We start from the raw sequence: 265,340 nt of genomic DNA on the forward strand, positions 1-265,340 counted from the left end.
GCTAATATATTCGTGATCACTTTAAAATTGTAAGTTCTCACTCCAGCGACTTCTAACTCTACCCAATTGTTTGTGGATAAAAAGGTGTTGCTATTCCTGCTGCAATTATCTGATAGAGATAAGTAATAAAAAGAGGATTTCTAAAAATATTATTTGCTGATTTGCATAATAGAACAAGTGCTAGTAGCAAACCCAGCAAAAAAATGTCACTATACCAGAACATGTTCATCATTTTAGCTCGTACGTTTGCTATGTACAATTCTAATATGCTCATTACTAACTGTACTTGTTAGCACAGAATGTCCTTAGCATTGAGAACATGTAGCTGCTCACTTTCTGTAATGCCCTTCTTAAGGATTACTGATGCTATTATTTCTGGTTTAAGTTGCATGTTTCAGATACATAATACAGATATACATGAAGGTTCAGGCTGAATCCTGCAAGTAACACCACCTGTAAGCTTTTACAATTTTCTGTACACCCTCTTGAAGTCAGTGGAGCTTTGAGCAAAGGATCATTTTCCACTTGCAAAATAAAATGGAATAGCAGGGCTCCATTTTAGGACAAATGATACATTCACTCAGAAAGAGCAGTAACTTATATGTAATTAAGTAATTAAGAAGACGCAAATTATTTTCCAAAAGTTCAGTTCAAATCTCTCTGTCTAAAGAAACAGTATACATAAATAAAATAACATAAGCAACTGGGTAAAAATTAATTTGCACGTGTTACCTTTCCCCCTTCTAGCTCAACTTCAGATGTTGGGGAATTACTTACTTGGACTCTAGTCTCTGTTCTTGTAGGTAAAGGTCTCCTGCATTTTATCATTATTTTTTTAATTGACATAAGCAATTTTTTTCTCTATAAAATCTTATGTATATTCAGAGAATCTTAGTTAAACTAAATGTCCAATTGCCCTAGCAAGTGAATGGACAAAGGCTAAAATTCATAAAACTACTCAAGTATCTAAACCATCAAAGTTTTTTCAGGTATGACTTAGTTTTTAACATACTAAATTCCACTTGCTTTTAGTGAAACTCAGATTTCCAGATCCAGTTTTCAAAGGTATTAGCACAGTTCCATCAAAATAAGTGGAAATTGTACATTTTTTTAGAAATTCCAGTAGGAATTTTTCTCCATCTTTCAGCATTAAAATCTCTCAATAAACATGGCTTTTAAGTTTTTATCCCATTGGAGTAACCAGTTCCTAAGTGACGATCTAATTTGTTTTGACTACCCTTAGAATCAGTGGGAAGGGACTGAGACAACCAAAAGTGTGGGCAGTCTATAGTTTGGTGTTGACCACCACCTTCCATATTCAACTAGGGGAAATTAGAGTAAATGACTCCATTTTCAATTCAGATTAGTGCTTAAAATTAGGTGAACTGCATCAGACTGTAAGGACCAAAATGGGTTTTGTTTTTCAAAAGAAATTTAATGTCTTTTTCCCATTACTCTGCCCAGTGGTATTTGCTCTAGCTCCCAATCTTTCTTGGTGATCTATTATTTTAGGACAGATTAGACGCACTCCCTGAGGAACTGAGAATCTCAAATGAATGTAAGAAAAGCTTTTTAATTCTGAAGAAGGAAGTGCTTCATACATGCCTACGCCCTCAAGATTCCCTACTGCTAAGTTCTGTGTGACACTACTTGTGAATCTTTTTGAGTTACCAAACTCTACCCACATACTGAGAAATGAACACAATCAGTTATTCCCTGGCCATGACCTGCATCCAGTTCAGATACCAAAGTTCTCTAACAAGTCCTGGGGAAAGCTAGGAATAGCACATGGAAAGTCAGAGGATTTGGAAAAAATAGGAAATATTAAAGGGAGAGGTCCATAGAAAGTGATTTAGCCTCTGCAATTCAACCACATCAGCTTAAACACGAGAAGATACCTCCTTCCATGCAGGCATCACAATATAGTTTACTTCTAAGCACTTTATTCATGAAGGTAACATGATGAGTCTTTCCTCACATACTTCTTCCTCCCCAAGAGAGCCAGAGGCAGAAACACTTTCCTGCTCCTGCCCCGCCAAGATCCAGGAAACTATTAGTTTAAAGTGTGAGTGCTACATGGCATGGTATGTATACTTGACAGACCAGTAAAGGCTACTGGGCTCAGTTTTATAGGATAGTTATACAAAATAATGCCTATTTATTTTGTGAATCCTACTAGCACTTGCACATGACATGGCATACTTAAAACTGCACTTTTAGCAATGTCTGAGTGAGACATGTCTACATGTAGACATGGATAACTCAGGATGAAGGTACTGATTGCCTTACCCTTTGGCTGATCTGGAGTATTTTGAAATTAGGCATGATATGTACTTCTAGTATTAAGCATATAAGTCTGCCCATACAGTTCAGCTGGATGTGCTTTTGAAAAGTAAAGGCCTTTCCCATTGATCTTATATTATCTTACTTATATTTTTAAAGTCAACAAAAACTGTTGATTTTTGCAAACTCACGACCACAGTCCTCAACTGAAAAAAGCATAGCATTTAAAAAAGCGATGATCTCCCAGATTTATTTTTCCTGGACTTTACCCAAGATGTTGCTGAACATGAGTATATTACAGCAATACAGAAAAGGCAGACTGGCCTGATAACTATGGGCTAATAAAAAAATAATATCTTCCTAACTCCAAAATCTTCTCCCTTATTCCTTGGTGGACTCGCTCCATGGTTTTTTATTTCCACTATGATACTGCATTATGGAAGCATCCAGAGGTGTGAGAGGGCTGGCTGGAACTACAAGTACCTCAAACTTAAAAAGAGACATCTAATATTTATATACTGAAATACCTTATACATTGCTATTTGAAGCACATTCAGTGCATAATCTTGTAGATCATTCATTTACAGGTCATGCCTCTATATCTATGAATTCCCAAACTGCAGTGTTTGTTTTTCATCTATCCAGATGAATACCCCAAAAACTATCACTTACCCTTTGACATGATAAATGACTCTGTGGGGATTTTATTGCTGAGATGCAATACTCCGGAGAGTCATGCAATCGTGCAATCCAATTAGTGTTTTAGATGGTACAAAATTATTCAGTGAATGAATGGGTAGAGACACATTACAAATAATACTGTCAGGACTATTCTCCCTACCTTCTTTCTCTTCCCTAAATCGTATCAACAGACATGGATGTGTACACATACACAGAAATGCACTATGTACTATCCTAGATAAGACCATTTCTCCTTAAGTCTATTGCTTTTATTGAATTTCATTTATAAAGACTTTCCAAATTATAGACAAGACCTTTACATGGAGAATGCATTGATGAATGTATCCTGAAAATGATGAAAAAAACCCACAAACATTTGTAAGCCATGTCAGTTCCTATATTCCTTTTCAATATCATTTTTACAAAGGCATTTAAAACCAGTGGCGAATCTAGTTTGAACTTTATTTTTTATTTGTATCATGTATAAATTATAAAATGCATATCCATATTCTTTGGGTACTACAATTTAATGTACCTCAGAAGATGTTTCTTTTTTTTTGTACTTTCTGCTATACAGCTGCTCACAGCTGAAATTGCTCAGTCATAAAGAAAGCGCATTTGCTGCATTCCAAATGCCTGCATAGGTATGCATTTGGGAGATAATTTCCTTTATTTAGTGTCATCTACAAGGAAAAATATTGGCAAAATCAGCCATTCTTGAGAGTAAAAGTCTCAGCCATTCTCAGTAAAACTAAAGCAGAAAAAACTTCTAGGCGCCTACTTTAATGAGTCCTAACTTGAGTAACTAGTGTAATTCTGATATCTAACTTTCCTATCATTTCTGCCCTTGTTTTTCACCATCTTTCCATATGGAAACTCTAAGCTGTTCCAGGAAGTTTCTTATAAGGAGTGGATGTCTTAAGTTATATTTAAATCTCTAACCCTTGATGCCCAGTAAATGGACTATAAGTTAGATAAGGTAACTAGTCTTGCCAAACTCTAATCCAGAATTTGACTTTTCAAGGATAAAAACAGAGCATGCCCTTCTTGAGCTACATTATCAGAGTCATATGCTTTATAAACTGTAAAATGGCATGTTTTTTTGTGTTTGGAGCACTTCTTATATTTGCCCATTCATTCAGGTCTAATAGAAAAAAATAGGACATTGCCTACTCAGTCAGGAGTACCAATACAAAAATAATTACACTGCAGCAAAGGCACAAAATTCTGATGTACTTTCCAAAAAAAATTAGAATGAAGCTGTCAATTTTCTTTTTACCTTATTTCCCCTAGTACCTTCCTTCAGTATTTTAAACTTTACTGGCAAAATATATCTAAATGGAGGCAAGCTATTGTAGCTTATTAGTACCTCTGCAGCTAAATTATGTTGGTGGAAAGTGTGCTTGTGGAAATATATATATTGAACAAAATTTAGGCAAAGTATTTTTCTGTAATCTTTGAAGTTACATAACTGCAAGAGATAACATCAGTAAATAAAGGCTGTTAACAAACTGGCTAATTAATTCACGTTATTAAAACAAGACACATTATTCTCTTTTTGTTCCTATTTAGGTCCTTATTCTAAAAAGTATTTAACAATATCCTGCTTTTTAGTTTTCTTATGTATTCCTTTAGGCATAAATCCAATGAAATGTTTAAAGGTGAACTTAGGCACGTGTTTGGGTGATCTGCTGAAAACAGACATTACCTTGGATGCAAGGGAAAGCATCCAGCAACCTTATGAAGAAGAGTCTATAAAATAAGGTTTCTGATTAAGAATAATCACAGTCGAAGAGAGAAAATGCTCATCCCAGCCAGAAGAAAAGGCAGAAAATGTTTTCAGAGGCTGACATATTGATCTTTCTATGACTGTATCCAAAGCACTAAGACAGAAGTAAGGCTTACTCGTGGTGGTAAATACAGCAACTCACAGCATTTGCTGCACAGTTCTCTTCAAAACTTCTTGAAATTAATAGTTAATTCGGCTGCATAAGCCAAGAGGACAGGAAAGGCTGTCTTTACACTATTTTGTACCACATCTAACCATTATGTAATTAAAGAATTTTTTCATATTCACTTAGTTACTTAGAAGACACTGTATGATGAGCCAACTCATGATGTAGTGTAGACTTTTTTTTTTTTTACCACAACACCATAGCAACTTAAACACCAAGTATTTATTTTCCTTCTCCAACACTGCAAGTTATTTTATGAAAATTTTTATGCAAATTGGGCAATGAATTGACTCATTCTGTTTGTCTCCCTTGTATTTATCTCTAAGGCATCTATCACCATGGTGCCTAAATGCTTTGGTATCTTTGTGTTTGCCAGCTCTATCTATCTTGAGAATGGTATCATCATTTTTGTCCACTTTTACATGGTCTCTCTATATACACTGCAAGGAAGTATTATCTAGGACAAATCAGCCACGGATTAAAGGCAAAAAAAAATGTTTTCTATACTAATACAAAAATCAGTAAAACTGAAAGTAGTAAAATTGAAAATAGTAAAATTGAAAGTCCTTACTGTTTTCTTCAGTCTTCATTACACTGAAAAATAGCTTCTACTGCATTGAGAGCACTGCGTTAGTAAAGGCTTCTTGATCTCAGAACCCCTGAATATTACTTAAAATCACTCATACTCTACCTCCTAACCATTTTGGATAACCACACATGCCCACAACACCAAACAAACCTAACATTCTTTTTTTTTTGCAGTACATCAACTTCCTTTCTTCCTTAGGGTTCATTCAGATTACATCCTCCTCCAAAACATCCCTAACATACTTCCAGACCAATAACTTCCCACATACAACACATGTTGTCATGAGAACAGTGTAGTGTAAGCAACCTGCAGAGCTTTCAGGCTGCTGCAGACCAAACTAGGGAGCAGTGACAGTTACAGTTGTAACATACACCTGCTGTCAATGGTAAAAGTAAGATTTTTTTTCCCCTCCTGCTTTTTTAATAACAGTCAAATGGAAAACACAGGAAACTGTAAGTAAACTCTATATTCAAAAATACTAACTTGGCACAAAACACTGTGATGGTGTATCTGGCTTGCCTTCAAATAAAATGATTTTTCTCCCCAAATATTAAATGGAAAAAGTATTATGAGAAAGAAGTGAAATGGAAAATTGCTAAAGCTCAAAAACATAGCACACAGAAAGGTGGCCTTTTTTTTCTAACAGCTCTGAGAAGATATGAAAAAGTGAGAAAGGGTGTGAAGGAGGGGGAGAGGGAAGGAGAATAAAGACAAGGGAACGTGAAGCAGACTGAAAACAGAATGTAAAATAATCGATATTGTTATGGAAAGACCGAAAAAAAATTAAGTAGGAGCAAAATCTACAGAGGCACTTTCAATACCACAAATATCAACCCATAAAGCAGATTTTCCATAAAATCTCTAAATGTAATTGGCCTGGTCATCATTCAGAAAGCTAGAAAGCTGGATTTGTCCTAGTTCATCCTGCTATGGGCCAGACAGTGACTTTTTTTTTAAATTCCATAGCAAGTGTAACTGTGAGGTTTATCTTACACCCTTCAGTGCTATGCTCTACTTAAAATATAACCCTTACCCAATATTTCCAAATAAAAACAGTTTTTTAAGCTATTGATAAAACAGGATAATTATTTTCACCAAACACAGAAAAATGGGAAAATGTCTCTTTGAAGCTGTTAGTAAGGACGGTAACACAGTTTGACATCTGTCACTTGGGGAAGTAAAAGTGCTTAATATATTACATGAATAAAGCCCATTTTGCCTGTTTTAATGGCAGACATATAGTAAAACTCTTTGCTCTAAATTTAGTATTTCGACTCTTCATTGGTCAGCATAAAGCTTCAGTATCAACACTGAAGCACAAGGCATTTTTAGCATATTCAAAGCTATACAGAAGTGATGATTTCATCTACAGATGTAAACAGTAGCACCTTCATTCTCATCACTAATACAAACAACAAGATTTCTGACACCAGGAAAACACAGAAAACAATTTAATCTTTTCAAAATTAAATCAATTTTACAGAACTTTAAGATTTCCACTTATTTCTACAAGAAATTTTGCCTAAACAAAAACTAGCTCTTTGTAAATTTCTCCTTTGTGGGGGTGGGTACAGGCATGAAGCCTCTTGCCTTGAAGGAAATAAATGAGCATTACCTGATCTTCTCAGGATTATGAAATTCTTTATTGACATTTTCCTCAACTGTTTACAACCCTTGCATCTTGAGATACTGCATCAGCTAGAAAGGAACTAACCAAATCTGTCCATCTCATGCATGCCCTCTTTGTTTTTTTTTTTTGTTTTTTGTTTTGTATTTTAAAAGACTCATAAAAAAATTGTAGATGTATTCAAATATGGTCCATCATAATGATTTAGTATCCTTCTATGTCATATAGATTCATCTGACTGTGTGTTTTACTTCAACACATTTGTGAAATTATTTAAGTTGACGTATCTTCCTACAGCTGATCTACTGAAGTTCAGGATTGCTAGAATGGTCAGTTGCTATGAGAGCTTAACTCTTTTGTACTGATAACACAGTGACTCGTGTTAAATTCCTAGACAAATTAAATGAAGTTCATCCCCCTATAACTAAACCCTCTCTGAGTTGTTTCTGTAGCCACGTAACAAGTCTTTACTCCTCATGTTGCTGTGGCAGCTAAAGATCCACTTTTCGTTCCCAGTCTTAAAGGCATTTTCATCCTTTTAGTTCTCATGGGAAACTGTGTTAAAATTCAACAACCTGACCTTAGGTTGCATTGAATATTCCCATTGACTTCAGGCCATAAAAAAGAAAACTGAGGAGAAGAGCTATATTCTGTCAGAAATAATATGGCTCCAAACACTGGAATCATCCTGACAGCTCTATTTCAGAAGTTAGCCAAGGAGAAAAAAGGGGCCAGGCATCTTGAAAATTACATACACATAGCTCACACACATGTATATACACGTACAAAGCATGAAGGAGAATAGAGGATAGAACCTGGAAAGAAACCATGCCAATATATCAAGTGGCAGATGAATTATCCCCAAGAGTTTCATAGAAGCAGCAGCCACCCCATTTTAAGGTGAAATTTTATTTCAATCTCAGCTGCAGCATAATCTAGGATCCATCTGTTCCTCCATCCTCCCCCCCCTTCCCCTCAGTCCCCCTGCTCCCTTCCCAACTCACACGCTGACATACTCCATGGAATCACTCCATTTCCAGCACTACAGGTTTCATGAGCCCTACTGGGTAGGTAGGAATTGCAGGAAGAGTGATGGAAGGAGTCAAAAAAAGGAAAATGGTAAATCTATTTCTGTGAGTTTTCATCCCAGTCAGACTTTAAGACATTTTTGATCATTTTAGTCTAAGTGTATTTTCAACATTTGCCCCTCAAATAATTTTTCGTGGAAAGACAGTGACCAGTGAGTGAGTACTGTCAACATCTCTGTGAACTCCCTAGCAATTACCATTATTTCCACTCAATAACCACTTTATTTTTCCTGTATGATTGCTCTGCTTCAAATCCTCAGTATATTACTCAGAAAGTAAATAAGTAAATATTAAAAAAAAAAAAAAAAAGAGGAATTTTCTGATGCTTGGTCTTTTGTAACACCAAAAACACAGTTTAGTTTAGTTTAGTTTAGTCCTCTTAGTTTAGCAAGAGGACTCCTATGTGCAGTTTCATTAAGCAAACCTATTCATGGACTGTACCAGCCCTTCTTACCCTTCTCTCCTTCCTCATTTCAGTAGTAGGTTCTCCCTTCTCTCATTTCATCACTAGTTCTCATGCAACCAGAGCTATTCGGATCAAAAAAACCCAGCCCCGATCCACCAGAGATCTAAACCATGCATTAATTTTCAGCCTGCTCCCTGATAGAGATGGCTCTACAGCCATGGCAACCTCATCCTCCCCAGGCAGGCCATAGGAGGAGGCAGCTGAAGGAGGGAGGGAAGCAGAGCAGTGCCACCATTTCCAGAAGCCTTCAGCACAGATTTCAATTTGCTGAAGCTGACTGCAAAGCCACACCTTTCTTATGCTAGGAACAAAATGTCCCAAATGTATGAAACAAACTGTATGAAATAAATAAACAAATAAACAAATGTGGACATCTGATTTTGAGTGATCAAGGAAGACAAACAAATTCAAAGATTCTTCTGAATCAGAAACACCAAATGGCATAGAGTTTGTTTTCACAGCAGAACTAGTACTAATACTCTGCACCTGAATGCTGTGTCCACAGCAACTCCTGACTTACAGGCAATGCTGGTATTTATGGCATCCCTTTATTTGTTTATGATAAAGTGTGCACCTCCACAGACTTCTTCTCACTAGATTAAGGGAGAATTTGTCTGGCCTTTTTGGATGTGCACAGCGAGCACTTTGGGAAGAGCCACTGGAAGATACAGTCAGCAGTAGTTATCACTTAATAGTGATGCTAATTGCATTAATACAGACAGCTATACCTTCTGATGGCCAGTCAACTAAAGTATTAGGAAACCACTTGTACTAAAATTTGAATAACCTTTGCAGCACAGTCAAAGCAAAGAGATGTGTTGCAAAGCCTGAAATAGGAATTATGTTGCTTTAAATTGTTCTAGTGGGCCAGCCTGCTTCTGGGGCAAAAGAAAAATAGCTAACTGTTCCTGTGCAATCCCACTCACCAAGAACAACTCAGTGTGACACAAAGCTACCCAGAGAATGTGAAACACTGCTGAAATATTTTAGTTTTAAATACAGAAAATGAAGCATTCAGTTAATATTTCTGCTATGATACTTTAGAAAATCTTATCCTGGAACACTTGGGTGCGCTGACTAATTACATAAGTGTTGTTCATTTTGTGTCCTTAGTGCCCTAAGACTGTGTGCACAAAGTTAGTCCTTATCTGTGACGCACATCTTAAAGAGAAAAACATAAAGGCACATGGAGGCCTGGGGACCTGATTAGTTATTTCCAAGATATTTAACTGCTATTATAATCAGAAAGATGCTAAACCACTATTTTCTTTTCTTTAAGTGAAAACCTTGAGTTAAACACTAGTGCAAATTCCATGTGACTGCAAGCAGTCTCAGGAGTTGTAAAAAGCAGAAGATGGCAAGCTAGACTTTCACTGGTTATTTGCAGTTCCTTTTATAAACTTTGGGCATAGAATCAAACTTTCACATTTTACACTGAAAGACAGAATCTTTCTGAAAGATCTTTTACAAATCAGCAAGACTGGAAATAATGTGATAGAAGACTTACCATGTATGCTCTTTCAGCCATTTCACAGAAACTCATTTTGGCTTTCTCTGAGGTAGAGATAAACCACAGCTAAGAGACAGTTATTAAATCTTCTTTATATATTCTGTATGAAATATATTAAATGACAAAAATGCTATATTCAAATAAGGTTAAGGGTCTGACTTAAATCCACACAGACATGGAAATTCAGAAATACTGTTTCTCCCCACCCTTCCCTCACTGTCACTTGGCATTGTACTCGCAGCACAAATGAGCTGTGCTTAGATTCCGTAAACCCCTTCCTTACAGTACATTTCTTCTTAAAGACACTTTTTACTTTAAGGTTCTCATTTTGCATCTTCCCTGGACTGATTTTTTTTTTTTTTTAATATAATCTCATTTTTTTTAAGCTTATAGAAACAGAAAAATGAGAAAAATAAACCAAAAGTATAAAATTGTTGGCACTGACAACTGGCTTTATTTTTTTTTAACACATAATTGATATCTAGGCAGGCAGATGTAGGACATGCATGGCTCTCACCAGGTGTAAACACATGCTTTAGCTCTCTCTCCCTGCTGCAGTGCTAGCTACACGTATGTAAATATTCTTTACATGTTTCTCCAGCAAACTAAAAAGGAACCTTGGAGATGACACTGAACTATGATTTTGTGTCACAAAACACTGGACTTTCTTCCATGGACTGTTTTTCCAGAATACAGCAGTGACCAGTGGAGTGTGACGCATTATTAAAAATCAAGTGAGACACTTGTAGTTTATCTCAAGGAGCTCTCAGCTTTGAAACCACCTCCTACCCTCCAGTAAAACTGGAGATTGGGCCTTCTGACCTCTTGGGCAAATCGTGTCTTCTCAAGGTAATTTCAAATCACAAAAATTCCACTATGGGAAAGGGGAAGGATATCTTAGGAGGGGACTGTTATAAAACTACAAGGATATAACAGACGGTCAAAAACTGAGCCATTTCCTGTGTGGCTTGGGGTTTCCCTGCAGAGAAGGAGTTAGGTCCTGGTGGATGAAAAGCTGGACATGAGCCAGGAGCGTGCTTTTGCAGCCTAGAAGGCCAGCAGCACCCTGGACTGCATCAAAAGATAGGTGGCCAACAGCAAAGTGGTTGTCCCACTCTGCTCTGCCCTCATAGGGACCCATCTGGAGTACTGCACTCAGGCCTGGGGTCTCCAGTATAAGAAGGATATACAGAGTTGTTGGAGCGATTCCAGAGGAGAGCCACAAAGATAATCAAAAGGCTGGAACATCTCTCTTATGAAGACAGGTTGAGGGAGTGGGGCTTGTTCAGTCTGGAGAAGAGAAGGCTGCAGGGAAACCTCACTGCGGCCTTCCAGTACTTAAAGGGAGTGTATAAACAGGAGGGAGACTGACTTGTTGCATGGTCAGACAGTGTTCTTGAAGCTATTTTCAAATATGAACAATCAAGACCAACTATTCAGCATCCACAACTGGTAAATCCGGAAACTGCTAATAGCAGAACAAGGGATATTCCAATGAGAAAACAGTGTTGATTATGCTCTGATAACCAGCATAAACGCAGATGATTTTGAGAACACAAATATTAATCTTTGAAGGATGACTGTGATAAAAAGAAAACATACAAAATCCTCAAACAAGTCAACAGCAAAACAGCATAAGACTTTAAAATAACATCTGCAGCGTATCATTATCGTAAGATGACACAGAACAAAATACAGGATTTCAGGAAGATTTTCCTTAAACAGTACATGTCCCTGTAATTTCTGATAAAGAGAAGCAGACAGTAGTAGCCTTGATCCACAAAGGCATTTCTGCCTTATACAGCATAAAAGGCAGACATTTAGGAATAGCTCATCCATGAGAAATGGTGATCTCCTATTGCTGCCAAGGTCAGTCAGACCTGTTGTGATATGTTCTGTAAATGCTGACTCTATCACTTACAGTTTTCCAAGGACTTCTTTAACACTTAGAGATTTTTTATTTTTATTGTGGAACAAAGCTCTGACACGAAACTGTCAAACTAAAAAGCCCAGAAAAGGATGATAGGTTTTTATTAGATTTGAGGGTGACAGCTTCATTGAGAAAAGAACCATGTAGCAGAAGAAAGGTGGTCTGAAGTTCCTGGAGATCCAGCAGGAAAATGCTGAAATCTCAGCAAAGAAAGGAATTTTGTTCTGAAGCCATCAGTCCAACAATTTATCACACTCCTTAAAAACTGATGGCAGATGACATGTGCATGATGTATCTGCATCAACTTATTAAATGTGAAGGGGACCGGATTTGTTTGCTACAACAGGAAGCTCTAATGGAACCTCCCAACACAGTTCTACTATGCCTCAGTCCTGACCTTCTGCACTTCAAATGCCAACTGTGCCCCCTTGTGTGGTACTTTTCTGATGGTAACCAAAGTCCCTGAGGCACTAGGTTAGATTCAAACAAGCCATTTTGCTTTCTATTTTCTCTAGTTCAAAAATTAAATGACCAAAACCAAACAACCAAAAAAGATAAGCCAAAAACAATGTTTTAGTTTGTGAAGTCATCACCATGTTTTTTCTCAGAGACAATCTGGATCTTTGCATTTCTATTAGTTCCTGTAATTCTGCACCTGAAGTATTAATTAAAAGCACATAAGAGAAAGTATGTTGCCTTCTTTTTTACATAATGGGGTGCAAATCTGTTGCAAGACCTCCCTGGTTGGAGCTTTACAAAACATCAAAAGCATTGCCTCACAGAAACCTTATAAATACAAAGGAGAAAGAAAACCACTCTCAAGCAAATGACATCTGAATCAGATGAGAAAGCAAGACATTGAAAAAAAAAAGATTTCCAGTAACTCTGTAGAGATCTCTTCATTTCAGGAGGGCTCGTGCAGTGGGATCTCAAAAAAAAAATCACTGATCTGAATTGAAAACTGATTGATCATCTACTTGCATTATGTCTTGGCCAATGAGAATTCTATTTTCAATGCTGTGGAAAACCTGGTGATACAGACAAGTCCTCACATTGTCACCTGTCTCTCTTGGTGAGCTGGCCTGTGTTTTTTGTCCCTCCTGACCATACAGTTGATAATGTGCACAGACACGTACATATAATGGTATCGAACATTTACATGTATTTGTTCTCTAGACATCTGTAATCTTTACGATGCATTTCACAAATAACATCTACATAGCTTCTATGGATCGCTAGTTTTGGAGGAAATAAAATGCTTTTAGATACACTTTAATTTACAAAATACATTGTTGAAAACATAATTTTCCTTCAAAAATCTTTTGTTTCTAAAACCCCGATACAGTCCTCAAGTATACTTCAGATAAAAATAGCATGAAACCAGAAATTCCTGATCTCTTATTCTCCTAGATGTTTCATAATTGATTTCACAAGATAAGTGGAAGAGTGGAAAACTGGCAACCTTAACACTTGAGAACTAGCATATACCATACTGTGATGTATTTTTGAGCCTGTCTGCATACCACATGGACAATGTACCTTATAAAAATCACTTGGTAAAGCAGGAAGGGGGAAAGGAGAACTTTGCATTTTCATTTGTTTCTCTGACCATGAGAATGAATTAATTTCATTCTAAGGCCCAGTGAAATGTTCTCTTTCAAGCTTGGCCCACTGTTTGTATGTCTGCAAGGCCACGTTAAATTTGGTATCTTGAACCATCTGGCAGTGTCTTTGAAGCATATGGGAATAGATAGAAGCTGCAACTATGCAAGGTGAATTTTACATTTTTATATTTCTCGCATAGTTAATTAAGATCTCTATTCTTTGAGGGGCTGTGTGTTTAATTCCTACTGCAGGCAATGGCAGATGAGTGTACGACGAACCTTTGATGAGATACAAAACACAGATCAGGTTCAGCCCAACCCATACCTCTATTTGTTAAACTGGCTATGTACCATTTGCTTGAAATGAGAAGACATCACAGTGCTCAGACTTTCTCTTTGCTTTATAACAAAGGGAAGTCAGTGTCTTTCTTTCCTTAACTATTTAGAAGTGATCTTTACAGAGACGAGAACAATTTATTTTCATGCAACTGTGACAATACAGAGCTGGCCATTTTCATCACAAATGAATTAAACAAGACAGGAGCAGTGGCTAAAATAATAAAATAGCTGCCTCTTTCATTACCTGTCTGACAACACTTGATTTGACAGACTATTAGGTAGCATTGCAAACTGTTTAAATACTCTGAAATATATACCACTGCTATAAGGCTTTGATACCATATTGTAGATGTTTAAACATACTGATTTATGCTAACTTATGAGGGCACACCCAGAATGTCAACAACACTTAAAATGAATCAAATTCTTAAAGGATTTGAGTTCATGTTGATGAAAAGGACAGATTAATTACTTTGTTTTAAATATGCTGTAATCTTAACATCATTATCTTCTGCATCATCCCAGATCTAAGTGCCATACTCAGTTTAAAGACATAAAAAAGGAAATCAACAAAAGGGATAGCCTCTCATCCTATTATTATTTAATTAACAACTCTCTAGAAATTGATGAGCACTGAGCTTTGTTCTGAAAAGTAAATAGTCCTATGCATCATAACGCAAAGCAAAAATTTCAGCAGGACAGACCTGCTCAGCAAAATCACATGACTATTCTCTTAGCTTTTCTGAACCTCTTGGCTCCAAGAGTAGCCCCCCTACTCCCACCCAGAAAAAAAAACAAAAAAAGAAAAAAAAAAAAAGTATTTTTCAATTCAGTTGCTCTTAAAAATGTAGCTGAAAGCTTTTCTTTAAAGATGAGTCAACCTCATGAAAAGAGTCTTGTGCTCTTTATGTATAATAAATAATATGCTATCATCACAGTTTCACATCTGCTTCTTCCTAGGTAAATCAAGAAATCTTATCTTTGTAATAGATGGTCAGATATCTTGCCAGGAAATCCCAAATAAAACTGGGTATAGATGTGTAAGATTCAAGGAAAGATATGTTGGTCTAGATTCTCTTTTAAAGATACTTTTATTTCTTTTTGACTGATAGCATGCTTTGTGACTACTGATGGCCCCATTATAATACACCAAACTGAGCAGCCAGGTAAGACATTAGGCCAGATAAGGTAACCTATCATCTTGGCCAAACTTTCTGCTCGTTTTAATTCTAACAGCCTAACCACTGTAGTGCCTCCATGAGAACATGAGAGTAGATGGATTGGTTCAGACCAAGGGTCTGCCTGGCCAGCACTCCTCCAACAGCTCTAGGCTGAGGGCGAAGTAACAATACTTTCCCCATTTTCTAGCCTCTTGCCTCTACCTCCGGCTATTTTCAACTCAGAAGACTTTTTTTTAATCTATGGCTGGTCCTTAGACCCATTTGAAAACTCTGTCTAGTCTGTTTTTTATTGTTCCATTATGGTCTTTGGCACAAATTCCACACATGCTCTCCACTGTATAAAGAATATTCATACTACATGGTTTCACTCTAGGAGATAGCATTTAAAGGAGTAACAACTTTTTTAGCATTAGCAGATACAGATCGTGTTTCTCAAGGTGCTTGTTCCTCTTTATGTAAGAAAAGCAATGACAATTCTCCACATACAATGGTGAAAAATCTCTTTCAAGACTATTTTGGAGACATTCACTTGAACGTTGAATGGGTTTAAAAGCTCACTGCTCTTCTGAACAACTGTTCTTCCCTTTTGAGCTTCTAAAAACTGATTCATGTTCTTTAGTCTGTTGCAACGTTTTTTCCAGAAAATGCACCTACAGCTGAGCTGAAGCAGAAACATTTGGTATGCCATTGAATTCTCCTGGAAAGGGCCTTGCAGTACACAGAGGAAAAAAAATGTACAATAGTATTAACATTTGCAGTCCAGTCTGCACAAATGCACTACCCTGTAACCCCCAGCAAATACGTCCCTTAGAAAACAAAGAAACATTTAAGTGACTAATACATATAGCTGTTTAATTTTTACAAACCATACATATAACTGCCATAAATATCAGCTGTTTTTACCATCTCAATGATTAAATCATCTCTGTAAGTAGCAGCAAAAATTTTATAACCTCTCAGGGCCTGCATCATTAAGTACTGAAAATAACTTGAAGTGCAAAGCAAATGGTATAGTTGTAAACTCCTACAGACTCCTCAGAACTTGAAGTCTTTCTTAAGGGAATCGTCAGTAATATTTCATATAAATACAAAGTCAAATCTGTATTATCTGTCATCATATGTTCTAGTCAATCCGGTATTGACATCTCCAGCTCTGTATTAGCATGCACCAGTCACCCAGACCAACTTTTCTAGAAGCAGTATCTCTATCATCTTTCTCTACAACAGACTGAAAAATAATCCATGGCCCATGAATAACAAGTGTCTCAACAGCAGCTTTTCAATATAGAGCTGCAATCTGTCTCCCATTCACTTTGTCAAATTATGGTCCACATATCAGCCACTTGCAGTAGTGATATATCTGCCAAGCGTCAAGTACATTTCTTGCAAAGGAAATTCTTTTTTAGGATTTTTTAACTTTCAAAATGTCTGATCTCAAACATGCAAAATAATGAGTCAGACTCTAAAAAATCTTAAGGTTGTTGTTTTGGTTTTTTTTTTTTTAATTATGTTAATTTATTTTCCTTGGGAGCTTTTTCTGGGTCATATTTTCAAGCTTTTCTCCAAGGCCATGAGGAATTTTGACAGCTTTTAAAAAAATGTTATTTCTTGTAATAGCATGTTTATGGAAAATATTTATTGTCACCATGTACTTCGTGTTCAACTGACAACTAAGAATCTTCTAAAATATGTTTGGCTAAATCATCCTGAGAAAAGAATTTTCATTCAAAACATGTTCTTTAGTTTTCTTTACATTACTTGTATATTTTTCCCAGATAATTAAGTTTTACAGAAAGTAGGTTTTTGGGTGTGGAGGAAAACCATGAATTAACACAATCTCTTTACAGTATAAAAATATCTGAGTTATTGATTATAGACCCTCACAAATGTGATTTCTTTACCCCGAAATCTGTGATTTCTCCTCCCTAACAATGCTTCCGTTTGAAATACTTGTTTTATTTGTAGTGATTATAGGACACTTTGGTTTGAAAATACGCATTACAAACCAGATATCAACTTTTCTTTTTTTAAGATGGAAATGTGAGTACTTGATAAATGTAAACATTCTCACTAATGGGATCTACTGCTAATGGCTCCTGTTTGTGTGTCACTCACCAATTCAATTTGAAGAAAGGCATTCCTTTCATGATATACCTTCTCTATATGACGTTATTTAAGCTGACTATAGTGTCCTTCCTGTATATTTTTTCTTTCATCCCTTCTGTCCTGATTAATACTAACAGGGACTCTGCAGGAAACCTACTGGGACCGCTCATGGTACCTTGAAGTCACTGTTTCTGTACTGCTATCTTCAAAACCTCGTTTTGCTAGTTAGTCCCTCTCCCTACCTCCTCTAGTCAGGTAGGGACCTGCGGGATCCCCAACTTCCCTTTGTTAGCACCTCTGTTTGCAGCTAGTTTGCTCCTTTTTCACTACCCCCATTTACTTCTTCCTTTCTCCCACATCTGCCCAGCTCCTCGAGTTTTCCACTCCAGACTTTTGTGAGGAAGGATGTGCCCATTGCCCGCACTACCCACTGCTCAGCCAGGGACAAGCACTGCAGTCACAGTGGCATGTCACAGGTGATTCTTTGCACTTTTCACTTGCTTCCTGCTTTCTAAAGCGCCCACGTGGATTTCTCACGAAGTCTGGATGGGACAGGAAGCGAAGGGCTCACCTAACCCGTTAGGTTGATGATGAACCTCAGAGAAATAAAGCGACCCATAGGCCTGATCCAACGTGCGCAAAACGGCTGTGGGGAGGGCAAGCGAGCCGCGCAAGAGGGCCAAGAGCTGCGAAACTGTGCCGGGGGCTCTCACAGAGGCGGCGCGAGGGACCCGCCCGCGGCAACCGGCGCAGCCCGCGCTCGACCCCAGGCTACCATCCTGCAGGACCGCACCCCTCGTTCGCAGGGCCTAACCGGGTCGGATCTGCGCGGAAGGGGCGCCATAGTAACCGGCGGGGGCCGGGCGGCGCCGGGGGGCCGGGCGGGGAGGCGGGTGGGAGAGGGCGGGGACGGCGGCGGGATGGCGGGCGCGGTAGCGCCCCCTCTCCGCGACTCCCAGCCCCGTCCCCTGCGGCCGCAAATGGCTCTTCCCTCGGCAGCCCCTTTGTGTGAAGCACACTCGGAGCAGCGCCGCGTCCCCCGCCGCCCGCCGAGCCGTGCCGGGCCGTGCCGAGCCGGGCGGCCATTCCAGCGCGGGCGGACTGCTCGCCGCTCCCCGCGGGGGTGCGCGGGGTCACCCGGCCTCCGTTGCCGCTTTTCCCGACCACGCTCCTCAGGGTGGGGGGACAACTAAAATACACCGCCAGCAAACGAAACAAACAAACAGATAACAACAAATTAAAAAAAAAAAAAAAAAAAAAAGAAAGAAAGAAAGAAAGAAGGAAGGGGCAAAGAACAGAGCGAGCGAGAGAACGAGCGAGCGAGAGGGAGGGAGGGAGGGAGACGCGAGGCAACTCCGAGGCTCCCATAAAGCGCGGCACGCACGGAGCGAGCGCCCCGGCGCCGGTGCGCGGGGAACAATAAGTGCTGAAGTTACCTGCCCTGCCGGGAGGAAGGAGGGTTTGTTGCTTCTCTCGCAGACATCTGCAAACCGGTGCTTTTTTGGAAGAGATTTTTTTTTTTTTTTTTTTTTTTTTTTTTTTTCTCTCTTTAGAAACCACAAACGGATGTGAGGCAGGGAAGGTGTTTCTTTGACTGCCGAAGTCAGGCACCTCTTTTTTTTTTCTTTTTTTTTCTTTTTTTTCATTCTTCTCAGCCCTGTTGTGTGCACCCCCCTCCCCTCGCGCGCACACACGCACACGCACCCCTTTTTGCACCAACAACGTTAACAGCCCAAAGACAAGGAGAGGAGTTTGCTTGATGTTTGAGTGAAATGGACGTAAGATTTTATTCACCACCTCCTCAGCCTGCGGCCGCTCCTGATACGCCTTGTTTGGGACCTTCCCCTTGCCTGGACCCCTACTATTGCAACAAGGTGACTCGCGTTTTGTCTCGTCCGAGGGGTTTTCTCCGCGCTGTCGGTTGTGCTGCGGTCGCGGTGCCGGAGCGGGCACTGAGCCGCGCTGCGGGAGTCCCGGGCGGGCAGCGGTCGCGGGGCCGGGGCACCCCGAATTCAGAGCCGGAGCGCTTTGGGGGCGGGCGGCCGGGCGAGGGGCGGAGGGCGGGGGGGTATTTTCCGTGGCGTGTTCCGTCGGTGAGGAACAACGCGGTGTCGGTGCGGAGGACTTGGATCTCCAGGGCTGCTATGAATGGGGATCGTGTTAGCTGAGCAACTCTCTGCCCCACCGCGAACCCCGCAGTTGATGTGTCAGAGCCGTGCTTGGCCGTGCCGGGAACGCGCCTGTGTGTGCGTGTCCGTGACATGTGTGTGTGCACATATACAGACACATATACACATGTATACCGATATGTCTGTATGTATATATATACATGCGCACACACAGAGTGTACACACGCAGTAAAACAGGGTGACAAGTCAGTCCAGAGCAAAGGCTCACTTTGTCCCACTGTGCCGCTGCTCAGCCAGTTCTTCAGCAACTTGTCGTAAGGGTCCGTGTCCGCCGGAGCCCGGTGTCAGCCCTCGCACCCCGAGGGGGGCACCGCAGAGTCCAGGCCAGGCCGAGATGAGGGACTACGGTGCTGCCATCCCGGAGCACTTCGCTATACTTTAGCTCACGAGCAGGGGGCTGGGGGAGAGAGCATCGGTGCTGCCGCTGTGGCTGCATGGATGAGCTGCACTTTCTCCGTTCTTACGGAGTGGGCTTTGCTCACGAATGAAGCACTGCCCGTAGGAAATCCTCAGGAGGTGCAGGAGCGCTCCTGCAGCGCTCGCTATCCCTCAAGGTGTGCTTAGAGACGAGTGTTCTCGCATCAAATCTACGCGGAGCACAGCAACACGGGTGCGGGACGGGGAGACCTCGGGTGCAGCGGGGTACCGGAGCGCATCCTCGGGGTCGGACCCCGCCGGGCAGCTCCGCTCAGCGCTGCCCGTTGTCACGCTGGGCTCACGTGTTGGGAAGGTGTTGGGAGTCGTCTCTTTCCCTGCCGGCAGCTGCCCAGATTCGGAGATAAAAGACGAAATAGGAGATACCGGTGTTAAAACGCAGGGGCAGCGGCGGCGGGGTGAAACCCTCTCAGTTTTCAGGAAAGATTTCCCACATGGTCTCATCTACCAATCGCAACAGGAAGGACCAAATTCAGCCTGGGTGCATTTCACATACACTCAATGGAGTTATAGAATTCAGGGATAAATCTGGCCCTTTGTGGTGGGTGCCTGAGGATATTTCGGAAGATCCCAGAGGTGTGGCTGTTAGCAGCGTTCAGTAGCAGTGTTTGGCAGTCTCCGTCCCCTGCCCCATAGATCGGAAGTTGGTGTGAGGAGCGAACTTTGCTCAGCAGGAGGAGCCCAGATGCATATAAGCATGTGTGCGGGTATTAATTTTTTGTTCAAGTGCACAGAATAGTGTTAGGCTGCTACCCTTGATCTGCGACTTGGCATTATTTCCTCTATTGTCTGTTTTTGTACCTTGTAATCATAAAGTGTTGCCATGTAAGAAGCCCAGGCTAAAATTAATGGCATAAGTACCAAAGTGTCTGAAGACCCATTTGGCAGTGAAACTGGACAAACGTTATTAAACCTATCAGTGATTTAAGGCTTCAAAAAGAAGGTAATGACTTGAATACACATTTCACTCATCATTCTTGAGATAGCGGGCCAGATTTAATTTAAAAGTTAAATGCTTTGGAAAATCAGGAATTACTTTAATATATTAAATCATTTTCCAATTAAGTTCCTTAAATCATTTTTGGTGGGTTGCACTGCAAATCGAATAAATTAATTTAGAAAGTAGTTTTTCGGAATGTCTTTACTGGCTGGTTAAAGCTTCTTTTAAGTCATGCCATGTATGAGGGAGCAAACTGTTCTTTTTAAATGCAAATGAGACACTCATTCTGGAGACAAGTTGCAACTCTTCTATTTCACTTTGCCTGAACTGATAATGTGCTTAAAAGTGCACAGTCATAAGACATATGTTTTCTGCTTGGAAGACTTAGCAGGAATGTTTCCTATAAGGTACTGAGTACAGGATGAATGTCTTTTTCAGATGTCTTTGCCCCTGACCACTGATTATATTAAACGGGCAAAGGAAGCTTGCTTAGGCCCCTTGGAGGCGTACATTTACTGAACATTTCATTTTTCACTCCTTCATTCTCTCCCTTCACCCAGCATGATTAACATTGCTGCGAAAACTTATCTGACTTGTTCCAAACATGCAGTCACGTTCCAGTATTGCTCTGTCACTCATCCTCCTGCTGTGTGTGTTTGGGGAACTGGAGGGGAGGTCTGCAGGATATCCCCCAGGTAAGGTGGGCTGGCTGCTTGCAGCCGATCTCTCCTGGTGTAGGAAGTGGGTGCTGCAGTGGGATCGGTCCGTGTTTGGAACTGGAGTGGTGGTCTTCATCAGCTGCTTATCTCTGACTAAACATTATGAAACTCAGCTGGGACTGGTTCTTGCTTCCTGTGAAGTCAGTAAAAACTTGCTTTGGGCGCTTGCTGCCAGCCTTGGCCCTTGTTTGCCCCCTGAGATGGTGGTTTGTTTTTTATTTTTGGCAAACAGAGAAGACTTTGATTCCTTACATTTTAAATCTGCTGGAGCTGCTGGTTATTTGCAAAGTATTCCACAAATACTTAAACTTTTCAGTTTTCTAGTACCCTTTTCCTGACCAAATGGTTGGGCAAATCATATGAGTGAGTACCCAGGCACTTGCATTGATGATACTGACAGCGCGTGTTTTCTGTAGGCAAAGGAAAATGCAGCAGCGTAGATTCAAACACTCGCGTCTTATCTTACAATTTTCAGTTGGCAGGCTTTGTTTCAGAAGGCTGCTTAGATCTTTATTTCATAAACCTAAAATAACACTCTAAGCATCTTAGTCTAATATTTCTCTATCTGCTGTGAAAGCTCATTATGCTCTGCATATATTGTCATGCAGGCTTTTCCTTGTCTGCCTCGCAGAACCCATGGAGAGAGAAAAGTAAAAGAACAATGCAAACAATGTTGGTTATGACAACTGTGTGAGGTATCTCTTATACAAACAGACAGAATGGACGGTATGCTGGAGTATATAGGTCAGCCTTTGAAATAACATAGTGGAGCTCTTATGCTGGACGGACAGATTTAGAGCTGGGGTTGTACTGTTTGCCTCTTGAAACTTGAAGCATAATTGCATTTCAGACATTCACCAGCTAATAGGAGTAGTCTGCTGGGTGGAAGTTTATTTTAGGAAACATCAGATTCCCTAATTGAGTTGCATGTTACAAGAAGAAATGACTTTGCTAATCAGAATTTATTAATGCAACAGTAGAATATGGTCAGAGATTTCAAGGTACTTGAAGAAGTCAAACAATAAGTTTAAACGTTTACGTAGGGAGCAATAAATAACATTCTTGTGGCTTTCCATACTGAAGTTTCCCCTCTAAAGCCTGCGTCAGTCAGTGCTGTAAGAAGGATCGGTACATTTTCATACTTGCAACTTTACGGTGTTTTCAGATATCTGCTCACATAAAGTGCAGTTACATAATTATAATTTGACACAGTTAATGACAGGGATGCTGACCCCTGCCAACTGCAGGGAGAAAATAATGGTCTTTACTGCTCCCAATGGTTAGCCTTGCAGAATTATGCACTAGATTCTTGTGTGATTTGCTACCTGGTTCAAAATAAAGGAGCCTACAACTCATCTTTCTTGTATCCACTGGTACTTGTCAGTGCAGTGGAAAAATGCAGCCAGACAGCAGAGGTAGAGTGATAGTCTGTAGATGTTTTTAAAAAGGGGAATAAAGATGAAAAGAAAAAAAAAAAGAGAGAGTGGAAAGCAAAACCTTTTCAAATGAAAAAAGCAGAGTGACATTGGATAAAAGTGGATAAAGTGAATGCAGTACTTTGGAAGCAGTAACAATCCTGCTAGCAATCAGAATTCTATGGACCAAAAGTGCTGTATATAATTTATATACAGCATTTATCATAATTTATTGTGTAAACTTAATTCTACCATGGAGGCTACCCTTTTTAAAATGTTCTGCGGCTGTTTACAAAGTGTCCATTATTTCCAGTGGCTTGATACTGTCCTGTTTGTATCTGAGATTCAGAATTCTTTAGAGTCATTGCTCTGAAGCTGAAATGTTTGTGTTTTGACAGAATGTTAGATTATGCTCATCTCACCGATCACCGTTTATATATTGTGGGCATCTTTTTTCCTTGGATGATTACTTTGTCCCCTAATGCATTAGAATCGTACTTGAAATTTTTTTGTGCTACTTAAAAGATTAAACAAGTACATTAGAACTGACTGTTGAGTTTCAAGTGTTTTAGCTAGTCTCCAAAAATATCACACAGACATGAAATGGACTTTCCTTCCATAGACTATGAGACCTTAGAGAGTTGTGTCAGAGTTAGAGGCTTACAGAATACAGAAAATAATTCATGCACATGCTTTTGAGAAATATTTCACTGAGATGTTTTATAAACCAAAGCTTTCATGGCCATTCTTATATGTTTTTCTTTCTGCCATACTTTACTGCTTTGAGAGAAATTATGTTTAATTCTCTTACCAGGATGAGGTGTTCCATCTCTAGTGGACTACCCTCAGACAGCCTAACATGAGGTCTGCTGAAACAAATGAAAGCTGTAAGCTATCAAGAATGCTGAATTTGTACAACACTACATTGTATGTATTGGTGCTGAGGTGAAACCAAAGAGCAGCTGGAGCTGTGTTCATTTAAGGACTTACGGAGTTGATATTGTGGAAGACTGGGCGATCTCAACTCCTGTTGAATTCACTGCCTGCTGGGGATTATTGCACTTTATCAGTACTCTCTTGCTCTCAGATTCTCATTTTAGCAGGACTTTCTCATCTTATTAGCACTGCACAGGAGCATCAGAAAATGGACTATTTAAAACATGATTTTGTAGTGAGCAGAGAAACGTCCTAATCATGGTAGGATTTAGATCAGAATTCTTGGATATTTAAATCCTTTACTGATGGCAGATGTGACATAGCTTAGACAGCAGAAGCAAAAAGCTTCCTTTAACTGCTCTCTCGGCGCAGCTCAAGAGTGACCTGAAAGCACTGCTTCTCATGGTGAGAGGGAGTCCTTGTATCCGTTCAGACCTTGGCTGCTGGAATCAGCAGCAGTGGCAATTAGTGGCAGCTCTGTTTATTTTTGTGAAGTGAACACATGCTCTGTGGATGCTTTGCATGGGCTGCGTACGCTAAAATGCAAAGTTTAAAATATTGCCTCACCAAACTAAAGCGTTGTGGTGGCAATGTTTTGTTATATGACTAGTTGCAGATTTTCTGCCCAAAGAGTAATTTCTTATTAAAAGTGCTGAGTTATAAACTGCTCGAAAACATGGCTTTTAATGGGAGTGCCAAACAACCATTTATTATAGCAGCGCTTCCAAAATACTTTAAGACATGGAATTCACATTAATCTGAATGAGATTTTCTTGGTCATAACATTTCTCCCTACAGCGTTCAGTTGGAAAATAGGAACAGTTCATTATTCTATGGTTAGGCACGGATTGCATACCGTTAGCGGCAGCATCAGACATTGCACTGCCACAGCAGCAAGTGCACAGAAGGAAATTTCACCTCCCCTTCCACTGGAATATCCTATCCACATTTCATGTTCATCAGTTGTGATCAGTTGTGGGTTAATGAGTTAGGGCACTGAATAAAACGTTTAGCTCTTGACTTGGATCTTCAAAGTTAAAAGTGTTTTTCAGCAGAGATCTTGATGTAACTGACATTTATAATGTCTGTGGTTTTCTTCTGCTTCTTCTGTTTGCAATAAGTAGTATTTTTAGCATTTGAATTTCATACGGCTCTACTAATATTTATATCTTATCTTTCAATTGCACATATGCTGACACTGTTTCTGAACTGTTCATTTAGTATTTATTGCTGTGCTTCTATCAGATTTGCCACATACCCTTTTGGTATAGTTTCCTCCCAAGAAACACACTGCTTTCTAAGTTACAAAACATTCTTGAATTACATGATCATCTGACAAATCCAGGTTAGAGGAAATATCTGAATCTTTTAACGTTTGCATTCTTGATTGTTAAGCCTCCCTTTACTAGCCAAAAGTGGCACGAGTGGCTTTTTCAAAGTTACTGCTGGCATGGAAAATAAGACTCTGTGGTGGTACTTCTGTCTCCTGCTATTGTTGATAATTATATGGTCCAAAAGGTTAAATAGAAGCTACTGTAGCTGGTATATTTGTGTTACATTAAGCAACTCTACAGTGAACTCCAGTTCCTTACTCTGTATGCAAGAAGAAATCAGAACTCTGAAACAAGAAAGTGATGGCCTGTACTTCAGAAAGCGTGTCAGTAAGGGAAGTATGATGTGTGCAGTGTGAGGCAAATGATTGATCTAGAAAAGTAAAAAGATTACAGATACATGTAAATTCCTATTGTATCACTGTAACTCAACATGTATGTAGACCTGTGCATTTATGTTTTGCTGCTCACCTTGAAGAAGGAATCAGTAATTTCTACCCTGCTTTACAAGAGGCTGGCTCTGAAGTCATACTTCAGTTGCAGTTGCTGAAAGTGCAAAAGTTTGTGTTCGTGAATAAGAGAGCACATTTGTTTCTTATACACGCATCATGTTTGCATCAACTTGAAATTATAATAAGCAGTAAGAAGAAATACAATAGTGGAAAGAGAAGATAACATTTCAAAAAAAGTATAATTTATCTTTTGGCAGACACAGTTGTGAAAATTAGTCATAGAAACCTGCAGATAGAAGAGGCTTAATATCAAAGCTAATGATTTATTTTATGTTAATGACTTTCTGCTAGGGCATAAAAGACTGCTCATAATGGACTCTCAGTGCTGCATTCAGTTGTGAAGGCTAATGGAATAATCTTTCCCAAAATTAAGCTTTTTGAAGTAAATCATTGTGTTATTTTTTTCAAGTTAACCCTTGAAAATGTATTAGCAAATGTTTTTTTAAGAACTGCTTGTAATCTTTATTGAAAAATATAAGGCAAGTCTTTTTCTTCACTAGCCGCTTTCTTAATGATGTTGGAAGTGTCTCCTTATGTTTGGTTATAGTTCTGACCAATAGCATTGATGATGCGGAAGTCATTCAGTTCTGTGGTTTATCACAATACAATTAGTTTTCTTGAGGCATAGTTCTTTTTTTCAGATTGAACAAAGGAAAAGAACTTTTGTTTTTTCTAGTGGCCTAACTAGTAATATTCCAAAAGGTAATAAAAATCTTAGTTTTGCATCAAGAAGTTTTTCAAATCATGTTTACAATTAGTGATAACCAACATTATATTTCAATAAGAGATAATTTGCCTACTAAAGTTCACATAATGTGCTAATCATGTCTAGTGGTTAATAAAGGCCTCCTATCTCACTCCCCTGATGGCTATAAAAGGCTATTATGTTCATGGCAGCAGTTCAGGTACAGCTGCTGTGTGTTAATAATGCATCATTGTCCCACTAATAAACACAGCAAAGGTCAGCAACCCCAAGCACCTAAAACACCTATTCTCTTTCCAAAATATTTATTAACACTTTAATAGCGTATCTGTTCATTTTGGTTAGGGTTGTATCAGTTAATGACTCTCATGGATTCTTGTGTGTTCAGATTTTGCAACCTGCATCATTCTGCTGTGAACAATTGTACAAATCTTTCCTTTTAATCGTCTTTTTTTTTTTTTTCAGCTATGCGTTGTTCTTTTAATTTAATTTTATCGTGGAATATTATTTAAATTCCATGATCACTTTGTAATTAACTTACTTTTTTACTTAGTTTGGCAATTTGCACTTCTTTTTCTCAGCTAATTTAAGAATATAGAGGCTGAATTTTCATTAATGAAGACACATTGTAGGAATTCTAATTATATGCTAAAATTCTATGAAGTTGTGTAAGACACATATATGCATGCACACAGAGAGATACATGGACACATGTGTACTTATATATGCACTACTTCCTTTAGGTTTCATGCAGAATTTTGTATTAGTGACTTATGTTTTCCTTTTTAGCATAGATTGCTGTATTCATAAAGGTTTTTTAAAATGCATTTTCTACAGACAAAGAACATATTCACATGGGATTTCCATTTTGCCAGGGAAACATGCAAATCAATAGGCCAGCACTTATCTGCATTAAAATTAGGTATACTGTAATTTATGGGCACAGTGATATTGAATTTGTCTTGCATAGCCACAGATATTCTTTAAGGTAGCCTGACTATGTGTCCTTAGAGAAAAGCAAAAGTGCTAATTGTACAAAATCTCATTTTCTCATCTGGTAGTATTGTCTTCTGTTTTCTGTTACTCATTTTGAAAACCTTATGTTTTTGTTTTTTTGTGTGTGTGTGTGCTGTGTGATTTACAAACAAACGTTCAGAGGGCAGAAAAATAACACTGCAGTTCCATCAAGAGAAATGAAAAAGCTTAACTAGCTGAAGGGTTTCTATGATGTGTAGCACATAGCTTTGATGACACATTTGTCATGCTTTAAATATATAATACATGTAATAAAATAAGTACAGGCATAGTTGTGATATATGTGGTGACTGGCTCCATCGCTATTGTTTGTAGTCTCTGCGGTTGTCATACGTTGTTCCTTGCACATCATACCCTTACAGCAGAATTTGACACAATTTCTAGCTTTCAGTCCTGCACCATTTTCATTGCACAATATACATGAGTTTGACAGGGTGTGTTGAGGACAACTCTGGCAAGCAATTGATATTTTGAAGTGGCAAGCGTTTCAGCAGCTGCCTGCTTGTGAAAAAGGAATGATAAGATATAGTGTATTGTTAGTTTCAGGCAAAGCATTAAGGTTTAAGCTCTGTAAAAATGTACACATTATTCGTCAGTGGTGAAGCAAGCCTTTTATGTTTTTTAGAGCTTAGCTCTCTGGCTGATGTGAACTAGAATGACATTGGTTTAATGGTCAGTAAATGAATAGGAGTACTTTGAATTTGAACTGCTGCCAATTTTGCACCAACAAAGAGACTGACAAAAGAAAGATTTTATGTGAAAGCAAAGCACAAGCAATGTTTGGGGAGGTGGGGGTGAGGGTTAGAGGAACCCAACAGGAATATTCTTCAACGCAGCCTTGTAATGATACTAGAATTGTTAAAACACATCCATTTTGCATGGCTCATCAGTTACAAACCTAAGCTGTTTCATCTAATGTTCTTTAAAACCTGTTGTATACACATAGTCCTTTAGAATATATTCATATGGAATTTACAGTGTGTTTTTCTAAATACTGCGCTGTGCCCTGAAGGCTCGTTGGCAGAATATCAGAGTTGTCCACTGCTGGAGTTCCCAAGTCTCCCTCTATTTGATAGTGGGAAACTGTAGTTTAATCAGTTATGGCACTTTCAGTGTGTAACATTCATTAGTAAGGCAATTTGTCATGACTGTTAATAGTCAGGATGCATCTGCTTTCTCTTCAGTTACAAAGCATGATGAGGAAGAGCAAATATTTCAGTTTCTAATAATATTAACACATTTGGAAATTGTAGTTTGAGTTCAGTACTTGAAACACAAACAGAAGATTGATAATGATTTCTTTACTTTCACAGGTTTTACCTTTACAGATGTGATTTTAAAGTACGATAATGCTATTATGGGTTGTTCATTATCAAGCTAGGTATTATAAAGTAACCACTATCCTTTCTGACGTTTATCAAAGCTTTTTTTTATATACACCTTTCTCTATTACCATAAATTAGGATATTTTCAGAGTTGCAAGTCTTTAGGATTGATCCACATAATTTTCCAGTACGTCAGTAATAAATTTTTCACAGCATCATTTCTGGTAGCAGGCATTGTGCTGTGTGAGTTCTGTGGCTGGACAGCTTAGAGTGTTGTAAAAGACATCTGTGGCAACTACCAAACAGACAAAATGCAATTGGAAAAATGTTCTCCCTGTAAACTGGGTTGTAATCATCATTCATTGTTCTAAATATGAAAGGTTAATTTCTTTCCTACAACCGGGCGGGGTTAGGTTTCTTTTTTTCACAAATATCTGATAACCCTCATGTATTACATAATGCGATAGCTTCACGCACAATAGCTGTGTGATACATTTTAATTTTTAATGAAAAGCCCCCCAAATTTTAACATAATGATTTCTTTAGAAACTGAACCCAATCTTGGTAAAATCCGTTCTTGGTAGTAACAAAAGCTGTTACTGTTTAAGTTCCTGTTCAGCAGTTAGTTGGTACGCTTCGCTGGATGTTGTCAAAAAGGCTTTTCTCTTGATTGACAACCCCGTAGGAATGTGAATGGAGATTTTAATTGCATATCATGTGTGCATATCAGAGTGAGTGGATTCACTGACTCTCCTTAGCTCCATATCTCTACAGGTCAGTCATACCAAAATACTTTTTTTTTTTTTTTTTTTTTTTTTTTTTCCCAATAAACAATTGATATATTTTCCAAAGAGAAAGAAAAAATGCATTCTAGTGAAAAATGGACTGGAAAGCAAAATATTCCTGTCAATTTCAGAGGAAAAATGAGTGCAATACATTTACAGAATAACACATGTAAAAGGTATTTTGATGATGTAAATTCATTTCAAGTCTAAGTTGGCCAAAGATTGTTAGAATGTATTTCTCTTCTGGCATTTACTAGCAGAAGTGTATTTATCTATTTACATTTTTTTTTTTCCCAAGCGTACTTTGAACAAAAAAAGTAAAGCAAGTGGAAAAATTTACTGAGGCAATCTTCCCTTTATAAAAGACTTGGGGAAACTGTGGAGATGCGAGGGGGTGGGAGGTTGTTCTTCCTACATGTGGGAGATAGCAGGCTTTCTCATTCATGCTGGATTCAATCCACACTCTTTGTTTGGGCAAAACTGTTACTTTAGTGGGAGATTTACCTAGGCTGGAAGAGACCTCAGTTGTGAGTCTAATGATAAAACAGAGTTTTGATGCCATCTGCAATGCAAGTTTTCACTTTTTTCTTCTTAAGAGCAGTAAATGATACATTACTGCAGAATGGCGCTGATAAATACACTTCAACATTTTCCATAGCAAAGCAGATTGCAGGTGAAAATGACAAAGCAGTAATTCATTATTACAAATAGGTATTATATTTTGATGTCTTAAATTAAATACGAGGTTTCATTTTACATTGGAAGCCACAACACTGACTGTATTTTTTCAAAGATTATAAGGCATCAGCAACTGAAAGCGTAGCTACAATGCAATTGTGGGGAGCTTTTAGCTGAGTTTGGGTTTTGTGCCTATACAGAGACATTGAAATCTAAAGGGGGATGATGCATTTTTCCAGGAGGACCCCTGGGAAGGAATTGTTACTTAGTCAAAAAGGATTTTTTTCCTAGTTTGTCAGTGTTCCTGGATGAAAAGAAAATTGACTGCCTTCTGCCTTTTTACCCTTTGTGTAGAGTCAAATCGCTGTTTCAGGGCATATTTGTGTAAAGTGTGGGAATGGTGGATGTCAACCACTTGTTGAGTCTTAAGGATACAGCACCAAGACACATAGCCTTGTCTAACAACTTGCTGTTTAACTTTAGGGAGCTTGTTAACTTCCACATTTGACTAACATGTATCTTATCCATTTCTGTCTTGAATGTCAGTAAACCTCTGGGAGTATTTAAAAACTATGAATATCTTAAGAAGAAAAGCAACAAGACTTTATTTCTAATGAAGCAAACCCCTTCTGATTTGATTACTGACATCGATGGCTGGGTGGCTCTGTTCCAGGATCCAAGATTCCAGGAATTTTCAGCAATTAAAAGTAGAAAATAGAGGGAAATGGAAAATGGCAACAATAGCGACGTGAAAGTAAGATTCCCTCATAGAATCATAGAATCATAAGGTTGGAAACGACCTGTAAGATGATCTAATCCAACCGTCCTCCCATTACCATTGCTACCACAGGCACTAAACCATATCTCACAGCTCCTCATCCAGACACCTCTTGAGCACTGCCAGGGACGGCGACTCCACCACCTCCCTGGGCAGCCATTCCAGTGCCTGACCACTCTCTGAGAGAAATGGTTCTTCCTTATGTCTAACCTAAACCTCCTCTGGTACAGCTTCTGGCCATTTCCTCGGGTCCTGTTTGTTGCCTGGGAGAAGAGGCCAAATCCCTCCTCTTCATAGCCTTCCTTCAGGAAGTTGTGGAGTGCAATGAGGTCTCCCATGAGCCTCCTCTTCTCCAGAAAAGTACATACATACAGTACAGTACACATTCAAATTCCAGTCCCGTGAGAAACTGCATCCATCAATGAGAGTCATGGCTTTTGGACACCCAAGTGTGTTTAGATGGTTTACATCTGTGCAAGTTCCAGACCCTGGATTTTTCAGTTCTTCTAAGAGAATTTCAAAAATTCTTCCTGGTTTTCGGAGACTTCTATCACAGCCACCAGATCCACAAGGCTCCCAAACCTAGTAATAACTGGAAATGAAAATCTAAAAGAATTGAGTAATGTTTACATTTTTTTTTCATTGTCAAGGAAAGACAGTACTCAGTTTGTGCAGCGTGGTAAAGTTAGGTTCAGTGTGTGACCAAGGTTTTAATAACAATGAGAGTGGACCCTGAAATTGTAATTTTGGATTAATGCCAGGGCCATTTTTGTAAATCAATATAGTATCTCTTGCAATGTTGAGAAGATTACAACATTGCTGTCATAAGAACTTGACTTGTTCAGGACTTTGTTAGGTTATGAAGTCAAATACTCTAATGCTGAAAATGCCAGATTAAAGGCATCTAGATTTTGTGTTTTTGGACACGGTCATAGGCAGGAATTGATGGAATATCACAGTGGATGTAGAATAAGTGATCATGCCATTGCAACTTTATTATACATGCAGTTACAAATGGCAGGTAAGTGAGCCTTAAATCTGGCATTTTCCAGATTTTGGCCTCTTGACTCTGTAACCCAAATAATATTCTTTCAAACATAACTTTTTTGTATGTTACTAATTCACTGGATCATATCCATGACATTGCTATTGTGTCTCTAGTGTTTAGTCTCTTCAGCATTGCTGCACAGATTTCCCTGCTGCAGAGTTAACTCTATTAGCAAAAGGGAGAATTTTTCCACAGTAAGGGGAGAGTCAAGTCTTGCTGTGGCTAGGAAAATTCTGAGCTCTCTTTTAACCGCAACTTTCTGTTGAGGATACCTTGATACAGGCTGCCATGAGGAATGTTTCAAGAGTTGGGGTCCAGCAAAATAATGTATTGTCATGTATTTTGTCATGGTACCTGCATTTTGCTGAGGAACCCAAATGTATGTTAAAGACTTAGTAATTTCTTCAATCTACCTTTGAACAAAAGCTAAAGTAAAAGATGTTTTCCTATCTCAGTGTCTCTTCTACTGAATTTCAAAGATGTACAGCAGATAATAGATCTGGTTGAGTTTTCCTTAAAGACAGAAATGCCAGTTAAACTCCAAATGCAAGTACTGTAACCAGAATTAATATGTACCATCGTTGAACCAATAACTGTGAAATAAGGGAAACTCTGTCATATGTACCTTCTGTATCTTATGTAGATACTCTGCACATAAAAATGTATAAAGTAGCATCTGTTAAATGTATGCTCATATTAAACTCTCTAGTTTGTATAAATTAATTTAGTTCTAGTAAAACCAGAGGATTTAGTATACAAAAGCTGGCAACTTTGTCCTCTAATATTTGTCTTTGGAGCTATGAGGGAGTTTTCTGTGTATATAATAATGAAAGCTCAGAGAAAAATATACGTTTGAAATGGAAAAAATTATTATACAGCTGAATCCTTTGCCCTTTTAAGAATGCTTTGAGTCCAAAGGACTCACTCAAACAGAATATTACAGTGGAAATGCTAAAGAAGCATGCTTTAGCTTGGCTTTGGTTTTATTCACTTTTTTCAGATATTCAAAATATGAACGTTAGCATTCACTGCAGAATAAAATAGTTAAAGCTTTTAGTTTAGAAATTTTTCATTGGAGGAGAAGATTGCAGACTTTTAAAAAACAAGTTAATTACAAAATAGGCAGCCTTTCACCTGCTGCTTCCTACGTGGTTGTTTGGGTTTCTAGAGATGTTGGAAACTCACTGCTTTTCTTAGAGCATTAGGCATATTCAAAGCAATGGGTACATTGATGTACCAGATCTGGATGTTAATTTTCTGCCATTCACTTTTCAGAGCCTCCCTGTTTTCTTATTTCTGAGTTTGTAATAGCATCATACAAAGTTGAAAATCACAGAAGTATAATGCACGTTTCCTCATTTAAAGGAAGTAACTTGGAGTGAAAGAGCATTGCTTTCCATCCCAGTTCATAGCTGGGCTATTGTCCAGTTGAAAGTGGGAGAGGAAAGCAATGGGGCATGGAGCATCTAGGGAACTCGTTTAAGAAAAGAACTGGAATGGTGGGCTCTCAGCATGGGTTTGACCATTTGTTTGCATTTTACCATTGCTGAACATTAGTCTCCTTTTTGCCAGAAGACTCCTTTCTCCCTCTCTAGTGAACAGCTGCTGAGATTTGGAAAGACAGATCTATAACGTTCTTACCTGTTGTCTGGTAATTAGGGATTTTGCTACAGCAGAAGAAAGCCTGGAATATGTTCTCAGGCAGAGGAAGCTAGAAACTCAGAGCTCTGATATACCACAGAGGGCAGATTTTCTGACTGGTCTTTGCCAAAGCTGGACATCATTTCCACCTCCTTGGACATTTAAGCTATCTTCAAGGGAAAGCTGACCAGCTGGCTAGGTGAGAAGGGACACAACTGGAGGATCCCAGGTTTGCTTTCCTGTCAGTGGATAAAATAAACTTTTGACCTCAGTTTTTTGGAGTAATTGAGAAGTCTGTGGTTCAGAGGCCTAGACTGACAATGTACCTCTTTAAACAAAATAGCCAATTCCAGATTTTCATGGCAGCACAGCTGTTAGAATGAGGACTGATCAACAGAAGTAGTATTGGATGTTTTTAAAAGTTCCAAGAAAGGAACCATTTACATGACTCTTTATGGAGAATTATGTTGCTTTTTTGGTGGACTTGCATGACTCCAGGCAATGCTTGCTACCTCAAAGAACCATCTCAGAGCTGCAAAGGCTTCTCTGAGGTTTGAAAGAGGAATCTTTTTTCTTCAGTCCATAAAATTTTGAGCTTGTTATTCCATCAGTGCCTTCACCTGCTACTTTCCTCTTGTATCCATTAGAAGTCATGACAGCCTACAGCAGAGGCTGCCTCTTCATCAGCTGATTTGCCATGTCCTGCCAGGGTGTGTCTTTTAAGAAGGTAGACTCCAAAAATATCAGGAAATCCTTCTGTGAAAGCTCTCAGGCAACAGGCAGGAATCACTCAACAAAAGTTTAATTGTGAAAGAGGTCCAGAGAAACCCTAGGAGATGCTGTACCATTTTATGTCCCATTCACCCTACCTCTGATTAGACCACTCAACAGCATCTTACTTCATCCTTTTTCTAGTGATTCAATGCTTTATGCCTGTTGCTCTTAAAAAAACAAACAAACAAACAAAAATGTTTGGATTTGAGTACAAGCAGTAGGCTGCTCATTTATGTGAGCTCTTTAGGGCCACTGCGCAGAGAATTTTTCTATCTAGTGTGTTGTTTTTTCACTGCCTTTACAAATCATGCAGTTGACTGCACAGAGAAGTTAAGAATCCTGCTGCACAGAAATAGTTAAACACGTTAAGATTGTTGATTGTGCCAGTGTTGGACTAATGAGAGGACCTACTTGTACCCATGGAAGCAAGGAAGAAAAAAGTCAGAATTGTAGCTTGAATTCCATACTTAGTTTGAAAATTCTAGTTATGGCAGCATATTTTTGTATATAGGATTATTACTCTTTGGCAAGCCCTTCTGTGTCTAAACACTTTTGGGTGGGCTAAGGATGAAGTTTCAGTTTAACTCAGAATTTTCTTGCTTTTGTGGTTTTAAATTTCAGATTGTAATAACATTTCACAAGCATCAATTTTTATGGTACAGTTATTTGTAGAAAATGTTATTTTTACACAATCCTAGTGCTAAAAGAAGCTTGCTGCATTAGATTTTAAAAGGTGAAGTTCATTATGCTTTCTTTTTCTCATGCATGAAAATGTATGATTCAGGATGTAGAAATGTGACAAGCTGTTTGTGAAATAGTTCAACAAATCATATATTTTCTTTTTGTCGTGCTATCCTAAAAAGGAAGGCAGCCACGAGTGAAACTTCACCTTCTGGGTGCTTTGTGGTATATGCTGAAATATAGTTCTGAATATCTTCTTATGTTCTACATGCACCACTTATATAGGATTGCCAGTGTCTGTCACCACCCCTTCTTAATGCAGTCTCCTGTTCTTAGTATCTTGTATTTAGATTCAGTGCAGCTGAGTAGTAAGTAGAAAAAGTAGAAAGCTGCAGTCTTTTTAGTGTTGAATATTTAATGTTTCAGCATTTATAATGATTTTATTACAGTACTGAACAGAATTAGATTTCTTTTTTTTTTTTTTTTTTTTTTTTTTTTGCAGATACCACCAAATATGAAAAAGGAGACATTCTTTCCTTCCTTGAAAAAGTGTGCACAGAACATTGTGTACTCTGTTCTGTATGCATCTGTATCTCTAAATTAGTTTGTATCACCTCTGTTATAAAACTCCTTTTCTTCCACCACTCTCTGAAATTGCCTTTCATACTCAGTGTAACCTGTGAATTGGTCCTGTGTGTGAGTCATTCCAAGGTTGTTGTTCTTCCCTTACAACTACATTTAATATAAAATACTGTGCTGTATGTTATGTCCATCTTGTTCAGATGGAACAGTGTCTGCTGAGATGGAAAAGTAGAATGCAATATCAGAATACATTTAAATGTAATAACGTCTCTAGAATCTGTCTTTTTTGTGGTACAGATATAACAGCTCTCCTGCCCTTATCACTGCTTTGGCTTTTAGAGCTTTGTGATATCAGAGAATTTCAATAGCAGGCTGCACCTTGTAGTCCGCTCCATAGAAAAAATGCCACTGATGTCCAGGGGAACTTTCCTTTCTTCAAGGACTGTGGTTTTGCCTCATGTCAGGTATATAATCTCATCTTAGATAACCCCTTCTATTACGTGAGGATTTACAGAGGTGTTCTTGTTTTAAATATGCTGCACATTTATTGCATTAATGAAATGATACAACTGGGGTTAATTTTCAGGGCTGTTGCTTTTCATGCATAGTGACCCTAAAAAAACCTAATCAAGAACATTAAATTTATTTTCTATTGAGTGTTATTTTTCCTATAAGCACATGTACATTCCAAAGGCCATCTAATGCAAAGATTCTGAAGTATTAAACCTACATCAACCAGTACTGTAACAACTTCACATTCTTGCAGTTGCAAAATTGTGGTTGAGGTTTATTTGAGTAGCACTTTCCTCAAGAAGTAATTCATTTGTTTTATTTTCCTCTGTGTAGTAGATCAATCCAAAAGGTATTTCATTAAGAAGACAGAGGTGCAGGCAGGCTGTGAAACTAGGATAAGAGAGAAATGCACAAATCCACTGACATTGCCTCACTATAGGGCTCCCTACAAGATTCCCTGCAGGTCTTTTACTCGATAAGCAGGATAAACTGTACAGCTAGAAGAAAACTTCAGTAGCTGAGGGAATCCACAATGTCAGGAAACTTGTTTTTGTTGTAGGACAGTCACATAGATTTCCATTCACATGTTCATGTTCTAGACTTTCAGAAACACTGGGCTTCCTTGCTCTCTCAGGATGCCTCTATGTAAAGAACTTGACTTTGAAAATGGGTGTACAGTGTTGTTTCAGAGTGTTTCAGGGTAAGTTTTCCTCCATATCAGTGAGCAGATCTGGTTTACGATGTGGCTGTATAAGGGTGATGATGCAAAGACAGGAAAAACATCACTTTTTGGTTAGAATTTTAAAATGGGCTTTAATCCACTTTTACTCTGCTGTAAAATTACATGGGGATTTTGCAAAATAGTGAATGTACTTCCAGTTGATGTAGGCACACTAATCTGTTTTTGTGTACAGCCCCATGCATACATCTGCCCTGGGCGTATTTTGGAAACAGCCTCTTGGTGCCCTATTACTGCGTGCAATTCAAGAATGAAACACATCCTAGAACTCATCAGTGGATGCAATTCCAGAGGCAAACATAGCTTTTTGTACTTAAAAAGATATTGAATATGATCTGACATTGACAGGCTCAGCTAACTGAAGAATATAACAACTATTCTAGTTTGCAGTAGTTTAAATGTGTCTTTCAAAGTGTTTGAGGAATCATTTTGAAATAGAAGTCTGTGAATTTGAGATATACAGTAGGAAATGTTTCTGTCTATCATGAAAAATCTGCATCTAGCTAGAGGCTGCAGTGATTGTGAAGAAGAATGATAGCATCTCAGCTGTGCTGTGTGCATTTTTGACTGTCAAAATTTGCATATATTTAATGCATTGAACTGTTTTAAAAACACAGTTCTTATGATGGTTGTCAAAATATTTTCTATAATGGATGAATTTAAATCTAGTTAACATATTCATTTTTTAAATTTATGGACTTTTTATCTAAAGTGAATAATTTATGTTCATATTTAAATATATATATATATCATATTCAGAATCAGTATATATTTCAGGTGTAAGTTGAATTTGGATGTTGTTCAGTCAACAGCTTTACATAGCTGTTCATTGATATTCTCTGAAAGGATTGAATAGATACATTAAGTACCAAGAACATTTCTTGAAGTTTGTTTGTTTGTTTGTTTTTAATTGTGGAATAATAATACGAAAACTCTTAAATTCAAGTTTTACAAAAATCTTGCTGTGTGGGTAATACATATATAAAGGTGCAAGAGCAAATAGCTAGGTGTTGAATAGGACATCTATATAAGACATCTATATAAGCTCTCTGCTGAGTTCTGAGTAATGCTTTGTTAGTTTCCCCAATAATTCAGTCTAATCAAGTACAGGGATGTAAGTGATATCATGTAATAGCCTTTTGGAATCAATAAATATGCCATGGTCTTGAATTACTAGCAGTGTAGATGTGGCTGATAAGCTCAATTGTTGGAAAGCTGATCCCATAAAAGTGAAAAGTGAGATCTTAAAAAAAAGAAAACAAACAAAAAAAAACAACCATGAAAACCTTTTATAATACAGAAATAAAGTGTGTCCAATTTCTACTTTGCATGAATTTGGACATATAATTAGAGATATGATAAAAATAAATACACAAGTTTGGTAATGATGTCTTCTGCTGTCCTCATGTTTTTAACTATGGATAAAACAGAATTCAGGGTTGAAGACACAGGATTTCAGTTTTTTCTCAACCTTCAGAGCATCCTCAGAAAGCTACTTTGGTATCAGCAGTTAAATTAGAAACTTGTGATTTTGACATAGAGCTACATAGAGCTACAAGCTTAAGTACAGATAATGGAGAGATACAGCCTCTGAATAGTCTTTTTGTTGTTCATCTAGTTTGCCAGTATGTCTTAGTTTTGATCCCTAAGCTTCTGAAATTAAAATAGCACCTTATTTAAAAGATGATACAGCTTATGCATTGTCTGCTAAGTTTGTTTACAACCACTCATAAACAGAGTTTGTGATGAAAGAAACAAATTTTGAACAGCAGAAAGTGTTGCTGTGTGTGCTGCGGGTCTTTTTTGACAGGTTCCTCCTCTAAATGTTAGCTATTTATTCTTACCTGAGTGTGGGTCGAACTGCAGTGTTTTTACAGCACTACCCACTAATCAGTCCACACTTCTTAGTGGACTTCTGTGGAGTGGGAAATCTTGTCCAATTTGCATGGCAGAAGTATATTTCTGATGTACAGAATTTCTGTATAAGATACTTAGCGTAGTTTAGATTCAGTGTTTACTAGGTAAATCTTGTGGTAGCTGGCCTCATCTGAGATGTCTGTGGAAGTGGAATGTATTCATCTAAGACCTACCTATGCAATAGGTGCTGATATTTCTCTGATGGTGGCATTATATATGCCAGTCCGCAGGGTGGAGGCTAACCAAGAGGAGAGCTGTAATGTCTATGTGGGAGCTGTTGGGATTGAGAGGCCAGTGTGTCATAACTACACTTGTTGTGGAAGATGGATGGCAGTTTGGATGATCCCCTTCCTCCCCCCCACACAGTATATATATATCTTAATGGAAGCTCTATGGATAGCAGCATGTGTAAAACAGAGATATATTCAATGAAGATAATATATTTCGTAACTTGGACTGTTTTGGTTCAGTACTCATAATTTATTTATATGCTGGTTGCATCCATATTTAGTTCAGCATAAATTAATAACTCTATATTTAGTAAATATGAATTATAATCATTTTGCTATTTAATTTGGGCCTAATAAGTACTTGCCAGACTAATGTGTAGTCATGTAGTTGGGCAGATGTACAAAAATGTCATTAACTTGTTTTGATTTGCGGACAGTGATGTATGTGGCAATGTCTGTGAATACTCCTGCTTTTCCTACACCACAACTACCTCATTTGCCAAATATGGCTATGATCCTTTGTCCACGTTAATTGAGAATGGCATTCTTATTCATCATGTGCAGGTTTTTTCTCAGCCATTAAAATGCTGTCCAAAGACTACTCAACTGAGGAAAACTACAGAATAATACAGAGCGTTTGTTTATCTGTTGTTATAAGCCTTCTGTTTTATCCCATTGTAATGAATAGAAAAAGGAACTCTCATTTCTGAATGCAGTGCTTTTGCTAAAGAGCAGAAATTCCTTTTAGAACGTCAGCGTTAATAATCGGAGCAGGACTTGCTTGAAATATTTTCATCAGAAATGTCTCTGTTCAATGTTTCTTCTTTTTCCTGACCTTCTGAAAAAATAGTGAGAAATACATTAAGGTAATTTATATTAGTTGTCAAAAACTGTGTTTATTTCTTTGATAATAAAGGTTTCCATTCCTTGATTAAATTTATGCTTATATTTGACATTTTCCAGGGATGCATAAATTTGTGTGACAGTTAAAGTCTACATGTTCCCAGTACCTAGTGCCGGATTGAGTTGAATTCGGACACATCGCATAAATAAAAGTGGTTTTATGTTTCACCTTCATCTGGTAGGTGAGCACTCCACCTTTTCTTGTGAAACATAATCGGTTTTGACATGGCAAAATTAGATCCTGGCTATTTATTATCTGCTGAAATCAAAAACCATAACTGGGAAAGCATGTGGTAAGTCCATTGGAGCAGCTTGCATGCAGAGAAGAAAAGGGGAGGCATTCCAATTTTATAAGCTCAAGGTGATTTTCTCTAACACCTAGACCGTTTTAATTAATTACCCTGAAAGATTGAGTAAATTATTATTTGAATACTTTATGGCATTACATGTTAACATTTCAAGGACAAAGTGCTGTACTTAGCTTTTCAACAATGCTTCATCTGTCAGAATATATCTTCTGAATTTATGTAGTATACTGCAATGTAAAGGGTAGTCAGAACTTGAGTACTATGAATTATTACAAGGAACCTGAGTCAAATATGATCTACTGAAATAGGTGCCCTAATATTTATGGCCACCTGGCAGGGACCTACAAATTAAGAAATCCACAGATCTTGCTGCTTAAGAGTTAAGATTTTTTTTTTTTTTTTTTTTTTTTTTTGTTATGTGTTTTCTTTTTGCTCTTTTTAGACATGAAAGTATTTACTAACTGAATGCCACTGAAATGTATGGGTATAGGCTTTGTTGTTAATGGCAGATCTGTGAAATACAGCTTTGCATATTTGTGGCATGAGATGTTCTTTCACTTGTACTGTTTACACATTAAGGAGAGCATCTCCATTTTTGCTTCCTTTGTGGCTTTCGGTTTTGACACCTTTGGAGAGCTCTGGGAAGAAGTCTTAGGATATGAAACAGTTATTATCCTGGTGGATATACCTGTAAGTTTCATAGAAGCAAGTCTGTGTAGTATATTTAACTTTGTGAATTGTTTAGATGATGTCTGTAACCAAAACATCAGCCACGCTCCAGCTCTACTGGAACTGTACTACACAGATATAATCTTTCTTCCACTGGAAGAGCATAGAACCTTTTAGTAACTTCATCCTACCATCAGTAGATTAGATTAAATCCCCATTTACTGCATTATATTAATATTTTCAATGGCACACTAATCCAAGAAATAAATGTGTCAGTTTCTATGGCTACACCATAGTGGGCACAGCCATAAGACAGTGCCTTAAGGCCACATAAAAGACTTAATGTACAGATTGAATAGAAGCACATTATTTATTACTAAGCTATCAAGCTGAGAAAATTTAGTGATCTCATTTTTTAGATTTGCTCATTTGACCTGGGCCAATTTACTTGGCTGATAACATTGAGTATTTAATACCACAATGTTTTCTCAGTTTTAAGGATAAAGTGATTCACACTAATTTGTTACAGAACCGTTTTGTGGAATGAATGATTTTTATGCTCCTGTGATATTTATTAATTATTTTTTTTAATTATTTTTATTTATTTTTATTTTATTTTTATTATTTATTTTATATTATATAATTTTTATTTTTTTATTAGTTCATTGCTTTTTTTTTTTTTTTTTTTTGGGTGGTCTGATCATTAAATAAGACTCTTTCAGCCTTTGAACACATTGGAATTTAAATGCACTGTGACACTAAGTGCAGGAGACATTCTCCCCACACCTCAGCATATCTTGTGGCATTCTGAGTTACAAACAACTTAGCATGAAGTAGGATGTGGTGACCGACATGAATCCTGGGGACACTTCTGACCCTGTGACAAAGAATCTTGGAGACTCTTTGAGGCTGTTGCCAGTTTGTTGTTTGAAGACCAAGTTCATCATCCTTACCCTTGGTGGGTCACATTTAGTGGAGTACTGGAACTGTAATTCACTGTCTTCACTGGGAAGCCACGTGTGCGCTTAGTCCTTTGAGGTATGTGGTAGCTGCCATGTCACCTTCTGCCCTGTGATAACGTTAATACATAGGGTAAGAAAATAAGCCACGTGGGCTGTAAATTGATCCCTGCCAAGGCTCAGCTGTCAGCAGCAGTGACAATGTTTGCAGGTGCTGACTAGAACATACCTGTGCACATCCGTACTAGAAGAAGATGAGGAGAATTATAGAAGTGAAACACTCAGGAGACATGTTTGGTTGCAAGCTAACATTAAGTAAATGAAAGGCCAGTTGATCAGTGAGAGTCTGGGGTCAGATCCATCAATTGCAAACTAATAAAGAGATGGTGGGGGCAAGGAGGCAGTGTACAGTGAGAGCAGTTTTCTACACACTGTGCTTTTCCTCCTTTTCAGAACCCAGAACTTTAGGAAGTGCTGATTGTTGAAATGTATCATGACTTGAAGGCAGACTAGTGACTCACCAAATAATGTAACTTTACTACACATTTGTTACTTGAATATAATTTGAAGAATCTGCGAGTTATTTTCTTTCCTGCACAGAACTTCTAGTTATCACGTCATTTTCAAAAGGTTTGTTGAAAGACAAAATTGCTCCTACAAAATTTTCTTTTACACTTCCTAAGAGAACTACTAATAACACTTTTAGACGGCAACACATGCCAAGAGCTGACATTTTCAAAATTTCAAATGTCAATAAAACTGCTTAAAACATTGTAAGGAGGCTGAGTGAAGACAAGGGAGACTTAGCAGAACATATTAGTGGTTTTAGCGCAGGTCTCTGTCTACTTAGCCTTAAAATTTATGTTCTGGAAAAGCCCATTTCCAGTAAGTCAAAATAACCTTCACAATGAGTTTTATCAACATAAATGCTGAAGAAAAGTGACAGATAACGTGTAGTGCATAGCTCATGTGGAATTGTTAGCATAAAGTTTTAACCCATTACCTGGTTACAAATGAAGTAGTGTGTCCATGAAATAATGTAAATTTGGTAAAGCAGAGGGTAACATCTTTTTTTACCTTGTAATGACTAATATGTACATGTTTTTCAGTGTGTGTTTGACATTACTACAATAGGCATTTGCTCTTAAATATCTTTGTGCATTCAGGCACATCTAGCATAACAAACAAATGATCATTTTGCAGTCTTACCTGAGGTCAGAAGAGTGGGTGTGAAAAAATCTAGAACTATTCACAGTGCAAAGAATAGAGGAAAAAGAAAATCTGAGACTTCTGAACCCATACAGGTTAAGTAAAAATCCTGGTGGCATAGATAGTTTGTATTATATAGTGCTTCTGCACTGTGTTAGGAGTAGTGTTTCCTAACACCACATTTACTGGAAACATATGTTCTGTCCCTCCTGTTTATGCAGTTCAGTCTGGTACATGGAAAACACCTGATGCACTGAACAAGTCTTTATATTAGGAACAAAGGCTTATGAAGCAATGCAGTCAAAGTGCCTTAGCTTCTCAAATTTTCTTTGCTGTCCACACTGCCTCAAGAGAAAAAAAAATCAAGATTTCATCAGCTGTCTATAAACAATCAGTCTCAAATCCTGCCCCAATAAAATGCTTTTATCAGGACAGCCTTTTTGAAAGAGTTTGGGATCCAGTACAAGTCACATGCTCTCCATCATTTTGGCAGCATTTTTCACAATTTGTTCAGATCCAGTCTTGTACTTTCTAGGTTAACAATGTTGGCAGGGACATGAATGGCAAAGAAAACAATCCCTATTTAAGCCTTTTGTTTGAAAGAAATGTAATGTTGCTAGCAACAAAATTATTTTCCACGGGGACGAAGACATATTGTTGTGTTTGTTGTATTCTGCAAAATACTGAGGATAGTTTTATTATAAGCAAATGAGACTTTCCAACTAACAAGTGCCCTCTGTTTAAACAAATGATTTTCTATGCAAAGGTTAAACACTAAGAGATTTTTCTTCTTCGAGTCATGCTTATGACTTTGGAAAGTCACCAAGCAAGTATGCTTAAAAAAGAAAATGTGAATGGAAAATTCTGAAGCATTTTGCCCTTTTAGTTCCTAAGAGTGAGTTATCGCTTCTCTACACCATGGTCATTAATAATGACAGATCTATGTGGTGCAGAGTTCACCTACATTATTGTCAGTAACAGGGATAGAGAGAGAATATTTATTACAGCAGAAGGAGGGAGGGGAAAGACATGATGTTGAACCAGAAGACAAGAGCAGACTTCAGTGTTTTTCATTTAGGTTGGGAAGAGGGTTAGCAGAAAGCATGCATTAAGGTTTCTTGGAGGCTAATACAGCTCTCATTGAAGTCTGTTGAAATACTGCTAAAAACTGCATGCACTGAGGGGTGGATTGATTGGATCTATCATGTGTTGTGCTTTACAGTACGTCAGTAATGCAGACTTATTTCACCTCAGCAAAAGCCCTTATTGGTTTGGATTTGCAAACAAGCATAGCAACAATCACATTTTATTTATTTATTTTGATGAACTGACCAAGCACTAAATCATGCTCATGAGATAATGAAAGGACACTCCCATCTATTCTCTCATTCATTTTGAAGATACGAACTATAACTTTAGGTATAGGACATCCTATAGGACAATTTGCCAGTTTATTTTTTTTTCTGATTTTTATCATTGTATTGCCCATTAATATATATATAATATATGTAATTTTTCTTGCTTATTCTGTTGTGCGGAAAATACACACAGCATCCCCCAGAGCAGTAGAGAGATCTATGAACTGACGCTATGATGGCCTCACTGAATACTGTGTACTTATTGGTGTACATTTCATCCTACCTGGCTGTAGTCATTTGACTGTGTGATCCAGAAGTCAAGGAAGAGATGAAGCCTCTCCAAAGGAGTCATTTAAGTATCAGAAGCCTCAGTCACTGACTGAGCTTATAGGAATCCTGGACTCCATGTCATCACTGTGTTGAAAAATGTACTTGAGAAGGTGGACAAAGAGTCAAAAACTTCATTTGATAATGGATGATGTCTGGATAGAAAGGCGCATGAAAACATGGTGCAATTTATGAATCGCCTGACAAATTATGTTCTACTTAAGAAATTACTTCCAGGTGATCTTGCATAGCATGAAAGGCAAATAGGTGGAACTGGGATGCTTGTGTTTTTGTGAGACGTGCACAGGATTAGGTTGTCAAACATGTGACCCTGTCCTTTCACTAGTGTTAGGGGATTTCCAGATTGCTCACTTTAAGTATAAACTTCTTTGTCATGGATCATTGTTATATTAAGTTATATTGTATTCAGTTCTATTAGATTTGATAGTTTTTTAATCTGCAGACCTTGATTTTTTGTACCCATGAAATATCCCATCAGTTCCTGTTAGAACTACGCGCTAGCACAGAGGTTTGAGAAAGTGAAAGACATTGCAATATTTGAGACTGCTACGGACTGTTCAAGTATCTGTATAAACAGGTTCTCATTTGTACACTTGGATTCCTGTACTAAACTGCAAGTATCCATCATTATTTGTGAGCATGTCATTATGCTAAAAATCATCACTAAATATTGCTAGTCAGTAAGATAATTATTGACCACTCTCTAAAAAGAATTTGTGAGTACTCCAAGCCCTCTCATTTCAGTTGGTGTTTACAGTTTCATTACTGAAAGGTTATAGAAATAAAAAGATGCATTCATGAAATGCCCTGAGAAGTTAATAAGTCCAGGTCTTGAAGGGGAAAACTGTTAGTATATTACTACAGGGAAAAACAAAAGCAGTTTACATGGCGCTAGCTCTGGTTCAGCATTTGATTACTTCATCAAATAGTGAGACATAGCGCAGAAGATTTCACTTGATGGCCAAACAACCAAACAAGAGCATGATGGTCACCATGACATTAAGCTAACACCTGAAATGTCCATGCCAGCCTGCTCAGTGAATGAAAACATCCAATTCTCTGCTAGATTTTTATCCAAGGAAGCAGTCCCAGTGATGCTGGAGAAGACAACAGAAAAAGAACCACCTTGTAAACGGCAACTCTTTTTGCTGATGAAAAAAATTACCGACATCATTTCATTGCTTTTCCTGCTGTTATCTGCTTGTGCTTGCATAGTGGAATCCCTGGTGATATTGGCACAGATGTTTGTTCTTCAGCTGTTAACAAAAGATATAACTATGTTTTGTTTGTTTTAGTTTCTCTAAAAGGAGTAGGTACCAAGGGACTGATGTTCACCTGCTGCAAGCTGGGAGACCCACTGTGGACTCTGCTGAACTGTTATGTGCGAGTCTTAAAAAATCCTTTCTATGGGCACTGAAGTCTAATCTTCAAAAAATCTATTTTAAGAGGTTTCCATTCATTTTATTGGATTTTAGGGGATGTTGTTTCTAGAATAACTATAGTCAAGAAAAGAAATAAGTAACTAAACACCAACAGGTTTATAGCTTGTTGTTACATGACTTACTTTCTGCAATAAAATGATAGTACTCATCCTCTTAGACATCAAAGATGCTTCTTTTTGCATGTAGATATCCTGTGGTATAAAAATCTATCCTCTTTCAACTTCTGTATGCTTTATTATTTCATTATTTTTTTTTAACTTGACTTTTATAACTATTTAAACTATAGCTTTTTATCCTTTAAAGCAGAAGTCTGAGACCTGCTTCAGACATTTTTCCCCCATTTTCTGGGAAAAAAATTTATGCACTAGTGATCTTTCAATCTGTTGGACTGTCAATTGAACTAAATATTATGTAGTGACTGTCATTAATACAAGTGCTTCAGTTTGAGTATTTTTACAGTGTTAATATGTAATCCCTACCAAAATGAATATAAATTTTGAATTTCCTGATGTTGATAACAGAAAAACGTAAGAAAATAGAATAATTGTAGTATTTCTTTATTTACTTTATTAATTACTTTTATTTACTTTATTAATGACACTGTAAACAATGTTATAGTTGAAAACAACACTGAGTATAAATACTGGAGAGGGTTTGCACTGGAAAAAGGAGTAGATTTGTTATGTAAGATCTTTCTGGGAAAAAAAAAAAGAAAGGTATTTTTGAACAATCTAAAGATATTTTTTTTAACTTTCCATCGTTTGAAAGAACTGCAAGTAGTTCTAGAAGTGATAAAGAAGAGCTGAGAAATGATATAGGCACTGCAAATATTCATTTGTACTCCAAATGTTAGGAAGGGCTAAGAGTAGATCTTGCCTGCAGTAAAGGTGATGAGAGTTGGATTTCTCCATGGTAGGTAGATGGACGCATCCTAAAATCTTCCACTCACACATCTGTAGGCCCGGAGAGGCTGTGGATGCCCCATCCCTAGAGGTGTTCAAGGCAGGGTTGGATGGGGCCTTGGGCAGCTTGGTCTAGCATAAAATGTAGAGGTTGGTGGCCCTTCTTGTGGTGGGGGGGTTGGAGCTTCATGATCCTTAAGGTCCCTTCCAACCCGGACCATTCTGTGACTCTGTGGAAAAAGGCCACCAAGTCTTGTCTTTTTGTACCCAACAGGGGACCCATCAGATCTGAGCAGAGAATGTCAGTCTGTTTCCCTTACTGTCTAAGCGATACAGTTCTGAAACATGGTGTTGCATCAGCTCTATCTTCATGTACCAATTCATGAATTTCTGTGTTTTCTGTGCTTTTTAGCCTATGTTCATTATATGGTTGAGCCCACCACTGTTAAAGCTAATCTCTTAGTTTATCTCAGTCATGTTTTAAAACATAAAATGTCTGCATTCCTCTGCTGCTGCCTTGACAATCAAAGTATTATTTTCTAAGTGAATAATAAAATACTGAGAGTTATTGCAGTGATATGAGCAAAGTTAGCAGAGGATCTAGACTTATTAAAGAATCAACTTTGTTATAGTGAGTGTTTTCATTTGCATAGTCCTGATAATTCTGGAAAAGTGTGAATCATTATTTGGTTGTTGTTTTGTTCTGTTTTGTTTTGTTTTGGAGAAAGATTTAACGTACAGATAATCTCATTATGTTGAAAATACATTACAGAGATCAAGTAATTCTTCACTTGTATGTGAAGAATGTGTACATGTGCTAATATTTGAACTGATGGGCAGTCATTTGCTTTAACTCCTAAAAACCTACTTTGAGCTGCACTGACAAATACTGCCAACTTTGCTGATAGTTCTAAAAGACTGTCATCACTGTGTTTTGCTAAGTAGTAGAGTACAATAGGCAAATTCAGTAGTTAGGGTATGGTAGGTATAGCAGGCATAGTAGGCATAGCAGGCACAGGATCAAAAGTAGTAAGCAGACCTTCTATTCATAAACTTACGTATCAGAATAGATACAGAAAAAGAGGAAAGAATTGGTTGGCCATTTTTTATGTTCATATGGTTAAATACATTTACATTACATTCAATAGGACGCATTTCCATGGTAATTTAATATGAAACACATATGAACTGTAACCAAATATTTTGTTATGTCTACAAGGAAAAGGTAGTGAGTTCCAATTCTGCAGGAGTCACCTTCTATTAGGGTTCTTTTCTATCCTTATTCTGTATGTCAGATGGATCACTACATTTAATTAAGCAGTAACAATTGAGGTGCAGATTATTTCCTGGGGATTAATGACCAGCTGGACAGAGTTGATAGCCCAAGGTATTGAATAGATTAGGCTGCATAGCCTCATGGATTAAGTATGAGCCCTATATATTAAAGGTAGTCACTTTGAATAGTATAAGAGAAAGCATCAAATTTAAGATAAAGTCTGTATCTTTTATCTTTTGTTCCTTCAGCACCAAGTGTATCAGTACATATCCAGTCCTTGATCATCTCTTTGTCCTCAAATAACCTATAAAACAACTCTTTGCTCAGGAAGGCAAGCCACTCCTTTTTTTTACCTCCAGGTAGTCTTGTTGTAGCTGGGCTGGGCTAAGGATTTGAGACATAGGTTTGGTGGATATTATATCTTTTTTTCAAAATATCACACAAGTTTTTCAGCCTAAATCTAATTTTCCAGTTTTATTACAGTTTGCAGGCTGATTATGAGCAGTTTTGCCCTTGTACTGCATTACATAATTAAGTTTTTTAGACTTAATTTCATTATTTCCTCTGGTACATTTCGACATGACTGTTGTCCATATTTGTGTTGTATCTCAACTGGACTTAGAAATATTTAGATCACTTTTACCTGCCGTTAAGTGCTTAAAGGTCAAATTTTCATGGAATCATAGATTGGTTTGTGTTGGAAGGGACCTTAAAGACCGTCTAGACCTCCCTCCTCACCAAGGACAGGGTCACCTTCCAGTAGACCAGGTTGCTGAAGGTCCCATCCAGTCTGGCCTTATGTTACGCCGAGTCCTTCAATTTTTGTTTGTGCTTTTTATTTGCCTGGAGTTTGAGAGAACCACATTACCATAGGAGAGATAGCCTAAAGACCCAAAGACTCCAGTGATCTGTTGGAAGATGCAGTCCACACTTTCAGGGTAATCTACATGAGCTGAAAGTTGGTCACACTCAACTTTCTTCCAGTCTTGAGGTCAAGACACATTCATGGCCAGCAGTAGGGTGCGCACACACAGTAACATCCTTTTGTTGTATTGTGCTTGTGTGTGACCAAAATCAGTCTTCTCTTATTTACAGTTCAGGGTGCCTGAGATAAAAATGACTTTGCTCTGGGAGTTTCTTCTGGATTGTTTCTTCAGCATGTATTTATTTTTATTGAGGAAGAATTCATCATAACTTGTGCTGAGCCATATTTTCTTATTTATGTGTATAGTTGGTTGATTTTACAGTATTTCTTACTACTGCAAAGAGCCAGCTGAGGCTTAAGCTTCCTGGCTATCATTGTGCAGGCAATTTGGTATTTCTAGATGCAATTAACAGAAAGAGGGGAGATAATAAAATGTCAGTGTTAATATATACAATTTTTCCAGCGAAGTGCTTGTCTCTTATTTCTTTCATATTGCAGGTGTGCTGTCACCACAATATTTAAGCTCAGAATGCAGTATGTAAGAGAAGCACATCAGTCGCTGTCTGTAAATTAATGATTTTCTTCACCCATTCCTTGATAGAAAATGAAAAATTAATAATGTCCTAAATATGCCCTAAAATATTCTCAACCATTTTCTGACTTGAAAGAAGAAATATATTATATAGTAATCCTTGTGGGCTGGGGTTTGTCCTGGCCCTATGCATTTATGTTATTGAGATAACAATGGCACAAAGACCCTACATGGGTTAGACCAGGATCAGCTGTTATTCTGGCTCATTCTCTCACAGAGTGGCTGTGATATCTCATGCCCAGGGACATCCAGAGCCACTGTCAAGGACAGAGCCCTTGATTGTAACCGCCATCCCCAACCTACTGCTGACCATATTGCCATGAAACAAGGAACGTGTTATGCCACATTAGATCTGTCTCTGTACACCCGAGAGATGTTGAGAATACTCCTTCTCAGGGCGTAAGTTGAATAATCTTTTTTTGTGCATTTTGTAGAAAGCTCGCTATGTTACATTTGAGTAACTGGCTGCAAAGCATAGCCCTAAAAACTGAAATTCTGAGAGCCTCCATCTTGCTGAGCAGTCAGGGTTAAATTGCAGGCAGCCAGAGCTGAAAACGAAATACAGCTTGAGTGAATCAGCCAGGATTCTATACCACACATAGACCAATGTTGAGAAGAAAATTTCATTAAAGAAAAAATGTGGAAAAAACAGACACAAGGACTTTGTGTTTCTGTAGTTTTAATGATTTTTTCCTGTCCTTTTTTTTTTTTTTTTTTTTTTTTCTTTCTCATTCTTTTTCTCCTTAGCACATGGCAATTTTATTAAATGAAATCTTAATTTTTTTATATTAAGTGCATACCTACTGGAAAACAAGATTTTTTAAACATAAATATTTCTATTTTTTCTGTATGATGTCAACATGGAACTTTGCATTTTTTACTTTAGTGCACTGATAATTCAAATGAATAAAAGAATCAACTGAGCACATTATTTCTTTGGATAGAAATGTGAAGAAACTTGCTGCACAGATTCTGAGGTATGCTTATTTAGGCATTAAGAGCCCTTATGCAATTTGATTTCATTTTCTATGTGAATTTGTGTAATTTGGATTTTCCTTGTAATTTATACCATACTTTTGTAAAAACATTAACATCTGAAAAATGTTAGATAAATATCAGATTCCTATAGTTACTAATTAAAACATTTCTGTGTTTGAACATTTGAATATTCAGGAATGTTTTAGTTCAACAGTGAATAAATTAAAGATAACATTGTGAAAATAAGGTCCAAGAGAATGAAAACACTTTTTCCAAGACCCATGGAAGAAGAAAAATGCTGAGGAATGGAAGCATGTGTCTCAGTGGCAGTTCAGGTGAAAATGTGAAGAAGAGATGAAAAAAAATAGAGGAGAGAGTAAGTTCAGTGGGCATCTCATGATCTGTATGTCTAATAGGCAAAAGTGTCCGAAAAGGAACAGATTTCCTGAATGCAAGGAGTGACTTACTAGGAAAGCAGAGGAAGAAAACTAATAATTGGGAAGAAAGAAAACTAAGATAGGGACTTGGTGCACTGGAAATAAAGAAGAGAAATGGACAGTCAGAAGATAGCAGATCTGAAGCAATTTTTTGATATACTATCTCCACAAAGCAAGACGGAGATAATAGAGGAGCCAGAAGCCAGAAACAGCTAAACCTTGCACAAGATAGGAACTGTGAGAAGGTACAGACTACTGGATGATCAGCACCAGCATCTGACAAAGGCGTGATGTGCGGCTGGACGTTACTTGATGAAAAGAATCACCTGGCATCAGAGAAGCTAAAGGCAGTCCAGTGCTAGTTTTGGGCTGGGTAACGTCACCATCTGCTTCATATGCACTTCCATGTAAGACACCATTTTGTCACACTGCCCCTCTGCTGTCATCTGTCACATGGCAAGAACATGTAATGGAATATTGGTTGCGAAGTTCAACCTCTACTGCCATACCACCAACATCCGCCTCTGATGTTGTGGGCCAGCATGATAAAGCAGGAGGCATTACTTTCAGAGCAGCTCTTGTATTCATGTATATATAGTCATATATACATATACATGTCTGTATTTAGAGGTGCATACACTATATACTTATGATCAAGTCTTTTTCTTAAGTTTAATTTTTAAATTCAGAAATTGGATGATCAATAAGAAAAGAAATCTAATTATGATTGTAGAATAGTTACAGCCAGAACCAGGAAAAAATAAATCCAGAAGCAGCAGAAAGCAAAGCAGTATGTGGAGCTGTTATAAGCTGGTAAATTGAATTGCTTGGCTTTTTCCTTTTTCTTTTTTTTTTTTTTTTTTTTTTATAAAATAAGAAAAATATTGTGTTGCTACCAGTATGCATATATTTGAATAAGAGAAGTATGCGTGGGCAGCATTTCTCATTTCCCATTTTGCTAGGAGGAGGAAAGTCGTTTCCAATCTCTTGAAAAGAGATATCAGAATAAATACTTTTATAAACTCGGTGAAGTCAAATGAATTGAAGAAGTAAACTTAAGGGAAACTGGGATTTATTTATTTATTTATTCATTATTTATTTATGCAGTTAAAGGTGCAAAAATTGAACTTCATTTCTAAAGCTGCTTCTAAAAAGTTTTTACGTCCTGAGGGACTCCAGCCCTTAGTTAAGAGCTAACTCAAGAAGAGCAATAAGACTAAGCAGAGAAGCTCTAAGGATTAAAGTCTTATCAGGGAGGTGAAAATGACCAAAGTAAAACACGTCAGACTTTGCAAATGATAGTAAGACAAACTATCAAGGTTACTCAGTTTTATAAATAAAAATAGAACAGGGAAAGAAGAACTATAGCAGCTGTACAGTATAGATAGGTCAAATTTGCAAATCTCAATATCTGAGCTGAGCACATTATATTCAGTCAAGACAAATGATGGGAGTGTGAATATGGAAATGACAGACACTGATGTGTAAAAAACTCTTAAAAGAGCTAAATGATCCTCAGGCAATGTATTAGAGTTCTGAAGGGACTGACTGAAAAAAAAAAAACAACCTGTTGGCTTGGTTTTGAGAGAGAGTACCAGGGGCACTTGCTGTGCCATTTATTTGCTAGGAAGGCAGTGCAGTCTATGCAGAAGGTGGCTGAGGTGCTTCCAGGTCTATACTGAGCCAGATGAAGAATGAGAAGTGAGATTATTTCTCTTTGTAAACTAAAATATAAGGCAGGAAAGCACTAGGGAAGGAAAAGAACTACTTCAAATTCATATGTTGGTATAAGAGCAAATGGATAACAACTGCCAGTGAATACATTTCTAGCTATCAAAACAAAGCATTTTCAGTAACAGGACAGGCCTTTACAACTGAAATGGAAGAAGACATTCACTTCTGTGCATCTGCAAGAAGTTCTGCTGTGCTTGCCCCTTCCTTTCTCCAAGCAGTGAATTGGTTAAATTGCAGAGTAACTCTAGAAACAGTGCAAACAAGCAGCAGCTGCACTATTGTTTCCAAATAAACGTATATTTAAATGACCTGGTGAAGGATAAGATTGAAGTGATAAGCAGTTAGATGGTGAATGTGTACAACAGAAAGTGTTACTGTAGACTGCGTCATTTTTTCTCTTCCAAAAGTGTTCTTAATAAGTATTAAATCTAATCAATGACACATGCCTAAAACCGATCTGATACATTTTATCCCCATGATGAAGACCTCAAGAATGTAGGCATGGATTTTAAACTAAGGAAGCTTGCCAGCACATGGCTTGAATGATCATGAGCATTTCACGGAGGGATAATTACCTTTTTGTTCTCTTTTGTTTTTAGCAGCTTTTATTATTTTAAATGTATGTCCTCACCCTTGTGTTCGCAGTGAAGCTGTTTCCTTGTCTCTGACCTTATGGCTATACAAAGTACGAAGTGAATGCCTTTGTGGCCACTCTGATTTCTTGGATGCACTGGTGAGTGGTAGGGGTCTTCCAAGAAAATGTCTTCCCTATCTTTCTCTTGATTACTTGCAACAGGAAATCAGAGGAATGAAATCATCATTTCTAACGATATTTCAATATTTTAATGACAGATGGACATAAAGAAAAAGCAATCTACGATGACAGCAATTATCTTAATTCATAGGGAAAAAATGCATTGAAAGCAACAATGTTTTAAAATCGTGTGCTGGTTGTGATGATTTCCCAACAGACAGAAGTTAATTTATTTGGGTTACTGTGGCAGCATTGCTCAGGCTTGCCGAGCACAAAAGATGCTATAGGTTTTTTCCTGACTCGTGTCCCAAGTTAGTCAGACAGATTTATTCTCACAAATATATGTTTTCTCCATATATTTTAGATTGCTGTGATTTTCATAGGTCTTTAAAAGGAATTGGTTATTTTTTCTCAATTATGAAAACGTTATTTCAGTAAATGCAATTTAATTAAAATGAGAATTTCTGCCAAAGCGTTTAAATAAATACAGTATTCTTTTACAAGTATGAAAGGAGTTACTATTTGCTGTTTCATTTCCTCACTAATATGCTGGCATGTTTGGTTTGAACCTGAGCTTGTGGAAGTTTGTTCTTAACCAAAGCAGTTCCTTTTTCATGTAAGTAGGTTAAATGTGAGTTGTAGAGCCCTAGGGCTTTTTTTGTTCAGTTTTAAAGCCCCCTCAAGTGGGCCTCTTTTAGAAACCTGGAATCATATGTTTGTAACGTTGATCAAAATTACCATTAGAATAGCTCTTTTCAACTTTTTATTTATACAAAGAATCATAAAAAAAATGCACCAAACTGACAAGGTATTAAATCAAACTGAATAAAGACAGTTAATTTTCTTTTTTTCTCAACAACTTTTTTTTTTTTTAAATTTTATTTTCATAATGGAAACTCTCAAATTGAAAAAATTGCCTGTAGAGTATGTTAAGGTGCCATGCAGTATAATAAAATGCTATTACTGTCACAAAGGTACATGATAAAGTGCATTTGCACAAAAGGTACATATTAATGTCAGTCATTTTCTGGTGATTTATGTACTAACTGCAGTGTTTCAAGAAGATCAATATTCTTTGTTTTGACAACATTTCAGAGTCTTGTACTTTCCTGACAACATTAATCTTTCTATCACAGTATGAGAGAATAATTTTAGTAATTAGTGATTGGCCAGTTTGGTGAAAAGATATGCAGTAATGCTTCATTTACATATTACCAGGTAAAACACATAATTCATCTTTGAGCAAATAAACACACTAGCATCATTCTAATTTTTAGTGGAATATGATGTTATGTAATTAGTATGAAGCTCCAAAAGCAATGCTATTTTCATATCCTCTAAATGTATTTTCTGTGCATGTATACTAATGAAACCATCAAGATACTTTCAAAGCGTCCCTCAAGATATAATAATAGATAAAATTACAGTAGTTTTGAGACATAATTTTCTGATCTACTTCTCAGAAAGCATCAGAAATTCTTTAATGTTTTTCTTTATCTTTTCTCATTCTCTTCTCCTTCTCAGCCTCTGTATGTTTTCTTTCTTTTGCCCTGCTCTTGCTTGTGATCCATTTCTTTTCCTTATGGTACTTATTACTGTTTCATAGCAGAGTGGCTAAGTCAGAAAAAAAAAAGAAAAGGTTTTTCTTGTCTTCTCCTGTGTTGAATTCTAAATTTTTTCTCTACTTCTAAAAACCCCATCTCCGTTTCTACTTGTTTAAGAAGTTCCACAGCACCTGCAGAGCTCAGCTCCAAGAAAATTTCCTTCACCAAAGTAGAAATCTTGGAGATATTTTTGGAGAGTTCTGGAGAGGTACTTAAGAGCTATACTTCTACTGTAATTTGATTTAACCACTGCTTACTTGTGAAGGCCTTGTGCAGCTGTCTTTTCCATCCTAAATTTCTAATTTCTATAGGAGAATCAGTATCACAAGGGCCATATTTCCAAAGGCTGATATCAAAGCAGTAATTTTCAAGGTTTTTCATGACTTCTAGTCCTACACTCTTAAAAATAACAGACAGTTTGGGAAACATCTCCAATGCTACAGCTATTTCATTATCTAAATAACTGAATTGTAATGTAGGACGTAGCTGCTGTCCAGTGATTATATGTGTACGATAATAGCTGTAGCAGCCTTGCAAAGACAAGGTATATATTCCGTACTGTGTAACTTACCGTTCATTTCAGCCTCCTAGATATCTTGTGGACTTTTCCTGCAGTAAAACTCGGTGTGAAATATAGGAAAAGCTATGCAGTTAATTATGGTGAGTACTTACATACTTCTCACTCATACTCCTCCTACTATTAGATATTGACAAAGAAAATGTTAAAAATATCAAAGTATATGTGGATAGACATTCAGAGCCCTGATGGACAGGCACAGAAGACCTACTCTTACGTATCTTGCAGAAATGGGCTCCCCTGAGAAAACCTGAGTTCATATACCGCAATTCTTTGTGTGTTTCACAAAATCACATAGAATCACAGAATCATAGGGGTTGGAAGGGGCACCTGGAGATCATTGGGTCCAACCGATTTCTAAAACAGGTTCCCTACAGTAAGTTGCACCAGAAGAGTCCAGACAGATCTTGAATATGTCCAGTAAAGGAAACTCCACAACCTCTCTGGGCAGCCTGTTCCAGTGCTCTGTCACCAGCAGAGTACAGGAGGTTTTTTTTCATATTTGTATGCAACTTTCTGTGACCCTTGTTCTATTGCTGGGCACCACTAGAAAAGCCCAAAACCACTTTCTTGATGCATCCCTTTGAAGTATTTTTAAGTGTTGATAAGATCCCCTCTCTGACTTCTTCAGAATTTGGTCAATGACTCGCAGAGGCAACTTTTTCCAATGGTGGAAACTGCGTAGGTAGAAAATTCATAGAAGACAGTGACTAGCCATTACACCTTAAAAGTAAGCAAAGTGACGCTTTGCAGATCTGAGAACACAACACAGTTTTCATGAAACTGTGATGAATGTTGTAGATTCCTACCATGAGCCACAGGCCCAAGATGGGCAGCAAAGGCAGCAGTTTATAGCAGGATGCTGTTTGGGAATATACACGCCTTGCAGACTTCATAGTGCATTCTCATGGCTGTGCCTAGCAGTGGGATCTAACTCTGACTTATCAGACTATTTTCTAAGATTTTATTTATAAATCTGAAGTAAGAAAAGTTGTAGGATAATCTGCTCATTGTTTATAGAGACTTTATAGTGCTTCGTGTGATAAGATAAAGTGGTAATTTAAAGTTCCAAAATGATTAGGGGAAAAAATGAATACTTTCAACTGGCAGCTAATGCCCTATCTTACGTAACTGGATTTATGCTACAAAACTGGAAAAATGGTAGCCATCAAACAACTACATGCTTTTATAATTTACCTTTAAATTGTGCTCATCAACTTTCATATGTCTGGGAATAAATAAAAGTTGATGAGTATTATCTCGCTGGGAGTATTACCACATAACATTCTTTTCAAACACCTGATCTGATAAGCAAAAATTCAGTACATGGTAAAAGCCAATCACTGTGTCTGGTTAGAGTTAAAATCCATATCTTATATTTAGTGTATTTATTTAGATGAAGAAGATTAAAGGTTAAGTTTTAGACATTTTTATGACTGCATTCATGGAAGTTTTTTGTTCTTTCTGTCAAACTGTTTTTTTTGTCCATTCTGGCAAACAGGGCACTTACTTAAGAGCACTTACACAATCCTGCACCTGTTCATTTGTAGGGTTTTTAGGAAAAAATGGTTAAATCAGCACTGAACTCTTTGGGAGAGGATTTTATTTTTAATTTGAGATTGCTGCCATATGTATATCAGTCAAATCACTTAGATTTTCATATCAGTTATAGCTGGCAAATAATTTCTCAGGGTTATCTTCTAGTGCTGCTTATTTCAACCTGTTCAGTGGTTCCAGGAAAAGCTGCGATTTTATTGGATTCTGTAGAAAGAACTTCCTGATCTCATTATGATTCCTGAGAGCTGGAGAAGATCCCTGACTGTCTTGCTAATTTTGTCTCCTTGCTGCTTCAGAAATTCTCCTTTTTCTGTCCTTTGCCAGAAGTAGGTATTACATTATTTTCTTTTGGAAAGTTATAAACACAGTGCAAGAACTGTGTAAAAGCAAGAACTATTCTATGCATTAACCAAGGAAGTTTTATTTTTACTTAAGCTGCAGATTTTGGCTCTTTTCTTTTAATGCTGCTACTGAAAAAGTCAGTGCCAATGGTGAACGAGTGATTCATTAGGTCGAGTCGGCTGATACAATCAGCTGAACTGTAGACAAAAGTCCATGTGTTCTAAGCACACTACAGTCTAAAAGAATGTTTTAGGTTCAAGCCCCATATGTGGGAAACAAAAAATTGGTGGAAATTTCAAGATGGAATCATTGCATTACCACTGAAATGTAGCCACATTTTGTAGATGTTAATACTATACAATAATCCGACATATATACATCGGTACAGTCATGCACATTTGAAGCTAACAGTTTTCAGTACCAAAGCTGAAATTTGTCTGGAATAATATGGACCAGTAATTTTACTAAAATTATTCACGTGAAGGAGTATGATTCAGATCTGGGATTTCAAGCTTTGTTAAGTCATACTTTGATAGAATCAATTTAGCATTGCTTAAGTAATAAATGTGTGAGGTTCAGTGATTTTCTTTGTTGAGCAGGAAATTAAATCACAATATTTTGGTGAATTTAGAAAATTTTATCCTGTATTTCCAAAATGTATGTCTTCAAGTGTAGATTATTTTTTTTTCATATTCGTATATATTAATTTCATATTTGAAGGAAAATTTATATGTATTCACATTATTCAAGCTCCAAAAATCACACAGCAATCCAAGGACATGCTGTACAGCTTGAAAAGTATTTTTCCCAGATAGTGTCAAGCCCCCTTCTCTCTCATATCTGCAATTTCCTTCATAGGAAGAAACATTCTTAGTACAGTGTTTGCAACATTTGAAACCTGCTTGCAGGAGAAGAGATGGTAAGATTGAGGGCCCCAAACAAATCACCTTCAGCTGTTGAAAGTTATCACCCATTCAAACAGCAGAGCCTTCATAATCCACTGCCCTGTGATCGGGGCAGCCATTGATGAATAACAAAGTATTGAACTAGAAGAAAGAATGCCACCATTTGAATCATTCTTTCATGTAGCTCTGGCATTTTCCTGAGGAGTTATGGAAATTACAAAGGTCTGATTAGTTTGTATGATTTGAAAGTTAATGTTGTGAAAGGCAAATGTGTTTAGATTGGTTTCATATTACTTGTTCGCATTAGATGTTTTTTTACAGTAAGGCTTATCAGAAATTAGCTGCTTGAACAGATACACAGGCACAGAAGAAATTAGTCATCAAAGACAAATGCCAGCATGAAGCTAACCAGACTTGATTCTCCATTATCAGGATTCAAAGGGGCAGCAGACAACTGGAGTAACAGACCTTTGAAACAGAGCCCAGATTAAGCTTGTCAAGGACCACGTTTAGATTTCCTCCTTTTTCTTGAGTTTTGATTTGATGTACTCTTAGAAATGGTGTAAGGGTGTGATTATATGCAATTCAGCTTCTGTTTTTTTTTTTTTCTTCTGCATATGTTTCTAAAAATTTCTCACACTTACTTAGTTCTACATATCCTAAATATGTCCTCGGAGATATAGATAATTTACAGTGAGTAGTTCTTCAGTTTAATTAATTTAACAGGAATTTTGTTTACCTTTGTTGGTTTTTTTTGCCTAATTTTTGACTCATTTAATACTTCACTGTGGAGTATTATGTCATGTAAAGAAAGATGTATTTTGCTTGGGAAAAAATTAGGATTGCACCCAAGAAGAAATGGGTGCAAAGCATTCCCTCCCATTTCATGCTATGACTAAAACAAGTCATGCGTGTTTATCCATTGCACATGTGTATGTGTGAAAGCAATGGAAATGCATGAAATCATGCTTGTAGGAGCCCTTGCCTCCTCCCATCCTGCTGGAGGGAACTGGAGCTGCCCCGGTGCAGAAGGGGGAACATAAAAATACTAATCTCCCTCTCGCTGATTTCTGGGCCTCTTCCAAACTTCAGGAGAAGTAGAAAGGAGCTGTGATTCTGCAGTGAGTATTTCTTTCCTGGGGAATCTCACAGCTACAGACAGGCAGTCTGAGTGTATTTCTAGTCTTAATTTGAATTCAGTTCTCATAAATTGCAGCAAATGTCAGTTTCATAAAAAATATATTTGGTAAACTTGGAGAAAAGAATAACAATGTCTCTTGTGTGTATTCACATTTTGTAATGAACAGGAGTGTTGATTGCCGTAGGTCTATTAACTCCATTTGTTACTATAATTAGACATATTTTAAAAAGCATAAATTACATGCTGATATGTGGAAGTGCTGGATCTCTTGCATATGGAATCACTTAATTCTAGGAGACAACAGAAAGAAATTCAGTAGGTGAGGTATCACCAGCATTTTGAAATGAGCGTAAAGACCTCGTGTGAGTTGAGAAACTTAAAAGTAAAATTTTCAAAGAGCACCTCTCCTGGCTTCTTTGCATGCGATCTACTGCAATCCACAATAGTTGGGGAAGGAAGGTGGAGTTGTTGGTTAGTTGGTTGGTTGGTTTGGGATATCACAACTGCTAGCAGTAAAATCCTATTGCTTCTACTGAATTCATCATATTGTATACAGTTCTTGTCTTAGAGAGGGATGTCATGGATGATTTTTATTTTCAAAATTCAAAGCCATTTATAGTATTCTGTACTAGCAGACTAAAAACCTGAACTCCATGTGTTTTTAAAATTAATGGTGTGAGTGAGCAGTTCTCATTATGCCTTTCATTTACTGTGCACAGTCCAACGTTGTTTTTTTTTGCGCGCTGTCATATTTTTGAAACTAATTTTTGGTTTTGTGGTCTTGGTGTTTCTTCCATTTTTAAACTGTTTCTCATGCTACACTCTTTAAAAATCTTTTTTTTCTTAAAAATGACTCTCTTCTTCCTCTCCCTCTCTTGAAAATGTTACTGAGAGTGTTTATTGGAACAGTAAGCCTTGTGGTGTCTCCAGTCTAGCATAAAGAAGTTAATTAACATTAGTTTTAGGTGATAAAACTTTGTAATAAATATTTTGATCTCATAGTTGCCTGAGTTGCACTACGTAAACCAGAGAAACTTTGAAGTCAACAGGAATATTATCTGAGACAGTGGTAGCTGGGCTTTTTGAGATAACTTGAGACTGAAAATAGCGCATAGTATATCAAAGCAGGAATTATATGAGCTCTAATGATAAGATTGCCAGCCAGGAAGCAAGACTATGTGAAATTGAAGGAATATCCTGATATCATTTTGTTGGCTTTTATGAATTCTGGATGGAGCTGTGCGTTTTGGCTTGAGTGGCTAAAAGTCTTGTTTTATTGTATTTATAGACCAGAACTTGTAATGTTTTTTACTATGTTAATGAATCTCAGTCTTTTATGTATTCATAGGAATTGTCTATAATTGAGTTAATTACATTCTAAATCATTTATTGCTATTTTAATACAGCTATTCGATTAGTTATTGAAATAGACTTTTTGAATCCTTAGTTTGAAACAACACTGGGATATCTAGAAGCCTTTTTATTTTTATCTGCTTTTATGAGATTCTTTTCAATACTTGGATCACAAATCATGAATGGGCTATTACGAAATAATGGAAAATGGAAGAACAGTTTTCATTATGTATGCTCCTGTTTCAAAGGAGGATAAAGAGTTAATGTCCGTAGTGAGAGAGGTAAGATTAAACATATCAGACTTACTCTTCCAGGAACCTCTTTATAAAGACTCAGTAACTAGAAACAGCTATGATTGTTGGCTGGCAACATTTCTTATAAAGAAACATCTTCCAAGAACTTTTGCTGCTCCATCTTTGAGAACATGTATATGTTCAGGCCTGCAGAAACACTCTAATGCATGTCAGTAAAGATGGTATGCTTGAAAGCTACTTACTCTTAAGGATTGAGTTAGAGGGATCTCAGAACAAACTCAATGAGGTGACGTACTGTTACATATCTTATCGTTCCTATAAGCCATTACGCTGGAGTTTTATTTCAGTTGGCAGTTGTTGTGTTCCATTTCTGAAAACTCCAAAGGTTAATCCACAAATACAAACAATTGTGTTCCTTCTCTTATTACTACCTACAGATTGATCCATGTGCTTCATATCATACTGAGGAAGTGCTTGTTTGAGCACAGTAATTCATTCTGTAAAGCTGTTTGAGATACATGACACTTAAAGAAAAATGGTTCAGAAATGCCAGTAGAAAGCAAACCATGTTATAAAGGCTGCATTGCCCGAAAGAAGAAACTGAGTTATTGGTCAATATAAAAGGAATGAAAACAACAGACAAAATTATGGTTTATTTTTTTTCTAGTCAGGACAGGCCAATATATTTCCTAGACAAACATGCTGAGATTCTGCAGGCAGTGCAGCAAGACTGAGAGAATGGTTATTTTAGAGTGTGTGCAAACATATACCATGTGCTTCGTCAGTTTTTCTCTTGTCTGTTAGCCTAATGAAAGGAACCTTTAGACAAAAGATGCTTAGTTATCTTTTTTAATCAGGCATATTAAGAAATGAGGAGGAGCAAGTAATTGCCCCAGTTTATACAGAGAGTTGGTGATTGAGTATTACTTAGTCTATCTTACAATAGAGCATATTGTTAGTGAGTTTCAGAGAATTATGTGCTTTGAATTAGACATTGTGGATAAATCCTCTTCAATCTCCAAAACACTTTTCTTCAAGGCTTTTCTAGTGTGTGTTCTTTTTTTTTTCCTAACATCAACTGAGGTTACATTTATTTAGCAAGAGCAAAACTTACATCATTAAAATCCACTTTGCTCTTTATTCAGAAAAAAAAAACTTGGCCTTTATATAGAAGTATTATATATACAAATTAATTTAAATATATTCCTTACCATACTACCTATGCAGCAGTATTTTAACTCATTTTCAGGGGAGGAAGCACTAATAAAATATTCAGTACATCTACTTGAAAAGGAAAAATGTTGGTTATCATAGTGTTGTGTTTTGTATATATTCATGGGCTATGAGACTACAGAATTCAGGTCATGTCGCAAAAGTAGGTGGGAAACGTTAATTTCTAAAGTTGCTCTGAATTTTTTGCTAGAGCTGTCATTTTCCGTCTATTTCAAGCATTTCGTGTAAACATAGAAAACAAAATTTATTTTCTGTGATGATGAAACAAAAAGCAGAACAAGGTAGAATGTCAGTTATTATGTGCTATATAACATTTCATTTTAGATTTAAAGAGCTGATGCATATTTTATTTTGAAAGGTTGACAACCTTCTTGGAACATCTTATGGAATGTTCACATCATACAGTGATATGTATATAACCTTTAGATTCGCTGAGAGTTTCCTTATCCCTTTGCAAGATTCTTTGTTATGTCTGTATCCACTTTAAGTTGGGAAAGTTACATTGAGTACCACAATGAGTATGAGAGACTCTGATTATCTCTTTGTCTTTTGCAAACACTTTCATTTCATTTTTTAGAACGAAATGAAAGTGTTTGCTTTCTTAATATTCAGTGGTGAATGGAATGAATTACTGCAAAGCAAACTGATTTTAAAATCTATAGATATAAGGTTTAATAGATTGAAACATAATCTTCTTGTTTTAATGAGCTGTGTTTCATTTTATAGACAACTTAGTGAATATTTTCATGACCTTGTGTTTTATGTGTGTATATGCGTGTGTCCTGGCATGTTTATGTAAAACTGAGGCAGTACTGTACATTAATGTCTTGTTCATGTCTGGGCAGATTGATTCTACAGATTGACACGAGATCTTTAAATGTAATCACACTGGAAATATTTTATGTAAGTTTTGTAAAACTGTTGTGTGAAGTACATCCAAAATTCTTCAGTGTGATCTTATGTGTAAGGATGCTGATAACTGCGTACATGCCTCTTTTTCCAGTGGCTTCCAGGACTGCTGGGACATGAGCCTGCTTTGGCTGTTCTACCCAGATTTTTTATCTGATGATTTGATATAAAATGTAGTACAGGTTTCAGTTCTTTAATCTAAGCTTTATACACTGTTGATGTCATACAGTTCTTTACTGCACATCAAAAATGGAGGAGACTACATTTTTGAGCACTGAACTGAGCATTTTCACTACAGAATGTTGCTTTTACTCTTCATTCTAGTTTTAGCAGCTGGACTGATATTCTGGAGCTTTGCAAACATTTGAAAAGGTGCTTGCATTGATCAGCTACTTAATTACCATTGATTCTCAGTGTGAGTACATAATCTCATGGCACAGCCTGAGTAACAACTGTTAACATTTGACTAATCAATTAACTATTTCAGTATTCATGAAGACAACAGATAAGACTGATTCTAGTTTTCAAGTTCGCACTGTGGAAGAAATACCAGTTTTCCTATTGAAATACTAAACATTTAATTTTCTTTATCTGAGACATATGAGTCATTTTGACTTTCTATGCCTTGTATATGAATGTATCAAATGCTAAAATCCTCATGAGTAGACTGACTTGGTGAAAATGCTAATCAGGAGCATGTGCTTACTGTTGTCCTTCCACATCCACGTTAATTTCATTACTTCACCCTTGCGTTCATGTCTCACATCAGTAAAGTATTTCTGATAAAGAAAATTTTAAACTCAAGACCAGATTTACAAAAACACATGACTACAAGTAGGCACAGATGAGGACATCAGCACATTTCTTTCAATGACACGATGGCTCTGGAAGAACTCTGCGAAGCTCTAGACCATGACACAGCTCCTTGGCCAACTGCTCCTTGACAAGTGCTTAGTATATCACAGATGCTCTTTGGGAAGATTGTTTTTTGCAGCTTTCTTCTCTTTCTCCACAGAGAGCTTTTCTGGACTGTCAGTATTTTTCACACATCTGTTTCTGCATCCTGGAATAGAAGAAATCACAGCTGAGGTTGAGTTGGAGATGTGGCTAGGGCAGCCTGTTGCACAGTTCTGGCTGTTGTGTTCCGGGGCGGATGCTGCCCAAAGCCAATAGGGCAAAAGCCTCTTAGCCCCCATCAATTCACAGAAAAACTTCCCTTTAATTTGTTAACCTTTTGGAACTGGTGACCTAGAGATTAATACATCTGCAGTTTGTTACCAGTTTCTTTATTCATTTAGTTTTTCTTATTAACGAGTTCCATAATCATGCATTGTGAAAATACTACTACACTTCAGTAACATTACATATCTTGAAGGAGTTGCGAGGAAATAGGATTTCATTGAATTGCTGAAAAAATATTTTTCTGTTTAACATAACAATACCAATACTTCGTACTAAAATGTAGATACTGGGGAATTATCAGTACATACAATTTTATCAGAGCAAACAGCTTGTTTTCCTGAGTATGTTTTAAGAAGCTTTGCATTTCTGAAGTTAAAACTTTTACTGTTGTTTAGATTACTTTCTGTTCTCTGGAGTTACCTTATTTTTAACCAGTTCATGATTTAAGGAAGAGCAATTTTTCAAGAAAGGAAATCTTCTGTGCGTCAGATTCTGAGCAGAATACCATGTATTTTGTTCTTTTCACAAGTTAACTGCTTTTCAGCTTGTTTTATAGTTGTTGCATGTGATGTATTTGTCTTCAATATAACATTGGCATTATGCTGAAGTTAACAATCACATATATGTTTTCTTGTCATGTAATTCTATGTGACTGAAATCACTGAACTCAGGGGTGCCAATCCTTGTGGTTTTGTAAATCAGCAGAATTCTGCTTGAGTCAGTGGAATTAATGTTGCATGAGATCACAGTGAAGTCCAGGGATAATACTTGTGATCATTCACCAGAATATAAGCTGCAGAACTGGATCCATCCATGCTCAGAGGAGCCATATGCTGACAGCAATATTCACAAAGCTCATAGAAGTGATGGATGGATTCTTCAAACTTCGACATGTAACAACTAGTACAAACATGAATGTTGGTGGATATATCAGAATATGAGAAGGAATGACAGACAGTGCCAGTTGCTCAATTTCCATGCTGTATTTGGCCTGGTAGATTTATAATGCATTCTTGCTCACCAGCAAATCTTTGTTCAGCTACATCAAGTACAAGACAGTGAGTTGTGCCCATAACAGTTTCAAATACAAGACTGACTGATTTAATTGGGAGTGGAAGTTTTCGAACACATTAACACTTACAGAGTGTAGACTATAGGCCCTCTAGTAAGTTCATTTCTAAGCCATGTTACTTAGATGTTAAGTTGGAGCATTTTGTAGGATGAAAGAAATGATTAAGGAAAAACATCAAAAACTAGTCTTTATTTTTCTAAGAGCAGTAAACTAGATCTTAATCCACATTATGTTCTAATTGCAAGATCAGGTACCAAGGGATGTTGGAAAAGTGCTCACTAATTTTCTTTTTGCTCTTCCTTTAATGGGTTTATCAAGGAAAGATTTTTAATGAAATAATTTTAGGCATCTGTTTTTTACTTTATGAAACTTCATGGATCAAATTACTTCTTAACTGTGATCTTGTAAGTTTATTTTTTAATTGATGGGCAAAAATAATTGGAATACTTCCAGTCATGTTATACTTCAGGAAAACAGCTCAGACAGATTTTTGAACATTTCTGCTGTAAGTATGCTAGTTATCATAACACAATAGACAAAACATGATTCTGAATGCTTTTCAGATGTTAACCTATTGGCATTTCCTGAACTGGGCAAGAAAGAATCGTCATCAATCAGATATTTGTGATTTTCATTCCAACTATTGCTCCAAGAACTTACATTTATTTTCTCCAGATGATTAAACTGTGATCTTTTTTCTTACATTGACTAAAACACTTTTGAAAACTGAAAGCTTATTTGAAAACTTAGTCTTGAAGTTTTCTCAGTTTTAAAATAATTTCTGTATCAGTGTAGCTACAGATGCAAAGTGAGTAGTTTTCTTCTTGAGATAATGTTTGAATATCCAGCTATGCTTTCTAAGCATTATTTCTGTTGTCCAGGTGCACAGTGTGTGTAAATATGAAGTGGAAAAAGGCTGTTATTTAGAATGAATCACCCTCTGTAATTAGGAATGAGAGTATAGTGGAAAAGGACAGAGAGCAATACTTCTTATTTTTCTTCACATAATGACAGTGCACTTAAATGAAGAGCTGAACACTGAAATGGATGCAAAAATGCTGCAAATCCCTCTAACCAGGGGCTGTTTCAGGACAATGGAATCTGACTGTTGTGGACCTCATCAGACCACTTGACCTCTGTGCACCAGCATTTCCAAGGGTGGGGAGCATGTCCCTGGGTTGCAGTACAGCAGCATCCCTGTCCACTAGGATGTTGGCAGTGGAAGCCATGCCTTGCAGACCCCTTTTTCATTCCTCTGGGTCAAGGAGTTTGCATCATTTTCAGTCTGCTTTTTTAACTGTTACAGTGTAAGTTTTTTTCAGATTGAACTTCCATTTTTCTTCTGTAATACAAAAATGAAACTGCAGGTTCAAAATAATAGAATTCATCAGTTACCTCCACTTGATGTTCTTCAAGTTCTTGATTTATATTTCAGAAATAGTATGCATTTATTACTGAGGTTTTCAAACTGAGGAAATATCTAAGTGGACATTTGGTCACAATTGGTATGGTTAGAGTGATTAAATATTGGTTAGCCTCCACTTATAGGGAAGAAACAGTGGGCTTATAAATGTTTAGTTTAGGAAATTGTATAGGTTTCTTTTCCAAAAGGGAATACTCTCATTTGAGCTCCAGATGCCCTCCAGTATGGTAACAACACTGTTACTGAAGGAAGGAGAGGAGATGGTGTGAGGAGTGCTCTGAAACTATTGACAGAGGCTCTAATCTGGCATTAGCAGAGTTTGAAGCTGCCTTTTCTGGCTAAAATGAACACTGAATGAGGATCTAGTGCCCAGGTAACACACGCACCTGCCACCTTTGCCAAATGTAGAACTGCCAGCTTTCACAAATGTGTTTGATAGGCATAACCTACTTGTATGGCCAAATCTGTTAACTATTCACAGTTCTGGCAGGCTTGTTTATTTCACAGTGTTGATGGCTGCAACCTTTTTTGATGAGTCCTAATAAAAATAATAGATTTTTACTTTCTGTAACTTAACACCTCACCATGACATTTTTAATACATTCTACTCACTTTTTTGGAAATCCCTTTGAAATTTTCACTGAAATAATTAAATCTGTTTTATTTTCTCAAGGTATATACTTATATTTCCTCATGGTATAAGGAACTGTTTGCTAATACTACACTGTGAGCGATCAAGTCATAGAAATCAGAAAAAAAATTGCAAAACGCTTCTCTTGGGAGAAGAAGATATTATTTACAAACTTTGGACTCAGGAAAGAGAGAAGGAAGAAACATAATATAGTCCCAAACTAAAGTAATGTTGTGTAAACTTCATGGCTTACTCACATATGTATCTTATATTCCAACGCTAATTTAGCACAGGAGAGAGGAAGCTGGCATATAGGAATACAAGCTGGAAACTGACCCACAATGCCATTCCTTTTAGAATAGTTGCACAGTTTGCGATATACACATTTTGATAAATGTATACTTAAGTAAAAAGAATGCTTTTAAATTTTGAAAAATGCTCTGAAAATTAAGATTGATTTGGTCCGTAGTAATATTGGAAATCTTTAACTGCGTAAACTATCTTCACTAATCTATTGCTTTTAAATTTTGTTCTAATTTTGCAATAGGTGTTCTGCTGTAATTTCATTATACTCTATTATTGCATTTGAAATGTCTTAGTACATTTGTAAACTGCAGTGCATACTTGGAAATACAAATCTATTTAAAATTGAGTCAAACATGCTTCACTTTTAACTGCCTACAATTTAGTTATAGACCTTTTATTGGAAGACTGAAATAAATGCAATCTTCTTTCTGCACATGTAGTTATATAATCCCTTGAGACATTTCAGCTAACAAGTGAAAGTGGAGACAGATCAGCTGTAGGAACCAGGCAGTGCAAAGTCCATTCTTTTACTGAGTAAGTTGCAGATGGATCTCATGGAACAGCCATTAATTCTGGAACTGGATATGCAATAGTCACCATAGTTAAAAGATTTAAAAATCTTTGTAAACATAATAAGTCTGACATATATATTCAAAGAGCACTAAGGTTTTCTCTTGAGTTATCTCAGTCACTCAAGTTGTTCAGTTTTTCAGCTGAATGCCTTCACCTTAGCTGTATCATTCAAGAGTGCAACTCATTGATCTACTTTTATTATTTCTTTACAAAGTGAGAATTTTCCCATTATTCTCTCTGGAAAATAGATGTACAAGAATAAGTTTCATGGACCCAGCAAGATTCTGAAGTGTCCAGCACTAGCAATACATCTCACCGAAGCATAGACTCACCCCATGGAATATCTGATTAAACACTACAGTGTTCATTCTTCACAGCAGCAGCTGCTTGTCACCTCCTTTTTCTGAATACCTCTGTAGATAGGGATGAGTTGTGCCAGATGAAGCATGAAGATAGAAAACAACCAGCTGAATGACAGAGGACACACTTGGATGTCAACTATCAGCAACACAAGAAACTTTTGCAAGTCTGTTATATCTTTGATGTAACCCAGAGTTCTTTTATTCTTCACAAGAGTAGCCACAAAATAGTCAGTGATAATATTTATCTAAGCTGTGATGCCAAAACAGACACCATGGTAATCTTAGCAGACGTGCATTCATAGATGGAGTGCAAAAACTTCTACATTTTAAATCAGAGTTTAGGAAATGACAAGTCTATATAGTCCCGTGAAACCCACTAAGTTAATAGAAACTCGGTGAGCAAGAGCTGTCTATTAGTGATGTCCATGACCATAGACCCTAATAAAGAATATTAATAATGAATATTCTGACAGTATTTTGCTCAATTTCTAAGACATAAGCTCTGTGAACTTGCTACCTATATAGGACAAATTCAAATCTCTGTTGTATGTTTATATCACTATTGTTTAACGTATATTGTCCTTAACATCTCTTGTAAGTGAAGAAAAATCTAGCAGAACCCTCTGGGCAAGCAAAATGTACCCAAATAGGATGTTACTCGAAAGAATAATTTAGCATTCCCAAGTTTAATAGTCTTCCCATCTCAAGTAATGTAGGCTGTATCCAGGATAACTTTATATCTTTTAGGGGAGAATGTGACATTGCAGAACTCCCTCAATATTGGTCATGTTCTGGTTATGCAGTGGGAAAGGCACTACAAATACAGAGTGGTAGCTTCTTCACATTTGTGATAACAAGTTGATAGTCATCATACTTACAGACTTTTCAGCTCTGGAATAAGTGAGAGCTATATGTTCTTGATTGGTGATCTAATGCATGTGTTGGTATAGCCAACAAACTCTACTGCATACTTTCAGAAAGATCTAAAGTAATGAGTTTTTGACATCTGTTAGAGTTAGAAATTTTTCTGCAGGAGTTTTATATGATTATTTACACTCTAATAGTAAAAAAAAGTAAGATTCAATAGTCAAGTATATCCAATAATGTATAGACAATATGACCTTCAAGACTCTCCAACTATCCTTTGGGATCAGATATCCATTTTGAGGAGTGTATTACTCATATTACCAAAAGGAAAACATAAGATTTTGCTAGGTTTAAGTTCTCTTAAAGAAACAGAAAATTATTCAGACAAATAAAGACAATAGTGGATGAAAAGATAATTTTGAAGAACCATAATAATTCTTGATTACTGAGAAATTGATCACAACCTGCAGGGCTTCCCTAACTCGTCTCTAACGGTTTTGAAGTTCTAAGACCCACGCATCTGCTTGGAGTAGATGGAGATGTGGAGTAATCAGAACTAGCTAAAACTAAATTATGTGCTTAGACATTGTGTTTACTTGGATTTAGTGAACTTCTACATTCAGGTAAAGATTATGTCCCACGTAATTCTTCAGATTCTACCCTTAGTATTGTGCAAGTTCATACAGAATCCGTATAATTTTTATCAACAGCAGAATTTAAGTTACCTTGTGTGTTTTTTAATTAAAAATAAATAAATAAATAAAAGAAACATAGCAGAGGAACATCTGTGCTACAATACAGTTGCAACAGTGAGTCTGAGTATAGGCATATGAAAGTTGCTTAAAATATCTTTATTTCTGTGTATCCAGTCTCCAGGGATGGCTATGATTCAGCATGAAACACAATTTTGTTTTGGCTAAGGTGGACCTCTAGAGATAAATCTTGCTAGAAAGGTGCTCATTTTTTCTTTACTCTCTCTCACTTCTTGCTGTCTTCTCTCAGATGTCCTCTCCAGACTTGGGTGAGTGGAAGACCCATGGCAACAAGAGAATGGCCGTGTTTTTTCTTTGGACAGTTATTTTTTTTTATTAATCTTCATATAATTCATGTCGGTCTAGTGATCAATCCTGGGATTTTATCCAAGTCTTTTGAGATCAGCTTCTCTTTTCATGACTGACAATATTTTTCAGCAGAAATTAACCTATTTCATACCTAAAAAAAGTCTCAAAATCAGTTAGCTGCCATGAATTTTTGTGAAAGTCCACACTGCAACTGGAGAGGTACTTATTAATGGTCCCAGAAATGCACTGATGAGAGTAAAAACATATCATTAGGCGCATGAAAATACACATAGAGGTGAGCTGCAGTAAATCATATTTCAAAAGTTCAGAATTCTTGTGACTTAATTTTGGGGTTTTGAACCATGCTATTTTAGAGTAAGTTGTTGACATTAAACAGAGTGATGACATTTCCTTTTTTGTAGTCGCATATTCAGGACTGTGTATTTATACAAGAAAAAGCAAAATACTGAATCATCAACAGGTTGCGTATACTAATATTTTTTACTTAAAGAATGATAAGTTTGATGGCTTAGTCAATATTTAATTGCGAACTTTTAAAATTTGCAGGGGAAGGAAAATGAAGCAAAATGGTCTGATCTTTGTTTCAGTGCTGTTTTTTTCACATGAAGGACTTTTCTTTCATGATGAAGGCAGGATCTGATATCTCAGTCACATGGGTTTTGACTACAGGTTACCTAGGAACAGTAGAGCAATTCTAAACATAAGAAAGATGAACTTCGACCTTCTTTGTAGCAGATGGAACATTTTGTGAGCAACTGGTCATGTGTAAATGTTAACTTGTTTGCCTTTCTTAATAACCAACAAATGAACAACATATGCCTTTATTTTTCATTTTACAGAAACTACAGTTCTTTTTTTTGGGGGGGGAGGGAGGGGGAGATGTTTTGTACAGTATGTTCCTCAAGTACTGTACAAAATGACACAAAATACTACTTTTCATTAGAATAGAGTAAAATCTGTGTTGCCTCTGCATCAGCTGCACAGCACGTTTTGAAGATTAGCATTAACAAACATTACCTATATCTGCGGTTGTCAACGTTTCATTAAGAAGGTCCTCCACATTTTGGGAAGATGCTGTTTGTATATATGTAATAAAAGGTTCAAATTTAAATACTGTGCAATTAGTTTCCATGAAAAAAAAAAAAAAGAGTTCGGCAGACCCCTACAATAGACAGTTTAAAGAAATAACTATTCTGTGTTTAAATTGTGCTCCTTAGTATTTTAAACAGATGGCAATGGCTTTCCTCTTGATTATAACTTTGAGGCATGCTTTACTAAATGGAATCAGCAGGGTTCATTAAGGTCCCATTTGATGTATCAGTATTATAAAAATACCATGTTAATTATCCTCAAACGTTGCAAGTTACCTCCATTTTCCTGCAATCAGAAGATGAGAGAAACCCTGTGAAGCAAATTAGTCCTAATTGAAAGAGGACTGATTAATATTTAAATAAGGCATTGTGTGAGGGATTCTGCCATGAGAAAAATAGGCTGAACATCTGAATTAATTGCATAGCAGGTTAAATTAAATTTCATATAATGGGTTGGAAGATGAGTTGGCACAATGCTTTAGCAGGGAGCACAATGGCTAAAATACCAGTCTTTTCTTTCACTCTTGGCTGGATTCCACTGAGGTCCTTGTAGCTCTTACCTCTTTGTTGTCTTTCTTTCAATACAAACAAAGGTACTAACAGAAAATTGCAACCACATTTTAAAAAATGTTAATCCTTTTTGGAAGACAGCACCTGTCTACATTTTCTCCATTTCTCTTCCACCTTGGCTGCAAAACTGGAAAACATTAGTATCTTTTTCCTTGCCAGGTTTAATGAGGATTGATGTCATAAAATGCTAATGGCTGGAATATAGTTAGAACTGCGCTATTAGTGGGTTATCACTGTCTGACATTTTCACTGCACAGGAGCATACATGTGGAGCCTGTTTAAAGTGATTGGGTTACTTAAGGGTCCCTGTTAGGGATATTTAATCCAACATAAATTACTTATGCACTTTGTTAGTGTTCAAAGGAGGAGTGTCACGTTGTACATGTTGGCAGTTTTCCAGTCAAGAGCTGTTAATTACTGTACAGCTAGTGAATACATTTTGTGGCAATGGAAGCCAAAGGGAGAAAGAACTATATCTATATTCCATCTAACTTAAAATGAGTAGATGGGAGTGCAGAGAAAAAAAGTAGACTGAAGTCATTTTCACCCTTAGGAGTTATAATGCCATTTGTTTTCATTTTGAAAATAAAAGCAAATGACAGTATGATTCCCTAAGGGGGAAGTACTTTAGCTATAAAGAATCTCTGCCAAAAAGAAGTTATTATCTATTTGTAAGCTGATAAGAAAAGAAAAAAAAACATGTTTTCCAAAGCTCTAATTCATCTACACTGCTGCAGAGTTCAAGGTTCACTAGGATACTCTTTGCTTATCATTTAAAATGCACGTGATAAGCAGGAAAATGAATGATAACTGTAGTGTTCATTTCTTTTTGACATGCAGTTTTGTATGGTCAAATTATTTTATACTGCCATTCTTATATTAACAAATACTGTTCTTGCCAAGGCTTGGGGTTTTTACTGATGGTGAGGCCCAGTGAATAACAAGTATCTTTTGATACTATCATGTGGTTCAACTTTGGGAACTGGCCATAAGAAATATCTTTGAAGACCTAAACACATTTTTTATATGGAAGCTCATGGATCATGTAACAGTGCTAGGGGAAAAATGCATAGTTCTGTTAGCAAAGTACAGTCTACAAATAAAGAGCCTGTTACATCCTTGATCTCTACAAAATGGAAATAAGGTTTGAATATGGCCTAAAGAAATATCTTTATTTCATTTTATTATCTAACTGCAGTGCTACTTATGAAGTTGTCCATAGGAAGTTCATAACGAAGATAACTCTATTTTCTGTCTATATTATTGAAATTGCTAGAGGCACAATAATATGTATGATTATAGTTATGTAAACACTCCATTTCTCAAATGCATCATTTATGAAGCTACAGGGGAAAAATGAAATATCTTGCCTTTGCATAGTAATCCATCCTATCAAACTTATAATTTTTTGAGCTAAAACCAAACTTTTCTTTTAGTGCATTCTGCTCACACTGTCATTTACTGGCATTATGTATTTGACTAAAATTCTTTTTCCTTCTTGCATCTCATCAGACTTTGAGCTTATGATCTCTATATGTGAACTGAAATGCCTCCCTCTCCAAAACTTTTCTTGGTGAAGAGTGACCCTCAGGATGGAGAGGTTGCTTTGGAGACTGAAGTGTGTTTTTGTTTTGAGAAAGTACTAAAAGCTATATATTATTTTTCATATGAGATCTCTATATGGAGGCACATCTTGCTTTAGTTTTTGTTTGATGCAGATTCTTATCAACAGAACTAAGTCCAAGATAAACAAGACTTACTGTATATAAGAAGGGATGCATTATGTATGCAGCTGTTACATGTAATAAGTGGTTCTCACTCTCTCCTGTTTCTTTGTAACACTAGCATATTGAAATTAGTCTTTATGCATACCATAGATCTTCAGGCCAAGGGCTTTGTGCCATATCTTGAATAACAGTAACAATTTGGCTTACTGGTAGTGATTAGCATAGTAAAAGCGCTAGATAATATGTTTGTACTTCATGACTTCTGCTTTGGAAAGCTGTACTGTAGGGTGTGATACAAAAAGCTGGTATGGCCATACAACTGTCCAGGTGAACTGAGAAGGAAAAGCTGGATGTGTGCCCATAGGCGGTTCTTCTGAGCTGCAGACAGAACTTCAGGAGAAATTAATTTTGATTTAATCTTTCAAAATCTTATTTTTATCTGAACTTCAATTCCATGCCCCTGACATGTCTTTGTCATTCATAGGACTGGATGGGTTCATGCCCTGGTTTTCATAGCATTAATAGTGCACCATTATTGCTGGCTGGTGAGAGCACACTCAGGAGCAGGCCAGACCACTCAGCTGGGAAGAACCACTGCCTCTATGGTGTGGCAGCAGGGAGTGAGGCAGAGCCATAAAAACATTTTAGTTTCTATTTTCCCTTTCAGCCCTAGTAAACAGTCCTTATCTCAACCACCACCAGTTCTATTTTGTTTCCAAGTCTCTCCCTCATCCCACTTCATGCAAAGTGAGTGAATGGCTGTGAGGTGTTGAGCTGCTGCTGGGTTAAATCACAGCAGCTGAATGTTTTTTGAGTTTTGCCCTGAGACCTCTGCACCTTGCATTTTTCAATACTCAGCTGCATTTTCTAAGTATTAATCTGACAGTATTATACATGAAATATGACAATAAATAATTAGACTAATTTTATTAAAAACTGATTTTTTTTGTGTGTCATATAGTTCTAATTTCCCCATTTTAAAGTAGACAATATATAATGCTCTAATTAAATAAGTATTATAATATTCAATATCATGTTAATTAAATAAATCATGTGAATATGTATCACTGTTCCAGATCATTGATACAGATCATTTGCCTCGCCATGAAGACTGATGTTTTATGTTAGCACTGTTAGTTTGTGTGATTATCAAAACATTTTCCCAAACTCAGAATTGAAACACTGGTATTATTTCATTAAATGCAAAATTAATAGTCAATGCTTTAATCTCAAATCAAATGTTTATTTCACAGCATTTATTGGTATGTTTCTCAGATCAATGGTTTCAAATAGAAGCAAGTGATCTACAGTGGTTTTACAGCTCTTTCAAATGTTCTTTTACTTTAGTTTTTTGGTGCAGTAAAATTTATTCATTGAATAGCAGGTTTTCATTAAAGTCTGTGCTGTCAATGAATGTTTTTATTTATCCTGTGCCAAATTATTTTCAGCATAAAGATAAATGTTAAGTTCACATTCCATTATCAGTTTTTCAGGGTCTCTCTATTTCATTTATATGCATTCTCATTCAGCTCTCTGGGCTGTTTCCAGCAAGGATGAAGCACCAGGCATGGTGGTATCCTGGTTATGTTAAACCTTGGGAATGAATGAGCTGTTTAAGCAAGACCCAGCTGAACCTTAAGGGATGGAAGCTCTTGCAAGTTTATTTCCCTAGTCTATCATCCATGTAGAGCCTCCAACATCTAGTAAAGCCTTTTCCTAGTTAGTCTGCTTTTGCTCTTTGAAAATGTGGTCACTGGAGTTCAAACAAGACAAGAGGATATTTTTAATCATTGGTTCTATGTAACAAGTTATTACCTCCTGTCAGATACAGATGGTCATTAATGAACATATCAGGTGCAATCAGGAATTGCAGCTTAGGAGTGTATTTTCTTATTGCATATGATATAAAAAAATGAGTGTGAGGTTCTATGTGTGTTTCAGCACTTGGAATGTCACAGATTTCCTGTTTCAAAAGGCATCTTTGGAAAGAAATGAATAGTGTGGACTGAGTTTATATACAGTTAAGCAAACCTTTCTTTTAATTACCCTAGAATTAACAGTAGTGTTTTAAGCTTCAAAAAAGCTAAAACTCGAATCAGAGGTCTTCTACTGGGCTTGGATGTACTGCATGATCATTGAAAATATATTTCCTGCATACAAAATAAATTCAGTGAGTACTTAAACTGTGGTCATCTGGCATGGTGTTTAACCACGATCAAACTGTTTATCCCCAGAATTTCATATCTCATTATCTTTTTCCTGCCATACAGAATTACAATGAAAGCACAGTTAAAAATTACATCATTAAAACATTATGTAGAGTTGACTTAAGGCTAGCTGTACATAAGTAACTCTGAAAGTAATGCCTCTTATTGATTTCTATGAAAACTACAACGAAGAGCACAATAACACTATTTTGTAGAGCAAATTCACAGCTAAAAAATATTTTTTCATTATAGTAACTACCATTAGCTCTGCATTTTCACCAACTACAAGCTAGAGACTGCATGCTTGCTTGTCAAAATTTGAAGCAGCAAAGGTGACCCACTGTTTTACAACTGCTATGATGGTATTTTTGCTAGGAAAATGTTGCCCACTCAGTCCATTTCGACCCAAACCGTTGGAAGTCAGAAGACACCAGAATTGGACAAATTGGCAGGACAATCCAGCGAAGATTGTCAGTGTGCTTCATGGTCTTCAAACTGGTGTGGGATCTGGTGTAATTGTGTTGCAAGAGAAAGATTGTCTTCTTCTCTGGTCTGACTCTGGAAGTTGAAATCTTCAGTTTAGGCACCATTGCAATGCAGTGGTCAGAGTTGATGGTTTGTTCAGGATCCAGAAGGATCATGTTTCCTATCCCAAAAGACAGTGCACGTCACTTTACTCGCTGAAGGCTGTGTCTTGAACATTTTCTTCAGTGTGGAATTCACGTCACTGATCCATGAACTGCCATTTTGACTGCTCTTGGCTTGTCACTGGTAATGACGCAATCCAGGAAACTGTCATCTTCAGCCTCATATTGCTTCAGTAGGTGCTGACAAACTTGCATACAATGTTCTTTCTGTTCCTATGTGACCATTTGTGGGATTCACTTCGTGCAAACTCTGCAATACTCCAGTGTTGCCACTACTGTTTCCAACACACTGAAGTCAATATTCATTTCCAGACACAGTTGCTTGATTGTAATCTGCTGATTTATGCAGATGAGGTGATAGAGACACTCTTCATTTCAGAGCATGATGGCTGTGCATGGTTTTCTGGAATGTGGCTTGTCTTTCATGTTGCTATTGCCACTGCTGAAATGCACCATCCACCACCTCCATGTGCTCACATTCACTGTTTGGTCTCCATAAACGTTCAGCAAGGGTCAATGGGTGCCAATTTTTCCACATGGCAGAATTCAGTGGCACATCTTTGCTTCATAGACACTTCCATGTCAGACAACATTTTGTCGGACTCTCCTGCTGCCATCTGTCACACGGTGGCAACATGTAACAGAATATCAGCAGGAAGTTTCAGCCTCCTCTGCCATACCACCAACATCCTCCTCTGAAGTCATGGGTCAACATAATAAAATAAGAGGCATTACTTTTGGAGCAACTTTTGTAGTTTGCTCAGTGCAATATAAACATCTCATATTTCAAGAATATGTAAAGGAAAATGTCTTGCTAAACATGCTTGAATCTCCTGGTGCCATTCTCAATTTTTTCATGGGTGATAAGAACATCAGAATATAAAAAAAAGTTTTGATGTCTGCATTTTTAATTCCAGAAGACATGAAATCTACTGAATATGTATATTACACTAGTCTTAAAGAGTATTTACACTGTTGTGATTAGTGTATTTTAGAAGTGTTACTATGCAGCTTAAAATAAATTAACAATCTGCTCAGAATCTTCTGGTATGTAGATCACATTCTCCAATCTGTCATTCATACTGTACATATACACATAGATACACACATTTATTTACATATAGGCTTATATACCTTCAGCAACTTCTTCCTTTTGGAATTTGATCTATAATTTGTCAAACAATGTTTCCGTGGGTTTTTTTATGCCGTTATCTTTTTATAGCATTTTAATACTAGCACTTTCTTTTCAAACTTCAGTTTTGAAGGCATTTCCACAAAATGTGCGAATCTTCCTATCTGCAGGGTGTCCATGCTTGTTTCTGAGAAGCTCCAAATTGATTGCTATCAAGTTTAAAGTGTGTAGTAGCTGTCAAATCTCAGAACAGGCTGTGGGTGATCTTATCACGATTTAGCACATACTGGCAGCCAAAATAATACCAAATAATTGGCTGATTTTCCACCTCTGTGTTTGATGTCTAGGAGCCTGATCATCAAAGACTGTCTCAATATGGGGGATCTTGTAAGCATTTCCATACTCCCAGAAATGTGTGTGTGTTGGGGCAGGTCACCACACTCTTTTGTCTGCTTCACATAGAAATGAGTTGGTGCACACTCTGGCCAAGTCTTTGGTCTGAGAAATTTGTTAATCCAGACTTGAGTGAAGGCTGGGGAGAGCTTCTGGATGACAGATGCTAATGCTTAGCTTGACTGTACTTGCTCTATAATCATTGTGTGGTGTAAGAGGTCTTTCCAACATAAAATTCTGCTTTCCTCATCCTGCTTCAGCAAGTGAGGAACCAAAAGGGTGGGCAGGAGGACAAGACCTGCAAGAGGCTGGTGGGAAGGAGAGGTGGTTGTGGGTACACTTCTGTACATTCTGTGAAGGAAAGAGAAACTGAGCTGGAATCTGTCAGTGTAGTGAAATACAAACCTGTATGGCACATGGCGGCAGCCCTCCAGCCTAACTTTGGAGCAGCTCTGTTAAACTCAGCAATGTAGATATTCACACTTAATTTATACCCTCCATGATGACTGGCTGATGTCTTCCTTTTACTTCCTCTAGCAAGCATGATGTTAATCACAAAATGAAACAATACAGATGAAGAAAAGCAGATCAGAAAGCTTTGGCGGATAGTGATCTCTGCACTGCCTCTTGCCTGCTGTGTTAATCTTGGGTGATAGCTTATGAGCTGTGATAGTTCTCTGAGAGTTTTTACTGCATGAGAAATGATTTGTGAAGGAACATCATTCAGTTCTTCTCCAATGATATTGCTAATGAATTTAGAATCCTTCAAATTTTTGTCCAGTTAACAGCTATTGATTGTGGGTCCCATTCTCTGCTGGGACAAAGTTATCATTCATAGTAATTTATTTTGTTAAGGATTCTTCTGAGGCTCTTCTGTCTAAACAAGAATGCTTTCTGGATGTTCAGAAGATGGCCTAATTAAAGTTTAGTAAACTGTGCATGAGGAATTGTGTGATACTAACTTCAGGTCACATAGTTTTAGGCCTACATACTTAAATGTGCAAAGTTCATGATGGAACATAGGAAAAGGTAAAAATGTCCTAGGACCAAGTAGACTGTCTCTGATAGTGTGTCCTGTGATGCACAGTGCAGCCTACAGTTGTGTCTGAAGGGGGAATGTGAGAGGGGATTCAGGTGTGTGTTCACCCAGTGCTTCTGTAGAGCTTAGTTGTAAAATCCAATCCCTGGCAGGCAGTCACTTCTCATCAAGCTGAAGAGAATCTCCCTGCATGACTAAAGCTAAGCCTATAATAACATGTAAATATTTGCCTTCTTGTTACTGCATATCTGGAGACTGGACTGTCTTCCAAACAGAAACAAATCCCTAGTTTTTGATGAGGGGACAGAGCAGAAATTCTGCTACTATGCACAGCAGCACAAAGAAATGTCTAAAACATTCAGCAAAGCTTTTTCTTTGTTAAATCAAAGTGCACAGTGTTGACCCTGTGTAAGACCACTGTTATGCATTTTTAATAGGAGTATTGTGAGCACTTGAGAAGCTGCATAATGAATTTAAAGCATGTGTTTGTTCTGGTTTGTGCTCTCACAGTGAAGAGAGGGGAACAGTAAACCCTGAAAGTAATGTTAATAAGTCATAAGAAACTTCAGAATGAATGAAGTCACCTTCTTTAGAGAAAAGGTACAGTATATTCTAATTATATCACTTAATATTAGCATTTCACTTCTGTTATAGAGCTCTGAATGTCCCATAGAATTTTCTAGTAAAAAATGTTGTTCTAATTGCTAGCACAAATTAAAGATATCTGCAGAGATCATTACATTTTGAAGTATCCCCATAAATTAAGAAAAGTTAATCTAATGGTGCTGTGTATCTAGGTTAAATATAATATTTATTTCCCATTCAGCATTTTCATGTCATCTCCAAACAAGGAACTTACATTATTTTTTCTTAGTCATTTCACAGTAAATAGCAAAAACACTTCCCCCCACACCCACATTTCGCTTTCCAAGGGGTGATGTGACTCAATTTCCTCATTTTTTCCTTATCAGTGTAAGCTCTGCAGAAGTAAACTTGGATTTACAAATACCTTGGCAAGCTGCTGTGCAGCCTGAATCATATAAAGGAGCCCCAGTACAAGTGACAGTCTGGCCAGCAGGCACATAAGAACGAGAGAAGAGGTTTGTGTCTGATATCTTGCAGGAAGTACAGCAGTTCCTAGAAGAGGAGGATATGTGTCTCTAAAAAAACTAATCCTGTGCATAGTGTTCTTTAAAACAAAACAAAACAAAACAAAACAAAAAATACCAAACCAAAACAAACAAAAAAAACACACAACAGACTATTCAATATAAAATATCAGTTCTTTACAATGGTAAATATTGTTGAAACTTTAAATACTTAGAAGGAGTTGAAATTATTTTGACAAGTAAAACAGTTTTCTTATTAAAAGCAAAACAAAACACAAAAATCTGAATGGTTAGAAATGCTAAAGCAAGCTGAGTTGAAATTTGAAATTTGGCACTTGATGTAGATACACACTTCCTGCAGGTGTTGCAACTCCACTTATTGTGGGCAGAAACTATGAAAAATATCCCTGGGATGTTTGCAATCACACACTAGTAGGATTAGGAGATTATGATGAATCATCTTCCTTTGCAAATTTGTATCACACTGAAAATTTCTTTATTCCCACTGTGGTGAAAATGTGATGTTTTCTTTTCTCTGAAAAACAGTGAAGGGAATGGCATCCAGCCTGGGACTACTACTTCTTGGCCAGCTTTTGTGCGTGACACTGTATTTCCTCCAAACTGTGGGAGAAAAGAGGAGAATGAGCAGAGCTATGTCTGAGATCTGGAAGATTTAAATGAATGATAGTAGTGATTGTGAGTGTTTTTGCAACTGTGTTATGCTGTGAAGAGTTCTATGTCATTTACCTTTTCTCTCATAATAATAACTGCTTTCCTTATCTATCTGCTGGGAAGATAGTTTTATTAATGTTATCTAGGAATCTGAGTTCTGCAAACTTGGGGTTGCTTTCAGTAGCTTTCAATAGATACCCACAGTGGGCAGTGAGGGTAAAAGCATGACTTACATTTATCCCATTCCCCTTAGTGAAAATCATTTTATGAATTTCCTTGGGTCACTAAAGAAGGCTCATCACAAGTTAATTTCAGAGCATTCTTGAAATGAATGGAGAAAATTGAAGGGGGCTTATTTTAGCATGTACAGAAGGAGACAGGAAAAAGAACAAAAACCTAGTTTCTTTTAGGGTTGCATTGTATCTTGCTTTTCCTGGAAGAAAGAACGGAAGAGGAAGGTGACTTCCTGTTCTTTCAACCAAGAGCTCAGTACACTTTGCAGTACGTGGCCAACAGTTTGTAAAAAACTTCTATGCTACCTCTATGTTCATGTTTAAGGGAACGGTAAGAAAGGGTTGAGATCTTCTCTCTTTCTTCAAAAGAAGTGGTTGCTGTCTGTACCCAGACCATGACATCTTACTAGGACCTCATGAGCAATGTGGCCACCCTGTGGGTAGAAGGAGGGGAGAGAAGAGCAGGGCATTGGATGTGATTCTGAGTCATGTTCTGCTTTCCAGTCCAAGGAAGCTTGGAGCTTGTTTCACGGTCTCTTTGAGCTATTAAGATTAGTAATCAAGGCCAATAAATTTTAAAGAGAATGCAAGAGAGAAAGTTACTGCAGGACTGCGAACTTGGCCATATTGTTCTACCTACTGTAGATAGACAGTTCATCTGATTTATTGCCTTTGGTGTAACAGCTTAATATAAGTATGCACTTTCTCTTCATCTAATTAAATTTTGCAAATACATTCACTTGCACTTTAAGTCTGTACTGTGTATAATGTGGTAAATATACACAATAGTTAAATTGTGAGATTCTTCTAATTTAAAATCAGCTTTCTTCAAATAGACTTAACATTGACTTTGCAATGTTACACAGTATCACTAAAATGTGCCAATTATACATGCAAACAAGTGAAGAAAAATATTTGCACGTCAAGAATGCGAGTTTTGTTTTTAATTTTGCCCCATGCATTCCTAAAATTTAGTACTACTAAAGCAATTTTGACTGGATTTCGGTCAGTTAATCATTTTTTTGTTGTCTTATACTTTTGACAGTGGTTTGTATGCACTAAGTAAAAGGTAGGATGAATGGCCTATTTCTGTCTGTTTTCATTACTGTACTCTTTCTGTGCGCTCCATCTTATTCTCTGTGTATGCCTACTGGGACATTAAAGATTCTGTAATTATTTCAATAAGATGAGGGTTATAGATTTTTTTGTTCCACTTAGTTGTTTGCTAATAAACCTGCCTCTGTCATGAGGTCTAACAAATTTCTTGTTTAATATTGTATTTTTTTTTTACATGGTTTATCAGAGAACATTTTAAAAGGTCAAGACTGTGCAACTTATTGTTTTCTTTTGCAATCGTAATGGTCTCAGAGTGGCTCCATAACTGAAAACACCAAAGTCATCATCACCCTTTTGAAAACATAAATATTAAAAATGTTTTATTTCTGACTTCAGAATTTGAAGGAAATTGGGACAGTGTGAGATATTTCATAGTTTAATCCTAGTATATTTTTAACACTGGTAAGAAGCATTCTTATGATATCACAGATAAGATGTCAAAGGACCATCATAAACCAGATAAACTGGAGCACAGCAATAATATGTTCTTCCTATGTGTTCATAGGATGTTCCCTGATGCCAAGTTCTTTGATCTTGTTATAAAACACCATTTTTAACCGTTTTCATTACACTTTCAGCCCAGCATAGGGTGGAGAACTAGATTTTGTACAGGCTAAAGTTCTGCGGTGTGTCCTGCAAATGCTTCAGACCTGTTCCCAAACCTGAGGTCCCTCTCAGTAGCTCTGACACTTCCAAAGTTGACATTGTTTTCAGGCAAAGTTTCCTGGATTATGCCTATTCTTACCTTCAAAAGTGCTCATCAGTTCTGAGTAAATAATTATCAGGCCTCAATACAATGATTCTAAATAGCTCTTGGAAGAGAAGTGCTTTCCTGAAATCACTTTGCTCACTGTAGAGTCATTCCAGGTACAGAATCCAGCTGTAGATTCTGCAATGGCAGCAATTTTCATGTTTCCTTCTGTAGTTGTACAGAGCTTGTCTTTGGAAGCAGTTGACAGTTACTCATCCCATGTGAGACTTATTTACTTTTACTTATGGCCTGCACGAGCCGTAACAGTTACTGTTATATCAAATCTGTCAGTTGTGTAGAGCAACTTTGTTTCTCCAGCTCCCAAACTGGACGTTGTCGCTGACTCTTTTTTGCCTACTTTGTAGTGATAATGTGGCAGTTGCTGTCTTAGAAGAATGTTTTATCTTATGTACCTATCCGGAAAGCTCTTCCTTGTCTTACTGATACTGCCGTCATAATTGACTAGCATGTATTTTTCTTTTAAGTTTGAATAAACAGAGGACCTTCTGAATCGGTCTTGTCAAATCTTTTGGAAATTGAAGTGGGTTTAATACCCATCATGTGCTTTATAGTGAAAGCTGCTATTAGCTCTACTCAGTAGCTAAAGCAATTTAACCAACTGCTCAACAGATAAATTCCATCTTTGCACTCTGGTATTTCCTGAGACCAAATGGAGTTCTGGGTCTTGACTGCAAATGGTTTTTTTTTGCACTGCTTCTTAATGCCAAACTTTATATACCCTGGTTTCACAAATTATCACATGTCCAGTGCTAGCACATTTTAAGAAATGTGTGTTAAGTTTCTGTTGGGGATTGAAGTCTTCCCATGCTACCTCAACTCTTTGATGTTTCCCAAAAAAAAACTATATAAGCTTCTGCTCTAGTTAGCACTCACTTATCCAGAGCAACTGCAGTTCTGAAGTGAACTGCAGTGAAGGATAACTGGATGTAAGAAAAAAAAAGGCAACAAGAACCATAGAGTCATGAAATTATGTAAGTTGGAAAAGACTTCAAGATTATCAGATCCAACCATTGACCTGGCCTACCAAGTTCCATCACTAAACCATGTCCCTTAGTGTCATCCACACACCTTTTAAATACCTCCATGGATAAAGACTCCATCACTTCCCTGACCACGCTCTCCATGAAGAACTTCTTCCTAATATCCAATCTAAACCTCTCCTGGCACAACTTCAGACTGTTTCCTCACATGCTATCGCTTGTCATCACCTTCTTTGCTGCAGCCTCCTTTGAGGTAGTTGTAGAGAGCAATGAGATCTCCCCTTAGCCTTCTGCAGATTAAATAACCTCTGTTCCTTCAACCTTTACTCATATGTCTTGTGTTCTATCCCTTCACCAGCTCTGTTGTTCTTCTCTGCACATACTCAGGAGCTCAATGTGCTTACTGTAGAGAGGGATCTAGAACTGACCACAGTATTTGAGTTGCGATCTCACCAGTGTCCCCATTGTACAAGGGTTACAATCACTTCCCTGGTCCTGCTGGCCATGCTATTTCTAATGGAGGTGAGGATGCCATCTGCCTTCTTGGCCACCTGGACACACTGCTGGTTTGCATTCAGAACCAAAGATCTAGGACATTAACTCATGAAGAAGTGTGATGATTGCCACTCTCACCTTGTAAAAAGAGTTGTAATAAGATGCTGGAACAGGATACATAGAAATATTGCAGTAACTTCCTCACTGGAGGATTTTTCTTTAGGAACAGATTTGGTGCACGCTTAGCTGTGTGTCAGTGAAAGATTAGAGATCACTTGAGACCTGTATTGCCGTTACACTATGAGAAAATAGTTAAAGGACTGGGGTATTATGAGTAGTCTTATATTTATCTCCCCCACTATAATGTAGGCACATAATCAGACACATTGCAAGCTCATTGATAACCTTTACGCGCACTCACAGAATGAAGGCATTAGAGGATTTTAGGATGAGCCTATGCTGGATAATGGCGGGCATGTTAAGAGCCCTCCAAAGATACAAATTGCAACTTTGGCTTTCTAACCGTCTGACATTTTGTTTACCTGACAAAACTCCTGTTGTCTTGAATTCATGTCATTCAGCAGGCAGTGCAGATGAGATGATATGTATAATCCTGGATAGCAGATCATCTTTTGTTGGTAATTTTTAAAAATATGTGGCCTACACAGATTTTAAGGTTTATGAGGTGCTAGGCTGATACGTAGACCAACCTCACGCAAAAATAAAAAGCCAAAAAGTCATACTGAGTCTTAATTTAAGGATTCAATCTATGGAAAACATTTCATGTTTGTACATAGGTTGCTTCTGTGGGAAATTATTCTCAATCAAACTTGTATGCTTTCTGGTTGGCATGAATTACCTGTTCTAAATTTTAAACTTTTTCTTTATTACTAAAGAACTCAGCAGTATAACAAATTTATTTCCTTGAGTTCATATTTATAGTTTGTGTTCAAATCTTCTCATAACCTTAATTTCCTTTTTTATTCATTTTGCCCTGAATGTTTCCTCGTGCTTCAGGATATTAGTTGAAGTGCAGCCACACCAGAATTGGACCTGATATTCCAGTACTGGGCTAACTGGTGACTTGCTCCAGAGCTGCTGCTATTCTTTACTCCCCTGTTTATAGTAGGATATTCCCTTGTTCTTACGTATGTCATTCCTATGTATGTTACTCTGGCAGTTCATGTGCAACACTGTTGTTTTCCATCTTGACATCCTTCATTTATGAAATCAACCTTTACAAAACTCTGTTTGAATGCAGTTCAAACGAGTCCACTTCCAATACCTCATTCACTTGACAGTTAAGGTTTCGTGAGCTCTTTGCATTTCTTCCAAATTTTTCTAGGTGAGGGTCAGAGATTCTGCCTATCTTTGAGTTGAGAATGCCAAGAAGAATTTATTTGATATTTTTCCAATAGCAGTTTTTTTTTCACGTGTCAGTTAACTGGGTATTGCTGTTCATTATGGATTACATTGAGTTCACACACTAGTTTAATACAAGTGAACTGAAATCTAAAGGATAAGAGAAGTACAACCATATTATGTCATTTCAGGTATTTTTGTTAGCCAGGCTTGTGATGTCATGATAAATCAAAGATTTTTTTAGTAGATTTTTTACCCATAAAATCAATTTCAATGCCACTATTTCACGTCTTTTTAGTATTTATTATTATATCATTTAACAGCCTTTGATGAATCCAGATTCAGGCTAAGATGATTACTGTCTGTCTTTATTCTATTTATGCTCCTCAAATATGGATACATTATGGTTTTTATACCCAATTTACTTGAACTTCTCCACTATTTCAAGGTTTATTAATAAGTAAATCAGGGAGGAAACCAAGATTTCCTGAGCCTATTCCTTCTGAAACTTTGAGTAAAAGTTCTTTGATCCAGTGAGTTTACTGCATTTAAGCAGTTTAGTAACCTACATAGTTAGAAAGGCACTCATGAGTATTTGGTTCTCACTGAAATGAATATATCACCTTTCCTCTTTCTTAAATGTGTATGAGATTTTGTATCGTGACAGATAATTTCATTGTCAATTTTTGAGACTCGCGCTGTGCAACTGCCCAGATTTCATTGGTTCATGACCCTAAGTATACCAGAAATTTTGTTTTCTGCTGTCTTCCATACTCAGTAGTCTACATTTCTAAACCAGTGATTGGCACTTCTACAAGTCTACGTTTTCCTTTTGCCATGTTTGAAAGAAAAAATACTCCAGCTATTTTTCTTCTCAGCTAGGATATTATGCTCCAAAAAACTCTTCTCTATTGACTGCAAGTTTATTTGTTTTTTATAATCTGATTTTGAATATTCTTTTGCATTAGAATATCTACTTTGATCAGAGTTGTTTATAATTGTCTTTGAAATTATTTGGGAATATAGATATACATTGGATATATACATATAGGTAATACTGCTTTCACACTGCAATTGAAATTCATTTGTAGTTGTTACAGGCAATCACCAGACTTAAGCAATGATCAAGTTGTCTTTGTGGCCTAGTACATAATGATTTTAAGTCATTTGTCACATTCTTGCTCCTCTTGGCTGTCTTTCATATTTAGGTTTTACTGGTAAGTTCTAGTCATGTGAAACACCATGCCAGGTTTCAGTCCTACCGAATCAAGTCAAATTTCTTTATATCAGCATAGAAATGTAATCTGTAATTCCTCTTTGTTGCTCATAGAAGAATTTATAGCTCTCTTTAGTTTTGTTTATTTGCTTGCAAAGATGTTAAAGTTTACACTTCATGGCTATGTATTAAATAGTCCTTTTGCACTGATGCTTAAGCTCTTGAGTCTCTTGTTTTGAGGTGCAAGCAGAATTACTTGGAAAAATCAGAACCATAGAAGCTCAGTCATGAGAACAAAACAGTTTTTAAACAGTTTTTTACACCTTTTTTTTTTTTTTTTTTTTTTTTTGGTTTAGCTTGTGGTTGTTATGTAATGAAGAATATGTACAGACTTTCTTTCTTTTCTCTTCTCTTTGCTTAAAACAGATCAAGGTAAACAGTTGAAGCTGAAGGAAACCAACTGTTTTTCCATTCACCTTATTATTGAGCTGTGGTTAAGAGAACTTCCTTTTTGGTACTATCAAAAGATCTCAACTTAAACTTCAGTTAAACATGGAGTAGAAACAATCTTTCTCAGGGATGGGAAAATACACAGATACACTTACTTTTGCTTAATGAAAGGCTAAAAAGTGTTGTATTAAATGTGATTTGAAATTTTCCCAATACACTTTGTCATATGCATGACAGAAAATAGAAATATTTATTTTTATTCTTTGTAATTAAACGTTGGACTTTTGATCTTATGAAATATTTTACATCACTGGTAATCACAGTGTGTAATTTTAGCAATAGTGGCATAAAATAGAAACACTAAAGGAACTGAAAAAAGGGAGTATTTTAGAAACATGAAGTGCGAAGCCCTGCCCAGTTTAGTTTATAACACAACTTCTGCTAACTTCACCAAAGCCAAAACTTCACATAAAGATTGTAACCAAACAAGAAAGCACAGCCAGCATTGTATTTCTGGGTGATTGTTTCATGCCTCAGGAAGTATTACAAGGCATGAAACTAAAGGATGCATGAATTTAACCACCTGAGAAATGTAATAACCACTCGGGGGTGGGGAGGGCTGACTTCTGTCACAAAACTGATTTTTTTTTTTTTTTCCCCCCTAAACCTAACATCCATCTGCTGAAAAATATGGAGATGGAGAGGATTTCACATAAATAATAGATTTTGTACTTAGAGTTGCAAAGCTATTTTAGAATGAAGGAGAAGCACTGGATAAAGTAGAAGAGGTGCAAGAGTGGGAGCTGAGCCACAGGTCCTCTGCTTCTGGGTGCAGAACCATGTCTGTTCTAGTCAGTCTTTGGCATAGTTAATTTTGGGTTTTTTTCATTTCATTTATTTTACTTTATATTCTGTATTATTTTATTTTATATTTTCTGAGTCCAGCTTTAACAGGAAGAGATGAAAGTCGTTTTCTTCCTTCCTCCTTTCTCCATTCCGAGGAGCTACAAGTAATTTCAGCAGGTCAGTTTGAAATTATTTCCTGCTCTCAGACCTGCCTAATTTCTGGCATTTATTCAGACAACGAGATTAGGAGCTGATGTGTCATGGACCCCTCTTTTCTTGGTAGAGCAAGACTCACATTTGGAGAGTATCTGGAGTAGATGGTGCAAGGGAGGTTCACACTGATTGCAAGGGGAATTCGTGGTTATTGGGCTCTTACCTCAGTACCTAACGTTTGTGGTGATAAAAATAGGCGCAGAGTGCACAGGGCACACACTTTCATTCTGACCACTGGAGTTCATTTGTATAGCTTAGCTGCCAGTATCAACAGGCAGTGCTGTGTGCAGAGAGCATGCCGTTATTCTGACTTGGTACTTCCATATGTACTCATGGCTGTGCCATTTTCTTGTCGGATTCGAGGCTACATTTGTAGAACATCTTCTGCAACCACTCCATCATAAGGTTTTAAGAGCCATATTTTGCATTGTGCTTCAAAATATGTGTAATCCTTTCGTTGAGGAAAGAAAAAACTCCATATCAGTTCAGCAACAGCGATAAGCAAATGCTTAATTTTGAGATGTGCTTGTTTTGTCATTATTCAAGAAGGGCTTACATAATATGCATCATATGAAGTATTTAATATCTGTTTGTGCTTTCTTGAATAGAGACATTTTAAGCTCATGCTTAAGAATAAGTACTCACTTAAATGTTTGGGAATGTTTTATATATATACACATAATATATACTTTTATACTTAATTTTTGCTCTGTGAGCAGCTCTGTGGAGGGCATATAACAGTTTACAGATGTAAAGTCAAGCACATGAACAAGAGATTTCAGGTTTAGGATTTAATGTAAAATTAAGTCTATATTAAATTACTTTTCTTCACACTATACTAACTGGTTTGTATGTGCTTACTACTACAAATGTGTCTGTAGCTATAATTATAGTTTCTTACTCAGCGTTCATCAACAATGATCCTGGCATGTTCATTTGCCCCTTGGTAGTCTTTGGTCATAGGAATGTTGCAAAAAAATGGATCAAAATAATAACGCCCAGTGCATAACTCTTAATATATTCTCTACAAAAGAGTTTTGGCTTTTGCTTTTTACACTTGTTTTGCTATTTATAGTTTTTTGGTTATTTTTTTAGCACAGAATAACAACTTTCCTGTTTGGCAAAGAGCAGACAAGACAGCATGTTTAGTTGTTATGGTTTTATTACATCACTAGACTAGGTGTAGAACTGCCTCTCTATCTCTATGCAGATTTCCTCTGATTTCTGCTTTCCAGCTCATAAACAGTCATTTTTAGAAACTACTACTTCCAGATTTCAAAATGTGTTGCTTAGTCCCAAGATGAAATGGTACAATTTAGTCAACAACTGCAACAAACCCCAGCGCAACAAGTTTATGGATCTGAATGTTATTAATTAACTAATAGATCATCAGAATGAAATAGTTCTGAATAGAATATTATCGTTTTTGCTAAGCTGAGAAATAGGATTGCTCAGCTCTAATCAGCATTTTCAGTATCATCCTTAGTAGTAGCACCGAGAATGTGGGGGCTGCTTTGAAGTTAAATGACTAAACCCTTTATCCTCACCCTAGTTTTGCTCTTGTATGTGTGTTCTGGTAATTCTCGTCTAGTGTCACACATATACCGTTCAGGTTTGATTACCTCATGATATAATTTTCTATGGAACCCTAGATTTTGTTTTTCTACCTATTTTCCATGATACATTTTTATTTTTATTTTGTTAATAATTACTACTCTATCTACTTCATTGGTACAGGGCAAATTCAACCAGCAAAGAGCTGCCTTCTGATGTTTATTCCTTTCATTGTCATTTTTCTTTAAACATTTACATTTTATAATCACAAACATGAAATTGAAGATGGAATCAGTTCTAGAAAGATTAATTCAGCCCTGCTCACAGCTGTGAAGACTGTGGAAATAAATATCATTTTGCAATAACATATTCTTGACAAAGGGCATAACAAAAGAATGATTTCTATTCAGAGATAGTAGGATATTTATTTTGCATGTTGGGGGAGGGGCTGTGGTCGACTGCTTGCGACCCTGACCTAGTTTTGTAGCTGCTTATTATTCAGCTATATGTTTGAGAAATCTCTGTAATTTAATTTGGCAACCTCTTCTGCATGTCTGCACCTAGCAGTAGGTGCTCTTAATATTGGCCGTGTCCCATGCTGAATCATATTTATTTAGGAGGAAAAAAAAGAAAGCAAACAACTAATGCACTCATAACTCAGAAAGAAACTGTTAATTGTTAGCAGAGAACAGCCTGATTACAGACTGGATGTCTCGTCCAGGGCCTTGCCATAATTAGTAACCACTGTTGACATTTAGATTTAAATTGAATTTTCTTCTAATTAAACCCAGAGGGGGTTGATCCTCTCAGATGTACAGGTTAATAAAATTAGTCAGAAACTGTTAGACAGTAAACTGAATTCTCCAAGAGAGCTTTCCCAGTGTATTGTTAAGAATTCTGTAATTAATATTCAAAGGATTCATTAGATTTGGAGTTGTCCTTTTTTGTTTTGGGTTGCATCTGGGTTTGTTGCAGTTATTTCTTTAATTAGGTCTGTTTGCTTTTGATATCTACAGTAATACTAATTTCCATCATGTTTGTGCATGTGTAATTATAAGTGCTGTAACACCATTCATCCATGCTATGCAACTGTTATGTGTAATAACAAGCTGCTTTTTTCCTGAGCACATTCAAAAAACAGTAATACTAAAATCTAATAACAAGTGTGAAATGAATTGTAGGAATATAGGCCAGAATAACTGGTATCTATTTGTCATTGTCATACAAATGTTAAAGCTGCCACAGGGTCATTTACCTCTTTATTTACTATTGTTTTTTCTTGATCCTTCACAAGCTTTTTGTTTAAATAGGATTATCTTTCTGATGAAATCTAGTTTTTTGTTGTTGGTTTTTTTTTTTTTTTTGCTTTTTGAAGTACCATCAATTGAATTGCTATCTCAGGCTACGCGATATTAATCACTGTTTTTGCTTTCTTGTCCTGCACAAAGATTAAGTCAGGAGTACGAGGGCTGTTAAACATGTGTGCCAGGAAATAGCAAGAGTATCGGTGGGTGAGAAAAGTAGAGTCAGAAGTGTTATAATGAGAAATTTGAACATTAAACTTGGAAAACATCAGAATTTTTGCGAAACTGCTCCGTGGGAGTAAAGTTTCTCCTTCTCTAACAGAGGTCTCATAGCTGAACTCATTTGTGGTTTTTCATAGCTGACATACAGAGGGAACTATTATTGGGCCTTGAGAACAATTTAATACCAGTACTAAATGCTTAATATTGGTTTTACAAACAAAAGTGAACCATTTAATGAGCCTCAAATATGTCATGGTTTTTGTTTAAATCAATTTCTGGGCCATTGCAATTTAAAAACAGAAATTTTTGAGAAACACAAAATGATAAATGAAAACGTATAAGGAATGAGTTCCTCAAATATACCTTGGAATTCATAAGAGTTGTTCAATACTGTTGAATTGAATTTAATCCTAAAATGAATATCATTTCTGTCCCTTTCTCCTTAATCACGTGAACCAAACAAAAAAGAGATTTATGACTTCATTTTTCTTGCTTAGTCCGACTAAAGAAATTGGATTAGGTAAAGAATGCTTCTCACTCAGAATTGACTTTAGATGGTACAAAAACACTAAAAATATACGCAGTGATTCACTACACTGGCAAACAGCAGTGAGGAAATTCCTCTTTCCTGCAGGTTTGTTGTGCAGAAATCACAAGGAAGATCAGATCAGTAATGACTGAAACTGTAAGGTCCAAAACTGCAAATTGTAGCCCGTTTAGAAGTGTTGTTGATCTAAGTGAGACTTTAAGAGGAACCCCTTACAAGGATAACAGCTGCTGGATTCAGGTGCAGCTCTCAAGGAAACATCCAACTGAAAAGAAAAAACAAGAAAAATAAAACAGAAAACAAACCTCCTTAGCCCAATCCAATCAGAGTCTGTACACTGGAAAGAGACTTAATATTGCGATCGATTTTTTTCACAAAAGGTGTCTACTGTGGTGATGGGCAGCAGTTCAGCTGAGATCAATAGGTAATTAAACCCTCAACGAGAATGCAGTCTTAAAATGGATTAAACTAAACTTTTTCAGTGGCTAATTCCCATTATCATGAAAATATACCAAAAAGTCTCAAAAATGACCTGTAATCACCTCTAAGAAGCCATAAACTTGCTCATAAGTTTGATAATGTAATAGCCTTATTACATGGAAACTTAGCTTCCTGGCATGGATGAAAATATGCCAACCACAGTCCCTTTATGAGATGGGAAGAGTCGTTTATAGTCCCTAGTAAGCTTAGATTTTTTCCCTGATGATCAAGTAGAAGCTTAACCACTGGCAGCAACATACATATGAAACTAAAATTTGTTTCTTGTATAATTTCTAGATGATGAATTAAGAATAACAGGTTTTCATAATCTTGACAGCTGTAAATGCAAGTGAAAGCAGATGTGTGATTACTGTGCTTTTATTAAGCTATGTGCATCTCACAGATGCCAGTAGGATGTCAACAGAGAAAGGAAATAAAATGTCAGTTACCAAAGAAGCCAATGGTGGGCCCAGCAACTTTGACAATAAATACATCAGATCAACTAACAGTATTTCTCCAGTCAGGAAATGTAAAACTGTTCAAGTTTCCTATTTTACAGACAATTCCATCATAATGCAGAATTAGTTAAGAGCAGGACAGTTTGCCCTGCCAGTTGAATAAGAAAGTTTATTGTACACAGAGCCTGGCCAGCCAGGACAAGGACTGTAATTATGGGCACCATGACCTGGATTAGTGTGGGGCATAGCTGACCCGTTGACATGCACCTCAACTACATAGGAACCAGGGGTGAGTTAACCCAAACAGATTGTGAAAAGCCTGGATCTTTGTCAATTTCAAGAAGAGAAATACTCTGTTTACATGGCAATATGTAATTGCATGAAGAAATGTGATGAGGTGATGCCAAGCCTTTTCTGGGAATAAAATGGGCTAGAATTGCTAAGGACAAATAGCTGAGGTTCTTTTATAAGTCTTTCATTGAAAGGCGTTCTTCCTCATTGCTTCCTGCATATGCAGATTTTTGAACCTGCTGTAGCAATACAAGGAACGAGGAGCCAGTTTTTATACCATAGCTCAGTCTTACAGGCTGACAATATAACTTCTTTCATCCTTCTTTCGTTTTTGTGCAAGGTTCTAACAAACGGATAATTAAATAAGTATTCACTTCATAAACTTGTTAGAGATATAGGACTGTTGTCAAAATCGGTTAGATACTTCTGAAGGAAGTTATTTATTAATTTGTTTTTCTGAAAAGTATGCCACAATTGCTACATAAACATAAAATTCAAACCTCCTTCAGTTTATCAGTTTCAGTCACAAAAATACATTCTATGAGCACTGCTCTGAAAGTAATGCCTCCTATTCTACTATGTTGGCCCATGGCATCAGATGGAATGGCAATAGAGGTTGAACCTTCCCCACCAATATTCCATTCCATTTTGTTGCTGTGCAACAGATGGCAGTAGAGGGGCTGTCTGACATGGAAGTTCCAATGAAGCAAGGGTGTGCCACTGAATTCTTCATGAGGAGAAAGATGCATCCATTGATATTAATTGACGATTGCTGAATGTTTTTGGGGATCTAGCAGTGGATGTGAGTACAGTGAGGTGGTGGTGGTGTGTTTCAGCAGTGGTAATAGTGACCGTGGGTCACCTTCACTGGTGCAGATTTTTAAACAGCATGTGGGCTCTTGTTCATAGCTGGTGAAAATGCAAAGCTAATGGTGGTGACTATGTTGAAAAACAGTACTTTGTAGCCGTGAATTTGCTATGCCAAATAGTGTTATTGTGCTCCTTGTATCTTGTGTTGATTCCATGGAAATCAGTAAGAGGCATTACTTTCAGAGCAGTCTAAGTAAATAATCTGCCCAAGGATTTTTATTGTGAAAAAATAACCAGTTCTGACAGTATTCTTTATCATCCAAATAAGAGGATCAAAAATCTAGAAGAAATGCTGATGTCACTGAAATTCATTTTTGAGTTGCAATTAGCCTATTAATAATGCTTTTTAGGGTAAATAATGCCTGTGTTAATGCTTATACTGTGAACTGGCAAAGAATGGGCATTATATTGCATACTCACTCTTCTATTTCAGGTATAAGTTTTCTGTTCCCCAGATGCTCCCAGTCTGCTAATATTTTCTATGTCAGGTAAAATATTTCCACAACTGCGGATTTTTGCGTGGAAACCAAGGAATGTATTCTATATTTACTCTTTGTGTAAAGCTTTCATTTATGTCAGTGGGAGTTCAGTGCATAGCATGAGGACTGTATATTTCTCTAAGATCTTGTAAGAAACATCTCCTTTTATAAACGAATAGATTTGTCACATAGTAATTTGTTTTTTCACTTATATGATAGTTCTACCAATGCAGCAACAAAATGGAAATAATAAAGATAACCTGTAATGCTAGATAAATTACATTTGATATACTTTTTGCTTTTTATCCTCAATTTCCCATCACCTGTACATGATGGCTCACTGTTCAGCCTTTATTTTGTCATTGAACAAATTACTTGTGCGAGTAAGCACACTGGCTGCAATAGGATTACTGGCATCAGTTAGCTTTCACGGGCAGGAGAGGGCTGCCCAGTGTAGCTGTTGGCCTTTTGTCACAAGGTGCCGAGTTCTCCTAATGAAGGCAATGGGGAGATTGATTTTCCTCAATAATTGGACTCCACTGTTCATGCAGGAGAAAAAGCATCAAGTATCTTCGTTCTTTTTTTTTTTTTTTTTTTTTTTTTTTTTTTTTTTTTTTTTTTTTTTTTCCCGTAATACAACTGTGTTCCCTCTCCCAAATAAATTTTTGTTCAAAACTAGCTGGAAATGGAGCAGCATATAGCAGAATTTTTCTTTCACTTCACAAACAGGAGACTTTGCCATAAAAATAAGTTTGCAAACAATGAAGGGCTCAATAATGAGAAGTACCTTTGCTTCACTCTGTACAAATTGAGGGAAAAAATGTAATGTTGCAGATTGGAAGGAACTGTGGAAGCCTGTGACACTGCAGGATTTATTTTTGTAACCTAAGCAGGTGCATTCTTTGATGTTTTTTTCTCCCTTTTCACAGCACCGATGGAAGATACTTAGCAATGTGATACAGTTTGGAACATGTAACATATTGAGTTTGGAAATTCTTGGAAATTGTTGGAGCAGAGCTATAAAACCTATTTAATTTCTCCATCTAGGAAAACTTTCTGGTACTAGTAAGAAGGAAAAGACATAGACATTTTACATTACAAATGACACTGGGACTGTCCCTCATGAAAGAAGGTGATAGTGCATTTGTGACATCCAGTCATCTATAGGAGCAAACATCCAGACATAAGGTATTTTTTCCAATGAAAGTAGAAGAAATTTTACAGCACTCATACCAGTTCTGATAATGCTAATATTAGCATTCAAACACTTTCAATATCTGATCATGATGTGTAAGACATCTCTTTAGTCTTAGCAGGTAATCAGAGAGGCAAAGTTCATATGGAGGGCTAATGTGTTTTTTTTAAACACGCTATATGAGTTTAGCTTTCAGAAAAGCTCATTATTAAATACATTAATGTATATTTTCAGGTACAGCTCTCTGCTATTTTACAGTTATAAATTGAATGGTGCTTTCTCTGCTATATAGTTATAATGTGTGTCTGGGGATTGTATATTTTGAACTTGTAGAATGTTCCCCGTTTTTACTGAGTTTTGGTGAGAACTGACACTTTGCGTGTGCTCAAGAAGCATGCAACAGAGGAGCAGTTGGAAAGAAAAGAGACACTTCAGTGGAGAGAGATAAGATCTGCTTATCTGCTTTTATGCGCATGCATGCGCATATACACGCCTTCATTTCCTTTCTGGTTATGTATGTGTATGTGCACATGCACATGGCAAATCAAGATTTTATGTGGAAATGTGTGAAAAAACGTTGCTTTTCTGATCTTGCTATGAGTTAGACCATATGACTTTGTAACAGAGTTGGAAAGAACCTACGGTGCAAGTGTCTGAAATCTGATTTAGCTTTCTAGGCTTCTTGGCTGACAGCACACTGTATTTTGGGAATGTACAGGCAAGTATTTAGCAAGAAAGATGTGGTAAATGGGACAAGTTGTGGACGACACTGCAACCAAGGTTTGTGAAGTATGTACCTGAGGTCTGGGACTTATAAAACCTATGCACCATGCAAAGAATATGGAAGGGACAGGCAACCTGTTTAAGTCTCTTCAATAGCTCAGCTCATAGAGTACTGTAGTGGCACTTCCTGTGGGAGCCCTTAGATTGCTGCTTCGTTTCCTTGAGAGCAGCTCCGCTGAGAAGGACTTAGGGGTCCTGAAGATTAAAAACTTAACAGGAGCCAGCAGTGTGCACTTGCAGCCCAGAAGGCCGACTGTATCCTGGGCTGCATCAATAGAGGGGTGGCCAGCAGGGAGCGGGAGTTGATTGTTCCCCTCTATTTTGCCTTCATGAGGCCCCAGATGGACTATTGCATCCAGGCCTGGGGCCCTCAGCACAAGAAAGATATTGGAGCAGGTTCAGATAAGGGCCATGAAGATGATCAGAGAGCTGGAACACCTCTCCTATGAAGACAGGATGAGGGAGCTGGGCTTGTTCAACCTAGAAAAGAGAAAGCTCCTGGGAGACTCCATTGCAGCCTTTCTGTTGTTAAAGGGAGCTTATAAGCAGGAGCAAAATTGACTTTTTACAAGGGTAGATAATGATAGATCAAGAGGGAAGTTTTAAAAGAGGGATGTTGAACAAATTTCTCACTAAGAAGGTGGTGAGGCAGTGGCACAGGCTGCCCAGAGGGATGGATACCCCATCCCTGGATGTGCTCAAGGCCAAGTTGGATGGAGCCCTGGGCTGCTAAACTGGGATGGCAGTGCTGCTCACTGCAGGGGGATGGAATTGAGTGATACTTGTGCTACATTGCAACTTAAGCCATTCTATGATTCTATAACAGGTATACAGTTGCTGAGCAGTGTGCATGGCAGTGAATTCAGGCTGTTCTTTGCTTTAGTGTGTAAGAATTTGCTCTGAGACACTGATCACTGTTGCAGCAGAATGTGTCGTATGGTCACCGATACATAGTTTTAAGCATAAATATTATATCGGGCCAAAAAACACAGTGACTATCCCTGAAGTCAGTTACAAGACTCTCTCCTCACACTGGTATTTGTGGCTGCTTGCACAGGCACACAGCTCTGCTGTGCTGCACTGAGCCTGTGTCGGGGAGCACTCCTGAAGTAAAACATTGATGCTTTCTCTGTCAGCTCACAGAGGTACCTATTGGACATGTAACAAGGCAAATTGCTGGTTTGGGATCATTTCCCCACTCTGTTAGGAGGTACTTACATCTGTCTGGTAACTGAGAGGTGACGTTTACACTTAGAATATGGCTTAAGGAAGTAACATTCTATAAACAGTCTGTTACAGAGGAATAGAGGATGAGTAAACCTCTCCTAACATTTATATGAGACTCACAACGGGACCAAAGCATTTAGATGATTTAAGAACTAGTTGTCAATGGAAAACTGTTAACTAAGTCAGTAATGAACAGGATTATTGTTTCAGGGAAAGTATGAGGGAGGGGCTTCTTTGATGGATTTTGTGACCATGTGCTGGTGACATCAGTCCCAGGATGTCAGATAGTTGGTTGAGATATGGATTGTCTTAATTGAGAGCTTGCACACTGGTCTTTGAGTGAAAGGAAAATATCCTTCCCAGCAAAATGTGTGTTCTCAGAGAACTTCACAAGTATTGCAATGAAATAAAACAAATTGAAGGGAATGTGATTTTATTGTCAAGTAGGTTAGGAAAAGTTTGCAGCCTGGATAGGGAAAGCTATTTCCTGCTCATCCTGCACTTTGATCCTTTCACACATTACTCTGTCTTGCTCCCTGCTCACTAGCAGTTAGCCACGTGCTAAGATTATTGCATCGCATGTCATGCTGATATGTCTATTCCTTACGTTTTCAAATGCCATATGAAAGTTTTATTTCTGCCACAAGTGTAATACTAGTAGTTAAGGTAGTTTGCCTCCATGGGCTTCATCATGCAGAAAAAATGCTTATATCGCTCTGAAATTAATGCCTTCAATTTATTTCCATAGAAACTGCAAGTGTCAGTGGATGTTATTGTTTCTACATGGAGGAATTCAATGACAAATCTTTGCTTCATATGTTCTTCCATATCAGATGCTGTTCTATCAGACTGCCCCTTTGCTGCCATCTGTCGCACAGCAACAAAATGTGATGGATATTGTTGGGAAGGTTCAACCTCTACTGCCATACCAACAACATCCACCTCTGACTTTGTGGGCCAACATAATTACATAAGAGGCATTACTTTCAGAGCGTCCCTCATAATTAAATTGACAAAGTAGCTATAAGGTGCAGTTTTCATTTCTTTAAAGGAAGGACTATGATATTTGTTACTGTCCTCTGTGGTGAGGAATGATGAATAGAAAAAAAATTCCTAGTACACTGATACCAGTGTAGACAAATGTGTGTATAAGTACTTTATCAGTGTGAAGGCACATATGACAATATTGAATATTTTGAGTCTGTTAAATGTAAGTCATGTCATTTTTTCTTGTATTTTCACGATTTAAAATTACTGATTTAAATCCTCAGAGTCTCCACAGAACACTGCACTGCGAAGGGTGGGTTTGGGAGAGCACTTAAAGTCAGTGCAGTGAGGAGGAAAAAGATAAAGCTGGAGAAAATTGCTGTTGACTGGAATCAAACTACACTAGTTGCTTACAATTGATTGTGTGTTGTTCAACCACAGAGATAAATTAGAACATAGAATACTGCAATAGAAAAGTGGTTTAGATGTCATAGAGACAGTATGACTATTTTTATCTCTCAGTTGTAAACCATAGCTTACAGTGGCTGAAATGACATTGAACTGTTTTTCTCTTTGATGATTTACAGCCTGTAAAGTGCATTTGTAGGAGCAGATGTCACGTTTTATGCATTTGAAAGTGTCAACACTGATGACTTATGTCTGAAGATTCTATGCATGAATCAATAGAATGTAGTGATTTCCATTTCTTAAAAGAGTTTTTTCCGACATAATAAAAAACACATAGTGAATTTTGGTCATTATAATGCTACTCTTGAACTCTCATTTTTTTGCCTTGTATTTTACAGCTGCAGCAGGTTGTTATTTTGCAAAATCCACTTCCATTCTCACCCTATAAGTACAAATAGCTATAGGTAAACTATCTTCTCTTTTACTTAACCCGTCTAATTTGGAAAGTGTATAACACGCTTTATTCTCTTTTTTAAAATGAATGATTAAAAAACTAAGATTAATTGATAAAAGAAAGTGCACCAAGGTTAACTTATTAAGAAATACGCCAAGCAAATCCAGACAGATTTCATCCCCCCAACCTTGTCCCAAGTTTCAGAATGATTTTGTCTAAAAAGTTTTGGGAAAAGCACATGTCACAACCCATTAAAACACAAAGTCAAATTTGCATTTAAATGGAAATTGTATCCATCATTTATAATCTGCACACTTCTAAGTTTTATTCCTTTTTTTTTTTTTTTTTTTTTTTTTTGAATAAAAAGCCACTTTAGACATTGTTTTGCATTTGTACAATATCTGCGTGTGTGAAGGGACTTATTTATGTAGTCATACACTTAGAAAATCATACTGGTTTAATTTAATACTTTTAATTTTGCATGTGAAAAGTCTGCCAGTATAAAAAGGAATTTTGATATAAATAATGGACAAAAATTTAATTTTAGGTATTATTGCTTTCATTTTAAAAACAGTGTGGAGGATTTGATCTGGGCATGTGTAGGTGTAGATGTCCTTGGTCGATTTCCTTCACCCAAAAAGAGTATTTTTTAATATCCTGCTAATTCCTCCTATTCCGTGTAGAGAAATGTAAAAGTAATTTGGAGAATAGCGGAGCCTAAAATTCAAGAAGTTCTTTGAGCTTTTGCAGCAGGATGGATTCCTTTTTGTTGTAGTGCACCTGGAGCATTTCCATCATAGCAGTTACTTCACAGTGCCTCTACCCAGGGACGGTTTCTCACTTCACATGTATGAGAAGGACTATTATGGGCCCTGCCCCGAGGGCTGGGCTCTACATTCCACAGCCACATGTGGGTTTGCAGACTGTAGAGTGCTAAGGGATGCTTCTGTAATGGCAGTGTGCTTCTCTGCTCCATGTACACAGAGCAAGTCTGTCTATAAAGGAGATGTTTCATTCTCAGCTGGTGGCTTGTACCTATATTAGTTCAGCAGAGAGTTGTCTTCCACAAGGGAGAAATGAAGCATGGAATTGAGATTTTGATTTGAATGGAAGGTGGTTAAACTGCAACAGGAATGATATGGTGCTTTTAATTTGAGGAGCAAATGTGTTCACTTTTCAGTCACTGTCATAGTGTGTGCAGAAGCTATGAGTTTTCCTGATGGGTGATTACCATGTGATGTCACACTTCAATTGCATGAACACATTTTTAATTCTCAACAGCAATGTGGTCATGGAATATTGGTGTCAAAAATGTTGCCTAGTGTGGTAGATCAGGGAAACTGATAGAGCATTTCCTCCCATTTCCCTAAACCTCCCTGTTGCAATTCAGGATAACATTATTATACTGACATCCTTACAGCAAGTTAGAGTAAGGATACTAAAACAGCTATGCCACAATGGCATTTAATAGATAATTACTACCATGGAGCTCCTGTGTTCTGCTAACGCATGGGTGTCCAAGCTTTTGGCTTGCCTGGGCCACGCAGACTGAAGAGGAATTGTTAGGGCCACATCTATGAGTGATGCTCTGAAAGTAATGCCTCTTAGTTATTTTCTTGGAAACTACGACCAATACGAAAAACACAGTAACTCTATTTAATAGAGCAAATTCTCAGCTATGAAGCACTCTTTTTCAACACAGCCACCACCATTAGCTGTGCATTTTCACCAGCAATGAACAAGAGCCTGCATACTGTACTCATAATGATCTGCACCAATGGAGGTGGCACTCTGTCACTGCTGCCTCTGCTGAAATGCACTACCCACTGCCTCACTGTGCTCACATCCACTGTTTGGTCTCTGTAAATGTTCAGCTAGCACTGATGTGTGTCGCTGGGTGCCATTTTTTCCACATGGAGGAATCCAGTGACACACCTTTGCTTCATACACACTCCCATATTAGACACCATCCTGTCACACTGCTCCTCTGCTGCCATCTGTCACATGGCAATAACATGTAATGGTATATTGGTGAGAACTTTCAACCAACATCTGTCTCTGGCGTAATAAAATAGGAGGCATTACATTCAGAGCACCCTTCATTAAATATGTATTATAGTTAACATAAATAAGAAATAAAGCTCATTTTAATTTTAATGGATTTTTTTAAAATGAAAGGATATAAAAATGAGGGCAACAAAACCATAAAGATAGTGGGATATATGACCCTGTTTTTCTGAAACCAACACACCAGTCTGGTTCAATGGCACTTGGTTGCAATTCTTGGTGAGCTCTCATGGTGTTCAGTTGAGACTTTTGATGAAATTTTACTCTTTCTGTACTTTGTCCTTCAAAATTGTTGTTCACAAATGTACGTACTGCCAAAAGCAATGACACAGTACAGCACAAAGGTGAAGTGAGGAATATTTCTCTCTGGTAAGAGAGGGCTTTTGAAAGTCTGATAAAGATAAATGATCAGATTTTTAACTGCAGCTCTATACATCCTATTCGAAAATTCATAAGTAATGTATTTATGTCAACTAACAATGGAGTTGCAAATAAATGAAATAATTGATAATTTTTTCAGCGATCTTGAGACCTATTGTCAAATTATCAAAATGGGAAGCACAGCTGCCATGTTTTTCACTGTTCACAGGACTGTGTTTGGCCAATGTACCAAAGTTCTTCAACTGAATTCCTACTACTTGACACTGAAGCATTCCCTCTCCTTGTCCTGGTTTCATCCCAGATGGGTTTCACAGTGCAGCACTGTTTGGTTGGTGCTGAGGGCCTGGCCAGGCCAGGCTGCTTGGCAGGATGAGCTGCTGCCATGATGGTCCGTATGCAGCCCACAGATTGGGCATGATTGGTTTTTAGCAGGTTTTTGCCTGTAGGAACTTAGAGCCTTTGTGGTACTCATGACAAATGGGCAAAAATGTGATACAGCTTTGCACAGAAAGTGTCAAATCCCTGCAAGCAGAACACATGAATTGTTTCCTCCACTATGGTAGGGATTCCCCAGCCTGCCTAAGGTGTCTGTTATTAGCTAGGGCTTGATCCTGGTCAAGCTGAGCTTGCACAAGTCCTTAAATAAGAAATCACTGAAAACTATTACTTAGATTCTAGACCCCTATCTGCCAAGTTCAGTGCTCTATAATATAAATACTCTTTACTGAATTTTATATTTACCTCCATATAAATAATTTTCTGTGGATTCACTTAATTTTCACCACAAAAGTTTGTCTTCTTTCATTGAAAATATGAAGAAAAAGAAAATATCATGCTTCAATGATGTTTGGAAGTTATAGCTCAGAACTTGAAGCTTTCAGACAACTTTCTGTTGTCAAAAACCTTGGCTCACAGTGGGAGATGTCATCCAGCTAATAAAGTCAGCTGCCATAAAAGAGTCATTAAACAATAGCTCCAGTAGTTACTGGAGTGATTTTTCCAATTAGAAATGCAAGTATTTTGCTAGTAGTTGAAGCTTCCTAGAGGGAGAAGTTACAGAAAAATAGGTAGGTTGGACTATGATTTCTTTTTCCTCAAGTATTTCTATGAAAATTTTTCCTATGAATATATTTTCTATGAAAATATTTACACAGTAGTGAATAAATCCATCAGAAATAATCCATCAGAAGAGGGGTGGCCAGCAGGGACAGGGAGGTGATTGTCCCCCTTTACTCTGTTCTTGTGAGGTCCCATCTGGAGTACTGTGTCCAAGTCTGGAGCCCCCAGTACAAAAAAGACAGGGAGCTGTTGGAGAGGGTCCAGAGGAGAGCCACAAAGATGATCAGGGGACTGGAGCACCTCCCCTATGAAGACAGGCTGAGGGAGCTGGGCTTGTTCAGCCTGGAGAAAAGAAGGCTGCGGGGTGACCTCATTGCAGCCTTTCAGTACCTAAAGGGAGCCTACAAACAGGACGGGAATCAACTCTTTGAAAGGGTTGATAACAGCAGGACAAGGGGAAATGGTTTTAAGTTGAGGGAGGGGAGATTTAGGTTGGATGTCAGGGGGAAGTTCTTTGCAGAGAGAGTGGTGAGGTGCTGGAACAGGCTGCCCAGAGAGGTTGTGGATATCTCATCCCTGGAGGTGTTCAAGGCCAATTGGATGGGGCCCTGGGCAGCCTGGTCTGGTATTGAATATGGAGGTTGGTGGCCCTGCCTGTGGTGGGAGGGTGGAGCTTCATGATCCTTGAAGTCCCTTCCAACCCTGGCCATTCTGTGATTCTGTGTAATTCTGTGAATAAAACCTTTCAGGCTTTTTGTATTAAAATACTTGAAAATAATTGTTTGGTCTTGTTTAGTAAGGGATGGTTGAGATTAAAAGGATGCAGAGGTGGTTGCAGAGTTTATTCTTAGTGTGATTATTCCTTTTTCATTGAGCATCCATTCTCAGAAAGCCATTCCTCTGCCTGCTTACTTGAAAGGTATCATTTCAGCACTTACTAGACTATGCCAGAGCTAAAGGTTTGCATTTGAAGTCAGTATTTAATTATTATTATTTCAGTAGATAATAAAAAGTGTAATCTCAGAAGATTAATATGTGCAGTAACTCGGTGTTTGTACAATCTGACTTTTAGCAGAGTTACAACTCGTGTCAGCCACTTAAGACACACAGTGCACTCAAAGCTATCACTGATGTGATCACACCACATTTTTTTCAGACTTACCACCTCCCACAAATTCTTGTCTTCATCATTTGGCAGGGAGTGATAAAAAGCATTAAAACTCATAGCTCATCTCTGTCTATAGGCTGGTCTGCACACAAAAACTTTTTTTTTTTTTTTTTTTGATCTAAAAGTTTTCTTCATAAAGTTTCTATTGCAGTGAGCAAAGCTGTGGCACTGGATTAAGACAAGGGTCAGTTACTGTTGGTGCTTGAAGGTGATTGTAAAACATTTTCTCTCCTTTGTCCAGATTTTATTCATTGAGGTATCATATCTAAATAACTATATTTTTTTTCCTGTGGAACTTTTGCATAGTGATGAGACGTTCAATGAACACAATAAAATTATTCAGGAACTGGTGTTTCTGGTTCTGCCAGGTATGCTTCCAGCGTATGCTGTACAAGACTACAGAGCTCACAGTACAGGATCACCATAGCTCACTATTTTGATGGCATTTATTCACATCTCAGGGCTTGCCAGTGACGCTACTCACATATAATTTAAACAAATACCATGGTACAGCTTTTATACCAACTGTCACTAATTCTGTTCCTGTAGCATATTGAAGAACATCATCAAGAAATACATACTTCTTTTTCCTTGACAACTTTAGGTAATCTGCCTTGTGGTGAGGCTAACCCAATAAATTCATTCACAGCAGTTGCACAAGCCATTTAAAAATGAGGATGAAACTCATTCACAGGAGCTATAGCAGCAAGCTTGTTGGTTAACCCAGGGAAGGCATTGCTCATTCTGTGTAATTATTAGCAGGATGAAGATGTGTAGCACTGGCAGAAATACCAAGATAGAGCTGTAAATGAGTTGGTGATTGAGTGAGCATTCTGAATTTAGCTGAATCTTATTTAATTCCTCAGCCTCCATTTTGTTTCAGGTCCAGTTTCTGCTTTCAGTGGGAAGTTTTCACATGGAAAGAAAATATTCTGTTTTCAAAAAAGTGCATTTATGTTCTCTTTCCACTGACTATTTGTATTATTTATTTATGTTATTTATACTCTTCCAATAACAGACCTGCAAAACCTAAACCTAAGTATTTTTCTATATACGTAATGTCTGTTACTGTCAGATGAAATTAAACATTTGCTACAATTGATTGTTTAATTGCAATTTGTTACTTAAATGCAATTTTTTTGTACTGACTTATACTACAGTAGCAACTGAAAATACTATAATGGTTAACAAAAAAGTTAAAATCCAGTGTCACAAATGTGTTCATAAGAAGCAGCTTTTGTCACAGAGGCAAGTGTTTCTCATCTTTTCAGTGGCACAGTTATGTGAAAAGTTTAGAACTTGTTATTTGGTGTTGAATGTATACTGTCAAATCCAAGATTTACTCTGTATTATTGAGTCCCAACATATCAAATTCATTAAATCTTGGGGATATGAAATAAGTTATTTACAGAGTTCTATATCTTATTAAATTTATGCATACTATTCTGTTTTTCAGCATGCTTTATTTATACAGGAGACCCACTGTCATATCGCTGTTTCTAAAACCTAACACGAAAGCCCATATTTTCATGATTCAAACAAAAAGAGTATGTAATATTTTTAAATAATTAAATATTTCCACCCCTACCAGTATTGTGTTTCTGCAATAAAAATCAAAAAATAAAACTGTCCATTTTCATTGCCCAAACAGTGAATATTTAGTGGAAATGAGATTTAGCTTTTTAGACATCATAAAGCTACTTTAAAAAATCACTGTTGAAACTCTCCTATAATTACAACATGACACATATTTCCTGGTTTTAGCCATGACAGATGAGAGGGCATAAGGAAAAATTTTGCCATATTTTGATGTTAGCACTGAGGGCAGTTTCCCAGGGTGGGTGGTAAGAAGGTACCCTAACTTTATTGCTTTAATGTAGAGCTACACTAACTAAAACCTGCAGGGTAGGGTGAGCAAATCTCTGAAATGAAACAGATGGTGCTGAGCTCCAGGCTGGGTGTGCTGCATTTTGTCATGCGATTACTTTTTGGAGAGGTGTGACTTAGTATCAGCTCAAATATGACTGGTCCCAGAGACCTAACACTCATTAGCAATTGAGTACATCTGGCAGTTTTGTTTCATCCACAAGTAATCTGTTTTCTATGCTTCGCGATACCTTTATGTAGAGAAATTGCTGGGAAAATACACTTCTCATTGAGTTAAACACCAAAGTAAACAAATCCAGAGCCAGTCTGTGGAGAAGAGCAGTGAAAATGAAGTGGGAGCTGAGTGAAACTGCGTAATTAATGTGTGATTTCTTTCTTTTTGCTTAAAAGCTTTGGGAGTAGCTCATGATCCTTCTGCTAGAATTGCATGCAGACTCCCTCATGTTGTCACCTATCTTGTAGTAAGACTTAACCCTATGCTTTCCTGTGCAGCCACTGCATGGAGACCTACCTATCGGCTGTGGGGCTTACAGTGCTGCAGGCACAAGAAATATTAGCTGGAGAGTAAAGGTGTGGTGGTCTGTTTTGATTTGGTTTTTTAATTGTTGCAGGTTTTTGTTTTTTATTAATTGTTTGTGACAGTAAGTAAAACTTTAATTCAGCAATTTTTGTGGTTTATACTTCTGGAATGTCCAGGGCTTGAGTTCTAGTCATTGACGTTCCAAATAAATATTTTATTGAGCATTAACTCTTCTTAGAAAGTCTGTGTAATTTTCTTTGTAGCTTGGGTAGCTACACTGCAGGATCTCAATAGAGTTGTTGTATGGGAATTCCCAAGTCAGGGTCTGAACCAATGATTGAGCACCTGGTGAAGGACATGGCCAGCCCTGGGAGCACAGGTGAAAGCAAGACACCTGTGCGACCAGAAGGGGTGGAACCTGGTTCCACTCCTCCCTAAACCTTATTTAAGGGCTGGCTGCTGCAAGGGAAGGATCTGTTCTGGAAGATCCCTCTTTTTGCTGTACTTGACAAGCCCTGATCCTTGGGATGAGTAAGCAAATCTTTCTTTCTTTAACTGTGTTGTGGCCTTTCCCTATAGGTGTTAAGTGCAAATTGTTGAGAAAACTGGAGCTTGCCTGCAAGTGGCAGGGAGTGTCAAGGACTCTAAGACCTTGTCATTACAAAAACAGTAAAAATAGACAGTCAAATAGTGGGGTTGCTGCTGAATCATGTTTTAGTGCAGATGGATGCAGGTAAGTCTCAGATCAGTGTTACCTTTCCTGTCTTCACTGACAAAATATTTTGAGCATAGAGTCAGAATTCAAGGTGGAGGGCATCTACAAGCAGTAGAAGAGCATCAAGTCAGCCCTTTCTTAAGAAATTTTAACCCATACACATCCATGACACTGGATGAGAAATATCCTGGATACGAAGAGAGTAGGGAGTGTTTGAGATTAACAGTATTTTGGGCTCTATCAGCAGGCCTGTGGCCAGTAGACAAGAGGATTTTATTGTTGTATTTTTCTTTCTGTTCATCACAGTATGGGATAAACTTGAATGATTTGTATTGTTTGGGGTCCCCTCAGATAAGAAAGCTCAAACTGGAGACATTTGAGTAAAAGGCCACTGAGAGTGTAAGGGAGAGAAGTAGAAGGATTCAGCCTAGAGAAGAGATAGTTTTGGGATATCTATAAGTAGACCCCCAGAATGTACAAGCAAGTTTCTGAGATAACAGCTAGGTTTTTGGCAGTGGGTAGATGAGGCAATGTTTAGAAATTGTAACACAGGATGTTCTGACTGGATGTGAAGAACGGACAATTCTCTGTGACGGTAATTATGGTCAGGCAACTGCTTATGCAGAGATACTGTGGTATCTCCATCCTTGGAGGCTTTTGAGACTGGGAAGACTGGACTAGTGAAAGTCCTGAGCAATTTGATCTGGGTACAGTGTTGATTTTCCCTACGAGAGGGAGGTTGGACAGGTGCCCTGCTGCTGTCCCTTGAGCCTGAATTTATCTAACACAGGCAAATCTGCACAAGTTCTGGGAGGCTGCCACCCACATCTCGTTGCCAGGATTTCATGAATTTTATGTTAGTCTCAATAATTGAATAACTAATATAGTCGTAATCATTTCTGAGAGCCAGTGTGGAGGTTCATGAGATTAGTGACTAGAAAATGTAATGGATTTCGATGTCTCTCAGATGTCTTGCTTTGACTGAGTAGTCACATCAGTAGGTTTTCCTAGTGGGAAGATGAATGACAGCTAGAAATCAGAAATTCCTAGAGCATTGTTTTAAATGAATGTATTGCAGCCTTACTCAGTATGTGTCATAGGTAAGTTACTGAATAAGAAAAATACTGAACAAATAAAACTTGTCTAGATAATCTATTTAATAGTTTAACTATACAAGTTGTGTTTCTAAATATGAAGCTTTAAAGTGTTTCATTTTTATGTTAACAGAAATTGTTTTCTGTTCTTTATAACAGCTAGAACTGATCAGTGAGGGTGCTTCTGGTGAACTCAGAAATGCAAAAGAGAATCTGACCATTATTGTTGGTCTTGAGAGTGCAGAAGGGCCCAAACAGGCAGCAAGCAGGGACTGAACTGCTGAGCAGTCATCTGCACTCCTACTGAAATTGCCAGTGTTGTGTGTGCATTGTAAAAGGAGATGATGAGATGAGGGAGCAGAAGTCCTCTACTTCTCAGAGGAAGGTGAACAGGAGATGAAGTGGCTGGAACACATGAAGGGAGCTATCCAGACTTAAAATTTATACTTGATGTTAAGGCTAATATTTTAGATCCATCTGCACTGCTACAAGTGTTTAGTATTACCCACGGGTTTGGCAGATGTAAGGAAGCTTGTAAAGGCCCAAACATTGAGCTCTACACTTCTCTGCTCTTTTTATTTTTTTATTCTAACTTGACCATTGTTATTTCTCTTTAGAAAAAGTTACAGAATGTTTGTTATTCGTTGCGATGCAGTCCAACAAAAGAGAGTTTTCAGTGACTCTCTGCTGCTATCCCTTCCAGCTCAGGAACTTAGAGAAGTTTTTTTTGTTGGTAAATTGAGTATACATCTGGCATGGGAGTGAGAACAAAAGCATATACAACTTACATTTTTAGTTGATATGTACATATGCACACATGAAATCATATTAGTTCTATGCAGACTGTATTCTTAAAAGTTAAGGGTTTTATGATCAGTTCCTTCCTCACTAGCATCTGTAAGCTTTTGAATACATTTAATTGTACAAATCTGTGACTGGAGTGGGTGGTGGTGAAATAAGTGATCCTGCCTGAACTTGACAAGGTTGAAATCTGTAATTTGAAGCCAAATATTATAAATGGAACTCATTGGAAGAATAAATCTATTGTGATTTCTTTTCTTTATGCATTGGCAGTTACATCACAAATATTTCTCCTTCATATTCTTCACAATATAACTTCCTAGTGAATTTTACTTATTTCTTTAGTCTTCAGTGTTTCATTATTAATTCTCATCTCCCAGTCATTTGAGGTTAGTTTCTAATGCTGTTCTTTTCCTCTGAACAAACTGTATGTATGTCCACAGTCAGTTCTCCATGATTATTAATTTTCTTCCCTTACAAATCTGGTTAATCTTTTTTTATGTTCGAGTCCTTATCTGATGTCCATAGAAGGAAACATAGGAGTCTTTCCAATATCTTAGCATATGCACAAGATGCAGAGATATTTTCTTCTCACTGCTGTAGCATTGAACAGATTCATGATCTAAGAGTACCCTGGTAGCATTTGGCAGCAGATTTGAAGACTTATTGCATAAAAAAAAGTTAAAATATTTTTGTAAATTGGATGATCCAGATCTAAATGGCCTTGTCTGCAGTCATGCCAGCAAAGTTATACATGACAAAGTTGGAGATGACTTTTCTTCCATTTCAGCCATTCTTCAATCTTCAAACGCAAGAGATAAAGGAGCACTTAAAGCTGTGTTTTGCAGAATATATTACTGGTAAGAGAAGTCAAACAGAAAGGCTTAGAGGCCATTTTGGAATCAGCTGTCAGAGGGAGTGATACCAGCTGCTTTGAAGGAACTGTTCTTATTCCTTTGTTCAGGAGACAATGCTTGACATTGACAAGTCTCTCCAGTCTTTGCTCTGACTTTAATGTTCCTCTTTTTGAGACTATAGCTGGCTATGTTTAATTTAGGAATTATTACAAATCTGGAGTGAACCTGGCTTAAATCCAAGTGTTGCGTGAGGATGTATGTGAAGTGATGGAGGCAGCTTATTTTTGTTTCCTAAAGTGCCCATCATAATTCATACGGAATGTCACCATCTCTGTGCTGTGCTCATGGCAGGTCCTTGATCCAGTGACTCCATTGCTTGTTCATCACTGTGGACTGCAGAGTAGTCATAAAAGAAGAAAAGGCTGTAATCTCAGCTTTTGAGGGATTGCCTCACTTGCAATTTGTATGACTGATACTGCTTTTCTTTTCATGTCCATTGTAGTCCTGCTCTTACAGGTGGCATTTTCCAGTCTGTCACTGAGTTTTGTTTTAGTTCACAACTTAAATCTTAGTTTGTCTAGCTGTAACTAGCCTGAGTTCTCTAACACTACAACTGTGTTCACCTGTTGTGCTTTACAGATGATTCTAAAAGTTAGCAGAACAGATAAATACAGCCATTTTAAACACTGCTAGCAACAAAATAAAAGTACTAACATTTTATTTTGCTTTTTTTTCCTCACAACTTGGCATCAGACATCAAAGAGTTTTCAAAAGCTATTTAAAAATGTTTTCCTCAAAACACTCAAAACAGAGACTGATGTTGTATCATTATATTATTTTGCTGACGCTGGCATAAAGAAGTATTTAACCTAAGTCCACAAAGCGAAATTAAAAACAGAACTGAGGATGGAATTTCCAAATTTTTCACTTGCTGACAAGTAGAAATATTTATCTATCTAGGAAGGAGGAGCTGAGGTGCATTCTAAAGCAACCAGAACCAGGTGTACAGAAAAGTAATCCATCAGATCACTGGGGCTTCTGCTGAAATATTTAAAATTGTGGGATATACAAACAGTTTCCTTCAGAATATCTGACAGTTTGTAATTTATTCTTACATTTAAAGTGCACTTACATTTATTGCAGAATACCTCAACTGCATTGGAATTATGATATATGGCAGGAGTCCAAACCAAAAGTGACCAGATGAAACTGCAGCTTTCATATAATCTCTTAGTGAGGGGGAAGGGGGGAAGGAATCCCTATGATTTTATTCTGAACAGGACTTTCTATGGTTCTTGCTTCATACCAGAAGTTTGGATCTTTTGATGTATTTTTAAAATTCACACATATCAGGAAATTCTCAGTAACTCACTTCTCTTTTGTGAGCAATAAGAGACCTTCTTATGTGAGTACATATTGTATCTGCATAGTGCAAGTGGACATTATAGAGTCCCATTTAACTTCTGTTATTTATTGTGAATTTGTTATATAGATTGTGTGTCTCTTCTGTACTTGGATATTTTTGGCTGTTTTTTCTATGGAAAGTGTTTTAAAGGAAATTTGAATCTAATGATGTGGTGTTGTGGGGAACTCTACTACCACATTGGAAGTCTGTTCTTACAAAATCAAACATATGGTAACATTGCACCATATGTTGACTTTTATATTTAGCAAATGCATAAATATGATATAACCTTTAAAAATTTCATTTTATTTTATTTTGACTGATAGGGCTTCATCTTCAAATGAAAGTAAATTCTTCTAAAATGTGTCACATTATTGCATTTCCTGAGAAATCAATGGAACTTATTAGTACAATGCGAAAAATATTTCCTGTAATTTGTGTGCCCTCGCCAACTAAGCTTGAGTAGTGATGCTCACAAGAGGAAATAGGGCTACTGAATGTAATGTGTACATCTAATATGTAACTGTAGTTTTTTAACAACTGCATGATAAAGATTTGGGAACTGTAGTGTGATAAACCTCAATTTGAATGTCTGGTTTCCTTTATTTTTTTTCCTGTATTTTTAACTTTTGAACCTGTTCAATCATGTTAGCATCTGCCTTGCTGTTGCCCATACTATTAACGTTTCCCCTACCTGTGAGTTTTTGTTTTGTTCTCCTCCCTCCACAGAACTGATGGAAACAATTTGGTTGTCTCATACTAGTCTATTTCCAGTGTTTTCTACAGATTTGAAGAGTCAAATTAAATATATTCCATCTTTAACTCATCTGTCTGCAGTCTTGTGAAAATTAGCATTCCAAGGAAATCCAGAGAATTGCATGACCTCTACTGAGGAATGAATCATGAAGACCATTTAAGGCCAAATTCATTAAAAGTGACGCATTACATACATCACACAAAACCATCCTCATTCCCCATCATGAAACCGCACAATGATTCTTAACTCATTCAGTTTACTTAAAATGTGTAGTGGTTCACGCAAAGATAAATGCTGTAGCAGATAGCACAGCTCCTATTGTGCTGTGGCACAGACTCCAGACACAAGCGCTCCCTGTGGCTTTCTTCAGAAAACGTTAAACAGATTAAAAAAGGAAACATTTCATCTCCTTTCTAACAAGCCTTATTCCATTCTTTGGAGTATTTTGCTTAAATGATGAGACTTTTTCTTTTTTTCAGTACTGTCTCTGCAACAATTTCTAAGCAACCTCCTGCTTTGAGCTTTCTTCTACCTGAAGTGTACTCGCTGCTTGACTTCTGTTTTTATCTGAATATTGGTACAAGCATGGAAGATAAGAATATACTGGAGAATACAGAGGATCAGATGGGGAACAGAATGACTAAAAAGATACATGCAAACACAGACCTTTACATCTGTGCAGTAGTTAAATAGGCAATGATTAATTTGAAGAACTATATAAATATGAATACAGTGCTGCCTTATAGGCTGGAAATTATTTTAGTACCTTAGATTATAATGATTTACTAACTGCAAATAGTTATCTCTATAGTACAAAGTCATAATTTTCAAGTGAATATTCCTTATGAAGAGCATCTTTCAACATCAATCTTCTTGCAAGTGTTCACAACAATATTATTCTGTGGTGTAAATCTGCATGTTCTGAGGTAACAGGGCACAGTCAGTTCTGTAGCTTCATGATGCTTCTAAGGAAGCGTGTTCTGTTTGCAGGATTTTCGTTGTTGCTTTGAGGACTCAGTGGTACAAATGGGTAGAAGTATGAATGATACACGAACATCAGGTCAGGCTGTAGGGTTTTATACATGCAATTTATGGAAGCTGCAATTTGTGCTTGCAGAAGGTGATCCTGAAAGCATAACCAGTGGGGATGGATTTTTTTTTTTTTTTTTTTTGCTAGCACAGATGGAAAATGGATGAGCTCAGTGAAATACATCTATTTCTAAATGTATCTTTTCAAATCATGGAGGGCTGTCAGTCATTAGGTACACTGTGCTTACCACAGTAATCCTCATCAATAGATAGAGGATGATAATCTACAGCAACTCTTAGCTATAACTGTCATTTAATTGTAAAGATATGAGGGATTTAAATATATTTTTTTTTTCTTGGACTTGGGTATCATAATGTAACTTGCTCATGTCAAATTCTGCTTTACTTTCATTTGACTTCTGAAAACAATTATTTCTACATACCTTTGGTGAGCCACATCCACTAGCTTGAGCAACAGAGACGGATAGCTTGAGGTTGTCCTGCGAGCTTTCAGTTTATCATTGTATAGGCACAGCATGGCCTGCCAGGTAGAACCAGTGTAAAGAGGATTTCAGCATCTCCATCATATAGTAAGCTCCTGTCAGCAAGAAGATCCTGCGTGGTGATATACTAGTTAAGTCTGACAAAGAGCATAGATTGTGTAAATCATGCTGTTTTCATTGATTGTACTCTGAGAGTGCATTAACCCTCCTTAAGGCTCCAGAAATCACTTTCATCAATTTGTGAGTAGAACAAGAAAATGGTTAGTGAAGCTTTTTGTGGATTAATTCTTTGTTAGAGGATAGTGTTTTCACACATGGAAGCAATACTTAGACTTCTTTTTTCCTCTCCTGAGCACTTGTTTACTATGACCCCTGGAAGGTTAATTTTCTCTTATATTTTACAGGAGCATACTGACAAGAAGCTTGAAGTGTGCCTTGTGTTATACCAACTATATTAATTAAAGCAGCACTCTGAGTGTACAGAACTCTTTGTGTAGGGAAGAGAGATCCAAGTTTTGAGCTAGAAAGTAATTCCAACAATTACTTCAGACTTATTTTTGCAGGGGTGCTATGCAAAGTTGTTTACACTAGAGTATTTTTTGATACTTTGCTTCTGTTCACTGTTTCTTCTTTTTCTGATAGTTGGACTTTGCTGTTCTGAATTATTGCGAGAGTTTTTTTTCCTGCTGAAAAATGATACTCCCTTTCTGCTTGAGGAAATATGTGATTTACTCTATTTTTGAGCTTCAGGGCCAGTGCCTAATTTTCTTTTTATCGCATTCTTCTGTAGTAAGCAATTTCCTTTGGCTTCACTGAACAGAAATTCTTTGGAAATCATAATTATAAACTGTACATTGACTTCCTACAGTTATTTTTAAGGAGAGAGATTATAGTGTGTAGTTTTGGACTGCTTTTATTTTATTGTCTGTGAGTTTATTAATGTTTGTATATGTAGGGACTTCAGCTGATAGACTATCAACTAGAAGAGGGCCAAACATTACATATACAAGAATTCAAAAACAAGACATAAAATTGCCAAAGTCAAATTGCCAGTATACCTTAATCACATTTTTATCACCACATACTTCACTCTAAGGATCATATTTTCGGCCAAGTTTTATATGAAACCAATCGAGGCATCTCACAGCTTTGCAAAACATCATATATTTGGTACAGATTATCTTATAGCAATTCATAAGTGTTTTACTTCTTAAATGTTGTTCTAAAACGTTTATTTCGAACTAGCAGTCCATGCTAATAAATATTAGATTAGATTTGCAGACAGGGATGTAATCAGTTTGTGCTGCAGTGCAGTCAACCTGTCCAAAGATTGACTACAGAAGTGGAAATCCTTCTCTAGGAAGGCCTTGTGTGAGTGCTTTTGCCAGTTGCCATAGGCAGTTCTGTATAACAATGCCCGTATCTATTCCCTGTGATCCAACCTGCTCCTTATTCCTTACATCTGTTGGGAAACATATCACTTGAACAAAACTTTCCCTCAGGCAAGGAAATCCTTTAATATGACATGCAAAGCCACCCTGGTGTGTCCTCATAATCCCTACCACTGATCTTAAGGAGAAGCAGAGAAAGGAGATTTTGTTGGAGTTTCCTCATGCATCAGTGATGCTATTCGCAGCTCCTCAGGGGTGGGGAGCACTTGGTCCTGGAAGGAGACATTGCATACTGTATGCCATTTCTCTCTACTTCCCCTTCACTTCATGGTCTATAACAGTTTGTATTCATCTCATGGCTTTCCAACATATTGGGTCAGATGTGATTGTCCTGGAGTTCCTCTATAATCAGCGAATGAGAGAATCCTACAGGTAGCACAGCTGACCCATCAGTGGAAGCTTACTCCCACAGTCAGAAGTTCTGGTTTGATACCCATCATCTGTTTCAATCTGTAATTTCATTCCCTAGTCAAGATGTCAAGATACAGGTGCTAGCTGCCTAGTTTCGGGGGGGGGGAAGGGTGGGAGGTGTGAAGCATGAATGCTTTAGGGACTTCAAGAGAACACTGCTCCTCAGGTGCAGCTTTTCTTTGGAAAAGACATAATAATGTACTTTGAAAGGAACTCTGATGTGGAGTAGAGGAACTGTTCACTGAAACTGGAGTAAAATGGCAGTGAGTAGTCTTAAAACATTCTATGATTTTGTGATTCTGAGTTGGGAGAGACCCAAGGCTCATTGAGTTCAGCTCCTGACTCAACACAGGACTGCCAGTAAGTCAGACCATATTTCTGAGACAACAAGAGACAAGTCTTTAAAGTTCCTCATTTTTCTTAATTGTGGTACAACAATTATTCAGTGAAGTCACAGCAAACCACCTCTGTTCATCCAAGTTACTTGTCCATCTAATAAAGATATCTATAAATTGTTGAGTTTGATTCTCAACTAGAATGTATTCCTGAGCAATGTTCCTATGTTCCTTTTTTTTTTTTTTTTTCTGTAGGGGTGATTTTGCTTCACTAGTAATTTACATTTCTACTAGTGGAGTGTTCAAGGCTTGAATCTTCTTTAGTATTTATCTTTCAAAATGGCTGCTGCATTGAATGGGCACTGAGCATAGATTAAAGGCAGAGTCCAGTCAATATTTGCAAAGTACTTTGGAGTACTTGTGCATGAAAGACAACACATTAGGTCAATATTGTTTTTATTCTGAGTTAAATCCTGAAATCTGTACTTCAAATGTTTGTAGTTTCTGAGCTGAGGAGATGTATGTATGAAAAGATTTTACTTGGACTGGGTTTGCTTGCTTACTTGTTGATCCCAAGTGAAGTGAAGATGTTTTTGTTTTGCTTGGCTGGGAAAAAAATAGCAACAGCCCTTCCTACCTGCAGTCTCCTTGTTTTCTAGCTGAAAAGAGCAGGGCAGCTCAGGAAAGGAAAACAAATTTGAGTTTGTTGACAGTTAGTAAAGAAGGAACAAATGGCTCATGTTTTGACATTTACCAATGTACAGATGCCTTTTTAGGACATAGCGTTGTTGTGTAAGCCAGATGTAACAAACAGCTTTCACTTTTTCCTGGGCACTGTTGCACCTCAGCAGTGAGGCCACATTACAGCCATGCCCAGCAGTGATATTATATTTTGGGATGGCTGTTTATTTGTGCAAAACCTGCATATTAAGTAGTTGATGTTAATGCTGTAGTAGCTGTCAACTAGAAAAGTGGAACGTTTTATTTTTCTCCTCCTCTGACCACTGATCAAACAGCAAAGGCATGCATCTGTATTCTGCTGTTGAGGGGAAAAAAAAAAAAAGCCAAGTGAACCAGAGTAGAACCAGGTATTTCTGAGTTCTTCCTCACCCCTTGTTCTCCACATTGCAGTTCTCAGCTTGGGCTGATGTGTGGAAGGGTGAAGAGAAGTGCTAAGAGGCACAGTGCCTTCCTCTCTTCTCCAGTCTTCTTTTCCTATCTTTACACGTCTCCCCTTTTTACACTCTCTGCAGTGAGTATATCATTTATCAGTTAATAAGTTGTCTGACAAGATAGCCACTTTGTACCTAATTGTTCAGTTTATTTATGTATTATTGATGAGCCCGGTCTTGAACTCTACCTTCCTTGGAGGCTGCTTGATAAATCTGCTGGCTAATCCTATCTAAAACGCTGAATTACCTGCTGTAGCATAATACACAGCACGCTTTTACTTTGTATTCTTAAAAGGAGCTGGTTATGCTTTTTCCAGCGATCTGTATTTAACAGTAAGAAATAAAATCAGATACATAATTCACATTGCTCTCTGTGTTAACAAAAGATCTTCAGTGATGCACGGTATGAAATACTTGCTTAGCTTTTAAATCAATGTTCTGACTATTTCAGATTGTAAGGGCTCACGCAGCTAGAAGAACTTCTGAACTGCAGAATCTTATGTGTAAAACTATTAGGTGCGTCAAAACACTTATAAAACTGGGTATTACTAATATGATCTGAATATATTGGAAAATTAACCACATTGTACTTTCCAAGGCAGTAGTTACTATTGCAAATGAATGAATAAAACACCAAATTAATTTTCTATCAAAACATGAATCTAATGACAGCACCGTTTTTTACTCTGTTATTATTTCTGAATGTTTGACTTGTAGACACTGACCTAAGGGAGAGTTGGGAGCATTAAAAGAGCTGTGTAACGCATGAAGAAACAATATGAAGCAGTGATACTGTATGACTAACTACTTATGAATTCAGCTATTAAGACTCTGGAGCCTCTGCAGAGAATTTCAGAGCGTCTTAATACCTGTCTTAAATGAATTGCACTAAACAGATTGTTTTGTGACGCTGAAAAAGACTGCATGCTGAATGTGTGAGCCTGGTTAGTGAAAGAATGAAAGAAAAGCAAGCTGCACATCAAGTACAGCTTCATTTACTGGGCTTAATTCATGGATGTTCCTCTTGATGTTAGTTTTGAAATCAATTGAATTATGTCAGTTTTTAGTGGTTTTGCTGCTGTTTTGGTTTTGGGTGTTTTTTTTTTTTTCTGGAGCCAGGAGGTGGGCTTGATGATCAGGTTTCTAGGGAGACCTGAGAGCAGACTCAGTATCCCAAGAGGGACTGTAAGGAAGAAAAGGACAGACTCTTTGCCAGGGTCTGTTAGGATAGGACAATAGAAGATGGTTTCAGACTGAAGGGGAGTTGATTTAGATGTGATATAATGAAAACATTTTCTACAATAAGGACATTGAAGCATTGGAGCAGGTTACTCGGAAAAGTGACGGATGCCGTGTCCCTCAAGACATTCAAGATCAGAGTGGATGGGGCCCTGAGGAGCCTGGTATAGCTGTAGGTTCCCTGTTCATTGAGGGGAGTTGGACTAGGTGACCTTCAAAGGCGGAACTCAAATGATTCTATGGTCCTTGTGGGTCCCTTCCAACTTGAGATATTCTGTGATACTACCATAGACGTCAACCACTACCCTGACACAGGCCCTGCTTGTGAAAAGGTGTTTCATTCTGATCTGTATTCTAATTAAAGAGAAATAATCATGCATTCTGGAATAGAATCAATTAGTGCTTTGTGTATGTTTTTAATGTGAGAGAGAAGGAGCCAAATATATTTTTGGTAGCATGATTTATCAATTTGAATTTCTGTATTCCCTCTTTTCTCCCTCCCTCCCTCCCTCCCTCCCTTCCTTCCTTCCTTCCTTCCTTTCTTCCTTCCTTTCTTTCTTTCTTTCCCTAATAATTACAGGGTTAAGATATTCTATGTTTGGAAAGTTTACCTTGGAAATGAACTTGATCATGTGAAGAAAATGTATTCTAAGTATATATAGTAGAGTCATAATCTCAGGTACAACCTCTGAAGCTGTAGTTTCAGCAAGTTTCTTTTTAACTTCAAAACTGCTTATATACATTTCCATCTTCCAAATACACAGAATATTAAAACAAAAATTATTCAAGACATTTATTTCAAGTGTAATGTGCACTCATTTAATGCTTTTTAGGCATAGCAGATTATGATAATTTTAATCGCAGATTTCATCAAATCGGAAGGATGATGCATTAAAAATTCAGTACCTTATGCAGACAGGTGATAGAATATAATACAGGACTCTAAAATGATAAGGCAGATTTTCCATGACATTAATGTTATAGAGTACTTTTGCTGATTAATAAAATGTGTGAAGAGTCTGAGTAGGCTATGAGATTGCTGAAGTTAAACAACAATTATTGTGCAATTGGGTAAAACAGAAGCAAATACTGTGGTGCTGTGGGAAAATGAAGCATCAAAAGCTAATAAGAAGCCATTTTTATATCATAAAAGCATAAAAACAGCTCCATCAAGCTTTAATCACGTTATTATGTTTTTATTCTAAAATTATGTCAGCTCATTAACAGTGGTTATAACAAAGATAGCATATGCAAAATTTTGCTTCTGTTTCAGTGCACTGAATGCATGGACTGTTGTGAATTGTAAGATTATCCTTCCAAAAGCATCCTTTCTGAGATTTAAGTGTTGTTTTGACATCAGTGTCACAATCCACTTCAAAAACATTCACGCCCACTTTGCAGGGACTGCTAGTTCTAATGCCAGCTGCTTTGCCTCAAAGGAGAAAGGGCAGGAGAGCACGTGCCCACCTTGTCCACAACTCTTCTCCTAGCCATGAATGAGTAGCTGTGTCCCTCTGAGCAGCGGCAAACAAAAGGTTTTCCTTAAGAAAAAGTCAGGACCAGGATGTTGTTTCTCTTCAAAGGAAAGATTAATCCAAGTTTACATTATCAAGTCAATTAGGAAAGTTTATGGCGATAAGCAATACTGCAAGGCTATCCTAAAACTATGTGGTATTAAGGGAGGAGCACAGTAGGAGTGTACTGGGGCTTCCCACAGTGCTTCTGCATACTTGAATTGTTGTGTTCTGACAAAGGAGCATTTTTATTTTTACTTCTATTTTTTTATTTTTTATTTTATTTTTGCATGTAAAAAATGTTTAAAAGTCTCATTTTCATCATAAGATTCATCTTGCAATTCTCAAGGAATGTTGTCAATTTGAAAAAAGCATACAGCAGTGACTTGGGCCAGAACCCTTGGAGCTGTCTTCACCATTTGTCGTAGATCTACCCTATCTGGCAACTTTCCATGCTGACCTGTATAGGTCAAGTGAAGGTTTCAGAGGTTTTATTTATTAAGATCTGAGAAAAAACTAAAGTGTATTCTCAGTAATGTTTGTAGGGAGGAAGAGGCTGGCGCATACTCACAATCTGGGTGAACCCTGTATTGAAACTGTGCTGAAAAAATTATCTTGGAACAGAACTTGGATTTGTCTACAGATATGTTCATCTTGGACAGCATATGAGACAGTGAAAAGGTCATCAGCAAGGTAGAAAGTGCCTAAGAGGCTACAAATGGGGAAATGTTTTGGGGAGGAAAAATATGTCAGAAGGTAAAAGGAATTTGAAATAGTGTGCCTGAAGTAGAGTACAGAGTATCTATCTTAGTGTGTTCAGAGCTGTTATGAAAAAGTGGAAGTCATCATTCTCCAGAATGAAGAAAGGAAAAAAGTCATAAAACAAAACAGGAACAGTACTAAAGAGTTTCAACCAATGGGGAGAAATGTACAGAAACACCATTGCTGGAACTGTATCCAAGGCAGCATTTGGCAATAAACCTTCATGGATGCTGAGTGAAACCCATTCTGCTATTATTCAAAGGATGGATTTGCCTGTCCAAGGAGCTTCCTTCCAGCACTATGATGGTCTCTTACTGATACCCATGGTTTCTTTGAAAGGCAACAGGTGTGACTCTAACAGTGCCAGATCTGAGTAACTTTTGCTGTCTAATTTTCTGTGAGAAATGTACGGCAGTAATAGATTCAGAATGTTCTGGTTGGGGGAAGAACAGTAGCCAGCACTGACGGTTGTGCTGTTACTGCAAATAGGAAAGAGAAAGAGATGGAATATTTATCTTCTTGAAAGAGTTTTTGTAACAGGGTGACAAGTACAACTGTAACTATATTATAAACCTTTACCTTCTAAACTAAAACGAAATTGAAATTTATTTGCACACATTTGCTACCTTATCAATTAAATATATCAAATGTATACTATATACATCTCTTCCAGTTCTGCTTCTGAGTGATATTGTGAACATTTCTAAGCATCTCTGTTTTTGAGTGACCTATTTTGAAACGGAATACTCCAAGCCATTCTATACTGTTCTATTAGTATTTCTCAGCTTTGCCTGTAGACCATGTAGGAAAAGAATAAATCAGTGCTCCAAGCTTTGTCAAACTTTAAAATCTTTGACGAAACTACAAACAACAACAACAAAAAACCCAAGTTCCTTCAAGTTCACTTAGAATGTATGTGAGGCTCCAGGTGTTTACTTGCTGCAGACATGAATTTAAATGTGTAGTGTTCCTCCTGAAAGTAATCTGTTTAAATTAATGGAGTTCCTGTTATACCAAAGTAACTGTGAATAGAAGCGAGATTGTCCACGTGGCAGCAATTGTTATTTTGCTGAACTGTGATCATTTATCAGTCCTGCAACACATTATAGTTGTCATGACAAGACCTTGTCAACAGATGCCTGTGTTTTGCTAAAACCTTGCAATTAGTCATTTTTTGTTACCATCCCCTCCAGGTCTCAATTAGCTGTACCTAATAAGATCTTATCTGTCTGCTAAATAATTTGGTTTACCAGAAATTTAAGCTGATTATGCTTGGCAAGTACTTCACTGTTTTATGGCTATTCCTGTACATTTCTGAGATATTGCGCCCTATCTCATCACAGATGTGAATGAGTGCTTGGTTTTAGTCTTACAGTCTCATCTGCTTCAACAGGATGATTTTAATGCTTATGCTCTAGTGACCTACTGCACTGGTAAGGGTGCTCAAGTCCTTTAATGATCAAGTGTTTCGTATACTTTTAAAAATTATAAATATAAGTATATAGAGGCTTTCTTTTCCTTATGGTTTTAATCATGAAGCATAGCAGAATGTGGACAAGACTTGCTAGTTATCTGATGACAGTTGTTACCTTTAATTTATGTGTCAAGTCATGAGATTTTCAGAATAATGGTAGAGTTTTGCTTATGCTTTTGTTGTTTCTGTTGTAGTAGCCCATTTTATTTCTAAGTTTCTTCTGTGTGGAAGCAGATGTACTTTCCCACAGGAGCTATATATACACCCCATTCACTCTATAAATAACATAGTGGGTCAAATTCTGTCCATGGGTCCCTGAACACAGCTCCCAATGTAGTCATGCAAGTGAATGTTTTTGTCCTATTTGTGCAAAACTCATTTGCTAAGATCTGTGAAGTCTTCTGCCATAAAGAAGCGCAGGGAGCTCTGCATCAGGATATGCAAAACCTGCTTTTTTTTTTTGTCATTTCTCTGTTCTATGCAGATCTTTTTGATTAAGATTTTCCACTTTACTATATAATTTAACATTTGAAATGATAAGACCAAGATGAATATCAACAAAAAATGACTCAAACTCAGAATTAAGAAGGGCCTTATTGTCTTATCATTCTGTCTGATTCAGTTCCCATCCAAATGGCGATGGTAAAATTTCCTTCTCTGTCCAGGATGCAGGATTAGACCTTGTTGTGAAACAGGCCAGATGGGATTTGAAAATATTGCAAGCCTACCAGGTTAAACAATTTTTCTCAGCAACTGTGGTCTGAAAAATAAAGGACTACTCTTATTAGTTATTCAAACCTTTCCACCTTATCACCCTATCTTCCCAGTGGGTGTCTACATCTATAATTTAGTATGGATTGAGCAAAATAATAACAAAAAGCATTTGCCACTTTGATCTCGATATGTTTATTTAACATATCTCTTGCATATTGAAGGTAGTTTAGCATGAGAGTCCAGTCTACAGTGTGTTGTGGCTTTTTTTTTTTAATTTTATTTAACACCCAAGGTTAAAAGGAGCAGGAGCCCAGCCGTGTGAGTTCAGAGTTCATCTCTGCATGCTCACTGTCTTCCATTTAAATGTACACAAAAGACTAATACAGTACCCACTCTCCCCTGGGCTGTCTTTGATATGTTCTGCTGTGCCCAGGCTCTGCCACTCCTCCTATCAGTCTGATCCTACTTCTATTAGCCCGCTGTGCTCAGCACTGTAACCTCATTCAGCTAGCTCTCTGCATGAAGGCTAACAACTTCAAGGCTCTGTCAGGCACTGACACATGCAGGCTCCAAGCGGGAAGCTAAACACCCCCCTTCACCTCCTCTCCTGTTCCACATTAACCTCTATTAAGTGCAGGAAAAACACAAATGCTGTAGTGCTATCATTCAGGTTTTAACTACCAGTGTATATTTAGACATTCAGCCTGTTTGCCACTTTTGAGAACGTATTCGGGAAACCCTGTGGTTCTTCCCGTTTCTCACAACCAGCACAATAAATAACGAGCACACTTAGGGAACACAGCGATGTAAGGTCTAGTGTAGATATTTATGACACAAATAAGAATCTGAAAGAAAACTTTGACACTGCTACCTATACTCTTTGGAGAGATGGTATGTCTTATAAATGGTCTAATTTTAGGAGAATCAAGTAGGGTATTTTCAAAACACTTCCGCTTTGAAAGGCAAGCTGTGGAATGGCATAGTATAGTGCAGTGCTAGCCTGCTATCATGCCTTGATCCAAGCACTGAATCCTACACATATCAAAGTCATTTGTGTGCTCAGGGCAGTTAGACTTTTGTCACAGTTGATGTTTTTTTCTCGGTATAGATGTCTGACAGCAATTCTCTGAAAAGCAGCTCCGTCACTTCCAGCTCCATGGCACACTGCCTGTACCAGTCCAGCTCACTGCTCACTCCAGTGAGCCATGGAGATTGGGGCAGATTCCTTCCCTACTCCACCAGGGAGCAAAAACCACCTGCTGACATCATAGCTATTTGTGGTTGCATCTAAGCAGGGCCTCCAGTCGCATCTTGGCTCTCTCATGAAGGGCAGATGCCCCTGGAAGATGACACTTACTGTGGGAAAAGAAGTGATGTGTCCAAGGCAGCAGTGTGTTTGTTCTGCCTCAAGAGTAGTAGATGACAATATGCTTAGCCTGCACATCAATGTACTTGAATTAGTTAAATGTATCCTACCCAACATTCATAGTTTAGACAATAAGTAAGAGAATGAAAACATAGGATTCATAAAGCATTTTCCTAATACTTCACTCTTGAAAGACAATTAATTTAATTAAAATGAGTAAAACTAATAATCTGGGGATACATCAGTTCTTCTCCACAGCTTTGAATGTCAAACTTTCTGTGACCTGGAAAGCCCGTATTATATTTGGAGGGACTTCTCCAGTCCTTCCGGCAGTGACTGACCTGCCTTGGTACATACAGGCATATCCAGCTATGCAAAGTGGTTTAATTTGGTTTTGGTATGGTGCTGCATTCAGGCATTTTCACCCAACTGATAGTCCTCCAATAGTCTCCTCTTTCAAAAAACATTTCTGGAAGGAGGGAAGACGGTAGAACAGAGACAATCAAAGTCAATTGTACTAGATTGTTTTTTGACAATTTTCCTGTGATACTCCTTCAGCAAGGTGTCAAGCCCCTTTCCTGGAAAGGTTGCCTGTCTGGAATACATTACTGTAACCTGTCTTGGGCAAATTTAAACATGTGTTCAGTACAGAATACAAAATGGAATTCAGAAGACAAAACAGAGTTTCAATTTAATACAGATATACCACTCTCCCAAACTGCATGGAAGAAGAGGTTTTCCATCATGCAACACTGTTTACAAGACATCTCTGTTTTTATGTTTGATAGTTCATAACAAGATCGTCTGTTTTTTTAGCATGCTCACTTGTTGATTTATGTTGCATCCCATCATTATTTTTGTCTCATTTCAGCATCTCTGAGTAAAATAAAACATTCTATTTGTCACTGAGCCACCTGTGACACTTTATTCTTCTCATTTGGTTTAAAGTGTACAAAATTACCTAGTTCTAAAGCTTTTTCAGGAGTAGTGGCTTCTAGATCATATTAGTTATAAATGGTATCTATAAGCTGTAAGCACTGAAATCACTGAATCACTAGAAATGAATCTTTTTCTACAGTGTTCTTCTGACATTTTTCTAAAATATAATAACAAATTATCTTGGAGGTCTGCTAGAGCAAGGTGAGCTATAATTAAAGAGTTTGGCTGAAGTTTAAAATTAAATCTAGTTTCTAGTTCCAATCTAGAGTGGTAGAACTTTGTATTCAGATTACAACTAATAACACAGGCTTTGGAGATTGTTAAGATCCTTCAAAGAAACTAGGATGTCTAGTCTGTGTGTCTTTACACAGCAGCTGAACTTACTGTATACAGCACCCTCCACCAATCAGTTGATTTCTCTACTTGTTTCTCATCCTTTATTTCAGGGTATTTCTGCTGAGATACAACCTGTGCATTAAGTGCTGTCCCTCAGTGCTTCCCCTCAGCCATCCACAAGTTTATTTTGGCTTGAAAAGCCATCTCTACTAGTGTTCATCATGCTTCCATGCCTACACTACAGCTGAACAAGTTATAGTACTATCACAATATGCTGCTTTCCAGTATAAGTTAGGAGAAGCTTACGTCAGCATTGAGGCAAAGAAACACGTGGTTGATTTACTTTTTTTTTTTTAACCTTAGGTAGTCTAACTATATCTGCAGAACTTAGGGCCTATATAGCTACATGTACAAAGAGAAAGCAAATTGGCAATTTCCTCAGAAAATGCTAAGTATGGATGAAGAGGAAACAAAATAAACACTTGCTTCTCCCAACAACAGCGAAGTGTGAGGTAGCAAAGAGGCAGTGATAAAAAAGAGGAGAGGGAATTAATTTTCCCTGAAATCCAGATAACACAGATAACCCTTGCAATGAAGACAAAGTGAATAATCAATAACAAATATTCTTTAAGTTTTGTTCTTTACTTGATTATATGCAGCCTACTTACAATAACTTTGTGACATAGTCAAATACAAAGAGTGAAAAATATTTGTAAGCTTGTTACTTCATAATAATCATTATAAATAAATGCTGGCAGATTTGCCTGCAACATAAGTGGGGGATGAAAACAGGTTTCCTGCCATTCTGCAACTGATACTATGCAATTCTCATGGGAGACCAAAGCCAACGTTGTGAACTTGGCTAAATCCATGTTTGATAAAGCAATCTGGACATTTGCTGAACTCTATCATAGCTCTTGCATCAGTAAGAGTCAGGCAGTGTTTATGTAAGTTTCTAAAGTACATGAATAAATGATGTTTTATAGCAGCGCTTGGATGTTTTGTGCACGATGTTTGCCAAACATCTTGCCAAATTGTCTTAAATATGGTTATTCTCTGGGGATTTCTTAATGACCATGTGATAGTGTTGCCTATATATTTTATTTCTAATACTTAGAGTATGATGAATTCTGAATATGTGTTAAAAACAGCTCCCAGTTATATATATTTCCGTATTAAAATGCAGTCATAGTCTTAGTTTACTCTCACCCAAACTTCTCATGCAGTTACACTTTAATATGAAAAGAAATGTTGTCAAGAGTAGTTATTATCACACATCAGAATATTGTATTAGCATTCACTTTTAATAGATTAAAATGAAAGATTTTGAAGTCTGCCCTTAATGATACTGAATGTTCTTGGAGACAGGTTGGAAAGCTTTAGATGAAATGTCATATGATATATATATATCATACATAAGTTCACAAAAGACAGTTCATTTAACTGCCTTTCTTTGTACTTCATCTCTTGTTTGGATGAATCATCCAGGTTAAGTGACACTTGTGCAGTTTATTTGTTAGAGTTCTAGCACAGTGAGTGGTAGGGAAGTTTAGGAAATACAAGGTTCTTGTAGACCTGGGATGATTAAAATAAGGTGATTTTGGAGGCATGATTGGAGGTGTCTCTGGCTTATATCTGCTGATCTATTGATTCACTTTCTACTTGGATAGGCTACTTGAACCATTGTCTCAGTATGGTACGAGGTGGGGATTTTATGACTTAAGCTGTTCTGGAAGGGAATTAAAAGATGCAGTGCTGCAGAGCCTGCAAGTTAAAAAGGAATATATAAAATGCTAAAATAATTTAATAATAGAATCATAGGTTTGCTCAGTTTGGAAAAGACCTTGAAGATCATTAAGTCCAATTGCAACCTCACCATCCTGCCCTAATTCTAACAACCCTCCGCTAAATCATGTCCCTGAGCACCACATCCAAACAGTTTTTAAACACATCCATGGATGGTGGCTCAACCACCTCTCTGGGGAGCCTATTCTAGTGCTTAACAACTCTTTCAGTAAAGGTTTTCCTGATATCCAGCCTAAACCTTAATGCAACATTAATATTGGAAAAAGCATTAATTTCTGAAGTTAAGGGGCTTGTTTTGGAAGTTTGATGCACCTGGGATAAAGAAATTATACAATTTTTTTAGTTGATCAAATTGTTAGCATTTTTTTTCGTGGTTTATTGTATCAGTGTGGTCTAGTCTTGTGTTCTTGGAGGTGACAGTGCACTGCATCAGTATCTCTGAATTTCTTTTTTTTATTGAAGGCTTGTACTTTTTTTTTATCCTTTATCTGTAGAACCATAAAATATCCATAGTTGGATGGGATCCACAAGGATCACTGAGTCCAACTCCTTGCTCCACACTGGATCATCTAAAACCAAAACCATATGAGGTTTTGAGGGCATTGTCCAAATGTGTCTTGAACACCAGTAGCTTGGGGCTTTGACCACTGCCCTGGGGAGCAGGTTCCATGCCTGGCCACCCTCTGATGAAGAACTTTTTCCTAACCCCCAGTCTGACTCTCCCGTAGTGCAGCTCCTTGACACTTCTGTTGAGAGCTGCCCCTCCACTCCCTGTGAGGAGCTGCAGCCTGCCATGAGGCCTCCCCTCAGCCTCCTCTGCTCTGGACTGAGCAACCAAGGGACCTTAACCACTCTTCATTCACCTTGCCCTTCAGACCCTTCACCATCTCTGTAGTCCTCCTTTGAACACTCTCTAATAATATAATCTCCTTCTTACTCTGTGGCACCCAAACTTGCACTCAGGCCAGAGATCAGAGCAGGACCATTTCTTCCCTTGCTTGGTGCCAATGCTGGGTCTGGTGCGCTCCAGGATACCATTGGCCCTTTTGGCTGATGGGACACACTGCTGACTCAGATTGAACTTGCTGTCAAACTGAACCTCCAGACCTGTTTTCACAGGACTTTTTTCCAAACTCTCATCCGCCACCCTGTACATATATCCAGGGCTATCCCATCCCAGGCACAGAATCTAGCACTTGCTCTCATTAAACTTCATGAAGTTGGTGATTGCCCAGTCCTCAAGTTTGTCAAGATCTCTCAGCAAGGCTCCTCCACTCTTGACAGAATCAACAGCTTTTCCCAATTTAGTGTTATCCCCAGATTTACTTGGTTTACTTTCAAATCCTCTAACCAAGTCATTAAAAAAATCATTAAAGATAACTGGCCCTAAAATGGAACTCCACTCAGTATTGGTTGCCAGTCTGGTGTTCTTTGACTCTTGGAGCCTGATCTGACAAATGTTCACCCATCGCGTTATTTTTTTTTTTTTTTTTTTTTGTCTAGCTATATACTGAACGTTTTGCCCAAAAGGATACTGTGAGAAATGGTATTGAAAGTTCTACTGATATCCAAAAACATTACATCAGCTGGCTTCTCTTGGTCAATTAGGTGGGCAATCTTCTCATAAACGGGTAATAAACTTTTTAAACAGGACTTTCCTGTTACAAACCCATATTGGCTGTTACCACTGACTACATTGTCTTTCAGATATTTTTCAACAACTCCCAGAATAATCTTTTCCATAATTTTGCTAGGCACCAAAGTGAGGCCTGTAATTACCAGGATCTTCTTTCTTGCCTTTCTTGAAAACTGGGACATCTGCCAGCTTCCAGTCAACTGGGACCTCTAAGATTCCCGAAACTGTTGAAAAATAATTGAGAGCAGTCTCTCAATGATATCAGCCAGCTCTTTTGAGTACCCTGGGATGAATCCCATTGGGCCCCATAAACATGTGCAAGCAGTTGGAGCAGCAAATCTCATGCGTATTTGGGAATGGCTGGGAGTTCTTCATTATTGCACAGTACTCCAACTTGGGGCTCCATGATGCCCTGGACCCATTATCATGTTGAAGGCAGAGGTGAAGAAGGCACTGAATGTCTCTGTTTTCTTTGATCCCTATTTGTGAGATGACCATTCTCATCAAGTAATGGTTATTTCTGGACATCCTTTTGCTGTTAATGTAGTTTTTGAAAAGCCTTTTATACTGTCCCCCACAGTACTGGCTGGCTTCAAGTCTAATTGGGGTGGATGGTAGAGGTCGTCTGTAATCCACACTTCTTTGATACTGAATCAACTCAGTACTGAAGAAAACCTTTGTTTTTTAAAAAAAAAATTAGGTTTACATAAATCATAGTTTCCTTATTTTAGAAATATTTTAGTAAACATTAAGAACTTGTTCCTAAACACCTGCTGTAGAAAATATATGTGTATATGCTTTGTCCTTGAAGTTTACAGTGTGTTTGCAGGCTTGTGTCTGATGTCTTCAGGACCACCAAGGAGTGATGCACCACACTGCACGGATGGTGTAAATGTTTTTACATTTATAGTGTTTACTATAGCTGTAAATGTTGTACACGTACTAATATGGAGGACAGTGTTAGTGCCAGCTAATACAGCTAGCATCCTGCAAAACAGTACAAAAAAATCACTTTCCATCAAATCTTATTAAACTATACAACCTGATATACAGTATTTTATGCATACTTCTAACAAAGTTTAAACAGTACAATGACTAAATTCCATGTTCAAATATTGGAGAAATTAGGTAATAAATCAAACAGCTTCTGGGAATTTTTAGATATTACCAGGCCTCCCTGATTTTGCAGACATTATGCATCAATATATTTTTTTTGAGAATTTACCCTAACAAATTGATCCAAAATGTTGCAGATCATTTCTCATTTAAGGCACTAAAAGCTAGGAAGTCAAACTTTAGGTACAGATTTTTTTATTTTATTTTACTTTTTTTCACTTTCATTGATACGTAGTTACTTTAAGCTTGCAGACCATATTAGAACTGAAGAACTGAATAGAGGGCCACAAGTAATAGGAAATGATGAGGTTCAAGATCCTACCAGTGCTTGAAGCACTGGAAGTAATGAGGCACTGATCAGATAGGAAAGTGGTCCAAGAACAACATAAGGAATGATGCAAATTTCCAGGGTTCATGGAAAACTGATTTTAGCTAAATTTTTTCTGTGAATGCAGATTTGGTGATTATAAGCTTGGAAGGAAAAACAGATGACCAAACATCCAAAGGAAGGAAATGTTAGTATACTGAAAGATTAGTATACTTCGCTAAGATTCTTTTTTCAAATCAAAGTCTCAGGTGTTACAGAAGACAAAATTAATTGAAGAAACCCTGGTCTGCATCTAGCCAATAAACATCCAAAGAAAGAATTTTCTTCAGGATTATTGCAACTGAGTATATCATATATGAATTATGGCAATGTTCGTAATGCAGAGTAGCAAGGATATGATTTTTACAAGGGAAATTAAAAATGGGAAACTTCAGAAATCATGGTTTCCAAGGCGGATATGACCACCATAACTAGCCAGGTTAACTAGTCTGTCCATAGTATTTCTCATAAACATGATATGGAATGCATTTTTTTCTAAAAATAAAAAAATAAAAAATAAATAAAAAATAAAAAAAAAATTAAAGTTCATTTAGAAATCTCTAAGAAACTATGACTTGGTCGTTGATAGAATGCTTAATTACTATCTAAAATCGGATCTTATTTTCTTATTTCAGAACTGATTTTCTTTAACTTCCATCTCTCAACATTAAATCCCATTATGTCACTGTCAGAAAGACTGATGTTTTGTTATCAGTCATCTTTCTGGATTCTAAGTACCAATTGCAGTGATCAGGATGCTTGACAGTCTTTTGCTTGACAAGGTGAATGAGTTGAGTCCCTGCTGGCCTTATACTAGAGTGCTTGGTTTCTGATAGCAGGCTGTGAAATACCTCCTCAGAATTTCATCTTTCCATTTATTTGCACAGCAGAAAAAAAAAAAAAAAAAAAAAAAAAAAACAACCAACAATTTATTCCATTGTTTAACCAATCTAGATCCTGAAAATGCTCTCCAAGGTTCTGCTTTGAATGCAAATAAATAGGAACGTTCTTGAATGAGGAAACTGAAAGAAATAGGTGAATAGGTAGGTGTAACAAAAAAACGAAACAAAACAAAAAAAAAAGATTAAACAATCATCAATCCCTGCTTTTAAGGTCTTATCTACCTACCTCTGTTCCATCAGATTTGGAAATGCTGAACTTCCTATGGCAGATCTGTGTCTATAACATCATCCTTTCCCGCCCTGGAAACAGGGATTCTGACAGATAAGCCGTGACTATCTATTAAGTTACTGTCCAGGAAGGGCAGACCATTGTCTGCTGTGCCAACAGCTGGGACATATTCATTCTTATGGTTGCTGTTACAAGGCTTGTAGCCTCTGGCAGAACAGGATGAACAGCTGGAAGCTGAAACCTTTACAGCTGCTTCAGCAAAACTTGTGGAACTGTCTGCCAAAGCTACAGTTTGATTTAGTCGCCTTGCAAGTAGAATATCCTGAAAAGCTCAGGATGGAATGAGCAGTGTCCGTAGGAAATTCACTACCACCTTCTGTAGTTCAGGAAGCTCAGTCAGTGTTGGTGATTTTTTGAAAATGCCATTGCATCATCGAAAATAGTGGCTCATTTCCAAAATATCAATGTCACTCTAAACATTCACAGAAGGGGTCAGGTGTAAGTTATTTCAAACAGACCTCGTAACAGCTGGAAATCTGTGGCTGATGGCTGGTGATGGAGATTCCTGCTGTTGTGCATTTCTACTTGGAAGGTTTAAAAAGATCTTTCCTACCTGTGAATGGATACTGGCACTGTAGTTACCGTGTTGGCACTGGCACTTGAGTGAGCATGACGGAAGTTCTGTGGGGACATTTTCCAGATGGGAATCCAACCTTAATGATTCAGTGATCATGTAAGAAATCACTAGGTTTATACTTTGTGTTGTTACAGGATGAGGCATCAGTTCTGACAGTTTTTCTCCACCTAGACCCTCAGTTTTTAATCATTTCCTTTCTATCACATTTCTGTTACTTTTTAATTGCAGTTGAGGGGAGAAAAAGAACAAGAAACTGCTTTGTATGCATTTCCATGAATGGTATTTAACATTTATTGAAGGATATTTTTGCAGTTCTAATTATGAAAGCTTATTGTATTCACACGTCAAGCAAACTATCCTTTTAAGCTATACATTCTGGATATACTGTTTCATACATTCAGATGTCTGAAAGCTATCTGGAAATGTATTTCCTTCTTTCTGGTATGGGAACAGTTCAGTATGAGGAGCTTAATTAGTTTTGAAATTTCAACTCTTGTTCTGTTCAAAAGCTAAAGTTGGAATCTATTAAGATGCATTTTAGTGTGTTTTCTGTTCTCATCTTCCTTTTCTCAGTAACTGTGCAATTCACTTAGCACTTCATTACAACCAACAGCAATATGTATACATGGTGCACAAAATGAGCCATTTTGTTTTAAAACAGATTGCAGATGAAAGGGAACCATTCATTTCTTGCTTGCTAGCTGTAATTACTAGAGCGCTAATTACTCCAAATCACTGACATCCAGGGTCAATAAGGATGACAACAGGAACATCAAAGACAAGATGCACACACGCAATTAGAAGTCTCTAAAACCAGGCTATAATACTGGTTTATGACTACTGTTTTGCTTTTTTTTTCAGTCATTGATGAAAAATATTCAAGTTTTCTAAATGTTTACTATTATTTCCTTTGCAGTTTGACGGTGAGAACATGTACATGAGTATGACAGAGCCAAGCCAGGACTATGTGCCAGCCAGCCAGGTGGGTTAATTAATCTTCTCTGCCTTGTTTCAAATTGTAATTAAACAAATTCAAAGAATTGCATTGCAAATGAGTGGCACTATCAGTAACTGCTGCAATCAGGAATAATCATAATTTATAAACAAAGCATTTAAGCCTTGTTTCCAGTTAATGAGATAGAGTTGATAAAACAGCAGAGTTGGCGTTTGTTGAAAGATACTACCTTGTTTCCTCTCCAGAATGCAAGCAGCTGTTTTGCCAGCATGATCTTTCCTAAACAGTTGTTTTACCTTCAGGAAATAAAGTCTTTACAGGTGCATGTTATTTGTTTATCTGACTGCAGACAAGTTAATCATTATAAGCTACACATGTCACAAATAGCTTTAATTATCACTCCTAGACCAGTTGTAGTCGAAGAACTGCATTTTTAACACTAATGGTATGGCTAAGGAATGTTGCCAATGTTACTCTGTTAACAGTGGAGCTAGGGAAATGACTCAGTCTCCTTTAGCTTTCAACCCAAAAGGTTTAATGCGATGCAGATATTTATGGATATTTTTAGTCCCCTTTTTGAGGAACCATACACTAAATTCTAGAATTTTATGTATGTTTTAAAATTCTTTCAAGAACATTTTCACTTAAGCCATTAGCTGCTATGGTTTTCTATAAATCTAAAGACTTCAATTATTTCTTAAAATGCAGAGTTAATTCTGTGTTAGTACATGATGGTGATAGTGGTGCAGGTCAATTACACTGTGTCATAGAAATCACCCTGAATAATTGAACTTGTGGCCTAGGTCATGCAATGTCTCAGGCCCAGCAGTGTCTAGCGTGATACACCTCTTTCCACCAGGACTGAGGGATAATGTGAAACTGTCTTATTAGGTGGGAAATACGTTTGGCTGCAAAGTAAATGTGTATAGATGAGCTGGACATAATTTAGAAATCAACAGCTCTGGAAAGTGACAGTACAGTCAGATGAAATATCCTCATGAAGTGGGGTTCTTCAAATAGTCAAGACAGGCTACTTAAACATAGTGCATAGTATGCAGGTGCATTTGTGGCTCAGGAAGCAGGAGGCTGTATGAGATGAATTGCACTGTTCAGTCAGGAAGACAGTCTTCAGAATGTTCCACCATGTTGCTTCCTAGTCTTCTGTTGAAGTTATTGCCAAAATACCTTTAGAGACCAACTGTACTTTGCATTTAGGATTTGTGCATGATTCAGCTTATTCGGCTAAGAACTCTCCAAGATCCAGAGGTAGTTTAGAACAGAATTGTTTGATTAAAAAATGAAAAATTATATTATTAATTTTTCTCCAACCATTAATCCAAGAACTGTACTGACAAGTTTTAGTATTACTATTAGATTAAAGCAGCATAGTATCATCTCATTTATGCCTTAAGGGTTTTGAAGTGCAAGGGCTAATTGAATTTGTTTGAAACAGTAGAAATACAAACTCTGTGAATGATTGCTGTTATAAGGCAGCTGCTACCTCACAGAGAATCATTACATCTATCTTAAATAGTTCTGAACAAAGAATTGCAAATCCACATTATACATCAGAATTATTTTTCTTCAGTTGATATTTTTGTAGTGTGTGTATGCATGTAGTTTAAATAATTTAAATGGCATATTGAAAAATTAAGAGCATAAGTTTTAATCTTTTATGCAGTTTCTGCATGTGCTAACAAGGCCCAGATTCATAGAGATATTTATGCATCTAACACTTGCTGATCTCAATGGGTTCTTAAGGTATCTTTAAAGATCCAAGGTTAGATATTTTAAGTGCAAATGATTTGTCTTCAAGGAAAATGGTCTATCAGTTCTGACTTTTCCAAATTCAAAGGTGTTAGAAAACTGTTTAGTTACTAAGGGCTGGAACCAATAAAGAACTCGTATACTTAGAAACTCACTGTGGCAAAGCCTAGCTTTTGGGTGTCCAGCTCCTGGGCTGAATTTAAACCCCAGGTTACTTGTTTGATCTCTCTGTCCTTTGCTGAGCAATCCATATGGCAAAGAGCTACTACAACAGCCAGGCACACAGTGCCCATTTGAGGGAAGTTATCAGCCTTTGGCTGTTCCACCATCTTTTCTCTTACAGTTGTTCCCTCCTAATGCTGCAGACATCTTACACCACTGCAGTGGATTTTTTAAGGGAATATTAGGTTATTATTACAAGCTTTCACATATATTAAAAACCCCTCATAGTAGGAGCAGAAAAAAGGGTGGGTGTTGGAAATCCTCTCTCTTGTTTAGGTAACAAACTGCATGAGAAACTTTCCCAGACCTGTTCCTGATGCAGATAACTGCTGGTAATTCCTTTAAGGAACCGAGCAATTCTTTGTTGATGGATAAGTCTTCACTGATCACTGTAATGTGATGTAGTTCCCATCTCAGGTGTAAACATTTAGTGGTCACCCAAAATTGGTGAACTGGCCACCATTTCAGTAGCCAGCTGGCTGTTAAAGATGGGTTATTTTGAAGGAAGAGTAAGATATTTACTGCTGTGAAAATAAAGCATGCAAGACTGAGTGTGTTACAGGATAACATGAGTAAGAAGGAATATGACTGTATATTCTGATCTTTTCTGTTTTCAGATCTGTTTGCTCATTTTCCTCTCATTGTTACTGAATGTAGAAAAACTCTAGTCCTGTAAGAAGAGATGAGAAAATTTTCTCTCCCAGATAAAGCTCTAGTCACTTAATCCATAGAGTTTTCAGTTTCCATTTTCCAGATGTGCTCATGAGTTTTGAAGTTGCATGACTTCAGAGAGGAGGGCAGGCTTCCTCCCATCCCCAATAACTCAGATGTTCCCCTGAGAGATCAGAGGTGAGGAACAGGAACCAGTCAGAATAAATGAATTGAGTTCTCTACTTCTCTCAATGGATGCACATCTGTTAACAAAAATACGAATCCCATGTTGGGAGAGGCATGGCTCTCTCAGAAACTTTTATTTAAGCTGTGATTATGATGACTGGGTCAGGTGTGAACGTCGTTTTCTGATTTCAGAGAGTGACCCAGCTTATTTGGGAGGTATGTTGGCAGACTGGGTCATGATACAGAGCATCAGAGAGCAAGGAATTTCCTTTACGCACTCTTCAGGATTACGTGACTGTAGAGGCAGAATCTTTTGGGTCTTGGTACGTGCTGACATACTCACCTCCTTTCTTTGTATCTAACCCTAAGAAATGAGCTTTGCCTGTTTTGCCTTTCTAAGCCTTATCACTTCTCTTAGAATCAAGCATTTCAAGAGATCTGGAGGCTATAAGATGAAGTGTGTGTGTAGAATGAAATAAAATTTAGACATCAGGAATGTCGCAATTGCTCCAAAAAAAAGCTAACCTTGCACTTCAGTTCTTTTTGCTTACTGCAAAGTGTTTACATCCTGAAAAACATCACCATCTATTATTTTAAGGGTTTTAATCAATGTGTCGCCTTTAGGCTAACATAAATAAAAGCTCAGTCATTGGACAGGAAAAAGAGAGTTTTGCTCCTTTTGCTATGTAGCATCAAACATCTGCATAGCTTGGTAGTCCAAGACAAGTTGCCTCACAGCATCCCTCAACAATTATCATTTCTGTTCAATTTTCAAATCAGTACATGCTTTGGGACTTATAGACTAAGTTGCTAAGTAGCAACATATGGCTCACTACTGTTCGTGTGATGTTGCTGCAAGCAAATAGCATAATTCTATACTTGAAATGATTTTTACAGAAAGGCAGTGCTGGAGCTGAGCCAGAAGTGTAAGTATACAGTAAAAATTAATGATATTCTTTTAGACTGTCCCAAAAGGCTGTTTGGCAATGTTGTCTCTGTGTACATTTTATATATACGGGTAAGTACTGTATTTTTGTTATGATATATGTAGCACAGGACTCTGCACTGCAGGCATCTCCTAAATGAGTTATGCCAACCATATTAACAAACATATATAGTAAAACTACATGACATTTTCACTACTAATTGCACTTCAATCTGAAAATATTTATCATATTAAAATAAAGCTATGCCAACTGCTCTGCATTTCAAATTCCCACAAATATATTGTTTTCTCCTCACACCTATAATTGGAATCTTGAAGATGAATTGTTCTTCATGTAATTTCTCCTCCTGTAATTTGTGGGTCTTGTACAATGCAGAATAAAATTATGCTGTTTATTTTACATTTATTCCTGGTCACAATACATAATGTAATTCAAGACTCTTGTACAGAGCCTCAGCGCTCTTTTAAGGCTTCCTTAGGCTTGACAAATGTTTAGTTGTGATCCAAAGGGAAGAAAGAGGAACTGACTTGAAGCCAGTGATATGGGGTAGTATCTCAATTGCCCTTATTGGAAAACATGAGCTACCTGAGGCAGAAGGGTAATACTCTTTCCACAGAGAAGGTGTTTTCCTCCCTCCCAAAGATATGACAGAGAGACCTGTGTATGATATATATACATATCCTTTAGCATAGTGGGCACTAATGATGTCAAAACTGTTTCATCCTGTACAGCTCCAGGGTAAAATTGAATGGAATGACATCTGAGAGATTCTTCACATTATTAGGAAAATGTTCCTCTGCCTTTTGTTACCATATGCACAACTGTAATTTTATCCCTTACTTCCCATTTCATATTTATACTCTAATTACTTACTGAGTTAGCTATTACTCATATGAAGTAGGAATGGATAAATGCTACATAGTAGATATCCTTTCTTGTTTTCTGTTGTTCCTTTCATAGAATCATAGAATCATATATTATCTTGGGTTGAAAGGGATTTTAAAGATCACCTAGTTCCAACACCCAAGCGTAGTGTGGACATGGCTGCCACCCGCCAGCTCAGCTGCCCAAAGCTGCATCCAACCTGGCTTGAGCACCTCCAGGGATGGGGCACCCACAGCTTCTTTGGGCAGCCTGTGCCAGTGCCACATCACCTTCTGAGTAAAGAATTTCCTCCTAACATCTATCTTAAATCTCCCTTATGTTATTTTGAAACTAGTCCCTTTGTTCTATTGCTATCAAACCATGTAAAAAAATTGGTCTACTTCTTGCTCATAAGCTGCCCTCAAGTACTGGAAGGCTGTTACAAGTCTCCCTGGATCCTTCTCTGGGCTGAACAAGCCCAGTTCCTCAACCTGGCTTCATAGGAAGGGTGCTCCAGCCCTCTGATCATCTTCCTGGCCCTCCCCTGGACCCTCTGCAACAGCTCCACATCCTTCCTATGCTATGGGTCCCAAGGTGGATGCAGTACTCCAGATGGGGCCTTCCAAGGGCATGGCTGGGAAGGACAACCATCTCCCTCACCCTGCTGACCACTCCTCCCTCTTTTGTTGCAGTGCAATCTTTCCAAAAGATAGGCTAGTACTTGGTCTCTTTGTCCCATAGTGATGTTTCCTCACTATTAAGTTGCTGTCATTGCAGCTGTCAACTTCATACTGCAAAACCCGGTGCAAAATCTGTGTGTGTTCCCAAGAAGATACAGCTCAGTTCTCATGGTCAGAGTAGTGCTGATGCGTACACAGAACCCTGGAGTGCAAGGAAATCCTACCCAAAATTTGGGAAGCCTTTCTTTTCTCGTTATTAGAAGGGTTCTCCACTCTGAAAGGCCAAGGCCTCTTGATCAGTCTGCTGGTTGGCTGTAGTTCAGTGCTCTTGTAAATCATATCCACCTCTTTTCCTGGTCCACTATCTTGTACTTCCAAAAGTACAATAACAACAGAAGGGCTACTTCCTGCTCCTCCATTTCTCTGAAATAGTCTATAGGAGTCACTTTCCAAAATAGTGGGATGTAAATTTAAATTGGTTCAGGGAAAGAAAACCAACAGGCATCACTTTCATATTCTGAATGAATGGTTGAAGAGAAAGGTGACCCTTTCCCTAACCAGCAGCAAGAGAAAGGTGACCCTTTCCCTTTTGTGTAGAATGTGATCTCTTAATATGCACTTGAGATCAGGTCCAGAGTCTGGAAAATATTGTGTCCCTGATAACAGTACCTTAGCAGTTGTATTAACAAGACTGTGTGTGCATATACATATTATAAAATCATGTATGATTGTCATTAATGTTAACACAAAATGTGTGCACATGCAGTGTGTATGTATTCACAGACAGGGTTTTATCTTTATATCTTTTTGTGATCAAGTGCATCAAATTTTATAAAAAATGTCAAAATTATAGCCTGTTGATCTATGTTTAAAATTTTTTTCAAAGTTTACAAAAAAGACATAGCTTCACTCTCCTTTACTAAAATTGATTTTAGTCAAGTCGTTCATTAAGTATTGGACTTGTACTCCAACCACAAAAAGAAATGACCCTACTTATCTCTGAAAAATCCATTACTTAATTAAACCATGTTTTTACTTAATGCCTCTTTTAGTTAAAGCTGATTCTATAGCACATGTTATAAAAACACTAAAGAGGGCAAAATCTTTTCCCTAAGGATTCTAGGCAAACATACCCATAATTACAGGTGGATAAACAAGAGCCTCTCTCCAGCCTTCGAAAATCATTAGCATGGATCTGCAAAATCGAGATCACATCAGAAACCCTGGCAACTACAACATATTTTTCATCCCCTTATTCATCTTCTGGCTGTAGAATCCTTGCACTTATATTTTCTTTACAACGATGAAGTCTGAAAACTTTTTAATGAAAGCAGTTTTTGAGGGTAATTGCCTTGCTGCAGTAGTTTGAGGCTTTAGAAGCACATGTCAGATACTGATAGTGTAAAGCTAAAATTGTGAACTTGGCTGTGTTGTATACACAGTGATCCTGTGCATCAATTAAAAGTATTTTTTTAAGAGTTACCAAAGGGAGGAACTAAAGTAAATAGTGCATCTTGTCTCAGCTGTGGCATCGGGACGATGGCAACTTCAGTGATATGCCCACTGTAAATCAATACAGTAAAAATAACAAAAGCTATTATTTTACCGTGAAAAAGGTAAACAGAAAATCAATCATCAAATGATGAATTCTGTGTTCAAAAGCCAGAAGATTTTTTTTTCCCATATCACAAGAGAAAATGCACTGCTTTTTGCTGTGCATGTGCATGACATGAGAGAATTTTCTGTATAATGAGCAACCAGCGTAAAATATCCTTCAAAATGTTTCCCTCCACTCCTTCATGTACAACTTTTTTAGCATGTGAAAACAGATTATAGACATCATATATTTTAGTTATGTAGTTTCCTTTCCAGGAAACTCTGCAGGTCAGCAGTGTGGATGAATTATGGGATGTAACCATGGGAAATGTTAAAGGCAGTATTTTTCAACTGAGCTTCATATAAAATGAACTTTTTTTGGTCCATAAAACGTCTGTAAGAATTACATGAATTTGAACTGCAAATTAGACCAATTACTATTATATTGTCCCTTTTGGCAAAGGCTGCCGCAGTACAGTCAGCTTGACCTATTGCCCTCTGACCGAATAAACCGCTAAGATGCCATTCTTTGATTAATCTAGTTAGTTTTACGAAGTCTGGCAGCTCAACAAGCCCAAACTAGTTACTCAAACCAGTCTTCAATGTAACATTCAAATGATCACTCTGTGGAGTCCCAGAGGTATTCATTACAGACAAAATTGCTCTTGTTGCCTTGCATACAAGCTGAGTTTTCAATAGGAAATGAAAGGCTGCCTGGAAAAATAGGCCACCTAATTAAGTTAAACTACTCTAGCATTTGGCTTGACATCTTCATTACTCAAAATTAAAAAGATGCCTCACTTGAGCACACAAGTTACTATTGTTTATGTTGTTTTCCTCTTAAATTGGCTTCTTACACAGAAGTCTGTTTTTCAGAATTATATCTTGTAATAGCTCGCATATTTCTTGCAGTTTATAAAAATGTCTTAATACTACTGATGGTTGGTGTGATATTAGTATGATTGAGCTTATTGCCAAGGTCTCAGCAGTCCTACTGCTTACATGACACTATTAGTAGAGGGCCAGATCCTTCCAGTTTTACTCTCTCAAATAACCTTTACCTGTTTGTGTACTGAATCTTCGTTGTCCTCCTTATTGTCAAGCTTTGGGTCCAAAATCTAGGCATTAACGTCAGTGGTAGAAACTAGGGGCTTGCATATCCCTAAGCTTTCAGGTTTCCTGAGATTGGCACAGGGCTAAGCAAAAGAGAAGTCAGAAGAATTATGAAGAGTCACCATACCTCTGTTTCAATCTTTGTTTTCTCGAGTGGTAACTTTTTACATGAAATCAGACATTGAGGAATGCCTGTTTTCAACAGTAGTTAGGAGAACAGTGACGTGGGTTGGACCCACTGTCCTGAAAAATGGAAAGCAATCCATTGTTCCTGAAATGTTATGAGTAAAGAAGAGAGGAAAAAAAAAGAAGAAGAAAAAAAAAACAAACTGTGAAGGAATCTTTGCACTTTGTCATTGTGTGCTCTGAGTACAGCATCATGTCATTTTTAGGTGTCATTCTCAGAAGGGATGAGGAAATTTCGACAGAATATTTGCCCCCTAAGCAGCAATACTTAATGTAAATCTATACTATTGCTATTTTAAGAGCATTTAAAAATGTAAACACGTGAAGAGCACACTGTCTTGATTGCTGGTTTAGAGTCTATGATGCTAATGAGGCTTCTGACAGGTTAAATGTGGTGTATCATCTGTATTTTCAAGAAGCAAGATTTGTGACGATTTGACTCCTATTTTTTTTTTTAAGCTAAATTCTGCTTATTGAATATGCATATTGCTGGTTTTATTACCTACTGCTTTGTAGTGAGAATAATTTAGGTATATCTTGATGAGAAGATCGGCAGAAGTGTTTTATTTTTAATACACTTTTTATCTGAAGTTGAGGAAGAGTATTCTGAAAATATAGTACCTAATTCATAAAAGTATATCTTACAGCGTTATTTCAAGATTATAACATAGGTAATACTGACTGCAGTTAGTACAAACCAAAAGCTGTCAAATAGAATCCCAAGTTACATTAAGAACTGCAGGTGTCCTATTGTTAGAAAATAAAACTTGTGAATATTATTCTGTGCCTCATTTACCAGGTCTGTAACAACCTGAAAATGCAGCAGTGAGGGGGGGGAACCATCCTGCTTGTCTTTAGGAAGTTATATGCTGAAAACCTATGGAGGTGAAAGTCTTCCCTTCTTACATCATCTCCAAAAATAGGAGCTGTGTCTACTTGTGGGTCATGATGAAACATCCCCACTTTGGAGGTTGTGCTATTAGGAACTGTAACACTGTGAGGAGCCAAGTGCCTCACAATGCCTTTCAGGAGAGAAAAAGTGGCTACAAGTACAATGTCTGGCATCCCTCGCTGGGATGCATTAAGATGATAAGAGTGTGGAGCAAGTGAGCTGGGCAAGACTCCTGGTTGTAGGAGTAAGGATGTTCTGTGTGTGCCTTGTGAGCTTGAGTTTTTCTAAGGATTTACTGTGGGATGCGTTCAGTAATTCTAAAAAAGATTTGCACATTTCTCTTACAGTTACTCCACCTTTCTACATAGGAAAACTGCACAGCTAGGTCTTTATGTGAAGGGAAGCTCAAATGCTTTGATAATAGTATTGATGTTCGCTGAGCCCAAATCTTGTAATCTCCTTTAACATTTATGTTTCTATTCATTGTCATCTTTAAAACGTGATTCAATTTAAAATCTTCATTGAAAAGCATTTTGCAGCAAACTACTATAGTTTATATATATGAAATTAGTAAAATTAATGAAAATATTCTCAAGTGGAACTATTCGTCTACATAATTCAGTTAACTTTGAAATTGTGATTATTTTAAATCAATAATATAATTGTCAGCACATTCTGTTTCTTGAAAATAGAATTCATCTGGTACTGGAAAATTAATGTTTTGCTTGAGGCTTTGCCCTTTACCTAATGTAAATTAGAGAAATTGATTAACGCAATAGAAGAAAGTTATACCTTCCCCTGTAATACACTTTTGATAGCTGTTGCTTGATAAATTAGTATATTGTGTGTTTTAAAATGAATATGATTTATTACTGTTGTCTGCCATATGAAGAAGCACAAAAAAAATTGTTTGCAGGATCATTGACTTGAACATATCAATGGCACTGTTGGACAATTCTTGCTGAGTGTTAAGATGATTTATGTAACAGACCGAAGGTTTCCACAGTAATGCATTGTAGTCTAAAGCTATCAAGCCTTGTTCATGCAGAGACAAAAGAAGCTGAAAAAAGCACTTGCTGTTGAAGGTCTTCCGTTTAGGAATTAGAGATAAGGTTGATCCAACTAAAACTTTTAGAAATGTCTGCCCTCAAATATATTATTCCATCTTTCAAATGTGCATAAGGTACATTGCAGTTTTTCCTCTTCTAATGAGCTCATTGTTTTTACATTACTCTCAATTCATAACTATTTCAGTTATGTAACAATGTGTTCAATAATAAAAGAGGAGACAGCCTGAAGCATCTATCTTTTAAAAACTGGCATCTTTCCACAGTTCAGATGCAGAAGCCTTGGTGCAAATGAAAAATTAAGACACGCTCTACATAGTTGGCAGTACCACTCATTTCATTTAAATAAAATATCTATAGGAGGATTTCAATTTTTTAAAGAACTGTTGCTAATACCAGGATCTGTTGCGTGCATGTTCAATGACTGACACAATCACTGAGCACACAGATTAGACTTTCTTAATTTATGTTATCTGCTGTGTTGTCATATAGTAATGATTTTGCTTTTGCTAAACAGAATTATATTGGATATTTGAATGCTTGCTGCCTCTTGTGGTCAGCCTGTTTATGGTATCCTTGGTTTCCCTTCTCTAACAGCTTTTTAATTATTATTTTTTTAAATTTCTTTGGAACATACATTTTTCTGGCAAATATGCAGTCATCAGTGTAGATTATTTAAGCAGAAAAACTTTATTTTTATTTCCTTTTTTCTCCTTATTTCCTCAGTTCTTATGCAGTCAGATTATACAAGCGTTTTCCTTATTATTCTGATAATGACTATCTGTCTTCCTAAAAAATATAAATACAAGATTTTGTTTGTGATATTAGCATTACAGAACACATAGTCCTTGAGATTTGTCTACATCCCCAGTTTTGATCCTTTTCTCTGTCTTGTTGCTGGATTTGGCCAAGCTAAGTGGCCAAAGATAAATTGAAGCAGACCAAGAGCAAAAAATTCAGGAGCAAAAGCTTGGACTTGGTAGGATGGTGACTCAGAGTTAAGCATTCACATCATTTTATTATGGCAAGCTTATCTCATAAAGCTATAGGCTAAGATGGTATAAGTAATTAGGTCTCTTCATCTCAGAGTGGTTATCTCAAAGATCACTTGTTCTATGAAGTTTCCATCATTTGAGGCAGAAATGTCACAGATATTTAACCAAAACCACAGAATATTGTCCTTTAGGTTTGAGAAGACATCACTAATTCAGACGGTTTACTGATATTTTCAATTCTGTAAATAGCCCAGATTAAAGGATGTTTAGTTCTGAAGCATCCACTGTGCAGCTCCCATCTGAAATACACTGAAATCTGCTTGTAATAAGTTCAGATATAATGAACATTTTCTTTAATATGAAGTAAAATTAAAGCCTTTATTCCTTTAGCACTTTGCAGTGGGGCTGATGGTGTTACTTTGCAGAGGACTTCCTCTATTTAATGTAATAAAGATTTGGGAAGTTCCCCTAAACTGAAGAGCTGAGAAAAACGACTGCCACAGTCACGAAATGAAAGCACAACCATTGGCAAAGTTTCTGGCAACTCTGTGGTAAAGTAAATAAAGCTATTCTTTTTGATTCAAAAGTGAAAAGGAAAGCTTGCTCTTTTGTGACCACTAGAATGAAATGCAGCTGTTCTGTATCTTTCTGAGTGCAGAAAATTGTGCTGGTTCTATAGCTAACCATGAAAACAAGAAACCTGGATGAGAGTGTAGAAAGGCTGTAATCCTTCTCCCCATGCTCTAGGAAAAGCTAATTCTGTAGGCCACAATTATTGTTAATGCATATGAGCTGTACTTGCATTCTGCCTAGCTTGATTGAAGTTGACAAATAGTTTGTGTTTTCTTATTGAATAAAATTAAAAGAAAAAATAATTAGAAGTATGTGTATAAGAAGCACTTGTGCTCTATAACTGGCTGGTTTTTTTTTCAGGCATTACCATAGTATGATAGGATTATGTTTACTACAGTTAGTGATTAATATCATACAAATTATATATTATTTTGACATGTCACTATTGCCTACACTACTCATACTACTTTCAAAAGGCTCCTCAAGTGTAATCAACACTGAAATGGGATCAAGTACAAGCTAACTAGTTCTCAAGCAAAAACTTTTTTTTTTTTAATAACCCCAGAGAAACCTTGTATTTAAAATATTCAGTCCACATGATATGTACAGTAACACGTGACACGCTTTGAGTTGTGGAATTTTGGCACTGGTATTTTACTTCCTTTTCCATAAGTGAAGTTAATGTCATAAATGCAGAGCAATTCCTTCCACCATTTTTTGTGTTACTAATTAAAGACAATTGAAACAGCAAATCAAGGCCTAATTACAGCAAAAGATGGACTGTCATCCTTCCAGGCAAGAAGGGTGCACAAATAAAACAGCTGTTTTGCTGAACACCTTCAATATTAGGTGTGTAGATACATCCAGACTATTTATGTTTGGTTTAGGAATATTTCCTTTCATAGTAGATCATCCTCTGCACAAAGACTCACACCTTCCCATTAAGAAGAGCAAGTTACAGTGAGTTAGCAAACTCCTGAGAAACACATATATAAAACATCGGCAGAACCAAAGTCTTCACAAGTAAGTAATGATATTGCTGCCAGAGCCTGTCCCGTTGTTTTCATTCTCTGGAGTTTCACTTTTGCCTAGGCAATCTATCATTTCTATTCTATTTTGTACTAAGATAATCAGTAACTGAAGTGTAAACCTTTTTGGGATTCAGCCAAGGCAACCAAAACTCGGGCAATGTGCTTTGGACTAACTTCTTTGTTCATCAGCTCATTGAAAACATGAAACACGCTTGAATGTTGATTGCTAAAGCTTTTATATCCATGCTCATACATGGATGTAAAAGAGTAACCGTAGACATTGGGGAAGACAGTATTATTATGATAACTAATGAAAACCTCTCTGTTGATAGGGCATAGCTACCCCTATTCTCCAATTGAGCCTACCTGCTGCATGAAGAATGTAGATAAATAATAGCAATTATCCTCTTTGGTGCATTACTCTGAATTTGCCTGTGGCTTTTCCTTGGATCAAACTGAGTTGTATGACCAGCTGGTGGCTGGTCATGAGTGGTGTCCCCTAGGGCTCAGTACTGGGGCCTCTTTTGTTTAACATCTTTATTAATGACCTTGATGAGGGGATTGAGTGCACCCTCAGTAAGTTTGCAGATGACACCAAATTGGGAGGGAGTGCTGATCTTCCATAGGAGAGAAAGGCATTACAGAGGGATCTGGATAGACTGGATCTATGGGCCAAGGTTAACTGTATGAGTTTCAATAGAGCCAAGTGTCAGGTCCTGCATTTTGGTCACAACAACCCCAGGCAGCCTTACAGGCTTGGGGAGGAGTGGTTGGAAAGCTGCTTGATGGAAAGGGATCTTGGTGTACTGATGGACAGTCAGCTGAATATGAGCCAGCAGTGTGCTCAGGTGGCCAAGAAGGCCAATGGCATCCTGGCTTGTGTCAGGAATGGTGAGGTGAGCAGGACTGGGGAAGTCATCCTGCCCCCATACTCGGCATTGGTGAGGCCTCATCCTCGAGTACTGTGTTCAGTTTTGGGCACCTCAGTACAGAAAGGACATTGAGGTGCTGGAGCACTCAATGGGTCAAAAGCACTCAAAAGGTCCAAAGAAGGGCAACAAGACTGGTGAAGGGCTTGGAGAATATGCCCTATGAGGAGTAAATGAAGGAGCTGTTTAGCCTGGGGAAAAGGAGGCTGAGGGGAGCTTATTGCTCCAGTATCTGAAAGGTGCTTACAGTGAGCACATGGTTGGTCTCTTCTCACTGGTGACAGGTCACAGGACAAGGAAAAATGGCCTGGAGTTGTGCCAGGGTAAGTTTAAGTTGGATATCAGGAAACACTTCTTTACAGAAAGGGTGAATAGGCTCCATAGGGAATTGGTTGAGCCACCGTCCCTGGATGTGTTTAAAAAACATTTGGATGTGGTGCTCAGGGACATGATTTAGCAGAGGGTTGTTAGAGTTAGGGTACTATGGTTAGGTTGCAATTGGACTTGATGATTTTTAAGGTCTTTTCCGATCTGGGCAATTCTGTGATTCTATGATTCTGTGACTTAATGGCAGTGGACAACAAAAATCTAAACAGTTGATTTATGGAAAAACTAATCTATATGGCTGACAAGATGTATCTATGTTTGATATTATAGATTAAGAAAAGAAAAATCTGTATTTTTGAGACATTGTAAATTTATTTTTATAAAGAAAATTAATGCAAAGTGTATACTGTTTCTATATTTATTTGTTTTTCTTTGTAGCAGAACAAATGCCTGGTTGTCTTGTAAGCCTAAAAGCAATATTTTTCTTCCTTACTGGATAGTTCATGATCTGAGTGTCAGGGAGTCTGGTGAACCATTTTGAGCCAATGTTAATTTTAAAAATTGCATTCCTTTTACCACAGTCCCCATGAAAAAGGTATTCATCTATATGATCACTCTTAGAAAATTTTAATAGGACCCTTGAAATCTGATTGAATTCAACTTCTTTTAAAAAAGAAAAAGTCTTTCTAAATGGAAGCTGTGAAAATATCTGTGAGAGTCTTATGCCTTAGAGGTAATTTTTTTCCATACATAATACTGAAACTCCACTGTTATAATATGTAGGCGTTTAAAATGTTCTCTTTGTAAAATTGAAATTTCAGCTTAGTGATGTGTGGCTTGGACACTTTTTGTTTGTTTTGTGTTACTTCTGTTATTATTATTATTCGGTATTCGTTGATTTTCATCACAATTTCTTTATTTGTTTTTCAGTCTTTTCCTGGCCCAAGTCTTGAAAGTGAAGATTTTAACATACCTCCAATCACTCCTCCATCATTGCCTGACCATTCACTGGTGCACCTGAATGAAATAGAGTCTGGATATCACTCTCTGTGTCATCCAATGAACCATAATGGCCTCCTTCCATTCCACCCACAAAACATGGATTTACCTGAAATTACAGTTTCCAACATGCTTGGCCAAGACGGGACACTGCTTTCCAATTCACTCTCTATGGTAAGTATTTTCAGTCGTCCCCTTTTGTACTACTTTAAGTTGTGAAAATGTGTACATACAGACCCACAGCTGGCTCCTACACCATTGAAGCCATAGAGCAGCTGACCTGACCTCAGTTTTACATCATACTGTGAAATGCTCCTCCCAATGGAGGCAGTGGAGGTTTTACAGGTGAATTCCTCAAAGCCAGGATGATAGCCACTGCCTGGAGTAGTATTAGTCCTACGTTACTCAGGTTTAAATAATGACAAAAGCAGGCCCAGGGTTTTGACTTCATTGGAGCAGGATTTGGATCCAGATGGTTGTTGTTCTGTGGTTTTTTCTTACGAGGCTCTTTCCATTCTAATTAGCATGTACTGAAAGATGTACAAAAAATTGAATATCTCCTTTCTTGTTTACCACACGTTTGGAAAACAGCAAATGTTATTTCTGATTCCAGGCCAAATCTTATAGCCTTTTTACAGTTTCCAGTCCTTATCCAGACAGAATCCAATTGAAATGACTGGACAATTTGCTTATAAAATCTGTCAGATAGTCATTATGGTTGTTGTCTTGGGAAGCCTTATATTATAAATCACTTCTTTGAATGCTAAATTGCTTGCAACAACTGCAGAGCTATTTTACATGTTACATTTTCAAATGGGCTCTACAAATAATCAGTATACTTCCTGCATACCAGCTCCCTACAAGACCTTTTTACAGAGGCCATTATTTCATGCTGGCACCAAATTCTAAACCAAAGAGTAAAAAATCCCCTGGTAGAGAATGGGACCTGGTGTGTGGGACTCACTTGACTCCAGGCACTCTTCTAAATGGAACTGCAAATCCAGACAGATGAAGTTAAGGATCTGCTCTTCCTAGCCCTATTATCTGGGCTTCTCACCAGGACAATGAGAGATTTAGTGAGCTGTGTCCCAGCTGGGAAGCTTTGTGCTTAGGGACTGAGGCACTTTAGGCTTCCATCTCACTAGTGCTTCACTGTATTGACTAAAATAAAATAATAAAGCAGCACTGGAGCAGTACGTGGAGGTTTAGGGGCTGAGAGATCTGAGCTCAGTTCCCCATTAGTCCCGGAAGCAAACAGCCTCAGAGGCAGGGGTTGGGGGAAAGCCAGGTTGGCCAAAGAACTGAGATTGTGAGCTGGAAGGAAAATAGTTTGCAATGAAAATCTGCCTTGTCACAGGGCCTCACTGACTTATTTAAAATAAAGATGCTGTGGTTGCAACTGAATTCGCTCTGGGAATGTCCAACAAGCTGTCCTGCAAGAGGTCTAGTCTTGGCTTTTTATGTGCTGCTTAGATGCTATTGATTTACAAGGGTGTCGTATACTTCATTTTTGAGGTCAAACTCTGACCCCAAGGTTATGTTCAATAATGAGAGGTGTGAGGATGGGAGGAAAGATTTTCATACAGAAATATAAATATGCTTTCTGGAAATGTTTTTAATTTTACTTGCATTTCTACAAAGCATATGTCAAAGAATATGAACTAGATCTTCTGTGAGATGCTCAGGATCAGAACTATGAATGGACCTATGAAAGTAAGAAAACTCACAGCACTCCAGCGAGATAATCAGTATTTCATTGGATTGACCTCTTCTGAGCCATGGTTATGACTCAAAACTGCATTCTTTTAAGCTCTGATGTTCTTCATTAACCTCTTGCAACAGGCTCTGAACAAAGGGCCTTGAGAGTTTGCAGAACATCACAGAGAATTATTGCATTTAGGGCAAATGCAAAAAAGACCTGAATAATATAGCTAGACAATTTTGCTATTGGGACTTAGAGTAGATCAGAAAAAAATGAAAATCAGAACTCAGGAAAATATGCATTAAATTTAAACAGTCATTTCTCAGGATTCATTCAATAAATAAAGCATGATCTTTAAAGTATCATGGGCTAACTCCATTGTTATCCTTAACTTGCTTGCCCTTCACATGCAAGAGGGCCTCTTAACTAGTGATAGTTTTAGCTCAAGCTGTCTTGCCTGTCAAGGGGATTAAGCTACATCTCACATTAGTTCTACTGGTAGGTTGTTAGCACCACAATTCTGTACAGCTCAAATACTGTTGTGCAGTATGGTTCCTCAGATTTGAATTTGGTAACAAGAGAATTAAGTTGAGAGAGATAATTTGATTCTTTAGTGAATTCAGTGCCTTCTTTGGTGAATTGAATGGTTCCATTGTGATTTTGGCCTTCCATTGATGAAGAAAAACAGGATTTTGCAGATTGAGCATTCTTTACATAGTATTGAAGCTCTTCTTTATAATCCAGAATCTTTACAACTTTTCTTCTCCATTATGCCTCTTTTTTCTTGCTATTACTTATATCTAAGTTTCCCTTTTACTATCCCATCAAACTCTGGTCCATTTAACAACTATTTGCCTAAATCACTTTTTTATTGCCCTGCATAGAATATAATGTATAAGTTTCTCCAATCTGTCTAAACCCTTGTTCAGTATTATTTCTAGTATATCAGCTATCACATAGAGTATTTGGAAACTGTGTATCTTGCTTCATTTTTCAGGGCACTAGTAAGTATTTTTAGAAAAAAATTATTCTTAGAAATTAACCTGTTCTCTCTCCCTAATTAATTTCACATCTTCAGCAATTTTTACTTGTAATGGGACAAATTCAGCTGCTGTGCAATGTGCATCTGATTGAAGATTATTTTTTTAGTTTCGACATCTTTCTTTTTTAGCAAGTTTTTAAACCTTGTTGGTATTGTAGCAACGATGCCTAACTTTTTGTCAGCATTAGAATCAATGAGTGGTTTTCAATTGCTGTTTTTATAGATAAAGTGTTAATCAATGCTAGCTAAATCAGTGAAAGGAAGCACATTGAGCTGAAAAGCAAAGTAGTAAAGCATTTTGTACACGGTGGTATTTTTCTTTCATCTCAACTACCAGGTGTTTTCAGATGAGTATTTCTATTATTTTGGTCAGATTGAAATTGAGGATTTAGCCTTCCTAAAAATCCTTCAAAACTCCTGTGGTTTCATAGTGTACAGCACTCCCTCCAAGCTTCAAGTGAAATCTCTTTGAATAAGGATTGCAGGATTTGCACCCAAGTTCTGTAAGCATTCTTCTCTGTGGAAGTGCTTAAATGCACACAATAAGAACCCACTCCTGGCTTCGTAAATTCTTATTAGGAATCAGCTTCTTACAGTTTTTTTACACTGTGGGAATTCTCTATGAAAAATTTCACAATGCTGAAAGATGGAAATTTTCTGTTACCATTTACTGTCTGGCACTTAAATTTGGAATTAATCTCCTTAGAAGCTTTTTAGATTGATTGAAGTTCCTGTTGTACTCCCAATACTTGAAAAAATAAATCATTTCCCTTTTTCGGTGTTCTGCTGTCAGTTTGTATGTTGGCTTCTATATTTATTTATTCACTTTCTTTCCACTTAGGTGACATATTGGCATACACATGCATACACACACAACACACACACTCATTTATATCCTACCATCACGGATTTATTCAGGTGCTCATTATATTTACATTTGCATTGGATGTTGGGGTTGAGAAATCTACAGAATTCATGCAGAATATGAGTATGGCAGCATAGTCCAGCTCCAGGATAGTGGTCCAAGCATGGCAGCTCTCTAAGGTCCTTCTTCCAAATGGACATGGCTTGTATTCCTGCTTCTTAATTGGATTCAGTCAGATACAGCTATAGCTGTTTAATGAAAATGTCTTGGTGCTCTGTAGGCATGTTTGTTTTTATACAATAGAATAACAATCTCTTTCCAATGTACTATAATTGAATGTAGGTTTGGTTCAGTTTCACTTAGGCCTTGACCAGCCAGCACTTCTCTGCATTAATTTTCCTAAAATATTCCAAGAACTACAAGAAACGCTCTTCCAGCATTTGCAAATAAATGCATGTATATACACACCATCTTGTGAAAATGGGCATTTATCTGTAAATGTGCTTCTGGATGTGTTGTATAGAATGAGTTTTACTGTGTGTCCTTTCTATCAACAAAATTACAGTCATTTCAGCTTTAGTATATACTATAAATGGTTGCTTTTTCCTCAAGAAACCAGGGTTAAAATCACACTTGTTTTCATATACAGAAAGAGAAGCTATTTTTGGAATGCTTACAGTTCATCCCTGTTCTGATCTTTTTGACAATGTTACTCATGATGGTATACTATAGAACATTTGCAAGAAAGAAATAAAAGAGACTTCAATTTCTTGGAATGCTTCAAATTTCTCGGTTTGAACTTTAAAGTGGAAAAGATGTTAAAAGGCAATCAAATCAGGGGATTTATTTCCCAAATGCTCTACTTGTGCTGGCAACAAACGCCAGCATAATGTATATACTTAGGTTTATTGTCATTTTTAGTATACAGTCAAGGTACGCTTTGAATTCAAAGACTACTGTACAACTGTTTTGACAACCACCACATCAGTAGGTAATATGCAGGACATATGAAACTGAAGCAGAAATGTTTCTTTAGGTCTATAGGGAGTGCAGTACATCAATGAATTCAGATATATTAGAGCAGCATGAATTTCTAATATGTTGCTCTTACGAAAAAGACCACTGGCATATTGAATAATGCTGCTTTCAAAGCAGAGCAGAAAATGTGATTACAGACAATTTCATTGCTGTTTTAAAAATAAATATTTTCAAAATCTTGAGGTATCTTATTTCATGTTACGCATAAAATATGTAACAGTGGACTAGAGTTAAAGATCTTCCAGGGCACTGAAGAGTATGTGATATCAGGTACAATTGTTCTGATGTGGAATAATAGACGTTTTAGTTTGAAATAAAATGCGTGTCACAAAGGCCCATGTCCTAATATTAAAATAAAAGCAATAAAAAGGTTTTTTTTTCCACACTGTGACAGAAGAATAAAGGCAATGAATAATTATTTAACATTATGCCCCAATTCATCAAAGCCTGGACAATTACACTATACAATTACACTATTATTTATTATGAATTATATTTTGTAGGTGTGCAAGTCATGAGAGAATAATATCTTAAACAAAATGTGCCACTATGTAATATTGAAGAAAAGAAAGCAGCTGCTTTTTTTTTTTCATTTCTCATCTCAGGTGGAATGACTGGTGTTTCTTATTCACAGTACAGTTGCTAAGAAATCCAATACAGGAGATTGCTGTTGTTATAGCTGGGATGTATTTAAGAGCTTCATAAATATTAGTTTAAATCCAGTATTCATGACTCATCTTGAGGCTGACCTCTGTGGTTGATTTTTCTGTCACCTTTAGGCGTTAATGCAAACTACCGAGTCAAACAGAAATTTAGTGCTGATGAACAAAATGAATAATTTTGATAATAACACAAAATATTTGTCCCTTCTAACCTAAGCATTGAGATTTGCATCACAGTTGGGTACTTTTTCTAGCTTGTACTGCATGGTAGTGGTAGAAGATACTTTTAGTCTCTGGTGAATACTTCACATTTGTGTCTCATTATCAGGCTCTGGTCTTGAGTTTACATTAAAATTTACTGTTATGCTACGCAGACCTGCTGCTACCCCAAATTTTATTGCAGTGAATTATTGCCATCAGAACCACCAAATTATAAAGCTAAGGTCATAGAATATCTTGTGTAGAAATATTCTTTTCCTCTTATTAAGCCGCTTCTTTATTCTTGTAGGATATTTTTCTTAAAACAAAAACAAAAACAAAAAAAAACCACCTTAATTTAGAAGTTGAGTTATCTCACTGAAATAAGCTTTATGTGACAAAAGGTTACAACAGTTAGTGCATGTTTTGTCAAGCAGCCTAACCGTAAGGATACACAGCCAAATCTTCAGCTGATGTCAGTTGGCATGTCTTTATTGTCTTCTCTGGAATTATGATGATTTATTCCATCCAGGACTCTGGGACATCATGTTTATCATTCCTTACTTTTGATGTCTGCTGTATGTTTTGTCATCAGAAAGGCAACAGAGAATATATGCAGAGAAGCTGATTAAGATGTAACTTGATCAAGGTTTTATATGTTGCATATATACAAGTAGAAGGATTTTGCTGTGCTGTAAAAAAAAAAAAAAAAAAAAAAAAAAAAAAAAAAAAAAGACATAAAACTTTCAATATCTATCAATTACAGCTGTTTAAAATCGGACTGGAAACAAAACATGAATTTTTTACAGTAACAGAGATTTACCATTTATTTAATATGCTGTGAAGGCGATGAGTTTTCTGAGTATAAAATCAAGACAGGGCATCTTTTAAACAGACCTGCTGTAGCTGGGACTGGTCTGATGACCTTCCAGCTGCAGCCAAGGGACCAGGACCTTCCTGTGAGTCCTCTTGTCCCCTGGGGACAATGAACATTATGCTATGGTGGAAGTGATGTCACTGGTAGCGCCTCAACTGGTAACACCTCTGCAGTTGTCCCCTCCCAATGAAAATCAGCACCCTGTGGTTGCAGGCTACTGATGGACCCCGCCTTGAAGCTAGTACTAGAATTGCTGTGAAAATTTTTGTGGTTAGTGTTTTTCATGAGCTTAGCTTTTTTTTCTGATCTTAAAGCATCTGGAAAAACTTGTTTCTGTCTGTAACTAGTAAGAATTTACATTAAAGATAAAGCAGGTAAACATTTGCCCATTGCTGCAAGAAAAATATACACAGATGACCAGAACTTGTTTCTGGGGGATATACTTCCAGGTCTCATCTTTGAAATTGCCAGTGGAGCTGTTGATTTAAATGTTGTGCTTGTTTGAATGTGGTTGTTGAAACTTAGTGTAGCTCATATATTTCACAAACTAGGTAAGAAAGCAAATTTAGTGTAATTTCAAGAAGAAATAACAAGGTGAAATACTTTATTTTTGAAAACTGCCCTCTATAGAAAACACTTTGGTAAACTACTTTCAAAACAGTTACCTATTGTCTAAGTAGAACTTTATTTGCTACATGCAATTGCAAAGCAATAACCTTGTAGAAGTATTAATTTTTTTTTAATCAGATCCCCTGACATGGGCACAGGCTAAAACACACGGAATGTGGCGAGAACAGAAAGCTGGTATATGATACAGAAGGATGGTATATGATACAGCATCTCACTTATGAAGGGCTCACAGGAGTGATTAATGCATAAGCAGCATCATAGCTGCCAGTGTCAAACAAAACAGATAATAGAGTATGCAAATAGAGAAAACTTAACTCTCAGAAAATGTCAGAAATTCAGGGGTTTCAGCAGGAGAGATTGTTGACTTTTATCTGCTGCTTTTAACATTGCATGTAGTTGTCGAGAGCAGCAAGATAATGAAATGCTTCTGAAGACTCAGTCTTTGGCAAAAAAAAAAAAAAAAATTGTTAGTGATCCTGTAGATGGAATAGAAATGAAAAGTCTTTCTCAAAAACTGTGAAGGTGCTTTTGTGAGGACAAAAAGGAAGGAGAAGCCTGCAGCGCAGAGAAAAAGGAGAGTTTTGTGCATCAGGTGGAATGGCATGTCTTTCCACTCGTTTTCATTATTTAAACAGATGTATTTGCATCACATGAATCTCTGAAGGAACTGAGAAGACTGAACCCCTGCCATGGATTTGCACTGCATTTATCAGCTCATCCCATCTTGTTATCTTGCTCAGGGAGCAGAAAGATATATTTTATGGACAGAACTCCAATATGGCTTGCAGGGTTTTAACTCAGTCTGCCATTTGCATGCTGAAAGTTTGCACGTGCTAAAGTCTGGGACAGCAGCAGCCCAGAGCTTCATGCTGGTTTTACTTCCTGGAATGGAGAGTGAATTTGTATAGTCATAGATATTTAGAAAAACTTCAATTTAATTTAACTTACTTTGGAAACTTAACTTAACTTACTTGGAAAAAATACTGCACTCTTAATTTTCTTGATTTTTTCTGACTTGAAAGAATTTAAAAGGTCTGGCTAATAGTTCACACTGTTTTTCAACTGTTTTATTATTTTCACAATACTTTAAGTGTCCTTGTTTCTGTTCTCCATCAACTCTGTTATGATTTTTTGAGCAGCAAGTATAACTCTGCAGGAAGAAAAGTTTCTACCTTGGCAGTGTTTTGAGATCTGGAGAAAACAAAATGTAAAAAAATAACATTTCTTATTTTTATCCCTTGTTCTTTCTCAAGGCAACTGTGAAATGTAAGGATTTCTACTCTTCCCCAGGTCCCTTCAGTAACACAAAGGTTCATTTTAGCTTGATGTCTGTCTGTTTCTTTTCCCCTTCACTGACAAAAAATCTGTACAGATACACTATATAAATGCCCTTTCTCATGCTGAGATTCTCTAGGGACAGCATGTAAACCTTTAACCTCCACTGCTGGAATAATCCTGTACTTCAGTACTTAGGATCTCATCTATGTATCCTCACTCACACACCTGCTTTGAACAGCATTTATAACTTTATGAATTGGGCAATAGAGATATGAAAATGAACGCTCTTAATTGATTTTCTGTGCGCTGTATGTTAAGAAGGAACTGAAACTAGTGCCAAATTATTGAAGTAGATACAACAGATTTATACAGTGTACTGCACGTGGTTCCATCATAGATTTTTACCAAAACTCTAGAGTATGAATGATACTGCAGCACCTAATATTTAGTAACTTTAACAATAGTTACCTCTGCTATTTAAGTTAATGAGAGAAGTAGCCTAGTTGCTTCACTGAGATATGGCATACCTAATGGATGACAGGAGGAGGCTATTTCATATCCAATCTTTGCAATTACACTTCCCTACCAGTTGCTATAATGAGGTACATGTCCCTTCACTTCATCCTTACAAAATTCATCTTGACTTAAAAGATGTTTGAAATTAGATGCTTTGGCCTTTAGCAAACAAACAAACAAACAAAACCCTGAGTGTGGAGGATTTGTAGGATCAAGCCCTGTGAGAATGCAACTCTTCTTTTATGCAGAGATGGGACTTCCTTCTAATACACTTTGAGATTACCTTCATCCACACATAAAGAATTTCGGAGATTAACTCGGTAACTAAGCTTCTGTTTCCTACACATGCCCTAGTACTCAAGTATGGGATCCCAGTTTAGTGAACTGTACTGTACTCCTCTTTCTTATGAAGTAGCATAATAAGTGTTTAGTGCAATAGGCTTAGTGCTGATCTGGATATTAAGTACAGCTTAAGTTGCCCAACAGAAACTATAGAGTGTAAAATAACCACTGGTAAAACTTTTTGTAATTGCATTTTCTAAGAAAAATAAGCCATAACATTTGAAATGCTAGAAGCATTTTATTCTTTTCTAGGGCCTTTCCTTTGTCTTGAAGTGCTTTTAGTCAGTAATTAGCTATGAAGGTAATGTACTAATAATAGTACAAGTAGATATTTGCAATATCAGTCCCTGTTGTCTATCAAATACTATACTGTATAGTAGGAAGATTTTACCTAATTAAATCCCCAGCAAAATGTAATGCACAGTATGCAAATAGAGCTGATTGCCAAGATGAGAAAGGCTGAAAGAGACAGATCTTAAGAGGGAGGAAGAAGATGACTTTATATTGTAGGACCCATAATAATGAAAGTATTACCAGGAACTGATTTCATCAGTGATGATCAGTAACAAGACGTTGGGCAGTAATGTGGCAAGACACGACTTTCAATATTAGAACTAGCAAAAGTCCTCAACTATAATAAAGGCAAAAATTAGCTGCCATGTGGTACACATAATATTATAAAGCAATTGTAGTGTCTGCATGTAATGATAACTGAGACCTTTAAGCTATCACACAACTGGAAGTGTTACAACGGCCTTGTTTAAGGGCCATGAAAAACATATGCAGGTTGTTTCACTTGCCTTTGAAACTCAGTCAGCACTAAGGAGAAACGAAGCATCTGTTTAACCACACAATTTGATGCTGCACAGCCCCAGACTCCCATGCCTACAGGATACCTGCAGAGCATACATTTCTTCTCAGTTGCCATCAGCTTTCATGAATGCAGTGAGGAGAACAGATGTGAAAGGAAAGTTCTCAGCCTGGACCTGGCCATATGGTTTTAATTATGGCCAGTGTTGTTGCGCAAACTCCATAGTTCATATCCTCTGCCTCTGGATTCCATTTTAGGAGCTCTTACTGCCTGAAAATCCCAACGTAATTTTCAGAAGCACTCTGTCCAACTCTAGCAGGGACTTTCCCAGAGTTTCAGCAGGGACAGAGATAGCACTAAAGCAGATGCTTCCATTTATTTATCAATTGGGAAAATTCAGATTTTAGATTATATCAAGTGGAAGGTGTTTCAACCAAAGTTGTTTTCAATAATGATTCACTCTGTACCTTTGTGCTTTTAAAATATTTTCTATGCAGCATTTTAAAAACGAGTGCAAGCTGTGTTTATATTATTTTGGTGATCATATAATCAAAATAATCAGCTGCACTAGAGGAAAAAAGTACGATGTAACCTGGATCGTGGTTCAGTGTAGCGTTAATGTCGTATTACTTTCCAAATAACAGAAACAAACTGGTCTAGGAGGAACTTTAAGGTTCCTTCCTTAATCTAGTCCAAGGGAGGACTTTAAAAAGTCATCTGCCCATAAGCAGAATACTCTCTATGTTTGTCATTTCTGACAGATATTTGTCTGACTTATTTTTTAGATAATTCTTGTAATGAAAACTGCACAGACTCTTCAGGCAAACTCTGGATGCAGTTCCTCAAACTTAAAAATTTGTTTAGTTCATTGTATGCTTAAAACTCATCAGTCAGTGGAAGTTAACACAGACCATTTACTCTTTTCAGCTGACTTTTAGGTATTTTTATTTTTAAAGTGTGTTTATGTATGTATTTATAAAATATATATTTATCTAAGAATAATCAGTAGATAAGTGATGTTGATGGAACAGCTAGGAAATAAATAATCAAGAGGTTGTCTATCAACTCAGTATGTTTTGGCTCACATCTGATTTGACCATTTAAGAAACAGAAGAAAAATAATCAGCTTTTCCCAAATCTTACTAGCATGTAATCGTTATCCAGATCACATTAGCCCATAACCTACTGAGATAACAACTCTTGAAGTTACAGTGTGTTATTTTATGAAATTGTTTATGTGCCTATTTTCAGTATGATATTTATTTATCATCATCCATTACTTAGAAAGTTACTCTGAAGGAATGAAAGTTTATGATACTTAAGGAATGTCCCTGCAAATAATGGGATAAAAATAAATAGTGGGTGAAGGTTAAGGAGAAAAACCTGTAATGTCACCCAAGTAGTCTGCAGGTAGTGTTAAAGCACTGGGAAAATGTATGGGAATATCCTGCACTGGCTGCAAGATGGGCTGGATGATTTAATAGATTTTTCTTTGAGATGTAATTTCTGTAACTGGTTGATACATACACTAGTGCTCAGACATTTGGACTCATTTCTTGTTTGTCTGGCAAACTGTTTCCTGTGAAAGGTTATAAATTACAATAAATAGGCTTTGCAGAAGATGAGCTACATGATATACTTGGAAAGAGTTCCTCTACTGATATTCAAGACATTAATGTCAAAGCAGAAAGAACAGTGGAGCCCTAATCCAGTGGTTTTTCTTGAGTGCAGTGCTAGAAATGTGCAGAACCATAAATAACATTTACATTGAATAGAGTTTTCTGTATTCTAACAATAACTTAGGATAGAAAAGATAAAATAGAACAAATACGTGACTGACATAGAAGAAGTTTTTCCTCCTGAGTTTGCAACAAAGAATTCACTGATGAGAGAAAGAGGGGTGGAGGGTAGGGGAAAGAAGGGAAAGCAAGCATTTATATAAATGTTGGTGTGGTTATAATTAGATCCATTTTAGAACCAAAAGTTTTATGCAGAAACTGACAGAAGGATACACAATAATTATAGTTTTCTGACAAGATGAATAGAGTTTCCTTTTTTTATCTTATGGTTTTAGGAAACCAAGCTGTAAATAAATATGCAGTTTGACAGATTGTAATTGCGATCAGCAAGACGTCTTTTCATTTAATCAGATGGTGTTATTAAAATGGGGTTACAATTAAACATTTTGTAATGTGACGTAGAACTCTATTAAAATACTCCAGCAAATAGTAATTTACATTTGATGCTTCTGCAACCCTTTTCTATTTGCAGAAATGTTATTGGCTATGACCTTCTAGTGGTTAGGTCTTGGTTTGCTGTTTTTTTTCCTATACTGATAAATGCTATTAGCCATTTAAATAATAAATGCTCTTCCTTTACTTCACAGTGAAGATTAAAAGATTCATTTTGAATTCTTTTCTTATTTTTGATCCTCGTATTGTTGCAAAGCAGAAAATTTGGAATTAACTAAAACAGCATAATTTTTCTTAATCTTAGAAATTATAGGTTTGATCAACAGTCAACATGTATTTCATTTACAAGTTTCAAGAAAAGGTAATTTGGCACTTGAAATATCACAAGAATCATAGAATCATAGGATGGCTTCTACTTCCAGCCCTCTGACACAACCCTGCCTAGATTAGCACGAGATCAGGCAGCCCAGGGCCCCATCCAACCTGGCCTTGAACACATTCAGGGATGGAGCATCCTCAGCTTATCTGGACAGCCCCTGCCAGCATCTCACCATTCTCTCAGTGAAAATATGTAGGAAGCATTCATCATATTGCTATATCTAAAAAATTTTTCTAACTTCAAATGACACAAGTATTTGGATTTGTCCTTGCCTTTCTGTAGATGTATTCGATCCCAAGAAATATAGCAAAATATTTTTCAAAAAGACTAAAATTTCAGATTTCCATGTGAAAGTCCATTGTTTGTTCCCATTAATGTCCCATTAACAAGAATATCAACACTCAGAGGAGATTCACTTCTCCTCTTCTAAGTCTTCTTCTAAGATTTTCTCGGATATATACACTACTGGAAATAGTAGAACAACAAGCAGCAAAATAGAAAAAGGAGAATCATTAGTAAACAGACATTTTGAGTCATTTTTCAGGTGCATACATACTCCTCTAATGAAACTGCATGTAGTGAATGTTTGGAGCAAAGGGAATGAGTGATTTGCATCAGCAAATTACATTTACAAGGGTGAAACAGTTTCTGAAAATAAATCTGCTGAGCCACTGCTCCTTTATGTTTTATTTTGGTGGATGTTTTTGGAGAAACCATCAGTGATTTGAGGGGTGACAACATTTTCCTTACAGGAAAATAATCATTTTTTAGGTAGTGATTCTGAAACATACGTTCTTGTTTCCTGTCGCTACTAGTAAACAAAAGAAATATTAAAGAGAGAAGGAGAAGAAAAGAGGATGGAAGAAAAGTCAAGTATGCTTTCAAAGAGGAGGAAAGAAAAGAAAAGTCAAGTATGCTTTCATTTGGTGGAAAGTGAAGATGTATGAATACTTGAGAAGAAGGAAAAATTGAAATAAATAACTTGGTTTGACTTCTTTATACATTTATTCTAGCTTTTCATCATCCCAGATTTGGAACCTCTTGACTCTTTCTTACTTTTCCTGTTGTTACTATATGTGGGCTAGCTCTCACGCTGTTCAACAAGTAAGTAGGTTGCTTCAAAAGTAATGCCTTTTTAATTCCATGGAAACTACACCACATACAAAGAACACAATAACACTATTTGATGGAGAAAATTTTCAGCTAAAAAAAAAAAAACCCACAATTATTTTTCAGTGTATTCACTGCCATTAGCTATGCATTTTTACCAGTGTTGAACAAGAGCCTGCATGCTGCTCTTTATAAAATCTGCACCAGCAGAGCTGGTCACTGTTGCCACTGCTGAAACATACCACCTCACTGTGCTTATATCCATTGTTTGGTCTCCATAAACATTCAGCAAGCATTGATGAATGTCAGTGGGTGCATTTTTATCTGCATGGAGGAATTCAGGGACCTACCTTTGCTTCATACACGCATCCATGTCAGATACCATTTTGTTGGACTACCCCTTTGCTGCCATCTGTTGCACAGCAATAACTGGTAATGAAATCTTGACGGGAAGATTCAACCTCTACTGCCATACCAACAGCTGCTTCTGACATTGTGGACCAACATAATAAATGGGAGGCATTACTTTCGGAGCAGGTCCTGTAGATTCACTTTGAAGTATATTAATGTGAAGTCTCTATCTTCACTCTGCATCCCCATCAGCTTCTTCTTTTCATCTGTGTATATTCATGCAGCATCTTCCCCCAAATCACTGACTTGAGAAATATTTTTCAAAAGGATATTGATAGAAAATGATCTTCCATCTTCATGTAGTACGATGAAAGAAATGTATTTCCCAAAATAGACAGAAATTCATCAACCATAAAAAATATCAGACTCCAAAAGTGATTATAAAACACTCCTCAACAACAATTAGATAGAATAAGCAAAAGGTTTGGCTTTGTCCTTCCAGCATCAAAACAGACGGGGATGTGAGAGCTCTCTGACTTGTCCTCCCTAAGCAGCACAGGATCGAGGCCAGTGATGCTTCAAGAGGAATTTGAGGTCATTAACCTGAGTAGGCTGTAAGTGGTTGAGGGAGAGATCAGGAAATACTGTATATCCTCTGGTATTTCCAGTAACAAGCCCTGACAGGTAAAGATGGACATGAAATTCTATTAGAACGTGCACAGAAAAAAAATGTGTTAACTTTCTTTCCAACCTAATTGTATTTTTATCTAAAACAAATAAGATGCAAAAGTCAATCTAATGTTCAAAACAGAGAGAAACTAATTCACGTCCTATCTGAATATAGCTGCTTCCTAATTGTGCATCAGCTGCTCTACATAGGTATGAAAGATCAGGATCAGAATGCAGGTTGAACCCACAGAAACAATTCTGTTTTGTAGTGATTTCCATCACTGAAAGTACTTGAGGACTTTATCTTACTTTCTGTTGTCTTCACCATTTATTTGCAAAATGCAAAACCTAATTGTGTAATCGCATTCACACCAATGCACCCCTGGCTTGTATGGAGAGGTATTTCTCAAGAGGAGTTAGGGCACTAAACAATAAGGTGGGAAACGTGTAATATTTATCATTTGCATTCAGCTGAAAAAAGGTTTGTTTTAATAATACAGAGAGGGATGCCTGATCTAGCATACATGTATCCGTCTTTGAACTTATCTGTTTTAAAAAGATGCAAGTTGCATAGGATATATGGTTTCTTTATTGTGTTTTTTGCATTTTCAATTGTGCACCATATATTCACATACCACTGTGCATTATAATCAAGCCTGTTTGATTACTTTCAATTTATGCCGTAGGATTTTGTCATTCTTGCTGAAAATTTCAAGACATTTTACTCTAGACTCATTCTTTTTTTTTCGCCCTTAGATTTATTTACTACCTTTAGAAGTAGAAAAGTCCAATTTCAATCATGTTAGAAATAGCTCATTTTAGACAAGTACGTGCTGCTCTGCTTACAAAACATATATGAGTGGAATATGCAATTACCACAACTCAGTTTCCTGCCACAGAAACATTTCAGCATTATAGCATTACAGAAATAGAATGACATGCATAATGAAAGATTTCAAGATTCACCCAAGGCATTTATTCTCTTCACCTTAATGTTCTCAGCAGTAGCAGAGTATCCATTAAAAGGTACTATGAATTATGGTTGCTTAGCAACTGCAAGGAGCTTGTAACAGCACCAAAGAATGAAATGGCTGGTTGATAAAATGAATTTTCTCTGAGCATTAGCCTGTTGAAACTGCCTTTTCTTGTGGAACATAAAGTGCATTTATTTGTCTCATGCATTTTTTATTAGAAAATTATTTGAGTTCCAGGGACTTGAATCGTTTTGCTACAGGAGATATTTGATTTTAATGTGTTGTACTAAAATAAGTAATAAAAGACATTTTCTTCAAAGTAAAGACACCAAACAAACCCAGGTAGCTCCGTTTGAAGTCAGGAATAAAATCTTATATAAGGTATGTCATTATTCCTTTCTAATTAAGAGTGACATTAGCTAAGACTCAAGTTTTACCTTTGGAAGAAAGTTTGACACATTTAGCCCAATATGTGTGAAAAAAAGGAAGACTGGGAATTGTCTCATGGATTCATCATGGGAGAAATAAGCTTCCTTCTCCCTTCCCATATGCAGTGGGCAGTGTCTCAGAGAAGGTCAGAAGTGGTTGCATGTTCATACCCAGCATTCATTGTCTGCTCACTTCTATGCTAAAAATATGTTCATCGTAGGCCCCCATCCAACAGATAGAGGACATTTAATTTTTCACTGACACAATGAAATTCAGGCATTCAGCTGCAACCAAAATTGGGTAGACGTTTTAGAAAAGTAAGGTTTCTACTGGGAAAAAAAAAAAAAAAAAAAAACAGAACAGCAAAATCAAAGAAAGGTAAAAGAGTTGGAGGAATATGTCAGTTGTGATTGATCTTTTATTGGCAATATTTTCTGAGATTTAGGACAGGAGACAAAGATATCAAAAGAGAGAGAGTGAGAGATTTGCCCATTCCAGAACATCCAGAACATTTACCTAGGTATATAAAACCAAGTGGTTTTATACACCTATTCAATATTTAGAACAAGAACTCAACTTTAGGCCTTTGTAGCTCGTAAGACCATTCAAATGATTAGTTATTACTAGCTTATGGCCTTGTTGTTGTTCTTATGAGACTTACGATAGAGACATAACTGCTCTGAAACAAATTAATAAATATGTATCAGAGACTTCAGACTTGACTTTAAACATGAAAAGAGTTCAGTTGTCTTCCATATGAAAACCTGAGTGAGAAGCAATTGTAAACATAGTTCTGCACAGGAAGTCAGTAGATCCTGACCTGTTTCAAGTGCTTTGAGCTCAGAGTCCTTCGTGCAACCCAGAGCTCTGTTGCATTTTCAGGTGAAGCCAGAGACTGTGTGTGTGCAGGGTGCACATGGAAGCTGGCAGTTCAAAGGAATGGTCAGGGAACTGGGGAACAAGAAAGTCCTTCTTGGCTTAGGAGTGTTTATCAAATTCTGGAAACAGTAAGAAGAGAATCTGAAAAACAGGTTTTGTTGACTTGTTTAAGTGCTACCTACCTGGCAGAATAGAATCATAGTGAGACCAATGGGTAGTCTTAAAAAAGTTGAAGAGTCTTGCAGATAGCTGCTTTGTCATGGAAGTTTTAGATATGTATTTCTGTGTCCTAACTGAATCCATTCTAGTGATGCTGCTGAAGGTGCTACTATTGATTACTATTGGGTAAAACATATGCAGATATTGCATTTGAAATGATTAAGCATAAAGCAGATTTTAGTTAAGTATACAACACCGCAACATTTTTTACAGAACAATTTTTACTGCAAATAAAATAATCAAGGACATACATAACTAAAATCAGTCATAAGCTTTTTGCACTAAAATATAATTCTGCTCAAGTGAAAATGAAAGAAAACTCATATTAACTGGTAAGATCTTGCCTCTTTAAAGTACGTGCCGATAATCAAACATTAAAAGTGAAACACTGCTCATCTTCTACAAAGGTGCAAATTAAAATTCCAGAGAGAGAGCTTGACTGATTTGTTTAACAAAGAGTTTAATACAGCAGAATCCCACTTGAACATAAAACTATTACACTCACAATAATCCTGTCTAGCTGTTGGGAGATCCAAATTAAAACCCTCACTGATATTTGCTTAAATCTCATAAATAGCACAGAATTAGAGCATACTGAAGTTGTGTGTTTACTCTGATCTTACTGTCTAATAGGTTTTTAACAATTTAAAATGACAAGTGAAAATATGTATTACCCCTCAGATGATTCAAGTAGTTGTACATTTTTTTACCCATATTCTAATTTAATAACCACTTGTTTATTAACTTACTTATGTCAACATGACACGCCTGTATTGAATACAGACTAAATGTTCCATTTAAATAGATAATTTATGTTCTTATTAGTATTAAGGTGCTATGAAAAGATTAATTATGGTGGATTAATAATACTACTTCTCTAGGAAATATTTGCACACTCATTACTATGTTCCATTCTTTCCATTCATACCCATAGAAAAACAGATGTTTGTTTCTTTTCCACTTTTTATTTTTATTTTCCACTTTTCCACTTTTTATTTCCACCTTCAGTGTCCTCTGGAGGGTTTAGTTTAGGGTTTTGGGTTTTTTGTTTGTTTGTTTGTTTGTTTTGCATGAAAATCATACAATTATAGAGACATCTGAAATTCAGAGCAGTTTAGAAAAAGGAATTGCAGTCCTACAGAATACCTCAAATGAATTGCAAGTGTTTTAGAATTAGGATTTCTGACCTGTTTTCTCTAGACTGGATGCAGATGTATGGACAAGTAGAGGCTTAAATTTGATTAAAAACTAAAATTCCCCACATTCTTGTTAGGATACATCACTTACATTGATTTAAAGAAAGAGTAAATCTAGAGTGATGTGATGTGATAAATGTGATAAATTACTAACCTCAGAAAGCCAGTAATTTTTCTCGGTTTCAATAGTACATTAAAGATAATCTTGGCATCCATAATGCAATCTTTCTTTTGTGAGACCGCATTAGATTGTGATCTAATAAAACAAGAATTTGCACATACCCACCTAAGAAGTAATCATTATTCAGGTTTTGTAGAAAAAAAAGTCCAGTTCCAGGTCTGCAATTCTTGCTCACAGCTACATTGTATAAGGAATTCAATCAATTTAATTTATGAAAATGTAAAGTCGTGCCAGCTGGAGAACGTGGAGTCAGTCCTGTCAGTTGTTCCACATCACAAAGTATTACTGAAGGAGGAACTAACTACTGTTGCAGAGCTCCAGTTGCTCCAAAGGAGTGAGCAGCGAGCAAAATTAAAGCAGAAAGAAGTCTCATTTTGTAAAATGCCCAGGCTTGCATAGTACCCAAAAAGGACTAAAAATACACATTGCTGTGAGAACTTAGCAATGGCCTTTTTGCAAACTGTATTGCATTTGTTATGGCCCTCTTCCAAAACAACTTGTTATGGCAAAGAAACATGTCTACTGCATTTCTGCATGAATATAATAAAAGCAGGGTGTGATATGACCAAATGCACTGACATAACCACTGCATACTTTTATGTGAGTCTGTCAAATGTGGAGTGTGTTGCGTAAGAGCACTCTATTTCTTACAACTGCCTGAATAAATAACGTACATAGGCCTCCTCAGAAACAAAGTCAATAACAAGCTGTCTGGTTACATGTACTTCTGTATGTCTTCCCGTTAACTCAGAACACCCAAAGATGATATAGAGAGCTCTGGAATATTGTGTGGGTTTGAGACAGTCTCTGGGGAACCTTTATCTGCATGTAGGGCCTTTGTTTTTAATATGTGACAGTTTTATATCATGGATAATGATCTTTATATAATAAGTAATCTAAAAACAGTCAAACTCATCACAGACAAACACAGTTTATTTTGTTGAGCTGTTTCACACATCAAATCTTAGAAATCTTCTTCTACAAACTGCATTAAAAATAATATTTTTGCTGTCTTCTGACATATAATGTATGTCAATTAAAGTGGAAGCCAGATCACTGTTTTTTCATTGACAAATTTTTATAGTTGAGCATGTCATACCCAAGAAAAGCACTCTGTAATACTCTTTTTACTTTGCATAGACTTGCCATGAAATGCTGTATTACTACTTCACTAACACTGGGAAATTCTGGGCAGTGATCAAAGAAGCAGTGAGTGCTGTTATAGTTAATACATTTTCTATATTCTTAGTTGTAAATTAGGAATCTTCAAAACAATGTACTCAGTGCTTACTTCTTGCAAATACTGGTGCTGATTAAGGGCTTTTAAATCTCCAGTTTTACTCGGGCACCTTTTTTCCATGTCACCCTCTCAATTGCTATTTTGGTTTAAGCCACATCTTTTAAAATATTTTAGCAGTTGGATAAAAAGTTTAGGTGTAATTTAGCCATTAAAAGGAGACATATGGCAGATAAAATGTGTAAGCAAAATCTTATGCCTTGTTGAGGGTATGGGTTAAGAACTAACATATTGTTCAGAAGCAGAGGCATAGAAATACTACCCATGGCAAGTTCTGAAAGCAAGTTTTGAAAGTAGTTATTCATAGCATAAGGCTAATATCCAGTTAATTATTGAAATATTCCTTTTTTTTTTTCAATAGATTGCTATTTCATGTTTCAGATTAGTACCAGTCTGTATGCGTTTTGTGCCTATCTTGTGCTCAATTATTTGTAAAAATTACTTGTATCAATCTCTTCAGTCACCTGAACAATGACAGGTGACATATTTGGTAGATAGGCAGACATCCAGCTACTAGGAAATGTAGATCATGATGTTCATTTGTACTTGCTTGTGTGCATGCAGAATAGGAGAGTATTACTTTCAAGCATGAAATTTACAATTTTAATGATGGTTCGTAAGAACTTTACAGTCAATGACAGGATATATGTGAGAGGAGACGTGATTTCTTCAGTGCTAATAGAGAAGATCAAGTGAAAATCTGTCCTTTCCATTTAAAGATGAAAAACACTGATGAAGAGCATTTAGTGATAATATAAGAGGGTCTATAAGGTCTTTCATGCTTGGTTTCCCATCCTTGAAACTTCAGGTTTTCAAGTGTATGCAATCTACAAAGCTGCTTTTAGTTGAAAATTCATATTAAGATGTTTTCAAAACAGATGTAAACCTCCATCTTTAACCTTACTGCCTACTACATTAAGTACAAGATGAGGAATATGATGTCTTTGGTGACCTACTGAAGGATCCTTCACAGAAGTCCTCATGCTTTCATAATATTTTCATGAAATCCACATAGTTCTTCTGACAGGGTCGCAGTTGAAAACATAGGCAGATTAAAGTGATTGATGAGAGAAGTGATCAGATTAAGGAGGTAATGACTGAGAGAGAAAGCTACTTCTGGGTCTTCTAGGTTATGATTCAAACCCCATTAAAATGTTTGCAAAGGCTTATGTTGCCTCTGATGACCTTTGAGTAGGAGTTCTGCACAGAAGTGCTCTCATATTCAGATTCACATTTTGTTAGAGAAATTTCTGCGTGTGCCTCAGTTTCTCTGTCTGAATCAGGAAGAAATTAAAAAAGAGAGAGAATGTGGTTATCTGCATTACCAGAGCTTAGCTTATTAAGTGTTTGGAATGTGCAGTAAAATAGAGGCGAGATTAAAAATACAGGTTGTAAAAAGTCTTTTGTACATACAAATCCTGTATTATGGAACTCTTGTACAAACAAATTACGTGGTTTACCTTCCTCATTGTGAAGTTAATGCATTTTCTTAACCTTATACTGGTTATATTTTGTTTGAGAAAGCAGAAGCTATTCTGCCTCTGTATTCTTCCTTACTGCAGAATTTGAGCTGAAGGATTATTTTCATTGTATCTATTTGAGAAGGAAAAAAAGCAAACAAACAATACAGATACTATAAAGAAGCTCATAAATTTGTGTCAGTTTCAGCTCCCCAGGTCTTAATCGAGAATTTTTCATCTTCATTCGTTGTCAGTTTTTCCAGAGCAGATTGAGATAAATGTCTTTTATCACCCAACCATTGCAGGTCCATACTCTGCTTGGTGGAAGTGATGCTGAGCATCCCTGATAGAATATAAAGGGCCAGAACTTACTCCTCTGTAGAGAATGGGATATACAGTCCCGCAGTTCTTTGCAGAAGTTTAGGATCTGTGCTTTCCACATGTCTGCGAGTTCAAGTCATATCAGCATCAATTTATGACCCCTTGAAATAAAACAAATTCATTCAAATACCTAGGAAGACTGCAAACAGAACACATTCCCTAAACTGTAAGACAGCCAGTGACTCAGATAGCTCCCATTACACAGGACAACATACCAAAAGCAGGTGCTCCTGCATTAGCAGCTGTCACCCAAAGATCTGCTCCCCAGCACTACCAAAATAGAATGATTGTGCCAGTTCCCACTCACAGAGCAGTACCGCAAGTGGGAACCAATAGCTCTCCATGCGCTCACAGTTATCAGATCTGCACTGTCATAGGGTCACAGAATCATAGAATGTATTGGGTTTGAAAGGATCTTAAAAATCATCTAGTTCCAACTCCCTGCCTTGGGCAGGGTTGCCACCACTGGCTCAGGCTGCCCAGGACCCCATCCAACCCAGCCTTGAACGCCTCTGGGGATGGGGTACCCACAGCTTCTTTGGGCAGCTGTGCCAGGGCCTCTCTGCCCTCTGAGAAAAAAATTTCTCTGTAACATCTAAATGTAAATCTCCCCTCTCTGAGTTAAAAACCATTCTCCCTTGTCCTATCACTATCAAACATAAAAAGTCAGTCACTATCAAGCATAAAAAGTCAGTCTCTATCTTGTTTATAAGCTGTGTTTAGATACTGAAAGACCACACTGAAGTCTCCTCAGAGCTTTCGCTTCTCCAGGCTCAACAAGCCCAGCTCCTTCAATGTTTCTTCATAGGAGAGGTGCTTCAGGCCTTTGATTATCTTCATGGCACTCCTCTGTACTCCCTCCAACAGTTCCACATGCTTCTTTTGCTTGTCACCCCAGGTCTGGACACAATACTCCAGATGGGGCTACAAGGACAGAGCAGATAGGGAGAATCTCCTCTCTACTGGAAACCCTTTTTTGGATGCAGCCCAGGGTACAGTTGGACATCTGGGCTGCAAGCGCACACTGCTGCCTCATGTCCAGCTTTTCATCCACCAGAACCCAGACCTCCTTCTCCTCAGAGCTGCTCTCAATACATTCTTTTCTCAGCCCATACTCATGTCTGAGATTGCCCTGACCTGTGTGCAGCACCTTGCACTTGGTCTTGCTAAATCTCATGAGATGCTCGTGGACCCACACAAATTTTGTCCAATACCCTTTGAATTACATCCCTTCCTTCTCAGTCCTTTCACACCAGAACAAGTTCTTGTTTGGTATTGTTGTTGATGGGAGATATTTGTGCAATGAAGAAAATTGTTGCCAATATTACCACCAATTTTTTCCCACTCCATATATAAAGTTATTTTTGTCAAGGTTTTAGAACTCACACTCTTTCTTCAGTCCTTGTCTGCATTTGCAAGGTCACTGAAATGTTCACACCTATCTGTAAGAGCAATCAAGTGGCAGTAACTGAGCACAGCCACAGTGGCTGATTATAAGCAAAGTGTCAGGAGAAAGGTTTGTTGTTTAAGAATTGCACCAGGATGCCACAGTAGCACGCTTAGGCAAATTCTGGCTAGTGTGCCTGTCAGGCACAGAGTGATTTGCACTACTTTCATTATGCTCAAGGTAACTTTTTCCCTGATCTGCAAGTTGTGTTCTGTGCACTGAGTGGGTAAATGCTCCAGTATGTGTTTTTGAGCTTGTGTTTGCTACAGATAGCTTATTGTGTTCTGTACTAGATAGTGCTATCAAATATTAAAAGTACTGTCTTGGGACCATCAAGGATGCTTTGTGAATGATGTGGGTAATTTCATAGTGGTATAAAAGACCTGTGTTTTGTTCCAAAATATACTTATCAACTGTATTGAACTAAAATCAGATAAATATTTTCTACTGGCATATCTATTCGAGATTCCTCCTTTGCCAGAGATTGTATCTGTGGCTTTGTGAAGACTTCTTATCTTGCTGGTTACTTGAAGATTTCTTTGTGACATGCATAAGCGCTCATTGATTTTGGCAATCTTACTTTACCATTTGCCTCTATGAAGTGAAAGCTTTTTAAAACGCTCCAGTAAAATGGTAACTAAGGGTAAAATGATCATACTTCAATCTGAGCTGAACTTGTGACTAAATTGTCAGTGGGATGTTTAAATTCTACCCATCCATGTTGGTTGCTTTGCGATCTCCATTTTGTGCAAAATGTCATTTTTATTTTGCAATTAAGAAATCCCCCAACATTCTCTAAGTTTGTCTGCATGCCCACTCCTCTCTGTCTGCATTTAGTGAAACCTGTCATTCTGTGGGAGACTTCTCTGAAATCAAAGAGGGTCTGTCCTAGAATGATTCTACAGCAAATACAGAGGAGAAATTAGCTTATAACATCAGTGACGTTAACTGTGTTATTTAAAGATATTTAGAGGACCTTTTCTTTTCTTTCTTTTGCTTGTGAGTAGTTTTATTACTAATATAGTTCTACCTGTAATTATGTATATCAATTCTGTGTATCAATTCAGTTAGGTAGAGGCAGAACTCCTCCCATTTCAAATTTGCAACCAAAAAAATAGATCTTGTAAACATATGGAGTTGGCCTTTTGAATGTCTGGCCCTAAATGTTTCATGGTGCTTACACAATCCACACTTGTAATTGAATTACAGTGAGAGGATAACATGTTATTGTGTTGTCTTCTGTATGGTTCATAGTAATTCTTATCATGTATTTCCAGAAGACATTACTTTATTTTATTCCTGGTATTAAAGACAAGCCTTTAATGTACTTAATCTTTAAGGGTTCCTTGTGTAAGACCTACTTGCTTAAGCAAGGAGTATTCAAATGGGCGAAGACAAATCACTTGGGGCTTATTTCTGCCATTTAGGCACAGCACTGTGCAGGAAGAAGGTAGAGGAAATAGCTGTGCTTGGGCAGAGGTCCCAGCAGCTCACAGAGCAGTTCCAAGGGTCATTTAATGCAAACACAGATCCCAGTGGTGCTGCAATTCTTTAGCATTTGTGTCTGGCCAGACAGGTGTTTGCTGTACTTGCCATGGTGTAGGCTTGAAAGTGGTGTGGCTGCCTCTCCCAAACAATTTTTGTCAGATTGTGCATGGTCCAGAGGACACAGGACAGGGCCACGTCTAGGTGTGACTCTTTACTTTCCATGCAACTTGGCCATGTAATAGGAGCTAGGAAGATCACAGAATCACAGAATTGTAGGGGCTGGAAGGGACCTCCAGAGATCATCCCGAGATTTGGGTTGTCCTGTGTGGAGCCAGAGGCTGGACTTGATGATCCTTGTGGGTCCTTTCCAACTCTAGATATTCTGTGATTTTGTGATCCCAGGCTAACTCAGCCACTCATGGGTGAGTTACTGCAGCAGAAACACTGAACCAGAGCATCAAAGTGTATAGGACTTAATGTGAAGTTTGCTTAAGATCAGGTATAAATGAAAAGCATAACTGAAAGCACAACATTCTGTATTCAACTATTAATAGGTCTTAACTGTAATTAAGGTACTTAAGTAGTAACTAGCAGTGGTGTATTTCAAATCGGAACAGATTTGCTTAACATAAATATCCTGAGTATTGAGTTGTGGCCCATATACTTCTTGTGATATTATCATTACTAATCTTATGGCTTAGCACTGCATGCTTGACAAGCTACTTATGCATTATAATAAAATGTTATTACACAGACACCCTTGCAGAGTAACCATAGTTACGCACACAGTACACTTCTTTTGGTGAAAGTAAACACAAATATAATCATTGGGGTCAATACTAGAGCTTTATAGGTTAAGAGTTTGCTGCCAGCAGTGAATGAAAAGAATATATCTAACAGTTCAAAGTAAAATTCACTCACCCTTTTATGAAGATTGAAACATGCTATTAAAGTAAATTATTACAATGATTTGTTTTATTTTAGACTTTGTGATATGATCCCTTTGAGAAATACCATTTTGGTCAAAGAACCTGAAAAAAAATCCCCTTTAGTACCAACCTCATCATCTCAGCAGAGTTGCTTGGCAGTCCATTCTAATGCATTTTAACCAACTTATAAATCATTTTGTGGAGGCTAATGATTTATTACTGCTGTAATGAACTTCAGAGGCATCAATACATTAGTATCCACTTTGAAAAAAGCCACTGTCAAATCCTATTGGAATGATGATCAGTTTACTATTGTTATTAATGACCCCGATCAGCTCTTTGAATCTATGAATAACCCTGTTAGATGACAGAGGTCTTCCATTTGGGGAAAAATCAATACATATATATGTAAAATAAAAGTATGTGGCTTTCTGGACCCTTTGTCAATGCCTATGTTACTGTTGTCTGTAAAGATTAAGAACAACTTGTACATTCACCAAAGCCAGGGTGATTTAGGAATTCAAACCCACGAGAAATATTTCAAATTCAAAATTAGGCAATGTGTCTGTTCTACTGTTTGTCCTTTTCTTAACTAAATGCTTTCTAGACGTGTATGTACATTGGATAATTAGCATACACTGTGAGGTCTCAAATGAGATCCCTGTTAAAGTATTTTTCCTCCTAACAGAAGGAGCCTATAATGTGGGAGGGAATTACATGTTACAGATTACAGCACACTTCTTGAGTTCCTGAATTACATTTTCTTTTCCCTTTCTTTTGAAATAAAAAATAGAATAGACATCAGTGACTTAACCAAAATAGTAATTACCGCATTAGGTTTTTTCTGTGTTCAAAGATGTCAGAAATTTGACCTTTGAGGCTTTTAAATCTGACCTTGTTGCTTCTTTCCATTCATTAAGCTACAACCTTTGCTCTCTTGTCATAAAAGATAAATGAAGATTCACACAATCTTTATTTAAGAGATTTATTGTTTACATTAATGTAGATTAAATAGAAGCTTTCTGATTATTTATTGTGCCAATCATGTCTTCTTGAGCTTGAAGTTAGTTATCATAGTTCTATTATTACTATTTCCAAGGTGCAATGAAAATTCAAAACAAAAATATAATTTTAAAATTTAAGTTTTATAATGCTATACTTATAAATAGGGTGCCTTATAAAATTGGGAACAGCATGGAGCTGTGTCAGGGGAGGCTCAGTTTGGGTGTTAGGAACAGGCAGTGGTCACAGTCCCAAGCTGCTGGCATTCAAGTAGCGTTTGGATAACTCTCTAAGACAAAAGTTTTGAATTTTGGATCATCTTTTATGGAGCCAGGAATTGGACTCAGCAATCCTTAAGGATCCCTTCCAAACTTTAGATATTCTTTACTTCCCTGATTCTATAAAAATTAAATTTCAAAATTAAAAATCCAAAATCTGGTCTTCATAACATTTACATTAATAATTCTTTTGCTCAGTGTTTTCCAATCTGGAAACAAATAATTTTTTGTTTCCACAGGATCATATTCATTAGCACACAAATTAAAAACTAAAGAAATTCAGTCAAAAAAACCTAGAAGTTCAAACTTATCATTTTGCTCAGACAACTTCTGATGAGGAAAAGAACAGAAAAGACCATACTGGCCTTGCAAGAAGTTGTATGCTGAGTTTGAAACTTCATTTTTGCTTTCATTTTCAGTTTTGTTAATATAATCAGCTGAAAAGAAGTTTATAGAAAGTGGAATGCTCAATTGTAACTAACCATTACAATTGTGGTTGTGTTCATAAAGTGACAGAAGGAAAGATGCAGGAATACTCTCCAGCATATTTGCACTGCTACATCCCTTGGGGCCCAACTGCTACCAGGAGAAGTGCTTTCTCAGATGCCTGAGAGGAGTATATAGAATTACAGAGTGGCTTGGATTGAAAGGGACCTCAAGGATCATCTAGTTCTAACCCCATGCTGTAAGCCATGTTGCCAACCATTAGATCAGGCTGCCCAGGAACCCAACAAGCCTGACTTTGAATGCTTCCAGGGATGAGGCAGCCAAAGCTTCCCTGGGCAGCCTATGTCAGTGCTTCACTGCCCTTTGAGCAAAGAATTTCTTCCTCACTTCTAACCTACACCTGAGGAGTGATCACTTCCTCCACCACTTGCAGACAGAACAATGTCTGAGCGGCGCACAATGTCTGGAGCTGCATCAAGTCTCTTGTTCTTCTCCCATCCACTTGGACTGCAACCCGTAATGAATTACTTCACAGGGTAGCTCAGTTTATCCAAAAGTTCACTCCATTTTTGGCATCTAGAAAGTGCTGCTAATGCGTTGCCTTGAAGTAAGTGGGGAACTGTCTTCCAAACAGACAGGAAAAGTAGCTGGGGAATTAAGACACTGAGAGTAGCCCTGCTTTTAAACAGAAGTCTGATGGTGGGCAGCAGCTTCGAGTGAAAAACAGAAGGCCTAACTTTTCAGAATTTCTACATTACAGTTTAATATTAAAGCTAAGCAAATACACATACAACAGTGGAAATCAATGTGTACGTTTAAATTGGAGATATCTTTGAGGATCATCTTGATATGAAATAGCGTAGCAGTTCATACATTTTTGATCCTGACTTTTTGAGGCCTTGGGAGCCAAAGTATAGCTTAGCTCTTTGAATCATATGCAGCTCAGTGAGACTTTGCTTCTTTGGCATGGCAGAGGAGATCGAGTTTTGCAAATGATTGCAAGTTAAATTGCCAGGCCTGACATCTGAAAACTACAGTGGAAAACATCCCAAAGCCATGTGTCGTGTATCCACACCCCTGAGAAAGACATGGTTAAATCACTGGGGTCAGTCTAGACACTGCAATTTGGGAGGACCAAATTAGATAGTAGTGGGATAGCAATTGGGTATTGCTTGCTCGTTTGAACACAGTATGGTTTTTAGAAGGCTAAGTAGCGTAGTGCTTACTTCAGGGAATATCTGCTACATAAATTTAATAGTTTTCAGTAGTTATCACAGAAATTGAAAGCTGCATTAAAATTCCTCTTACCCTATGTTACCGTTACTCCTAGTGTCCGTGGCATCAAAATTGTACTCCAAAAGAACAAAAGTCCCTTTTAAAGATGCAGATTTATATTGTACGTGCTGAACTCATCATTAATGTCAGGCTTTAATTTAGCTATTAAACATCTACTTGCCTTTATGTTTAGAATGGGATATATTTGAGTCATATTTCTCAGTATATGTTATTCTAAACTGTAACTGTTTTAAAATATTCTGTTGTATTGATATTTTCCTAGTTTAATTGCATTAAGTGCTGGGAAGTATTTCTCCTAGGAAAAGTCTGTGAGACTACAAGACTTTAAATCATCAAATGTAGTTTAAAATGCATTTTTGTTTTGATTCCTTAAGACACGCCTTTATTTCTCTGTGTGGGTAAGTGCTTTGCTTTTCACCAAAATGGTCATGAAATCACAATACCCTTTTATAATAACAATAAATCATTAAGATGAGCGTTTCAAAATATATAAGTAAATTGTAGCCCTGGCTTCGATCTTAACAATGTCAAAAGAAAGGAAAAAAATGCTGTGTTTTTTGTCTTGGAATCAGAATCCGTGTGCTAAAACAGCATCACAGGGCACCTAAAGAACCACTCTAAGATCCAGGGCTAGATTAATTCATCTTTCTGCAGACTCCGATAGTTCCTGGAGTGCTGGGGAGAATTTCCTGTTGCACTTTTTACAATATTAATTACAGTATTTGGGTTTGCTAGAGAGCAGCAACAGCAAGATGCCTCTTGTTATATCATTGTCTGTAGAAACAGAGCATTTTCTTTAGCATCAACAAAGATTTTCACAGTAGTTGCCAGCCACAGTGGTCCAGTGAGACTTCAAAGATTATCAGAACTGACAAGCACTGAGTAAGTGTAGAAATTCCATATAATTCTGCAATGAATTGATGCTCTGGTGATTCAGAGTGTTAATCTTTGTCTTCCAAAACTTTTCTCCTACAATACTGTCATAGTATTCATGTTATTAAATATCAAGGAACGAAGTGCTGGGGAAAAAGAAAACAACACCTTAAAATAATTAGGAAACAAGCATGCCTTTCAGTTAGTAGTTATGTTGCTGCAGCTACATGCCTATACTTCAGCTGGAGACAATGAAAAGGTACTCCTTGAATTTTAACACCTTATAATGTTCATATTTGTCACTTTATTTTCTAGTCCTGAAATCACAGAATAAATTAAGGAATGAATTGTTCATCACACTGATGTGATTATCCTTCTAAAATACCTCCAGTGTGTTCACTTTACTAACCTTATATGCAGATATATCAAGATTAGTTGGTTGCACATTTTCTCCTAAAATTAAGGAAAACATTCTGGATACACTTAAAGCTTGCCAAGGTACAGGCTAGGACAGACAGAGGATGTTACACTGTTGTGTAGGAAAAGGAGAACGACACTGCTTCTTTGGTTCTTTTCATAGTGTTGCTTTTTATTCATTTTGTTATACTTCCTAAACAGTAGTGGGAGGTACTTACATGCAAAATATTCCTCATTAAAGCACAAGATTTAGCGTCTGTTATTTTAATCACTTCATGACACAGTTATTTTTCAGGACATTATAATACCACTGATATAGTGTTATACCGAGCAATGTTTATAATGTGCCAGTAATTTCCAAACCAAATTATCTCAGCAACAGTTTTAAGACATAGCAAGTGTAACCTATTTACGAGCAGAGATTTGATTTGCTTGTTTCTTCAACATCAGCCCTGTTATCTCTGTTGTGCTCGACTGCGATTGTGTTATGTGACAGTGGTTGATAATTCATCTGGAGTTCAGTGAAGAGTACACTTTACCATTTGTAGCAGGGAAAGAACTCCACTTACTATCCTATGATCTTATTAATTCTACAATGTTAGCAGTAATAACGCAGGGAGATATTAATTTGAGTTACCGTGGGGAGCAAGTATTCTGTATATGGCTATTACTGAGCAATATATCTCTAAAACAAGACTTCTTATAGCAGATGTGGTTTACTGAACTTTGAAAATAAAAGCAGTCCATTTCAGGTAGCATAAATACCAACAATATCATTACTAACCTGCGCAAAAGCACCTCAGGATTTTCAAAAGATATATGTAAATTCTCCAAATTTAAATTCAGCATTTATAAGTTTTTCATAAACTTTTTCTAGATATTATAGACTTAGAATTCTTTAAAAGTACTTTTATAAGTATAGAGAAGTCATTAAATTAAAAACTGGATTCTACAGGTTCCCATAATCAGAGGTAGTTTTCAGAAAGAGACATCTTATTATCGTTCCTTTTATCTAACACATGCATATTTTCTAAGTATTTTGGTTCACTTCTTCATCGAAACCAAGAAAATAAGTCTTCTTCGTAGTTAATTTTCAAGGTTCAGAGAATTATCTAGGTATGTTTTTCTTTTTCATTCTAAAATGGTTTTATCTTCTTGTCTTCTGAAAATACAAAATAGTTGTTTTCTATTGATATAAATGTAGAAACAGAAGTATAATTTCTTGAAATATCTCTGAATGCAGCATGTTTACTTTATTCTTTGGAGAAAGAAGACTCTTGTAAACTCATTCAGTTGTTTATCTGTAAACACCACAAGCTTAGCGTTTTTTAATGTTTTGGCTTTACGTTCACAAAGAATTCCTCTGCATTTCTCAGATAGAGCTAGACACTTAAAATGACAATTTCACTTACTGTGAATTGCACTGTACATATGTAACTTGTCTGTCTGAAAGTCCTAGTGCTTTCTGACTAGCAGAAAGGGTAGGTTGTGTATTGAAAGCAGCAGAAAGAAGTATAATTGAGTTAACTTGACCTATCTAGTGCATTACTCATATTCTTTTATTTCAAAACGTAATATAAACAAAGGCTAATGCATAAGCTGAAGTTGACTTTGTTCAGCTTATTTTATTTCCGTATGCTTCTAATTTCCTTCTACTAGTCACTTATGCATCCTTCATCAGCCCTTTATTAGTTATTCAGTCAGATTTTATGTAAACTGAGTCCTGAGATCTGTGTACTAAACCTGGGAAGGTGATTATGAAAATTGCTCATGCAAATTGAGTAAAGGCCCACATAAATTACCAGTTAGAGGCTTAGCTGATAGTGTGCTTGCATATTCACCTGAATTGCATTCATAATTGCAGTAATTATGTGAACAGTCATGAATGTACTTCTGCACACATGGCAACTACATTTTAAAATTTCTTCCTAGAATGAGTAAAATTATTTCTGTGAGAAGTAAGACAGCATAGGCTGAGTTTTTCTAGTTATAATATTTACTTTAGTTTGTACTAGTTGAGGATGACCTTTTTCTAGAATAATAAAAAAACTGGAAGAGCTGTGGTAGTGCACTGTGAAGTTACACAGTGTTTGAGTTGTACACTGGCATGAAGAGCTCACTTGAAGGCAGTCTTTGGCACATGAACACAACAAAAGAGTGTAGATAGGCCTTTCAGGTTTTTCAAGATATTACTCTTGCCATTTTGAGATTATGTGAATTCTAATCTTCCTATTGATTAAATATCTCTTACTGCATCTGGATATTTGCCTGTTATGGGTACTTTCCAGAGGTACTTTTTGGCGGTGTGAATGCATGCCACATAGATTCCATCTCAGATTTGGGTACATTTTATAAAATTATGTTAATCTGAATTTCAGCCATTAATAGACTGAAAAGTAGAACCAAGATCTCTGTCTGTCAACAAAACTAATACATGGTAAGGAGAAGAGTTTGGGAATTTCAGAACAAACTTCTTGTGATCACAGCAGCCTGAAACTTGGCAATCGTAAGCAATCATACTTTGTATTGTACATATTATTGCTTATCATCACTTTCAGCTCATAGGATATGTAGTCCCAGATGGAAGTTAGAAATAGATTAACATGAGTAGACCCTCATCTAGGAAGAAAGGGAAGAGGAAAATGTCCTTCAGATTTTCTTCAAAATGATAGTACAATTCATCTAAATGGAAATATTTCAACACAGATGAACTTGTGAGGCAACGCTGCTAAAACACCACAGCCATTCCTTCTAGAAACCTCACTGTGGATCTGTGGATTCACAGTTGTTACAGGCTCATCTAGCTAGAAGAAGAAAAATGTATAAAGCCTAACCTCGTGGTCAATCATTAATCTACTCTGTTAGCAAATCATCCTTCTCTTTCTTCACCATGAAGACACGGTTTTCATAGCTAGAAAATTCCTGTATTGCAGTTTGCTGTTGCTTTTGTTTTTGTTTTGGTATTATTTTCCTGAGTTCATATTCTGTAAATCTCTTCATTCCTCCCTTTTTCCATTGCAGACAGTAATTGGCTTCTTAAATTTCAGCATAAAACTTTCCTGTATTTTATTGGATTTCATACGTAGTAGGTGAAATACCTTGAGTTTTGCTACTGTCTACAACAAGATATACGAAACAAATGTTATGCTACCACATATCCTTACAACAGACTTCACTGTGCTTCTTTGGCATACACGAATAAAGTGAAATTACTGTATAAACAGTCATAAATCTCACATCCCCACTTGTTGGCTGCCACTTGGCAATGCTGACAGTGGAAGTTTGTAAAATAAAGAAAAAAGGATACTTTCTTAGCTGAACCAAGGCTGCTGCTTTATTCAGAAGATAAATTGAACAATGAGATGCTTCACAATCAAAAAGAATTAAGATTAAATAATGAGTTTTAAAATAAACCATAAGTTGTGATTGCTTGTAGTATATTCCTTTTCAAGATGTTTTGGCCTTTTATTTTTCTAATATTGCTTTGGTAAGTTTATCAGGCTTTATTAAGGAAGGTATCCAATGTTTAGAAGTATCAAACCAGCAAAATAAAGAGATATTCTGAAATTAAAAGGAAGATTTTCAGGAAGGATTTCTATCATATTCTAATGTAACAGATACTGAGCAAAACATATTTACTAATTTTAATCTTCTGAGACTGCTAGATATCTGTTCATATTCTGCATAGTTGAAAATAAAATAATTGAGATTTTTCTTATTTCAGTTAAAATATTGAACTTGGCAAGCTGCAGATGGATAATTATACTAGAGATGTTAAATAGGTTTTGGAGACAAAATAGTAAATAGTACAATACAGAAGAATGATGGAGTTATTAGCATATCATTAAATCGCTTTTTCCCTGTAAGCCAAGCATATTTTTCATAACTTACAAAAAGCATCTTGCCTAGCAGTCACACATATGCTTAACATTTACAAAACCCACTATATTTGACTACTTCATTAAGTTTATCTTCCAGAGAAAACTATGACAGTATAGTTACAAGTATCAGTAAGTTTATCACTTGATAACAAGATCATTTACATTAAAAAAAATCTCTTGTGACTTAAACATTTTTCAGACCTTTTGTTTCAACTTCCATCAGTGCTATCACTCACACTGTGAATTTACAAGACTGCAGCATAGCAACAGATTTGGTAATAGATCTTTTCAGTAAAGTCATTTGAAGTATTCAACTTGTTCTTATTAGTCTAAATTATGGGTTTTGTTATGATGCTGTACTTAATAAAAAGTAGAATTGTATGGGATATAAGTTTTTTTCAGCCAGGAATTATGGCTGTTATCAGCCAGGAAAAGTATGATCTTCTTTATCAAGGGAAGTGAACTTAACCCATAATCAATCTGGAATTCACAAAATGCACACCCATAACCTAGATGACTGGTTTTCAACAAACGTACAAGTCAAATGATGGATAGATAATGCAAAGTCACAATTCTATATAGTTTAGTGCCAGTGTACATAGATTGAGGAGAGTTATTGGTTTAATATAATTACTGTGCATGGCAATGCAAGAGCTAGCATGTCACAACTGTTTCCATCTGGAACTGAAATGGCGCACAAAATGGTTTGCTCAAATAGGGGTGATATTTTTCAGTGAGCCTAACTCTGAGCTCAGTTGGCTCTGAACCAGCTGAGCCTCCCTAATCCAGTCATACTCATGGTCAAACTTAGCTTATAGTTAATTCTGTATATTTTTTTGTAGTCACATCATTTGTAAGCTACTACTCAAAAAATAATACTATAGCTTCAGGAAATAATCTCAAGGACATTGCACATCACAGTGTCCAAGAGGAAGAATATAAAGAATTGCAGATTAGATCTGCCTGTGTTTCTCAGTTTCACAGATTCAACTTCGTATCTCATTGGAATGGAAAGAAGGTCCATTAAAAGTTTGTGTGTAACAGCAGAAAAATTTGTAAGCCTAATTATGAGGGTAATCAGATGATTAGAGCATGTAGTAGACTCGGGTTTTAGTCCTGTATTAAACTTAATGAGCAACAGAACCTTCCTTGGGATAGGCAAATGGGAGAATTATTCAGATGAAGAGGAACAAAAGAATGCACTGAAGGCCAAAAGTTAGCTGCACATGCATTTTGGATGGGTCACTTTTGAAGGCCTCTTTGCTGTGAATAGAATACTGAGTTTCATGTTTTTTGCCTGAAGTTACTAATTGGAAAGAATTGAGTATTCATTGTCCTTGTGCTTCACAGGGTGGAAAAGGCAGAGCCCTTTTCACCATCAGGCTCATGGAATTTGCTCACAGAATCACATAATTGTAGGCCTCCGGAAGGGACATCTAGTCCAACCCCCTGCCCTTCAGATATTTATTGACATTGATAAGATATCCTCTCAATCTTCTCCAGGCTAAATAATCTCAGATCTCTCAGCCTTTCTCAATAAAGAAGATGCTCCAGGCCAGTAATCGCTTTGTAGCCCTCTTCTGTACTCTCTCTAGAAGTTTCCTGTCTTTCTTGAACTAGAGAGCTCAGAACTGAACACAGTTCTCCAGATGTAGCCTCACCAGGGCAGAGTAGAGGGGAAGGATCATCTCTCCTGACCTGCTGGTCACTCTTGTTTTAATGCACCCCAGGATACCACTGGCATTCTTGGCCACAAGGGCACACTGCTGACTCATGGTCAACCTGATGTCCACCCAAAACACCCAGGACTTTCTCTGCAGAGCTCCTTTCCAGCAGGTTGACCCCTAACTTGAACTGATGCATGTGGTTAGTCCCCCCATAAGTACACCACACTTTCTCATATCGATCTTTATAAAATTCCTCTCTGACCAACTCTCCAGCCTGTCCTGGTCTCACTGAATGGCAGCACAGACTTCTGGTGTGTCAGTCACTCCTCCCAGTTTTGTATCACTGGCAATCTTGCTGAGGGTAGACATTATCCCTTCATCCAGGTCACTGATGAATATGCTTTAAAAAGAGCATGGACAGCGGGTCAGGCCTCCAGCTGGACTCCACACTGAGTTCTGCCAGTCAGCCAGCTCTCAACCTACTTCAGTGTTTGAAGGGACATCTAGTTCAACTCCCTGCTAAAGCAGGTTCCCTAGAGTACATTCAACTATCCCACACTTCCTAAGCTTAACTATGGGAGATAGCGCCAGACGCTTTGCTGAAGTCAAGGTAGACAGCATCCACTGCTCTCCTCTCATCTACCCAGCCAGTCATGACATCATAGAAGGCTAAAACATTGGTCAAACATGATTTCCCATTGGTGAACTCATTTTGACTACTTCTGATAACATTCTTCTACTTGCTTAGAGATGATATCCAGGTGTTCTATCACCTTCCCAGGGACTGAGGTTAGGTTGACTGGCCTGTAGTTTCCTGGATCCTCCTTTTTGCCCTCCTTCCCAGCGCCTCCATTACCAGGATACCCACCTCATTTGGCAGCAGGCCCACATAATCTTTTTTGCTATTGATATAGTTAAAGAAGCACTTCTTGTTGTCCTTGACTTCCTTCTTTAGATTTAATTCCAAGTGGATCTTAATCTTTCTGACAACACTCCTATATTCCTCCCAAGCGGACAGACCCTCTTCCCACATTCTATAAGCTTTCTTCATCCGAGTTTTTCCGTGAGTAACTTTCTCAACCATGCAGTTCTCCTTTGCCTGATTTCTTACTCTTAGGGATGTTGAGCTTGGAGTAAGTGGTGCATGAAAGTCAACTTACTCTCTTGGGCCCCCTTACTTTCTGGTGTTGTAACACATGGGTCCTTGAAGAGGTCAAAGCTGGCTTTCCTTAAGTCCGGGGTTGCATTGTGTTGTCGTTGTGTATTGAAATAATTCAGCTAAAAGAAATTTAGGAATTATCTTTTTCAGAAAGTGACAAGAATCAAGGAAGAGAATGAACCAACATTATATACACTATGGAATCATCAAGAGTATTGTGCAATTATGTATCCTAAATTTCATATTTCACTTTGCTGTATTTTTCCTTGTTTTACCTGTCATTAATGCATGCAGATCTAGTAGATTCTGCTTGGGCAGCCACCCCTCACTGAAACTAACCTCATTAAATCAGTACAAGAGCCTGAACTGACCGGAATTCAAAGGATTACTTGGTCATTCAATGGTTCTACATCTTTCCTGAACTGACTGGAATTCAAAGGATTACTTGGCCATTCAATGGCTTTACATCTTTCCCAAAGACTTTCAGACCTATCAAGATAGTAAATGACTGCATCTGTATTGTCCTAAAAATACAGACACTAGCATACCCAAGTCATTCACATGGAGCCAGTCTTAACATAATAAATAATATGGTCAAGTCACATTTTTTGCTGTATGAACATTCTTGAATACCTTCATTTAAACATCCCATTGTCACTCTGCAATTTCCAATTTATTTCAAATGTTTTCTAAGTGCTGTGCAAGCTACACTTTTTTTTGAAATATGTAATGTGATGTATATGAATATTTCATTGCAAATTAATTTATTTAAATGCTAAATCCCCTTATCTTCTAAATATTAACACTAAAATATTAAAATATTTAAAATATGTATGACACAATTCAGAGACAGATGTATTGGCATCACTGAGAAACTCAGCTATGCACTTAGTTACATCTTTAGCCCTGCACTGTGCTTTTGCACACTCTGTTCTCATGTGGCCAGTTCCACCCTTGGCAAATTTGTTGGAAAATTTACGAATTATCTACAGGGAGTGATACTAATTCAAGAAATACTCTCCATATGTTTTTATTCATGTAAATGTTTTTGTGGAGCTTCCTTTACATTGTGGTAAGTGAGATGGACAATGTGGTCAGGTTGCCTTTGTCTGTTAGAGCAGATAACACGTGACAGATAACAATAAGGAAGATAGTGTGGTGAACATTTTCAAAAAATAAACAGCGAATGGAATGGAATGGAATGGAATGGAATGGAATGGAATGGAATGGAATGGAGTGGAATGGAATGGAGCAGAGCAGAGCAGAACTCAACAAAGTTTCCAGCAAAATCATATTGGTAACTGTGTTGTTTTGGGCCACTGAGAGGAACAAAGCACTGCCAAGACAATTGTAGTTATCTCTTTTCCTCCTGCCCTGTAGCAAGCACAGTTTAGCACTGCTTGCAGTATTTCCAAGGATATATTTCTTTATTCCTAGATCCAATCTTTTCATGTCCTTTGGATGCTTCTATTTTTATTGTCTGAAGGAAGGGGGAACATTTTTGTCTTTCACAGTCGTCTTTTTTATTTCCTTTGTTGTGATAAAAGGCTATTGATTTGGGTGCATTTGTGTGAACCTGTGAATACACTGCTGACTCAGGTGTTCTTTTGCATCACCAAAATAAACATGAAATTGACCATTGTTTTCCTTATGTAAATAATTGGAGAAATAGAAAATAGTTCTGTTGATATTTGCTAAATGCATTGAGGGGATAGTATTGTTATCAGGAGATGTGTTTCAGAATATTTGACTTGCACGTCCTAGATTCCATTTGTCTGCTGTCTACCTATACCTGCTGTTAAGTATTAGTCACTTTAAAAAGGGAAAAAGATAACACACATTATTCACCATTAATTCTTTAAAATGAGTCATTATTAAAAGCTTAATTGTTTGCTGAGAGGATCCAAATAAGTGGACTTTGCAAGATCAAACAAAATTGGAGATATTTGTCCAAATTAAAATGGAAACATGCATCTAGAATGTACCAAATGAACATGTATGCTCCTGTAATAATAATTTTATTATCTTCAGCTTCCAGGCCAGACTTTTAATTATGACCCTTTATATCAGTGAAAACCATGTATTCAGGATTAAAAACCTATTTCTTTAACTAGTCTGGTTAAAGACTGTGGTTTGATATATTCTATGCTACAACTTTTATAAAAACCAGAGAACACTTCTAATAACACTTTTCTAATTTCATGGTTCAGTGCACAGTCAGTAAAGATTTAAATAATTCAGAAAGAAAGCCTATTCTGTTTCTTTATTAGAAGTTTGAGTCAGGCAAATTCTTTGACATTTAATAGGTTTTTAACCCTTTTAATAACTTCTTATAATGAAATTTATTGGAGGTTGTTTTAAATAAAGGGTTATTATATTAGAGTGAATAGCAGTCAGTAGTTTTTTATGATTAGTTTTGAGACCTTAGTCCTGTGTGACTCAAAGGATATTAAAACATAAAAAGAAAAGAATGTTAACAGTCACCAAATTAACTGTATACTGAGAAATATAGAAACTGTATATTATTGCATTCTTGTCATTATGTGATTGCACTATAAAATTTTGCAGTCAAATTTTGAGTATATAATTGTTTTAAAGGAGCTTAAGATCACTTACAGAAAGAATACTATGTAAAGCAACAAAAAGTGGTTCAATTTCTAACAGAGTGATTTTGGAAAGATTAGAGTAGTAAAATTAATAGGATGGGGTTTTTTTGTTGTTGTTTTGCTTTTTTTTTTTTTTCTTCACGTTAGGGTTCTTTTTACATGTGAAGTTTTTGCTGTTCGATTTTAAGACTATTTTCCTAATGAACAGAAAATTTGAATGACCCATTCATTTTGTCTTGAACATGCACTGGGCATAGATATAAAATGCACTTGTATACAGTACTAAGTATTTCCCAAATACCCACTTACTTTAAAACTCAGTTTTTCATTACGCAGTTAGCTGATACAGAAGAGAATTGTAAAAATGAGATGATGAAAACACACATCCTTTTTTCTATTAGGTGATGCTTTGGGTTATTCCTTTTAATGTGTTCTAAATAGTTCTCTGTGGTCATTTTACATTTAGCTATGATAACAAAACTTTCTTTAGCAGTCATCCTTTTATGTATATAAAAGAAGGCTTGGTTATATAAGAAGGCTTATGTATATAAAAGAAGGCTTGGTTACAGATATGATTCCTACTTTTACTGTATGCAAAGATCTGTGGAACTTAGTGTTTGATCTGCCTTCGTTCCTGGCAGGACATACACATTAGTTACAGCTTTATCTGCTCTGACCAGTGAATCCTAACTTGTCAGATTTCAAACTTCTAAATACTGGGGTCACATTTTTGTTCTTCTCTATTGTACAAATACAAATGTTGAACTGGTTTTATATTACCACTTTGAATAGCATCAACACGTTGTGAAACTACACATGAAATGGCATGGCTTGATTTTAATTCAATTGAAATTTATCTAAAACCTAACTACAGATATATAGTGAATAACCATGGGGTGTCACAGCACAAACCTGCTGGAGTTCATGAAGAGTTTGGACAGCATTCTCAGAAATATTTTTTTAATTTGGGGTAGTCTTTCGTGGAGCCAGTAGTTAGACATGATGACCTTTGTGATCCTATGACCACTGCTAACCATCATTTGGGAGTTTGCAATGAGTGGAACAAACATTCAGTTTTAATACGGCACACATGCCGGCAAAAGTTGTTCTGGGAATATCATTGAGAATACTAATAACAGAGATCCCTTCAGCTGACCAAGGAACATCAGTGGCACCTATAATGGTGTCAGAGATGAATGACATCAGTGAAGAAGGGTTAGGATTAGGGTTATTGCTCTTCTCTCAATACTGTGGATATTATCAAAGGTAGAACTTCAAGATTCCCTGGGTTTTTCTCTCAAAATCTTTATTTGAATTAATTAATTGTGCTGTACTTTCCTGTTTTCCAGTGGGAAGAAGTTAATTTTCCTACTAGTAGTCGATGTGGTGCTGTGCTTTGGATTGAGGATGAGAATAAAGTTGATAACACACCACTGTTTTTTTATTGCTGAGCAGACTCAGTTAAGGACTTTTCCGCTTCTCAAAATGCTCTGCCAGTGAAGATCTGGGGGTACACAGGGAGATGGGAGGGGGCAGAACTAGGACAGCTGACCCAAACAGGCCAGAGGGATACCTCGTACCATATGGTGTCATGCAGAAAACAAAATGAGGGAATTGGTGGGAGGGCAGCTGCTTCTTGGGGTCTGGCTGGGTGTCAGTCAACTAGTGGTGAGCAATTGCATTGTGCATCACTTGCTATGTATATTATTATTATTATTATTAGTTATTAGTACCCTATCCTTCTCTATACTATTAAACTGTTTTTATCTCAAGCGAAGAGTTCTAACTTTTTCTAATTCTCTCCCCCATCCTACTGAAGGGATTGAGTGAATAGCTGTGTGGTGCTGAGTTGCCTTCTAGGTTAAACTGCAACCCACAGCTTCACAATAGTGCACAGCAGTATTTCTCACAGTAGCATTTCTCTTTGATTTACCTTGAACTTCTAGACAAGAAGTAAATGACCATCAACCACTTCTACCAGGTCCAGGTCCAGGGAACCTGCTTTGGCAGGGGGGTTGGACTCGATGATCTCTGGAGGTCCCTTCCAACCCCTACAATTCTGTGATTCTGTGATCAGGAAAGTTTGTATGATCTCTCACCTTGTACAAAAATTAAGCAAAAATCCCCATCACACCTGGTAGTGATACTAGAGATAATGCCTGTTGTGCTTGCTATGAATTTGCTCAGGATAGTGAGGTATATGATCCTCACTTACTTCAGAGAGTAAGCCTTTCTCCTTCAATTTTAATGTTTTCATCTCCAGTCTATAATCGCTAGCATTTCTTGCATATGTTTAGACCTGTCATATGTACTTCATTTTGTTAAGGCAACTTCACTTTTTTCTTTCAGTCAAGGATTACACTTACTAGAAATGTTTTTAAGTAAGGAGAAACAATTTGGAATCTTACAGCTTTTGAGAGAGAGATTGTATCATAATTCTTAATTATAACAAGAAGAACAACATAGAAATTATTTTGCTAACAACACACTGATTGAAACTGCCTGCCTAATGCTTCTTAGAAAAAAACTTCTTTGCTTCATAAAGCAAGCTTCTGGATTGTTAGTTAAGGGTCCTCCCATTTGACTCTCTTTGCATCTTGCATGAGTAACCAGCTTACATCAGGAAGACGGATTATTAAGGATTTTTTTTAATGCTTTATCCTAGATTCTGTTAGAGACTTGAAGGATTCAATCTGAAAGCTATGTCAGATAAAAATGTGTGTATTTTGTGGAGTTTGCTGCATGGTATTTCAAGAAAGACAAAGACCATTGAACAAAGTCCAGAGGACAGCAGGAAGAATGATCAAAGGTGTAGAAAACACAGCGTATGAAAAAAAAAAGTCTTTCAATCTTCAGGTTTGGTTGTTTAGTCTAAAGAAGAGAAAACTGAAAGGAAATTCATAATAGCTTTCCAGTGTGTGCAGCTTTTCTGTAAATAAGGGGAAAAACATTCCTCATGTCCACTGGGAGTAGAGTAAAAAGTAGTAGGTTTAAATTACAACAAAGGAGATTTAGGTGAGACATTACGGAAAAAAGCCCTTTCCACTGTAAGGATAGTTAAGCACAAGAATTGCCTAGGGAGGTTATGAAGAGGTTAGACAAACATCTGTCAGAAATGATTTAGGTATAACTAATCCTGCTGAGGGATAAAATGTTGGACTAAATAACCTTTTGAGGTCCCTTCTAGCACTATTTTCTGTGATTCTGTGATTAGGGTACTGTTTTCATATTGTCCCACAGTGAGATGATTCTGTGTAGGGATGTGCTGTATTCTGCATAGCACAATTTTCTTAATTATTACTTTAACTTGATATGGAAAATGATGGTCTGATGCTTAATGCAGTTTAGTTTTATTCTTACTACCTTGTGAGCTCTGTGCAGGGCATTAGGAGCTTGTTTTCAGGCAAACAACAAATGGGTTGTTTTGGTAGTGCACTAACTACATTCTTATTAGGTAGGTTATTGGTGGGTTATTGGTACACACCTCAAAATGAGATACTCTTACAGTGATTTTTAATGCATAGTCAAACACCTGCATAAGTAGGTGCTCCATTTCTGCTTATAAATAAAATGCAAATGGAAAAAAATATATAGCCATGAAGAGAGTTATATGTTAGTTCTGCATTAGTAAAGCCAAAATAAAACCAGACATGTTCTAAAGCTGAGTATAAAGTTGTGAAACATCCTGAAATTGACAGATGTAGAATGATATTAAAGTGCCAAATATTATTACCTCATCAAACAGGCCATCAAAGGCATCATTTTAAGACTATCCTTATCCCCTGTAGCACACAAATTCTTTAACTTTGTTCTTCTATTTGACATTCTGCCATCAAGCCAGATTTGTCTTCGTCTTTGTATTCAGTGAAGTATGTTTGCAGTATTGTTTCTGAATATTGGATATGACTCCAGCACAGCCAAACTGTGGTGGTCTCCATCTGGAAGAACTAGCAAGTTGAAGCTTCTGATTGTGAAGTACTTTGTATGCAATTGGTCATACTTAGCTAGCAGTGCTGACAGAGGATGTGTGTGATCAGTGCCACTGTTCACACAGAGATGAGGTCATCAGAATGTTTGAGACAGGGACATACTGTAACACCACAGCAGCAATGGAAGTATGTGGTTTTCATTGACAGGCCTGTTCTTGAAGTCTGATGATTCTTTAGAAATGTAAAGATTCATTATCACATGCTTTCCACAGCATTACATAGGAACTTTTCACAGTGAATGTGGTCAGCTCCCTATTCTGACTGAGATTTCCATTTTCTTAGATAGCCTCCTTGTTTCTTGAGGAAGGATCAGGATTTGGGAAGGCTCTGCAGTGCAGGAGAGAAGCTAGACAGAAATCTCATCTGTAGATGCAGAGCCACGTGCATTCTCCTTGCTGAGGGTCACAGTTCAGTTCATGGATGTCGCTGGCATGTTCCCAGGTATTGCTCTTCTCTGCAGGCAGGTCCCTTAGGGTGTTGGTTTCTGGCTTAGGGAACATGTACTTTAAAGCAACCTGTCTCCATGCTGCTTACTCCTGGTTTTGTAAAGGTTGCCTGGTAGTGATATAAAAATTCAATATCCTTAGAAATATGTATATGCATATTTTTGGGGGGATATATTCACTATCCCATTGGTGTTGTGTTATCTGAAAACAAGCTGTGTGTTTGATGCTGGAGCTAAAACTGAACACAGACTCTTTAAAATATATGTTATTTTAAAGATGACAAACACAGAAAACTCTACAGTGTCTATCTGGTAATTGAAGTTCAAGTAAAAAGTTTTTAATAAAGGAGAGTGTTTGAAAAATAACAAGTTTATTGCATTTTTCTTGGGAAAAAAAAAGTAATTAAAATTATAACCTTTGCTCTGCTTTCAATGAAGTAGGTACTTGGCAAATTCATTCAAAAAACTGAAACAGTTGCTAGGGTTTTCAGATAATGTTTGTTTCTATTCCAGTGTTCGTGAAATCATTTGGATACACATTCACATGACCGCAGCAGCATCACAGAATGGCTGCAGATGGCAGGGATCTTTGGGTTTATCAGTCCCAGCCCCATCTGCAGCAGGTACACCCAGAGCAGGGGTGCAGGCCTACATCCAGGTGGCTGCTGAAGGTCTCCCATGAGGAGATTCCACAGCCTCTAGGCAGCCTGTGCCAGTGCTTTGTCACCCACAGAGCACAGAAGTGCTCTGGGTGTTCTGAGGGAATGTCCTCTTCCAGTTTGTGCCCATTGCCTCTAGCTCTCAAACTAGACACCACTGAAGGACATGGTTCTGTCTTCTTTGCTCCTTCCCTTTAGGTATTTTTGCAGATGGATGAAATCCCCCAACACTTACTCTTCTCTGGTCCGAGCTCTCTCAACCTCTCCTCATGGGAGAGGTGCTCCAGTCCTTCAGTCATCTGTGTGGCCCTCCATGACGAACTCTCCAACATGTCCAGTTTTCTCTTCTACTGGGGAGCACAGAACTGTACGCAGTGCTCCAGGTGTGGCCTCTCAGTGATGAGCAGAGAGAGGGTACGGAGCATCTCCCTCAACCTCTGACAACACATTGCCTAATACAAAATCCCTTGGAGGGTTCTGAGCTGTGCTGGGTGTTAAATGCAACTGACAGGGTGAGCAGGAGGCTTTAGGGGGTGCCTCTTTTCCTGGCTCACCAGGGACCTGGCACCAAGCGGTATGTCAGCTGGTGAGCACCCTTTGGAGAAGGCTTTGGGGACAGCCTGCCTCCCTACTCATCCTGCACCAACTGCTTGCTGTTCAGTGACATAGCTGGACTGGGAGAGATAGGGCCAAGCAGCAGTTAGATCTTCATGGCACAACTGCTTTGGGGTGGATTGTGTGCCAGAGGCAGTGATAATGATAGCTTTCAAGGCTAATATGTTTGAAGGGGAGCTGGTACTGGAGGAAAGGGAACAAACACTCAGTAGCGATCTTTAAACGTATGAATGTCTGTCAGGATTCAGATTTCAGTCTTCAGTTGATTTCTTACACTGCTCTAACTCTTTTCCTCTGGTGCTATAGTATTCATTAAGCAAACTTGAACATATTTGTATAGATAACCCCTTTTTACCAAAAGCTATTAATTTCTAAAGCAATATAAATACAGGTATAATTATGTTTGCAGAATGTATTCCAAATACTTCTCAGAGATACATGTGCATTTAAAGTGGTTAGAATTCCAGAACTAATGCTATTATAAGTTTAATTTACTGCCAGCCAGTCAGCCTTACAAAAATCAATCTGCAGGCTCATAAAATATCTCCCTAAAATTTGTGATTTCTTACTAATGAGAGAAAATGTGAAGTTACAGGTTTATCTTTCCTTTTTCTGTGCCTTACTGGTTGTGAGGTATCCCATAGATTCCTCTGATATCTAGGAGAGTGTATATGAGAGAGCGATAGGTTATAGAAGTCACAAGGTATTAGAAGTCAAAAAAGAGCTGAGCCATCTTTAAATGTTCTGGATGACAAGTCTAACAAACACTGTCAGTAGATAGATGTGGTTACATTAATACATTGAACCATTAACATGTGTCCTTATCATAATGGAATTTATACAGTGATAGTTGCTGTCAGATTCCACTCGATACTCATGACATGTTTGTCTGATGCACTGAACGACAACTGTATCTATTTCATTTCAGCTCTGAATTGACACTTCAATTTTATATCACCCACATAACACCTTAGCTTAAATCTGAGCTTCTTGATACTCTTTGTCTTTTGTCATGTTTTGGTGTGAAATGAAAAGACATTATAAGGAATCTGTTGTAGTGTGTATGTGTGGTACATTTGACCTCTGGACAAGAAAGGAGTTTCATCCTCCAATGCTTTTAATTCTTATCCTTGCAGAGAATGAATTTGTTGCTTGAATTAAAATAGTGTGTCTTGTTAATGCTGAGAAGCGGTGACCCACATAGCACAATGGATTCATTTGTCAATCCTCCCAACTTCTGAGCTTTCTGTTCATATATGTCTCAGCAGCAAATCAACTCAGAATTCATTTAATCAGTCTATCAATGGATCCTTTCTGTCAGTCTGAAACCTTAAAATTCCAGTATTTCATTGGGCAGCACCGGGCATAATAGATTTGGATTTAATACTAGATATTCCAATTCTGAAAACTCCAGCTTCCAAATTCACAGCTCAAATACACACAAATCTTAAGAAGAAAAGTAGGATCTGGAAATAGCCTTGAATTTTGAGGATATTAATATTCTGATCTGGCTCTAAACTTCAGAATGCAAACCTGCCCCAGTTTGTTAACATTTCTGAGATACTCTGAATGCAGTTACAGAAAGCAGTGCCTTTTTGCTCCCCTTAAAAAGAAACAAGCTTTCAGTGCTTTTTGCTATTCTCACAGGCTGAGACTACAGCCTGAATAGTTTGTAACAGTCAGTGTTATGCAAATGACAATCACATTCTATTCTGTTTATTTTCAGTATTTATATGTTTGAGTACTTGCCATTTCTTTTAAGCCTTATATAGCCAATCAGGCCAACAGAGCTCTGAAAGAACAGGACACGTTATTAGTGATATGCTTAATACAGTTTTTTTCCTCTTGTAGATGCAAGATTTACGGAATACAGAAGGAGCCCAGTATAGTTCCCATCCTCAGATGGCAACCATGAGGCCAAGGGTTCAACCTGCAGATATTAGGCAGCCAGGAATGATGCAGCACGGGCAGCTGACTACTATTAACCAGTCCCAGCTCAGTGCACAGCTTGGTTTGAATATGGGTGGAAACAATGTTCCTCACAACTCACCCTCTCCACCTGGAAGCAAATCTGCAACTCCTTCACCATCCAGTTCAGTCCATGAAGATGAAGGAGAAGATAGCTCTAAGGTAGGCTTAGATGCTAGGATTACTGTGTAAATGGTGGATATTTTTAGGACCTGCTAAATGAGTCATACGGCCACAGTTATTAAGGTGATACTTTATACATTGTTGGTGGTTGACTAAAGTGAATTAAAGAGTTATGAATACAGAACTTATAGTTTCCAGTCAATTCTTCGGGCAGTTTGAGTAAATGACATCATTCTTCTCTGTGAGAGCAAACTGGAATCCTGTAAAATATTAAAGGATAACCATTCCTTTAGGACTTCAATATAAAGGTTGAGTTTTCTCACTTGCATAGAATGGATGTTTGTTCCCAGTTAAAGATCAAGTTACTGCTATAAAAAAGTATGAACTGTGTGTACAATATGCTAGTCTTTGCAATTTGGTCATAGGGTGAGTAAACAGAACTTCATAGCAACGAGAACAGAAATATCCTCTACAAACTTTCAAGATCTTACCTTGAAAAACTTGAAGACTCATTACATATTTATGATTTTGGAGGTGCTGACACTGAGGCATGACATGTTTAAGCTTCCTTTTAGCATCGCTTTGGCTTAAAAGAAATAATCATCATTCAAATAAGAAAGTTTCCTTTATTTAAGTGATAAGTGATGAGTTATTTAGCAGCTTTCATATAAAAACCTTCCAAACTTCCCCAAATCCTGAAAGCATCCCAAAAAGTAAGCAAGTATATTAACTTAATTTTGCAGAGACTTAAGATGAGAAAAAAACCTGGGATTTTACACAAAGTCATCCAGTAAATCAGGCATAGGGCATATGGGAACTGAGAACCTCTTCGTTCTAATCTATTCTGAACTGCAAAATGGAAGTTGTTATGCAGTAGTGAAAATGTTGTACCGTGGCCATATCTTGTGGGGAATAGTAGCAGACTTGAGAGGAACGTGAGGAAAACACGTGAGCCACTGAGGAGGTATAATCCAGTCAAGAATTGTAATTCTGATTTGTTTTCAAATTGTATTGTTTTTCATGCCTCTAGCTATAAAATAATCATGTAATTGGAGACATATGTTTTACTACATTTTAAATAAATTCAGATTTAAAGTTTTATTTCAGGACTTTCCCCTAATTTCACAAACTTCAGGTTTCAAAGATTACTGAATAATTCATACATTTTAAATGAGCACTTTGTTACTGAGGGAGATTTTAGAATACAGCTATGCAAAAATAATTCCAAGCAGCCATTACTTTTTCAGAATAATTTATTTGCTACTCCTGTTTCATTGCTAATATTTTTTGTACATCAGTGGAAGTATGCAGTTTGTTTTAAAATTCTGGAGGAAACACCAAATCTAAAATTAAAACATCTTTTTTATTTTATTTATCAAATGCTTAATATACTTAACCCACATTTCTGATGTACTTTTTCACTGCAGCACTTCATTCTGCCAGAAGTATAGAATTGGGTTTTCATGCAAGACAGTACGCATATGAAAGTAATATTTTTAATAAAGAAATAATGACTGCCGCAGACCATCTAAAACTTGATCTTTTCTCTATGGAAGCCAGATTATACAGTGTTCAACTTTTTAACAAGCCATGTTATTTTGGAAACTCTCTTTAAAACATTCTCATGTTCAATGTGAGCAGAAAAAGATGAGAAAATGTACAGAACACAACACAGATTTAAGAAAAACAACTCAGGCTGCAAAAGTGGATACATTGCCTTAAAATTATTCAATAATTGTAATTTATAGTATCAAACTTAATAATGATATTAAACAAAAATATTATTAAACTAAATAATGATAGAGGGCATAAACTAGTCTCCAACTAAAAAAGATTAAACTATAAGCTTAAAGGCAGGCACATTGTACTATACCTGCCTTCTACAGGATTTCTTATCTTCCTGTAAATGCCTGAAGTTGGTCATATTTGGACCTGATGCAGTAGTTTCTCTGTAATTCCCTCCATAAAAGACGGAAGATCTTGAATAATGAACATAAATAACTAGTGTAATGTTGTAGTTTATGATTTAAAACCCTTTACTGTCTGTCTTTCTGTCACACCTCTCTCCCTGGAAGCTGCCAGTGAATGGATATGGATACTTAGGATAAACCAGCTTTTTATGGAGATCCTTTTCCACAGCTACACTAGTAATAAATTTTCTCAGAGCTGCATTGAAGGAGTATGTGAGGTTTCTTCTCACTCCATAAATTTTCTTTCCAGTGAAAGAAGATACTGGATGAGGATGAGAAGAGGTAGAATGGCCATTCTCTTTCATAAGAACCCTTGTCTTTTACCTGAATTCAGAACTTTCTCATAGATGTATGATATTTTATATTACTTGATAGCTCAGGGCAGGAACTCATTATTCAGACTTTAGTATGAGTGCACATGCTGTAGTCATGTAGAAGATATGTATCTCACTAGATTTGAGCAGCTCCATTAAGTCACTAAGATATTCCTGCTATGAGAACTGTGTAAAAAACAGTCACTCTGAATTCGCATTTTTGTTAATAGCACGAGTGACATTCCACTATCTAACCAGCAGAAGATGTTTGCCAATGTATCAATGCCAATTAAAAAGACAACATATTTTAAAATGGAATGAGCCTCCATCATCTCAATGTCAGATGACCTCTGCTATTAATATCAGCTAAATGCCCAGCTTTACCTTTGAAGGATAAGCAGATTTTTTGTAGAAAAAATCCCTAAGATCTATACCTCTATCCATCTAGAGAGAGGGAAAAAAAAAAAAAAGAAAAAAAAATCAGTGCCCTGTTCAATTTTACATAAGTTTATAAAAGGGGTTGACATGAACAAGATAGACATTTAGAATAGAAAAATAATTGCATTCCTATTGAACCACTGATTTCTGTGCGTGTAGGAAATGACCATTTCAGCTTAATGTACATATTCCAAATGCCATTAAGAGGAGTATTTACAAACTGGTGTAATTGTCTCCTTCATTATTCTCAGTGTAATGTGTGGGACTATGGTTAGAAGAAGAAAAAACATAGAATGTAGAAGTCAGTAGTTGTAAATAACTGCAAAAACATTCCAGATGAATTCCTCTAACCACATGCTTTATTCCAACCATCTTAACATTATAATATTACAGTTATGTAATTCTTGTCATTTTTCTTACTGTTGAATTGCTAAACATCTCTTTGGTTAATGCCAAGCATAAATGTTGAATTCTGGAAGCATTACTGGTTTGCAAATATGCGTTTCTTCGTAGAAGGATAACAGGGTTTTCTTCCATGTTCATTTGAATATCACTGAGGAGAGAATTTCATATTAAGTTGTTTAGAGGGAAGGTAGTGAGAGGACTGCAAGTAGCTGGAATTAACCAACAGAAACATGATTACTAAAGAACTACTGCAGCATATTCTCTTTATGTGGTAGAGGTTTTACAATATTTACTTTATATGATAAGAGTTATAAGTAGAATTCTATGTTGTCTGTTCAGCCTATTATGCAGATGGTGCTTGATTAAAATCTATTTTAAACTACAGCGATTACTGCATGATAGTGTGCATAAAATAGCTCTCTTAGCTCCATTAAAGGCTTTGGTACTATTGCAGTTTATTTTAAATATGCTTATAGACATTTTCCAGCTTCTCAAGGGACATTTAGATATCAACGATGTGCCTTACTTGATAGTTTTAAATCCTACACTAGATATTCTTCTGATCTATTATCTGTGCAACATGGTTAATGCACACTTCTTTAAAGTGAAAGATTATTGCTTTCTTGTGATAAATAAGTTAAATACATCACCATAATTAAGCAATAAGCCATGACAGGAGGTGGATTACCATGAGCTAACTACACCTCCAGGGAATTTGAGGCACAAGTCTATGCCTAGCAGAGTATATGTTTTTTATTTTATTTCCCATCTGTCTCTGCTTTGGTGGTTAGAAGTGGGGTCTGTGAAGCTGATAGACTGATGAGAGCATAAGGTAGGCCATCATCTCAGCCATTTGCAAGGTTATTAGTATTGGAGTTTTGGTATTCTTTTTATGTAGTTATTTTCATATAAGACAAACAGAATTTCCCATGTGAGTACTCTCTTTTTAACGGTGGGTTTTTGAACACTCTTGATTGTTCCAGTTGGATTATAAGATTTTAAAGCTGTTCTCAGAACAGTTAGCCAGCAGACTTCTTGCACAAGTTTCTGCAATGTATTGCCTAGGTTAGGAAGTAATGTGGCATCCTAACACACAAAGAAATTGTAAATCTTACTAAGTCAAGAATACTTTGAAAAGAGGAAAATCTTGTCAAATAATAAAGATAAAAACTTCAATTATGGCTCCAGTTATTGTCAGGTCTCCCTATGCATGGAGTTTGTTTAAAATTGCCTGAAGACTTCAGAATGATGCTGCCAGATTAACTAAGGAAACCTACTTAATTACATTTTAGTCAATAGTTTTAACTGTCATTTAGCTAGTAGTTTTGCGTGCCCTATAGAATGAAATACTAGCAAGACATTAAAAGTTGGATAAATTAATAATGGATAATACAACATTTCTATTTCTCTGTATTTTTCTAAAAAGCTCCACGGCCATTAACTTTTTATTAAAGATACAAAGTATGTACTATGATGTTGCAATGTAATGGCTAGGAAAAAATCACCTTCATTTTCAAATTGTAGCATCACATTGTTCTCATCTTTAATGAGCCACAGTGATCAGGGTTGTTCACCTCAGCCACCTGGATGCTGTTGGACACCACACAGTGAAGTATATAATGAAAAAAAATGAAAATTGTTTTGTTCAGATCAAGAATATTCAGTAATTCTCTTCATGCAGTTCTTCTGATTTGAATGCTTGTGCTCTGTTCTGTCACTTGACATGCATTATCAAAAAACAAACAAAAAAACGTGATGAAAGTCATATCTGGTCAATTATGACTTCTGTGCTCTTTACCTTCTCATATTTCAAACTCCTCATGATGCACACCACATTAAGTTACTTTTTTCTTATAGTACTTCTCTGTTTTTATGTTACAGGTTAATGGAGGAGAGAAGAGACCTGCTTCAGATATGGGAAAGAAGCCCAAAACTCCTAAAAAGAAAAAGAAGAAGGACCCAAATGAGCCACAAAAGCCTGTGTCTGCCTATGCATTATTCTTCCGAGACACTCAAGCAGCCATCAAGGGCCAAAACCCCAATGCTACTTTTGGTGAAGTCTCTAAAATTGTAGCTTCAATGTGGGATGGCTTAGGAGAAGAACAAAAACAGGTACAGTATGTGCTGTAGCTCAAACGCCTTGTTGCAAAATATATATATATATATATATAATCTGGGTCATCTAAGCACTGTAGGCAGCTTCTTTTGTTTGCAGAGATGAAACACATATGTGTGATATCAGGAGTGTGGTTTAAAAAGACTAAGATAAGGAGAGCATCATTTCATTTATTTTGTCGGTCTGTGAAATCACTTTTGCTGGGCTGTGACACAAACTTTTAGATTACACTTAGTAGTCTTTTATGCTGAAATCAGTGGGCATAATATTCCTGGGCAGGGCAGACAGAATAGCATTGCCCTGTCTATGAAAGTGTGGTGTAGGTGGGCATTGCTGCAAATAAGTATATTCCTGTACAATAGGAGCAGACAAATAATGGACCTCTCAGTTATTTCCCTGTCCTGTGATGCTAGGAGGAGAGCTGGGCTCTTCCCCTCTCCCAACACGCTTGGCTTTTTCCAGATGGATCTAGGAGATGGACCTAGGATGGATCTAGGCATTCGTTTAGTTTGTGGAAATAACATCCCATAGTTATTTATGTCTTCCATGGAAAGGCCTTGGTCCTGCAATGAGTTCAGCAAAGATGGTTCTGAACCTTTGCAGAATTCCTTCTGAGTCAGTCAGATCCCATATAAAAGTGAGTAACTCCTGGTTGCTAACTGCATTCATGGGTTTACAGTGATACCAGCTGACAAATGCCATTCTTGCTTTAGCATACCATTACTTGTTGTAATGCATAACTTGTTATTGGTTATGTATTTATTAACTGAAGGCAGAATTGATTGGATTGATAAAGAAATGGGAACTTTAAGAAAGATACAGTTCTAGAGGGAAAGGATATGCTGAATAGGAGTTATATTGGGCTGCAGGAGACATAAGTAGAGGCAAAAGTACCAGGAGTACTGGGCCAAAAGTGCATCTCATTCATTCATTCTGAGAATATCAGTATTACATAATAAATTATAGTTAATATGTCTAACAATAAAAAGGAAAACAGTACTGTGATTTTTTTGTAGGTAAAATCATAGAATCTGTCTTAAAAAAAGTGCATTAAAAAGTTCAGCTTTGACTTAAATTTTCTATTCAGGATTGAGAGTAATAATTGAAAAAGACCTACACTAGAACAGCTGAAGAAAATTTATTTTCCTTATCTCTGTTGTCCTTAATTTAAGTTGAAACGCAGCAGAATGACGTGTTGCAGAATCCACATAACACATACATGGAAAAAAAATGAATAAAACTGGATTTTTAAACCAATTATTTCAAGAGTTTGTGTTAGCATATCTTTGTTACTCTTTGACTCATTTTGCCAGTTCATTATCACCAGGCCTTTTTTAATTGAGCACTGTACAAAGAGAATAAAAGATAGTCCCTATTTCAAAAAAATGGCAATCCCATTTTCTAGAATAAATTTAAACTCATTCTTTATTCCATTAGAGATCCAATTGTACAAAGTAATGATTACAAGACATCTTAACTGACTTGATAGTCTGTATTTTAAAGGCCTAATTTTTCAGAAGTATAGCATTAGCAACTGTTATGAAATCTGTGTCTCTGCTAGGAAAATTGAACTTTAAAAATACTAATGATTAATGCATTATTTGGAATTTGACATTGAAGAAGCTTCAGAAATTCAGTAGGTGACTAAAGAAACAATAACGTCATTAGAGAAATACTTTATTGATGAATTATACTTGCTGAAAAAAATTCAATTATCATAAAGCTTCTGGCTTTTATGTTTTGGAAGCAAATGCTTATTCTGCAATTTAAATAGAATTGTGTTTCCAAATTATGTTTCCTGAGTTGGAACTTCTTTAACTATTTAAATAGTAAATACAAATGAATCAGAAAGTAGAACATAATGCAGCTATTGAGAAAGAAGAATAACCTCATTTTTTTTATGCCGGGATGAAATCTTCACTGTTCTATGACCTGAGCTAGCTTTTTCTAGCTAGCACAGAAATTCTTGTTTATCTCTGCAGATTGACCACGGAATAAATAAAGGTATTGAAACTCAGTACAGTAACAACCTAAGGGCAGCATATGTATGCCCAAGCCTTTGTTAAAAAAATAGTTTGATAACCTGACATATTAGACTGTAGTTTTAAAGGGCTTGTGCAAGAGCCACATATGTTTCTCAAACTGTGAAGAAATTAGGGAAATGTTGTTTGAGAAAATAGGATTTGAATAATGAAAAAGCAGTTATTATGAACTGCGTTGTTCTGGGTACCTTGCTGAAGTTAGGAGGATTCGTACTTAAAATGCATCACGCACAGATTGTCTTACCATGCAACTATTGCAATTTGTTAGATTAAAGCAGGTGTCAGTGTACTTGTGCTCTCTTTTTTACCCTACAAAAATGTTTGCATTTTTGTGTCGCATGCTGTAACTGCTTCCATTAATTTTGGAGGACCATTTTCAAACAGCGGTGTGAATCTGTGGTTTGTCCAAACCTATACATAGAGACATCTAGGAATTGAAGGGACTATAGAAGTGATGTTGTGATGTCATAGTTTCTTCTCAAATTTTAATTTGGGTGTAATAATTACATATAAACAGAAGCAATGGCTATGTTTTTTTCTTTCATCTTTCACTGTAAATGTTTTATAAAAACATACAAAAAATGTTCCGATTAATAAACCGGTGAATGGAAAGCAGTTGTAACAGTAAAGAGCTGGGATAAATTCTAAGTGCTGTATCCATAGCGTAGGGATATTTTCAGTGACTTTACTAGTTCCTGTCTTACTATCATGGACTTTGTTTTCTCGTTAGTCAGTACTATTCTTCTGCGCATCCCCTTTTTATAGCTTATTTATGTACATCATTGCCCTTTGCACACATTTTTACTGCAAAGGGGAGAAAAACATTCCCCAGGGGGAAGGGTTCAGCATGCTAAATGGTCGAGCCTGTGGCTTCCAGACAGAATGCTGGTTCAAACTAGGTAAAAAGGCCACTTAGGTCATTTTTTGTCATTAGATGAAAAAGGAGAGTCATTTTAAATCAGTACCAGATGTATGTGTACTAAATGAACCTTAAGTTTCTAATTGGAGCCCTCGTAAAGCAGTAATAGAAGTGGCAAATCACAAACAAAATGTTCTTGTTTACATTAGTGTAACTTTAAAACTTCAGCCAAAAAGCTTAATAAATATGCTGTTATACTAAAAATGGAATTCAGTGTCTATTCAACATTCAACAGAATTAATCTCTAGTGTATCTTCAGCAATTTAAATGGAATTCTAGCAGGAATGGAGTTGGCATTGTATGAACAGCTTAGTGTATATGTATGTGTAGATGTGTGTATGTGTGCATGTGTTTCTGTGGGTTTATTTAAATGTTTCACTGGCCTCATAGCAGGAAGATGGATTCACTTAAGAGACCCCAAAATTAAAATTCAGATAAAGAAGGGAAAGCGACTGTAAGAGTGCTGGTAACATATGCCTTCTTTCAGGCTGCATAATTCATACACAGTAATATTACTGCAACAGTTAGCTCAATTGCAACTCCTCATTATTTTATCCTTCAGTATTTATTCCTATGTTTGATGCCTCATGAAATTACTGTTAATGTGTTTATATAAGGGCAGATCTGACACAAGTGGGAAGAATTTAATTTCCTACTCATTCCTTCCTGCTGATGTGTCCTCTTCCCCTGGTAGAAGTGGCAAGTGTAAATAGTTAATTTGCTTCAATTATGAGCCTGTCCTGCTAAATTAGAAGCAGCAGGAATATGAAGAGCCAGAATTATACTTACGAGGCAGCTGACAAATCCTCTGAGCTTACAAAATCAAATCATTTACTCCTCATTGGTGCTCAAAGACCCACTAGATAAAAGCTGCAGTTTATTCTTTAAAATCTGATGGAACTTGGATTGTATGTTGCCAATGCTTAAGTAAATTGAAGTCCTCGTGCATTAGTGTCAATGATTCTGATGCTGTTAGCATTTTCATTATAACACACAAGCTTTCAAGGGTTTCTGTTTTGGTCACTGAAAATAGCCCAGACTGATTTGATCATGAAAAATAGCTCAGCATGTTTTATAAGTTTCTTTTTTTGGGAAAAGAACTGTGAAGTTTTATCAAGAGATTGTCCAATGCTTGGATGAATCAGGTAGACTAGGAGGAGAAGCTTTAAAAGTAGTGCTTGTCAATAATTCTTGTCTGATATGATGACACTTAGATATAGCATAACACCAAAGCTTCTCAAAATTGATCTCAGATTGATGTTTCAAGAGGTTTGGCTCATCCTGGCCTGCAAAGAGACCTAACCTCCCACAAAGCACTGTGCTGTGTTATTTGATGTCACTACATAAGACAAATGATCTCAACTCATGGGTGGAAGAGCCATGGTGCATCCATTGCAAGCCCTTGCACTTGGGGTGCCCAGTGTCAGGGCCCTGGACAGCTCCAGAAATTCAATTGCAGATGTGGAGATAGATTCAAAGGATGTGCAGATCAAGTTCAAGTAGTCAATAGCATTTTGGGAACATAAATTTACAGGGTTTTTTTAATTTATGCTCTATACTCATGCAGATGTTTGTTTATCTGTTTCTTGTTCCACCCATAATAATGACCTTCTTTTTTTCAATTATTATGTCTATGCTGATGAAGTAATCTCCAAGGAATAAACAAGATATTTGTAAAAGGATGAGAATGTACCTTCAATTTGGCAGATAAACAACCACACAACATTTAAATTTACCTTTGTTTTATTTTTGTGAATGAGAATAGGAAGCAAAGGTACATCTGTACCTGTGAGCATAATCCCAAAGGATTCAGGCATAACAAAAAACAGCCTTATGTCTTCCCTCCCAGCTACTTGCACTGGCAAAGTTGCTCTTATCTTTGTTGCACCTTAGGCCTGTTTGGGAGCTCCACTTTTTTTTTTCCAACAAATTTCTGTAGTGAAACTTCTATACTGAAACTGCACTGTGCATTTGGGTTGTGAAACCTCCACACATACAAGTTCACTAGTAGAGTAATTCAGCCTGTATTCCTGCTCAGTCCTCCTAGCAGGTTGGTCATCCCCAGTCTCCCAGGAGCACTGAAGCAGTGGGGAACATTAAGCCATTAAGCCCCCACTGCCATGGGGGTGGATATCTATCCCCTCTTTGCTACTTACAACAGACACAACACATGGCCTTGGATTTGAACATTGTGAACATTGGCTGTAGCTGCACTTCACCTTCTTGTTGTATTTGGAAAGAGCTGAACCCAAAGGATCCTGGATTCCAAGTATTGCTGCCTCAATGTTCCTAAATAATAACCCTAATTTTCTACATCCTTCTTACCCACCCTTCATGCATATATTTGAGCTTGATGAGAATATAGCTTTGAATTGTCTGTGTACACAACTGGATTTATTATGCTCCATTTGGGCTCAGACCTATTTATAAAAAAGAATAGCAGCAGGTGCAAATAATCACCAAATAAATTGTGTGTTTAGTGTCATTTGTTTTGCGTCCAACTTTTATCTCACGTGCTTCTGATGAAATAAACACTGTCCTGTAAGTTGCAAGCATCAAGACTGAAAGGTCACATTTAGTCCTGACGTAAATGGCTGCAAGATCCAGTGAGCTCCATAGAGTTTCAGTGTTTGTACTAAAGTTGACTTTGGCCTGTGATCTTTAACCTGCATGCCAGAAAGACTGAATTATTTCCCCTAAGCCTCTAATATGTCATCAGTGTCATTTTCATGATCTGCAGTCTAAGAGACTGCTGAGCCATAGAGCTAGCCCTGGGCCTCTTTTTGTTACTGTGTGTACCTAGATTAAAAATCAAATGGTATTTCAGTACCCATTAAGCAATTCTGAGGATTTTTTTCTGACTGCTATGGGAATATCTATCTCCATATTTTAGAAGAATGTGTGCAGTTCTGAGTGCCTTTGCTTCAAAATCATAAGATTAAAACTAGAGATATGTCTCCCACTTGGAAAAAATACAAGTTTTCTCTGTGAGCCTAGGTATATAGGGCTAGGAACGACAATCTGAATGTGGAATTTAATTCTGGATTGCAACCTACCATATTTTCTCAGATACCATTCCTGTAACTGTAGCCCTTGAAAATGACACTCCCATGGGTAATAACACTGCAGAGACCAAAAAGTCAAAACCAGTCATGTTACTTTTTTATTTGTTTTTGCATATACTAATTTTTTAGGTTTATGGAACACTTCCATTGAAACAAATGTGGGCATCTTTACATCTTTTTAAAAAGACAAATATAATTTGCTTGGAAGCTGCAGCTCTAAGGAGACACTCGCAAGATAAACTGAAAATTTTCCCTTCTTTTTCATCCTTTCCAGCTATTCAGGCAGAGTCAAGGAAATAGTGTGGTTCTTTGTAATTCGCTTTGTCATCTAGGAGGCACAAAGCTTTTTCATACACAAACTCTGAAAGTCATCTTCTAAGAGCATCAGTCAGTTCCATTCACTAACTCTGACTCTCTAATATCAAAGAGGACTGTAGCAAGTTGTTCCTTCTTCCATTCGAACCTCATATTAAAAGCCAAGGGCATTTTTGCAGATATTCATGTGCTGTTCCCCTGAAGGAAGAAGGGTGCAAAGCCACTCTGGACAACATAGGACTTCTGCTTTAGAGTGTTCATTGTGATATGTTGATAGTCCTCCAGAAGCAAGTTGTGAGGAAGTTAACTGGGAAAAGATGGCTAACCAGAATAAAAATTTGGCTCATGGCATTACAGGTATATTTCCATTATATATATCAGCAATGAGTTTCATATCATCCAATGCACAGAATAGCACAGGAGACACAAAGCCTTCCTGAAGGAATGTGTGATCTAGGAAGACAAGAATTATGCAACAGCTAAAACATATAAAGGAAAACATAACCAGAAGTTGGCATCATAAAATAGAAGTGCAGATATTCTACTGTGGTTTTGATTTAGTAAATCTGCTGTTGTGGCTAACCATGTAACCCACGACACATCTATCTCCAAGAGAAACTTTGGGGCAGCCAGATTAAGGATGTTTATTACTATCAATAGAGTTCAGCCCTCAGTGTAGCTACAGCATGTGTATGATCAGCCTAGGGAACTGGACCTAAAAGATGCCAGTGCAGAGGTCTGGGAACTGGTACCAAGCTTTATTTTACCACTGGAGATCCAGGGCATTTATTTTCTCCAATGGTGTTGTTCAAATGCTATCTTCTGTGCTTATACACAAAAGGTGGAGTTTCATATTTCTTATGGAAAATGCCTTTTTCTGTATTCCTGCATGTTTTGCTTAATGGTGTAAGGGAACGTGAAGCCACCTTAGCGTGTGTACTTGGGAAGTGTAATTAGATAGTAAATTAAGAACCCTTGTATTATGTTGTGTGAATTTGCCTTTGTGAAGCACAGTAGGAAAAGAATGCCAGCAGCTCCATTTGTGGACATATTAATGTAATTTTGGTGGTTTGGGGTTGCTCTAACGAGCTGAAGAGAATAAGAGCAAATAAAGGTGACCCTCCCTGCATATGCAGAAATGGTGTTTTTTTCTGCCAACATTCAATTTCCACAACTTGGACAATGGAAAAAAGAAAATATTGTGTAAGAAAAAAAATCTGCAGCTGAAACAGAATGGGCCTTTACTGCCTGAATGACAATCAATCAGCATTCAATTATAATGTTAATTGAATTAAAGCAAGCTAGGAATTACTTAATTCTGTACATATATGCTCTGTCAAGTTACTTATTTAACAATTGTTGCTTGAGGGAGGAAAAGAAAATGTTCTCATGCAAGAGATTTCTGAGATGTCAGAAATAGTATTAAATATTACCATTAGCCTCTACAGATAAAGAAAAGAACAGAAATAGAATTCTTGATACAGGAAAATGGTAAATGTATTTTTAGAAATTATGTGTTTCAGAATTTGGTACTGTCTTAAGTGCAAAATACAGTAGAGCTTCAGCCATTTTCTAGAACAAACTTGAATGATGACACAAGCCCTTTTCCTCCCCCAAAGCACCATAAGGATGGAACTCTGTTAATTTACTACAACACGAAACCGTTTAAGCTTGAGGGCTAAAAATTCTTGCAGCTATGGGGAAAAAAAAAAAAAAAAGTAAAATAAGGAGGTTGGGGAGGGCAGCTGACTTGCTTCTACCTGTGTTAGATACAAATGCTACCAATGCTAAGGTCACTCCCTGCTTGCTGTGACTTCATAAGCATCCAGTACAAGTCCAGTCTAGCACATCTTGGTGAATTGGTACCCTTTGCAAGGGCCATATTTATTTGCATTTATATGCAAAGAAGTATACTGACAGCCAGGCCTGGTTATTCATGAAAATGAACAGCTCCCAAGACAGATAAAATATACTAATTTTTATAATAGGCTAGAAACAATGAGAATTTCCAAAGCTAGTGCAAAGATTATCAACCCATTCATATTTTGCCTAAACAGTGACCGTCTTGAAAAGAACAGCAACATCAAGATACTGCTCTACAGGCAAGTAAACCTGCAAGCACTATTCTGGACAGTGCAAGTCAAGAAAAGCAAGCTAGGGTCATCCCATTAGGGTCATCCCATCCAGGATGAACATTTTTACCATAAAGACCTTATTTGGCATAATTAATGTCAGCATTGCAATGGAAGACATAGTGTTCATTTGATTATTACTGTCTCACCAGAGGACTCAAGAAGAGAGGGCAATACTTCATATGAAGTACTGATGGTTTAGTTGGAGCTTTGCAGAATTGTTGCTAGCTTCATATTACTGAGTTAACCTCAAACAATATGATTATTTGAGGGAAAAGTCAGGTCCCAGGGGACACTTTCAGTATGCTGTGACTGTAAGTGCACAGCGGGAGCGTATATTTTTTATATTTATGTAATACAAAATAAAACCCAATGTGGAAGTAGTAGATACATGATCTTTTGAAGATCATTATTCTGTGTAAAGTTCTTTGTTCAGCTGTGTTTTTTAAACTGGCTATCAGAGCGATGCAGAGGGATTGCAATATAAAAAGCAGTAAAACTTAGTCTTTGTTCTGTAGGTCAAGCTAAATTCATTGTAGCAGCTAAGAGCAGATTGTTGACTAATTTTTTATTCATTTACAAAGCAAACTGTACATTTCTCTAATAATCACAAGTGATTACAAGTTAAAAAGCAAATTGCTACTATTTTTTGTACAAAACAATAGGAGGTCTGCCAACACTATATATTTATCTTAATCTGGAGAAATTACAAGAGGCCACAGATACAGTTGCTCAGCTAAAACCAATTTCTTTTCCTCTATATGTTTACAATTTTAGAAACCTAAGACTTCTATGTTTCCATTGTGATCTTTTGCTTCCCTGGGAAGAATAATCTTTAATCCTTTTAGGCAATTTTGCCAGCCTGTATCTGAGGATTGTTCCTGCAAGCAGAACACTGGTGAAACAAAAAGCATTTTTGGCCAGCATGTTCTACGAAAAACTTCAAATCTGTGTATTTTTTAACTTTTACTCTACAAAATGGAAGGCTAAGAATTAATCCTGCTTAATTACAAGGGTAGGTCCAAAATCTACCCTTTCAGGAAAACAAACAAACGAACAAAAAAAAAACCATGATAGTATTTGCCAAGAGAAATTCTGGCCTGTTGCTGGATTTGCCACTATCATTGCTAACAGCAAGTCATTAGCTGGGCTGCACAGGTCAGAAATTCATTCTCCTCTTGAGAACTTTCAACCCTATGTACACTTCTATAACATCATGTTACTGCAATGTGAGGAGGTCCTGCTATACCCTGCAGATAATCTTTGATCTTGAAATTTGGGCAAAATTGAAGTGACTTTCAAGGCTTTTTAATTTATTATGAGATTATGTGCATGCCACATTTAAAATAATTTGGTGAGTTGAGAGAAATGTGCAGAAATAGATCTGTGCTCCTGAGAAGCTAATTAGAATGATATGGGATCAAGACTGGGATAATGACTAGCATTTGTTATCCTTAGCAGTTCCATGAAGCTTCTTTGACTGCCCGCACCAGTTTTTCCAGGGAAGAAAGAAAGCCGCTTGGTTGATCTCTGTGGTGCCATCATTTCCTCCTTCATTTATCTCATCTGTCCTCCAGAGCATTCTTTTCTTCCCCAGAGACCTTTAACTAGTATCACAAGTAGAAGCCAGTGGAGAGGCCCACACTGTCCCTAAATGTCCCATTTGCAAGCATGCCGTGCACTTAACTTGGAAGAATTAAACCTGAGATGGTACGAATGATAGTGTTTTTTCAGTACTGCTGAGTAGTTAAAGGGTGTTTCACATTTGAAACAATATTTTCATTAAAATATTTGGTGTTTATTATTTCACTCTTTAAAATACATGAGGAGAAAAGAATGTTTACTTAGACTTTATGAAGATGCATGAGACACACCTGTGATATGTAAAAACAAAACCAGATTAATTTACCAATGTGACGCTCTTTGTTTTTAGGTATACAAAAAGAAAACTGAAGCTGCCAAGAAGGAATATTTGAAGCAGTTAGCTGCCTACAGAGCAAGCCTTGTATCCAAGGTAACATTCAGTATATAAACGTATACATGTATATAGCGACATATTGCAAAGCACTTTCAGCATTTTTATTGGGCTGAGAGCACTGTAGTATTTAGTGCAAATAGCCTTGTTTGTTATCACCTTAAAATTAGGACATCTATTCTCTGTGCAGATGCTCAATAAAATCAGTAATCTCTCCATGAACAGATTCTTTTTCCCTTCTGATCGTATTGACAGCACTCCTCCAGGCTGGGAGTATCATTGCAGTCAGAATATCATTGCAGAGGAAGGAAATCCCAGTAAAAAGACCATTCCATTGTCTTATTTGGCATGCCAAATAAACCACAAATGTGCCATGCAGGCAGTCATCATTCTACCTATGAGGAAAAACCACATCATACACAAAATGCTTTTTTTTGTTTGTTTTTCTTAAAGAATTGGTTTTTTCCTTTCTAATCACAATACCCAAAAAGTCAAGCTCAGCTCACATAGCAACTTTTCATATGGAACTGTGAATTTCCGTTTTATATCCAGCAATAAAATTTACATGAGCACAGCATAGGTCAGCATAGGGCTCTTGCAGTGGAACACCTGCGTATCCCCAGCACGTATTAGCAGCACCTTAGAGAGTCACAGAATGGCTTGGGTTGAAAGAGACCTTAAAGATCATCTTGTCCCAACCCCCTGCCATGGAAATGGCTGCCTCCCACCAGCTCAGCTGCTCAGGGCCCCATGTTACATGGCCTTGAACTCCTCCAGAGACGTGGCACGCACAGCTTCTCTGTTCTCCCTGTGCCAGGGCCTCAGTACCCTACTACTACTGTATGTATATATATATACACTCAAACATTCTTGGTGCCCATTATTTTGTAAAAGGCTGTTTTTAACTTGTAATGAACTTTTTTGCAGTGTGGCAATGTGAAAAAAACAACTTCAGAAATATAGCAATTAGATTGAAAACAAATCTGGATATACTTTGTTCCTTCATAATTAAACTTGATTTTAGACTTACAAATGACATTATGAAGGACTAGCATACATGACATGAGTAGAACTTTTTGTTGGTTTTAAATGTTTGGAGAGGTTAGTGCTGCACTCTACTTCTCTGTATATTACCTGAATTTTTGCATATTTTCAGTGAAATTGAATTATCCATGCAAAGAGCTTTCGTGTATATTTCTACATTATCCTAGAATTTACTAAGAGTTTGTGCGAATTTAAATGTCTTAAATATGGCTGCTATCCCATTCATTTATTTTAAGATGTATCTTAAACACTTAAATTTTTTAGCTACCACCACAAATACAGTTGCATTAGTTAAAGGCGTTTACAGGATACCTATAATTTCTGTTTAGGACTGTATGGTTTTAGAAATACTCATTGTCCTCACATGCACGCAGATAAATTCATTTGAAAGATCCTACTTATTGGCAAAAGACAGATCTAAAAAGCTCAAAATATTCCAGAAGGTTTTGCAGATATGCATCAAGCATTTGTGGAAATAACATGCAAGCCATTATTCAGTATATCATGGTCTGTTCATATAAAACTACATATAGCTTAACTTCAAAAATGTAAATATAGAAAAACTTAGATATTTGTTTTCTATTATTTGGGGGGAAAAAAATTATGGCATTTTCTGAGGTTTGTTTTTAGGGAAAAAAATTTAAAGATTGCTGATCTGTTCGGTGCATTAAGCCATTTGTGCATATGTTTAAATTTGTTGTTAGTCAGAAAAGCACTGAAGCATTTTCTTAACTTTTAAGCAATTATTTAAATTCTGCCCATAATGTAATGTTTTCCTCTAGTGTGGAAAGTATCAAAATGTAAACTTAATGAAGCTGAGTACTAATTGCTTTCTCTCATGAACACACTCAAGGAATCCAGCGGAGCTGCCATGTAACTAAAGCAACTCCATTTTGGAATATGGATGTAAAATACTCAGATGTAATATTATATCAGTATATTCTAAATTATCATTATTAAATATTTATACAGTACCAGAAGAGTTTTAGTTTTTAAAATATGCATATAAGTATGAAGAAATAGATATAATATATTATTAAGATTGTTTGGAGTCCATCTGCTCTTTTTTATGTTACATTATCATCCATAAAATCTATACTTAGAGAATATTATTAATATTACAAGACCTCCATCTCAAAAGTTAAGACACACCAGAAGTAATACACCTTCTCCAAAAATGCTCTAATAGAATACTAATTATTTGCTCATGTAGTTTGTTTTAGGTGCTGTACCTCACTCTTTGGGTCACACTTCATACACTTATTAGAGTCATAGAACCATAAAATCACAAAGGTTGGAAAAGATCTCCAAGATGATGCAGTCCAGCTGTGCACCTATCATCAGTATTTCCCAAGAAACCACGTCCTTCAGTACAACATCTAAATGTTTTTACATGAAGGTGTTCACCCTGGGAGCCCCCATGTTGTATTTACTGCATATTGCTTATCCTTGCTTCTTTATCAGATTTTCTGTTCATCTCAGTCCAGCAGCATTTTAGTATTAAAAAAAAAAAAAAAAAAGTGAATTCATCTCAGTGGTATTCTGGAGCTTGAAGTTTATATTGTCCACATTCTCAAACACAGCTAAAGCACTGTGAAATCAAATTTTGAGTCATTGTTAGTGTCCTGCTTGGGACATCTAAAACTTTATTTTTCATGGTATGCAAGCAGTATGACACCTTCTGTGTTCAGTGTTCCAATGACTTCAGAGTCAGCTGGCTGGCAGCTATGAGATATTAAATGATGCTTCATAGTACATCTGTTTGATATCCAGATGATGGGAGTTACCCAACTATCAAACTTTCTTTGTCCTTCCTCACAGAGTGCTCCTGAGGAGCTGTAGGGACTGTTCACTTCTCCTGTCTCTACTTCAGGTTTCCTGCTTCTGGCTCAGTGTGTGCCTCATTTTGCCCAAAGCAGTAGCCCTACCAATTTGCTATTTTTTTAGCTCTATTCTGCAACTTTTTTTTTTCATGTATTACTGCCAGTTTTTAAAGAAGCAATGAGTATAGGATTTGTGTGTGTGTGTGTGCGTTTTTCTGCATTTATTTGCAAGATCATTTCTTCGTGTAAAGCAAAAGACTGGGCATAAGCCATGCTGAAGTTGAATTCAGTGCATCCCTATTAGCCATCTGAGCTGCTACAACATTCAGAACATGAGTTTGTAGGGTAAACCTACAATGGGGTAAACCTTTTGCCAGGAGATTTCTGAGCCTCTGAGTGATAGCAAAATAATGAAATTTAGTAATGAAATTCAGTGACATTGTTTTCTGTCCTGGGCCCTAAGGTGAAAGTGGGATATTGGCTGTGTTCTTTGATGCAGCCATAACTGAAAAGAATGGAAGTGTCTCCAACAACTTCAAAGTAGGAGTGCCAGCCCATCTCTAATACATTTTGAAATACTTTAGCGATGTCTTTATAAAATAGAGCTGTCACCCAGTAAAAAAACCCATAGAATTGTGTAAATATGTCAGCTAAGCATTAATCCACACTTAATTAATCAGTGTATTTCCTGTATTTTTCTCCTGTTTTATAAAGACTTTAATTAATGAGTCTGTAGTTGAGATTGTTCATGTGAGGAGGAATTGATATGTAAAGTTAAAATTACATTACAAAGCATTGTCTCTTCTGCTATGCAGATTGCCATATTGCATATAGTACTGACTAAGCCTTTGCATTGTAAACGAGTGTCTTTATATTTGCCCTTAGTTGCAACTTTTAGTACTATTCAGGTCCAGAAATGCAGTCTCTGGTATCTGGTAATTTGTACAGCATTACATAAAATGCTGTGAATTGCAATTTTACTTTTTCATAAAACAAGCACTTTTTCTGGCTAAACCAGCCTTTTTTCTGGCTGACATTAGAGTTTTTGCTGCATCTTTCAAGTATATATATTTAATACAAATATATACAAGAATATGTTAAACATGTTTCTATATTACATGCGTACATCTATGTACATTTATTAAAAATATAGGCATGATATGTATTTAATATGCATAATACATATGTTGACTATAGTAGCAGGAATTTAATGATTTAAATAATACAAATATGATTCCTTTTCCCTGCTTAGTTCTCTCTCCAAATGAATTTTTTAATTCTTTACTGTACAGTGGCACAGTTTCATGCAGACACATTTTAACAGCAGGGAGAATATAATTCAAATACCAAATACTCAAGCATGTTTAGAAAGTGTCACAGCAGTATTCTCACATGACATTGCAACAAACACAATGACATTTTTCAGTCTTATGGACAGCAGGAATCCTTTGGACATGTAATATTTCTCCTTGAAATATATGGCACACTTAGCTTTCCTAGCTCGCCACTTTCCAATTACTTTTCATTAAAAGCATAAAGGTAGTATCTAACAAGACTGGCATTGCCATAATGTCTTTAGCACAGCAATTTGTAAGCAGAGATTTTCCAGGCACCCAAAATGTCAGTGTTGCATGCGCAGTGTTTAGAATAATCAATCACTGCAACAGTCTCTCCAGGGATGTGGTAGACTCCCTGTCATGGGAGGTTTTCAAGTTGCAGCTGCTCAGGGTGCTAGGTAATCTCATCCGAGCTCCCTCTTTCCTTGAAAGCTTGGACCCTATGATCTTGAGATCCCTTGAGTTGATCCTTAATTCAGTGATAATGTGGTTGAACAGACTAAGAAAGTCTTACAAGACCTTTGAAGACTGCAGTGAGTACATATGGAGAAGATCGAACTAGTTGTATAAAACAAAATCTGCATCCAGATGTGGAGTCTTTAGCACAGGAAGTGCATGCAGAGAAGGCCACAAAAATGATCCAAGGGATGGAACACCTCTCCTACAAGAACAGGCTGAGAGAGCAGGGGCTGTTCAGCCTGAGGAAGAGAAGGCTGCAAGGTCAACTGATAGCAGCAGTACCTAAAAAGGAACTAGAGGAAAGAAAGATACAGACTCTTTATCAGGGTGATAGAACAAGGGGAAATGGTTTCAAGCTTAAAGAAGATAGATTTATGTTAGATACAAGGAAAAACTGTTTTCAAGTAAGAGTGGTGAGGCACTGGCACAGGTTGCCCAGAGATGTGATGGATGCCCTATCGCTGGAGACTTTCAAGATGAGGCTGGATCAGGCCCTGGGCAACCTGATCTAGCTGTGGTGTTCCTGTTCATTGCAGGGGAGTTGAACTAGATGGCTTTCAGAGGTGCCTTCCAATTCTAAGGATTCCACAGTTCTATGATTCTATGAAAATAGAGATCATGTTTAGGAAAAAAAAAAAAAAAAAGGAAAACCAAAGTCGACCTGTGAACTGGATGGTGTTAATTTCCTGTTTCACATGTGTATGTGGTGAGAGCTCTTGCCACAAAAGACAAAAAGGCGAAATATGTCAGCTCTCCCAGACTGTGCTTCACCCCACTCCTAATTAAATATGAATGTATCAGTGTGCTCCCGCCATTATTTACTTTCTGTGGCCCAATTAGTCTCAAATTCCTTTTTGCATAGAAGACAAGCTTCAAATGTAGAGGAGCACAATATCCCAGCTCTCTCCTCCTTGAAATAAGCAGCTTCCAGGGTTTAGGACATTTCTTTCGGTAATACAGTACTGAGTATCTCTTGAGAGAATAGAGGAGTGACCTGTTATGTCTGCTGGTCAGAGCTTTAATCAGCTCTCTACTGTGTATAAGAAGAGCAGCAACCCTTCTGTTGCTGGTGAAGGCACCTTCTTCCTGCTTTCTGAGGCAGCAGATTCCTGTATTTACATACAGATGTTCTGGAATTTTGGAAAATAGTTTAGGTTGCTCTCAGTGAAAGCAACGTGGAAAGAATAAAGAAAAGACATGTCTGTGTTTGATGAATGGGCTTTGTTTTATTTTGTTTGTAGGTATTAAAGTGCTGCAAGGTAATTGGCAATGTTTCCATTGAAACAAAACAGAAAAAAATCAGAACAGTGACATTCACCTACAGCTTTTTCTTTTGTCCATTAAACATGGACAAACTCTAGCTGAAAACGCTATGATGCAAGGCTGTTATGGGAGAAGCTTCATGTTTCTGTGATACTTCAGTCTCCATTTCTGGAGTTATTATGACATAAGCAGATGTTTTCAAAGAATCATAAATAAAATCACGGACGTGCATGTATGTGATGTATTAGAATATATGATAAGTGAACGTATTTATCGATAAAAAAATTATCTGATCTGATAATAGCACAAATCAAACCAACTTCTTGTCTAGGAAAGAAAGCAACTATACCACAGCTGGAAAAGAAGAACAGAGTACATTTAAGATAATGCCATGAATTGTATTTGAGAGTAAATCATGCAAAGCTTTTGCATGCAATCAGCATTGCAAAAACCTAACAGTGCTTTTGCATTATTTCAGCCCCAAATGGCAGAAATTTCTTGAGTCTTTGAGAAACCATGTGTTGGTCTGGGGAGCAATTGTGTTTGTTTTTTAAAAAAGAATTAATAAAACTAAGTTTCACTATTAGCCTAGTGCTCCCATTTTGGGAATTAAAACATTTGTATCAAATTAAAGTTGCATATCCTTTATCACGTGTATCCAGGTTACATTCGTAAAACATCCATTTTTACTTACATATCCTGAATGAATCCATGACAATCCCCTGCAGATGATGACAAAATATATATTTAGTTTTGAAGATGTTCTTCTGAGCCAACTCAGCTAATTATAGATGACAACTCATGGCTTACTCTTTTGTTCTGAAACATCAGGAATGTGTCAAAATCTTCTGAACTCTCTAGAGTCACCAGCATTATTGCAGTGGGTGACTGGAATTAACACAATACGAAACATCATTTTCTAAGAGCCTCTTGTGACTTAAGTAGGGAAGCAGCTGTATTATAAATATGCATATGAATTCTCTGCCGGAGTGAATAGAGTTAAGTGAAAGGGATCTCTGAAGTAGTGAGAGAGCTAAGCAGGAAGGAGAGAGCAGTGCCAGAGAGAAGTCATTCCTTCGTGAACAGCTTCACAGTGGTATTAATCAAATGGCTGAGCCCATGTAGGTTAAAAGAAAGGATTCTTCTCAAGGACAGGGTTAGGATTGGAGGTGACCTAAAATGCCAAAAACATTACAAACAGACAGGATTGTGTGAACACAGAAAAGCTGAGAATAAACAATTCAAGATGTTCCTTCTACCAAAGAGACAGCAAAGACAACAGATGCAAAGTTAAGCTTAGGTAAGCTTTGTAGGAGCTGCATAAATATTCAGCCAATTTCCTTCCATCTACCCCTTTAGTGTCATAGTACAGAAGATAACTCATTTAAAGCTGAGTCAGGCCTCCCTAAGTGATCACAGCTTACACAGACTGGACCTTGCTGGTAACAGCTGTCATAATTACTGCCGTTACCTGAATGGTAATCTTCATTCTGGTCACAGAGTCCAAAAATTGGTGAATTTTTCTCCATGGCTTAAGAATGGACACCAGTCAGTAGATGTGCTCATGGCACTCTGATGTACAGGGATAGTATGTCAGCAACATTGGTTCATAACATGTATTCATTTAAAACCTGAATCAAGTTAAATCTTTTCCAACATTTGCAACACTCGTATGGTACATGTTCATTGCCTGTGTAGAGGAGATGCCAAGCCCAGAGCACCTGTTTCTCATTTAAAATAAAACCATGTTACACCATTTTGACTATGTAAAAAAATCTTCTGAGGTTGGAATAAGTTATGTTTGCCGACAAAGCTACTTACTAACATTGATAGAAAATTTATACTAGTCATATTGACCATAAGGCTCATGTCTTTGCCCTTGAAGAGGTCTTTCAGCATATGTTTAAAGGACACCTTAGACATTTGTAGTATCAGGAATGTTTACTGAGTGTGCACCAGCTCTGCAATCTTATGCATATTTTAATATAGAAGGGAGCTTAATTGCTGATGTTAATAAAGAAGTTTTTTTATGTTCTGTATGCAAACTGCTGAAATCATATTGCTCCAGCTCTGATAATTTGATTCTTTAGCTGTTTCTGTGAAACCAGTTGAGTAAGAAAAAAAATAACATTTTTCAGGGTTGTTTATTTGGTGACAGTACTGACTTCTTGATTTTGTAACTCAACAATATCAGTTTAGTAGTGCTTATTGGAAGGAAATTATTGCAAAAGTGTTTCTTTAACTCCCATATTTTATGGTATTACTTGTTAGAGTAAAGTAAGAATGCTGAATATGTGTACCTAAACTTATGATGTTCATATATATATGTGTACTTACATATGGTTCTATTTCCTAGCAACTTTCCTATCAATGACTGCATTAACATATTGAAATGGCAAAATAACATATGTGTAGCCACTCATAATTTCTAGATGTACTTCTGAATTAATGTCGTTAGGAAGCAGTACTCATCAACTGGGTATTAATCTCAGCCTCAGTTAGCCAGGTACTTCATGGCTTTCATAGAAGATGAAATGAGGATCCAAACACTAATGCTATGGTAACCATGTTGGGCTCTGATCCATATTCCATTAAATTTAATAGATTTTTCATTATTTTAAGTGCTCTAAGGAAAAGACACTTAAAATATTGCTGTCTTAAAATATGTCCTAACTTTACTTTCAATCACGTGAAGGTTGCCAACAAAAGTGGGAATAGAAGAGCCAGTGGTAGCCAAAAGGTAGCCACAAATTACAGAATCTAAGACCATCTGTAAGTCTCAACTACTGTTTTGCTACCCAGAAATGCAGCTGATGATTTAAAGTGCAACCATAGACTTTTCAAAATGGAAGTAAAATAATGTCCAAAAGGAAACTATGGAGTTTCCAGGCTAGCATCACTAGGCTGTTGTTTCTGTGATACATCAGGCTGAACATGATGCCTGTGTCAAAAGTTATTTCTCAGTTGCGGGAATGGGCTGGAAATTTGGGGGTGAGACACTCAGTGTAGTTTTGCTTTTAAGGAAGTAACTTCAGTCTATGATTAGAAGGACCATGAGTCTCATCATAGCTCTCTTTAGGAGAGAACAGCACAACTGAATGAGCAATATTTAACCCCTTAACCAAATTCAACTCTTACATTTGGTAGATATAATCATGGAATTTTGACACACAATAGGGGAGTAGAAAATGGATGGAAAAGTTTGTTTTGCCCTAGAATTGGAAGGAAGGGTGTAATTTTTGTCAAAACTTTGGGATAGAACTTTGTACTTTTTGTAATATAGTCAACACTCAGGACTTTCTGTGACTAATATAATTCATCTGTATCTTCTCACACTTCTTTGAAAGTATTATGCAAGTGGAATTATTTTACAGGCTGAAGATCACTCGCGAAGGCATTCCATAAATTGTTTGCCAGTATTTTTAATTAATCTAATTAAATTAATTACCATGATACATGCAGTGTTTCTTTTGTTTCCTTCCTTTTCCTGTTTCTCTTCACTTCAATTCCCTGTCTGATGAGCTTTCAAAATGTTCTTCCATCTTTTTCTTTGGATTTCAGTAAAAATAGATTGTAGTGTAACGTAGTGTAAAAAAGAAATTTATGTGTAGTGCCTACAAATCAGTTATACCTTTTCTATAGTGTTCCATAGCCTTGGCCTACCTACCTTGCCTTCATCTTCTGATTTTTTAATTTTTTAAAATTTAGACAACAATATTAAATGATGTTAGATGGAGAAGCAGAACCATAAGAAACCCTACACATAGCATATAAAGAACTTGAAAGATTTAGAGCAAAGCTGTGAAATGGACTCAAGAACATATAGAACATGTAGAAGCCACTCAAAAAGTGTAAAGAACTGTCAAGAGAAGTTAGTCTGTGGAGTTGGAATATAGTTATTAATGTATGTGTACCTCTTCTTACTATTAACTAAATATAATATTCTGTCACCCTCTAGTGGTGGGTCTACAAAAAACAATTCCGATGGTAGTGATAAAAGAGTTTTTCATTGTGTCCGGTAGAAGCCATTGTCAGAAGTAGGAAATACTAGACTTCCTTATTTGATGGCCTGTGTGTATTGATTAGTAACTACATGTGTCTATAAATAAGTGTATCTAGCAACCTAATTAAATAAGCAAATTGTCGGTGTTGTCTTTAAGCAGATTGCCCAAAGAAAGCTTTTAAAAATGATTTCCCAGCTCTTCCTCTTGGATAAGGCAAGATCAAATGGACTGAATACCAGCCTGCAAAGTTAGGGAGCATGACTATTTGAAGTGTATTTGGAGTCCATAAAACCCATACTGGCTTATTACATTCCCTCTTTCTTACTTCCTATCTTTGCCTGTAATAAAAGTGCTGCCCTTGTCTAAGACTGTATGATGCTGTATTGGACAGATGCAATGCCTATGCATGAAAGCAGTAATTGTGCCTGAAATAGTAGTGTAGCTTATGCATCATAAATTCCTCTTGATATATTTGATGGTAAAGCAAAACAAATCAAAATTTTTGACAGCACTTATACCATCAGCTTCAGCTGGACTTACAAAACCTGGGGTTCCTGACCCAGCCTTAGAAAAAGCTGAAAGTGCACTATGCTGAAAAATAGCTATAATGGGTTCATTTATCAAGATTCCCAGTTACTGATAATATTGATGTGCTTTAGACTAACATTAGACAATTTGGCATCAGATCACATATGATTTAAAGCGACTTGAGTAACAGCAAAATACTTGGTCTGAAACTAAAGTGTTGTGCTTCCCTCTGGATCAGAAGATAGTGAAATACACAGAAATCTATGTCTGACAGCTTGACACAACTGGAACTGCCCCTCTGATCACTTTGCAGATACTCTTCTCAGAGGTAAAGCAAGTATTATTCATCTCTGTCCTGAGACTGTACAATTCCTCTTAACGTAATTCAGGATTTCAACTATTACGCACTACTAAGTATCCAGTTCTTCTGTAATTTTATCAGTATGGGTCATGTATTCATCACTTATGTGTGAACTCGGTATTGCCCAGTAATTAAATTGGTTCACTGTGTCTTTGTTAAAGAGGTGTATGGCAGTTGTAGTCACAAGTGAAACATAGGTACATATAGTATATATCAGTGTGTCACAAAGAGTGCTGCTAAGGCTTTGTGATACCTCCTCGCCAGGAGGAACTATTTAACCAAGCTGACCTCAGGAACTGTAGGAGCAGGCAGAGTTCTCCAGCTACACTATAGAAAGGCAGAGTGTTTTCATGAGGGAGTGATGTACTCAGTAAAACAATTTTCTCAAGAAAAACCACAGACACGCATCTCCTGTAATATGTGAAGAACTCAGCACAATGAAGGGGAGGGTCCAGACCCCACCTCTGGTTAGCTAACTTTTGGAAGCTGAAATTTTGGCAAACCTGACAGGTTCAGTTGCCACACTTACGAGATCGTCTTACAAATTTAAGTGGGAAGAGAGGGGGAAAAAGTGCTTTTCATATCATCATGAACGTTAGATTAGTATTTTAGGATTAATTAAAAAAAAAAAAAAAAAGATAGATTGTGTACCAATTTTCAAGTTTTATCCTTTACTATCTGTGTTTTTTTTATGTCTGCATCACAATACTGTGAAAATTCATATAATATAATAATTCACAATACTGTGAAAATTCATATATAATTATAATATATAATAATATATATATATAATATATATAATATAATATAATACCACAGATGTGTACGCTAACATGTGAGCAGAGCCAGGCAGATGCAAAGATTTGCATTTGTTTTAGAGTATACATTTAATTTTCCTTAGATTGCTGGAGAAAATAAGTGCCTTTTGCTAATGGAACTGCAGTTTTACATAGGAAAAATGAAGTTATCTTCTTCATCTTTATCATCACATGTAATGAACCAGGTTCAGTAACATGCGTGTAGATGGATTGTTGCTGGTGCTACATCCATAAGAATACAAATAGGTTTTTTTGACTGTACTGATCCTAGAATGCTGAGAGTAACGTGAAACTTACTCTGACTTGTAAACTGAGCAAACATGACATGGAGGTCACCGAATAAGGGCATATATGCATATTTCAGCCCTTGTTTTGACATAGTAACTCCTTTTTCCAAAGGGACATTTCTGTCATTTTTTTTCCAGCATGTTTCACCTTCCACTGGCTATTAATCCCAATTTGCTTAACTGCAAATTATGATTCCCACCATAAGTACATGGGAGTTAATTCTTAAATTTTCTCATCATTTATTTGAGCACACAGAGTTAGCACTGAGAAGACATAAGAAAATTAGGGTATGGAAAACAACAAATTGGGAGCAAATCAGATATAACAATATGCGTATATTAAAAATAAGAGTATTCATAAAATGCATACCCATTAATGGAAATTTTTTATTACTACCAGCCTTAAAAAATCAGAATAGACCATAAAAATTTTGAAACTGTACATTTTCTATTCTTCTATGCAATATTCTTCAAACTATGGTAAGATAGTTTTCCTCTGTCTAATGAAGTCTAACATTTATATAGACATAAGTTAAAACTGGATTTGAAGAACTTTATGAACCCAATTTGTGGAGGAAGTTTTGCTTAAAAGTAATGTTATTCAGAATTTTCCTTTTTTTTTTCTGCATGCATGACTTATGAAACATACTTCATACAGGTCTAGATAGCATTTCAGCACAGAATACTTCACAATAAAAGCAATTAGCACATTTAGTCAGTGCAGAAGAACAACTGCATGAGCCTCTTCACAGTGTGAGATGTCCACTGATAAACCAGTATTAGCAGTTGTCAATGCCTATGGTAAAGGACACTGAAATTCTTACCCCTGCAGATAGGAGAATGAGGCACTGCACAGGGAAATCATATGTCAAAGATCACTGCAGACTTTTGCCAGTACCCACCCTCTTGAGTCTGTTTTCAACCAGGCCAGCAAATCTGAGAACAGTAGTAATGAACGTCATGTGAATAAATGTGACAGGCTTGGTTTTCCTTGTTGTGTAATTCATTAGGTCAGTGATGCCAGTTCCAAGTTTTGAGAAAGCAAAATGTCAGACTAGATCAGGAAGCAAGGGGGCTAACCTCTCTTTTCGTGGTGCTGAAGGAAAATGTTTCAGATAATGGTAATCGTTGGTCTAGCATGATAACCAAACTCCAGGGCAGGGACATTTTGATTGTCCAGGTAAGTGTTTCCCTACGGTGAGATTCTTTAAAAACTAAAGTTCTCCACTATCCTACATTTACAGAACACTGATGTTGGCAGATACTCCTTTTCTTCAATCTACTCTAAAAAATATTGAGAGAGGTGTGCAAAGATCCATCTGGACAGTCGAGTCTGTAAGTAGGTGAACAGCAGCATTTTGTGGCTTCTAAATATTGTCTGTTTTTCATTTTTCCCACCAGAGCTACAGTGAGCCTGTTGATGTCAAAGCCTCCCCACAGCCTCAGATGATGAATTCAAAGCAGTCAGTGTTTCATGGGTCTGCCCAGACTCACTCAGCACTGTACCTCAGCTCCCACTACCACCAACAACCAGGAATGAATCCTCACATCACTGCTATGCATGCCAATATCCCCAGGAACATAGCACCCAAGCCCAACAACCAAATGCCAGTGACTGTTTCCATAGCAAACATGGCTGTGTCCCCACCACCACCACTTCAGATCAGCCCTCCTCTGCACCAGCATCTCAACATCCAGCAACACCAGCCAATTTCAATGCAGCAGTCCATTGGAAACCAGCTACCGATGCAGGTCCAGTCTGCTTTACATTCACCAACAATGCAGCAAGTAAGTTTGAATTTTTTAGCTGTCTGGGGAACTGGGGAGCTGTACTTCTACAGAGTTCAAGAACTGTGGTTTTGCAGTCTGAGGGTTTGGTCTTTAAAAGATGAGAGGAAATGAATGAGTTTACCTAGGTGATGGGAAGCATCCATTGAACTGCTTGTGCTAGCAATGACATTCATCATGTTTGTGTCTCCCTGACCAAATTCAGGTGACATCCTCTAAATAGGAGTGTCAATCCATTTGCAAATTTAAAATTATATAGAAATAAAAGTGAAATGTTAAGAATTATGGAAAACAACTTGCAAACAAAGGGCAGGTATATCTAGAAAATGTGCACACATTATTGTAGCATATACTAGTATCTTTCGCTGAATGTGACTTGTAACAGTTGGACTTTGAAGCAGCACTGGTTGTGTTATACATGTTAAATTAAATGTGCATGAGTAAGAGCCTGAGGCCTCCAGAACAGGACCAATGTGGAGTCTGGAGAAGGGCCCCAAAGGCGATCAGAGGGCTGGAGCATCCATCCTATGAAGACAGGCTGCAGGAGTTGGACTTATTCAGCCTGGATAAGAGAAGACTCTGGAGAGATCTCACTGTGGCCTTCCAGTACTGGAAGGGAGCTTACAGACAGGAGAGAGACCAACTTTTTACATGGTCTGATAGAGAGGACAAGAGGAATGGCTTTAAACTAAAAGAGGAGAGATTTAGATTAGATGTTAGGAAGAAATTATTTACGCAGAGTGAGGGTGGTAAGGCACACACACAGGCTGCCCAGAGTGATTGTAGATTCCCCATCCCTGAAGGCATTCAAGGCCAGATTGGCTGGCTGGGCAGCCTGAGCTGATGGGTGGTAGCCCTCTCTGTGGTAAAGGGTTGGAACTAGATGATCTTTCTGGTCCCTTCAACCTAAGCCATTCTATGATTCTGTGTCTTCTCCAGAATTGCCAGTAGGCACAATTTACTGTACATAATTAAAAATCTGTCCTTCATTATTGTATGAATAGTACAGTAATGACTAGTGAAAGATGTAATGCAGATATTAGATACTCTTAAGGGTTTTGTACACACACAGCATACATCATCATAATTATATGAATTCAAAGACTTTGGAGTTATTCCAAATCATTTTATACAACAAAAAAGGTAAGATAATATGAATCTTCTGATGTTGTGCTTTACCAACTTGCATGCTTATAGCATATGGTGTGTATGTCAGTTGTTTGAGAGGACTTTCACTCATCTGTGAAATGTGCTGTTTGCAACTGAGTTACATCTATCTTGAGAGAGAACACAAGATAATAGTTGTAGAAAACGGGTGTATAGAAGTAAATCTGTAGACCTACTCTATGCTACATTTTGCTTTACTAAGTGCAAGTACAGTGAAGTGAGAAATACTGTACCTCTGTGTTCCTGCTTCCCACTGTTAAATTCATGAAAGCTTAGCTAATATTTTGGCTGACTGATAATGCTTAGTCAGAAAGTCTGATCCTTATAACAAAGAATCCACAGTGAGATATTTTTGAGCTTCACTCAAGGTGAAAGGTGCTTATTACCTGCTGAAATGTCACACTGGCAATCTTAATTACATTTATCTTAAGCACTATGAAACATCTGCAGTTTATAAGTCAGTTTATATATCTTATGGCCCTGCTTCTGTTTCACGGTACTACACTTCTGAGTTCTGGAAAATCTATGTAATTTCACTTTAGAATATTTGTACTATGTGTCTCATATTCTTTTATTTTGGGAGGGGCATGAAACAGTTTACACTGTTGATAAATTGAGTTTAAATATAGAATCCAGTTCCTTTAAAGAATGATACTGGCAAAGACAGAGAAAAAGCTATGTTAAATTTTAAAGCATGAGGTGTACTACCATCATTATAATTTCCCTCGTCTTGCAATGATGATACCCTTTCTAGTTACTCAGGTTTGACTTTTTCTAGTCAAGAAATGGTAAAAAACATTGTACTCATGAATTTGTACTGCATTAGAGTAATAAAGACAAGAAATTATAAGTTGAATGTAATGGCCTCCTTTGGACTCAAATGCCAACAACTTTACATCTCCACTTTGCTTGAAATTGAGCAAACACTCTGCTGATCACAGAGCATGTAAACAATGCAAAAGATAATGGAAAAGACAAGCAAGCTCTCCAAATTAGCCCCAGCATGATGACAGCAGCACAGGGTCAGCAGCAATAAGGACAAAAAGCAGGCGTAGCCTTACTCTGCATGGCCAGTCCGTGGCAAGGAGAGGGGAAGACCCAGTGTGAGGCTGTTGTCCCAGTAACACAACTTAGTCCCCTCTATTTCTTAAAATGACAACAAAGAAGAATGGGAGAATAGTCTGACAAAGCAGAAGTGATAGTTGTATGTAATTTAATGTTCTTTCAGTTCCTCTTCCTTCAGCTGCTTGGTATCCTCCATGGTGAAGAATCACAGAATCATAAAGTCATTTTAAGGTTGGAAAAGACCTCTAAGATCATCTAGTCCAGCTGTCTATCTACCACCAACACTGCCCACTAACCCATGTCCCCAAGTACTACATATACGCCTTCTTTAAACACCTCCACTGACTCCACCATCTGCCTGGGCAGCATGTTCCAATGCATTACCGCTCTTTGAGAAAAAATTCTTCCTACTATCCAACCTTAACCTTATCCAACCCGAACCTCCCCTGGCACAACTTCAGGCCATTCCCTCTCATCCTATTCCTATTACCTGGGAGAAGAGGCTGACCTCCATCTCACCACAATCTCCTATCAGGTAGTCGAACAATAAGATCTCTTCTGAGCCTCTTCTTCTCTGGACTGAACAATCTCAGTTCCCTCAGCAGCTCCTCGTAAGACAAAGGTGTGGTTACCCCAAGCCTTTTCCAAAGGATCCAGCAGCCATCCAATTTATGTGAGCAACAAGAAACTAATTAGCATCCCACTCCCTGCAGCACAACTTGCAACAGGAGATATTTTTCCTTTCAGAAACACCACCGCCCTTGGCAAACAGATGAATATACCTGAAGAAGCAGCAGGGTAAATTTTCTCACGTCATGCTACAGCGTGAAGCTTAATAGGCAGGAGAGAGGTGAAATGTCAACAGCTTGCTAGTAGTTTTCTCCTGGAAGTGTTCACAGACACACCTTTGCAGAACAACAGTTGTGCTTTAGGAATCTTAGATGCAGCAGCCATAATTCCCACGATAGGGTATATATATATATATTTTTTTTTCTAACCTCCATCTTTGAAATAGTTAGTGGCTTACTAGAGTAAGGGTCAATGGCAGTGGCAGAAATATGGTCTGATATTTGGATGGTCCTGTGTGGAGCCAGAGGTTGGATGATCCTTATGAGTTCCTTCCAACCTGGGATATTCTATGATTCTGTGCTTCTACAGATCTCTGCTTTCTCTTGGTGGCTGCAGGAGGTTTGGTTACTTGTTTTCTCCAGGAGAAGAAGAATAGTTTCTTATCGAATACCTGTTTGTAGCATGTGTGTGGAACTGCCAGCTCCAAGGCAAATCACATACAGATGCAGAGTCCTGGCAGGCAGGGACACAGCTCTCCAAAACAATAATGCATGAAATCCATAAACTCTTCTTCTGTGTGCTGCTTTGAGGAGGGATCGACAAGAAGTGCTGGCCTGGGGAGTGAGCTCTGCCCACACTGCTGGGAGGACAAGGAGCTGATCTCCATCAGCTCTGCAGGGAGCAGCACATTCTCACCCCTTCCATCAGCCCTCATCTGCACGTGTGTAGCTGCCAAATCAGGAGAGGCTGCCAGCTGGAGGGCTTCCTCAAGGGTTCCACAAAAACTGCAGAAGTTCGGTCGCTGCACAGTTTCTGTTGTTTTAAAATCAGTTAATTCTGTAGAGCATGAAGCTGATGCAATGAATCCAAATTCTTCTAAAATGCACAAGAGAAAGTAAACTTTATGTATTAATTTGTTGTTCATAAGCTTAGCAGTTTTTTTCTATTTCTTTTAAGTAGTCCTATATTTTATCTAAATAATTTCTGTAGCTCTTTTTCTCTATTCATTCCATTCCATTCCAAACCAGCTAATGAAATAATTAAATCACATGGAGACTACTGCAGACTTTTGGGGTACTCATTTGCAGTGCTGAACCTTTACAATGTAAAAGTTGACCTTTTAGTCCTATTCTCATACTTAGATTGAAATTAGATCCTGATATTGAGCATATTTAACTTCTAATTCTAGAACACGCTCTATTTTTATTAAATATTATTACAAGGAGCTGTGTAAAAGTTCTTATTTGCTAAAGGCAAATCCATTGTGCAACAGTTTTTCATTCATACTCTTTTGACACATTGAAAGAATCCTAATATATTAGAACACAGGGATATATTTTTGCATTAAATGCTCATACGAGTACCTAATAAGTGTATTTTTTAACTGATACGGAGTTCTTTCTCTCCAGTCTGTTTCATAGATTTGACAAGATGTTTGCTTGTTGCTTACTTTGGATTAAGTAACATGAATCTTCACCTGTTGTCATTCAAATCATGATTTCTCCAAATTTCAGACTAAAGCAGCATCTGAAGCTGCATCCTGTTTTCTTTGCGATGTCATTCTGAGCATACCCCACTCTCCATCCAGATGTACTGTGCTGTTCTGTGTGGAGAGGGATGAAACCAAGGATTTGCTCCATCCCACAAAGCCTGTCCATAAGGAACACTTTTTAGTTGCCCTACTGGAAGCTTTCCTTCCTTATGTAAAATCTTTCGCCCGTGCAGTGTGGTATGGCGAGTCCCATTACAGTCTCTGTCCCACTTTGGTTCATGGGTAGAGCAAGCAAAACTGTATTCTTAATGTCTAGTAACCATGGTTGCAAGTGTCTGCATAAGAAAGAGGCAGAAGATTAATGTATGTCACATTTTATTTTATTTTTTATTTTTATAAATAATAACTCATTTCAATCTAGTTCAGGGTGTTTCTTTTCCTTTAGAAAATAAATGTATACAGCAAGGTGATTGCATGGCCTGCCAAAAATAATAGTCTCATTTTTTCTGGTATATATTGTATACAGTAAACTCAGGAACCTGCTGTATTTGTCCAGATTTCTTCCTCTTTTTTTGTTATACTTTGTCTTCGAATGAGGTCAAGAGAAAAAAAAATCATTAATATCTGTCAACTTCCTTTATAACCTTAAGGAAAAATCTTTGTATGATATCACACAGACAGATTTTCAATTTCCTTGTGTAATAAACAGATGCTTTAGGATTTGGATGTAATTTAAAGGTTTAAAATATCACATTGAGATTGATGAATAAATCAGTTGTGAAGACAAAAACATTGATGCCTGTTGAAAATACCTCTCCAGACAGGCAGGAAATGAAATTAGTTCCCAGTAAAGTGTGGAGATGAGGATCACTGTTTAGTTCTGCTGCAGGCTTTTTAGTACTTGCTACAGTGGCACAGCGAAACTGCTAGGGCTACAGAAATCTAATTAAAGAGCAAATGTCCCTCCTGACATCGAATTAATCTTTATCAAGTTCCCTATTTTTATTTCAATCTGGAACAAGAAAATGAAATTTAAAATTCTAGGCATGTTGCAAAACAGTTGGTGATTTTCTCTTGAGCATTACAATGCAAAAACATTCAGCATTGTTTAATTAGACCTCGAAGCACTCGTTTTCTGAGCACTTTTTATTTCATCACTGTTTGTTAAGGGCTTACATAAATCATATACAAATATTTACTACGAGCCTGGTACAAGGCTGGCTCCCCGTCTTGTACAAATGCACTGTTTCAGAGCTTTTTCTGCTGATGAAAAACCTTAAGTAATTATTGTTTACATTTTAAACGTAATCCTAGATGATTGGTCTTTCATACTGAGCTCAGGTCCAACATTTGCTCCCTTAGCTCTGTTGCTGGTAGCCCCCCCACCAGGCTCAGTGCTGGATGGTGCTGGGTTCCATATCAGTCCATATCAGTCCAGTCTAAGTGCACACCAGAGGGCCGTCTTCCCACATCTAAGCTGATTATTTGTCCTAAGCCCGAAGAAATGGAACCTATGTTCTCACTTGAAGAACTTCATTCTTGCAGCATGAGCCTCAGGGCCTGCTCTGCAGTGCTGCTCAGCTGCTAGTCCCATTCAGTGTTGTTCTCATACAGATGACTGTTTCATGAAGAATGATAAGAGATCGCTCAGGGACTTTGCTACCTAAGGTAAACCCAAGTGCCTGAGGGCAGACCATGTTTCTGTGGTTAGTTTCCTCTTACAGCTAAATTAGAAAGGCCTTATGGGCAATGTTTTGTATAAAAACTATGACAGTGATATACAAAACCAATTTTTCTGCCTTGTAATTACACAAAACTCCAATTAAAGTCATTGGGAAGTCTGCTCAATTACAGTTTCCTTTGGATTAGTTGCAGGCATGGGGTTGTTTATGCAGCCTGATGTGCAGCCTGATGGCGTTACAGTTGTGAGCAGTGGATTTTATTTTATCTTATTAGCAAGGCAGTGTATCAGTTACACTAAAGCTAGATGTTGAAATCAGTCCTGAACTTGTGCACTACTAATGATCTGTTTCCTGGCTCATCAAGGATAAAGTGAGGTACCTAGATAATTTAAGACATGAGGTGTGAGTCCCTTCTCTCCACATGGAAGAGACTACAGACGAAAGTAGTGATCAAAGTCAAAGAGGGTTGCCAGGGCAGCAGTCACAGCCCCAGGCTGCCAGAGTTCAAGAGGAGTTTGGTCAATGCTTTCAGACATAGGGTTTGAGTTTGGGTGGTCCTGAATGGAGCTGGGAGTTGGACTCAATGATCCTTGTGAGTCCTCCAAGCTGGGATATTCTATGGATCTATGATTAATTTGTAGCCTAGGCTAAAATCTGTGGTCAGAATAAGCAGAGTAAGAAGATGGCAACGTGCAGGGAAGATGTGAAGAAAGAAGGGACATTTTATATTTGAAGGAAGCTCATTTTGGAGGAGGGAGGTGAGCTGGTGTCAAATGAGAATACTCATTCATCTTGTATAAAAGGTAGTGTGGCTAAGCTAACCTGCATCGGAAAACAGCTCTCCCCAAAATTCCTATCTTAAGAAACCATACTTAAACCACTGTATTTTTAAACTGAAAGCTATGAGCTTTAATCCTATTTGCCCTATATGTGGACTTTGGATTTTCAAACTAAGTATCCTGGATCAAGTTCAGTCACTGATTTAGCAGCTACACATCTCACCTACTTGCCTGGGAATTGTGTGCCACTGCCCCAGGAAGGAGGTTAATTTTTGGTGTTTTTCAGCAGTTGCTTTTGTACAGCATTCGCATGCTTTATCTAATGTCATTCTTCTGACTTTACAGGAATATGATGTACATTTATGTGTAACCAGGTACACTAAGGCAGTTCTTACTAGTCTTGAAATTTCAGTCACCCTCCTGGTTTCAAAACAGAATATTTAAAATGATATAGTCTAATATATCAAAAGAGGAAAATTAATGACTTTTAACATGACAGATATTTTAGGGAGTGAGTTAAATGTCTCTTTGTAACTTCCACTTTTTTTCTCATCTTCTTGGTTTCAAAAAGCAAGTTATTCTGTGCTACTTTTACTACAGTAGTCTAACAACTGTTAAAAAGCTTTGGCTGAATTTCTGTTTAGTTGAGAGAGAAGTACAAATAAAAGAAGCAGCAGATGGTCTCTTTGTGACTGAATGAAGAAAAAGAGGGTTGAGAACAATATGTGAATAGGTGTAGTCTAATAAAACAGTCAGCCACCTGCTGCCTACGTCCTTCAAAAAGATTCTGTTGCGTATTTTGGGAATTAACGACTAGTTCATGTCTTTACAGCCAATCTGAATGGATCCTCTAAGGTGCAAGCAGGCCCTTTTGCCCCACTGTTGATTGAGTTGTTTCTCTTCTGTCCCTTTTAGTTCCACTCTGTGACAGTGTAAAAGCTAATACCGTTTTGGTGCCATTTATCTCTCAAACCAAAGAGTTTAAAACTTAGAAAGCACCTACACATTTTCACTGTTTCAACTCTGAGAACTTGAAGTACACCTGGAAAGGAGACCTTCTACAATTTTGGAGTACATACCTTACTTTTGTTGTTTAATACACACAACCTGTTGCATTATTTCCATGCATTTAATGCACTTGCTTTCTCTTCTAGGGATTTACTCTTCAGCCTGATTATCAGAATATCATCAATCCAACATCAACGGCTGCACAAGTTGTTACCCAAGCAATGGAGTATGTTCGTTCAGGGTGCAGAAATCCTCCAGCACAGACTGTGGACTGGAATAATGACTACTGCAGTAACGGGTAAGCAGCCAGTGAATGCCACCTTGTGTCTAGCCGCATTCATGACATGAGTATCTGACAGTTTGAAAATAGCTTTGTTGCCTGTTCCCCTTCAGTATTTCAGAAGTTTATCTGTGATGACACTGTTTTTGTTCAGCAGTTGGACTACTGTGGGAGAATAAGTTCTCAATACATACATTTATTAGAGACTTTTGTCGTTTTGTTGCAGAACATAAGTTTTGGTCTTTGACAGTTCCCATTCATTAGAAAAACCAAACTGAGATCTTAGGGAAAAAGCATAAGAAATTCCTATTTAAATTCCTATTCAAGAGGCAAACATAGTAAACTGTTTTCTCCAAATATTCCATTGCCATCAGTGAAAACAACTGGTTTGGGTCATGGAAACCCATGTCAGGGAGACAAATGGGTGATGTATAGGGATACAAGTCACATGAAAGGAAATAAGATCACATGAACTTTACCAGGTACAAAATATCATACATGTAGGAGCTCTGTGCCTCTCTCAGGAGGTTAGAAGCCCCTTCAAAACCTCTTCTTGTGTAATTTTTGTGGAGTCATACTACTGTATCAGGAGCTTCCTGGAATCTTCTAAGACCCTGAACAGAAAATACCTTTTGAGTTTTAAATAACTGATTTTATGCCTTGGGAACACATTCACCAGCCTGAACTCTCCTTGATCTTGGCATGAACACCCAAGGCAAAGTCAGATAAAAGCTCTTGGCTGCTACCAAGGGTCAAATCCAGCCCAGACAACCAAGCACAAGGTAGAACTAAAGACTGGTTTCACCCATTACATTTACTCAGACTCAGAATTACACTTGCATTATTGTTTTAAAGTATTTCTGGAACACAAACTAAACCAAAGAAAAATCTTTTTCTCATTACCACACCTGAAAAATGTTTGGACTAAAACTGTTGACACCAGGGCAGATTTTAACTAGTGTTCTCAGTGGATTCACTCTCTCTGCCCTATACTTTTTCATTTTTCCTCATGGCTTGCCCTCTTGTTCAGCAGAATGGTCTCACCTGTCTGCTGTACCACCTGAATGTGTTGATCTGTGCTGCAGACTTTAGCAGGAGCCATACAAGTGGTCCATAACCACCTCTAGTTTTGATTCCTGGTCTCTTCTGGAAAAAGCAATGTCAGATCATTGCCAGCAGTGTTCTCTAAGTGTCCACCGGGCATAACTCCTATCAGCACAAGCTTGCTCTGAGAAGACTTTATATACCCTATATAGATTTGTGTCTGTAAGGACTGTCTGCACGGACTTAGCCTAACTTGGCTTTGCCAGTGCATTGTATGCTCTGTGGTAATCTTGGAATCCAAACCAAGTAAGCCGTAGAGGTGTGGAAGAACAGAACTGGTGTCTGGGTTTTGGCAACCAAGCAGGAGATGAAGAGTAGAACTCTCACCCAGAAAAATCTCTGCACTGTGAACCAAGTGCTGTTAGTGATACTTCTACTTTTAACGATATATTTTTTTCTGGCTTATACAGGCTATTATTATAAATTATGGTTCCTTTTTGCTCTGAGTTGGTATGTTTCAGCTGAAGCTGAATCCTGTCAAGAACTGTGAAAGTGTACATTTATGAGAGATCTCCCAGAGAGCCAGGAAAAGCTAGTTGTGTTGAGCTCCACCAGAACCATCTGGTGCTCCCTTGCCCACGCTTACGTGAAGCTGCCAACATAGCACATTTTGGTTACTCCAGGACTAATATCATAGAACTGTAGAATCATAGGGTCATTTGAGTTGGAAGGGACCTCTAAAGGTCAGCTGATTCAACTCCACTGCAGTGAACAGGGACACCTACAGCTACATCAGGTTACTCAGAGCCCCACCCAGCCTGACCCTGAGTGTCTCCAGGGATGGGTCATGAGCTGGCTGGGAGCCATTTTAAAAAGTGTTTTTATTACTATTACCATGGTAATACAGCTGTCCTCCAGTGATGTGCTTGGAATTAATGACAAAGCAGGGTTATGGTTCTTCTGGGGAAGAACATGACTAAAAATTTGACAAATTTAAAAATCAGATTTGCTCTTTTTCTCTTTGAACAGGGGCATGCAGAGGGACAAAGCACTCTACCTTACCTGAAAATCTGAAACACCTCTCCTTTCCACTGAGGAATGCAGGGAAGTCTTTTCATCATGGATTGCTTTATGCAGTCAAGGCAGTTCTGCATTTTATTACAAAATACAAGTTGCTAAGCACTTAGGACTATCTGAGCTTGTGGGTCACCCACTCTGGAAAAATAGTCTTGCTTCTTTCTTTTTCTTTCCCTCCCCCCATTTTGTTTCTCATTCTTTCTTTCTGCTTTCCACCCCCACCCTGAGATTCTGTAACGGACATTGCATTTCTTCTTCCCCGAAGGAAACTTGGACCATTCAGATTTTATGTTGGTTTTTGCTGTGAAGTGCTGCGATAGTAACTGCCTTAGCAACTGTAGATGTCTCGGATAAAAGTCCTGGATTTTCCATTGTTTTTTCATAATGGGTGTTTATATGAAACTACTAAAGACTTTTTAAATGGCTTGATGTAGCAGTCATAGCAAGTTTGTAAATAGCATCTATGTTACACTCTCCTAGAGTATAAAATGTGAATGTTTTTGTAGCTAACTGTAATTGAAACTGGCTCATTCCAGTTTATGGATTTCACAAAAATGGTTAAATTGGCAAACATTCATATTTTTACTTCATTTTTAAACAACTGACTAATAGCTCTATATTTTCAAACTATTTGGAGAAAAAAAAAAAAAGTAAAATATTCCCAAATGATATTAGTTAAAATATTGGCTGTGTATCATGAAATAAACACAAAAACAAGAGGGAAACCAGTGTTGATAAAGAGCAAACACATTTATTTTGTACTGCCTAAAAACGCTTCTTTTTTAAAAAGAAAATCACTTTATGTGTACTGGTTAGTAAATGTCATTAAGTCCTTTTATGTATAAAACTGCCAAATGCTTACCTGATATTTTATTAGATGCAGAAACAGATTGGAGACAGCTAAATTATAATCTTTACATATGGCTATGTATTGTTTCTTCATACTGTGTCTGTATTTAATCTTTTTTTATGGAACCTGTTGCGCCTATTTATGAAATAATAAATATAGGTGTTTGTAAGTAAATTTGTTAGCATTTTAAAGAGGTTTCTTTGATGCTTTAACTTTTGCTGGCACAAATCGTTCACAATTGATGTGAATACTTTATTTAGTTTTTACAGTGACATATATAACGCCAAACCTGCTTTTCTGGCAGAAAATGAAGGTAACCAATACTTATTTCTGTATTTCTTTGGTTGCTAAGGGAAGAAAATAAACAATGGTATTTTAAGTAATTCCCTTTTTAAACTGTTGTAGCAAGAAGTCACCCAAAAGTAAGGCTTGATCCAACAAAACTAACTGTATAAAGCTGCATAGTGCTACTTCTTCAAACTTCATCAGTTTGGATTAATTAGTCAAGTGGAATAAAAGCGTTACCAACAGAAATATTACCCAGTATGCTTCAGCCATTTTATCATACAGGCAAAAATTCCTACAGTGTTTTCAGGAGAGTATCACAAATATATCCTGAAGTGAAAAGTAAGTTAAATAGACACAGAGAAAGGGATTAAAATAAATAAATAAATAAATAAATAAATAAATAAATAAATAAATAAATCCAAAAGAAGGCATCTTGTCAATGCTTTTGATCAGGGAGAGATCTGAAAATGATTTTCTGGATGATGCTGGATGCCTGTCCAAGTAATAGAGAGTATTGCTGATTTGTGTTGTCCACGGGAAATGAAGAAAGCAACTCAGAATTAACATGAATTATGCAATGCCATTGATTTAAAAAAAAAAAAAAAAAAAAAAAAAAAAAAGGAAAACAGAAACAAAGGTATGTTTGCTTTGGAATGATTTCAGGCAATGTACAGTTGAAATCACTTGGCATGTAATAACTAATAAATAATGCAGATCAGATTTGATTACTCAAATGACTGTAGCTGAGAGCTCTAATTTTCCTGTCTTTAAACTGTATAAGAACTTGTGATTAAATTCACAGTTTATTGTTTGTCTATTTAGTACTTTAGAAATATACCAGCACTACTAATTACCCAATGTCTTCTATTTATTATATTATAGCAAACTACATTTTCCACTCATATTAATTTGAAAGTGAGAAAATAATTACTGGGAATGAGAAAAATCAGCTTTCATTTTGACAGGCAGTTTTCTTTTTTCTTTTACAGAAAAGAACTGTGTTATCTCCATTTCTTTTAGAGCAGGTGCACAGTCACATAAAGTTGTTAATTTCAATATCCAAGCAGAGTTCAAAATACAAGAAAACTTTAATGTAAATAAAAAAAAAAATTACATCATGAATAAAATACTTATTCTGTACGAACCTCTTGCTAGTTGGTGTCTCTTGGTCTGTAAGAACTTAACCTGCCATGTATTTACTCAGCACAGTACAGGTCCTGGGACCTGGATGAAGTTCTGTGCCTGGACTCTGTTGGAATGGGACAGGTAAGCTGATATATAATCATAGAATTGTTAAGGTTGGAAAGATGACTAAGATCATCTAGTCCAACTTCCAACCCATGCCTGTGACTGCTCTAGACCATGTCACTCAGTGCAACGCCCAATTTTTCCTTGAAGACCTCCAGGGATGGTGACTCCATCACCTCGCTAGGCAGCCCGTTCCAATACCTCACCAAATAAAAATGATTGCTTTGGCCTGGGTTGTACTAAAGGCACTTTATTCCAAAGGGAAGCTCCAACTTTTATGCATACATGTCAGTTCTTCCTGTCAGAACTCAGAAAAAAGCAGTGGTTGCTGGTCAAGGGCAAACTGCTGTTTGTTTTCATCTGCTTATTGACAGATAAAAGTGGTTGGTAAGTGGAACCCCAAAAGTTGAGGTTCTTCTATAACTAGGTGAAACCCCATTGGAGCTGGTGAAGAAGTACCCTACCCTTTGATGAGGCACAGGGGCTTAGGCATTGCAGTAACATGTACTGAAGTCACAGTTGTAAGTCACCTTCTATCATAAAGATAATAACAAGGAGGCATGGGAACAAAATAACCTACGCATTGAAGAAACACAGTAATGGCAAATAAATATAATAAAGACATCTGCCAAAATGATAGGAACCAACAGAAAGAATAGCTGCTATTAACTGAAACTAGTATTTCTTTTCTGATGTTTTTTACAAAGTGGTAGGTGAAATGCAAGGTTAGCAACGTAGGTGCTCCAGAAGATTGAAAGCCTGTCTGCTTGCACCAGGCTAAGCAGAGGTTTTGAGACAGAAAAGAGCTCTGTGAGTTTACTCCTTCTCTCAGGGTGCCTGTTCTGGTGGCACCAGCTTACTCAGCTCACAGAGCCTCAAGCATCTCAACCAGCTGATCCCCCCAACCACAGTCTCCAAATGGACTTCCCTCCATTCCTCCATGGGCAGTAAGCAATTAATGTATTTGTGGATGGCCTCAGCCATTCACAGTGTAGCAGTGCATTTGTGCGTTTGTGTCTGCTTCTGTATCGCACCGAGCACTATCTCCTGATTCCACTGGCTGATCTGCCAAATATTCCCTGCAAGGCTCCTCTGTAAGCAGGAAGCCTATAGTAAAACATCTCATTACTGGAAGGCAAAACACGGGCTTAGTACCTTCCTCAGCCTTCTGAGACTTCATCTCAACCTCAGCTACCACTTCCACAATTGCATCTGCCTGTTTCCTACCTGATCCTGTAAACGTGGCACAGAGAGTTCATTCCGTGCTCTGGGGAAATTGAGTAGTTAAACCCTTGTTTCACACACAGTGGGAGCAACAGCTGAAATTGCTGCATGGAGCCCATACAGGAACTACTCCCACTTCTATTGATAAAAGGTATTGAAATAGACAAACAGCCATTACCTGGTTAGTTATTTATTTGGTGTCCTCAAGTATTCTTACTTTTTTAAATAAAGCCTTATTTAGCATGCATTAAGGTATGGCAGTGCTGCAGGAGGTACTCAGCACCTCAGAGAACACAAGTCATGCTTCGAGTCAGGTCTCCCAGACAGCACTTGCTTTCCTTTGCAAAGTCATGTATTTTATTATTACCCAGCAGCGCATTAAATCACAACTCAAATGTAGTTCCTATTCTACCAGCAAGGGGACAAGTGAGAACAATGACTTGTAACATTTCAGAGTCTGTCACAGTTACTGCCTAATTAGAGAAACCTACTAGCAAATGTGCATCTGCATGGATCCTGCCACTGTCATCATTTCACATTCTATTAAGGGCTTGCTGCGATAGACACTTTACAAAGAAATTTCATTCAGGCTAATACCAAGCTGGCTAACATGTAATTGGATAGAAAATAAAACACAAGAGGAAAAGAAAGAGAGGAAGGGGAAAAGAGAAGGAAACCTTTCTATTTTGAAAACAACCTCTGCAAAAAAAACCCACAAGTGCCGTGGAGAAGATCCCTACCCTCTGACAATTGCGTGTTTACAGCAAGTCTGAGCATAATTGCTCTGATGGGCTGTCAAGGAAAAGATTAATTTGGCAAAGATTAGTATTGACTTGCTGTTTATTAAGGCTTTTAAACAGCTGTATCTGGCAACATTCCTGTAAGTGCCTGTCATGTCTGAAATCAGGCTCACACCCGGGTGCTTGCCAGCTGTTGCTAAACAATCTTACCACTTTGAGTATCTTTCTTCAGGCCAAACAGCACAAGCAAAGCATTGCCAAATGAGTCTCTCCCATCCTGTCACTATTCAGGGGCCCTGAAAGCTCAAATGTCTGCTTGCAGCAAGATGGCGGGGCCGATAGCAGCCCACAGAGGCAGCGGGTGCTGCTCCCCACAGGCCCACGTGTGGAGTCAGGGGGCTGTGAATCCCAAAACGACAGCGAGGGGATCTGTCTCCCCATTACCTGCCACCAAGGTCCCCCTGTACTGCAGCAGGGTTTCAAGCGGTTCTTCCCCAGCTTCTCAGCAGGCTGCGGTGCGGAGAGCAGAGGCAGGTGGAGAATGCGTGCAGTACAGTAGGCACCATTAATGCTTGCCAAATGAGCCAGTGTTTTCTTCTGTGATTTTTTTTTTTTCATTTCCTTCCCAGACTGCTGATAAACAAAAGTCATAAAAGCCGTGCACGCAAAATATCCTGGGTCAATACAAACCTGTAAAAGGAAAGATGTCAGCCGTTGTTTTTGTTATGTTACTTAAAATGGTTCGGCTTTCACTGTAGGCTTTAGGAGCTGGTTCAGAAACAAATAATACCAATGGAAAGAAGGATAAGCGGCTGCAGCTAAACGCCAATACAAATAGCCATGTGTTACAATTAAAGTTGATTTGGCCTTTCCAATAGAAGGCTGATTTTCTGGGATTAATCTTGACCTTTTCAAGTCGAATCAGGCTGAAATAAGTTGTCACAACAGATGCGAATTTTGTTTGCAGAGAGCAATTGCAATCCAGTAACCCTTGGAACATGAGCATTTTCCAGGCAGAGTGCTCAGGATGCAGACGGGAGATAGTGGATGTGCACAGCAGGACTCCAGCACTCAGAGGCATGTCTAGAGGCTGGGCATTTAGGTCAGGGAAAAATTCAGAGTGGAAAACAAAGTACTTTTCCTTTTAACTTTGCAGTTAACAAGTAGCACGCTGCGCATACAATCCCCTTAAAATCCCCTTAAAAATAAGACATAGGATCAAGGATAGGTACATTTGTAAAATGCGTCTTTTAGCTAAATTGAGCATGGGAGTGGGGGATATTCTGTGTTTCACAGCAGGCTGGAACATGTTTTGTAATACAGAAGCCTCTGAAGGTTCCAAGAATCACACATTTAGAGTCTGCTTTAAAGCAGCTTTCTAAGAAGTTTTGTGTTACAACCTGTGTGCTTCTGATATTTGTTTATTTATATATTTATTTAAAAAGAAGGAGGGAAAAAAAAAAAACCTCAAGTAAATACTCGGCCTTTTCACACGTGGATATCTAGGGTCAATCTAGAGAAGTAGATAAGCCTGAAGTCTTTCCACATTCAGCTGGGGCAAATGGGCTGTTCACCTGCACGGGGTAATGCAGACATTGTGGCAGTGCAAACCCTCTGCATGCACTGAGCCCACAGGTTGCTTTCTGCACAACAAAATGCTGTTTGTGTTTATGTCATCAGCACAGAGTATTGTTGAACACTAAAGATGCAAGATGAATTTTTCCTGCTGTCTGTATTAGCACTGCATACAAACAAGAAGTTCCAAAGTTCATTCAAGAGCATGCCATCACTTCAACAGATTAGGCATTCTGATGCCCTAATTAGTAGAGTAAGTCTTCATGTTTTGATTTCTGCTTCTGCTCAGGGTTCTGAAATAATGAGCTGAGCCTCCCTGCTCCTCTGCCATACACATCACTGTTATTGATTGTGTTAAAGAGATGAACACTAAAAAGAGTAAGTGATGTGCCCATGGACACTGAGTAACTTAGTGGAAGAGTGGCCAAGATCCAAGAGTTTTGCAAAAAGTCTTTGGCTTCATTCCCAACTGAAGTTCAACAGCTGAAGCAGCACTCAGATACATGAGGTCAGCTTTATTCAGGGGAGATTTCACAAATAATAAATAGGGGGAGGTTTCTAGCTCTTGCTGGTCTTCTGGGTTTTTCTGCTTTCTCTTCTTCAGTGCACAATGAGTGCTATTTTCAAAATTATCTGTACAAAACTTTTAAAACTTCGGAATAATAAAAGAGGAAGTAATCTTTGGTCTCAAGTTGCTGGAATTTACATTAAAATTCCAAGGCTCATGAAGATTATTTTAACTGTGCTGTTCCTGAAGGCCTTTATTTCTCTCTCGTTCTCTTTGCAGAATTTTGCCTTAGAATCTGGTCAAATCCTTTTCCTGCCTGACATTATTCATCAGATTTCTCAAAGTACAATTGCATGTGTATATATATTTCTGTATGTGCACACAGAGGAGACTCGTAGGTCCCACAAGTCAAGTGTTATGACAGAATGTAACTGTCCTGCTGCTCAGTCCCCAGCAGAAGTTGCCCTCTGCAAGCACACTGGAGACAGCCACACAATGAGGTCCTGGCAGCAGACTGCGCTTCTGTGATAAATGGGAGATGGATTTTCAAGGCTATTTCTAAATTCTCAGGGGATATCAAAATCAGAATTAGGATATCCTGTCTTCTCTTACTGTGAGACCTTTGGACTGGGAAGAAATCTGAGCACAGGAATGGGAATGACTGGACTAAATAATCTTAAAGGTCTTTGTTAATCTTCATGATTCTGTGATTCTGTGAAAGGTGATCTCAGCAGATGAAGAACACTAACATACTGGAGTGAGTCCAGTGGAGATCACCCAATGGGCAAGGTGGGGGCTGGAGGTAATGCTGAGGGCACCAGGTCTGGATAGTTCTCAGGGAGAGGAAGCCAAGAGAATATCTTATTACGATCTGCATATATGATCTGTTTATAAAGAAGACAGAGCCCAAGTCTTTCTCGAGACGCACAGTGAAGACAACAGTCACAAACTGCAAAGAGGACAACCCTGGCAAGAAAAGGAGAAAAGTCACCAGGAAGGAGGTAAAAAACTGAAATAAGAGCCCAGAGGGGCTGTGGGATTTCCGTCCTCGGAAATATTCAGAACTCAACTGGACAGCCCTGAACAGCCTAATTTGCACGGCCTTTCACTGTGGGGATGGCATGGACCGGAAAACCTCCAGGGACTCCTTCCAACCTATGCTAGCCTGTTTTACACAACATCCCCACACATGGGATAGAAAGAAAGCCAGCAGATCGTGGTTACTTGGCCCCACTTTGGGAAAGGGAGGGAGAAAGTCTTTGTTCGTGGCTTCCTGTTATAACAACCCGTATGCTATAGTAAAGTGTACTGTTTTGAACTTGTGCAAAAGTTTTGCACTGTTTTTCCATGTGCAAAAAAAAGCAAAAGTGAATGTCATTTGTATCTGACTTTCCTGTTTGTTTCCTGGATGTTTACTTAAGAGGAAAAAAAAACTCCCAAGCAAGAAGTAAGTTTTAGATCACTTTTCTGAAATGAATTTAATCTGCATTTTTGGGAGTGCAACTTTTGTGCAAAGACAAGCAGGAGTGTATTGGTTGCCAAAGTAAAGCCGATCAGTTAAAGCTTGGACTCAGGGGAGCAAGGCCTCAGATAAATGAAGGGAATATACAGTTTTCCTTTTTTCTTTTTTTTTTTTTTAAGGTACAGCACTCTGAGAAGTCTCTGGTGCTTCAATACGTGACTTTACATTTTAATGCTTTTCCTCCACCAGATGGTTTAGATAAAACCTATTAGTTTCATTTGTGCAAATGGTTTCATACCAAAATATGTCTATTTTTAAGATTTTTGCCTCAAGGCTTGGATTTAATTTTTTTTTTTTTTTGAAAAGTGGAGAAGTTTTCACTAGTATCCAATGCTCTAAATCATCATCATTCTTATCATCAAAAAAGATACACACCAGAACATGGCCGATGAATCATCTAAAAGAATTTACGTCAAAAAACTGCATTAAAATTACTTCATAAATTTGATTTATGCATCTTTTCATACAACCTTTGCGTGTTTGCAATTTTCTATGAGCTTAGTTATGATCATTTCAATCTCTGCATAAGTACTGTATATGCTCTGTCAAACATAATGAGTCCAAGCCTTTATCTTCCTTTTTTGTCTTGATGTCATTACTTTGGAGAATACATTCAGTATGTGGAAACTGGAGATGGTTCACTACTGGAAACCTTAACTGCCAGTAGAGGAAAATCCACCCCCATTTCTGAAACTAGGGAATTCCCCCAGCAATGAAATGAATGTGGCTTTGCTACACAAGTGCTGAAAGGGTGTTAGGAGGGCATACACAAGTAACTTTAATTCTTTGGAGTTTATCATTCAAAGAGCGGGTTTGGAAAGCAGACAAGGACACCAGAATCTCTTCATTAAGGCTGTCACCCCGTTTGATCCAGAACAGATGCTGTCAGCTGTTTTCCCTCAGCTCAGCACCCCACTGGAAATAACATTCCCATGTGCCCTCAAGATTCAGGTTTCTGCTGTTCTCTTGCTGTTGGACATTCAGAGAACCTGAGTGCATGTAAATAGAAACCACTCCACGGAACAAAACTCTCCATGCAACAAGGGGATTTCAGTCATGAGTATATTGGTTGCAGGATTTACACCACAGCAGCAACACATTGACAGACTGTGACTTCGTGTATACATCACTGTATTATTATAGCTATTAGGATGTTCAGGAGGTTGCAATTAGTGAGCATCAGGGTGTGTAAGCCCCCTGCATGGTGCTGCCAAGGCTAATACATGTCAGTGCCTACAGGCAGTGGTGGAAAATAAAACATTTCAGTGAACAGCAACAGGAAAATCTAAGCCCGGGCAAGACAGACACAAGGCCCTGTATTATGGAATGAAAGCAGGCATAATCCGTGGTTCAGGAATAACTACTGATCCAGGAGTTATTTTTGTGTTATTTCTCTAGCATCAAGAGAACAATGTACATATCAAAATGGCAAATGAGAATGCTGTTGGAATTTTTTTCTCTCCAGATAATGCATGCAGATAGCAACACTTCCCTTACAGCTGTGGGCAGGAGCAGGGGCACAGGCACTGTCATGGTAGACACCCAGGGCTGGAGGAGAGCTCTTCCCCCAGTGTGCCTGCTGCCCCACAGGTGGGTGACTCTCCATCAGAGAGCAAGTATCTTCTAGATGTCCTCGCGGTGCTATGAGATGTGAATCCATTTGCCCAGATCAGAAATTAGTGAACTCCTTTTTTTACTGATGACACACTCTGCTTTCCACCTGACAACAGCTAAATACTGTTTATTTCTTTTTAGGTCACTTTCTTCATGTCTCTGTCCCCTGTGATGCCTCGAACCTGCTTGCTGCCCTCCCAGAGACCAGACCCTGGAGCACAGCCAACACTGAAATCATGGGAGATACCTCTTGCAGGATGAAGCGGAGTCTAGTAGTAGTCTTCTGGGAAATTGTTTTCATATCTTGGCCCCTCCTTCAAGGCTGTACAAGACCCTTTTGCCTTGGAGTCTTCCAACCAATGGCAGCTGGACTGTCCAGCTCACTGCAGGTGAACAGGCTAAGCAGGAAAGCATCAGGGAACATCCAGGAGCTGCAGAGCTCCTGGAAGTGGCTGCCACCAACCTGATCCTCCCAGCCACTCCTGCCCACATTCAGCAATGTCATGTGAGCATGTTAACACAAGAGTTGTTGGAAGGGTAGACTATCGAGACATCTCCTCATTTATCCACTAAATTTCTGAATTTATCTCCAATCCCTAACTGTAAATTGAACTCAGTTGCAGTTGGGTCATGAGCCACTGTTGACTCTTTTCTTCACCCTGGCCATCATATAACATGATGAGACGGAGTAAAAACCATCCCTATAGCTGGGTGAAAACAGAAAAAGAAGTGGACCAATGGTATGGAAATTTTTCAGTGCATTTCTTCCAATAAGCATACCTTCCCTTCCCCCACTGCACTAAGTAAAGGAACTCTCATCATAGCAGCAAATGAGTATGATTATGATTTTGCCATAATGAATATTTGTACCAGGGAAACAGATTCTAAAAGAATAATGTTCATCCAGTCCAGTCAGGGAAATTGTACCCAAACTATGACCTGTGTGTCCTCAAAGGAGCTATGACTTGAATTACAATGAACTATTCATGAATAAACTGTATATCAAGAAACAGTTAGTTCATCTCTCTAAACATCAGACTTACGGTGAATATTTGCAAACAGAAAAAAAACCTCATATGAATAATTTGTTGCAAATGATTTGCTTACATTAGTCACTTTCCAAATGGTTCTTTTTATCTCATTCAGGAAAAGAAATATATCTCAAGATCATCGTGCATTTCCCAAAATTAATCGGAGTTCTTCTTGAGAGACATATGCAAGTCCAGAAGCCTGAGGCGCTCTTCCAGTCAGACATGATCCTCTGCCACTAAAACTGAAGGGACTTTTGCCGTTGTTTTGAATATAAGTAAATTTAAAAGTAGAAAATAATAGAATGTAGAATTATGAGTGAAGTGAAAGGCAGAGTGGTGTTGAATGAATGTGTTAATGTCATCAGCATCTTCTTTCAAAAGTGAATAGATAGATAAACTAGATAAAAGCACATAAGCAAGTACTTAAAATGAATTAAGCTGTGTTTCAAGAGAGGGCTGAAATTCCCCTTTGTCTTCAAAACAGTGTCTTTTATTCCTTGTCCTCAGACAAGCCAGAGATTTCATTTGCCTCAAACAAAGGAAGTGCTCCCAAAGGAATAAGCATCCAATTTGCAATATGACATGTGAGTACTCCACCTGCTTTGGGCCAAGCAGAGAAACAGCCTTTCTCCTGAGGATGATGCTGCAGCAAGATCTCCATGGGGATTTGAAAAATTACAGGCTGCAATGGCTGCTGGATATGAGAAAGATCAGCCTGAGAAAAGGTAAAAAAACAGGTAACACAGGTAAATGAGCTGTATTCCCCTTCAGCACATCTTCAGAATTTAAAGGGTATACCAACACTGCCAAATGACTTAACTCACACTGCACTCTTGGGCCCTAATAGCTATGTTAAGAATCAGTTCAAATCCAGGTTCTCTCTTGGAATGTAGTTCCTCTGAAACAGAATCATAGAATCATAGAATCATAGAGTCATAGAATCATAGAATCATAGAATCACAGAATCACAGAATGGCCTGGGTTGTAAAGGACCACAATGATCATCTAGTTTCAATCCCCCTGCTATGTGCAGGGTCACCAACCACTAGATCAGGCTGCCCAGAGCCACATCCAGCTGGGCTTTGAATGCCTTCCATACATGGTCCTTCAGCACTACCTCTATGTGCCTTTCACCCCCAAGGAGCCCAATCCTTCCCTCCTTCCCTTTCCCACTTTATTCTCCAAGGAGCTATTCAGACTGAATATTCAGTCTGAGCCTTCAGACAACCTTGTTTGGACTATATGATCTTAGTGGCCTTTTCCAGCCTTTATGATTCTATAGTAAGTACTGTGAGCAAAGCATCAGCCATACAGTAGGCTTGGTCTTTACCAAGCAGAATAGGCAGCTGAAATTACTGTTGCTTATCCACCTTTGTTCAGATCTCTGTCTATTCTAAAGTTGTATACATATATACAGATATATACTGTATGCAGTGGGAAAGGACTTTTACTATCAATTTATAGTCTCCAAAATATCTCCTTGAAACAGTAAGAACTATTTTGCCAATATGATAGTGCTTTTCTAATGTCGCTTGTGCCAAACATATTGTACCCGTTAAATCAAACTCTGGATGGAAAAAAATAAAACCTCTAATGGGAAAGTATAATAGATGAACAGCAAGGCTATGCATTTGATAGTTTCCCACTGTTGAGTATTATTATCAGCAGCACTATATTCAGCCATGTGAATTATCATCATGATACATTTCATCTTATAATAACAAAAAGATTGTATTTGAAAATTCTGATCAACACAAATTATGCAGCTCATAAGTAATTCCTAATGTATGTTTTGTCTCATTCTGTGACTCCCATCTATAGTGATATCTCAATTCCTAAGCACTGGGGAGTCTGCTGTGAGTACTAGGAGAACCACAGTCACACCAGCAGCACACTGAGGGAGACGGGCAGGGAGGGCATCCCAGTGCCCTGTTGCATCAGCTCGCACTGTAGGATCCAGAACAGAAGGAAATTTGGAGGTGGAGGGATTTGCTACTAAGTCATAATCCTGTCATTACCCATAGATGTCTGAATGAAGGCAAGAGCATTCACAGTCTATGGGGATAGAGTGCTGTCTCGGCACCAGGCAGTGTTGTGATCTCAGAAGGCAATTGCTTGGGGGAAGTGATCATCACCTGCTTTGGAGGTGAAACCAGGAACTTAATCACTGCCAAGGATCAAAGCATATGGCCCTGAATGATACTTCCCTGATTGTGAGTTTCTTTTCAGACTCCATACCTAAGACAGTTGGCATCACTACAGGCTTTTTCCATCTTCAGGCCACAGAGACTTAGTCAAAAATAAAGAGGGGTCTTTTCCAGTACAGAATGAGCCAGAGAAGCAGCTGCACAGACTGACCTACTGTCACGGAGCGAGACATTACCATAATAGAAGACAGATGGTCAGGCTTTGCCTTTATTATTGGAATTATCATTCATATCACAGGAGTGCTGAGATTCCTCAGCCAAGATTGGCACTTGACAGGCACCTGGTCAAACGCATCCTTTGTCCTGCAGAGGTTCCAGCCTAAAATGTCAGGACAGGTAAGAGAAGGAAAAAAGGAATACAGAGAAGACCTGAGGTTCAATCGTGTTTGCAGTGCAGCTTGACCAGCTCCGTGGACCAACCCCATAGACCATACCACAGCTCCATAGGTCTGCCTTGAAACTGTCCTGCCCGCTTGAGATCTGCACAGGTCCCTGTAGAAAAGGTGCCCATCTCTGCCCAGTCTCTCCTGTGGTGTAATAATAAATACTAATTGCAATATTAGAGGGCAAAGTGACGTTTCTCCATGTTGAAGATTGTTCACTGCTGGAAACCATCCTGTCCTGGTTGTCCCTGAATAAAAAGTAATAACAAACTAATTTCACTAGCATTTCCATGTTAAGTTGCCAATACAAACCAGTTTATCTTTTCCCTTTCTCATTAGGGGAAAAGATCTAAGTAGTTAGTGAGAGTGCAGAGAAAGATCCACCACAAGATAGCTTGCTTTGCATGTTGTAAACCCACAAGGAGTCACATGCTATTTTGCTTCTAATTTTGCCAAGATCAGAAAAATCAGTTTAACAGAAAAAAACAAGTACTTACCCACAAAGGTAAAAGCCCAGGGGCAAGAGATAAGCATATGGGATATTATCAAGGTAGGTCATGTTTTTTTTTTTTTCTAAAGTTGAGTTGACTCCTAGAATTGATAAAATCTTGCAGCCAGATTTTGTTCAATACAAAAAAGCATTTGTGGGAGGGAAGCATCTGTTCATTATCACTCCTGGGCTTAATTGTAAGTTTCTTATCACCCGGTGGTGTTTTCATACTTACCACATGCACTACCGTATGTCCAACTTCAAAGAGAGAAAAGAAAACGGAATGACTTGTTTCACAAAGGAAGATAGCTTCAAGTGACCTGGTTTCCTTCTGAGAAAAGAGAAGGGACAAAAACTGGGGACAAGTGTCTCCTGTAGGAACTGAACTGATGATGTGAGAATAGCAGAGCATTTGGAAAGAACATACGGCTCTGAGGAGCTCTGCCTAGTGATTGCAGGAGCTCGTGTGATTCATTTCTCCCAGCAGAGAAGAAATTACCCTTTTGTCTCACTTAAAAACAAAATAAGTAAAACAAAACAAAACAAAGTAAAAAAACGGGCTCTTTCTCTTGAAAAAGCATATTGCAGATTGGAAACACAAGTGAGTTAAGGGGAAAAGGCAAAAAGCCACAGAGATGAGGAAAAGAAACTGGAAAAGAGAACAAACCAAATTATTTTCAAATCACTTTTCCTACTTTCCCATGAAAAAGGAAGTAATAATTGCAGGGCTGAAGTAGTCCTCTCAATGTGAGTTTAATTAATTGAAGCAAGAGAATCCCCAGGAACCTTGTCATAATTCCCATCAAAAACACTGTAGTAAGTAACCCCATTGCTAAAATGAGGCATTTTTTCATTACTGTTTCAATCTCAGCCCTCCAGAAATCCTTTTTGTATTGCAGCCATGACTCAGCTGATTCAGGTACTTTAATTCCTCTTTTCTTCGTTCATGCTTTCCATATTGTTCTGGTCCCCTAACAATGTGTACATGAAATTCATGCTGTGAAAGATGAGAGGTAATCTCTGATAGCTACTCGAAAGCTCAAGTTAAAAATGATCTTGTGGCACAAAGGGCTGCTTTTCCTTGTTCTGTAGATTTATGCTCGGTATTGGTCCCATGCCAGGGAGTTTGCTAAGATGTTTATTTCCCTGCATACAGCCTGGCAGCATGAAAGTCTATTGAACTACACTGAAGAGTAGCCATCCGCTGCGCTTCCATGTCATATTGCATTAGGAAAGTAAGTGGACACCTTAGAATGACATCCGAGGATTTCTTTTTCCCACTGCTCTAAGAAGCTTAAGTTCTAAAAACTGTTTGTTTATCCAAAACCTCATTATAGCAGACACTGAGAATTAGCTAGTTTCTTTCTTTCTTTTTCTTTTTCTTTTCTTTTTTTGCTCCCTTACATGAGGCACTGCCCAGGCCTTTCTCTCCTCTTGGACCAGAGCCCCAAGCATGGAACATACAAGGTGATCTGGGGAACCAGTGTGGGCTCATCCTTTAAGGTAAAGCATGCTCTTCATTTGCCTGGTCGTCCTGGCTCTATATTTTTAAGCTCAAAATTAAGCTAAAATCCTCAAACTCAAATTTTATGATCCTACATTCCCCATTTCTACACATTTCCTTAGACTGAAAATTGGATCAGAATCACTTACAGGGCTTTGCCAGAACTCATTTGATTTGGTCTCATTTCAGGTATTTACTAAATGCAAGCAGCTGTATTAATATTATGCTATGTTTCCACTGTTCAAATTTTTTTTTTTTAAGTTTGGGAAATATAAAAATGATGCTTTGAATACTAGCTTTTATTGGCTGCAGTACAGTTGAAGTCTGTTTTCCAATAGCTACTGACCACATAAAACCAATACAACATATCAGTATACTAATTTAACAACAACAAACAGCAGAACACAGAATTGGTTGTATGTGTTCCCTGCAGCCAATGCAGTTTCTAAAGGAAATTCAGTTTTTGCCTCCTTTGAATTTTTATGGGTTTCCTATGCAGATTTTGCAGTTTTGCATTTAATTTCCCATTCTCTTTTTTTCTTAATTTTTAGAAATAAAAAGAAGTAAGGAAGCAAGCAAGCAAGCAAGCAAGAAAGCAAGGAAATATCAAGAAAATGACTGGAATTATTTGGTTTGAGGAAGTTATTGATTCTTTGGATATGAACTCTTCAGTTAAAGGATATTTTTATGATGTCCATTTTCCAGAACAGCAGCCTTTCCTTCCTTACAGTTCTCAACATTGCCTTTGGATATTATGAGTAAAATAGAAATATTTTCTTGTAACTTCTTCTTTATGTGTATCTACCACTTTCTTTCACAACCTCAGAATTTTAACTTAAAAAAAATTTTCTGCAGAGCTTTTTTCATTATCTACAATTCTTCCCAAAATGTGTATTTATAAGGCCCCTTACTGACAAAATCTAGTTCCCAAAGAAACAGGAAAAGTTTGGCTCAGGGAACTATTTCTCTATTTCCTACCAGAGCACAAATCTGATGGCTGCCAATGCCAGTGAAACATCATTTACTTCAGAAAAGTGCTGTCTAGGGGCAGTGCCTCTACTCCATCTGAAAAGTACTGTCCTGGAAGAATACGAGATTCCTTATTCTTCCACTCCACATAGCTAGTGCTTCTACTGATAAATCCTCATGGAAATCTGTTTCTTCACGCTATTCTAAAATGTGATGCAAGTGAGAAAGCAGTCCCACTGACAGCGACTTATGAGTACTAACTGAAAGCACAGAGAAGCAGTTCTCCTACTGACATTTAAACTGCTTTCAGCATCAGGAAAGCACAGCAGGGAGGTAGTATTCGAAACCTTGGCTGACACCAGTTGACATCGCTCAAGGTGTGCCCATGTCCCCGCCAAAGATACTAATAAATGCTCCTATTTGTTAAAATAATAGCAAAAAAATCAAACCAAAATATGAAGATAAACATGGAGCTAATCAAGAAGGAGATTTAGGAGTTAGCATATAATTTCCCCGAAGCCCTCAGCCTAATTAGTGAAAAAGATAAACTGGTTGACAGATTGCACAGTTATAATATCATAAAACAAAGAAGGTTATAATATTTATTGTAACTGAAAAAGACAGTGATTAGACCCCCAATCTATGTACAGATCTAATCACTATCCCCTGGAAAGGATAATAGCCTGCCCTGCAAGTCTAGTTTGACAAATTAATCCAAGTCTTATCCAAATCAAGAGATTTGTAGTTTTCAATGAAAAATTAACTCCCTTGATTGGGTAGCAGGGACATCATTGCATGCATTAATGGTGCTGTTACTGAGACACAGTGCTGCAATGGGTCTGTGCTCAAAGGAGTGTCAAATAGCGCATGGGAACTTGTTCAGTGTTGCAGCAAGGACAAAGAATTAATGCAGAAATCTGTGTATTTGTGAAGCATTAGTCAGAACAGAACATAAAGCCTCAACTCAAGATGCAGACAGTATTGCACAAGGTTTAATGAAGCTGGTCATTCTGTAGTTCCTCGCCTCTTAAAGATATCCGTATATCCGAGAACAGTTTGCGTGTAGAAAAAGAGAAAATAATACAAAACAAATTTCATTACAGGTTTGTACTAGAGTTCTGCAATGTGGTAGCAGACAGAAAAGAAGCAACGTGATCAGTAGAAGAAACATATGGAAATTCATGTTCTGTTCATTAAAAATATATATATACATTGCAAAGAGCTCAAGGAGCTCAGGAAACCTCTAAAAATTGCTGGAACAAAAAGAAAATTGGAGCAAAAGAGATACCCAGCAAAACTACAGTGGGGAAAGAGTAGGCTGGATTATTTACCCATGAGAGGAATTAGATTTTCTGGTTTGTCTTCTATTCAAACTCCAAGGATCTCTGGTCCTTCAGCATAGCTGAAGAGATAGCATAGCCATGGCCAGCCTGGTAGACCTGCCTGAAAAATAACAAATATTTTTCTTTTTATAGGCTTTATTTTATTCAGTTGAACTGTACAAAACTTACATGCTGATAGATCAAGCAAGCACGATTTGTGCTGCAGTGTTTTTAATGATGTGTAGAGGGAGTCTGAGGCTATGAAGCTCAGCAGCTTGAAGAAGTAAGTTCCTGCCTTCCATGTGTCAGGACATCGGAAATGAAAGCCTTTGTGTGGGGTCAGGCAGGTAAGCATTCAGTGTGATCACAGGGGAAGTTTCATGCCTCAGCACAGTCTCTGCAGCAGTTAGCAACCTGAGTGAGCTTAGGTCGTTATGATGTGAAGTAGAGGACAGAGATAGGCCTGACATTTTGCCTGTCCTTGCCCAGTGGGTTGTAGTTCAATGCTGCCAGAAGGTACTCCTGTCTTTCCTGGATTTTCTCCTGGATTTTGCCCTCTAAAAGCCCTCAGAAGGGACTACCCTCTCCTCAGATGACAGCAACAGCAGTATTCTGGCCAGAAAGTGAAAAACTTGAGTTCATTTTTAGCCAATTCCAGAAAGGATATAAATTTATTCTCCTACCACATAGCACAATGTCCCAACCACAGCAATGAAGATTTACCTCAGTAAAAGCAATGGAGATGATGCCCCTGATGCGAAGCTCTAGCTCCAAAGAATCGCTTTTGCAGGTGCCTTTGGGATTAGACAGCACTGTCTCAATATTTGACTTTGGTGTTTAACTTGGAAATTAGGCTCGGCTTGAATACTTTGGATGTGAATCTAACTCAATTTGCTACCTACATCTAATCTTCCCATCCCAAAATATGCAGAATTCAGTACAATCTTCCTTTTCAATTTTCAGTCTAAACAATTTCCAGGTTTGGCCAAAGAGCAGAGCTTTTCAGGAGATCTTTTCTCACCCTTTTCATGAGATTAAAGCATTTGCTAAAGCAATGCAGTGTGTTTGTCATTCTTTGTGTCTGAATTTAAGTAATTTGAAGAAGCAAGACTAACTTATTGTCCAGCTGTCTTTTTGAACAGCTGGGCTTTACAACAGTACAGACAAATAGCTGAGGAGAACACAGGCTTCTATAATACTATGAACATAATATTCAGAGAAGGAAAATTACAAAAGAATCTTCTTTTACGCCAGCAGTGAAGTGTTTAGATGAAATTCTTATGTGATGGGACCAGATAGCTAACAGTAAATCCTTAAGAACACTGTCCAAGACACTGCTCTGCTTGTTCTACACAAAGATGACATGTAGTAATAACCAGATATAAACACTAGGAAAGGAAAATAAGTTCCTGTAAAATGCTTTCTGGGACTAGTAAATAAAGTAAAATGCAAGAGAAATATAAAGATAAAAGTGAATGGGATTAAAAGGCAGCTTGATCCCAGAAAGCGTATATCAACTGAATCTAAATCATTCTCCCAAGCTATGGTAAAGAAAAGTTATTGGGAAAAGTGCTGTTGAGGCACTAATGTTGGTCAGGGCGTCTGAGGCTTATTGGTGCTCTTATGGGTGTGCTTCATTAAATAAGAAGTGTTTTCTGATTGTTCTGCTCACAGGCTATCTAAATTAGGCTGCCTCCATTGCTACTAACTAAAAAAAAACCTTAGCACATTATCCATGGCCCTAATGAAGCATACTGCTAAACAAAATAACAGTCTTGTTGAAGTAGACTCAAAGATTATGTAGAACAGAGTTGTTCAACTTCTGGTTTGAGGGCCACATGCAGACCTCGAGAGCTTGTAAGACAGCTCCACAAGATCACAAAATTCTAAGATTATTGGTTTTTTACTGATATTTTTCAAATGGTCTTAAATGACAAGATTTGGGTTGGATATTAGGAAAAAATTATTCTCAGGAAGAGTGGTGAGATAGTGGAACAGGCTGCCTGGGGAGCTGGTAGAGTTACTGTCCCTGGAGGTGTTCATGAACCATGGAGATGTGGCTCTAGAGGACATGGTTAGTGGGCATGGTGGGGATGGGCTAGCGCTGGACTTGATGATCTTAGAGTTCATTTCCAAACTCCATGATTCTATGATTCTAGATGATGGGTTGATGATTGGACTTGATGCTCTTGGAGGTCATTTCCAATCTTAGCAATTCTATGACTCTATGGGTTGATTGCATGTCACTTGAGCAAATAGGTAACAATGGAATACCATGGAGGGGAGGGTGCAGGGCAATGCTGACTCTGCCTCTTGCACCCACCACACACAGTCAAATTGAAACACTCCACATGCATGTGCCACTTGGTGAGTAAAACACAGTGATTTCTGATAATATTATTTCAAACCATCTACATGTGCACATGTCTGTGAAGACAGATGTTTTTTGTTATTATGCAGACATGTAGCTTTTCTTATTCAATTATTAAATTTGGGCTTGTGTTATTTTGTAAAAAGAAGTTTCCGGAATACTCAAGCAATACTGACTAACTTTGTAATTTTCAACATAATAAAAAGCTTAAAATAATTTGTGATCTGTTTTTAATTAGTTTTAAAATATGTATTTCATCAGCATTTCACAAAAACAAAGTCAAATATCTTACCAGTTTATGTTTTTGTTGCCATCTTTTTTCATATTTAATTAAAAGTATAAAAAAATAAGTGTTGTTATTTAGATATGTAAATATAGTGTATATATATTTTGTATGCAGCCCAAGACAATTCTTTTTTACTCAACACGGTCCAGACAAGCCAAAGGGTTGGACATCCATGATGTAGAGAGAAGATAACCATTGTGATTGCTTTACTTTCTTTCCTTTCTGTGTTGTACAAGACTATCTGATTTACACCAAAGTGCAGTCCTGAATGTTGAGCCACCAGTACAGGGCACAGGAGGCATAGAAGCATCCCATGCCAGTTGCATATCCTCCATCAATGTAACAACTCACATATTTCTGTATGCAGAAGGTACAAAAATACTGGGTTCTCATCTCCTGAAATGAATATACTGGCCTGGAAAGAAATATATTATGGATTAGGATTTGACTCAGTGATCAGCATTTAGATATTGCCATAGGATTCACTGCGTTGATTCCTGCTTGTAATGAAAAACATTTTAAAGAACATGTGATCTTAACTGAGGTATTTTCAGATGACTTCACCACAGATTTCAGTAAACAATTAAAGTGTTTATCTACCATGGAGCATATGTGTCTTCAGCTTCCCAGCACTGGATCTGGTTATGCATTTCCATCCATACTGAGGAACTCTCTATTCTAACTTGTTTTTCCTCTACATTTAGCTGCAGACTGTGACTGAAGGCACCCTTCTATCTTCTCCTTGTTGAGCTAAACAGACTCAGAGTTCTTGCATTCTCTCTCTCTCTAAGGTATGTTTACTTGTCCTTTCATATCTGTCATGACTGCTCTCTGAATCCTCTCCAAACTGTAAACATTTTCCTCACGCTGTGGAGAAAACAGTAACATGGTGTTGCAGTAACAGTCAGATTCATGCCAAATGAATAGGAAATATAATTTTCTAACTCTTAAGATCACTGTTTACAGCCCAAGGATCACATCAGCACCAGGGCCCATTGCCACATACTAGGCACTTGTACTGAGCTGATCTGTTTCTTCACCATTTAATTATTCCTGTGGCATAGAGAGGACTAATTTGAATGTTTTTACATTTGACTGTCTGAAAAAGAAGTTTTGATTTAATTAAGCAGCACTTCCTTTGCCTCATTTGCCCATCCCACAGTCTTCCTTTTATTTGCAAATTGGATCATCAATGGTAGAAGCATGAAGTGATTCCAGCTGCAAGCTCAGGGGGATGAAATACCTTTGTCCAACACCTACCCTTGTTAGCAACAATTAGTAAGTTTTCTATCAGTTAGACGTGACATGGTACTTTTTGTCATTCCAATTGTTGTACAAAACCCAATTAAACACTTCTGAAAGTCAAGCACTATGATGCTTATCATCCAGCTTCACTGAAATCCTATCAAGTTTGTTGGACCCAATCATTTTTCCATCTGTGCATGTGAATTGCCTTTATCTTTATTAGAACTATAGTAGCACTTTAAAGTAACTCTAGCTCAGAATTATATAATCACTTAAGTTTGTTTATTCTATGCAAGCTGTTTATTTTTTGAAAGAAACTGATATTTCTGTAGTTACCTAGCCTATTTCCTTAACTTATTAAAATACAAAGGTTTTTTGTTTTTTGTTTTTTTGTTCTTTTTTTATTCTATTTAAAGTTCTTTGGTGCTCCAAGGCTGACTAAACTACAGCATCAGTGTTCACTGAGCTATTTTGCCAGCTTGTTTGAAGCTCATGGGTACACAGTGTTCAGATTGATGACTTTAAAATATATTTTTCCATAGCTGTTCTCTAACAGATTCTTTTGTTACAGCTGGATAGTACATATTTGACATTGCCATTTTCTACATCATGTGCTTACTTACTTGTCAGTAGAAATACTTTTTGCATGCTTCTCCCTTTTCTACAATATTATTGGAGTGACATCACATACAACCTTGATCACTGAACTATAGAATCATGGAGGTTGTCTAGTCCAACCAGCCATCTAACAGTATTTCCTAATAAACCATGTCCCTTAGTACAACATCTAAACTTTTCTCAAACATCTCCAGGAACAGTGACACCACCACCTCCTTGGGCAGCCTGTTCCAGCACCTGGCCACTCTTTTGGAGAAGAAATTTTTCCTAATGTCCAAATTGAACCACCCCTGCTGCAACTTAAGGCCATTCCTTTTAGTCCTATCACTGTTACGTGGGAGAAGAGGCCAACCCCCCACCTTGCTGTAGCCTCCTTTCAGAAAGTTGTAGAGAGTTGTATTATTCTTTGTTTTGCTGCTATTTCAAAAATTGTCACAATTAATATTTATCACTAGCAATTTTTCCTTTCTTCCAGTAAATAAATACTGCCTTTAAGCAAGCTTAGATTGAGGTCAGTTAGGTTTTTCTTTTTGCTTGTAAAATGTCGATTTGGGGCTTCACGTCAATCATTTAGTAGAACTTTTTTTTCACAGATTTTTGATATTACTTCCTGAAACTGTACTCTTAGACAGTTGTGCAGTGTAAGAAATAATCACCATGGGTCTGTAGGGACTGGGATCAATTTAGTAATGACATAAAGATGGAGGGCTCTTGGAGGGAGCCGTGAAGAGACATAGAAGTATACTATGGTCAATGTGATAAGAAAAATAAAATAAAAACAGTGGAGACATTGCTGCCCTGTAAGACGTGTGCATATTAAAAATGGTGTGTCAAGAAAGCAGTTTTCGTAGTCTGACTAGTTATTAGTTGATCAGAAGCAGATCCAGTGGCAGAACTTTTGAATGAAGCTGACAGCCTCTTCAGAATTGAAAATTGGCCCCCAAACACTCCAAAACAACTTCTAGTCTACTACTGATGGCTTCATTACATCATCACACCATTAGGGTAGGAGATTGCTCACTGCAGAGAAGACAATAGGGTTATTTCATCACCATTTGTGGTGACCAACCTGTAGGATACACATTTTAAGGCATCACGATTTCTCTGTGTTCTAAGCTTTGCTGGATCATAGACCTACTCCTAGATGCTCCCAGATGCCATATCATATACCAGTCAAGGAAAGACTTTTTGAAAGAATTCTCAAAAATTCTGTATTTCTGAGCACTGAGAATGGCAATTTTTGATCACAAAGCTGATTTGAATTTACGTTTCAGTCTACCATTCTTCCTTGCTTTATTCAGTCAGCTTCATCAGGCATGATGATTGCCAAACTATATTAGTACATTGCAAGGGGTGGAGCAGTGGGGCAATAAACAACCCAAGAATCCAAATAGAGAAGAATGACTTTGCAACACAATATATATATGATCACAGATCTTTTTAAATAAGATATTTTGCATTTTAGACATGACGAGAAGGAATTGGCTCAAAACCAAGGTAATCAAGGTACTGCATAAGCAAAAAGGATGAAAGTTTCCCAATCTGGAGTAAGAATTAATCAGTATGGGCAATTCATCTGTTTTCCAATTATCAGGCTAATGTTGTAAGAGCATTTTATATGCAACCAAAATAAGCCCATTGATTTCAACTGAACGTATACTCTTTCACTTAGCTCGGGTTCTGAACCATTGTCCCTGCAAATGGAAGTACTCATGAGCACAATAACAATGGCATTATTCATCAATGATATGTTTTATAGTTCCTCTTGTGATGCTTATTTTACTTTGCTTAGTCCAATTTTGATTATTTAACTTGTGGTTTTCATAGTGTAGTGAGGTCTATAGGCAAATAATTTATTTTTATGTTATATAGCTGTTCTGCAGTCTGTTTGACATCCAAAGAAGAAAGTATTCTTTTACTTTCTGCTTCTCGAAACTTAGAAATGAGATTATTTCTATCGCTTGTTACTGTTTTCATTGTTTATTCAGTCTAATATCCGCAGCTAGGCAGATGTTTGGGTTTTTTTCCTGTATTTTTGAAGGGAATATTCCTTTTTATTTTTATTTTGTTGTTATGAAACAGGGAAAAAAGTAAAATTGCCGATACTTTTCAGATATGCAGAAGAGACAGCTCCTTTGTGCGTATATATTTGTATATAGCTATCTATGCATATACAAAGACAGCTCTTAAAATAATGCCTCCTATTTAATGATGTTGGCCCACAAAATCAGAGGTGAACGTTGGTTATATGGAAGTAGAGGCTGGATCTTCCACCAATATTCTGTTACATTTCATCACCATCTGACAGATGGCAGAAGAGGAGCAGTCTGACAAAACAGCATCTGACATGGAATTGCATATGAAGCAAAGTGGCGCCACTGAATCTCTGTGAGGAAAAAAATTGCACCCATTGGCATTCATTGACACTAAACATTTATGGAGACCAGCTAGTGAGGTGATGAGTGGTGCCTTTCAGCAATAGGGACAGCAAAAGTGGGTTATGTCCACTGGGGCACATTTTTACAAGTGCTGCATGCAGGCTCTTGTTCATTGCTGGTGCAAATACATAGTTAATGGTGGTGCCTATGCTGAAAAATAATTTTTTGTAGCAGAGAATTTGCTCTATCAAAAAGTGTTATTGTGTTGATTGCATCTTTTCTAGTTTCCATGGAAGTATCAAGGAGGCATTACTTCAGGAGTGACCTATGTAAATGTATACACATTACTATGAATACAAAATATTTATGTATATGCATCTAAATCACAGAATGGTTGAGACTGGCAGGGACCATGTGTGTGTATCAGGTCCAGCTCCTGCTCTAGCAGGGACAGAGTGCTGGACAGACCCATGTCCAAGCAGCTGCTGAAGATATCCATAGGGGAGACCCTACAGGTCTCTGAACAGCCTGGGCCATGGGTTCCAATACCTGCACATTGGCAATATACATATTTATACATGTGTGTGTGAGTGTAAACATATACATATATATAGTAAAAATACAAATGTTTCTATATACCCATATATACCTAATCCTTATTCCTGTGTTACAACCTTCCATGACAATAAACAAATTAGCAAGCAATTCTTCTTCATTTACATGCTTCAGGGTCTATAGTTACCACCATGGATACCATAACCATGTGCAAACACTGTAACATATTAAAACCAGTGAAAAACAATCTGAAGTGTAATCTGTTATAAAATATTTTTCCCACTGGATTTAAGGTCTTTCTCAGAGTAGAGTAAAATATAACTGCATTCTGATGGTCCCTTACAACGTGATCTCTCTTTTTATAAGATAAGAGAGCAAAGCAGAAAAGAACCATTCGGAACCCAAATGGTGCCCTCCAGTCTTAGGCAACCTTCTCTAGCTAACTCTACTTGAGCAGGGGGCTTTGGCTAGACGATCTCCAGAGGTACTTTCAAATGCAGATTTTTATCAAGTCACATCTGTTTGCAAACTTTAGGGGATTTTTAACAGTTTCAAGCTCCAGCCAGACACCAGAAGGGATGAGACAAAACAGCACTCTGAGTTAGGAAAGGTCCAGGAAAGACTCAGAGTATATGAAAAGTTTTTGTATATCATTATTATTTTTTATTTTTATTTTTAACTCTAACCATGATTCCAATTTTTAAACATGAAAAGAGCAGACAACAAGGGAGAAAATACAACATGAAAAGATATACTCTTAAAATGTAGCATAATCTTCTAGATAGCTGCAGGAATATTGAGCCTTAAAAATCTTGATTTATCCTCCAAGATACACTTCTCCAAACTGTTACAGATCCTCGATTTCTTTTATCCAAGAGTTAGACTTGATGATAAAATCATTGCTTGGATTTGTTTTGTTCAGGCAATATAGCAAGCAGAAAAATCTCGCAACAGTTCTACGCTAGCCCAAACTCAAAATGACTAACACAGAAGAGTTTATTCTTTCAGTGCCTAAAATCTGCAAAGTTCTAACTACACCACAGTACATCTGGCTGTTTGCATTATGACAGAGGTTGCTGATGTAATCTGAGCCACATACTCACAGCAATCCATCCTTGCTTTCAAATGGACAGCTAAGAAAGGGCTACTTAATTTCATTTATTAGTATCACCATTACTCAGCCACATGACCAGTAAGTTATAATTTTATTAATTGTCTCATAATTTTTAGTGATGTTTAGTCCGAGGCTTACAGTGTAGAACTGTATACCACAATAGATGTTCCCATTAACGTCAGTGAAGCAGGGCTAGATGTCAGTGTGAGACAGGAAAACAAAGAGCACAGAGCCCCGAAGGAGGTCCTGTGAAACTTTAAATATGGGCAGATCACTTCTGTGAACTACTCTCACTCTGTCCAGGGAGTGGTGGAATAATAGCACGAACAATTGCAAGGACATGGGAGGTCACACAGAATCATAGATTATCCTGAGTTGGAAGGGACTCACAAGGATCACAGAATCCAAATCCTGGCTCCACACAGCACCAGCCAAAAATCAAACAATGGAAGCATGTTGAAGAATGAGATGACAAAGCATTTTAACTGGCCTAAGGTCCCGAAGACTGTGAAATACAATCAGACCGTGCAGGACTTCCTCAAGGTCCCCATTGCAGAATTACCATATAGTCCCAAACTGCAAACTCAGTATTCACTTACATTGGCATTGAACTTATTGCAGACGTGATGCATTTTTGAATAGGATTGCTTTTGTGGTAATTTAAGGTAATGGTTCCAGTAGTGCCTATAAAGCTTGTTATTTTTCTGTGATTGTCATTGACTCATTCATTAAGTTTTTATGTATTCTTTTATAGTTTTAACTTATAAAACAAGCACAGAAATGTAGTGGTATTAATATAAAACTATTACATGTACCTAGTCTTTCTGTATTTCCAAAATATGAGAAGAGCTTATATGGTGTAATTAACAGCAGTAAAATGAAGAACAAATTCAAGGAAATATTATTTCATGCAAAATATGTGATTTACAACCCCAAGAGACCTTTTGAGAGAAATAGTGGGTTGAGTGATTGGATTTTTAAGAAGATCTAGATAATTATATGACCATTAGCATTTATAATTATACAAAGATAATTAAGTATAATGAAACCTCATGCTTCTTGGTATAAACGGATTAATTACAGAAGTCAGGAAGGAATATGTTTCAGGAAATCAGCAGTTCCCAACTGGCCAGGTGTATTTTGGTTTTGTTGTGCAGTTCTTTTTTTTTCAGCTTTTCCAAACAGACAACAAACACCTCTGAAGGCAGAATGATAGATTGAGCGGGGTAGCCATCTATTTTATTCTGCAATACCCTATCTCCTTACCGGATGAAGATAATAAAGTTTCACTGTCTATTTGTGAAACTCCCTATAAGTGTTCAAAACTGACTATTCAAAATTGGCATGGAGGAAATTCTATTTGGAGATATGTCAGTAACCTTATCTACTGTATCACCTCCCGGTTGCTCTTTCACTACCAAGAATTTCATTGATGGACACTGTAGTCTCAGAAGCCAGATGTGCTTTTCAAAGGAAATGTCATCAGTCTAATAGAGGGCAGGCTTTTTGACAGAAGACACAAAGTTGCTATATATGAATATAACCTAGGCATGATTTAAAAGCTGTTGGGTTTTTTTTTCCCCTAAAATAATTGTTAATCAGAGATATGTCACTGTTGTTTACAAAGTCAGACATCTGTCTCAATGAAGTGCACAGTCTGGGTCTTACTTATTCATACATCTTACGTAAGACAGTTACAACAATTTGCTGGTGAAGATCTCTGCTTACAACTTGCATACCTGATTTATATAACTGTATTTATATCTTGCATATATATTTACTACAAAACAAATGTGTTTTGATTGAAATATCAGTCTATTATGGCTGTGTTTTGCTTTTCTTTTTTAACATCAGTTGGTCACAAAGCACAAAGTTCATGTAGTGTAAGTATTTCTTGCCTATTTTGTCCGTTGATATGACAGTGATATGGAAGACCATTTTTTACCTATTTTGAGGTACGTATCTGTTGTTCTGAAAGACTCTATATTTAAACTACTGAGGAAAATACTGAAATTTGTCTGGGAGTCAATAAACATGGTACATACTCCTGGTTCAAATGGAAACAAATACTTTCTTTGTTGCTGAATTATGTTATGCAAAACTTCAGGATGCAGCTTTATCTAGATGCTAAGTAATGATATCAGCATTTATTTCAACCACTTTGGAACTGTGAAGATTTATAAAGCTCCTTGAGATGTGGCTGTCAAATTCTGAAAAGATAACGTCTGAACTTTCAGAACTGTGGACGTTTGTAGAAATGCTTAAAAAACTCTCAGCATGGCTGAGCTTGGGGAGCTGGGCCTATTCCGGAGATGTGAACGTTGTGTGGTAGGCGCACCAGGTCACTGGAGATGTTCCCCACGGTGTACTGGACCTTTCCCCAAAGCACCTGGGGAAAGAGGTGATTATCAATCCTGCAGGACTGTCAAAGAGCCCATGGCAAGAGCAGGGCTCCCCCACAGTTGATCAGAAAGCCAAGTGCCATGCTAGTGATGGGTTGACCGTTGGACTAGGTGATCTTGGAGGTCTTTTCCAACCTTAATGATTCTAAGATTCTGTGATTCTATGATCTGTGTTGCTTCCTCTATATAAAAAATTTTGGAATCAGTAGGAATGCTGAATTGTTCATTTCTCTGTCTTTCTGTTAAAAGCAAGCACCAGGCAATGGGAAAAATGCAGAACAGAAGGGAATGAGTGCCTACTCATCTATCACACTTATACAATTCATACCACAGTAATATCTGCATCTTTGTAATTTGTGAGTGAACACTCAACTATAATTTCTAGGTACTACGGAAGAAAGAGAATCTGTATATATTTAATTAGGTTCAATGATAAGTGGTATCAGAGCAGCCAGTGGGTTGAAATTAATGATTGAGGTGAACTGTCCTTGTTTCTTAGGAAAAATTACGCTATTTTGCAGCCATGAATCAGAGCTTTCTGGTCCCCACAACC

At 37.4% G+C, this 265,340-nt stretch overlaps 1 protein-coding gene across 1 annotated transcript; it reads left to right on the top strand.

Moving 5' to 3' along the window:
- Positions 1 to 19,131: 19,131 nt before the first annotated feature.
- TOX (thymocyte selection associated high mobility group box) lies at positions 19,132 to 236,332 on the top strand (the record flags this gene model as incomplete). The annotated part of the gene is made up of 9 exons (XM_079533422.1): positions 19,132 to 19,233; positions 134,527 to 134,592; positions 149,522 to 149,764; positions 196,318 to 196,596; positions 201,566 to 201,796; positions 212,207 to 212,287; positions 225,574 to 225,960; positions 234,089 to 234,240; positions 236,296 to 236,332. 9 exons carry the CDS (start codon positions 19,132 to 19,134, stop codon positions 236,330 to 236,332), a joined length of 1,578 nt encoding a protein of 525 aa, XP_079389548.1.
- Positions 236,333 to 265,340: the final 29,008 nt, after the last annotated feature.

The sequence above is a fragment of the Tetrao urogallus genome (genome assembly GCF_951394365.1).
Source record: "Tetrao urogallus genome assembly, chromosome: 3".
Lineage (NCBI taxonomy): Eukaryota > Metazoa > Chordata > Aves > Galliformes > Phasianidae > Tetrao > Tetrao urogallus.